Source organism: Bombina bombina, chromosome 5, assembly GCF_027579735.1.
Source record: "Bombina bombina isolate aBomBom1 chromosome 5, aBomBom1.pri, whole genome shotgun sequence".
NCBI lineage: Eukaryota > Metazoa > Chordata > Amphibia > Anura > Bombinatoridae > Bombina > Bombina bombina.
This window is the reverse complement of record NC_069503.1, coordinates 44750351-45004387: the sequence shown is the minus strand read 5'-3', so window position 1 is coordinate 45004387 and position 254037 is coordinate 44750351. Positions and strand designations below refer to the sequence as shown.

Sequence of the window (254037 nt, the reverse complement as noted above, 5' to 3'; positions counted from 1 at the left end):
TATCATTAACCCTTGCATTATAAATCCTAAAAATCCCATAAGTATAAATGTAACAATTTCTACATCAGTTTGAAGCATCCTATAACAATCTGCTATAATTATCGCTGATGTGTTGAAATAAACCTACATGAACATTTTGCAATATAATGTGTGATTCGCATATCTAAATGAAAAATAAATTAAAAAGTAAAACTATTTCTAATAAGTTGGGACAATTCAAAGAGTCTAATCTCAATTTGCTGCAATTAACCTGGAAGTGTTAAAGTCAGCATCAATAAACATTTACAAAGAAGTGTGTGTGATTCGCATATCTAAATGCAAAAATAGATAGTATGTGGTTTTATTTTGACCAGGTTATCAAACCAAAATTAAATTAAAATTTAAAATTGTCAAAACACCACTGACTGAATGACTAATGTTTATTCGCTTCAGGAGTGTTTTGTTTTGGTCTTATTCTGAAACAGTAATAATAATGGCATAACATAAAAAGAACTGAAGTCTGTGTGAGTGTATGTAAAAAGTGTGATGTGTGTTGTATCTAAATTAGATATGTTGTTTTTAACCAGCAAATACAGTGATGTATGTGTGTGTATGTGTGAATATACTGTATACCCTGCTAAAATTGATTTTGTGAATGGTGTATAGAAAAAAGGTGATTGTCAATATTGTAATATATAGATCGTGTACTGTTAATTCAACCTTCGGTTTTGTATGCTACACTCAATCTTATAGTGTAATGAAATTGATAAAATTAATAACTAGAAAGTAGTGTGACCCCCAACTGTGGATGATAATACACAGAGGTTTTTTGAATGCAACTGCCATAGAAAAAACAACCATGTTCATAAAATGGTGTTTCATAAACAAACTCGTATTTTTATTTTATTTTAATATATGTATATAATAAAACACATCTTTAGTGAATGGTTATATCATGGACCATTCCTTCTTTTGTTTGTTTTTTTTATATTTTTTTTTTTTTTTTTTTTTTTTTTTTTTTTTTTTATATATATATTATTTGGTTGATTTTGATTCTATGGTGTCTAAACTTTTGTGATCAAAGTCAGCGAATGAAAAACTCTTGTGTTTCACTCTTTTATTAGGGGAATTAAATTTACATTGGTATTTACAAAATTATAAAATTATAAAATTGTGATGTTTCTAATGTGGCTGTAAAGCCATAATTGAGCACCCAGTGATAGTGCCCAATAGGATTGTTATTAATAGAATGATAATATTATTAATGTTTCACTTGTGTTGTTTTTTGAAATGTGTTATTGATGTTTATAAAAAAGAATATAAGAGTTAGTTTATGAATCTGTGAAATCAATTTCACGTTATCGATACTGAGTATATGGACTGATTGTAGATGTTAATATCATATTGATGTATTCAAGAGGACCTGTATATAAACGATGTTATGATTGATTCAGTGTACTGTGTACGTATTCAAGCAAACAAATTCCTAAGTTCAGTTATTAGTTGAATGCTGCTAAATCTAAGTTTGCATTTAAGCCCTCAGGAAAAAGTGTTTTCAACTTAAAGATCCAAAAAGTCTCTCGTTGTCTGAGTTTGTTTGTTCTATTGTAATCGACAGACCTGGGGATAAAGTCTATGGGTGTATATTTGAATGTATATGGATTGCCTTGATGTTTGTTTAGGCAGTGATTTGGCACACTATGTTTTACTTTTGTTTTCTTACAGTTTTTACAATTACGTAGGTGTTCACCCCACCTTGTTTTGACTTTTCTACAGGTGCGGCCTACATATTGTAGGCCACATATACACTCTAATAGGTAAACTACAAAGGAAGAATTGCAGTTGTAAAAGCCCTGAATCGGATAAGTGTCACCAGTGGTGTGGGACCTGAAAGATTTACTGCCATGTTTGATGTATTGACATGAGTTACAACTGGTTTTTCCACATTTGTATGTTCCTTGTAGCCCAAATATGCCATTTTTGGTTTGTGTGTTGTTATTGGATCTGTGTTGTACATGTTTGACTATTTTACTTGGTGCTAGTTTACTTCTCAAGGTGGGTGCCCTCCTGTAAACTATCTTGGGTCTATCTTGTACAATGTTTTTTAATATCGGATCCCTTTGTATGACGTGCCAGTGTTTGAGTATTATCTGATTAATTTTTTGAAAACTGTTGTTGTATTGTGTAATGAACATAGTCTCATCTTGATTAGTTGAACTCTTAATTGTTCTTTTGTTTTTGTTGTTAACGGATAATATTTCATTTCTGTTTAATCCTTTCGTTCTTGTTAGTGCGTTATCTAAAATGTGGACTGGATAATTCCTTTCTATAAATCTATTATAAATAATCTGACTTTGCTCAAGAAAGATGTTATAATCCGAACAATTTCTCCTAATGCGTCTGAACTGACTATAAGGTACGTTGTTAATCCAACTTCTGTGATGGTTGCTGTGGTATTCTAAATAGCTGTTACTATCAACATCTTTAAAAAATGTTTTTGATGTGATAGACCAATTAGGACCCCAACTGAGTATCAAATCTAAATATTCTATTGAATCTGGTTGGATGTTAGCTGTGAACGTGATCCCCATGTTATTGTCGTTAAGTTGTGTTATAAAAGTTTCTGCTGTTTCTAAACTGCCACTCCAAATAAGAATGAGATCGTCTATGTAACGGCCATAGAATACCAGGCTCTCCCCAAGGTTCGCTTGATGTATATAGATCTCCTCAAAAAAACCCATGAAGAGATTCGCGAAACTTGGGGCGAACCTGGTACCCATGGCCGTTCCCTTTGTCTGTAAATAATATCGATCCAGATATAAAAAATAATTATGTTGTAAAATGTATTTAATACATTCTAAAATGTATATTCTTTGGTCTTCAGGTAAAAAGGGATCCTGTTCTAGAAAATGAGATACTGCCAGTAATCCTAAATCATGAGTGATATTTGAATAAAGTGAACTGACATCACATGTAATCCAAATTTTTTTATCATTAGTGAGAGTAAGATTGCATAATAATTGTAAAAGATGAGTGCTATCTCTGATGTACGAAGGAAGTGTGGTGACAAATTTTTGTAAAAATTTGTCAATATAAAAAGATAAATTATAAGTCAAATTGCCAATCCCTGCTATGATAGGACGTCCAGGGGGGTTATTTTTATCCTTATGGATTTTTGGAAGATGATAGTAATGTGCTATGCTGGGGTGCTCGGTTTTCAAAAATTCTCTTTCTTCTTTATTTAAAATACCCTGTAGTGCGCCTTTATCTATTAGTTTCTGATACGTTAGTTTAAAATTGGGAGTCGGATCTCTAGGTAAAATTCTATAATAATTCGAATCACCCAGGATTCTTTCTGCTTCTTTAATGTAATCCTTGTAATCTTGAATGATAATGCCCCCCCCCTTGTCCGCATCACGAATGATGATGTTAGGATTGTTTTGTAAACTATGTAAAGCTTTTTTGTGTCTGTGAAAGGAGTAATTGGTTTTTTTAGCTGTTGTTTTTAGTAATTTCTCACAATCTTCTAGAACCATATTTTGATATAATTCTATGTATTTGTTATTGCTAATATTGGGATTGAAATTTGATTTGTTTTTGACATTGGTATGTATATATCCTTCAAATAGGTGATCAGTAATGTCTTCAATATTTGTTACAACACATGGTGTTGATTTATCAGACGGCATGTTGTCAGTCAATATTATTTGTGAATTGTGGTTCTGAAATCGGTCTCTAACTAATTTTTTGTTGGCAAAATGCTTCTGTAAAGATAACTTTCGTGTGAAATTGTTAATATCGACAAATAGGTTGAAAATATTTGGAGCATTGGGTGGACAAAAGGACAAGCCTTTCTTGAGTACTCTTTTTTCTTCTACAGTTAATGTATGTGATGATAAGTTAAAGAGGCCCTGGTCTAATCTGGATAATTCCGCTTTCTTGGCGGTAAGGCCTCTGCCCCTCCTGCCTCGTTTTCTGTTAAATGGGGTCTTTTTGTTGGTCTGGTTGGAAAATTTTCCATTTTTTTGTTGTGACCTATTCCTAAAAAAGGTGGTGGTGGATTGCTGCTGGTACTAGGACTATCATCATCTCTTATAGTTAAGAGCGGACTGAATCTGTTATGTTGTTCGTATTGTTCATATGGTGTAGTTGGGGTATGTGGGTTCTCATTGTTTACCCAAAACTGATTCGATAATGGATTAATTGATGGTCGTCTAGACTGATGTGTTGTGTCATTCTGACTATTGTAGTCATGCCTGCTAGAATTTTCCGATTGGAATCTATAATTACCATTTGGATTTCTATTATTTCCTTGATAAGAACCTTTGTGATGATATGTTTGAGCTGTCTGGTAAGACATGTTGTATGAATCCCTGTTATTGTTGTGCCTAAATTTGAACTCTCTGTTATTATGAGGCACATGCTCTCTATTCAAAGATTGGTGATAATGTTGTGAATTGAATGAGTGTGATTGGTATGGACCCTTGGGGGTAGGATAATGGTTGTGTTGTGTTCTGTTGTTGAATGGAACCCAGTTGGATCTATGTTTGTCTTCATTATGTGTTATTTGCTCCATGTCAGATTGGATTGTTTTGTGGTGTGGTCGAATGTAATGTGTGTGATGATGTGAATCTGATCGGTTTTGAAAGGAATGGGAAGGTCTATAATGATTGTTATTACTTCTATTGTGTTGTATTGATCTAGGTTCTTGATGGTCGTATATTGAAGAAGATTTCTCTTTGCGGTTAAAAGTGTATACACTATCATTAATGTAGTCTTCATGGTCCCTTTGTAATTTTTTATTTTTAGTTAAAACAATGTTTTCCTGAAACCTGTCTGTACGTTCATTAATTTCTTTCAAAATCTTATTATAATCTGAATTCTGCTGATAGACTCTAAGGTCTGTTTGTATTTTTTCTATATTGGTACTGCTCTGGCTATAGAGTTGGCGTCTATGTTCTATTAGGATTTTTATTAGACTAAAGGAGCAGAAGACCAGAGGAGCATTTGCCGCCAGTATCTTTGAGTGCAAGACTCAGCACTACCAACTCACATGAACTTTATGGTTTGTTTTTACACCAATACCACATAATAACTTTTCATAGCGCACCCCGCACACGGTTCCCTTTGGGGTTCCCTTCTCAAGACTGTTTAGTTTTTCTTCTGGTACTTTTTCGGGGTTCAGCAGCTGTTCACTATTACAACAATAATTGAACTATTGATTTTATGAGTTGTATAAGTTTTTTCTTTAGATCACAGAAGGATTTTTTGCTTTAGACCACAGTTTGTTTCATTTTTATCTTATGTTACAATTATATTTGTTATAATAGTTTATTAATTGTTTGCACGTACGTTTGTTTATAAGTTTGCATTTACAATTGCTTTATTCAACGGTCACAGTTTGCTTAATAATATTACGTCATGCTGATGTTTATATGTTAGTATGAATTTTGCACTACAGTTTTGCTAGACAAACTTTATTTTGAGTCACATGTAATTCAGGTTTTTATTTGTTCAATTAGAGATTATTAACATAACCTACACATTCCACTTCATATATTGCACCAATACACTGGGAGCTAGCAGCACAAGATCAATAGGGTTACACACCACCAAAGGTCGAATAGGTTTGCACATTCCTTGGTCGTTAATATCACGTTTGGTTCATCTTTATGGTTAGTATTAATTTTGCATCACTAGTTATGCGACCCCCGGCAGGTATTTGCTAGACAATTTCAGATCCAAGTCTCACATTTTTTCAGCAGATTATTTGCATCAGAGAGATCAACACTCACAACACACAACTCCTCTTTTATTGCACCAATACACTGAGAGTTAGCAGCACAACATCACACACTTATCATTTACAGACTTATATCTATCATTCACATATTCCGTATTTTATATTAACAAGACTCACATATATAGAACATCAATTACAACACTGACCCATCAGGTCAGACTCCAATTTCCACATATACTCATTGGTGTTAGAACACCTCAATAATCCCAGGATACTTTTTCATCAATTCTACACAGTTCCACTATATATATATATTATGCAATCTAAGGAGGAACGTAGTTCTAAAAGACTTAGTTTCAATCTCTCAAAAGAAAATAACATCTCAGACATTATATTGGAAAGCAATGAAATTAAACCCATGAGAGACCTCTTCTATTTATTAGAGGAGGAAATAAACAAAGAACACCGACATTGGTGGGACCTCACGGCTTTGGAGAAATACACAGAGGTTAAATACATCCCCAGAGGTCTTAGGATATTAAAACATTGTTCATTCAAAGACGATCCGCTACTTTTAAAAAAATGGTATGAAGCACTCAATGAGTGCTCCTTTAGTCTAATAAAAATCCTAATAGAACATAGACGCCAACTCTATAGCCAGAGCAGTACCAATATAGAAAAAATACAAACAGACCTTAGAGTCTATCAGCAGAATTCAGATTATAATAAGATTTTGAAAGAAATTAATGAACGTACAGACAGGTTTCAGGAAAACATTGTTTTAACTAAAAATAAAAAATTACAAAGGGACCATGAAGACTACATTAATGATAGTGTATACACTTTTAACCGCAAAGAGAAATCTTCTTCAATATACGACCATCAAGAACCTAGATCAATACAACACAATAGAAGTAATAACAATCATTATAGACCTTCCCATTCCTTTCAAAACCGATCAGATTCACATCATCACACACATTACATTCGACCACACCACAAAACAATCCAATCTGACATGGAGCAAATAACACATAATGAAGACAAACATAGATCCAACTGGGTTCCATTCAACAACAGAACACAACACAACCATTATCCTACCCCCAAGGGTCCATACCAATCACACTCATTCAATTCACAACATTATCACCAATCTTTGAATAGAGAGCATGTGCCTCATAATAACAGAGAGTTCAAATTTAGGCACAACAATAACAGGGATTCATACAACATGTCTTACCAGACAGCTCAAACATATCATCACAAAGGTTCTTATCAAGGAAATAATAGAAATCCAAATGGTAATTATAGATTCCAATCGGAAAATTCTAGCAGGCATGACTACAATAGTCAGAATGACACAACACATCAGTCTAGACGACCATCAATTAATCCATTATCGAATCAGTTTTGGGTAAACAATGAGAACCCACATACCCCAACTACACCATATGAACAATACGAACAACATAACAGATTCAGTCCGCTCTTAACTATAAGAGATGATGATAGTCCTAGTACCAGCAGCAATCCACCACCACCTTTTTTAGGAATAGGTCACAACAAAAAAATGGAAAATTTTCCAACCAGACCAACAAAAAGACCCCATTTAACAGAAAACGAGGCAGGAGGGGCAGAGGCCTTACCGCCAAGAAAGCGGAATTATCCAGATTAGACCAGGGCCTCTTTAACTTATCATCACATACATTAACTGTAGAAGAAAAAAGAGTACTCAAGAAAGGCTTGTCCTTTTGTCCACCCAATGCTCCAAATATTTTCAACCTATTTGTCGATATTAACAATTTCACACGAAAGTTATCTTTACAGAAGCATTTTGCCAACAAAAAATTAGTTAGAGACCGATTTCAGAACCACAATTCACAAATAATATTGACTGACAACATGCCGTCTGATAAATCAACACCATGTGTTGTAACAAATATTGAAGACATTACTGATCACCTATTTGAAGGATATATACATACCAATGTCAAAAACAAATCAAATTTCAATCCCAATATTAGCAATAACAAATACATAGAATTATATCAAAATATGGTTCTAGAAGATTGTGAGAAATTACTAAAAACAACAGCTAAAAAAACCAATTACTCCTTTCACAGACACAAAAAAGCTTTACATAGTTTACAAAACAATCCTAACATCATCATTCGTGATGCGGACAAGGGGGGGGGCATTATCATTCAAGATTACAAGGATTACATTAAAGAAGCAGAAAGAATCCTGGGTGATTCGAATTATTATAGAATTTTACCTAGAGATCCGACTCCCAATTTTAAACTAACGTATCAGAAACTAATAGATAAAGGCGCACTACAGGGTATTTTAAATAAAGAAGAAAGAGAATTTTTGAAAACCGAGCACCCCAGCATAGCACATTACTATCATCTTCCAAAAATCCATAAGGATAAAAATAACCCCCCTGGACGTCCTATCATAGCAGGGATTGGCAATTTGACTTATAATTTATCTTTTTATATTGACAAATTTTTACAAAAATTTGTCACCACACTTCCTTCGTACATCAGAGATAGCACTCATCTTTTACAATTATTATGCAATCTTACTCTCACTAATGATAAAAAATTTTGGATTACATGTGATGTCAGTTCACTTTATTCAAATATCACTCATGATTTAGGATTACTGGCAGTATCTCATTTTCTAGAACAGGATCCCTTTTTACCTGAAGACCAAAGAATATACATTTTAGAATGTATTAAATACATTTTACAACATAATTATTTTTTATATCTGGATCGATATTATTTACAGACAAAGGGAACGGCCATGGGTACCAGGTTCGCCCCAAGTTTCGCGAATCTCTTCATGGGTTTTTTTGAGGAGATCTATATACATCAAGCGAACCTTGGGGAGAGCCTGGTATTCTATGGCCGTTACATAGACGATCTCATTCTTATTTGGAGTGGCAGTTTAGAAACAGCAGAAACTTTTATAACACAACTTAACGACAATAACATGGGGATCACGTTCACAGCTAACATCCAACCAGATTCAATAGAATATTTAGATTTGATACTCAGTTGGGGTCCTAATTGGTCTATCACATCAAAAACATTTTTTAAAGATGTTGATAGTAACAGCTATTTAGAATACCACAGCAACCATCACAGAAGTTGGATTAACAACGTACCTTATAGTCAGTTCAGACGCATTAGGAGAAATTGTTCGGATTATAACATCTTTCTTGAGCAAAGTCAGATTATTTATAATAGATTTATAGAAAGGAATTATCCAGTCCACATTTTAGATAACGCACTAACAAGAACGAAAGGATTAAACAGAAATGAAATATTATCCGTTAACAACAAAAACAAAAGAACAATTAAGAGTTCAACTAATCAAGATGAGACTATGTTCATTACACAATACAACAACAGTTTTCAAAAAATTAATCAGATAATACTCAAACACTGGCACGTCATACAAAGGGATCCGATATTAAAAAACATTGTACAAGATAGACCCAAGATAGTTTACAGGAGGGCACCCACCTTGAGAAGTAAACTAGCACCAAGTAAAATAGTCAAACATGTACAACACAGATCCAATAACAACACACAAACCAAAAATGGCATATTTGGGCTACAAGGAACATACAAATGTGGAAAAACCAGTTGTAACTCATGTCAATACATCAAACATGGCAGTAAATCTTTCAGGTCCCACACCACTGGTGACACTTATCCGATTCAGGGCTTTTACAACTGCAATTCTTCCTTTGTAGTTTACCTATTAGAGTGTATATGTGGCCTACAATATGTAGGCCGCACCTGTAGAAAAGTCAAAACAAGGTGGGGTGAACACCTACGTAATTGTAAAAACTGTAAGAAAACAAAAGTAAAACATAGTGTGCCAAATCACTGCCTAAACAAACATCAAGGCAATCCATATACATTCAAATATACACCCATAGACTTTATCCCCAGGTCTGTCGATTACAATAGAACAAACAAACTCAGACAACGAGAGACTTTTTGGATCTTTAAGTTGAAAACACTTTTTCCTGAGGGCTTAAATGCAAACTTAGATTTAGCAGCATTCAACTAATAACTGAACTTAGGAATTTGTTTGCTTGAATACGTACACAGTACACTGAATCAATCATAACATCGTTTATATACAGGTCCTCTTGAATACATCAATATGATATTAACATCTACAATCAGTCCATATACTCAGTATCGATAACGTGAAATTGATTTCACAGATTCATAAACTAACTCTTATATTCTTTTTTATAAACATCAATAACACATTTCAAAAAACAACACAAGTGAAACATTAATAATATTATCATTCTATTAATAACAATCCTATTGGGCACTATCACTGGGTGCTCAATTATGGCTTTACAGCCACATTAGAAACATCACAATTTTATAATTTTATAATTTTGTAAATACCAATGTAAATTTAATTCCCCTAATAAAAGAGTGAAACACAAGAGTTTTTCATTCGCTGACTTTGATCACAAAAGTTTAGACACCATAGAATCAAAATCAACCAAATAATATATATATAAAAAAAAAAAAAAAAAAAAAAAAAAAAAAAAAAATATAAAAAAAACAAACAAAAGAAGGAATGGTCCATGATATAACCATTCACTAAAGATGTGTTTTATTATATACATATATTAAAATAAAATAAAAATACGAGTTTGTTTATGAAACACCATTTTATGAACATGGTTGTTTTTTCTATGGCAGTTGCATTCAAAAAACCTCTGTGTATTATCATCCACAGTTGGGGGTCACACTACTTTCTAGTTATTAATTTTATCAATTTCATTACACTATAAGATTGAGTGTAGCATACAAAACCGAAGGTTGAATTAACAGTACACGATCTATATATTACAATATTGACAATCACCTTTTTTCTATACACCATTCACAAAATCAATTTTAGCAGGGTATACAGTATATTCACACATACACACACATACATCACTGTATTTGCTGGTTAAAAACAACATATCTAATTTAGATACAACACACATCACACTTTTTACATACACTCACACAGACTTCAGTTCTTTTTATGTTATGCCATTATTATTACTGTTTCAGAATAAGACCAAAACAAAACACTCCTGAAGCGAATAAACATTAGTCATTCAGTCAGTGGTGTTTTGACAATTTTAAATTTTAATTTAATTTTGGTTTGATAACCTGGTCAAAATAAAACCACATACTATCTATTTTTGCATTTAGATATGCGAATCACACACACTTCTTTGTAAATGTTTATTGATGCTGACTTTAACACTTCCAGGTTAATTGCAGCAAATTGAGATTAGACTCTTTGAATTGTCCCAACTTATTAGAAATAGTTTTACTTTTTAATTTATTTTTCATTTAGATATGCGAATCACACATTATATTGCAAAATGTTCATGTAGGTTTATTTCAACACATCAGCGATAATTATAGCAGATTGTTATAGGATGCTTCAAACTGATGTAGAAATTGTTACATTTATACTTATGGGATTTTTAGGATTTATAATGCAAGGGTTAATGATATGTACAGGTGACTCAGCCTAATTAGCACAAATGGGATACAGAGTATCCATTTTCAGCTCATTGGTGATTGCTGAAAACTATGACAACTTCCGTTTTTAATTGTATATAAGATCGTTATTTTATGAAATTTGTATCCATTGTTTGTATGCCTGATGAAAAGACCGGTGTAGGTCTAGAAACGCGTAGCAGTTTGTATGGAATAAAATTCATTTATTTTATATACGGAAGTTGTCCTTTGTTCTCTTTTGAGCCTTCCTGGTTAAGGTGTCAAAGTATGCGATCCACTGCAGTGCTTCCTCCCTGACAAAGGTTCGAAATTGTCTGATCCATCACAGTGTCTGACTCGTTAGCAGCAGCCGCACAGACGCACATCAATCAAGTGAACGCTGAGTACCAGCTGTGTACAACCTGCCGGAGGCCACCCAGTGTGCTAACCACTGAAAGTGTTAGCCTGTGTATCAGCACCGGTTACAATACGGTGCATCGTTCTCCGGTAAGCGACGATAATAAATACCATTTTGAACTTTGATCCAACAATATTACCCTATGTGGCGCCCTCTTTTTTATTCCTAACTATAACCTACATGTATACTGGGTATGTAATATGTGTGTCATGTGATCATAATCAGTTTAATTTAAATGGCTACTATAACCTACATGTATACTGGGTATGTAATATGTGTGTCATGTGATCATAATCAGTTTAATTTAAATGGCTACTATAACCTACATGTATACTGGGTATGTAATATGTGTGTCATGTGATCATAATCAGTTTAATTTTAAATGGCTACTATAACCTACATGTATACTGGGTATGTAATATGTGTGTCATGTTCTGTAACTTGATATTATGTTTGTTAGATGTTTTCATGTTAGTTAGAAGCCACAAGAACTGATAATAGCACATACTGTATATATAAAGGGAACATTATATGTCTGATAAATCCCTTTGTACCAAGAGCACAAGTGTTAGGTATATTTATACCATTATGTGCATATATCATGCAATGCTGCTGTTTACTATATAATGATATACAATGGTTTTTCATGCAAATAAAAGTAATTGTAATCCAGATCAGTATTTTGTGTTTTTTGTATAATTAAAAACACAATATCACAGAATAATTAGGAAAACATCATCAAAAACAGAAACCAAATCTGACAGTGAAAGTTAAACGCTGATAATTTATATAGAGCAGCAATTTTACCCAACTTTCTAATTTATTTCTATTATCTAATTTGCTTTGTTCTTTTGGTATCCTTTGTCAAAGACTAAACCTCAGAGGCTGATATTCGATTATGGATGTGCATTTAGCACTCTGTGCAGCAGTGCTTGTAACTATGTATAACATTGCTATAAATGTTGTTGCAATCTCTGCTGCCTAAAGACACGTGCACACTCCTGAGTAAACTTAGGAGTACTCTTTAACAAAGGATACCAAAAGAACTAAGCGCAATTGATAATATAAGTAAATTAGAAAGTTGTCTGAAATGTCATGTTCTATCCAATCTATTTAAGTTTAATATTTACTGTCCCTTTAACAGTACATAAAACCATATCAAATTAACCCCCGACCTACACCAACCCAGATTACTTAAAGGGATAGGACATTAAATGTTGATAATTCAGATAGAATGTGTCATTTTAAGACATTTTAAACTTCACTTCTGTTATCAAATTTACTTTGTTCTCTTGGTATCCTTTGCTAAAAAGAATATGTACATATTCCCAGCAGCATAAAGTTACTACTGGGAGCTGACTGCTGATTGGTGGCTACACACATGACTTGTCATTGGCTCACCGGATATGCTCAGCTAGCTCCCAGTAGTACATTGCTGCTGTAAAGCTGACTTCAACTATGTGTTTAATCTCTTTGCAGGAGTTAAATCATAGTTATATACAATCAATGATACAATAATAAACTGATCTAATATATTTTTTATATCCCTTTAATTAATAACATAAATAATTAATACAAATTATATTCTAGGTAATCAATATCTTGTTAGATTTGTCACAATGTTATCTTCATTAAACAAGGATACACAACAAGATAGCACAAAGCTAGATCTGACTAAAGGGACAGTAAACAGCTGGGGACTGTAATATAAACTGACTAATTATTCCTAGGAAAACAACTTTACCGTATACTTTCATTGTCTAATAGTATTGTTATATCAGCTGTGTGCCGGGATATTATCTGTGTGTCACAAACGTAGAGTGACTAATAATGCAATAAACATATAGAGGTAACTTCACTCACTCACTATTTAATGTCTAATAGTATTGTTATATCAGCTGTGTGCCAGGATATTATCTGTGTGTCACAGACGTAGAGTGACTAATAATGCAATAAACATATAGAGGTAACTTCACTCACTCACTATTTAATGTCTAATAGTATTGTTATATCAGCTGTGTGCCGGGATATTATCTGTGTGTCACAAATGTACAGTGACTAATAATGCAATAAACACATAGAGATAACTTCACTCACTCACTATTTAATGTATAATAGTATTGTTATATCAGCTGTGTGCCGGGATATTATCTGTGTGTCACAAATGTACAGTGACTAATAATGCAATAAGCACATAGAAATAACTTCACTCACTATGTATTGTCTAATAGTATTGTTATATCAGCTGTGTGCTGGGATATTATCTGTGTGTCACAGACGTACAGTGAATAATAATGCAATAAACACATAGAGGTAACTTCACTCACTCACTCACTATTTAATGTCTAATAGTATTGTTATATCAGCTGTGTGCCGGGATATTATCTGTGTGTCACAAATGTACAGTGACTAATAATGCAATAAACGCATAGAAATAACTTCACTCACTCACTATTTAATGTCTAATAGTATTGTTATATCAGCTGTGTGCCAGGATATTATCTGTGTGTCACAGAGGTACAGTGACTAATAATGCAATAAACACATAGAAATAACTTCACTCACTCACTATTTAATGTCTAATAGTATTGTTATATAAGCTGTGTCCCGGGATATTATCTGTGTGTCACAGACGTACACTAACTAATAATGCAATAAACACATAGAAATAACTTCACTCACTCACTATTTAATGTCTAATAGTATTGTTATATCAGCTGTGTGCCGGATATTATCTGTGTGTCACAAACGTACAGTGACTAATAATGCAATAAACACATAGAAATAACTTCACTGACTCACTATTTATTGTCTAATATTATTGTTATATCAGCTGTGTGCTGAGATATTATCTGTGTGTCACAAACGTACAGTGACTAATAATGCAATAAACACATAGAGGTAACGTCACTGACTCACTATTTAATGTCTAATAGTATTGTTATATCAGCTGTGTGCCGGGATATTATCTGTGTGTCACAGACGTACAGTGACTAATAATGCAATAAACACATAGAGATAACTTCACTCACTCACTATTTAATGTATAATAGTATTGTTATATCAGCTGTGTGCCGGGATATTATCTGTGTGTCACAAATGTACAGTGACTAATAATGCAATAAGCACATAGAAATAACTTTACTCACTCACTATGTATTGTCTAATAGTATTGTTATATCAGCTGTGTGCTGGGATATTATCTGTGTGTCACAGACGTACAGTGAATAATAATGCAATAAACACATAGAGGTAACTTCACTCACTCACTCACTATTTAATGTCTAATAGTATTGTTATATCAGCTGTGTGCCGGGATATTATCTGTGTGTCACAAATGTACAGTGACTAATAATGCAATAAACGCATAGAAATAACTTCACTCACTCACTATTTAATGTCTAATAGTATTGTTATATCAGCTGTGTGCCGGGATATTATCTGTGTGTCACAGAGGTACAGTGACTAATAATGCAATAAACACATAGAAATAACTTCACTCACTCACTCACTATTTAATGTCTAATAGTATTGTTATATAAGCTGTGTGCCGGGATATTATCTGTGTGTCACAGACGTACACTAACTAATAATGCAATAAACACATAGAAATAACTTCACTCACTCACTATTTAATGTCTAATAGTATTGTTATATCAGCTGTGTGCCGGATATTATCTGTGTGTCACAAACGTACAGTGACTAATAATGCAATAAACACATAGAAATAACTTCACTGACTCACTATTTATTGTCTAATATTATTGTTATATCAGCTGTGTGCTGAGATATTATCTGTGTGTCACAAACGTACAGTGACTAATAATGCAATAAACACATAGAGGTAACGTCACTGACTCACTATTTAATGTCTAATAGTATTGTTATATCAGCTGTGTGCCGGGATATTATCTGTGTGTCACAGACGTACAGTGACTAATGTCACTATATTTATAAGAATCTTAGCAGTGTTCTCCAAATAATATATCAGCTTATGGCAGGGTTATAACACAATATATTTAATAATTATCCTAATACAATAGAAACCCTTAATCAACATGCATCTACTAGAAACCATACAATTAATATAAATATCTGAATTCTTTTATTTAGTTAATATCCATGAACACTTTGAAATATATTTGTAGTAAAAGGAATATAAAAAAAAATATTATATGCGCTTGAAAACTACTTAAATATGCTATGCAAAGTTCATACACGCTTACCTTTAAAACCAACCTTATTTATAAATAGCCTTCTATTTAGTTAACACAACGAGACTAAAATCTTTATCTTTTAACATCCAAGCGATACAATTTTAAACAGTGCTTATAAACAATAGGATAATATATATATTATGCTATTTAACTGCAATTTATCCTAATACAATATTGATTTAAAACACCAGAACTTTCATAAATAAATCACTTAGCCTACAAAAACAACTTAACACCATATAGGACTATGAGACATTAATTAAAATACAAACTGTTCTCTTAATCTATCTACTGTAATTTAAACTGCAGTGACTTTAAAATATCATATGTAATTAGCAGCCCTTTTCTTATACTTTAACAAAATGATCGAGATCGATAATTCAGTTACCAGAAATTTCTTGTTTCATCTCAGAAGACAGATAAGTAACTTTTGCAATCAATGAGAAAGAGATAGTCAGCTTGTTCAGAATGGTTTCAAAATGCCCAGCAGCAGATATCATCCAAAGTTAAAACAGCCTTTTTCTCTATCTCTCTCTTGCTTACTAATATATGTTTTCCATCATTTATGAAATCATGTGGGTGGCACTACGGGAGCTGACCTTCCCATTGGTCACCTGGGAAGTCTAATCGGATTGGCCCTTGGAAATTTCATTTTTAACAGCCAAAAAGCCTTCTGGCTGTAGTTCTCGCAGCATAACACCGGGGGCAGCGTGATGGACAGACACAGCAATATATACAGCATTTTTAGACAGTGAAATTATTATTTCTTTAAAATATGTAATAACTGCGATAATTTCTTGTATTAATCTCTCACAATATTCATTTTATATGGGGCAGGATCACGTCACCTCTCTGATCATTTTGATATGAAACATCAAATATATCTAACATTATATTAAAATTATTTATATTTCATTTAGCCTAACGTAAAGTTTATATTCCATAGTCATATCACATCAAAGTAACTTCCATATCTTCATCTCACTATATTTTAAGAGATGTATTTAAAACTTTATAAACATTTATTGCACATTCATATGATATTACAGTGTCATTTATTATTATTTTTTTAGGTTCACAAATATCTATTCATATTCTTAAAAACACAGAGGCTGAGGTATTTAGTGCACCTCTTTCTAAGTGCATAGATTGATGCCCATGACCAATGGTTGTCTGCAATAAAAATAGAAATAATTATTAGAAATGATCCAAGCATTCATATGTATTTGATGTAGTCATTACTCAACATAGCAATCATTCATTTAATATAAAATGTCTCAGTCCCATATATATATACATATCTGGGTTATTTGAATTGTTCCAAACACATATGAAACTAGTATTGTTCCCTTTGCAAAAATTGTATTTATTTTTATTTAAAGTCTAAATACAGTTGTTTTGAAACCATGTGCTGTTATCCTAACATCTTCACTGCCCTTTCAGTACTCAGTTTCCAGACTTTTTGTCTCTTACTCACCACATGGGGTCCCCTGCACCTAAGTGCAAATGCTGAAACTCTCACAAGATTTGTCACCTGAGATAGATTCTTAGGTACATTGGGAGGGGTAAATAGATTTTATCTCACATTCCCAAGCAATCACACATATGGTTTCTGAAACTGTGGCTACATTTTTAATTAACCAAATGTTGTAGTGTCAAGCCTTTGGAGACATCCTGGAGATGTGTATTCAGAATTTTACCTGTGTTAATTTTCAGTTCCTTGTGTTTATACAATTGCATAATTTAGCATATTGTGTGTGGGAGATCTCTTAATGAATTATTTGATGTGCACATCCACAGACTTATTAAATAAAGACAAATATACTTGTATATATTATTTCATAATATTTTAAATACCTTGACACTAATAATGCAATAAATACATAGAGGTAACTTCACTTACTCACTATTTAATGTCTAATAGTACTGTTATATCAGCTGTGTGCTGGGATATTATCTGTGTGTCAGAAACGTACAGTGACTAATAATGCAATAAACACATAGAGATAACTTCACTCACTCACTATTCATTGTCTAATAGTATTGTTATATCAGCTGTGTGCCGGGATATTATCTGTGTGTCACAAACGTACAGTGACTAATAATGCAATAAACACATCGAAATAACTTCACTCACTCACTATTTAATGTCTAATAGTATTGTTATATCAGCTGTGTGTTGGGATATTATCTGTGTGTCACAAACGTATAGTGACTAATAATGCAATAAACACATAGAGGTAACGTCACTGACTCACTATTTAATGTCTAATAGTATTGTTATATCAGCTGTGTGCCAGGATATTATCTGTGTCACAGACGTACAGTGACTAATAATGCAATAAACACATAGAAATAACTTCACTCACTCACTCACTATTTAATGTCTAATAGTATTGTTATATCAGCTGTGTGCTGGGATATTATCTGTGTGTCAGAAACATACAGTGACTAATAATGCAATAACCACATAGAGATAACTTCACTCACTCACTATTCATTGTCTAATAGTATTGTTATATCAGCTGTGTGCCAGGATATTATCTGTGTGTCACAAACGTACAGTGACTAATAATGCAATAAACACATCAAAATAACTTCACTCACTCACTATTTAATGTCTAATAGTATTGTTATATCAGCTGTGTGCCGGGATATTATCTGTGTGTCACAAACGTACAGTAACTAATAATGCAATAAACACATAGAAACAACTTCACTCACTCACTATTTAATATCTTATAGTATTGTTATATCAGCTGTGTGTCACAAACGTACAGTGACTAATAATGCAATAAACACATAGAAATAACTTCACTCACTCACTATTTAATGTCTAATAGTATTGTTATATCAGCTGTGTGCCGGGATATTATCTGTGTGTCACAGACGTCCAGTGACTAATAATGCACTAAACACATATAAATAACTTCACTCACTTTTTAATGTCTAATAGTATTGTTATATTAGCTGTGTGCAGGGATATTATTTGTGTGTCACAGGCATACAGTGACTAATAATGCAATAAACACATAGAAATAACTTCACTGACTCACTATTTAATGTCTAATAGTATTGTTATATCAGCTGTGTGCCGGGATATTATATGTGTGTCATAGACGTACAGTGACTAATAATGCAATAAACACATAGAGATAACTTCACTCACACACTATTCATTGTCTAATAGTATTGTTATATCAGCTGTGTGCCGGATATTATCTGTGAGTCACAGACGTACAGTGACTAATAATGCAATAAACACATAGAAATAACTTCACTCAGTCACTATTTAATGTCTAATAGTATTGTTATATTAGCTGTGTGCCAGGATATTATCTGTGTGTCACAAACGTACAGTGACTAATAGTGCAATAAACACATAGAAATAACTTCACTGACTCACTATTTAATGTCTAATAGTATTGTTATATGAGCTGTGTGCCGGGATATTTTCTGTGTGTCACAGACGTACAGTGACTAATAATGCAATAAACACATAGAAATAAGTTCACTCACTCACTATTTAATGTCTAATAGTATTGTTATATCAGCGGTGTGCCAGGATATTATCTGTGTGTCACAGACGTACAGTGACTAATTATGCAATAAACACATAGAGGTAACTTCACTTACTCACTATTTAATGTCTAATAGTATTGTTATATCAGCTGTGTGTCACAAACGTACAGTGACTAATAATGCAATAAACACACAGAAATAACTTCACTCACTATTTAATGTCTAATAGTATTGTTATATCAGCTGTGTGCCGGGATATTATCTGTGTGTCACAAATGTACAGTGACTAATAATGCAATAAACACATAGAAATAACTTCACTCACTCACTATTTAATATCTAATAGTATTGTTATATCAGCTGTGTGCCGGGATATTATCTGTGTGTCACAGACGTACAGTGACTAATAATGCAATAAACACATAGAAATAACTTCACTCACTCACTATTTAATGTCTAATAGTATTGTTATATCAGCTGTGTGCCAGGATATTATCTGTGTGTCACAGACGTACAGTGACTAATAATGCAATAAACACATAGAAATAACTTCACTCACTCACTATTTAATGTCTAATAGTATTGTTATATCATCTGTGTGCCGGGATATTATCTGTGTGTCACAAACGTACAGTGACTAATAATGCAATAAACACATAGAGGTAACTTCACTCACTCACTATTTAATGTCTAATAGTATTGTTATATCAGCTATGTGCCGGGATATAATCTGTGTGTCACAGATTTTTAGTGACTAATAATGCAATAAACCCATAGAAATAACTTCACTCACTCACTATTTAATGTCTAATAGTATTGTTATATGACCTGTGTACTGGGATATTATCTGTGTGTCACAGACGTTAGATTGACTAATAATGCAATAAACACATAGAAATAACTTCACTGACTCACTATTTAATGTCTAATAGTATTGTTATATAAGCTGTGTGCCGGGATATTATCTGTGTGTCACAGACGTACAGTGACAAATAATGCAATATACACATAGAAATAACTTCACTCAATATTTAATGTCTAATAGTATTGTTATATCAGCTGTGTGCCGGATATTATCTGTGTGTCACAGACGTACAGTGACTAATAATGCAATAAACACATAAAAATAACTTCACTCACTCACTATTTAATATCTAATAGTATTGTTATATCAGCTGTGTGCCGGATATTATCTGTGTGTCACAGACGTACAGTGACTAATAATGCAATAAACACATAGAAATAACGTCACTGACTCACTATTTAATGTCTAATAGTATTGTTATATCAGCTGTGTGCTGGGATATTATCTGTGTGTCACAAATGTTATGTACAGTGACTAATAATGCAATAAACACATAGAGGTAACTTCACTTACTCACTATTTAATGTCTAATAGTATTGTTATATCAGCTGTGTGCCAGGATATTATCTGTCTGTCACAAACGTACAGTGACTAATAATGCAATAAACACATAGAGGTAACTTCACTCACTCACTATTTAATGTCTAATAGTATTGTTATATCAGCTGTGTGCCAGGATATTATCTGTGTGTCACAAACGTACAGTGACTAATAATGCAATAAACACATAGAAATAACGTCACTGACTCACTATTTAATGTCTAATAGTATTGTTATATCAGCTGTGTGCCGGGATATTATCTGTGTGTCACAGACGTACAGTGACTAGTAATGCAATAAACACATAGAAATTACTTCACTCACTCACTATTTAATGACTAATAGTATTGTTATATCAGCTGTGTGCCGGGATATTATCTGTGTGTCACAGACATACAGTGACTAATAATGCAATAAACACATAGAGGTAACTTCACTGACTCACTATTTAATGTCTAATTGTATTGTTATATCAGCCGTGTGCCGGGATATTATCTGTGTGTCACAAGCGTACAGTGACTAATAATGCAATAAACACATAGAAATAACTTCACTCACTCACTATTTAATGTCTAATAGTATTGTTATATCAGCTGTGTGCCGGGATATTATCTGTGTGTCACAAGCGTACAGTGACTAATAATGCAATAAACACATAGAAATAACTTCACTCACTCACTATTTAATGTCTAATAGTATTGTTATATCAGCTGTGTGCCGGGATATTATCTGTGTGTCACAAGCGTACAGTGACTAATAATGCAATAAACACATAGAAATAACTTCACTCACTCACTATTTAATGTCTAATAATATTGTTATATCAGCGGTGTGCCGGGATATTATCTGTGTGTCACAAACATACAGTGACTAATAATGCAATAAACACATAGAAATAACTTCACTCACTCACTATTTAATGTCTAATAGTATTGTTATATCAGCTGTGTGCCGGGATATTATCTGTGTGTCACAAACGTACAGTGACTAATAATGCAATAAACACATAGAAATAACTTCACTCACTATTTAATATCTTATAGTATTGTTATATCAGCTGTGTGTCACAAACGTACAGTGACTAATAATGCAATAAACACATAGAAATAACTTCACTCACTCACTATTCCCTTTTGTCTCTGGTTAAATTATAGATCCGTATGCAGAAAGAGCGTCCCACTCACTTGTACTACTGGTCACTTCCGGTCATGGCGAGTTTCCTGTGTAGCTTTAGGTTTCCTCCGGCAGCTGCACACCAACACTTCAGTGGTACAAAGGGTCCCCACTGTTACAGTGATTCCTCTATTCACTACATATAAACTGTAATAAACAAACAGCAGGGAACAGTCCTATGGATTAAGGCGGCTTTATTAGAAAGATGCAGCATCACCTATCTGTCCCTAATTGTCCTCAGCAGAAAAGATCAGTTTACAAACTGCAAAATGGGTAGAGGTTGTTCATTGAAAACAAATGCAGCAAACACAGTTTACATTTTTTTCTAGTAACATTTTGGGGCCCATTTATCAAGCTCTGTATGGAGCTTGAGGGGCCGTGTTTCTGGCGAGCCTTCAAACTCACCAGAAACACCAGTTATGAAGCAGAGGTCTAAAGACCGCTGCTCCATAACCTCTTCGACTGCTCTGAGGAGGCGGAGAGAACTCGCCACAAATCAACCCGATAGAATACGATCGTGTTGATTGACACCCCCTGCTACAAGAGCTGCTGGTGCAATGCTGAATGCGGAGAGCGTATTGCTCTCCGCATTCAGCGATGTCTGTCGGACACGATCCGCTGATCAGATCATGATTAATAAATAGGCCCCTCAGACTCCACTGATCTATCTATTGGAAAACTACAGAAAATGTTTTAACAACACAAAACAACATAAAACACTTTAGAATCACATTGGCAAAATGAGTTGTGTAAATGTGTATATGATTAATATTTAGTGTCTGTTCTGTTTAAGAGACACTAAAGTCACAATGAGACTGATTCCTATAGACCGTGTGATTTTAAGTAACTTTCCAATTTACTTCTATTATTAAATTGTACTCAGTCATTATATAAACACTTTATGAGGCACCAGCTACTACTGAGCATGTGCAAGAGTTCACAGTCTATATGAGTCTGTCACATGATTGGTGTATGAGTCCGTCACATGGCTGATGGCTGTCACATGATTGGTTTATGAGTCCGTCACATGGCTGATGGCTGTCACATGATATAGGGGTCGGCAAATTAAAATACATTTTGAAATCTACCTAAATTTATTGAAATTGAACAAATCTAAATCAGAAATACTCTGGCCCATAACTCTGTAAGAAAAAAAACTCCTTTTAAAATAGTTTCCAAAGTGATTAAATATTTAGGAATTAGAATTTCCAATAATCCTAATCTCTGGTTTGAGTTAAAGGAACAGTCTTCTCCAGAATTTATATTGTTTAAAAAGATAGATAATCCCTTTATTACCCATTCCCCAATTTTGCATAACCAACACTGTGATATTAATACACATTACCTATGTGATTACCTTGTATTTAAGCCTTTGCAGAATTTCCCCTTATCTCAGTGCTTTTGACAGACTTGCATTTTAGCCAATCAGTGCTGAACCATAAATAACTCCATGGGGGGGAGTACAATGTTATCTATATGGTCCACATGAACTAGCACTGTAACAAAAGCAGTGTTCTGGAAAACAGGTGAGAAAGAGGCACCTGATGGTGTAATATAAAGTGCAAACGGTGGGGAAAAACAATGAGTACAGCTGTATTGTATACTTACAAGCGAAGATGCACATCCAGTGCAATAATCAACAAACCAAGGCTTCAGAGCCGCTCGGGTGACTCAATAAACCTGGGAAGACAGCTGGGCTGAGGTAGGTCTACTAGAATCCAACTGGTCGGAAGTAACCCATAAGCCAATGATCCAAGAGCAAGGCACAGATAAAAAGATTTATTTTAAACCAGATTAAAATACAGTGATTACCTGTTTTAAAATAAATCTTTTAACCTGTTTTAAAATAAATCTTTTTATCTGTGCCTTGCTCTTTAATCATTGGCTTATGGGTTACTTCCGACCAGTTGGATTCTAGTAGACCTACCACAGCCCAGCTGTCTTCCCAGATTGATTGATTCAGCCGAGCGGCTCTGAAGCCTCGGTTTGTGCACTGGATGTGCATCTTCGATTGTGAGTATCCAGCTGTACTCATTGTTTCTCCCCATCAAGGTTTTTAGAGGTCTCAGAGTTTTTTTACTTAGCCTTGACCAACAACCACCCACATTGCGAGATCTATCAATACTATTAAAGGGACATAATACTCATATGCTAAATCACTTGAAACTGATGCAGTATAACTGTAAAAAGCTGACAGGAAAATATCACCTAAGCATCTCTATGTAAAAAAGGAAGATATTTTACCTCACAATCTCCTCAGCTCAGCAGAGTAAGTTCTGTGTAAAAATGTATAATTCAGCTGCTCCCAGCTGCAGGTAAAAAAAAAAAAAAAATGAAGAAATGAACAGCAGCCAATCAGCATCAGCAGTGCTGATTTCATGAACTCTTACTGTGATCTCATGAGATTTGACTTAACTCTCATGAGATTTCATAGTAAGCTTCCTTTACCTGATTGGTGAAATAATATGAGAGTTCACGAGCCTCATCCCCTAAGCTGTCCCAGGACAGACACACTAAAATGCTGCTTAGAAATCCTTTACAATAGGAGGTGGCTACTGAGGAACTTTTGAGGTAAAATATCTTTCTTTTTTAAATAGAGATGTTCAGGAGATATTTTCTAGTCAGCTTTTTACAGCTATGCTGCATCACTTTCAAGTGTTTAAACATTTGGGTAATATGGCCCTTTAAACACCATATTAAAATCACCAGTGACAATTAAGTTGAAATTAGCATGTTGTACTAATTTATTTATTTATTTTTTATTATTTTTATTCAAGGTTCATTTAAAGGCATACAACATCGTAAAAATAAATTCACATGAGTCAAGATATCAATGTTACAAGCAGTGTGAACAATGAGACTAAGGGATAAAGAGCACAAAGCTAATAGGATGTGTACCATGTGAACATTATATACATAAAAATGCCAATTACTTAGAAACCTTCTAGATGACGCAATAAGCCACTTTTGGGCCATGAAAAGATAAAAAGAAGTATAAAAGTAAAAGAAGGTTATTTTACACTAAGGAGACCACTTATGGATCTCAGATGACAAACCTCGTTTTTATAATATTTTATACTAGGCATAACAAACTCTTAGGGATTATAACAGGAGAAAAACATACAAACAGGACCAGATTTAATCCCTGTTAACTGTTAGTGAAGACAATTTAACTCAATTTGTAGGTAGTAATGAGAGTTGTAAAAGCGCAGCATAGGCAAGAGAAGCCGCCTATTTAACCCTCCTAAGCTAGGAGGTATATTATTAAGGGAGGGAAGGAGGTTGTGAGTAACTATGGAAGGTAGCATCTACAGGAAAGGTGTAGATCAAACCTACACCAGGCATATATCACGAGGCAAGGTCGCAACAGCAACAGATCATGAGATGCAATACAAATACAATACGATAACGATAGCAATAAACAAGGTATATCAGAGGGTCAGACATTTCCATAAAAATGCAAAATAAGCTATCACATCCTAATTTGAGATAAACAAGCTATAATAAAACAAAGCATACGCTGAGACTGCTTAGTATAGTGAACCCTAAGGTTTTAAGGCGGTACCAAGAATAGGGGTCTATGCACCTCCATTTTGATGGTATAAGTAGAGGAACTATATATTGAGGCACCAATGCAGGTCCAGCCTGCATTTAGTCAGTAGAACTGCTTAAGTTGTTGGTCATGTAAAGGCGCAAAAATGATCTCTGGGTGCGCACAACTATGCGGGATTGCCCTGAGTCTAGCTATGGCCACAGGGTTACCTCTATGTGATTCTGGCTGTAGTTAGACTAGTGGGGTTAGATATAAAGCCAGTAGGGGAAGGGAAGACATGTAATAAAGCCGCAGAATATAAATATAATACAACTGGGCATATACTAATTGGTATTTAGCCTCAGGCATGCAATCTGCAAACAAAGTATTGCTGTGTAGGTATTGAGATAAATGCAACATTGCCACAGAAGCATGGGCCCTATGCCCTGCAGCAAAGAAACATAAGGTGGAGTAATTAGTTTCTGATGTGACTAACGTGTGTGTAGATCGTTTATCAAATAGGCTCAGAGCAGTTTCTTAGTCCATCAGAATATCACCAAGGGCTACAGCTATAATACCACCACCCCTTAACATATAGGTTGACATATTAACCAGTATGTTGCTGACAACAAATAAGGTACCTACAATAATGTACAGAGCAGACTCTAATAGGGCTCCCCACTATACATCTATTGAGCTAGCAGATGTATTCCAACCTAACAGCTCGGTGTAGGCCCCTTATAAAATACATTCCATTCCAATATGCATCTAATGAACCTGCAGATATGTTCTTCCTATGCAGCTCAGCTTAGTAGGCTTATAAAGTACAATAATAATACTAGTATGTACCCTAGAAACTGTGTAATTATACTATTTGAGCAAACTAAAAAACTAAAATTTAAGTCAAAAGAGGAAACAGACCACCTCAAGATATATAACACATTTTAAGGTTAGAGTTCTCCCATTATGAGCTCCTTGATCAAATAAGATGTGACAGCAAACACCCGGTTTAACCCACTCATGTCTGGTTGAAAGAGTCAGCGTCCAGATAGGGTCCTCCTAAAGTGGGCATAAAAAGGTATCTTTGCATTATCCGATTCCTCTTCTGAGGCCACGAGAGACACACTGGGCTTGTTTTATAGGTCCCAACAATGGCTGCCATGCTACTGCAGTAGCTAAGTTCTGACGGACCCAGTAGAGTCGTACCTCATAGGTTTTGAGTGTATCCAGCCTGAGGTTATCATCCCGGGGCAAACTACAAAACTCGGAGGGGCTCCGGTAAAAGAGCTGGCAGCCAGGAGCCGAGCGTGGTCCCTGCATCCCTAGAGTACAGGTATGGCATTGTTTTTAGGAGCCCGGGGATCATTTTTAGGAACCGGGAAATGGAAAAAGATGCTTGTTCGGTCCTCCAACTTCAAATTTGGGGCACTGCGCGTGCAATCTACTGTGCCACCAGATATGAGTGGTGTGTTAATGAGTACTATTCTTAACAGTTTAATCACTGTTATGTGCCTTTTTTTTTGGTTTTGTTTTTGTAGCCACAGTGCATCACCAGAGCCCAGAAAAATTAGGCATGTCCAAATGCCTGAAAAATAAGTTATTGTTGCAGCCGTAAGCTTTAGCAGCGGCAAGAAAAATTAATGTTTGTAAAACAGAAAGTGCACTAAAACCTTGAGGCTTGAACACTAGTTGTTGGCGGATAAGTCACACAAGTCATCCACCATTCGAAGATAAAATACAGCAGCGTGTGTACCATTTGTAGCCCAAGGCAGCTCATCTCATCAGGCCTTTTTTACTCAAATGTATCGCCCAATGTCAGTCCCTTCAGGATCCATCCCTCATTCATTTTAATAAAGGTGAGATAATCAAGACTTTTTTGACCTAGGCGACTTCTCTTCTCAGTGACAAAACCTCCTGCTGCACTGAAGGTCCTTTCTGAAAGGACACTTGAAGCGGGGCAGGCCAGAAGTTCGATTGCAAATTGGGATAGCTCAGGCCACAGGTCAAGCCTGCATACCCAGTATTCAAGGGGTCCATCGCTCCTAAGAGTGTCGAGATCCGCAGTTAATGCTAGGTAGTCTGATACCTGTAGGTTTAGTCTTTCTCTGAGGCTGAATCCCGAAGGGCTGTGGAGATGCATAGGAGATAAAAAGGTCCGCATGTCCTCCATCAACAACACGTCTGGAAAGCGTGCTGTCCTTGCCGGCGTGGTCGTGGGAGGAGGAGTATTAATTTCATCTCTTCCCCTGTTAGATTCCCTTTGTGCTGCTGTGACATCACCCTTAAAGCATAGTTTTTAATTTATTTTTGAACTGCTCCATCCTTTCCGACTTGCGGGAATTTGGTAACATTTCAGTTACTTTATGCTTATACCGGGGGTCTAGTAGCGTGGACACCCAGTACAGGTCGTTTTCCTTAAGCTTTTTTATACGAGGGTCCCTCAACAGGCACGACAGCATGAAAGACCCCATTTGCACAAGGTTGGATGCCGAGCTAGTCATGTCCCATTCCTCGTCCTCACTGATGTCACTGAAGGTATCTTCTTCCCCCCAGCCACGTACAACACCACGGGTACCAGATAAGTGACAACAACGAGCACCCTGGGATGCCTGTTGTGCTTGGTCTTCCTCCTCCTCCTCAAAGCCACATTCCTCCTCTGACTCCTCTTCCTCACAATCCTCTTCCTGCGTTGCCGCTGTTCTAGCAAGCGATGCTGATAAGGCTGTTTCTGGTGGTGATGGAGACCACAACTCTTCCTCTTCCTCTTCACGCTCATCTACGGCCTGATCCAGCACTCTTCGCAGGGCACGCTCCAGGAAGAAAACAAATGTTATGATGTCGCTGATGGTGCCTTCGGTGCGACTGACAAGGTTTGTCACCTCCTCAAAAGGACGCATGAGCCTACAGGCATTGCGCATGAGCATCCAGTAACGTAGAAAAAAAATCCCCAGCTCCCCAGAGGCTATCCTAGCACCCCGGTCATACAAATACTCGTTCACAGCTCTTTCTTGTTGGAGCAGGCGGTCGAACATTAGGAGTGTTGAGTTACAACGTATCGGGCTGTCGCAAATTAAGCGCCTCACTGGCAGGTTGTTTCGATGCTGGATATCGGACAAGTGCGACATGGCCGTGTAGGAACGCCTGAAATGGCCACACACCTTCCTGGCCTGCTTCAGGATGTCCTGTAAGCCTGGGTACTTAAGCACAAAGCGTTGTACAATCAGATTACACACATGTGCCATGCACGGCACATGTGTCAACTTGCCCAATTTCAATGCCGCCACCAAATTACTTCCATTGTCAGAAACAACCTTGCCAATCTCCAGTTGGTGCGGAGTCAGCCACTGATCCACCTTCAGGGCGGACAGGAGTGCCGGTGTGATGTGACTCTCTGCTTTGAGGCAAGTCAACCCCAAGACGGCGTGACACTGCCGTATCCGGGATGTTGAATAGTACCTGGGGGGGTGCCGTTGATGTGGAGCAAGATGCCGCAGCAGAAGAGCAATCAGCCGAGGAAGAGGTTATGGAAGAGGATGGAGTAGGAGGAGTAGAGGAGGTAGCCTGCAAGTCGTGGCGGTGTCACCAACTCTTCTGCAGAGCCACGCATTCCATGCTTGTCAGCCGCCAGCAGGTTTACCCAATGAGCAGTGTAGGTGATATACCTGCCCTGACCATGCTTTGCAGACCAGCTATCAGTGGTCATGTGGACCCTTGCCCCAACGCTGTGTGCCAGACATGACATTACTTCCTTTCGCACAATCAAGTACAGGTTGGGGATTGCCTTTTGAGAAAAAAAAATTCTGCCGGGTACCATCCACTGCGGTGTCCCAATAGATACAAATTTTTTGAACGCCTCAGACTCCACCAGCTTGTATGGTAAAAGCTGGCGGGCTAAGAGTTCTGACAAGCCTGCTGTCAGACGCCGGGCAAGGGGGTAGCTTTGGGACATTGGCTTCTTACGCTCAAACATGTCCTTGACAGACACCTGACTGTGGGCAGATGAGCAGGAACTGCTACAGAAGAGAGACTGTGTGGTGGATGTTTGAGAGGGGGCAAGGAGGACAGCAGTGGTTGACGTGGCTGAAGATGCTGGACCAGGAGGAGGATGGCGGCTTTCAGTTTGGGTGCTGCTTCCACTCATGTGTTCATCCCATCGGCGTTTGTGATGTGAGACCATGTGCCTTTGCAAAGCAGTTGTACCTAGGTGGGTGTTGGACTTCCCATGACTCAGTTTCTTTTGGCACAGGTTGCAAATGGCATCGCTGTTGTCAGAGGCAGACACACAAAAAAAATGCCACACTACTGAGCTCTGCGATGACGGCATTCTGGTGGTGGCAACAGCATGCGTTGATTGGCGTGCTGTCTGGCTGACCCCGGGTGCCGATGCATGCTGTCTGACTGTGACTGTGCCACTATCTCCTTGCGACGACCTCCCCTTGCTTCCAACTCATCTCCTCCTCCTCCTCTCTGTCTCCCCATCTGAACTTTCCCCCTCTTCTTCTTCTCTTCTAGCGGGCACCCACGTGACATCCACAGACACATCATCATCAACCACTTCACTTGTATCTGACAAATCAACAAAGGAAGCAGCAGCGGGTACAACATCATCATCATCATCACACCATACGTCCATGTCTGTAATGCTGCCTGACTGAGACATATCACTGTTATCTACATCCGCTGTCAATGATGGTTGCGCATCACTCATTTCTTCCAACTGATGTGTCAATAACTCCTCTGACAGATCAAGTGAAGCGGCTGTGGTGCTAGTGTTGATGGTGGCGGCAGGCGGGCGAGTGGCACTGGTCACTTGCAAGGTGCCCGAAGCTATGCTGGAGGTGGATGGTGCATCAAGGTTACGAGCGGAAGCTCTAGAAGATTGGGTGTCCTGTGTTATAAAGTCAACTATTTCATCAGAACTTTTCGGGTTCATGGTACGTGCCCTAACACTGGGCATTATTCTATGGCCAAAGGGAATCACAGCACCACGACCACGATGGCACCTGCGGGGTGGCCTGCCTCTGCCTGTCATTTTTTTTTAAAATTTAGACTTACACTACTATTAAACAAAATATGAGTGGTGCCACTGGGCAAGTGGGCACAGTATACGCTGTGAGCCTGAAACAAAAAAGCAGACTGATGTTTCACAATCCAAAAAGTTTATTTTTTTTAAATGTACACTTACACTACTATTAAACAAGATATGAGTGGTGGCATTGGGCAAGTGGGCACAGTATACGCTGTGAGCAGGAAACAAAAAAGCAGACTGATGTTTCACAATCCAAAAAGTTTATTTTTTTTTTAATGTACACTTACACTACTATTCAACAAGAAGATATGAGTGGTGGCACTGAGGATGGAAGTAGGCACAGTATATGCTGGGAGCCTGACACACAGGCTGGCACTAGGCTGACCTGGCAACTAAAATTCAATAACACTACCAGACTGATGTAAAAAAAAAAATTGAAAAAATTTACACTAATGTTACAACAGATATGAGTGGTGGCACAGAGCAATTAATCACAGTATATGCTGTGTGCCTGAGAGACCCAGGCCTGATGGAAAATGAAATGAGATTACACAAACAAACTAATGTAAATTTGTTTTTTTTTAAATTTACAATAATGTACCGTTACAACACCACCAGATATGAGTGGTGGGGGTGGCACAGAGCAATTAATAACAGTATATGCTGTGTGCCTGAGAGACCCAGGCCTGATGGAAAATGAAATTAGATTACACTAACAAACTAATGTAAATTTGTTTTAGTTTAAATTTACAATAATGTTCCGTTACACCACCAGATATGAGTGGTGGCACAGAGGAATTAATCACAGTATATGCTTGCTGTGGGCCTGGCACACAGGCTTGATGGAAAATGAAATTAGATTAAAATTGCAATTAGCAAACTAATGTAAAAGTTTTGTTTTTTATATTTAAAATAATGTTACACCAGATATGAGTGGTGGGGGTGGCACAGAGCAATTAATAACAGTATATGCTGTGTGCCTGAGACACCCAGGCCTGATGGAAAATGAAATTAGATTACACTAACAAACTAATGTAAATTTGTTTTAGTTTAAATTTACAATAATGTTCCGTTACACCACCAGATATGAGTGGTCGCACAGAGGAATTAATCACAGTATATGCTTGCTGTGGGCCTGGCACACAGGCCTGATGGAAAATGAAATTAGATTAAACTTGCAATTAGCAAACTAATGTAGAAGTTTTTTTTTTAAATTTAAAATAATGTTAAACCACCAGATATGAGTGGTGGGTGGCACAGAGCAATTAATCACAGTATATGCTTGCTGTGGGCCTGGCACACAGGCCTGATGGAAAATGAAATTAGATTAAACTTGCAATTAGCAAACTAATGTAAAAGTTTTTTTTTTTAAATTTAAAATAATGTTAAACCACCAGATATGAGTGGTTGCACAGAGCAATTAATCACAGTATATGCTTGCTGTGGGCCTGGCACACAGGCCTGATGGAAAATAAAATTAGATTAAACTTGCAATTAGCAAACTAATGTAAAAGTTTTTTTTTTTTTTATTTAAAATAATGTTACACCAGATATGAGTGGTGGCAGTGAGCAAGTTGGCACAATATATGCTGTGAGGCTCACACACAGGCTGGTGGCAGGCAGGCAAATGCCAAAAAAAAACGACTGGAGTTCTAGCCCTATGCAAAAAAAAAAAAAAAGACTGGAAAAAAAACTAAAAAAAAAACGACTGATGTAGCCCTAAAAAGGGCTTTTTGGGGTGCTGTCCTTACAGCAGAGATCAGATGAGTCCTTCAGGACTGTAGTGGAGACTGAATACACTAACCTAGCTATCAATTTCCCTATATAATCAGGAGCTGCAACACTAAACCTCCTATCTCTTCAAAAGCTGCATCACAATGAATCTAAAATGGCTGCTACCTGGGAGGGTCTGGAAGGGAGTGTCTGCTGCTGATTGGCTGTAATGTGTCTGCAGACTGTGAGATACAGGGTCAAAGTTTACTCAATGATGATGAATAGGGGGCGGATCGAACATCGCAAGCTATGTTCGCTGGGAACTGTTCTCCGGCGAACAGTTCGGGACATCGCTATAATTGTGTATATGTATTTACAAATATAATACAACCTATAGAGACACCCAGCACTCACCAGCTAGCTCACAGCTAAGATTAAAATCACAACTGAAAAGGTTAGTTACCGCATCTGGCCAAATGGGAAAAAATGGCCAAACAAACTGAAAACAAAGGAGGGGTGCACAGGTATATGTAATCACCCAGAGAAATACAAAACACAGAAGGAGAATGCACTCCAAGACCAGACCGGGTACATATCCAATGGCTCAGCAACATCCCAGCCCTGGGTGCTTAAATAGCACTCCCAAAAAGCTGTGATGTCACCAGAGTCACAGGCAGTTAACCCCAGTCCGGAGTGGGTGCAAGAAACATAGGGGGATTACAAACAAATAATAATACAACACATAGAGACACCCAGCACTCACCAGCTAGCTCACAGCTAAGATTAAAATCACAACTGGAAAGGTTTTTTTTTTTTTTCTTAAATATACAGAAGGAAAAAAATACAAAAAGAAATTCATACATCTGTTTAGATTCAGTTGAGACGCAGCTCACACTTGTCATTTTAAATAAACATATACAGTATATCTGCATCCGTGCAGTTTCTATCTTCCTATTAATACTAACAGGTAATAAACCAAAAAACAAAAAAACAACAAAAAAAACAAAACAAAGAACAAGGCATTCCCCCCCACCCCAAAAAAAGTTATTGAATTTTTTAATGGAGCTATGTGTTGTCTTTGTATGTCTATTGGCCATTCTAAGATTGGTTTTAACCATTTGTTAAAGTACTTTCTGAGGTTGTTCTCCGTTAATAGTTTATTATCGTATAATTCTGTCCTCATTTGTAGATTTATTAAGTTTATAAATTCAGCTATCGTAGGCATTTTTTTTTATTTCTATTTTCTAAATATTAAGTTTTGTGCTGCCATAATAGAAATATTAATTAATTGTTGATCTCCTAACCGTACTTGATCTTGATATAATACAAAAACCATACTAGGAGTGAGTTCAATCCGTGTCTGGACATATTTATTGAACCAATAATTAATCTTTCCCCAAAATTGCCTTATCTTGGGACATGACCATAGGCAGTGTAAAAGGTCCGCCCTTTCCGCATTACATTTATAGCAGCCCAATCTAAGTTCCTCACGTACCCATTTATTTATTCTGTCCGGTGTAAGATAATAATTATTAATGATTTTCCAATGGGCTTCCCTCCAACTAATTATTGGTGTGGTCTCCTCAACTAATCTTAAACTTTTCCTAATATCCTCCTCCTGTATATTTGGAAAGTATCTTTGAAACTTGTCCCTGATTCTACCCAGATGGTTATCACCCAATTTCGCTTATAGGGCATCATACCAATAGGATACTGATCTAATACCTGCTTTGTAAAGTTTAAGTCCTACCTCTAGCTCTTGGAAATTCCACTCTGAGTCATTCAGATGTATTAGTGATGTAATAAAACTTCTAACCTGCAAATAGGCATAGAAGTTCTTTGTGGAAAGCTGATATTTATCCGAAATCTGACTATATAGTTGCATAGTGTTTGTACCTTCTATTAAGAACTGCGAAAAGTGTGTAACTCCCTTATTGTGCCATTCTCTAAATACTGCATTATGCAGGCCAGGTGAGAATGCTGGAGTTCCAATTATAGGTAGATATTGCGATGTTCTAAAATCTATCCCCATTACCCTACAATACTTTTGCCAGGCCAGTATTATATTTGAAAATGTCAGCGTCTGCTTGATATTACCTGGTAAATTGCCATACATATGGTGTAGGATCACTTTCAGATTAAAAGGGGCTATTAATTCTGTCTCTATATCATAGTAGGTAATGTATTGGGCTTCCGTTAACCAGTCTACCGCATATTTCGCCATTGTAATCCAATTATAATATCGTAAATTTGGTAGGGCCATACCACCGTATTTTTTAGAAATAGTTAATCTATCTAGAGATACTCGAGGTCTCAACTTACCCCAGATAAATGTTGTACATGCCTTGTTATATCTAAAAATATCTTGTTTAGAGATAAATAGCTGTAATTTTTGCAATAGGAACAATAGACGCGGAAAAAAGATTGTCTTAATCAGCATAATTTTAGCTGAAAGGGAGAGAAAATACATATTCCATCTCTGTAGTTCAGAAGGTAAATTTAAAAAGAACTCTATGTAGTTCAAGGTATACCAATTGTATGGGACATTTCCTAATTTAAAGGGACATTAAACCCAAATTTTTTCTTTCATGATTAAAGGATTACTTTCTGTTATAATTTTTAAGCTAAACAACTAACATATTAAAGATAATAAACATTAATTAAAACCTACTGACCTATATTTTCTCCAAAACGAAGTTTCATAACGTTCTAAAAGTTATATCTTTTATTCGCCAATGATGTCACGTTATCCTGCCCACTATTTCTTTCATGTAATTAACAAGAGTCCATGAGCTAGTGACGTATGGGATATACATTCCTACCAGGAGGGGCAAAGTTTCCCAAACCTTAAAATGCCTATAAATACACCCCTCACCACACCCACAAATCAGTTTTACAAACTTTGCCTCCAAGGGAGGTGGTGAAGTAAGTTTGTGCTAGATTCTACGTTGATATGCGCTCCGCAGCAAGTTGGAGCCCGGTTTTCCTCTCAGCGTGCAGTGAATGTCAGAGGGATGTGAGGAGAGTATTGCCTATTGAATGCAGTGATCTCCTTCTACGGGGTCTATTTCATAAGGTTCTCTGTTATCGGTCGTAGAGATTCATCTCTTACCTCCCTTTTCAGATCGACGATATACTCTTATATTTACCATTTCCTCTACTGATTCTCGTTTCAGTACTGGTTTGGCTTTCTACAAACATGTAGATGAGTGTCCTGGGGTAAGTAAGTCTTATTTTCTGTGACACTCTAAGCTATGGTTGGGCACTTTATTTATAAAGTTCTAAATATATGTATTCAAACATTTATTTGCCTTGACTCAGAATGTTCAACTTTCCTTATTTCCAGACAGTCAGTTTCATATTTGGGATTATGCTTTAATTATCATATTTTTTTCTTACCTCAAAAATTTGACTTTTTCCCTGTGGGCTGTTAGGCTCGCGGGGGCTGAAAATGCTTCATTTTATTGCGTCATTTTTGGCGCGGACTTTTTTGGCGCAAAAATTCATTTCCGTTTCCGGCGTCATACGTGTCGCCGGAAGTTGCGTCATTTTTTGACGTTATTTTGCGCCAAAAATGTCGGCGTTCCGGATGTTGCGTCATTTTTGGCGCAAAAAGCATTTAGGCGCCAAATAATGTGGGCGTCTTTTTTGGCGCCAAAAAATATGGGCGTCGCTTTTGTCTCCACATTATTTCAGTCTCATTTTTCATTTGCTTCTGGTTGCTAGAAGCTTGATGTTTGGCATTTTTTTCCCATTCCTGAAACTGTCTTATAAGGAATTTGATCTATTTTGCTTTATATGTTGTTTTTTCTCTTACATATTGCAAGATGTCTCACGTTGCATCTGAGCCAGAAGATACTACAGGAAAACCTCTGCCTGCTGGATCTACCAAAGCTAAGTGTATCTGCTGTAAACTTTTGGTAGCTATTCCTCCAGCTGTTGTTTGTATTAAATGTCATGACAAACTTGTTAATGCAGATAATATTTCCTTTAGTGATGTACCATTGCCTGTTGCAGTTCCCTCAACATCTAAGGTGCAGAATGTTCCTGATAACATAAGAGATTTTGTTTCTGAATCCATAAAGAAGGCTTTGTCTGTTATTTCTCCTTCTAGTAAACGTAAAAAGTCTTTTAAATCTTCTCTTTCTACAGATGAATTTTTAAATGAACACCATCATTCTGATTCTTTGGACTCTTCTAGTTCAGAGGATTCTGTCCCAGAGATTGATGCTGATAAATCTTCATATTTATTTAAGATGGAATTTATTCGCTCTTTACTTAAAGAAGTACTAATTGCTTTAGAAATAGAGGATTCTAGTCCTCTTGATACTAATTCTATACGTTTAGATAAGGTTTTTAAAGCTCCTGCGGTTATTCCAGAAGTCTTTCCTGTTCCTAATGCTATTTCTGCAGTAATTGCTAAGGAATGGGATAGATTGGGTAATTCATTTACTCCTTCTAAACGTTTTAAGCAATTATATCCTGTTCCGCCTGACAGGTTAGAATTTTGGGACAAAATCCCTAAAGTTGATGGGGCTATTTCTACCCTTGCTAAACGTACTACCATTCCTACATCAGATGGTACCTCGTTTAAGGATCCTTTAGATAGAAAAATTGAATCTTTTCTAAGAAAAGCTTATCTATGTTCAGGTAATCTTCTTAGACCTGCTATATCATTGGCTGATGTTGCTGCAGCTTCAACTTTTTGGTTGGAAACTCTAGCGCAACAAGTAACAAATCGTGATTCTCATGATATTATTATTCTTCTCCAGCATGCTAATAATTTCATCTGTGATGCCATTTTTGATATTATTAGAGTTGATGTTAGATTTATGTCTCTGGCTATCTTAGCCAGAAGAGCTTTATGGCTTAAGACTTGGAATGCTGATATGGCTTCTAAATCAACTCTACTTTCCATTTCTTTCCAGGGAAACAAATTATTTGGTTCTCAGTTGGATTCTATTATTTCAACTGTTACTGGTGGGAAAGGAACTTTTTTACCACAGGATAAAAAGTCTAAAGGTAAAAACAGGGCTAACAATCGTTTTCGATCCTTTCGTTTCAACAAAGAACAAAAGCCTGATCCTTCGTCCTCAGGAGCAGTTTCAGTTTGGAAACCATCTCCAGTCTGGAATAAATCCAAGCCTGCTAGAAAGGCAAAGCCTGCTTCTAAGTTCACATGAAGGTACGGCCCTCATTCCAGTTCCGCTGGTAGGGGGCAGGTTACGTTTTTTCAAAGAAATTTGGATCAATTCTGTTCACAATCTTTGGATTCAGAACATTGTTTCAGAAGGGTACAGAATTGGTTTCAAGATGAGACCTCCTGCAAAGAGATTTTTTCTTTCCCATGTCCCAGTAAATCCAGTGAAAGCTCAAGCATTTCTGAATTGTGTTTCAGATCTAGAGTTGGCTGGAGTAATTATGCCAGTTCCAGTTCCGGAACAGGGGATGGGGTTTTATTCAAATCTCTTCATTGTACCAAAGAAGGAGAATTCCTTCAGACCAGTTCTGGATCTAAAATTATTGAATCGCTATGTAAGGATACCAACGTTCAAGATGGTAACTGTAAGGACTATATTGCCTTTTGTTCAGCAAGGGAATTATATGTCCACAATAGATTTACAGGATGCATATCTGCATATTCCGATTCATCCAGATCATTATCAGTTCCTGAGATTCTCTTTTCTAGACAAGCATTACCAATTTGTGGCTCTACCGTTTGGCCTTGCTACAGCTTCAAGAATTTTCACAAAGATTCTCGGTGCCCTTCTGTCTGTAATCAGAGAACAGGGTATTGTGGTATTTCCTTATTTGGACGATATCTTGGTACTTGCTCCGTCTTTACATTTAGCAGAGTCTCATACGAATCGACTTGTGTTGTTTCTTCAAGATCATGGTTGGAGGATCAATTTACTAAAAAGTTCTTTGATTCCTCAAACAAGGGTAACCTTTCTGGGTTTCCAGATAGATTCAGTGTCCATGACTCTGTCTTTAACAGACAAGAGACGTCTAAAATTGATTACAGCTTGTCGAAACCTTCAGTCACAATCATTCCCTTCGGTAGCCTTATGCATGGAAATTCTAGGTCTTATGACTGCTGCATCGGACGCGATCCCCTTTGCTCGTTTTCACATGCGACCTCTTCAGCTCTGTATGCTGAACCAATGGTGCAGGGATTACACGAAGATATCTCAATTAATATCTTTAAAACCGATTGTTCGACACTCTCTAACATGGTGGACAGATCACCATCGTTTAATTCAGGGGGCTTCTTTTGTTCTTCCGACCTGGACTGTAATTTCAACAGATGCAAGTCTCACAGGTTGGGGAGCTGTGTGGGGATCTCTGACGGCACAAGGAGTTTGGGAATCTCAGGAGGTGAGATTACCGATCAATATTTTGGAACTCCGTGCAATTTTCAGAGCTCTTCAGTTTTGGCCTCTTCTGAAGAGAGAATCGTTCATTTGTTTTCAGACAGACAATGTCACAACTGTGGCATACATCAATCATCAAGGAGGGACTCACAGTCCTCTGGCTATGAAAGAAGTATCTCGAATTTTGGTTTGGGCGGAATCCAGCTCCTGTCTAATCTCTGCGGTTCATATCCCTGGTGTAGACAATTGGGAAGCGGATTATCTCAGTCGCCAAACGTTGCATCCGGGCGAATGGTCTCTTCACCCAGAGGTATTTCTTCAGATTGTTCAATTGTGGGGGCTCCCAGAGATAGATCTGATGGCCTCTCATCTAAACAAGAAACTTCCCAGGTATCTGTCCAGATCCCGGGATCCTCAGGCGGAGGCAGTGGATGCATTATCACTTCCTTGGAAGTATCATCCTGCCTATATCTTTCCGCCTCTAGTTCTTCTTCCAAGAGTAATCTCCAAGATTCTGAGGGAATGCTCGTTTGTTCTGCTAATAGCTCCGGCATGGCCTCACAGGTTTTGGTATGCGGATCTTGTCCGGATGGCATCTTGCCAGCCATGGACTCTTCCGTTAAGACCAGACCTTCTGTCACAAGGTCCTTTTTTCCATCCGGATCTGAAATCCTTAAATTTAAAGGTATGGAGATTGAACGCTTGATTCTTGGTCATAGAGGTTTCTCTGACTCCGTGATTAATACTATGTTACAGGCTCGTAAATCTGTATCTCGAGAGATATATTATAGAGTCTGGAAGACTTATATTTCTTGGTGTCTTTCTCATCATTTTTCTTGGCATTCTTTTAGAATACCGAGAATTTTACAATTTCTTCAGGATGGTTTGGATAAGGGTTTGTCCGCAAGTTCTTTGAAAGGACAAATCTCTGCTCTTTCTGTTCTTTTTCACAGAAAGATTGCTATTCTTCCTGATATTCATTGTTTTGTACAAGCTTTGGTTCGTATAAAACCTGTCATTAAGTCAATTTCTCCTCCTTGGAGTTTGAATTTGGTTCTGGGAGCTCTTCAAGCTCCTCCGTTTGAACCTATGCATTCATTGGACATTAAATTACTTTCTTGGAAAGTTTTGTTCCTTTTGGCTATCTCTTCTGCTAGAAGAGTTTCTGAATTATCTGCTCTTTCATGTGAGTCTCCTTTTCTGATTTTTCATCAAGATAAGGCGGTGTTGCGAACTTCTTTTGAATTTTTACCTAAAGTTGTGAATTCCAACAACATTAGTAGAGAAATTGTGGTTCCTTCATTATGTCCTAATCCTAAGAATTCTAAGGAGAAATCATTGCATTCTTTGGATGTTGTTAGAGCTTTGAAATATTATGTTGAAGCTACGAAATCTTTCCGTAAGACTTCTAGTCTATTTGTTATCTTTTCCGGTTCTAGGAAAGGCCAGAAAGCTTCTGCCATTTCTTTGGCATCTTGGTTGAAATCTTTAATTCATCTTGCCTATGTTGAGTCGGGTAAAACTCCGCCTCAGAGAATTACAGCTCATTCTACTAGGTCAGTATCTACTTCCTGGGCGTTTAGGAATGAAGCTTCGGTTGACCAGATCTGCAAAGCAGCAACTTGGTCTTCTTTGCATACTTTTACTAAATTCTACCATTTTTATGTATTTTCTTCTTCTGAAGCAGTTTTTGGTAGAAAAGTTCTTCAGGCAGCGGTTTCAGTTTGAATCTTCTGCTTATGTTTTTTGTTAAACTTTATTTTGGGTGTGGATTATTTTCAGCAGGAATTGGCTGTCTTTATTTTATCCCTCCCTCTCTAGTGACTCTTGTGTGGAAAGATCCACATCTTGGGTAGTCATTATCCCATACGTCACTAGCTCATGGACTCTTGTTAATTACATGAAAGAAAACATAATTTATGTAAGAACTTACCTGATAAATTCATTTCTTTCATATTAACAAGAGTCCATGAGGCCCACCCTTTTTTGTGGTGGTTATGATTTTTTTGTATAAAGCACAATTTTTCCAATTCCTTATTTTATATGCTTCGCACTTTTTCTTATCACCCCACTTCTTGGCTATTCGTTAAACTGATTTGTGGGTGTGGTGAGGGGTGTATTTATAGGCATTTTAAGGTTTGGGAAACTTTGCCCCTCCTGGTAGGAATGTATATCCCATACGTCACTAGCTCATGGACTCTTGTTAATATGAAAGAAATGAATTTATCAGGTAAGTTCTTACATAAATTATGTTTTTCAGCACTGCATGTTCAAAATACTTAAACCAATAACTTTGTGTTTAAAGCGCCATTTTGAAACCTAGGTATTGTAAACGGATTGGTACAGAGCAAAGGATACCCACGGAGTGGGTTTGGAAAACAATTAAATTTGCAGACAAGATTTCTGCTATACGGTAGAGATATGTTAATGAAATGCTATTGATAAAAAGTGTATTTGGGGTAGTTAGTTAGTAACAGGATTAGAAAATATTTACTTACAGTGGCCCTTTAAGATAGAGAATTCAATTTTAAACAACATTTAAATTTACTTCTATTATCTAATTTGCTTCATTTGTTAGATATTGTTTGTTAAAGAAATAGCAATGCACATGGGTGAGCCAATCACATGAGGCAACTATGTTTAGCCACCAATGAGCAGCTACTGAGCCTATCTAGTTATGCTGTTCAGCAAAGGATATCAAGATAATGAAGAAAATTAGATAATAGAAGTAAATTATAAAGTTGTTTAAAATTGCATTCTCTATCTGAATCATGAAAGAAAAAATGTGGGTTTCATGTCCCTTTAAATCCTAGGTAATTAATAGACGTCACTTCTCTAAATGGGTGTTTGGTATAGCTATTTTTATTTTTATTTATCCACAGAATTTCAGACTTCTGGGTGTTAATCTTATACCCCGTAAATTTACTAAAATGGTTTATTATCTCCAGACATTTTGGAATATTTATCTTTGAGTCTCTTAAAAATAATATGATGTCATCTGCATACAATGACACAACAACATTTTGTTTGCCTAATTTAATACAGCTAATTTCCTTTCTTAAGTATATCGCAAGTGGCTGCAGTGCTATATTAAAAAGGAGTGGCGATAATGGGCATCCTTGTCTGGTCCCTCTTTGGAGGGTTGTATAAGATGTAAGTGCCCCATTTACTAAGATTTGTGATCTGGGCATTTTATATATTAATTTAATTAGGTTTACCAGGTTACCAAAAAAGCCAAACAGTGCCAGAGATGTCATCATATGATCCCATATTATAGAATCAAACGCCTTTTCCGCATCTATTGTTACCAATGCCAAGTCCGTTTTACATTTTCTTTGTATTTTGTTTATTTTGTTGTAATAGTGTTCAATTGTTAATAAGACCCTACGGATATTCCTAGCGGCATTTCGCCCTGGCATAAATCCAGTCTGATCTGGGTGTATTATGTCGCCAACTACTTTCTTAAGCCTGTCTGCAATAATGGCCATTAGTATTTTGTAATCATTATTAAGTAGAGATATGGGTCTATATGAACCCATATCTTCTTTTGGTTTACCCTTCTTATGGATCAATGTGACTACAGAGTCTGTAAAATATGGTGATTGTTTTTGATCGTGTATATAATATAGATTAAATATTTCACACAGGATTCCCGCTAATTCAGCTTTCATTATTTTGTAAAATTCCGCTGAGATTCCATCTGGGCCTGGCGCTTTTCCTAATTTCATTGCATCTATGGCTACATTTACTTATTCTATACTTATTTCTAGATTTAATTGAATCACTTTGTCTCTATCAATTTTTAGTAGGGTAATCTCCCTCTAGAAGTTATCTTTTGCCTGTGTATCTATTGCTCCTTGTGCGTATATTTTTTGGTAATATTTAAGGAAGACATCACAAATTTCCGAAGCTCTAGTATAGGTATTGTTTTTATGTTTTATTAAAGTAATCATATTTTTACTTTTTCTGACATTCCTCAATTTAGCCAGATGCTTAGCTGATATTCCTTGGAATCCTTGCCAGTAATTCCTGGTTTTGATATCTTCCAATGCCCATTTTTTGTTCAAGAACAACTCTCGCTCTACTCTTGCCTTTATATATTTATCCCAAGATATCTTATTGGGGTTTATAATACATTTTCTATATGCATTTTTCAGCTGGTTTGCTAGCTGTGTCTCCCTATCCCTATAGCCTTATCATATATTGTTTAATTTGCCACCTCAATACCGCTTTGCCCGCTTCCCAGAAGGTTTCTAGTTTATGTCTATAGCCCTGATTCAGATCAGAATATTCACGCCATCTTTGTGACAACCAGTTGCAAAAGCCTATATTATTAACCATATATCCAGGATATCTAAATGTGTTTACATTCAGTCGCTCCAGGGTATAAGAATTCAATTTTAGAATTATAATCGCATGGTCTGATAAAACAAAATCTAAAATTTCAGTTTCTATATCTGTTTTCAGTATTTTTTCTTCTATCAGAAACATATCAATCCTCGAGAAATTTTTATATGCTTTAGATTCACAAGAATATTCTCTCGAGTCTGGGTTCTGGGCTCTCCATATATCCCTCAATCTTAGTGTTTTACAGAACTCTCTAAAGAAACTAGCCTCCCTTTTGTATTTTCCACAGCTTTTCTTTTGCCTAAACCTGTCTATTTCCGGATATAGGGTCATATTAAAATCCCCAGCAAGAATTAGGTTCTGGTCTAAATATGGAATTAATTTATCTTTGAGTTTGTTCCAGAATTCCTTGTCAAAGTTATTTGGCCCATAAATATTCCATATTGTCCTAATTTTGGAAGCTATTTCTATTTGCACTATTAGAAATCGGCATGCTGTATCTATTTCGGTGTTAATTATATTATATGTTAGCCTTTTGTTTATCATTATGGCTACACCACATTTCCTTACAGCACAAGGTGTAGCAACTATTTCTGCTATCCAATTGGGCTTAAGTTTTGGTATCTCAGCTTCTCTTAAATGGAGTTCTTGCAAAAGGATTATATCTGGATTAAGTTTTTTTAGAGTTTTTAAAATGCCTTTGCGCTTTATTGGAGATGTTACACCTCCAATATTCCATGAAATAAAATTCAGATTTTCTCCCATCTCAACTATGATTTAATCTCCAAGAGCCTGTACTTCCATTACCCATGGAGGGGGGGGGGGAGAAAAAGGATGGGGAGAAGAAAAAGAAAAAAAAGAAAACTCCACAACTAAAAAACATTATCCAGTAACCATTCAAAACGTATTACTATACTGGCCATCAATGCGTTGATCTCTATACTGACTATACATATTTTCACATATGTTGCAGAGGAATTATACCTTTATCTCGTTTCTACTGCAAAATGCCTTTGCTTCATCTGGAGAGTTTAACACTACCTGCCCTTCTTTTCCTTCAACAACGATTTTCGCAGGGTATCTTAAATTAGCTTTCATCCCTGCTTTTATCAGCCCTGAACAGTAAGGAGACATTTCTTTTCTCTTAGCAGACGTATCTGCAGAAAAATCCTGAAACATAAGTACCTGTTTACCCTCAATTATCAGTGGATTACATTTTCTATACTGTCTCATGATTAGTACTTTGCCTTGGACGTTTAGGTAATGAATCATGATCATTCTGGGTCTGTTTTTAGTATCCGTGTCAGCCCTATTAGGGCCAGTGCGGTGCGCTCTCTCTACTGCTATTGCCCCCCCTTGGACTGTCATACCTAGAATACTTGGCAATGTAACAGAGGCGAATTGTATAAGGTCAATATATTCGCTGGTTTCAGGTAAGCCTGCAACCCTCACATTATTTAGTTATTAAGTTTTTGGGTAGTCTCCTCCTGATGGATATATGTATCCTCCAACTCTGTCAGTCTGTTTGAGAATTGTCTGATCTCAGTAGTGAGGCCAGACAATTCCTGTTTGATCACCTCTAACTGGGGAAGTATTAAGTCAACTGTCTGGTTGTTAGTAATTTGTGTGTCTGCGGTCCTCCCTACTGATTGGTTTAGTATTTGTTACTAAATACACCCAGAAATAAGTGAAAATCGTGTACTGTGCTTGGATAATTCCAAGCGTGTTTATTAATGTGTCTTCAGTATGCCAGCTCTTATGCGTTTACTTTCCTCTATTAAAGAATTCTAAGTAGGTCCTGTATTGTCAAAAAGTCTGCATGGCTTGTATGCAAGTGATTGTGTGCTTCACAAATGTAGCTGTTGTTGTTTGCAAAACTTCTTCTGTTACTGTGGCCAGGAGCTAAGACCAAGCTTGTTAAATGCAAGTGTGGAGCATCATAATAAAACAAAAAGTCTTTAAAGCGGCCTGCCAAGAACCGCAACTACTTTCATACAATGCAGATTTTAACCACCGGTATAATAGCAGCTATTACACCCCAAACTGCTTTCGGTCTGTGACCTGCTGGTGTTTATTGTATCCACTTAAAGAAAGAAAAAGTTTTTCTATCCTTCACTTTTTTTCTTTTAGCAGACAGACCCCTAGGCTTCCTTTTAGACAAACACTGTTTATGTTATGCAGAGTTAATATCTGAAGCAGATATACATGCAAACAGGTGTATAATATGTATTAATACTTCCCCTTCTGGTGAACCGCAGCCGTCCCACAGTCTCTCCCAAGGTCTGTGTGAATAGATCAGGTGTGCTAGCTGGAGGCGCTGGTTCAGCTTGTATCAGTCGTTGGTATCTTCCTTTCCTTCCTCGGTTGTATAACTCTAGGTGCAAAATAGTGGTTCTGAAATATCAGACAATACACCATACAAAGGTGAATATCTACTCACAGTGTATATTGCAGGTTACCGGCTCCTTCCCAATATGAAAAGACAATATCACAGATTCAGTAAAAAAGTTTGTCTTTATTTGGCTCATATATCACATTTTTACTTTTGCAAGTAATGAATTCTTTTATTTCAATTTTTTTTCCCGTAACTGTGGAGTAAAATGTTTTGTGTGTTCTTCTGGTGTAGTTACAACCTTTGCATTTGCCGCAAGTGAAGAAGCCTGTCATGTTACTTATTTGTAAAGGTTTTTTGGGGGCTATGCCTTTTATGAGTGAGGGAGCTAATTTTTGTTTCAAATTTTGTCCTTTTCTGAAGATAACTGTGGGCTTAGCTGGAATTATAGGTCCTAGATATTCATCCTCCTTTATAATGTGCCAGTGCTTTTGTATAATTTTTTTAATTGTATGATGTTCTACATTAAATGTGGTCACGAATTTAGGGAAATTATTATTAAATGAGGTCTCATTTTTGTGTTTGTTTTCTAACAGGGTTGATCTTATTTTATTTCCAACTTCTTTTCTTTCTTGTTCTAAAGCTCTTTGGTCATATCCCTTTTGTATGAATCTTTCTTTAAGTATTCTTGATTGTTGTTCGTAATCATCTATATTGCTGCAGTTCCTGCGTATTCGTAGGAATTGGCTTTTTGGTACTAACTTTAGCCAGTTGGGATGGTGGCAGCTATCATGTCTAATGTAGGTGTTAGTGTAGGAAGGAAAGGAAGATACCAACGACTGATACAAACTGAACCAGCGCCTCCAGCTAGCACACCAGATTAATATCTGAAGCGTTTGGCTACCACAAGTAACCCAGCCACTTAGGGGTTTTCCCCTGCAGAAAAGAGAAGAGATAGATCTTTGCCGTGTAAGGCTTATGCTTGCGGTTTGCCTTTTGGGAGTTTTCTCTCCGGTCTTGGACGCCTGCTTCCGCTGTGTCTCTAACACACTATTGCCATCAGGGGGAAACCGGCTCATTCAGGACACCTCTCGAACTCGCCCGTCTCAACCACCATATCATGCGGCTCCTTGCAGCTTTGCCGTCTCTCAGCTTATTTCAGTGTCAGCTGCTCCAAGTTACCGGTCGGCTTTACTGTTCTCGGCTCCAGCCCACTGCTCAGTAAATATCTCCTCTGAGAACCGGCACTGATGTATGCCTAATAGCTTTGATGAAAAGCTATTGCCAGTACCACCCGACCATGGCGGTATATTGGGACCTCCGTACTGCTCCGCATAAGCTTTTCTCCCTAAGCGATCTGTTTTAAAAATCGCCAACAGAAGCTATGAGCTGGGGAGTTGGAAATCTTTGGCTCACTGCACTGAGCTCAGAGTGTGCGTGTGTTGCTTCACACTCCTCCCACTGGAAGTCTCTCCTCTATGACAAGTCATCTTGATGGTGACTGAAGCCACAACTGGATAGGTTAGTTACCGCATCTGGCCAAATGGGAAAAGCTCAGGCACCACGTCAAGGTCCTTTCCACTGCCTGAGTCCCTAACACAGCCACACAATGCGAGCTCACAGAGCCAAACAAACTGAGAACAAAGGAGGGGTGCACAGGTATATGTAATCACCCAGAGAAATACAAAACACAGAAGGAGACTACTATAGACTAGTGATGTAGCGAACATCAAAAAATTTGGGTTCGCCAACGGCGAACGCGAACTTCTGCAAAAGTTTGCAACCGGGCGAACCGCCAAATACTTCAATAGGCAGGCGAATTTTAAAACCCACAGGGACTCTTTCTGGCCACAATAGTGATGGAAAAGTTGTTTCAAGGGGACTAACACCTGGACTGTGGCATGCCGGAGGGGGATCCATGGCAAAACTCCCATGGAAAATGACATAGTTGATGCAGAGTCTGGTTTTAATCCATACAGGGCATAAATCACCTAACATTATAAAATATGAGGAAAAAATGGAAAAAAAACACACTTTTTCTAACTTTGACCCCCAAAATCTGTTACACATCTACAACCACCAAAAAACAACCATGCTAAATAGTTTCTAAATTTTGTCCTGAGTTTAGAAATACCCAATGTTAACATGTTCTTTGCTTTTTTTGCAAGTTATAGGGAAATAAATACAAGAAGCACTTTGCTATTTCAAAACCACTTTTTTTCAAAATGAGCGCTAGTTACATTGGAACCCTGATATCTGTCAGGAATACCTGAATATCCCTTGACATGTATATATTTTTTTTTAGAAGACATCCCAAAGTATTGATCTAGGCCCATTTTGGTATATTTCATGCCACCATTTCACCGCCAAATGCGATCAAATAAAAAAAAATTGTTCACTTTTTCACAAACTTTAGGTTTCTCACAGAAATTATTTACAAACAACTTATGCAATTATGGTATAAATGGTTGTAAATGCTTCTCTGGGATCCCCTTTGTTCAGAAATAGCAGACTTATATGGCTTTGGCGTTGCTTTTTGGTAATTAGAAGGCTGCTAAATGCCACTGCGCACCACACGTGTTTTATGCCCAGCAGTGAAGGGGTTAATTAGGGAGCATGTAGGGGCTTGTATAGTTAATTTTATCTTAAGTGTAGTGTAGTAGACAACCCAAAGTATTGATCTAGGCCCATTTTGGTATATTTCATGCTACCATTTCACCGCCAAATGCGATCAAATAAAAAAAAATGTTCACTTTTTCACAAACTTTAGGTTTCTCACAGAAATTATTTACAAACAACTTATGCAATTATGGCATAAATGGTTGTAAATGCTTCTCTGGGATCCCCTTTGTTCAGAAATAGCAGACTTATATGGCTTTGGCGTTGCTTTTTGATAATTAGAAGGCTGCTAAATGCCACTGCGCACCACACGTGTTTTATGCCCAGCAGTGAAGGGGTTAATTAGGGAGCATGTAGGGAGCTTGTAGAGTTAATTTTAGCTTAAGTGTAGTGTAGTAAACAACCCAAAGTATTGATCTAGGCCCATTTTGGTATATTTAATGCCACCATTTCATCGCCAAATGCGATCAAATTTAAAAAAAACTTAAATATTTTCGCAATTTTAGGTTTCTCACTGAAATTATTTACAAACAGCTTGTGCAATTATGGCACAAATGGTTGTAAATGCTTCTCTGGGATCCTCTTGGTTCAGAAATAGCAGACATATATGACTTTGGCGTTGCTTTCTGGTAATTAGAAGGCCGCTAAATGCTGCTGCGCATCACACGTGTATTATGGCTAGCAGTGAATGGGTTAATTAGGTAGTTTGTAGGGAGCTTGCAGGGTTAATTTTAGCTTTAGTGTAGAGATCAGCCTCCCACCTGACACATCAGACCCCCTGATCCCTCCCAAACAGCTCCCTTCCCTCCCCCACCCCACAATTGTCCCCGCCATCTTGAGTACTGGCAGAAAGTCTGCCAGTACTAAAATAAAAGGGTTTTAATTTTTTTTTTAATTTTTTTAGCATATTTACATATGCTGTGGGGGTAGCATCCCCTCTTAGCCCCCAACCTCCCTGATCCCCCCCAAAACAGCTCTCTAACCCTCCCCATCTGCCTTATTGGCGGCCATCTTGGGTACTGGCAGCTGTCTGCTATTATTTCACAGTCAAAAAAGTGTTTTTTTTTTTAAATGTACACTACTGTTACACCATATTTGAGTGGTGGCACTGGGCAAGTGGGCACAGTATACGCTGTAAGCCTGACACACACGCTGGCAGGCAGGCAACTGCAATTAGATTGCACAGGAAAAAAAAAAAAAAAGCAGACTGATGTTCTAGCCCTAAAAAGGGCTTTTTGGGGTGCTGTCCTTACAGCAGAGATCAGATGAGTCCTTCAGGACTGTAGTGGAAACTGAATACACTAGCCTAGCTATCGATTTTTCTATTAAATCAGCAGCAGCTACACTGTCCCTGCTCTCTCTAAGAATGCAGCTTCTGAATGAATCTAAAATGGATGCTGTCCAGGAGGTGGGAGGGTCTGGGAAGGAAGGTCTGCTGCTGATTGGCTGGAATGTGTCTTCTGACTGTGAGGTACAGGGTCAAAGTTTACTCAATGATGGCGAATAGGGGGCGGATCGAACATCGCATATGTTCGCCCGCCGGTGAACTATTCGCGACATCACTACTATAGACTACTAACAGTAAATGGTTAACATTAGACATTGTGTCACTTTACAGTACCATACCACGTACACTAGGTTTAGAAGCAGTGAAATATTTTTTGTCTAATCGCAGTAACCTAGAGGCGGCAATTCAGGAATACCTAATAAAAGTAATAGAATATCTTTTGACGCACAACTATTTTTGTCATGGAGGGGTGTTCTACCTGCAGAGATGTGGCACAGCTATGGGGGCAAAATTTGCCCCCTCCCTCGTACGCTAAGCTATTCATGGGGTAGTGGGAGCTGTGCCACATCTATGCAGGTGAAAACCCCTTCAAGGAACACATCAAACTATATAACAGATTTATTGATGACCTCATTCTAATATGGGAAGGAGATGACATTTTAATAGAGAATTTCTTAAAATACATTGAATCTAATTGAATGGGAGTTAAATTTACACATATTATAGTAGTATTTATATATATATATACACATAATAACACATACTGTATATATGTACACACAAATAAAGGTTTTAACTATGTTTTTTTTCTGTAAATATTTCACATTCCAATGTTCTGTACATATCAGAATATATTCTATGTATTTGTAAATAGATATTCCTATATATATCTTTAACTTTATATACTCATCTATATATATCGGTATAAATATATATTTGTTTAATAAACCATCAGATATATGTATAAATATTTATGTATAAATAGAACATATTCCTTTATGTAAAGTACATTGGAATATATAATACAGGGAGTGCAGAATTATTAGGCAAATGAGTATTTTGACCACATCATCCTCTTTATGCATGTTGTCTTACTCCAAGCTGTATAGGCTCGAAAGCCTACTACCAATTAAGCATATTAGGTGATGTGCATCTCTGTAATGAGAAGGGGTGTGGTCTAATGACATCAACACCCTATATCAGGTGTGCATAATTATTAGGCAACTTCCTTTCCTTTGGCAAAATGGGTCAAAAGAAGGACTTGACAGGCTCAGAAAAGTCAAAAATAGTGAGATATCTTGCAGAGGGATGCAGCACTCTTAAAATTGCAAAGCTTCTGAAGCGTGATCATCGAACAATCAAGCGTTTCATTCAAAATAGTCAACAGGGTCGCAAGAAGCGTGTGGAAAAACCAAGGCGCAAAATAACTGCCCATGAACTGAGAAAAGTCAAGCGTGCAGCTGCCAAGATGCCACTTGCCACCAGTTTGGCCATATTTCAGAGCTGCAACATCACTGGAGTGCCCAAAAGCACAAGGTGTGCAATACTCAGAGACATGGCCAAGGTAAGAAAGGCTGAAAGACGACCACCACTGAACAAGACACACAAGCTGAAACGTCAAGACTGGGCTAAGAAATATCTCAAGACTGATTTTTCTAAGGTTTTATGGACTGATGAAATGAGAGTGAGTCTTGATGGGCCAGATGGATGGGCCCGTGGCTGGAATGGTAAAGGGCAGAGAGCTCCAGTCCGACTCAGATGCCAGCAAGGTGGAGGTGGAGTACTGGTTTGGGCTGGTATCATCAAAGATGAGCTTGTGGGGCCTTTTCGGGTTGAGGATGGAGTCAAGCTCAACTCCCAGTCCTACTGCCAGTTTCTGGAAGACACCTTCTTCAAGCAGTGGTACAGGAAGAAGTCTGCATCCTTCAAGAAAAACATGATTTTCATGCAGGACAATGCTCCATCACACGCGTCCAAGTACTCCACAGCGTGGCTGGCAAGAAAGGGTATAAAAGAAGAAAATCTAATGACATGGCCTCCTTGTTCACCTGATCTGAACCCCATTGAGAACCTGTGGTCCATCATCAAATGTGAGATTTACAAGGAGGGAAAACAGTACACCTCTCTGAACAGTGTCTGGGAGGCTGTGGTTGCTGCTGCACGCAATGTTGATGGTGAACAGATCAAAACACTGACAGAATCCATGGATGGCAGGCTTTTGAGTGTCCTTGCAAAGAAAAGTGGCTATATTGGTCACTGATTTGTTTTTGTTTTGTTTTTGAATGTCAGAAATGTATATTTGTGAATGTTGAGATGTTATATTGGTTTCACTGGTAAAAATAAATAATTGAAATGGGTATATATTTGTTTTTTGTTAAGTTGCCTAATAATTATGCACAGTAATAGTCACCTGCACACACAGATATCCCCCTAAAATAGCTAAAACTAAAAACAAACTTAAAACTACTTCCAAAACTATTCAGCTTTGATATTAATGAGTTTTTTGGGTTCATTGAGAACCTGGTTGTTGTTCAATAATAAAATTAATCCTCAAAAATACAACTTGCCTAATAATTCTGCACTCCCTGTATGCCTATATTCTTGTCGGGTTATCGCTAATGAGAATATGCTATGTTCTTTTCAAGATAGTCAGGTGTTTTTTCAGCTTTTTTTTTTCTCCATTGGCTTCTATAGGGAATGCGAATATGTGATTGTGTCTGCGTGATACTGGGGTGTTAGGTTTGTTTTTCATATTTTTTTATTGTTTTCTCCATTGACTTCTATAGGGAATACATGAACGTGCACGTGGTATTCTAACTTCAGATTTTCCACTCTAGTCGGGTTACTGCTAGAGAAAAAACTGTTTACTTTGTACTTGTGACACCAGTGCAATCTGACTAGCTCAGAAATAACAATTCTAGCAGTGTTTTTACTATAGCTAAAATGCAAAATAGCTCCACTTGTAATCTAACCCTTAACATTTTATATGAAACTTTAGTTTTAGTTTTTAGGCTAATATAAAGTATGGATTTAGATTTAATATTTTAGAGCAATATGGTTTGTGTACATGTATATATTATATGCATATGTATGGAAATAAATGTTACATATAAAATATAGCACAATGAAAACATACAAAATCTCAGTTAGTTTCAGGGTACAGCAATTTATATGTGTAGAATAAAATATACTCAGAAAACTATAATTCATGCTACAAAAATTAAAAAAGGAAGATTAGATAAACAGTTAGTGAACAAATAATGAGTCAAAATATTAGTATTGAAATACTCAGTATTGTATCACATATGTATCTAATAACATGTTAATATTATACATCTGTTTGCAACTAAGTTCTGTTAAAATAACAATGTCCATCAATAAAAACATAATATAATGCTGTATCCTGAGATATTTTAGGACACAACAGAAAAATCTCACATTTAAATAAACAGTCTGTTACCTCCTTACTTATCCATATGATAATCACACCCTGAGGGGGAGGCAGGGACTCTGTATTCATGTGACACCAGAGGGGACAATAGACATCTATATGAGAACAAAAGTCCAGGTGTGACCCTCTCATTGTCTCCCAACTGACAAGTTGTACTCATGTGAGTCTCACAGAGAAAGGTGACACTCCCACATTAGTATAAATATCTGTGTAACACTCAGTGATATCACAGGAGGAACCAGAGAGACTTCATACTTACAGAGCTTCTGCTAAACGGTAATGTGCAAAACCTGACATAAATTTTTATTATCAGCCTCACACTGTTGTGTTTTATATAATGATGAGAAAATATTGTTCTGTATTTTGTTATGATAAAGATAAAATATTTCACTTCATATAAGAAACTGAATTTATATAAAATGCCACTGCATTTATTTTATTTGTCTTCTATTTTTTCATGCTGCGTTAATTAATTTAATGGTTAGTTCTTTCATTTAAATAGGCTAATTTAATACGTAATGATTTATAACATTCTGTAAAATTAATTTGTAGCAGAACCAAACCATATTCTCAAGCTTGAGGGGGTCTGTCCAATAATACATTTGTGGGGGTTGTTCCTGTTATCCAATGAGCAACAGATTCTTAAGTATCAGCCAACCAGTATCCTGTATTTCCCTATAGGTTTATAATTACCTGTAGCCCCGAGATTAACAATTTGTCATTTAATCTCTTAATGACGTCACTGGTCTTTCTATGGGGTGTTTATTTAATAGTGCGGTCTCGCTGCCAGCTGTGAAACTGCGCTATTTTAGCAAGAGTGTAGGAGGGTCTAATAGTGCGGCAAGACTCGCTCTATTACAGACAGACAATCCCTTAACAGGGCACGTCACAGTCGTTAAGGGTTTAAAATGATTTTGAAGCTGCTATTTGCTCCAGTAATAAATATCACTCAGCTTATGGCCCTGTTGTATCAGTCTCATCACATTTACTGATCTAATGATAAATATCTTGTGATCTGCATATTATTTTATTTCTAATGAGGTTATTTTATAATACATTTCTTATTTCTATTAGCTGCACCTGTTTATCATCAGAACGTTTATCCCACTGATCTGTGACTGATTCTTGTTGTTAGTAAAGACCTTAGTAAGTGTATTCTGCACCTTCAGCTGCTGCTGTTCATGTCACATGATCACAGACTTAAAGGGACAGTGTCCTGTACATTTGGTTTCCAATTTACTTCTATTATTAAATTTACTTCATTCTTCTGGTATCCTTTATTGAAGCAGCAGCGATGCACTACTGGGAGCTAGCTGAACATATCAGGTGAGCCAATGACAAGAGGTTTGTACGTGCAGCCACTAATGAGCAGCGAGCGCACTATAGTACATTGTATGCTTTGTCACAAAGGTCTCCAATGGAACAAATCAGATTCAGTAATATGAGTAAATAGAAAGTTTATTAAACTTATATCATGAAAGTTTAATTGTGACTTTGCTGTTCCTTGTAATGTGTTTCTAATGACTTTTTATAACAGTGTATAAAAGAGTATAACATGTATGGGAGATTTCACCTTTAGGTTTATTTTTATATTAAAAAGCTGTTTCAGATTTATTTCCATTATCAAATTTTACACAATGTTTATAAAATACAGGTTATGTGACACCAGCTGCTACTTAGCATGTGCACGAGTTTATATTATATACAGATATGAGTCTGCTATTGGCTGATCGCTGTCACATGATACAGGTTATGTGGTGCCAGCTGCTACTTAGCATGTGCACGAGTTTATATTATATACAGATATGAGTCTGTTATTGGCTGATCGCTGTCACATGATACAGGTTATGTGGCGCCAGCTGCTACTTAGCATGTGCACAAGTTTATATTATATACAGATATGAGTCTGTTATTGGCTGATCGCTGTCACATGATAAAGGTTATGTGACACCAGCTGCTACTTAGCACGTGCACGAGTTTATATTATATACAGATATGAGTCTGTTATTGGCTGATCGCTGTCACATGATACAGGTTATGTGACACCAGCTGCTACTTAGCACGTGCACAAGTTTATATTATATACAGATATGAGTCTGTTATTGGCTGATCACTGTCACATGATACAGGTTATGTGGCGCCAGCTGCTACTTAGCATGTGCACGAGTTTATATTATATACAGATATGAGTCTGTTATTGGCTGATCGCTGTCACATGATACAGGTTATGTGGCGCCAGCTACTACTTAGCATGTGCACGAGTTTATATTATATACAGATATGAGTGTGTTATTGGCTGATCACTGTCACATGATAAAGGTTATGTGACACCAGCTGCTACTTAGCATGTGCACGAGTTTATATTATATACAGATATGAGTCTGTTATTGGCTGATCGCTGTCACATGATACAGGTTTTGTGACACCAGCTGCTACTTAGCATGTGCACGAGTTTATATTATATACAGATATGAGTCTGTTATTGGCTGATCGCTGTCACATGATACAGGTTATGTGGCGCCAGCTACTACTTAGCATGTGCACGAGTTTATATTATATACAGATATGAGTCTGTTATTGGCTGATCACTTTCACATGATACAGGTTATGTGACACCAGCTGCTACTTAGCATGTGCACGAGTTTATATTATATACAGATATGAGTCTGTTATTGGCTGATCACTGTCACATGATACAGGTTATGTGACACCAGCTGCTACTTAGCACGTGCACGAGTTTATATTATATACAGATATGAGTCTGTTATTGGCTGATCGCTGTCACATGATACAGGTTATGTGACACCAGCTGCTACTTAGCATGTGCACAAGTTTATATTATATACAGATATGAGTCTGTTATTGGCTGATCACTGTCACATGATACAGGTTATGTGACACCAGCTGCTACTTAGCATGTGCACGAGTTTATATTATATACAGATATTAATCTGTTATTGGCTGGTCGCTGTCACATGATACAGGTTATGTGACACCAGCTGCTACTTAGCATGTGCACGAGTTTATATTATATACAGATATGAGTCTGTTATTGGCTGATCACTGTCACATGATACAGGTTATGTGACACCAGCTGCTACTTAGCATGTGCACGAGTTTATATTATATACAGATATTAATCTGTTATTGGCTGGTCGCTGTCACATGACACAGGTGCAGAACAAAATGGCAGAAATAAATCTACTGCTCTTTAGAAATTCATAGTAAGTTTTATTACATTGTATTTAGGGATGCACCGAAATTTCGGCCGCAGAAATTTCGTTTTTCATTTTTTTTGCCTGTTATTTTTGGTAAAATGTTTGTGTAGCAAGTTTCAAATTTGATGCTAGCCTAGAGCTGCTGCTTAAGTTCATTACTTGACTTACTGTTTTCAATATAATGAGTTTTCTAGGACTATTTTTTTTTGGGATAATTGGTAAAAAAAAAACCTGTTAAATCTGATTCTGTTACATAGAACTAAATGAAGAATAATACAGTATATTGATATTTAATATTGTTTTAGGTAGGGATGCACCAACATTTTGGTTGCAGAAACATTTTGGCCTAAAATTGCATTTTTATTTTTTACCTGTTTTTTTTTCCGTAATATTATTGTGTAGCATATTATTGTTTTAAGATATTTTTGTCCAATTTTAGTGTGTTGCTTTCAATAAAAGTGTGGGCTTTTTATTAAATAGTCTAATTATGCAAAAAAAAAAAATTAAATAATTTGAATAAATAAATTTTCAGTTTCGATTTTTGGCCAAGTGCATCCCGGATTTTCCGGTTCGGTTTTGGTCCAGAATTTCCATTTCAGTGCATCAAAAATTGTATTGTTAGTTTGCATCAGTTGATTTTGTTATTATATACTTTATGAAAAATTTTAAATGGGCTGAACTTGATGAGAGATCATATCTCATTATGTTATCAATCTATGTAAACACAAAGGCTTCCTTTTCTTATCTCTGTCCTATAAAACAATTAAAAGGTAACATTTTAGAGCCTGTCTCTCCGAATCCCCCCCCCCTGCAGTGTGATTTAAGACAATTCACTACTGACCAAGAGAATTTAAAGGACTGGGGGTGGAGCACGTGACAAATACAAAATGTAGAGTCTTTTAAGCATTGTACAAATTGGTCACAATGAAGGGTACCTATCCGGTACAGAGACTACAGATACAGTGTGTAGCTTCATGCGGTCGGTAACAACGGACTATCACACGCATAGTATCTGTGTATGTTTGTACCTGTTACCCTTAGTGATCTACAAGAACTTTAGCTTTTGTTTTTAATAAATTGTACATTTGCTTTAAGCATTTGTCTGTGTCTGTATCCAGTCTGCCTGGGGTCTGCACAATAAACCTGATTATCTTGAGCTGTTGAAGCTCTAACTAATGTGAGTATTCTGGGTCTGCCTTCCATCTGGGGAGTGAAGATTACACAGTATTATGCTATGATGTGTTTCTTTCTCTTCCTTCTGAGGAACATAGTATGGACTATTTGTATTTGTGGTATTGTCTCCATTAAAGACTCTTGTCACGTTGGATATATTACTACATATTGGTCTGTATTATTATCACTATTTGTATTTGTGGCACTGTCTCCATTAAAGACTCTTTTCACGTTGGATATATTACTACATATTGGTCTGTATTATTATCACTATTTGTATTTGTGCTACTGTCTCCATTAAAGACTCTTGTCACGTTGGATATATTACTAAATATTGGTCGGTACTACATATTGGTCTGTATTATTATCACTATTTGTATTTGTGGTATTGTCTCCATTAAAGACTCTTTTCACGTTGGATATATTACTACATATTGGTCAGTACTACATATTGGTCTGTATTATTATCACTATTTGTATTTGTGGTATTGTCTCCATTAAAGACTCTTTTCACGTTGGATATATTACTACATATTGGTCGGTACTACATATTGGTCTGTATTATTATCACTATTTGTATTTGTGGTATTGTCTCCATTAAAGACTCTTTTCACGTTGGATATATTACTACATATTGGTCGGTACTACATATTGGTCTGTATTATTATCACTATTTGTATTTGTGGTACTGTCTCCATTAAAGACTCTTTTCACGTTGGATATATTACTACATATTGGTCGGTACTACATTTTGGTCTGTATTATTATCACTATTTGTATTTGTGGTACTGTCTCCATTAAAGACTCTTTTCACGTTGTATATATTACTACATATTGGACGGTACTACATATTGGTCTGTATTATTATCACTATTTGTGTTTGTGGTATTGTCTCCATTAAAGACTCTTTTCACGTTGGATATATTACTACATATTGGTTGGTACTACATATTGGTCTGTATTATTATCACTATTTGTATTTGTGGTACGGTCTCCATTAAAGACTCTTTTCACGTTGGATATATTACTACATATTGGTCGGTACTACATATTGGTCTGTATTATTATCACTATTTATGTGAGGTTTTTGTTACACATTTTATTTTTAGTAAATACAAAATGTCTGACAGTGAGGATCTGTAGAAAGTACAATATCAATACTGTAGTATTAGATTTAAATTACATATAAACAACTCTTATTTAACATTTGTGTAAGTGCTGCTCTTTGATATAAATAATGGAAAAAATGATTATAATATATTTGTACGGTTGTGGTTTGTCCCATTCATAAATAGATTGTCTACTCCTGAGCTTATACTGTACTTGTAAAGTTCTGGAAAGATAAATATTTAAGGTGCAACACCCACAGAGCTAACTGTATTAAATGCTTGTGCTGAATCAATAGCACATATGTAATAACCTAATCAGCTGATCTGTATCACATGAATTGTTATGCCTGCCTTTAATTATACCATACGTACAGTTAATCAGAACCATTATTTATTATTATCTGTCTAAACCATTTAATATACTTTTTACAAACACAGCCAGAGCACTGAGAGATATCGGGTATTGATGTAACTGGAGTGAATAAGGGAACCTTCTTCCTGAGCACAGACATTGGAGCCTGTTATCAGCATTAACTCATGTGTTAGGTGAGTAAAATAGATATTATGCTGACTTTAATTACTGGGAAATAGAATAAATCACTCATTAAACAAATATAAACTATTATATTTATATCTGCATCTTTTAAGAACATTTGTGTCAACACCTGCTCTCAGATCACCTGCAACTCTACCTTCCCCTGCCCTGACCCAACTCATGGAACACCCATAACTACACTTACGCCTACCTTTTTCCCATATGTGGAACACCCAGAACTCAACAAGTAAGTGTTCCCTACCCCAGAACCGTCACTGATTTGTGTGCTTAATTTCACAGTGATTCTTATTAAACTAATACATTTTTGGCTGATTATATAAATTAAAAAACTGCAACCGCAAGCTAAGAAGTATCATAAGATCACTGCTCCTGTAGCCTTTCAAAACATCTCACACTAATTATTAGTCTGTGATGATTAAGACATCATATTCTCATCCTATCTTGCCCAGAATACAGATGTACTTGTTCCCTAGCTGAGAACATTATCCACCTGCACCTTATTTAATGGGGCGCTATAAATTGTTTTAATCAGTAATCAGTGGTTTAGTTTATTATGATGTAGAAATATTTACATTATTTGTCTTTCTTTGTTTAAATTTGTGATATACAGGTTAATCAATTTAAAAATAAACACCAAACAGAAGCCATTTTACGGAGTGTAAATAAATAATATGATTTGTGTAAGACGATGGATTCAATTTTAAAGAATAAACTTTCTTTATTCCTTTTCTTTTTATGTAGACAATCACTTGAATAGTTCATACCCATCCTTCACTACAGGAAGCATCAGAATGATGCCACAAACTCCAAAAGTCTTAGACACTAATGACTATTCACAAACGTTGGGGATATCACAGCAGATATTTAAAGGAGATGGAGAATTGGCAGGAACTGGGCAGCAATCATTATGTACAGAGAGTAATTTAGTCATCAAACAAGAGGACAACATTTATGACTTATCTAGTGAAATGATTATCCCAGAGGATAAACCACACACATTTACTGAGTTTTCAAAACATGTAAAAGAAGGGGAAAGTCTTAAGTCTAGCCAAATGATTCATACAAATAAGAAACCATTCAAATGTACAGAATGTGAGAAAGGATTCACATGTAATTTGCATTTCCTTGAACACCACACAGTTCACACAGTTGTGAAACCTCACACGTGTACAGAATGTGGGAGATGTTTCACATCTAAAGGAAGCCTTACGTGTCACAAAAAGACCCACACAAGGGAGAAACCTTTCATGTGTACAGAGTGTGGGAGATGTTTAACATCCAAGGGAAATCTCATATCTCATAAAAAGACCCACACAGGGGAGAAACCTTTCACGTGTACAGAGTGTGGAAAAAGTTTTACACAAATGAGTCATTTGAAAAGTCATGAAAGGATTCACACAGGAGAAAAGCCTTTCACATGTACAGAGTGTGGAAAATGTTTTACTTATATGGGTAATCTGAAAACTCATAAAAGGATTCACACAGGAGAAAAGCCTTTCACATGTACAGAGTGTGGAAAATGTTTTACACATAAGGGTAATCTGAAAACTCATAAAATGAGTCACACAGGAGAAAAGCCTTTCACATGCACAGAGTGTGGGAAATGTTTTACATATATGAGTAATCTGAAAACTCATGAAATGATTCACACAGGAGAAAAGCCTTTCACATGTACAGAGTGTGGAAAAAGTTTTACATATATGAGTAATCTGAAAACTCATGAAATGATTCACACAGGAGAAAAGCCTTTCACATGTACAGAGTGTGGAAAAAGTTTTACAGGTCAGAGTTATCTGAAAACTCATGTAAGATTTCACACAGGAGAAAAGCCTTTCACATGTACAGAGTGTGGAAAAAGTTTTACAAAAATAAATGATCTAAAAACTCATGAAAGGAGTCACACAGGAGAAAAGCCTTTCACATGTGCAGAGTGTGGAAAATGTTTTACAAAACAGAGTCATCTGAAAACTCATGAAAGGAGTCACACAGGGGAACAGCCTTTCACATGTATAGAGTGTGGGAAATGTTTTACACAAACGAGTCATCTGAAAACTCATGAAAGGAGTCACACAGGGGAAAAGCCTTTCACATGTACAGAGTGTGGAAACAGTTTTACACAAAAGAATGATCTGAGAAAACATGAAAGGATTCATACGGGAAGAAACCTTTCACATGTTTAGAAAGTGGAAAAAACATAATTTATGTAAGAACTTACCTGATAAATTCATTTCTTTCATATTAGCAAGAGTCCATGAGCTAGTGACGTATGGGATATACATTCCTACCAGGAGGGGCAAAGTTTCCCAAACCTCAAAATGCCTATAAATACACCCCTCACCACACCCACAAATCAGTTTAACGAATAGCCAAGAAGTGGGGTGATAAGAAAAAAGTGCGAAAGCATAAAAAATAAGGAATTGGAATAATTGTGCTTTATACAAAAAAAAAAAACATAACCACCACAAAAAAGGGTGGGCCTCATGGACTCTTGCTAATATGAAAGAAATGAATTTATCAGGTAAGTTCTTACATAAATTATGTTTTCTTTCATGTAATTAGCAAGAGTCCATGAGCTAGTGACGTATGGGATAATAAATACCCAAGATGTGGAACTTCCACGCAAGAGTCACTAGAGAGGGAGGGATAAAAATAAAGACAGCCAATTCCGCTGAAAAACAATCCACACCCCAAAATAAAGTTTCAATCTTATAATGAAAAAAACTGAAATTATAAGCAGAAGAATCAAACTGAAACAGCTGCCTGAAGTACTTTTCTACCAAAAACTGCTTCAGAAGAAGAAAACACATCAAAATGGTAGAATTTAGTAAAAGTATGCAAAGAAGACCAAGTTGCTGCTTTGCAAATCTGATCAACCGAAGCTTCATTCCTAAACGCCCAGGAAGTAGAAACTGACCTAGTAGAATGAGCTGTAATCCTTTGAGGCGGAGTTTTACCCGACTCGACATAAGCATAATGAATCAAAGACTTTAACCAAGACGCCAAAGAAATGGCAGAGGCCTTCTGACCTTTCCTGGAACCGGAAAAGATAACAAATAGACTAGAAGTCTTTTGGAAATCTTTAGTAGCTTCAACATAATATTTCAAAGCTCTAACTACATCCAAAGAATGTAACGATCTTTCCTTAGAATTCTTAGGATTAGGACACAATGAAGGAACCACAATTTCCCTACTAATGTTGTTAGAATTCACAACTTTAGGTAAAAATTTAAATGAAGTCCGCAACCCCGCCTTATCCTGATGAAAAATCAGAAAAGGAGATTCACAAGAAAGAGCAGATAACTCAGAAACTCTTCTAGCAGAAGAGATGGCCAAAAGGAACAACACTTTCCAAGAAAGTAACTTAATATCCAGAGAATGCATAGGTTCAAACGGAGGAGCTTGTAAAGCCCCCAGAACCAAATTCAAACTCCAAGGAGGAGAGATTGACTTAATGACAGGTTTTATACGAACCAAAGCCTGTACAAAACAATGAATATCAGGAAGATTAGCAATCTTTCTGTGAAACAGCACAGAAAGAGCAGAAATTTGTCCTTTCAAGGAACTTGCAGAAAAACCTTTATCCAGACCATCCTGAAGAAACTGTAAAATTCTAGGAATTCTAAAAGAATGCCAGGAAAATTGATGAGAAGAACACCAAGAAATGTAAGTCTTCCAGACTCAATAATATATCTTCCTAAACACAGATTTACGAGCCTGTAACATAGTATTAATTACAGAGTCAGAGAAACCTCTATGACTGAGAATCAAGCGTTCAATCTCCATACCTTCAAATTTAATGATTTGAGATCCTGATGGAAAAAAGGACCTTGAGAAAGAAGGTCTGGTCTTAACGGAAGAGTCCAAGGCTGGCAAGTAGCCATCCGAACAAGATCCGCATACCAAAACCTGTGAGGCCATGCTGGAGCCACCAGCAGAACAAACGAACGCTCTTTTAGAATTTTGGAGATCACTCTTGGAAGAAGAACTAGAGGCGGATAGATATAGGCAGGATGATACTTCCAAGGAAGTGACAATGCATCCACTGCCTCCGCCTGAAGATCCCTGGATCTGGACAGATACCTGGGAAGTTTCTTGTTTAGATGAGAGGCCATCAGATCTATTTCTGGAAGTCCCCAGATTTGAACAATCTGAAGAAACACCTCTGGGTGAAGAGACCATTCGCCCGGATGTAACGTCTGGTGACTGAGATAATCCGCTTCCCAATTGTCTATACCTGGGATGTGAACCGCAGAAATTAGACAGGAGCTGGATTCCGCCCATACAAGTATTCAAGATACTTCTTTCATAACCAGAGGACTGTGAGTCCCTCCTTGATGATTGACATATGCCACGGTTGTGACATTGTCCGTCTGAAAACAAATGAACAATTCTCTCTTCAGAAGAGGCCACGACTGAAGAGCTCTGAAAATCGCACGGAATTCCAAAATGTTGATTGGTAATCTCGCCTCCTGAGATTCCCAAACCCCCTGCGCTGTCAGAGACCCCCATACAGCTGCCCAACCTGTCAGACTCGCATCTGTTGAGATCACAGTCCAGGTTGGAAGAACAAAAGAAGCCCCTTAAACTAAACGATGGTGATCTGTCCACCACGTCAGAGAGTGTCGTACAATCAGATTTAAAGATATTAACTGTGATATCTTCGTATAATCCCCGCACCACTGGTTCAGCATACAAAGCTGAAGAGGTCGCATGTGAAAACGAGCAAAGGGGATCGCGTCCGATGCAGCAGTCATAAGACCTAGAATTTCCATGCAAAAGGCTACCAAAGGGAATGATTGAGACTGAAGGTTTCGACAAGCTGAAACCAATTTCAGACGTCTCTTGTCAGTCAGAGACAAAGTCATGGACACTGAATCTATTTTGAAACCTAAAAAGGTTACCCTTGTCTGAGGAATCAATGAACTCTTTGGTAAATTGATCCTCCAACCATGTTCTTGAAAAAAACGACACAAGTCGATTCGTATGAAATTCTGCTAAATGTGAAGACTGAGCAAGTACCAAGATATCGTCCAAATAAGGAAATACCACAATACCCTGTTCTCTGATTACAGATAGAAGGGCACCGAGAACCTTTGAAAAAATCCTTGGAGCTGTTGCTAGGCCGAACGGCAGAGCCACAAACTGGTAATGCTTGTCTAGAAAAGAGAATCTCAGAAACTGAAAGTGATTTGGATGAATCGGAATATGCAGATATGCATCCTGTAAATCTATTGTGGACATATAATGCCCTTGCTGAACAAATGGCAGAATAGTCCTTATAGTTACCATTTTGAATGTTGGTATCCTTACATAATGATTCAATATTTTTAAATCCAGAACTGGTCTGAAGGAATTCTCCTTCTTTGGTACAATGAATAGATTTGAGTAAAAAATTACTCCAGCCAACTCTAGATCTGAAACACATTTCAGAAATGCTTGAGCCTTCACTGGGTTTATTGGAATGCGAGAAAGAAAAAATCTTCTTGCAGGAGGCCTTACCTTGAAACCTATTCTGTACCCTTGTGAAACAATGTTCTGAATCCAAATACTGTGAATCGAATGGATCCAAATTTCTTTGAAAAATCGTAATCTGCCCCCTACCAGCTGAGCTGGAATGAGGGCCGCACCTTCATGTGGACTTGGGAGCTGGCTTTGGCTTTCTGAAAGGCTTGGATTTATTCCAAACTGGAGATGGTTTCCAAACAGAAACCGTTCCTTTAGGGGAAGGATCAGGCTTCTGTTCCTTATTCTGACGAAAGGAACGAAAACGATTAGCAGCCCTATATTTTCCTTTAGATTTTTTATCCTGAGGTAAAAAAGTTCCTTTCCCCCCAGTAACAGTTGAAATAATAGAATCCAACTGGGAACCAAACAATTTATTACCTTGGAAAGAAAGGGAAAGCAAAGTTGACTTAGAAGACATATCTGCATTCCAAGTTTTAAGCCATAAAACTCTTCTAGCTAAAATAGCTAAAGACATATACCTGACATCAACTCTAATGACATCAAAGATGGCATCACAAATAAAGTTATTAGCATGTTGAAGAAGTTAAACAATGCTATGAGTATTATGATCTGACACTTGTTGTGCCAAAGCCTCCAACCAAGAAGTGGAAGCTGCCGCAACATCAGCCAAAGAAATAGCAGGCCTAAGAAGATTACCTGAACATAAATAAGCTTTCCTTAGAAAGGATTCAATCTTCCTATCTAAAGGATCCTTAAAGGAAGTACTATCTGCCGTAGGAATAGTAGTACGTTTAGCGAGAGTAGAGATAGCCCCATCAACTTTAGGGATTTTGTCCCAAAACTCTAATCTGTCAGATGGCACAGGATACAATTTCTTAAACCTTTTAGAAGGAGTAAATGAATTACCCAGATTATTCCATTCCCTAGAAATTACTTCAGAAATAGCATCAGGGACAGGAAAAACTTCCGGAATAACTGTAGGAGGTTTAAAAACCGAATTTAAACGCTTAGTAGATTTAGTATCAAGAGGACTAGATTCCTCCATCTCTAATGCGATTAAAACTTCTTTAAGTAAAGAACGAATACATTCCATTTTAAATAAATATGAAGATTTATCAGTGTCAATATCTGAGACAGAATCCTCTGAACCAGAAAAATCATCATCAGAAACAGACAAATCAGAAAGATGATGTTCATTTAAAAATTCATCTGAAAAATGTGAAGTTTTAAAAGACCTTTTACGTTTACTGGAAGGAGGAATAACAGACATAGCCTTCCTAATAGATTTAGAAACAAAATCTCTTATATTAACAGGAACATCCTGAGTATTAGATGTTGATGGAACAGCAACAGGTAATGGAATATTACTAATGGAAATACTATCTGCATTAGCAAGCTTATCATGACATTCATCACAAACTACAGCCGGAAGAACAGTTACCACAAATTTACAGCAAATACACTTAACTTTGGTAGAACCAGCATCAGGCAGCGTTTTTCCAGAAGTAGCTTCTGATCCAGGGTCAATCTGAGACATCTTGCAATATGTAAGAGAAAAAACAACATATAAAGCAAAATCTATCAAATTCCTTAAAAGACAGTTTCAGGAATGGGAAAAAATGTCAATGAACAAGCCTCTAGCAACCAGAAGCAAATGAAAAATGAGACTTAAATAATGTGAAAAAAAGGTTGAGACAATAATGACGCCCACATTTTTTAGCGCCAAAAAAGACGCCCACATTATTGGCGCCTAAATGCTTTTGGCGCCAAGAATGATGGCACATCCGGTGACACCGACATTTTTGGCGCAAAACGTCAAAAAAATGACGCAAACACGAACAACTTCCCGCGACAAGTATGACGCCGGAAATTACAAAGAAAATTTTTTGCGCCAAAAAAGTCAGCGCCAAGAATGACGCAATAAAATGAAGCATTTTCAGCCCCCGCAAGCCTAACAGCCCACAGGTAAAAAAGTCAATTTTAAGGTAAGAAAAAATGATTTATTCATATGCATTATCCCAAATAATGAAACTGACTGTCTGAAATAAGGAATATTGATCATCCTGAATCAAGGCAAATAAATGTTTAAACACATATATTTAGAACTTTATATAAAAGTGCCCAACCATAGCTTAGAGTGTCACAAAAAATAAGACTTACTTACCCCAGGACACTCATCTACATGTAGTAGAAAGCCAAACCAGTACTGAAACGAGAATCAGTAGAGGTAATGGTATATAAGAGTATATCGTCGATCTGAAAAGGGAGGTAAGAGATGAATCTCTACGACCGATAACAGAGAACCTATGAAATAGATCCCGTAGAAGGAGACCATTGAATTCAAATAGGCAATACTCTCTTCACATCCCTCTGACATTCACTGCACACTGAGAGGAAAACCGGGCTCCAGCCTGCTGCGAAGCGCATATCAACGTAGAATCTAGCACAAACTTACTTCACCACCTCCATGGGAGGCAAAGTTTGTAAAACTGATTTGTGGGTGTGGTGAGGGGTGTATTTATAGGCATTTTGAGGTTTGGGAAACTTTGCCCCTCCTGGTAGGAATGTATATCCCATACGTCACTAGCTCATGGACTCTTGCTAATTACATGAAAGAAAAGGTTTTTATTGCAATCAGTTATCACAAAACACCAAATATTTACACACAAATAAACTTTATATACACAGTGTACAAACTGTTTTACAATTATCCTTAAGAGGACAAACTCTCTAAATAGAAGCATCAAAAAGGATCCTATTGTAAATAATACTTTCTAATCCCAGTTATAAAAGCCCCAGATTGGAAGTGCTCTCCTGCTGTCCTTTGTTCCTCTATATATGTGTACCTCAGCTTCTCTCACATCAATGTGAATCCAAACAGCACACAGGAATATACAAATCTGTCCTCATACTGACCAGTTTACACAACCATTCACCACCAAAGCACCCCCACTGTTGTTTATTAATACGCCAGTATTAGGAGTTGTACGTTTGATTTACATAGGGGAGAAGATCATTATATTTTCAGAATAAAGGAGTCTTTATATGAATAGAGTGTTAGAGAATTATATAAACAAGAACATCAGTCTCAAATTATTGACATCTGGGAGATATATTTAATGTGCACATCATGTGGATAAACCTTTTCTTATAGCAATAGATGCTTAGCATTGTACATGTTATATACCAGAGGAATTACTGAGGGGAAACTGATTTTATTTAATGAGACACAATATCAGTAACCGGTACATACGTGATCATAATAAGTTTAATTTAACTGGCTACTATAACCTACATGTATACTGGGTATGTAATATGTGTGTCATGTGATCATAATCAGTTTAATTTAAATGGCTACTATAACCTACATGTATACTGGGTATGTAATATGTGTGTTATGTGATCATAATCAGTTTAATTTAAATGGCTACTATAACCTACATGTATACTGAGTATGTAATATGTGTGTCATGTGATCATAATCAGTTTAATTTAAATGGCTACTATAACCTACATGTATACTGGGTATGTAATATGTGTGTCATGTGATCATAATCAGTTTAATGTAAATGGCTACTATAACCTACATGTATACTGGGTATGTAATATGTGTGTCATGTGATCATAATCAGTTTAATTTAAATGGCTACTATAACCTACATGTATACTGGGTATGTAATATGTGTGTCATGTGATCATAATCAGTTTAATTTAAATGGCTACTATAGCCTACATGTATACTGGGTATGTAATATGTGTGTCATGTGATCATAATCAGTTTAATTTAAATGGCTACTATAACCTACATGTATACTGGGTATGTAATATGTGTGTCATGTTCTGTAACTTGATATTATGTCTGTTAGATGTTTTCATGTTAGTTAGAAGCCACAAGAACTGATAATAGCACATACTGTATATATAAAGGGAACATTATATGTCTGATAAATCCCTTTGTATCCAGAGCACAAGTGTTAGGTATATTTATACCATGTGTGCATATATCATGTAATGCTGCTGTTTACTATATAATGATATACAATGTTTTTTCATGCAAATAAAAAGTGATTGTAATCCAGACCAGTATTTTGTGTTTTTTGTCTAATTAAAAACCCAATATCACAGAATAATAAGGAAAACATCATCAAAAACAGAAGCCAAATCTGACAGTGAAAGTTAAACGCTGATAATTTATATAGAGCAGCAATTTTACCCAACTTTCTAATTTATTTCTTTTATCTATTTTGCTTTGTTCTTTTGGTATCCTTTGTCAAAGTGTAAACCTCAGAGGCTGATATTCGATTACGGATGTGCATTTAGCACTCTGTGCAGCAGTGCTTGTAACTATGTATAACATTGCTATAAATGTTGTTGCAATCTCTGTTGCCTAAAGACACGTGCACACTCCTGAGTAAACCTAGGAGTACTCTTTAACAAAGGATACCAAAAGAACTAAGCGCAATTGATAATATAAGTAAATTAGAAAGTTGCTTGAAATATCATGTTCTATCCAATCTATTTAAGTTTAATATTTACTTTACTGTCCCTTTAACAGTACATAAAACAATATCAAATTAACCCCCGACCTACACCAACCCAGATTATTAATCAGCAGCAAGACTTTATACACAGACATTTTCTGTTACTTAAATCGTACTTAAAGGGATAGGACATTAAATGTGATGATTCAGATAGAATGTGTCATTTTAAGACAATTTAAACTTCACTTCTGTTATCAAATTTACTTTGTTCTCTTGGTATCCTTTGCTAAAAAGAATATGTATATATTCCCAGCAGCAGAAAGTTACTACTGGGAGCTGACTGCTGATTGGTGGCTACACACATGACTTGTCATTGGCTCACCAGATATGCTCAGCTAGCTCCCAGTAGTACATTGCTGCTGTAAAGCTGATTTCAACTATGTGTTTAATCTCTTTGCAGGAGTTAAATCATAGTTATATACAATCAGTGGTACAATAATAAACGGATCTAATATATATTTTATATCCCTTTAATTAATAACAGAAATACTTAATACAAATTATATTCTAGGTAATCAATATCTTGTTAGATTTGTCACAATGTAATCTTCATTACGCAAGGATTCACAACAAGATAGCACAAAGCTAGATCTGACTAAAGGGGCAGTAAACACCTGGAGACTGTAATATGAACTGACTAATTATTCCTAGGAAAACAACTTTACCTTATACTTTCATCGTCTAATAGTATTGTTATATCAGCTGTGTGCCGGGATATTATCTGTGTGTCACAGACGTACAGTGACTAATAATGCAATAAACACATAGAAATAATGTCACTGACTCACTATTTAATGTCTAATAGTATTGTTATATCAGCTGTGTGCCGGGATATTATCTGTGTGTCACAGACGTACAGTGACTAATAATACAATAATCACATAGAAATAACTTCACTCACTCGCTATTTAATGTCTAATAGTATTGTTATATCAGCTGTGTGCTGGGATATTATCTGTGTGTCACAGACGTACAGTGACTATTAATGCAATAAACACATAGAGATAACTTCACTCACTCACTATTTAATGTCTAATAGTATTGTTATATCAGCTGTGTGCCAGGATATTATCTGTGTGTCACAGACGTACAGTGACTAATAATGCAATAAACACATAGAAATAACTTCACTCACTCACTATTTAATGTCTAATAGTATTGTTATGTCAGCTGTGTGCCGGGATATTATCTGTGTGTCACAGACGTACAGTGACTAATAATGCAATAAACACATAGAAATAACTTCACTCACTCACTATTTAATGTCTAATAGTATTGTTATATATGCTGTGTGCCAGATATTATCTGTGTGTCACAGACGTACAGTGACTAATAATGCAATAAACACATAGAAATAACTTCACTGACTCACTATTTAATGTCTAATAGTATTGTTATATCAGCTGTGTGCCGGGATATTATCTGTGTGTCACAAATGTACAGTGACTAATAATGCAATAAACACATAGAGATAACTTCACTTACTCACTATTTAATGTCTAATAGTATTGTTATATCAGCTTTGTGCCGGGATATTATCTGTGTGTCACAGACGTACAGTGACTAATAATGCAATAAACACATAGAGGTAACTTCACTGACTCACTATTTAATGTCTAATAGTATTGTTATATCAGCTGTGTGCCGGGATATTATCTGTGTGTCACAAACGTACAGTGACTAATAATGCAATAAACACATAGAAATAACTTCACTCACTCACTATTTAATGTCTAATAGTATTGTTATATCAGCTGTGTGTCAGATATTATCTGTGTGTCACAGACATACAGTGACTAATAATGCAATAAACACATAGAAATAACTTCACTGACTCACTATTTAATGTCTAATAGTATTGTTATATCAGCTGTGTGCCGGGATATTATCTGTGTGTCACAGACGTACAGTGACTAATAATGCAATAAACACATAGAAATAACGTCACTCACTCACTATTTAATGTCTAATAGTCTTTTTATATCAGCTGTGTGCCGGGATATTATCTGTGTATCACAGACGTACAGTGACTAATAATGCAATAAACACATAGAGATAACTTCACTGACTCACTATTTAATGTCTAATAGTATTGTTATATCAACTGTGTGCCGGGATATTATCTGTGTGTCACAGACGTACAGTGACTAATAATGCAATAAACACATAGAAATAACTTCACTCACTTACTATTTAATGTCTAATAGTATTGTTATATCAGCTGTGTGCCAGGATATTATCTGTGTGTCACAGACGTACAGTGACTAATAATGCAATAAACACATAGAAATAACTTTACTCACTATTCAATGTCTAATAGTATTGTTATATCAGCTGTGTGCCGGGATATTATCTGTGTGTCACAGACGTACAGTGACTAATAATGCAATAAACACATAGAGATAACGTCACTCACTCACTATTTAATGTCTTATAATATTGTTATATCAGCTGTGTGCTGGGATATTATCTGTGTGTCACAGACGTACAGTGACTAATAATGCAATAAACACATAGAAATAACTTCACTGACTCACTATTTAATGTCTAATAGTATTGTTATATCAGCTGTATGCCGGGATATTATCTGTGTGTCACAGACGTACAGTGACTAATAATGCAATAAACACATAGAAATAACTTCACTCACTCACTATTTAATGTCTAACAGTATTGTTATATCAGGCCAGCTGTGTGCCAGGATATTATCTGTGTGTCACAGACGTACAGTGACTAATAATGCAATAAACACATAGAAATAAAGTCACTCACTCACTATTTAATGTCTAATAGTATTGTTATATCAGCTGTGTGCCGAGATAACATAATTTATGTAAGAACTTACCTGATAAATTCATTTCTTTCATATTAGCAAGAGTCCATGAGCTAGTGACGTATGGGATATACATTCCTACCAGGAGGGGCAAAGTTTCCCAAACCTCAAAATGCCTATAAATACACCCCTCACCACACCCACAAATCAGTTTAACGAATAGCCAAGAAGTGGGGTGATAAGAAAAAAGTGCGAAAGCATAAAAAATAAGGAATTGGAATAATTGTGCTTTATACAAAAAAATCATAACCACCACAAAAAAAGGGTGGGCCTCATGGACTCTTGCTAATATGAAAGAAATGAATTTATCAGGTAAGTTCTTACATAAATTATGTTTTCTTTCATGTAATTAGCAAGAGTCCATGAGCTAGTGACGTATGGGATAATAACGCAAGAGTCACTAGAGAGGGAGGGATAAAAATAAAGACAGCCAATTCCGCTGAAAAACAATCCACACCCCAAAATAAAGTTTCAATCTTATAATGAAAAAAACTGAAACTTCACTCACTCACTATTTAATGTCTAACAGTATTGTTATATCAGGCCAGCTGTGTGCCAGGATATTATCTGTGTGTCACAGACGTACAGTGACTAATAATGCAATAAACACATAGAAATAAAGTCACTCACTCACTATTTAATGTCTAATAGTATTGTTATATCAGCTGTGTGCCGAGATAACATAATTTATGTAAGAACTTACCTGATAAATTCATTTCTTTCATATTAGCAAGAGTCCATGAGCTAGTGACGTATGGGATATACATTCCTACCAGGAGGGGCAAAGTTTCCCAAACCTCAAAATGCCTATAAATACACCCCTCACCACACCCACAAATCAGTTTAACGAATAGCCAAGAAGTGGGGTGATAAGAAAAAAGTGCGAAAGCATAAAAAAATAAGGAATTGGAATAATTGTGCTTTATACAAAAAAATCATAACCACCACAAAAAAAGGGTGGGCCTCATGGACTCTTGCTAATATGAAAGAAATGAATTTATCAGGTAAGTTCTTACATAAATTATGTTTTCTTTCATGTAATTAGCAAGAGTCCATGAGCTAGTGACGTATGGGATAATAACGCAAGAGTCACTAGAGAGGGAGGGATAAAAATAAAGACAGCCAATTCCGCTGAAAAACAATCCACACCCCAAAATAAAGTTTCAATCTTATAATGAAAAAAACTGAAATTATAAGCAGAAGAATCAAACTGAAACAGCTGCCTGAAGTACTTTTCTACCAAAAACTGCTTCAGAAGAAGAAAACACATCAACATGGTAGAATTTAGTAAAAGTATGCAAAGAAGACCAAGTTGCTGCTTTGCAAATCTGATCAACCGAAGCTTCATTCCTAAACGCCCAGGAAGTAGAAACTGACCTAGTAGAATGAGCTGTAATCCTTTGAGGCAGAGTTTTACCCGACTCGACATAAGCATGATGAATCAAAGACTTTAACCAAGACGCCAAAGAAATGGCAGAAGCCTTCTGACCTTTCCTGGAACCGGAAAAGATAACAAATAGACTAGAAGTCTTTCGGAAATCTTTAGTAGCTTCAACATAATATTTCAAAGCTCTAACTACATCCAAATAATGCAACGATCTTTCCTTAGAATTCTTAGGATTAGGACACAATGAAGGAACCACAATTTCTCTACTAATGTTGTTAGAATTCACAACCTTAGGTAAAAATTTAAATGAAGTCCGCAACACCGCCTTATCCTGATGAAAAATCAGAAAAGGAGATTCACAAGAAAGAGCAGTTAACTCAGAAACTCTTCTAGCAGAAGAGATGGCCAAAAGGAACAAAACTTTCCAAGAAAGTAATTTAATATCCAGAGAATGCATAGGTTCAAATGGAGGAGCTTGTAGAGCCCCCAGAACCAAATTCAAACTCCAAGGAGGAGAAATTGACTTAATGACAGGTTTTATACGAACCAAAGCCTGTACAAAACAATGAATATCAGGAAGATTAGCAATCTTTCTTTGAAACAGCACAGAAAGAGCAGAAATTTGTCCTTTCAAGGAACTTGCAGACAAACCTTTATCCAGACCATCCTGAAGAAACTGTAAAATTCTAGGAATTCTAAAAGAATGCCAAGAAAATTGATGAGAAGAACACCAAGAAATGTAAGTCTTCCAGACTCGATAATATATCTTCCTAGACACAGATTTACGAGCCTGTAACATAGTATTAATTACGGAGTCAGAGAAACCTCTATGACTGAGAATCAAGCGTTCAATCTCCATACCTTCAAATTTAATAATTTGAGATCCTGATGGAAAAAAGGACCTTGAGATAGAAGGTCTGGTCTTAACGGAAGAGTCCATGGTTGGCAAGTAGCCATCCGAACAAGATCCGCATACCAAAACCTGTGAGGCCATGCTGGAGCCACCATCAGAACAAACGAACGCTCCTTTAGAATCTTGGAGATCACTCTTGGAAGAAGAACTAGAGGAGGAAAGATATAGGCAGGATGATACTTCCAAGGAAGTGACAATGCATCCACTGCCTCCGCCTGAGGATCCCTGGATCTGGACAGATACCTGGGAAGCTTCTTGTTTAGATGAGAAGCCATCAGATCTATTTCTGGAAGTCCCCAGATTTGAACAATCTGAAGAAACACCTCTGGGTAAAGAGACCATTCGCCCGGATGTAACGTCTGGTGACTGAGATAATCCGCTTCCCAATTGTCTATACCTGGGATGTGAACCGCAGAAATTAGACAGGAGATGGATTCCGCCCATACAAGTATTCAAGATACTTCTTTCATAGCCAGAGGACTGTGAGTCCCTCCTTGATGATTGACATATGCCACGGTTGTGACATTGTCCGTCTGAAAACAAAGGAACGATTCTCTCTTCAGAAGAGGCCATGACTGAAGAGCTCTGAAAATCGCACGGAGTTCCAAAATGTTGATTGGTAATCTCGCCTCCTGAGATTCCCAAACCCCCTGCGCTGTCAGAGACCCCCATACAGCTCCCCAACCTGTCAGACTCGCATCTGTTGAGATCACAGTCCAGGTCGGAAGAACAAAAGAAGCCCCTTGAACTAAACGATGGTGGTCTGTCCACCACGTCAGAGAGTGTCGTACAATCGGATTTAAAGATATTAACTGTGATATCTTTGTATAATCCCTGTACCACTGGTTCAGCATACAGAGCTGAAGAGGTCGCATGTGAAAACGAGCAAAGGGGATCGCGTCCGATGCAGCAGTCATAAGACCTAGAATTTCCATGCATAAGGCTACCGAAGGGAATGATTGAGACTGAAGGTTTCGACAAGCTGAAACCAATTTCAGACGTCTCTTGTCCGTCAGAGACAAAGTCATGGACACTGAATCTATTTGGAAACCTAAAAAGGTTACCCTTGTCTGAGGAATTAATGAACTCTTTGGTAAATTGATCCTCCAACCATGTTCTTGAAGAAACGACACAAGTCGATTCGTATGAGATTCTGCTAAATGTGAAGACTGAGCAAGTACCAAGATATCGTCCAAATAAGGAAATACCACAATACCCTGTTCTCTGATTACAGATAGAAGGGCACCGAGAACCTTTGTAAAAATCCTTGGAGCTGTTGCTAAGCCGAACGGCAGAGCCACAAACTGGTAATGCTTGTCTAGAAAAGAGAATCTCAGAAACTGAAAGTGATCTGGATGAATCGGAATATGCAGATATGCATCTTGTAAATCTATTGTGGACATATAATGCCCTTGCTGAACAAAAGGCAGAATAGTCCTTATAGTTACCATTTTGAATGTTGGTATCCTTACATAACGATTCAATATTTTTAAAACCAGAACTGGTCTGAAGGAATTCTCCTTCTTTGGTACAATAAATAGATTTGAGTAAAACCCCACACCCTGTTCCAGAACCGGAACTGGCACAATTACTCCAGCCAACTCTAGATCTGAAACACATTTCAGAAACGCCTGAGCCTTCACTGGATTTATTGGAACGCGAGAAAGAAAAAATCTTCTTTCAGGTGGCCTTATCTTGAAACCTATTCTGTACCCTTGTGAAACAATGTTCTGAATCCAAAGACTGTGAATCGAATTGATCCAAATTTCTTTGAAAAATCGTAATCTGCCCCCTACCACCTGTGCTGGAATGAGGGCCGCACCTTCATGTGGACTTAGGAGCTGGCTTTGGCTTTCTAAAAGGCTTGGATTTATTCCAGACTGGAGATGGTTTCCAAACAGAAACCGTTCCTTTTTCATATAAAGCAAAATCTATCAAATTCCTTAAATGACAGTTTCAGGAATGGGAAAAAATGCCAATGAACAAGCCTCTAGCAACCAGAAGCGAATAAAAAATGAAACTTAAATAATGTGGAGACAATAATGACGCCCATATTTTTAGCGCCAAAAAAGACGCCCACATTATTTGGCGCCTAAATGCTTTTGGCGCCAAGAATGACGCCACATCCGGCGACGCCGACATTTTTGGCGCAAAACGTCAAAAAAATTACGCAATCACGAACAACTTCCGGCGACAAGTATGACGCCGGAAATTACAAAAAAAATTTTTGCGCCAAAAAAGTCCGCGCCAAGAATGACGCAATAAAATGTAGCATTTTCAGCCCCCGCGAGCCTAACATCCCACAGGGAAAAAAGTCAATTTTTTAAGGTAAGAAAAAATTGATTATTCATATGCATTATCCCAAATAATGAAACTGACTGTCTGAAATGAGGAATATTGATCATCCTGAATCAAGGCAAATAAATGTTTAAACACAAATATTTAGAACTTTATATAAAAGTGCCTAACCATAGCTTAGAGTGTCACAAAAAATAAGACTTACTTACCCCAGGACACTCATCTACATGTAGTAGAAAGCCAAACCAGTACTGAAATGAGAATCAGTAGAGGTAATGGTATATAAGAGTATATCGTCGATCTGAAAAGGGAGGTAGGAGATGAATCTCTACGACCGATAACAGAGAACCTATGAAATAGATCCCGTAGAAGGAGACCATTGAATTCAAATAGGCAATACTCTCTTCACATCCCTCTGACATTCACTGCACACTGAGAGGAAAACCGGGCTCCAGCCTGCTGCGAAGCGCATATCAACGTAGAATCTAGCACAAACTTACTTCACCACCTCCACGGGAGGCAAAGTTTGTAAAACTGATTTGTGGGTGTGGTGAGGGGTGTATTTATAGGCATTTTGAGGTTTGGGAAACTTTGCCCCTCCTGGTAGGAATGTATATCCCATACGTCACTAGCTCATGGACTCTTGCTAATTACATGAAAGAAATTATCTGTGTGTCACAGACGTACAGTGACTAATAATGCAATAAACACATAGAAATAACTTCACTCACTCACTATTTAATGTCTAATAGTATTGATATCTCAGCTGTGTGCCGGGATATTATCTGTGTGTCACAGACATACAGTGACTAATAATGCAACAAACACATAGAAGTAACTTCACTCACTCACTATTTAATATCTAATAGTATTGTTATATCAGCTGTGTGCCAGGATATTATCTGTGTGTTACAGATGTACAGTGACTAATAATACAATAAACACGTAGAAATAACTTCACTCACTATTTAATGTCTAATAGTATTGTTATATCAGCTGTGTGCCAGGATATTATCTGTGTGTCACAGACGTACAGTGACGAATAATGCAATAAACACCCAGAGGTAACTTCACTCACTCACTATTTAATGTCTAATAGTATTGTTATATCACCTGTGTGCCGGGATATTATCTGTGTGTCACAGACGTACAGTGACTAATAATGCAATAAACACATAGAGGTAACATCACTGACTCACTATTTAATGTCTAATAGTACTGTTATATCAGCTGTGTGCCAGGATATTATCTGTGTATCACAGACATACAGTGACTAATAATGCAAAAAACACATAGAGGTAACTTCACTCACTCACTATTTAATGTCTAATAGTATTGTTATATCAGCTGTGTGCCGGGATATTATCTGTGTGTCACAGACGTACAGTGACTAATAATGCAATAAACACATAGAGGTAACATCACTGACTCACTATTTAATGTCTAATAGTACTGTTATATCAGCTGTGTACCGGGATATTATCTGTGTGTCACAGACGTACAGTGAATAATAATGCAATAAACACATAGAGATAACTTCACTCACTATTTAATGTCTAATAGTATTGTTATATCAGCTGTGTACCGGGATATTATCTGTGTGTCACAAACATACAGTGACTAATAATGCAATAAACACATAGAAAAAACTTCACTCCCTCACTATTTAATGTCTTATAGTATTGTTATATCAGCTGTGTGTCACAAACGTACAGTGACTAATAATGCAATAAACACATAGAAATAACTTCACTCACTCACTATTTAATTTCTGATATTATTGTTATATCAGCTGTGTGCCGGGATATTATCTGTTTGTCACAAACGTGCAGTGACTAATAAAGCAATAAATACATAAAATAACTTCCCTCACTCACTATTTAATGTCTAATATTATTGTTATATATGTAACTCCCTGGGGCTTGCACCTTTGGTATTTTGTGCTGGAAACTGCTGGACTTTATTAATATTATTGTTATATCAGCTGTGTGCCGGGATATTATCTGTGTGTCACAAACGTACAGTGACAAATAATGCAATAAACACATAGAAATAACTTCACTGACTCACTATTTATTGTCTGATAGTATTGTTATATCAGCTGTGTGCCGGGATATTATCTGTGTGTCACAGACGTACAGTGACTAATAATGCACAATAAGCACATAGAAATAACTTCACTTACTCACTATTTAATGTCTAATAGTATTCTTATATCAGCTGTGTGCCGGGATATTATCTGTGTGTCACAGACATACAGTGACTAATAATGCAATAAACACATAGAAATAACTTCACTGACTAACTATTTAATGTCTAATAGTATTGTTATATCAGCTGTGTGTCAGATATTATCTGTGTGTCACAGACATACAGTGACTAATAATGCAATAAACACATAGAAATAACTTCACTCACTCACTATTTAATGTCTAATAGTATTCTTATATCAGCTGTGTGCCGGGATATTATCTGTGTGTCACAGACATACAGTGACTAATAATGCAATAAACACATATAAATAACTTCACTGACTAACTATTTAATGTCTAATAGTATTGTTATATCAGCTGTGTGCTGGGATATTATCCGTGTGTCACAAACGTACAGTGACTAATAATGCAATAAACACACAGAAATAACTTCACTTACTCACTATGTATTGTCTTATAGTATTGTTATATCAGCTGTGTGGAATGGAACTCTTGTGAGAGGAATAAGATAACTCTTTTTCACGTTCACCTTCCACCCATGAGATCTTAGAAAGGCCAACACTAATTCCGTGTGAGACTTGGCAAGTTGGAAAGTCGACGCTTGAATTAAGATGTCGTCTAGATAAGGCGCCACTGCTATGCCCCTCGGCCTTAGGACCGCCAGAAGGGACCCTAGCACCTTTGTGAAGATTCTTGGCGCCGTGGCAACCCAAAGGGAAGAGCCACAAACTGGTAATGCCTGTCCAGAAAGGCAAACCTGAGGAACTGGTGATGATCTTTGTGGATAGGAATGTGTAGATATGCATCCTTTAGATCCACGGTAGTCATATATTGACCCTCCTGGATCATTGGTAAAATAGTCCGAATGGTCTCCATCTTGAAGGATGGAACTCTTAGGAATTGGTTTAGGATCTTGAGATCTAGAATTGGTCTGAAGGTTCCCTCATTTTTGGGAACCACAAACAGATTGTAATAGAAACCTTGCCCCTGTTCTGTTTTCAGAACTGGGCAGATCACTCCCATGGTAAAAAGGTCTTCTACACAGCATAAGAATGCCTCTCTCTCAGACAATTGAGAAAGATGGAACTTCCCCCTTGGAGGAGAATCTTTGAAATCTAGGAGATACCCCTGGGTTACAATTTCTACGGCCCAGGAGTCCTGAACATCTCTTGCCCAGACCTGAGCAAAGAGAGAAAGTCTGCCCCCTACTTGATCCGGTCCCGGATCGGGGGCTACCCGTTCATGCTGTCTTAGTGGCAGCAGCAGGCTTTTTGGCCTGTTTACCCTTGTTCCAAGCCTCGTTAGGTCTCCAGGTTGGCTTGGATTGAGCAAAGTTCCCCTCTTGCTTTGCAGCAGGGGAAGAGGAAGCCGGACCACCCTTGAAGTTTCGAAAGGAACGAAAATTATTTTATTTGGTCCTTGTCTTATTTGACTTATCTTGAGGGAGGGCATGACCCTTCCCTCCAGTGATGTCTGAAATGATCTCTTTCAGTGCAGGCCCGAATAGGGTCTTACCTTTGAAAGGGATGGTCAAAAGCTTAAATTTAGAGGACACATCAGCTGACCAGAACTTAAGCCATAACGCTCTTCGCGTTAAAATGGCAAAACCTGAATTCTTTGCCGCTAACTTAATGTAATAAAAGAATTAGCCAACTTAAGGGCCTTAATTCTGTCCAAAATATCATCTAGTTGGGTCTCCATCTGAAGAGCCTCTTCTAGAGCCTCAAACCAAAAAGCAGCTGCAGTGGTTACCGGAACAATGCACGCTTTAGGTTGAAGAAGAAAACCCTGATGAACAAAAATTTTCTTTAGGAGACTCTCTAACTTTTTATACATAGGATCAATGAAAGCACAACTGTCTTCAATAGGTATAGTTGTACGCTTAGCCAGAGTAGAAATAGCTCCCTCCACCTTAGGGACTGTCTGCCATGAGTCATTTATGGTGTCAGAAATGGGGAACATTTTCTTAAAAACAGGAGGGGGAGCGAACGGAATACCTGGTCTATCCTACTCCTTAGTAACAATGTCCAAAATCCTCTTAGGGACCAGAAAAACATCAGTGTAAACAGGAAACCTCTAAATATTTGTCCATTTTACACAATTTCTCTGGAACGACAATAGGGTCACAATCATCCAGAGTAGCTAAAACCTCCCTGAGCAATAAACGGAGGTGCTCTAGCAGAAATCTCTCCCTCAGACAGCAAATCCCTCATCCCTACCTCAGAACATTGTGAGGGAATATCGAATACGGCTACTAAAGCGTCAGAAGGCTCAGCATTTCTTCTTAACTCAGAGCTACTGTGCTTCCCTTGCAACCCTGGCAGTTTAGATAAAACCTCTGTGAGGGTAGTATTCATAACTGAAGCCATATCTTGCAAGGTGAAAGAATTAGCCGCACTAGAAGTACTTGGCGTCGCTTGTGCGGGCGTAACTGGTTGTGACACTTGGGGAGAACTAGATGGCGAAACCTGATTTACTTCTGTCCCCCAAGGCAGAACATGCAGTGATCTGAGATGTCATTGCAGAAAATACAGGACTCATGGAGGAACTGTTACTGCTTTAACTTTGCAGCGCTGCTCCACATCAGGCTGTTCTCTTCAAAAAGAGCTTTGCTCTGGCAGCACTGTGTAAGTTTTCCTTAACACAGCACATCCACAGATAAGTGCTGTATGAGGTGAAAAGTCAAATATGCAGTATTGATTGGCTCTTAGTCCCCTAACTTGTCCCACTCTGTAAAGGTGCAATCTCATTGCAGAAAGTGAAAAAAAGTTCTGCCTCTGGGCTTCTGTGTGAGAATCATTTAATGCCAAATTCTTATAAGTCAAAATATGCTGTTTGCAATTTATAGACATATCAGTACAATTGGGACACATTCTTAGAGGGGGTTCCACAATGGCTTCTAAACAAATTGAACAATGAGTTTCCTCAGTGTCAGACATGTTTAACAGGCTAGTAATGAAGCAAGCAAGCTTGGAAAACACTTTATTTAATGAAAAAAACACAATTTGCAAAAACGGTACTGTACCTTTAAGAGAAAAAAAGGCATACACAAACTGCAAAACAGGTTAAAATTGCTTCAAAAATTCCAAAATTTTAACAGTGTACCCACTAAGCTTTAGACCCCCAAACCCTTAGAAAGCGATAATATGGGGTTTAAAGCTTCAATTAGTCCCTCAGAAGACTCTCAGGACCTCAGGAGAAGTTGCTTGCTGCTTGTAAATGTAGGCCCCGCCCACCTCACTCAATGTTGCTGAGGCCTACACAAAACTAACAAACCCTGCCTGAAAGCCATGTGGGTTATAAACAACCCCAAAGAACCCTCAAGCAAATGTCCCATAAAACAGAAAACGTTACTCCCAGACACAAAAACGTTTGTCCCAAATTCACATAACAAACTGAGTGCCCACAAAAAATTAACCCTTTATGCAAGCTAGTAAAAACCTCTGATAACACTAGGATTACTGCTTACCCTTCCCCTAATGGGGGCACTGTCAGCCTTTCTGAGTTAACACAGTCTCTGCAGAAAATATGACTGAACATACCTCATTGCTGTATAGCAAGAAAACGTTCCTCACAATGAAGTTTTCCTGTACTCCTCAGCTTCTGTGGGAACAGTAGTGGACCTTAGTTACAAATGCTAAGATCATCATCCTCCAGGCAGAAAACTTCATCTATGTCCTGCCTGAGAGCAAATAGTACAACACCGGTACCATTTAAAAATAACAAACTCTTGAGTAAAGTTGAAATAAAAACTAACAGTTTGAAACCTCTTCTCTTTACTCTTCCTGCTTAGAGCCAGCAAAGAGAATGACTAGGGGGTGGAGTTAAGGGGGAGCTATATAGACAGCTCTGTTGTGGTGCTCTCTTTGCTACTTCCTGTCAGGAAGGACAATATCCCACAAGCTAGGATGAATCCGTGGACTCGGTACATCTTGCAAAATAAATATATTAGATCAGTTTATTATTGTACCACTGATTGTATATAACTATGATTTAACTCCTGCAAAGAAATTAAACACATAGTTGAAGTAAGCTTTACAGCAGCAATGTACTACTGGGAGCTAGCTGAGCATATCTGGTGAGCCAATGACAAGAGTCATGTGTGTAGCCACCAATCAGCAGTCAGCTCCCAGTAGTAACTTTCTGCTGCTGGGAATATGTACATATTCTTTTTTAGCAAAGGATATCAAAAGAACAAAGTAAATTTTATAACAGAAGTGAAGGTTAAAGTGTCTTAAAATGACACATTCTATCTGAATCATCAACATTTAATGTCCTATCCCTTTAAGTACAATTTAAGTAACATAAAATGTCTGTGTATAAAGTCTTGCTGGTGATTAATAATCTGGGTTGGTGTAGGTCGGGGGTTAATTTGATATTGTTTTATGTACTGTTAAAGGGACAGTAAAGTAAATATTAAACTTAAATAGATTGGATAGAATATGATATTTCAAACAACTAATTTACTTATATTATCAATTTTGCTTAGTTCTCTTGGTATCCTTTGTTAAAGAGTTCTCCTAGTACTCAGATGTGTGCACGTGTCTTTACGCAGCAGAGATTGCAACAACATTTATAGCAATATTATACATAGTTACAAGCACTGCTGCACAGAGTGCTAAATGCACATCCGTAATCGAATATCAGCCTTTGAGGTTTACTCTTTGACAAAGGATACCAAAAGAACAAAGCAAATTAGATAATAGAAATAAATTAGAAAGTTGGGTAAAATTGCTGCTCTATCTGAATTATCAGCGTATATCTTTCACTGTCAGATTTGGCTTCTGTTTTTGATGATGTTTTCCTTATTATTCTGTGATATTGTGTTTTTAATTAGACAAAAAAACACAAAATACTGTTCTGGATTACAATCACTTTTTATTTGCAGGAAAAAACATTGTATATCATTATATAGTAAACAGCAGCATTACATGATATATGCACACAATGGTATAAATATACCTAACACTTGTGCTCTTGATACAAAGGGATTTATCAGACATATAATGTTCCCTTTATATATACAGTATGTGCTATTATCAGTTCTTGTGGCTTCTAACTAACATGAAAACATCTAACAGACATAATATCAAGTTACAGAACATGACACACATATTACATACCCAGTATACATGTAGGTTATAGTAGCCATTTAAATTAAACTGATTATGATCACATGACACACATATTACATACCCAGTATACATGTAGGTTATAGTAGCCATTTAAATTAAACTGATTATGATCACATGACACACATATTACATACCCAGTATACATGTAGGTTATAGTAGCCATTTAAATTAACTGATTATGATCACATGACACACATATTACATACCCAGTATACATGTAGGTTATAGTAGCCATTTAAATGAAACTGATTATGATCACATGACACACATATGACATACCCAGTATACATGTAGGCTATAGTAGCCATTTAAATTAAACTGATTATAATCACATGACACACATATGACATACCCAGTATACATGTAGGTTATAGTAGCCATTTAAATTAAACTGATTATGATCACATGACACACATATTACATACCCAGTATACATGTAGGTTATAGTAGCCATTTAAATTAAACTGATTATGATCACATATGTACCGGTTACTGATATTGTGTCTCATTAAATAAAATCAGTTTCCCATCAGTAGTTCCTCTGGTATATAACATGTACAATGCTAAGCATCTATTGCTATAGGAAAAGGTTTATCCACATGATGTGCACATTAAATATATCTCCCAGATGTCAATCATTTGAGACTGATGTTCTTGTTTATATAATTCTCTAACACTCTATTTATATAAAGACTCCTTTATTCTGTAAATATAATTATTTCCTCTCATTTGTAAATCAAACGTACAACTCCTAACACTGGCATATTAATAAACAACACTGGGGGTGATTTTGTGCTGAATGGTTGTTTAAACTGGTCAGTATGAGGACAGATCTGTATGTTCCTGTGTTTTGTTTGGATTTTATCACATTGATATGAGAGAAAATGAGGTGCACATATATAGAGGAACAAAGGACAGCAGGAGAGCACTTCCAATCTGGGGATTTTATAACTGGAATTAGAAAGTATTATTTACAATAGGATCCTTTTTGATGCTTCTATTTAGAGAGTGTGTCCTCTTTAGGATAATTGTAAAAAGGTTTGTACACTGTGTATATAAAGTTTATTTGTGTGTAAATATTTGGTGTTTTGTGATACCTGATTACAATAAAAACCTTTTTTCCACTTTCTAAACATGTGAAAGTTTTCTTCCCTTGTGAATCCTTTCATGTTTTCTCAGATTACTCTTATGTGTACAACATTTTCCACACTCTGTACATGTGAAAGGCTTTTCCCCTGTGTGAATCCTTTCATGAGTTTTCAGATAACTCTTTTGTGTAAAACATTTCCCACACTCTGTACATGTGAAAGGCTTTTCCCCTGTGTGACTCCTTTCATGAGTTTTCAGATAACTCTTTTGTGGAAAACTTTTTCCACATTCTGTACATGTGAAAGGCTTTTCTCCTGTGTGAATCCTTTCATGAGTTCTTAGATCATTTATTTGTGTAAAACCTTTTCCACACTCTGTACATTTAAAAGGCTTTTCTCCTGTGTGAATCCTTTCATGAGTTTTCAGATAACTCTTATGTGTAAAACTTTTTCCACACTCTGTACATTTGAAAGGCTTTTCTCCTGTGTGAATTCTTTCATGAGTTTTCAGATGACTCATTTGTGTAAAACCTTTTCCACACTCTGTACATTTGAAATGCTTTTCTCCTGTGTGACTCCTTTCATGGGTTTTCAATTTACTCATATATGTAAAACTTTTTCCACACTCTGTACATGTGAAAAGCTTTTTTCCTGTGTGACTCCTTTCATGAGTTTTCAGATTACTCATATATGTAAAACATTTTCCACACTCTGTACATGTGAAAGGCTTTTCTCCCGTGTGACTCCTTTCATGTTTTCTCAAATTACTTATTTGTGTAAATCTTTTTCCACACTCTGTACACGTGAAAGGTTTCTCCCCTGTGTGGGTCTTTTCATGAGATATGAGATTTCCCTTGGATGTGAAACATCTCCCACACTCATTACATGTGAAAGGTTTCTCCCCTGTGTGGGTCTTTTCATGAGATATGAGATTTCCCTTGGATGTAAAACATCTCCCACATTCATTACATGTGAAAGGTTTCTCCCCTGTGTGGGTCTTTTTGTGATACATAAGGCTTCCTTTAGATGTGAAACATCTCCCACATTCTGTACACGTGTGAGTTTTAACAACTGTGTGAACTGTGTGGTGTTCAAGGAAATGCAAATTAGATGTGAATCTTTTCTTACATTCTGTACATTTGAAAGGTTTCTTATTTGTATGAACGATTTGGCTAGACTTAAGACTGCCCTCTTTTTTTAAATGTTTTGAAAACTCAGTAAATGTGTGTGGTTTATCCTCTGGGATAATCATTTCACTAGATAAGTCATAAATGTTGTCCTCTTGTTTGATGACTAAATTACTCTCTGTACATAATGATTGCTGCCCAGTTCCTGCCAATTCTCCATCTCCTTTAAATATCTGCTGTGATTTCCCCAATGTTTGTGAATAGTCATTAGTTTCTAAGACTTTTGGAGTTTGTGGTATCATTCTGATGCTTCCTGTAGTGAAGGATGGGTATGAACTATTCAAGTGATTGTCTACATAAAAAGAAAAGTATTAAAGAAAGTTTATTCTTTAAAATGGAATCCATCGTCTTACACAAATCATATTATTTATTTACACTCCATAAAATGGCTTCTGTTTGTGTTTATTTTTAAATTGATTAACCTGTAAATCACAAATTTAAACAAAGAAAGACAAATAATGTAAATATTTCTACATCATAATAAACTAAACCACTGATTACTGATGAAAATGATTTATAGCGCCGCATTAAATTAGGTGCAGTTGGATAATGTTCTCAGCCAGGGAAAAAAGTATATCTGTATTGTGGGCAAGATAGGTGGCATCTACCATCCTTATTTAACATTGCACAAGCAAATGCACATACAGCCCTGCCAGGCTCATGCTCAACCAGTAGGATGAGAATATGATATCTTAATCATCACAGACTAATAATTAGTGAGAGATGTTGTGAAAGGCTAAAGGAGCAGTGATCTTATGATACTTCTTAGCTTGCGGTTGCAGTTGTTTCATTTATATAATCAGCCAAAAATGTATTTGTTTAATAAGACTCACTGTGAAATTAAGCACACAAATCAGTGGCAGTTCTGGGGTGGGGAACACTTACTGGTAGAGTTCTGGGTGTTCCACATATGGGAACAAGGTAGGCGTAAGTGTAGTTATGGGTGTTCCATGAGTTGGGTCATGGCAGGGGAAGGTAGAGTTGCAGGTGATCTGAGAGCCGGTGTTGACACAAATGTTCTTAAAAGGTGCAGATATAAATATAATAGTTTATATTTGTTTAATGGGTGATTTATTCTATTTTCCTAGTAATTAAAGTCAGCATAATATCTATTTTACTCACCTAACACATATGAGTTCATGCTGATAACAGGCTCCAATGTCTGTGCTCAGGAAGAAGGTTCCCTTATTAACTCCAGTTACATCAATACCTGATATCTCTCAGTGCTCTGACCGTGTCTGTAAAAAGTATGTTAAATGGTTTAGACAGATAATAATAAATAATGGTTCTGATTAACTACGTATGGTATAATTAAAGGCACGCATAACAATTCATGTGATACAGATCAGCTGTTTAGGTTATTACATATGTGCTATTGATTCTGCACAAGGATTTAGTACAGTTAGCTCTATGGGTGTTACAGTTGCACCTTAAATATTTATCTTTCCAGAACTTTACAAGTACAGTATAAGCTCAGGAGTAGACAATCTATTTATGAGTGGGACAAACTACAACCTTACAAATATATTATAATCATTTTTCCATTATTTATATCAAAGAGCAGCACTCACACAAATGTTACATAAGAGTTGTTTATATGTAACTAAAAATAAAATGTGTAACAAAAACCACACACAAATAGTGATAATAATACAGACCAATATATAGTACCGACCAATATGTAGTAATATATCCAACGTGAAAAGAGTCTTTAATGGAGACAGTAGCACAAATACAAATAGTGATAATAATACAGACCAATATGTAGTACCGACCAATTTGTAGTAATATATCCAACGTGAAAAGAGTCTTTAATGGAGACAATACCACAAATACAAATAGTGATAATAATGCAGACCAATATGTAGTACCGACCAATATGTAGTAATATCTCCAACGTGAAAAGAGTCTTTAATGGAGACAGTACCACAAATACAAATAGTCCATACGATGTTCCTCAGAATGAAGAGAAAGAAACACATAGCATAATACTGTGTGATCTTCACTCCCCAGATGGAAGGCAGACCCAGAATACTCACATTAGTTAGAGCTTCAACAGCTCAAGGTAATCAGGTTTATTGTGCAGACCCCAGGCAGACTGGATACAGACACAGACAAATGCTTAAAGGGACACTGAACCCAAAAAAAACATATTTTGTGATTCAGATAGAGCATGAAATTGTAAGCAACTTTCTAATTTACTCCTATTATCAAATTGTATTCATTCTCTTGGCATCTTTATTTGAAATGCAAGAATGTAAGTTTAGATGCCAGCCCATTTTTGGTGAACAACCAGGGTTGTTCTTGCTGATTGGTTGATGCATTCATCCACCAATAAAAAACTGCTGTCCAGAGGTATGAACCAAAATAAAAAAAGCTTAGATGCCTTTTTTTCAAATAAAGATAGCAAGAGATTGAAGAAAAATTGATAATAGGAGTAAATAAGTAGAAAGTTGCTTAAAATGTCATGCTCTATCTGAATCACAAAAGAAAAAATTTGGGTTCAGTGTCCCTTTAAAGCAAATGAACAATTTATTAATAACAAAAGCTAAAGTTCTTGTAGATCACTAAGGGTAACAGGAAGAAACATACACAGATACTATGCGTGTGATAGTCCGTTGTTACAAACCGCATGAAGCTACACACTGTATCTGTAGTCTTTCTGTACCGGATAGGTACCCTCCTTGTGACCAATTTGTACAATGCTTAACAGACTCTACATTTTGTATTTTTCATGTGCTCCACCCCCAGTCCTTTAAATTCTCTTGGTCAGTAGTGAGTTGTCTTAAATCACACTGCAAGGGGGGGGGGGGGGGGGTTCAGAGAGACAGGCTCTAAAATGTTAACTTTTAATTGTTTTCTAGGACAGAGATAAGAAAAGGAAGCCTTTGTGTTTACATAGATTGATAACATAATGAAATATGATCTCTTTAATCAAGCTCAGCCCATTTAAAATGTTCATAAAATATATAATAACAAAATCAACAGATGCAAACTAACAATACAATTAGTGATGCACCAAAATGGAAATTCTGGACCGAAACCGAACCCGAAAATCCGGAATGCACTTGGCCGAAAACCAATACTGAAAATTTCTTTTTTCAAATTATTTTTCAATTTTTTTTTTATTATTATTTTTGCATAATTAGACTACTTAATGAAAAGCCCACACTTTTATTGAAAGTAACACACTAAAATTGGACAAAAATATCTTAAAACAATAATATGCTACAGAATAATTTTACCCAAAAAAAAAAAAAAACAGGCAAAAAATGATAATCCCATATCCGGCCAAAATGTTTCTGCGGCCAAAATTTCGGTGCATCCCTAAATGCAATGTAATAAAACTTACTATGAATTACTAGAGACTGCACTATTAAATAAACACCCCCATAGAAAGACCAGCGACGTGACATCTCCCCCAATCCGAGCCCCCACAACTTCCTAGCCTTGCACCCCCATGTGTGCCTTTCAATAGACTTCAAAAACAAAATTCTGGTAACCTTAATCTCATTCCTCTTGCATCTAAAGCCACTGCCCCCTTCACTTGTGCACTCTGGAACTCTCGCTCTGTTTGCAACAAGCTCACTTCTATCCATGACTTCTTTATCTCTCTCAATCTTCTGTCTCTCACAGAAACCTGGCTCTCTCCTTCAGACACAGCTTCCTCAGCTGCACTGTACCATGGGGGTCTCCACTTCAGCCACACGCCTAGGTCTGATATACACATACACATATATACTGTATACCCTTTAGCGGGTTTATATTTCTAACACTCGAGAACGCATGCTGTGATAACTTTTGTGTGCAATATATTTTTAATATGAGTGTAAGTGAACTTTATAATATATTTTTAATATGAGTGTAAGTGAACTTTATAATATATTTTTAATATGAGTGTAAGTGAACTTTATAATATATTTTTGAAGAGCTATCTGGAAATACCCAAATTAGAATTAAAATGTGTCAGGAAAGTTATAGCTACACCATGCCCAAGTACAAAGAGTGGTGTAGTGTGTATTAACCCTTCACTAGCACAGAGAGCTGCACAGTGTGTATTAACCCTTCACTAGCACAGAGATCTGCACAGTGTGTATTAACCCTTCACTAGCACAGAGAGCAGCACTGTGTGTATTAACCCTTCACTAGCACAGAGAGCAGCACTGTGTGTATTAACCCTTCACTAGCACAGAGAACAGCACTGTGTGTATTAACCCTTCACTAGCACAGAGAGCAGCACAGTGTGTATTAACCCTTCACTAGCACAGAGAGCTGCACAGTGTGTATTAACCCTTCATTAGCAAAGAGAGCAGCACAGAGTGTATTAACCCTTCACTAGCACAGAGAGCAGCACAGTGTGTATTAACCCCTTCACTAGCACTGAGAGCAGCACAGTGTGTATTAACCCCTCACTAGCACAGAGAGCTGCACAGTGTGTATTAACCCTTCATTAGCACAGAGAGCAGCACAGTGTATATTAGCCCTTCACTAGCACAGGGAGCAGCACAGTGTGTATTAACCCTTCACTAGCACAGAGAACAGCACAGTGTGTATTAACCCATTCACTAGCACAGAGAGCAGCACAGTGTGTATTAACCCTTAGCTAGCACAGAGAGCAGCACAGTGTGTATTAACCCTCCACTAGCACAGCGAGCAGCACAGACTGTATTAACCCCTTTACTAGGACAGAGAGCAGAACATTATGTATTAACCCTTTACTAGCACAGAGAGCAGTACAGTGTGTATTAACCCTTCACTAGCACAGAGAGTAGCACAGTGTGTATTAACCCTTCACTAGCACAGAGAGTAGCACAGTGTGTATTAACCCTTCACTAGCACAGAGAGCAGCACAGTGTGTATTAACCCTTCACTAGCACAGAGAACAGAACAGTGTGTATTAAAGTGCATGTAAACTCACTGATACTCGACATTCACAAACGTTTCATCATAAAAAAATAGCATAACTTTAATTCATGAATTTACTGCAAACGTCATATAATACCTATTTATATACCTATATAACTCCCAAAGTCTTGATTTCTCCCTCCGCCCGCCATTTTGTTCCGCTTTCTTAACATTGATTGACATTTCCCTAAACTAATAATGTGGCGTACCCCGTGGCGTCCAGCCCCCTTTTCATAACGTCATTTTAAATCTCTGCGCATGCGTCTTTTATATGCGCATGCGTATAACCACTTGAGCTGTATTTCTAAGCGATGCGCGCACACGCTCTAAGCATGCGCATATAAAGCCCGCATTCACAACCTCAGTGTATTTCACAGGACCTGCAAGTAAGTATCAATGCTGCGCCGCAAACTGTTTGAAATGGAAAATCAATAACAAACATATTCGGCACTTAATTACAAACGCATGCGCACAAACTGTAGCCGTCGTGAACGCGCAAGAGTGATACGTCATAGAGCGGGCGGGACCGCTCTAGTCGTTATACGCTGAAAATAAAGGAAGTTATGGATGGGAGGAGCGGAGCATGAAAACGGAGCAAAGTTAGTAACGTAATTATTAATTTATATGTTCCGTAGATATAAAAAAAAAATATGCGGTATTGATAATGGAGTCCATAAAAACTGATTTTGAGGGTCAATATGTAAAAAATTTACATCCACTTTAACCCTTCACTAGCACAGAGAACATAACAGTGTTTATTAACCCTTCACTAGCACAGAGAACAGAACAGTGTGTATTAACCCTTCACTAGCACAGAGAACAGAACAGTGTGTATTAACCCTCCACTAGCACAGAGAGCAGCACAGACTGTATTAACCCTTCACTAGCACAGAGAACAGCACAGTGTGTATTAACCCATTCACTAGCACAGAGAGCAGCACAGTGTGTATTAACCCTTAGCTAGCACAGAGAGCAGCACAGTGTGTATTAACCCTCCACTAGCACAGCGAGCAGCACAGACTGTATTAACCCCTTTACTAGGACAGAGAGCAGAACATTATGTATTAACCCTTTACTAGCACAGAGAGCAGTACAGTGTGTATTAACCCTTCACTAGCACAGAGAGTAGCACAGTGTGTATTAACCCTTCACTAGCACAGAGAGTAGCACAGTGTGTATTAACCCTTCACTAGCACAGAGAACAGCACAGTGTGTATTAACCCTTCACTAGCACAGAGAACAGAACAGTGTGTATTAACCCTTCACTAGCACAGAGAACATAACAGTGTTTATTAACCCTTCACTAGCACAGAGAACAGAACAGTGTGTATTAACCCTTCACTAGCACAGAGAACAGAACAGTGTGTATTAACCCTTCACTAGCACAGAGAACATAACAGTGTTTATTAACCCTTCACTAGCACAGAGAACAGAACAGTGTGTATTAACCCTTCACTAGCACAGAGAACAGAACAGTGTGTATTAACCCTCCACTAGCACAGAGAGCAGCACAGACTGTATTAACCCTTCACTAGCACAGAGAGCAGCACAGACTGTATTAACCCCTTTACAAGGACAGAGAGCCGCAGAGAGTGTATAACCCTTTCACTAGCACTTACATTTAAACAGCAGTTACTATCTCATTGCCTGGCACAAGCAGGTAAATAACATACACTAAAAGGACAACATTTATAAAAACTGATAATTTTTCAGCAGTTCAGAAATAAACACAAACTTATAATCACACAATACACACAGCCTGACTCACTCACCCAGCTGCAGATGTACAGGAAGTAAGGGGAGGAGAGATAGAAAACTACAGTTCCCAGAAACACCCTGAGAAGTCACATGTCAAGCAGCAGCCAATTATTCAAACAGAAAATGTGTCTCTATTTCAAAGACGGGTTCATTAGAATGACAGAAACTGAGCACATTGTCCCTGTTATATTCTTCATTAGCAGATAACAGTTACACAATATATATTATTAACACTAGTACATAACAGTTACACAATATATATTATTAACACTAGTACATAACAGTTACACAATATATATTATTAACACTAGCACATAACAGCTACACAATATATATTATTAACACTAGCACATAACAGTTACACAATATATATTATTAACACTAGCACATAACAGTTACACAATATATATTATTAACACTAGCACATAACAGTTACACAATATATATTATTAACACTAGCACATAACAGTTACACAATATATATTATTAACACTAGCACATAACAGTTACACAATATATATTATTAACACTAGCACATAACAGTTACACAATATATATTATTAACACTAGCACATAACAGTTACACAATATATATTATTAACACTAGCACATAACAGCTACACAATATATATATTATTAACACTAGCACATAACAGCTACACAATATATATTAACACCAGCACATAACAGCTACACAATATATATTATTAACACTAGCACATAACAGTCACACAATATATATTATTAACACTAGCACATAACAGTCACACAATATATATTATTAACACTAGCACATAACAGTTACACAATATATATTATTAACACAAGCACATAACAGTTACACAATATACATTATTAACACTAGCACATAACAGTTACACAATATATATTATTAACACTAGCAGATAACAGTTACACAATATATATTATTAACACTAGTACATAACAGCTACACAATATATATTATTAACACTAACACATAACAGCTACACAATATATATTATTAACACTAGCATATAACAGTTACACAATATATATTATTAACACTAGCACATAACAGTTACACAATATATATTATTAACACTAGCACATAACAGTCACACAATATATATTATTAATACTAGCACATACCAGCTACACAATATATATACCGTATTTTCCGGCGTATAAGACGACTTTTTAACTCTTGAAAATCTTCTCAAAAGTCGAGGGTCGTCGTATACGCCGGGTGACTTTTTATAACCCTTATTATAACTGAGTTATTTAAGCACCAGTGAGCTGTGTGACGTGTGGGGAGGAGTCAGACACGCTAGTCACACTGTGAATGGATTGAGTTGCAGCTCCTGGCCCATACCACCCTAGATAGGCCCCCGGCTGTGCTGGCCAATGATGCGCCTTGATTGCACAGAGCAGCATGACGTAGTGGTCGCGCCGACACAGACTTCAGGTGGGAAGAAGAGTGAGCAGGAGGGAGCTGCTGAGAGTGACTTGTTTGTGGCGTGCTGCCCTGCCCTGCCCTGCCGAAGACGACAGTGAATCCAGATTCAGGCAGAAGTGGTCTGTGCGACTGCGGTGCACTGGTTCAGACTGAGTGAGCGAGGTAGGTCACGGTGACAGCAGGGCAGCAGGACAGGTTATATGGGGGTTATATTGACGCAGCACATCGCAGCAGAAATTTTGACGCAGCACATCGCAAAGCTCCAGCTACTAATATGATATACGGTAATCAATCATATACCGTATATCATATTAGTAGCTGGAGCTTTGCGATGTGCTGTGCAGTCTCAGTCAGACAGTCAGTCAGCCCACCGTCAGGAGTCCAGTCCTGATGAGGGGTCCCACTCCCTACAAGGGCTGAAAACAAAACACTAGGAAGGCTTTACCGTACCGTACTTTAAATACCGTACCCGGTATCTTTCTCTGCTAATCACATTTCTTTCCTGCACAATTTGCTCCGTAGCAGATGTCACATGACCGCACTGGAATTTGGATGTCTGGCTGTAGTGTAGCTGGTCATGTGACATCTGCTACGGAGCAAATTGTGCAGGGAAGAAATGTGATTAAAGGGACAGCCTTCCACTAGAGTGTTTTTTTTTTCTGCTGAAAGTTTTACAGACACTGTGCTAGTCTGTGTGTTACAAATCTAAGGGAACTGTTTCATGCTGCTATATACTATGCCTTAATGTCTCCTCTGCTCTGATAACCCTTGCCCATCTGAGTAATATGGATTATGTGACTCCTCAGTGGTTAAGGAATTTCTTTGCTAACTTTGCTCACTCTCCCTCTTTCTCCCCCTCTCTCTCCAACCCCCATCCCTCTCACTTTTTTTCTCTCTCGCCCCATTTCTCCCTATCCCTCCCTCTCCTCCCTATCCCTCCCTCTCCTCCCTATCCCTCTCTCTCCCCCTCCCTCTCCCCCTCTCTCTCCCCCTCTCCCTCTCTCCCTCCCTCTCTCCCCCTCCCTCTCTCCCTCTCCCCCATCCCTCCCTCTCCTCCCTATCCCTCCCTCTCTCCCTCCCTCTCTCTCTCTCCCCCTCCCTCCTTCTCTCTCCCCCTCTCTCTCTCCCTCTCTCCCCCTCCTTTTCTCCCTCCCCCCATCCCTCACTCTCCTCCCTATCCCTCCCTCTCTCCCTCCCCCCTCTCTCCCCCTCCCCCTCCCTCCCTCCCTCCCTCTCTCTCTCCCCCTCCCTCCCTCTCTCTCTCCCTCCCTCCCTCTCTCCCTCCCTCCTTCCTCTGCCTCCCTCTCTCTTTCCTCTTCCCTCCCTCTCTCCCTCCCTCTCTCCTTCCTCTCCCTCCCTCTCTCCTTCCTCTCCCTCCCTCTCTCCTTCCTCTCCCTCCCTCTCTCCTTCCTCTCCCTCCCTCCTTCCTCTACTAATAATATTGTATTTTAATTTACGGTAATACTACTACAAGATCTGTGTGCCAGCTATACCCAGGTTCCCCTGTACACTAGGCTAATGTGTCCCTCAGTCCTAGCTTATATATACCGTATATATACTGGGATATACGGTATGTACTGGTATATGTGTATGTACCGTATGTACCGTGTGTGTGCTTAAAAGTTGTTAGACCGGTACTTTATTTTAACTTTTTTTTTTACAGTACAACACCAGTACGGTACATACAGTACAGTATACAAATATGGTAGCTGGGGGCGGAGCTTGGCCGCTTTGAAAGATGGCCGTGTAGAGGAATAGCTCCTAGGCCCACATCTTTTAACCCTTACAAAAATAGCCTTCATAACTACCCAAACATACCCAGGGAAGAGGATTAAGATCCCAGGCACCAAAAGATCTGACTGGTGCTCTCGTACAGTCCCCGCAGCAGGTCCTGACAGATACCGGAGCGGACCGTTGCGCGGGAGTAAGAGCCGCGACTTTTCTTTTAACCACAGGGCCGGAAGTATTGCAGAGGCCCGTAACCTACCCATACCGCCAACAGACATACAGCCGCAGACCGCCCTGCAAACCCGAAAACAAACAGGCGGCACAGCAGACAGCCTTCCAGAGCGGCCCCGCGCACGTAACAGACAGAGGCCTCAGCGCCTGGTAAGCGATCACGCTATCACAGCTGGTGCAGGTCACACAGCAACCGCTGCGCATAACCGCTTACCGGCGGACACACATAAGGGGCTAATCTATATTCAGCACACCCAGCAGGCCCACGCACTGTGCCCACAGTCACAATAAACTCTCCTAGGGTTGGCAGTACACAAACAGTCCGCAAGTACAAGGACAACTGCAGCCTAGGCCCTAAGCCCAGCACCTAGCAGGCACTCTATAAGAGCATTACTCACAGGGGGACGCAGCACAGACAAAAAGACTTAAATATCAACCTGTAGCATAGGCCATAAATTGCCTTGCACACTGAGCCAGATTGCAGAAGACTGAGGCATAAGCACTGGAGACCCTCCCAGACCTCACATTCACAATGCCAGCACGCAAGTCACTTAAACCAGATGGGTTATCAAGCTCCAAAATGATACAAAGCTACTTGAAGCAACCTAATACCACCTTACCACCTCAGGCAGATATGCCCTGCGACAACACCCTGAAAGACCCTGATCAGACCCCCCCTTTGCCACCTCAGTCTATATCCTATCTTACAAGGGATGATCTGAAATCACTCTGCACAAAAGAAGACGTCAAAGAGATAGTTACAGAGGTCAAGAGCTGGTATGGTGAATTAAAGAGGGACATCTCAAGAGTAACGCAGAGAGTCACAACATTAGAAGAGAGCCATGACGTTGCATGTAATGACATACAGCATATTTCACGTATAACATACGAACAGGATGAGACCATCCAACACCTCCTGGAAAGGGTGGAAGACCTAGATAACAGGGGCAGGAGGAACAATCTGCGGATACGGGGCATCCCTGAAAGCGTTCAACCGGGCGCACTAGAGGGCTGCCTACAAAACCTCTTCCGAACCTTAAAAGGAGATGAGAGCGCACCAGAGATTCAAATAGAAAGAGCCCACAGAGCTTTGCGTGCAAAACCACCCCCAAAGGCCCCACCAAGAGATGTTATCCTTAAAATCTTACACTTCAAAGACAAGGAAGAAATCTTAAGGCTCTCAAGACAAAAAAAGGATTTTACACACGCTGGCAACAGAATCCAGTTCTTCGCAGACCTGAGTCCTACCACCCTGCAGAAAAGACGGGACCTATCCTACATCACGTCAACTCTACGAGACCACAATATCCCCTACAGGTGGGGATTTCCGGTCAGTATCATCGCCACAAGGGGAGACACAACTGCTGTTTTCAAGCATAAAGATGACCTCCCACGATTTTGTGAAGCCCTGCGGATCACCATAAAACATCACGACCCCCAACCAGACAGGCCCTTGGACGCTTCCCCCTCCACATCCAGAGCACAGCCCTCTCTTGGAAACATTCGTGAGGGGCCTTCCAAAATTCAACTTCCTGCTGGAAGCAACAAGGACTCTAATCCTGGTGACTGATAAACCACCAGCTCCCCTTCCCTGGGACTGATACTTTATCTATGGACAGAAGGCTACAGGTCGTATGTTTATGTTAATGCATTGATATGTTTATCTTGCTCTTAGGGTTAGAGATGTGGGATACTTCCCACTCAACTAGTGCATATATTGAAAGTTGCCCTTTACTGTGGGTTTATTAACCTCAGAGGATAGTTAACCAACAATCTGATTGTTTAACAAATTGTATATTTCTTTACAGGTTTTATTGCACTGTTTTCTTTCGTTTTGTATTATTCTTCCACTTTTTCCCCAGAGGGTTTACAAGTTTGAAACATTCTTTACTCCAATATAATATAATTGTCAGTTCTTGCTACCGGTCCCGAGGGGGCACCTCCCTGCTCTTCCATTGATAACAGACCATACACAGGCGACCAGACCTACCCCTAGGCCCTTCACGACCCTGACCTCCCGGACAATACTTCTGACGCTATGGCGGACAACCCAGCACACAAAGCCCGCCCTATCACACTGATAACTATAAATGCCAAGGGACTAAATTGCCCCGAAAAACGCTCAATAGCGTTCCGTCATCTACACCAGGCATCAGGGGACATCATTTTTGTACAGGAAACACACTTTCGGAGAGGGGGGGAACCAAAACATACCACCAACCAATTCAGGAAAGCCTTTACGGCCTCGGGACGTAATAAGAGTGGCGGGGTGGGTATCTGGCTACGCAACTCAGTCAAGTTCCAACCCCAACACATAGTAAAAGATGTGAATGGCAGGTATATAATTGTATCAGGCCTTCTCTTTGACCGCCCAGTGACACTAGTAAATATTTATCTCCCTAATTCTGGCCAGCACTTGCTCTTCAAACAAATAACCCAATTGATACTGGAGCATGCAATGGGCATATTACTAGTAGGGGGTGATTTTAATCTTCCCCTGGACCCTGAACTAGACACATCTACAGGCAGGTCTAGCGTACCGAAGCGGTCGATCAAAGCTGTTACAACGCACATACAACAACTTAAACTACACGATGTGTGGCGGTCTCTCAATCCGTCCTCACGGGATTACACATTCTATTCAAACCCACACCGCTCCTACTCCAGAATTGATTACATTTTGTGTGACCAGTTGGGATTGTCCCTGATAGATAGCTCTAGTATACTACAAACGACGTGGTCAGACCACGCCCCAGTAACGTGCAAGATTTCCTGGCCCTCCTCCCCGATCCTACCCTTTATTTGGAGACTAGATGAGACCCTTCTAAACAACCCCTTGGTCAAACAGGACATAGACACCACCCTGGGCCACTACTTTAGAGAAAACACAGAGGATAGCACCACCCCTATCACTATCTGGGAGGCACACAAATGTGTGACAAGGGGAGACTTCATCAAACACAAATCTAGGGAGGTCAGGGAAAACAGACAATTCTTGAACTCCACCCTGGCCCAAATCAAATTCTGGGAGACAGAACATAAAAAGAACCCCACCTCTGCTACAATCCTAGGACACCTCAAACAGGTTAGATCCGACCTTCAGAACTACCTTACCAAAACATATCAACGCAAGACGGCCATACTGAAACAGAAATTCTATGACATCAACGACAAAGCCGGGGCATCCCTGGCAAGGGCCCTTAAACGTAAACAATTGAATACACATGTACACTCACTCCGGGATGTCAATGGGCACATACATAGAGATAGCAAACAGATAGCAGATACATTCAGACGCTACTATGAAACGCTGTACAACCTAGAAAGCAACTGCACACAGGAAGACATTGATAAATTCTTAACTGACTTACAACTCCCTACGCTCTCACCAGAGGACTCGGACGCGTTAGAGGCCCCCATCACAATAGCAGAAATTAAAGCAGCCATAAAAAGTATGCCCAACGGAAAGAGCCCTGGCCCTGACGGGCTGACTGTTAAGTACTACAAGACGTACATGCATCACCTACTGCAGCCCCTCGCCTCAGTCTTCAACACCCTCTTGGAGACCGGTGGCTTTACAGAACAAATGCTGAAAGCACATATCACCGTCCTCCCCAAACCGGGTAAGAAACCAGACTGCCCCGAAAACTTCCGCCCCATTTCCCTGTTAAATGTAGACTTAAAGATATATGCAAAAATAATAGCAACAAGAATAAACAAAAACCTCCCGTCCCTGATACACCCCAATCAAGTAGGCTTTGTCCCAGGTAGAGAGGCCCGGGACAACACTTTAAAAATGATGCAGCTGATATCATATGCCCAACTTAATAAGATCCCAATGGTCCTTGTCTCAACAGATGCCGAAAAGGCTTTTGACAGGGTCCATTGGGGATTTCTCAGAGCAACTATGGCCAAGATGAAGTTTAGCAATAAACTCATAGACCACATTTTCTCCATGTACAGTAAACCTACAGCGCAGGTCAAAGTGAACAATTTACTCTCTGACAGCTTCCATATACGGAACGGAACGAGGCAGGGTTGCCCGCTCTCTCCTATCCTATTCGCCATCTCTATTGAGGCACTGGCACAAAAAATGCGCTTAGACAACCTAATCACAGGCGTTAAAACTGAGACAACCGAGCATAAGCTCGCACTCTACGCTGACGACATTCTGCTTACCCTCACGACTGTTAACTCCTCGCTCCCCAGGGTTTTAGAGACCTTTGCAGAGTACGGGAGGGTATCCAACTTCCACCTTAATCTCGGCAAATCAGAATTGCTGAACATCACTTATGATGCTGACCAGTTACCCAACATCCTTAGAAATTGCCCCTTGAAGAGACAACACTCTAAAATGAAGTATCTAGGAATATACCTCTCCCCGGATCCCCAAGTGACATTCCAGGCCAATTATAAGACCCTTGAATCCAAACTTGTTTCAGATTTATCTGGAAAAACAAAACGATTTTAGCTGGAAAAACAAAACGATCTCTTGGTTAGGGAGAATCAATGTGATAAAGATGAATGTCCTACCCAAACTCCTTTACCTCCTACAAACCACCCCCACACCGCTACCGCCGGGATACCTAGATAGAATCCAATCCCATTTGGAACAATATATCTGGAAAGACATTAGGCCAAGAGTGGCCAGGAGGTCCATCTATCTCCCAAGGGACAGAGGCGGGCTAGGGGTCCCCAATATCCCGATGTACAAACAGGCCATTTCACTGCACAGGCTACTAGACTGGTGCCAGAATGACCCCCACAAAGACTGGATCCACCTAGACTGTGACATTTTACACACTAACAATGCAGGGTTCAACTGCATGGTTAGAAGCAAGACATAGGCCAGAGGCAGTAACAACCTACCCCATACTCTCTGACTTCTTCCGTACTTGGGACAGGATAATCAACACATCCACAAACATATCCACCAGAATATCCCCACTCATCCCTTTACATAACAACCCCATGCTCCCATGGGACCTTAGGGACAAGAGAATACCGGGTCACACACATTTGTCGGACAGGGTGTGGCATACGTTAGTCGAGGGCCACAAGCTAAAAGATCTGGCGGAAATATTGGAAGATACACCGCGCATTCCCATGACATGGTTCTCTCACAACCAATTAAACCACTTCTATTCCACCCACCAACACAAGCAACAACTCACAAGATCTCTGACCCCTTTTGAGACCCTGTGCATACAAAAATCCCCCACGAAACATGCAACGTCTAGGCTCTACAAACTCCTGCTACTAGCTGACACACAAACACTCCCCTCCTACACTAAGGCGTGGGAACAGGAATTAAACTGTGACATTCCCTACAAAGCATGGCACAAAGCCTTTGCTTATACTAAACACTCCTCAGTCTCAGCTAGGGTGCTAGAATCCAACTACAAACTTCTATCCCGATGGTATCTCACACCAATTAGACTGCAGTCCATATACAAGACAGCTTCCCGAAGATGCTGGAGGGAATGTGGAGGCGAGGGCTCACTCTCCCACATTTGGTGGGGATACCCCAAACTTGATTCGTACTGGACAGAGATACTCACCCATATAAAAGATACAACAGGGTACACATTGGCGAATGACCCCAAATCCTTACTTTATATTTCTCTACCCAAAATGAGGAATAGACCCTCCAGGGCCCTGCTGATGATCATGCTTAATAGCGCCAAGATGTTAGTTCCTAGGTATTGGAAATCCCAGACAGTCCCGACTCTAGAGGAGTGGAAGCAACAAGTCTCTACACTTCTCCATCTGGAGAGATATCATCACCTCACTCAGGGCACATTAGACACACACGAGCAGATGCTGGCCATGTGGTCTGACGGTGAAGCCGCACAGACCGAACAGGTGTGAACAATGACTACGACTTTCTTATGGACCTTCCCAAGACTTGAGCTGACAGAATAGTATGGACAACACAGGGAACTTGAGGCGGGGACCTCCATGACACCCGGAGATCCCTCTGCTACTCTTTCCCCCTTCTGTCCCTCCCTGCCCCCTCGGGGTCCTACATTATACACACCACCCACAATATCTGAATTACCTATACTGGTTGCATTGTTTATGTCGTCACTGGGTGACTTATTGTTGCAACTTAGGGGGGTATAACACATGTGTGTGAATGCTTATCTGTTTTGAATTGATCTGACGGACCGCCCAGGCGGCAGTCCTAGAGACATTCCATGTCATCCTCTCACACTACCCCGATGTGGGGTGACTCAGCTATGGACATTTCTAGATCTATGGGGAGGACTATTATCATCGTGCTTTATCACAGGTCTGTGTAACATGATTACCTCGGGGCTGGCGGACCGGCCTCCAGCTGGGGACTCTCTAATACCTACCCTCTCTCCTCCGCTACGGCCACCGGGAGCCGAGAAGGCACACCTTTACCGTTTGTTGTTCTTTCTGTGATGCTTTAAGATGTTGTAATTTCTTTACCTCTTAATAAAAAAAAAAAAAAATATGGTAGCTAGCAGTCATGGCTCTACAAGCAAGAAGAAAGAAATATGAAGTCAGTTTCAAACTTAAAGTTATAAACTTTGCCATGGAACATAATAATTGTGCTGCTGCAAGACAATATGGAATAACAGAAAAGATGGTTCGGAACTGGAAAGCAAATGAAAAAGCATTAAAGAGTATGCCAAGGGGTAAGTGTGCCTTAAGAAGAGGTATCCCACATTGGCCAGAAGTCGAAAAACATGTTGCAGACATGGTGAATGAGCATCTCCAAAACGGTTATGTGGTGACACGAAATAAAATACGTTTGTTTGCACTTCAGTGGGCCAAATCTAACCCAGATCACAGCAACGGATTTAAGGCCACTGTATCCTGGTGTAGTAGATTCTTGGAAAGGCATAATCTGGTACTGAGGCAAAAGACGAAAATTGCACAAAAATTACCTGCAGATCTTGATGCCAAAGTAAATAGTTTCCATCGATACATAATAAAACAGCGCAATAAATATGGCTATATGTTAAGTAGTATTGGAAATATGGATGAAACTCCCATGAATTTTGATATGGTTGGAAATAAAACTGTCCATCAAAAAGGTGAAAAACTATTTTAATTAAAACAACAGGACATGAAAAGTCCAGTTTTACAGTAGTACTAGCATGCACAGCTGATGGCGCCAAATTGAGACCAATGATTATTTTTAAAAGGAAAACAATGCCGAAACTCAAGTTCCCTGTTGGTTGTTTTGTACATGTGAATGAAAAAGGCTGGATGGATGAAGAAGGGGTAAAGCTATGGCTTGATAATGTATGGAGCAGGCGACCAGGTGGACTTATTCAAAAACGTAGTCTACTGGTGTGGGATATGTTCAGGGCTCATTTAACTCCCAGCACCAAGCAAAGGCTGGCAAGAATAAACACAGATGCAGCAGTTATTCCTGCAGGATTGACATAGTTGGTACAGCCACTGGATGTGTGCCTAAACAAGCCATTTAAAGATCGCATTTGAGAACAGTGGAATGAGTGGATGGTTAGCGGTGAAAAGTCATTCACAAAGGGAGGAAACATGCGTGCTAAACAGTTGGATGTTTTATGCAAGTTTGTCCTAAAAGCCTGGAATGATATTAATGCAGAAACAGTAATCAGGTCTTTCAAGAAGTGTGGCATATCAAATTCATTAGATGGTATGGAGGATGACTACTTGTGGCAAGATGAAGAGGAAGCCGAAGCTGAGACCACACCATCTGATACGGAATTAGATCCATACGATGACTGCCTTACAAATGTATCACAAGATATCATTGATTTATTTATGAGATCAGATGACGAACAGGAGGATTTTGAAGGCTTTTAAAGGGAAACTGTAATGCCAGCAAAACCGGTAAAAATACGGTAGCTTGAAGTTACGGTATGATGGGCGACTTGCCCGGCACTTGCTCTTTCTCTATTGTTTATTATCTTCCTCCTAAAAGTTTAATCCACTTGCACTGTTTTATGTTTACATGTTCAATGACAAACAGCCTTATGTTTATAAGTGAGTTTACATGCTTAATAGCAAACAGCCTTATGTTTATAAGTGAGTTTACATGCTTAATGGCAGTTTGCCATTAAGCATGTAAACTCACTTATAAACATAAGGCTGTTTGCCATTAAGCATGTAAACTCACTTATAAACATAAGGCTAACAGACTTATGTTTATAAGTGAGTTTACATGCTTAATGGCAAACAGCCTTATGTTTATAAGTGAGTTTACATGCTTAATTGCAAACAGCCTTATGTTTATAAGTGAGTTTACATGCTTAATGGCAAACAGCCTTATGTTTATAAGTGAGTTTACATGCTTAATTGCAAACAGCCTTATGTTTATAAGTGAGTTTACATGCTTAATGGCAAACAGCCTTATGTTTATAAGTGAGTTTACATGCTTAATGGCAAACAGCCTTATGTTTATAAGTGAGTTTACATGCTTAATGGCAAACAGCCCTATGTTTATAAGTGAGTTTACATGCTTAATGGCAAACAGCCTTATGTTTATAAGTGAGTTTACATGCTTAATGACAAACAGCCTTATGTTTATAAGTGAGTTTACATGCTTAATGGCAAACAGCCTTATGTTTATAAGTGAGTTTACATGCTTAATGGCAAACAGCCTTATGTTTATAAGTGAGTTTACATGCTTAATGACAAACAGCCTTATGTTTATAAGTGAGTTTACATGCTTAATGGCAAACAGCCTTATGTTTATAAGTGAGTTTACATGCTTAATGGCAAACAGCCTTATGTTTATAAGTGAGTTTACATGCTTAATGGCAAACAGCCTTATGTTTATAAGTGAGTTTACATGCTTAATGGCAAACAGCCCTATGTTTATAAGTGAGTTTACATGCTTAATGGCAAACAGCCTTATGTTTATAAGTGAGTTTACATGCTTAATGGCAAACAGCCTTATGTTTATAAGTGAGTTTACATGCTTAATGGCAAACAGCCTTATGTTTATAAGTGAGTTTACATGCTTAATGGCAAACAGCCTTATGTTTATAAGTGAGTTTACATGCTTAATGGCAAACAGCCTTATGTTTATAAGTGAGTTTACATGCTTAATGGCAAACAGCCTTATGTTTATAAGTGAGTTTACATGCTTAATGGCAAACAGCCTTATGTTTATAAGTGAGTTTACATGCTTAATGGCAAACAGCCTTATGTTTATAAGTGAGTTTACATGCTTAATGGCAAACAGCCTTATGTTTATAAGTGAGTTTACATGCTTAATGGCAAACAGCCTTATGTTTATAAGTGAGTTTACATGCTTAATGGCAAACAGCCTTATGTTTATAAGTGAGTTTACATGCTTAATGGCAAACAGCCTTATGTTTATAAGTGAGTTTACATGCTTAATGGCAAACTGCCCTATGTTTATAAGTGAGTTTACATGCTTAATGGCAAACAGCCTTATGTTTATAAGTGAGTTTACATGCTTAATGGCAAACAGCCTTATGTTTATAAGTGAGTTTACATGCTTAATGGCAAACAGCCTTATGTCTATAAGTGAGTTTACATGCTTAATGACAAACAGCCTTATGTTTATAAGTGAGTTTACATGCTTAATGGCAAACAGCCTTATGTCTATAAGTGAGTTTACATGCTTAATGGCAAACTGCCTTTTTGTTTATAAGTGAGTTTACATGCTTAATGACAAACAGCCTTATGTTTATAAGTGAGTTTACATGCTTAATGGCAAACAGCCTTATGTTTATAAGTGAGTTTACATGCTTAATGGCAAACAGCCTTATGTTTATAAGTGAGTTTACATGCTTAATGGCAAACAGCCTTATGTTTATAAGTGAGTTTACATGCTTAATGGCAAACAGCCCTATGTTTATAAGTGAGTTTACATGCTTAATGGCAAACAGCCTTATGTTTATAAGTGAGTTTACATGCTTAATGGCAAACAGCCTTATGTTTATAAGTGAGTTTACATGCTTAATGGCAAACAGCCTTATGTTTATAAGTGAGTTTACATGCTTAATGGCAAACAGCCTTATGTTTATAAGTGAGTTTACATGCTTAATGGCAAACAGCCTTATGTTTATAAGTGAGTTTACATGCTTAATGGCAAACAGCCTTATGTTTATAAGTGAGTTTACATGCTTAATGGCAAACAGCCTTATGTTTATAAGTGAGTTTACATGCTTAATGGCAAACAGCCTTATGTTTATAAGTGAGTTTACATGCTTAATGGCAAACAGGAAAAGAGGGCGCCACAATAGCGTAATATTGTCTGGTAATATGAGTAACAGTGTATAAACAGGTAATGTGCTTACCAGAACAAGAGGCACTGTGCTGTGACCAGTGCGTGACAGCTTGCTAGCACTTAACAGTGGCTAGTACACTGGAGAGATAATGTTCCTTGGAGTCTTTTCTGGTACCCCCTAGGCAACCTTTTCTTGGTACTAGTAATTTCAAATGGAATATCGGACTTGTTAGTTAGGTTATAACAATTTCATGGAAAAATATATAAAAAAGCCTTATCAAGGGTTTGTTTATTTTATTATATTTTTCCAGTATGTCGGTAATTAGTTAGATTGTAACAATTTTATGAAAAATACACAAATTCTTTACAAAGGGTTTTTTATTGCTTTATTTATATTACCTTTTATGTATATATTTTTTTATATAAATTATATATATTATAATTTGCAACAGCTGACAGCCAAGATTGGGCTCTTATAATTGAAAATGTATTCCCATTGGACAAATATTTTATGACAACTTCCTGTTTTTAAAGACACAATGTGTATATAATGCCAGTAAATGTAACCATTTTCATTCGCTTTTATCTGAGGAAATGACCCAGTTGGGGTTGAGAAACGTGTCATATTAAAGCCTTTTTAATTAAGAAGTTGTCCGTGCTTTGTGGTATTCCAGTACAATACAACAACACGCCAAGTCCGATATTCCATTTGAAATTACTAGTATTAAGAAAAGGTTGCCTAGGGGGTACCAGAAAAGACTCCAAGGAACGTTATCTCTCCAGTGTACTAGCCACTGTTAAGTGCTAGCAAGCTGTCACGCACTGGTCACAGCACAGTGCCTCTTGTTCTGGTAAGCACATTACCTGTTTATACACTGTTACTCATATTACCAGACAATATTACGCTATTGTGGCGCCCTCTTTTCCTTCTTGCATTTCCTAGCCTTTTCCCCACTCTCTGGGACCAAGTGGAGCTGCCTGCCTTCACGCTACTATTGCATTTCAGAAGAAAAACATCTACTATTGTCTTCCAGAAGAAAAACATCGAAACGGATTCACAGAAATCTTTCTTTTTCAAGGACACACTCATTAGCCGGTTTACGGTAGAGTTACACACTGACTTTGTTTGTTAACAAATATATATGTTTTATGTTTGTTCTTCAGCGCGCTTTCTTTATCCCCACCTGGGATAACTTATGTTTTAATGGCAAACAGCCTTATGTTTATAAGTGAGTTTACATGCTTAATGGCAAACAGCCTTATGTTTATAAGTGAATTTACATGCTTAATGGCAAACAGCTTTATGTTTATAAGTGAGTTTACATGCTTAATGGCAAACAGCCTTATGTTTATAAGTGAGTTTACATGCTTAATGGCAAACAGCCTTATGTTTATAAGTGAGTTTACATGCTTAATGACAAACAGCCTTATGTTTATAAGTGAGTTTACATGCTTAATGACAAACAGCCTTATGTTTATAAGTGAGTTTACATGCTTCATGGCAAACAGCCTTATGTTTATAAGTGAGTTTACATGCTTAATGGCAAACAGCCTTATGTTTATAAGTGAGTTTACATGCTTAATGACAAACAGCATTATGTGTATAAGTGAGTTTACATGCTTAATGGCAAACAGCCTTATGTTTATAAGTGAGAGTTTTCCTGCTATGTACCTTCATGTCATAAGCATTTGAATTAAATGTACCATATTGAAATGAAATCTGATGTTTTTTAATTTTTATTTGGTGTGCTTGTTGCATTCATTGAGGGGGTAAGGGGGGTAGTCTTATACGGCGAGTATAGCACAAACCCTATATTTTTAAAATGAAAAGTAGGGGGTCGTCTTATACGCCCAGTCGTCTTATACGCCGGAAAATACGGTATATATATTATTAACACTAGCACATAACAGTTACACAATATATATTATTAACACTGGCATATAACAGCTACACAATATATATTATTAACACTAGCACATAACAGTTACACAATATATATTATTAACACTAGCACATAACAGTTACACAATATATATTATTAACACTGGCACATAACAGTTACACAATACATATTATTAACACTAGCACATAACAGTTACACAATATATATTATTAACACTAGCACATAGCAGCTACACAATATATATTATTAACACTAGCACATAACAGTTACACAATATACATTATTAACACTAGCACATAACAGTTACACAATATATATTATTAACACTAGCACATAACAGTTACACAATATATATAATTAACACTAGCACATAACAGTTACACAATATATATTATTAACACTAGCACATAACAGTTACACACTATATATTATTAACACTAGCACATAACAGTTACACAATATATATTATTAACACTAGCACATAACAGCTACACAATATATATATTATTAACACTAGCACATAACAGTTACACAAAATATATTATTAACACTAGCACATAACAGTTACACAATATATATTATTAACACTAGCACATAACAGCTATACACTATATATATTATTAACACTAACAAATAACAGCTACACAATCTATATTACTAACACTAGCACATAACATCTACACAATATATATTATTAACACTAGCACATAACAGTTACACAATATATATTATGAACACTAGCACATAACAGTTACACAATATATATCATTAACACTAGCACATAACAGCTACACAATATATATTATTAACACTAGCACATAACAGCTACACAATATATTATTAACACTAGCTCATAACAGCTACACAATATATTATTAACACTAGCTCATAACAGCTACACACTATATATATTATTAACAGCTACACAATATATATATAATTAACACTAGCACATAACAGCTACACAATATATATTATTAACACTAGCACATAACAGTTACACAATATATATTATAAACACCAGCATATAACAGCTATAAAATATATATTATTAACACTAGCACATAACAGCTACACAATATATATTATTAACACTAGCACATAACAGCTACACAATATATATTATTAACACTAGCACATAACAGTTACACAATATATATTATTAACACTAGTACATAACAGTTACACAATATATATTATTAACACTAGAACATAACAGTTACACAATATATATTATTAACACTAGCACATAACAGTTACACAATATATATTATTAACAACAGCACATAACAGCTACACAATATATACTATTAACACTAGCACATAACAGTTACACAATATATATTATTAACAACAGCACATAACAGCTACACAATATATATATATTATTAACACTAGCACATAACAGCTACACAATATATACAGTTACACAATATATATTATTAACACTAGCACATAACAGCTGCACAATATACATATTATTAACACCAGCACATAACAGTTACACAATATATATTATTAACACTAGCACATAACAGCTACACAATATATATATTATTAACTCTAGCACATAACAGCTACACAATATATATTATTAACACCAGCACATAACAGCTACACAATATATATTATTAACACTAGCACATAACAGTCACACAATATCTATTATTAACACTAGCACATAACAGTTACACAATATATATTATTAACACCAGCACATAACAGTTAAACAATATATATTATTAATGCTAGCACATACCAGCTACACAATATATATTATTAACACTAGCACATAACAGTCACACAATATCTATTATTAACACTAGCACATAACAGTTACACAATATATATTATTAACACTAGCACATAACAGTTAAACAATATATATTATTAACACTAGCACATAACAGTTACACAATATATATTATTAACATTAGCACATAACATTTACACAATATATATTATTAACACTAGCACATAACAGCTACAAAATATATATTATTAACACTGGCATATAACAGCTGCACAATAAATATTATTAACACTAGCACATAACAGTTACACAATATATATTATTAACACTAGCACATAACAGTTACACAATATATATTATTAACACTAGCACATAACAGTTACACAATATATATTATTAACACTAGCACATAACAGTTACACACTATATATTATTAACACTAGCACATAACAGCTACACAATATATATATTATTAACACTAGCACATAACAGTTACACAATATATATTATTAACACTAGCACATAACAGTTACACAATATATATTATTAACACTAGCACATAACAGCTACACACTATATATATTATTAACACTAGCAAATAACAGCTACACAATCTATATTACTAACACTAGCACATAACAGCTACACAATATATATTATTAACACTAGCACATAACAGTTACACAATATATATTATTAACACTAGCACATAACAGTTACACAATATATATCATTAACACTAGCACATAACAGCTACACAATATATATTATTAACTCTAGTACATAACAGTTACACAATATATATTATTAACACTAGCACATAACAGCTACACAATACGTATTATTAACACCAGCACATAACAGCTACACAATATATTATTAACACTAGCACATAACAGTTACACAATATATATTATTAAGTCTAGCACATAACACCTGCACAATATATATTATTAACACTAGCACATAACAGCTACACAATATATATTATTAACACTAGCACATAACAGCTACACAATATATATTATTAACACCAGCACGTAACAGCTACACAATATATATTATTAACACCAGCACATAACACCTGCACAATATATATTATTAACACTAGCACATAACAGCTACACAATATTTATTATTAACACTAGCACATAACAGCTACACAATATATATTATTAACACTAGCACATAACAGTTACACAATATATTATTATTAACACTAGCACATAACAGTTACACAATATATATTATTAACACTAGCACATAACATCTAAACAATATATATTATAAACATTAGCACATAACAGTTACACAATATACATTACTAACACTAGCACATAACAGCTACACAATATATATTATTAACACTAGCACATAACAGTTACACAATATACATTACTAACACTAGCACATAACAGCTACACAATCTATATTATTAACACCAGCACATAACAGCTACACAATATATATTATTAACACTAGCACATAAGTTACACAATATATATTATTAACACTAGCACACAACAGTTACACAATATACATTACTAACACTAGCACATAACAGCTACACAATATATATTATTATCACTAGCACATAACAGCTACACAATATATATTATTGACACTGGCACATAACAACTATACAATATATATTATTAACACTACCACATAACAGTTACACAATATATATTATTAACACTAGCACATAACAGCTACACAATATATATTATTAAAACGAGCATATAACAGCTACACAATATATATTATTAACACCAGCACATAACAGCTACACAATATATATTATTAACACCAGCACATAACAGCTACACAATATATATTATTAACACAAGCACATAACAGTTACACAATATTTATTATTAACACTAGCACATAACAGCTACACAATATATATTATTAACACCAGCACATAACAGCTACACAATATATTATTAACACTAGCACATAACAGTTACACAATAGATATTATTAACACTAGCACATAACATCTAAACAATATATATTATTAACACCAGCTCATAACACCTGCACAATATATATTATTAACATTAGCACATAACAGTTACTCAATATATATTATTAACACTAGCACATAACAGCTACACAAAATATATTATTAACACTAGCACATAACAGTTACACAATATATATTATTAACACTAGCACATAACAGCTATACAATATATATTATTAACACTATTACATAACAGTTACACATTATATATTATTAACACTAGCACATAACAGCTACACAATATATATAATAACACCAGCACATAACAGCTACACAATATATATTATTAACACCAGCACATAACAGCTACACAATATATATTATTAACACCAGCACATAACAGCTACACAATATATATTATTAACAGTAGCACATAACAGCCACACAATATATATTATTAACACTAGCACATAACAGCTACAAAATATATATTATTATTACTAGCATATAACAGCTACACAATATATATTTTTTAACACTAGCACACATATAAAAAGAGAGAGAAGCACTCAGCTGAGACAGAACAGAAGCTGGAAAAACTTCCGTGCCTGTTCATTTTTGGGTGCCACTCAGGGTGCTTACTCTTTTAGCACACTATGCCCCTTCACAGAGAAAAAATATCCTGTAGCATATCAGTCTGATCCTGCCCAATGACAGTCCAGCACCGAAATACCAGGCAAATCTTCTCTGAACAAGAGAAACAACAACCCCAGACAATCGTTTCGGCCTTCTGTGGGCCTCGTCAGTGAGGTGCAGTCGCATCTCTCTAAGGGCATGTGTGCAAGGAGTCCACGTCTGGTTTCCCCTTTTACTCTTAGGGAGACCCAAGAGCAATTTGCATAAATATAAAAAGAGAGAGATGCACTCAGCTGAGACAGAACAAAAGCTGGAAAAACTTCCGTGCCTGTTCATTTTTGGGTGCCACTCAGGGTGCATACTCTTTTAGCACACTATGCCCCTTCACAGAGAAAAAATATCCTGTAGCATATCAGTCTGACCCTGCCCAATGACAGTCCAGCACCGAAATACCAGGCAAATCTTCTCTGAACAAGAGAAACAACAACCCCATACGATCGTTTCGGCCTTCTGTGGGCCTCGTCAGTGAGGTGCAGTCGAATCTCTCTAAGGGCATGTGTGCAAGGAGTCCACGTCTGGTTTCCCCTTTTACTCTTAGGGAGACCCAAGAGCAATTTGCATAAATATAAAAAGAGAGAGATGCACTCAGCTGAGACAGAACAAAAGCTGGAAAAACTTCCGTGCCTGTTCATTTTTGGGTGCCACTCAGGGTGCATACTCTTTTAGCACACTATGCCCCTTCACAGAGAAAAAATATTCTGTAGCATATCAGTCTGACCCTGCCCAATGACAGTCCAGCACCGAAATACCAGGCAAATCTTCTCTGAACAAGAGAAACAACAACCCCAGACGATCGTTTCGGCCTTCTGTGGGCCTCGTCAGTGAGGTGCAGTCGCATCTCTCTAAGGGCATGTGTGCAAGGAGTCCACGTCTGGTTTCCCCTTTTACTCTTAGGGAGACCCAAGAGCAATTTGCATAAATATAAAAAGAGAGAGATGCACTCAGCTGAGACAGAACAAAAGCTGGAAAAACTTCCGTGCCTGTTCATTTTTGGGTGCCACTCAGGGTGCATACTCTTTTAGCACACTATGCCCCTTCACAGAGAAAAAATATCCTGTAGCATATCAGTCTGACCCTGCCCAATGACAGTCCAGCACCGAAATACCAGGCAAATCTTCTCTGAACAAGAGAAACAACAACCCCAGACAATCGTTTCGGCCTTCTGTGGGCCTCGTCAGTGAGGTGCAGTCGCATCTCTCTAAGGGCATGTGTGCAAGGAGTCCACGTCTGGTTTCCCCTTTTACTCTTAGGGAGACCCAAGAGCAATTTGCATAAATATAAAAAGAGAGAGATGCACTCAGCTGAGACAGAACAAAAGCTGGAAAAACTTCCGTGCCTGTTCATTTTTGGGTGCCACTCAGGGTGCATACTCTTTTAGCACACTATGCCCCTTCACAGAGAAAAAATATCCTGTAGCATATCAGTCTGAACCCTGCCCAATGACAGTCCAGCACCGAAATACCAGGCAAATCTTCTCTGAACAAGAGAAACAACAACCCCAGACGATCGTTTCGGCCTTCTGTGGGCCTCGTCAGTGAGGTGCAGTCGCATCTCTCTAAGGGCATGTGTGCAAGGAGTCCACGTCTGGTTTCCCCTTTTACTCTTAGGGAGACCCAAGAGCAATTTGCATAAATATAAAAAGAGAGAGATGCACTCAGCTGAGACAGAACAAAAGCTGGAAAAACTTCCGTGCCTGTTCATTTTTGGGTGCCACTCAGGGTGCATACTCTTTTAGCACACTATGCCCCTTCACAGAGAAAAAATATCCTGTAGCATATCAATCTGACCCTGCCCAATGACAGTCCAGCACCGAAATACCAGGCAAATCTTCTCTGAACAAGAGAAACAACAACCCCAGACGATCGTTTCGGCCTTCTGTGGGCCTCGTCAGTGAGGTGCAGTCACATCTCTCTAAGGGCATGTGTGCAAGGAGTCCACGTCTGGTTTCCCCTTTTACTCTTAAAGAAACCCAAGAGCAATTTGCATAAATATAAAAAGAGGGAGATGCACTCAGCTGAGACAGAACAAAAGCTGGAAAAACTTCCGTGCCTGTTCATTTTGGGTGCCACTCAGGGTGCATACTCTTTTAGCACACTATGCCCCTTCACAGAGAAAAAATATCCTGTGGCACACTATAATAAAATGAAGAGGCACGGAAGTTTTTCCAGCGTTTGTTCTGTCTCAGCTGAGTGCATCTCTCTCTCTCTTTTTATTTATGCAAATTGCTCTTGGGTCTCCCTAAGAGTAAAAGGGGAAACCAGACGTGGACTCCTTACACACATGCCCTTAGAGAGATGCGACTGCACCTCACTGACGAGGCCCACAGAAGGCCGAAACGATTGTCTGGGGTTGTTGTTTCTCTTGTTCAGAGAAGAATTGCCTGGTATTTCGGCGCTGGACTGTCATTGGGCAGGGTCAGACTGATATGCTACAGGATATTTTTTCTCTGTTTAGGGGCATAGTGTGCTAAAAGAGTATGCACCCTGAGTGGCACACTATAATAAAATGAACAGGCACGGAAGTATTTCCAGCTTTTGTTCTGTCTCAGCTGAGTGCATCTCTCTCTCTCTCTTTTTATTTATGCAAATTGCTCTTGGGTCTCCCTAAGAGTAAAAGGGGAAACCAGAAGTGGACTCCTTGCACACATGCCCTTAGAGAGATGCGACTGCACCTCACTGACGAGGCCCACAGAAGGCCGAAACGATCGTCTGGGGTTGTTGTTTCTCTTGTTCAGAGAAGAATTGCCTGGTATTTCGGCGCTGGACTGTCATTGGGCAGGGTCAGACTGATATGCTACAGGATATTTTTTCTCTGTGAAGGGGCATAGTGTGCTAAAAAAGTATGCACCCTGAATGGCACACTATAATAAAATGAACAGGCAAGTTTTTCCAGCTTTTGTTCTGTCTCAGCTGAGTGCATCGCTCTCTCTCTTTTTATTTAACACTAGCACACACCAGCTACACAATATATATTATTAACACTAGCACATAACAGCTACACAATATATATTATTAAAACTAGCACATAACAGCTACACAATATATATTATTAACACTAGCACAACAGTTACACAATATATATTATTAACACTAGCACATAATAGTTACACAGTATATATTATTAACACTAGCACATAACAGCTACACAATATATATTATTAACACTAGCACATAACAGTTACACAATATATATTATTAACACTAGCACATAACAGTTACACAATATATATTATTAACACTAGCACATAACAGCTACACAATATATATTATTAACACTAGCACATAACAGCTACACAATATATATTATTAACACTAGCACATAACAGCTATACGATATATAATATTAACACCAGCACATAACAGTTACAGAGCATATATTATTAACACTAGCACATAACAGCTACACAATATATATTATTAACACTAGCACATAACAGTTACACAATATGTATTATTAACACTAGCACATAACAGCTATGCGATATATAATATTAACACCAGCACATAACAGTTACAGAGCATATATTATTAACACTAGCACATAACAGCTACACAATATATATTATTAACACTAGCACATAACAGTTACACAATATGTATTATTAACACTAGCACATAACAGCTACACAATATATATTGACACTAGCACATAACAGCTACACAATATATATTATTAACACTAGCACATAACAGCTACACAATATATATTATTAACACTAGCACATAGCAACTACACAATATATATTATTAACACAAGCACATAACAGCTACAAAATATATATTATTATCACTAGCACATAACAGCTACACAATATATATTATTAACACTAGCACATAAAGCTACACAATATATATTATTAACACCAGCACATAACAGCTACACAATATATATTATTAACGCCAGCACAGGAGTGGGACTTCCGGTAGGAGGAGACTCGAGCACAGCATGGTTGTGCGCTCCCCGGACCAGGCTTGACACATCCACGCCGACACGCCATTTTTCCTTGGCTGAAGAGAACCTGCTATGGTCGGGATATCCTAGACGCCTATCATTGATAGGCGCAGGCATGTGGAAGTCGGCCTACACGGCTAGAGGTCGGAGTGCCACGACCGCGGCTGGAAACCATATTGGGCTAGAATTCTGTAAGCCACTGGAGTAACAGTGGCTGCTTGCAGCTTGGGATCATGCGGTCCCGGGCGTGAAACGTAACTCAGTGGATTTGAGAACGGCACATGGAAGCTTTGGTCGGGAGTAGGAGCTGCACCCTAATAGTCTTTCTTTCGGCGTTCCTTGTAGGGAAAGAAGCAAGCCACTACCAGGCTCAGTAAGTGTAAGCCCCTGTCGGTCTGCTGCAGGGTGAAGGTAAGAGGGAAACAGGAACGGCTTTGTTTAAGCTATATTGGTTACCCTAATCTGGAAGTCTCACTAAACTCTGAGGCCATGTCTTATCTGTCTTGCCCCTCTACTTGGAACTGTGTTACTATATGCTCTTTTTGTACATAAGCCTGTGCTGGGATGTATTGATTCGTTAACCCTTTGAGTTCTAAGCTGAATTCTATATTTTTCAGTTTTCTACTATTTAAAAAAAACTTTTTTTTTTACGTTTTTATTCCCCCCCCCCAGATCCCCAAGGCTTATACCATTGGAAAGGTTAGGCGATTACCTTTCCAATGGTAGGTCTTGGGGGTCTGTAGCTGCTTAGATCCCTGAGATACAGGTTTCTAAGCAGCATGCCCCCTTTCCCTATACTTTGTATGGACAATTTTAAATAAAGTTGCGTGGGGGCCCCCAGATTGGAAAAAAGTAGTTGAGTGCTAATGACGGCTCTGAGCCGTCATTAGCTCTCAAGGGGGGTTAAAATAAAAAATAAAAAAAAATGAGGGGGAGATTTGCAAGAGGGAACGAGGGGAGTGTGACACTTCAGTAAGATTTTCTCATAGAGTTTAAACCTACTCCCCTACCAAGCTTTGCCCTATCTGCCTGAGGGTTTTTTGTGTGTGCAGGGCACTCTGATGTGCACTTCCGGAGGACTCTGTTGATGGGCCTTTTTAGAAGTATCATTGGCCATCCGGTAAATTGGTTGTCCTAAACTTGGAAGTTTCACAAACTCTGAGGCCACGTCTTATCTTCTTGCCTTTGTATTTGTGTTACTGTGTGTGGCCTTTATGCATAAGAATATAAGCTGGTGTTGGGACGTGTTGCTTTCTTAAAGAAAGAAAAAGGAGAGGAAAGAGAAAGAGGAAAAAAGGGAAGAAGGAAAGAGAAAGGGAGAAAGAAAAGGAAAAGGGGAGGGAAGGGAAAGAGAAAAAAAGGGGGAGATTTGCAAGAGGACACGAGGGGACTGTGACACTTTAGCAAGAGTCTCTCATAGGGTCCAAGCCTTCATCCCTATCAAGGTTTGTCTCACCCACTTGAGGTTTTTTCTTTTTGTGTGTGCAGGGTATTTTGTTGTGCACTATTAGAGGGCTCTGCTGCTGGGCTTTTTTATAGGTACCATGAGCCTTCAGGTATATAACCCCTGAGCTCTCGAGTAACCTACAGTTGGAACTTAACAAGTTGCTGTTATTCTGTTATTTGAGGGGGAGAGAAGAAATTTATCCATAAAGGCCGGTTTATATAGGACATTAAGTTGCTTGTTTAGCCCTTAAACTTGGTTCTGAGAATACCCTAACCTTAGATATTGCTTATATCCCTTAATTTGTTTATATCTGACTTTGATAAGTTATATTACACCCTGCTTCTCAACCAGAGAATTATTGGATCTAGCCCATATTACCCAGTTTTGAAATACAAAAACATGCAACAGATTTTTTTTACCACTAACTAAGCAAAGCACAAGATAATTGTTAGATATTACACAGAGATAGAAAAAAATAAGAGAACAAGAAAAAAAAACAAAAAAAAACAACAACAATAATAAATAATAATAATAAACATGGCGAGTAGAAGGTAGCAAGAAAAAAGGTTAATTAGGCGCAGTACTGATAATAGTCAGGAGGTATCTCAAGAAAATATGGTAGAAGGTGTAAATAGCTCTGAACTACTGAAACAAATAAGTGAGCTATTTCTCCCTAAATTTGAGGCAATTCAAACAAGTGTAGACACATTGTCACAGGAGATTAAACAGATGATAACCAGAATTGGTTTAGCAGAACAACGGATTTCTGATCTGGAAGATAGGGACATAGAGAAAGATAAAGACCTAGTATATATTCAGAAACAAGTTAAATTTTTAAGTGACAAGGTCGAGGATCTAGAAAACAGGTCCAGGAGAAACAATGTAAGAGTGATTGGAGTTTCTGAAGCACTATCTGAAAAAGAGCTAGTCCACTTTGCTTCGATTGAACTACCTTCCTTATTAAACATCACTGAGTCAACTCACACTTTCACAGTAGAAAGAGCACATAGGATAGGCAGGTTAAGAGATCAAGAAGATGGTAAGAATAGACCTAGACCAATTATTATTAAATACTTAAATTTCCAAGAAAAGGTTAAGATCTTACAAGCATACAGAGCGCAGAAAGAAGTGTTTTATCAAAGCAAGAAAAACATAATTTATGTAAGAACTTACCTGATAAATTCATTTCTTTCATATTAGCAAGAGTCCATGAGCTAGTGACGTATGGGATATACATTCCTACCAGGAGGGGCAAAGTTTCCCAAACCTCAAAATGCCTATAAATACACCCCTCACCACACCCACAAATCAGTTTAACGAATAGCCAAGAAGTGGGGTGATAAGAAAAAAGTGCGAAAGCATAAAAAATAAGGAATTGGAATAATTGTGCTTTATACAAAAAATCATAACCACCACAAAAAAAGGGTGGGCCTCATGGACTCTTGCTAATATGAAAGAAATTAATTTATCAGGTAAGTTCTTACATAAATTATGTTTTCTTTCATGTAATTAGCAAGAGTCCATGAGCTAGTGACGTATGGGATAATAAATACCCAAGATGTGGAACTTCCACGCAAGAGTCACTAGAGAGGGAGGTATAAAAATAAAGACAGCCAATTCCGCTGAAAAACAATCCACACCCCAAAATAAAGTTTCAATCTTATAATGATAAAAACTGAAATTATAAGCAGAAGAATCAAACTGAAACAGCTGCCTGAAGTACTTTTCTACCAAAAACTGCTTCAGAAGAAGAAAACACATCAAAATGGTAGAATTTAGTAAAAGTATGCAAAGAAGACCAAGTTGCTGCTTTGCAAATCTGATCAACCGAAGCTTCATTCCTAAACGCCCAGGAAGTAGAAACTGACCTAGTAGAATGAGCTGTAATCCTTTGAGGCGGAGTTTTACCCGACTCGACATAAGCATAATGAATCAAAGACTTTAACCAAGACGCCAAAGAAATGGCAGAGGCCTTCTGACCTTTCCTGGAACCGGAAAAGATAACAAACAGACTAGAAGTCTTTCGGAAATCTTTAGTAGCTTCAACATAATATTTCAAAGCTCTAACTACATCCAAAGAATGTAACGATCTTTCCTTAGAATTCTTAGGATTAGGACACAATGAAGGAACCACAATTTCTCTACTAATGTTGTTAGAATTCACAACCTTAGGTAAAAATTTAAATGAAGTCCGCAACACCGCCTTATCCTTATGAAAAATCAGAAAAGGAGATTCACAAGAAAGAGCAGATAACTCAGAAACTCTTCTAGCAGAAGAGATGGCCAAAAGAAACAAAACTTTCCAAGAAAGTAATTTAATATCCAGAGAATGCATAGGTTCAAATGGAGGAGCTTGTAGAGCCCCCAGAACCAAATTCAAACTCCAAGGAGGAGAAATTGACTTAATGACAGGTTTTATACGAACCAAAGCCTGTACAAAACAATGAATATCAGGAAGATTAGCAATCTTTCTGTGAAATAACAAATAAAATACCAAATATAAAAAATTTTGAAATGTATGTGAAATAACCCTAAGTATAAATCCAATGTTGGATTGTTATAAGTATATATATGAGAACTTTTGTAAAAGGCGGCCCAAAAATACGGTTACTGGATCCGCACCAATAATAAAGCAGCTAAAATGATACAAAAAATAACATATATAATATAAACTCTAAAATATATATATATAAGTGAAGAAAAAAGCTTATCGTGATATGAGTCCCATAAGTGATGATGAAAGTTGGTAGCTGGAATCGTCAATGTTTCTGAAATAAAATGCTGGGAATCTTTATCATCTCAGTGGAAGTGTTCAAAAGAAACTGTTCAAAGTGCAATCGGCAGCTAGTCTTGACGGTGTCTGATCAGGACCCAATATCTAGAAATGATGCAAAAAAAGACAGCGCCTCATTGTGCAAGTAGGTTTCGTATGCGAGAATCACAGTGCAAGTGAAGACAAATAGAGATATACTCACAAAGGTATTGGCACCCTTATTGAAAGTGGTGCGAATAGGCAGGCTGATGTTTTGCACAGCGTACTGACTGCTGCAAAACGTCAGCCTGCCTATTCGCACCACTTTCAATAAGGGTGCCAATACCTTTGTGAGTATATCTCTATTTGTCTTCACTTGCACTGTGATTCTCGCATACGAAACCTACTTGCACAATGAGGCGCTGTCTTTTTTTGCATCATTTCTGTGAAATAGTACAGAAAGAGCAGAAATTTGTCCTTTCAAGGAACTTGCAGACAAACCTTTATCCAGACCATCCTGAAGAAACTGTAAAATTCTAGGAATTCTAAAAGAATGCCAAGAAAATTGATGAGAAGAAAACCAAGAAATGTAAGTCTTCCAGACTCGATAATATATCTTCCTAGACACAGATTTACGAGCCTGTAACATAGTATTAATTACGGAGTCAGAGAAACCTCTATGACTGAGAATCAAGCGTTTAATCTCCATACCTTCAAATTTAATGATTTGAGATCCTGATGGAAAAAAGGACCTTGAGATAGAAGGTCTGGTCTTAACGGAAGAGTCCACGGTTGGCAAGTAGCCATCCGAACAAGATCCGCATACCAAAACCTGTGAGGCCATGCTGGAGCCACCAGCAGTACAAACGAACGCTCCTTTAGAATCTTGGAGATCACTCTTGGAAGAAGAACTAGAGGTGGAAAGATATAGGCAGGATGATACTTCTAAGGAAGTGACAATGCATCCACTGCCTCCGCCTGAGGATCCCTGGATCTGGACAGATACCTGGGAAGCTTCTTGTTTAGATGAGAAGCCATCAGATCTATTTCTGAAAGTCCCCAGATTTGAACAATCTGAAGAAATACCTCTGGGTGAAGAGACCATTCGCCCGGATGTAACGTCTGGCGACTGAGATAATCTGCTTCCCAATTGTCTATACCTGGGATGTGAACCGCAGAAATTAGACAGGAGCTGGATTCCGCCCATACAAGTATTCGAGATACTTCTTTCATAGCCAGAGGACTGTGAGTCCCTACTTGATGATTGACATATGCCACGGTTGTGACATTGTCCGTCTGAAAACAAATGAATGATTCTCTCTTCAGAAGAAGCCACGACTGAAGAGCTCTGAAAATCGCACGGAGTTCCAAAATGTTGATTGGTAATCTCGCCTCCTGAGATTCCCAAATCCCCTGCGCTGTCAGAGACCCCCATACAGCTCCCCAACCTGTCAGACTCACATCTGTTGAGTTCACAGTCCAGGTCGGAAGAACAAAAGAAGCCCCTTGAACTGTCCACCACGTCAGAGAGTGTCATACAATCGGATTTAAAGATATTAACTGTGATATCTTTGTATAATCCCTGCACCACTGGTTCAGCATACAGAGCTGAAGAGGTCGCATGTGAAAACGAGCAAAGGGGATCGCGTCCGATGCAGCAGTCATAAGACCTAGAATTTCCATGCATAAGGCTACCGAAGGGAATGATTGAGACTGAAGGTTTTGACAAGCTGAAACCAATTTCAGACGTCTCTTGTCCGTCAGAGACAAAGTCATGGACACTGAATCTATCTGGAAACCTAAAAAGGTTACCCTTGTCTGAGGAATCAATGAACTCTTTGGTAAATTGATCCTCCAACCATGTTCTTGAAGAAACGACACAAGTCGATTCGTATGAGATTCTGCTAAATGTGAAGACTGAGCAAGTACCAAGATATCGTCCAAATAAGGAAATACCACAATACCCTGTTCTCTGATTACAGATAGAAGGGCACCGAGAACCTTTGTAAAAATCCTTGGAGCTGTTGCTAAGCCGAACTGCAGAGCCACAAACTGGTAATGCTTGTCTAGAAAGGAGAATCTCAGAAACTGAAAGTGATCTGGATGAATTGGAATATGCAGATATGCATCTTGTAAATCTATTGTGGACATATAATGCCCTTGCTGAACAAAAGGCAGAATAGTCCTTATAGTTACCATTTTGAATGTTGGTATTTTTACATAACGATTCAATATTTTCAAATCCAGAACTGGTCTGAAGGAATTCTCCTTCTTTGGTACAATAAATAGATTTGAGTAAAATGCCAGACCCTGTTCCAGAACCGGAACTGGCACAATTACTCCAGCCAACTCTAGATCTAAAACACATTTCAGAAACGCCTGAGCCTTCACTGGATTTATTGGAACGCGAGAAAGAAAAAATCTTCTTGCAGGTGGCCTTATCTTGAAACCTATTCTGTACCCTTGTGAAACAATGTTCTGAATCCAAAGACTGTGAATCGAATTGATCCAAATTTCTTTGAAAAATCGTAATCTGCCCCCTACCAGCTGCGCTGGAATGAGGGCCGCACCTTCATGTGGACTTGGGAGCTGGCTTTGGCTTTCTAAAAGGCTTGGATTTATTCCAGACTGGAGATGGTTTCCAAACAGAAACCGTTCCTTTAGGGGAAGGATCAGGCTTCTGTTCCTTATTCTGACAAAAGGAACGAAAACGATTAGCAGCCCTATATTTACCTTTAGATTTTTTATCCTGGGGTAAAAAAGTTCCTTTCCCCCCAGTAACAGTTGAAATAATAGAATCCAACTGTGAACCAAACAATTTATTACCTTGGAAAGAAAGGGAAAGCAAAGTTGACTTAGAAGACATATCAGCATTCCAAGTTTTAAGCCATAAAGCTCTTCTAGCTTAAATAGCTAAAGACATATACCTGACATCAACTCTAATGATATCAAAGATGGCATCACAAATAAAGTTATTAGCATGTTTAAGAAGTTTAACAATGCTATGAGTATTATGATCTGACACTTGTTGTGCCAATGCCTCCAACCAAAAAGTGGAAGCTGCAGCAACATCAGCCAAAGAAATAGCAGGCCTAAGAAGATTACCTGAACATAAATAAGCTTTCCTTAGAAAGGATTCAATCTTCCTATCTAAAGGATCCTTAAAGGTAGGGTTGCACCGATACCATTTTTTTATGACCGAGTACAAGTACCGATACTTGTTTTCAAATACTCGCCGATACCAATTACCGATACTTTTTTTTTAATGTCATGTGACAGTTTACCAAGCACAATACAGACTAATTATTTAAGATTCTTTCTTTATAATTATAAAGGACTGTAATTCAAAAGACATTATGAAATAATACAACAGTTTTATTTGTCAAAAGTTTACTGAACATGTTTATAAATAAAAAATATTAAAATAAAATATTACATTTAAAGGGGTGATGCAATTGGGTTGTAGGGCTGTTATATAACATCAACCTGACATTTGTATGGAGGTTCGACTCTAAGTTGAACAGTCTTTCACTTTCCACCATACTGCATGGGGCAGAAAGATAGTTTTGGGCCATTTTAGCCAGAGCTGGAAATTTGTTTAACTGCCCAGTACTTCAGGGGTTTGTCTGAACGAGGTACAGTGACCTCTACTACAATAATACAAATAACAGCAATTTGTATTGGCAGAACAGTAGTAAACTAGTTTTAGTTTAGTCTCCACTCCAGTTTAAAATGAAATGGGAACATGCAGTTTGAAAAAAAACGCCACAAGGTAGCATATGGGTAGGAAGTGGAGGTATTGGTTTAAGTATCGGTGCATTTGCACGAGTACAAGTACTCATGCAAATACTTGGTATCGGTACCGATACCGATACTAGTATCGGTATCGGTGCAACCCTACTTAAAGGAAGTACTATCTGCCGTAGGAATAGTAGTACGTTTAGCGAGAGTAGAGATAGCCCCATCAACTTTAGGGATTTTGTCCCAAAACTCTAATCTGTCAGATGGCACAGGATACAATTTCTTAAACCTTTTAGAAGGAGTAAATGAATTACCCAGATTATTCCATTCCCTGGAAATTACTTCAGAAATAGCATCAGGGACAGGAAAAACTTCCAGAATAACTATTTAGTATCAAGAGGACTAGATTCCTCCATTTCTAATGCGATTAAAACTTCTTTAAGCAAAGAACGAATAAATCCCATTTAAATAAATATGAAGATTTATCAGTGTCAATATCTGAAACAGAATCCTCTGAACCAGAAAAATCATCATCAGAAACAGAATCAGAATGATGATGTTCATTTAAAAATTCATCTGAAATATGAGAAGTTTTAAAAGACCTTTTACGTTTACTGGAAGGAGAAATAACAGACATAGCCTTCCTAATAGATTTAGAAACAAAATCTCTTATATTAACAGGAACACCCTGAGTATTAGATGTTGATGCAGCAACAGGTAATGGAATATTACTAATGGAAATACTATCTGCATTAGCAAGTTTATCATGACATTCATCACAAACTACAGCCGGAGGAACAGTTACCACAAGTTTACAACAAATGCACTTAACTTTGGTAGTACCAGCATCAGGCAGCATTTTTCCAGAAGTAGCTTCTGATCCAGGGTCAATCTGAGACATCTTGCAATATGTAAGAGAAAAAACAACATATAAAGCAAAATCTATCAAATTCCTTAAATGACAGTTTCAGGAATGGGAAAAAATGCCAATGAACAAGCCTCTAGCAACCAGAAGCAAATAAAAAATGAGACTTAAATAATGTGGAGACAATAATGACGCCCATATTTTTTAGCGTCAAAAAAGACGCCCACATTATTTGGCGCCTAAATAAATGACACAATCACGAACAACTTCCGGCGACAAGTATGACGCCGGAAATGACAAAGAAATTTTTTGCGCCAAAAAAGTCCGCGCCAAGAATGACGCAATAAAATGAAGCATTTTCAGCCCCCGCGAGCCTAACAGCCCACAGGGAAAAAAGTAAATTTTTTAAGGTAAGAAAAAATTAATTATTCATATGCATTATCCCAAATAATGAAACTGACTGTCTGAAATAAGGAATATTGATCATCCTGAATCAAGGCAAATAAATGTTTAAACACATATATTTAGAACTTTATATAAAAGTGCCCAACCATAGCTTAGAGTGTCACAAAAATAAGACTTACTTACCCCAGGACACTCATCTACATGTAGTAGAAAGCCAAACCAGTACTGAAACGAGAATCAGTAGAGGTAATGGTATATAAGAGTATATCGTCAATCTGAAAAGGGAGGTAAGAGATGAATCTCTACGACCGATAACAGAGAACCTATTAAATAGATCCCGTAGAAGGAGACCATTGAATTCAAATAGGCAATACTCTCTTCACATCCCTCTGACATTCACTGCACACTGAGAGGAAAACCGGGCTCCAGCCTGCTACGAAGCGCATATCAACGTAGAATCTAGCACAAACTTACTTCACCACCTCCACGGGAGGCAACGTTTGTAAAACTGATTTGTGGGTGTGGTGAGGGGTGTATTTATAGGCATTTTGAGGTTTGGGAAACTTTGCCCCTCCTGGTAGGAATGTATATCCCATACGTCACTAGCTTATGGACTCTTGCTAATTATATGAAAGAAATATTAATCTTTCAAGATTTTGCATTTGAAACCTCTAATAAGAGGAAGCTTTGTGCCCCCATTTGCTCACGCCTGATTCAGGAAGGAAGGGTAGTTAGGCTGTTATATCCTGCCAGAATTAGCATACAGAGAAGGATTCAGCATTTTTGAGAATCCTCAAGATTTGGAAAACTTCTTAAGAATTGAGCAAAGATAAAGTGATTAAGAGATAGTTTTAAAATCAGTATTATGAGCAGCCATGTTTGGCAATAAACTTTATGGTGAAAGGTTGCTATATCTTATTTTGCTATATCTCTCTGTAGTAATCAGAAAATAAAGTGTACGTATAGTGGAGGTATTTAAATTTGGATCATGGAATGTTGGAGGGTTTACTTTTCCGGTTAAAAGGAAAGCAATATTACAACATTTAAATAAGCTTAAAATTGACATTGGTCTCTTACAAGAGACTCACTTAAATGAGTTAGAAAGTCAAAAACTTAAATGGGGATAGGTGGGTGAAGTAATTTACTCGGCTGGGGTACAGCGGAAGAGAGGGGTAGCCATAATTTTTAGGAAATCTCTAAAATATACGATTTTGAAACAGGAAATTGACCAAGAAGGGAGATATATTATACTTGAGATAGAAATAGGCTCAAAAAGAATCGTACTATGCAATGTTTACTGTCCGAGCATAAAGAAAACTGGGTTTTGGGAGTCTCTGCAGATTAAATTATTGAATTATAATCAAAACATAATTATGGGGGGCGATCTGAATTTAGTAGCTTCCAATGCTCTAGACAGGAACCGGTTGGGGAAAGAGGTCCTAAGAGGATGCAAAGATAACAAAATCTTTAAGAAATTTTGTTTTAATTTAGGTCTACTAGATATTTGGAGAAATACACATCCAGATAGCAAAGAATTTACATGTCTATCCAAAGCATACAAATCTTTATCACAAATTGATATGTTTTTAATTAGCGACAAACTGTTCTCTTTAACAAAAAAGGTTGAAATCATGCCAATTACCATTTCAGACCACGCCCCTATCACTCTTTCTTTGTTGATTATGAATCCAAAACCGGGAAATTATAGATTATATTTTCAAACATACTTATATAACAAGTTAAAATTTCGCAGATTTTTGAGTGAAAAACGGAGTATCTATTATAACAAGAATATAGGCTCAGTATCCAATATAGAAATTATATGGCAAGCCTTTAAAGCAGTAATAAGGGGAGAGATACTTGCGTATGTAACTAAAGTAAAAAGGAAAAATTATTATTATTATTGGATTCAGCTTTCCAAACAGATTATTAATAAATACCAAAAATATGTTTTAGATAACAATGAAGTTAACTGGTGGAATTATCTAGAAGCTAAAAGACAAAGAGACAACTGGCATATCTTAAAAGAAAGAAAAAATGGGGTTTATTTAGCAGCGCTAAAAAAAGCTAGGAAATGATGATACCAATCTAATTTATGTTTTATACAATCTATTTTATTTAAAAATTCTTATAACACATAAAAACAACAGCAAATGCTTTTCCTAATTAATAAAGGGACGTCTCCCTTATACAACACTTATAAAAACAGACTAGAACCATATAATCCTAGAATTTCAGGTATAAAGGAATTAATTCTATAGATAACATATGGCAAACAACAAATTTCTAAGATAAATGGTGAATTAAATATTTAAAAGGCACAAATGTATCAATCCTAATAGCTTTACAGTTCTTCAGTAACAAATTCAGTTATAAAGTTACACAGTTACTTTCCTTGGACATATAATTGGCTCAGGTGTGCTGGATAGTTAAAAAGGCAAAAAACAGCCAATATTCTGATTTAGGTGCCAAAGCAATCGTGGTTAATGGAAATGGTTAATTTAACAGATGAATACCTTGATGTCTTTAAAGTTCAGTTTGCGTGTTTTAAAAAACGTAGTGCAAATTAGTGTAGAGGTACCTTAATCTGTCCTGGTTGCAACCGCTGATTATCTTCACTGTGAGGGATTCACAGACTGTTTGTTCCTGGTGCTTCTGATAAGTCACCTGACCTTCTCTTTGATTCAGAGGTCAGGGGTGATGATCCGTTCTGGTGATGTAGTTATCCTTTTTTTTGTTTTCCTTTCTTCTTATAGCCCAAATATTGTTTTCATCTGGGTTCCCTCAGACTTCTTAAGGTTTGAAGAAATCTTTGGTCAGTGTTTAGCAGTAACACCGTATTCCCTGAAGCTACCAAAGGTAGATTTTAACTTGCAGGGTCAGGAGAAAAGTTTAAAGTTGCAGGGTCACACAGCTTTGTGACAGTAGTAAATGAAGTTTAGTAGAGTGTAGCAGGTCCCATTCAACGCGTTTCACCCTTCTGGGCTTTATCAAGAATGCTTATCCTGCTAGCTTCTGGCTTTTTAAAGGTATGAATGTGTTTTGATTGGTTCCTTCATTTCCTTTTGATTTCTATCAACACCTGTGTGGCTTCCAATGTAAAGGTGGACTTTATTTAAGTTGGTAATGATTGTTTCTGTGTTGTTATTTAGTTACATGATACACAAGGAAGAGAACTTATCATTTCTGCTTTATTAGCATTCACACAATTCAACTTATATATTTCAATTCTAAAGTGCCTTTATTAGATAATATACATTTAGATCGTGCAAACTTAAAATTACCTAAACTGAAAGGAAAATATAAGAATCAGAATTACCATTCCCATATCTAGAATTATTGTAAGTGGGTAAAAATTAATGATATATATATATTCCTTTTCAACAAAGGATAGTAAGTTCAACAATTTATAAATTTGTAACAATTTAAAAATGGACGAAACGAAAATATAAGAATCAGAATCATCATTCCCATATCTAGAATTATTGTTAGTGGGTAAATGTTAACGATATATACATATTCCTTTTCAACAAAGGATAGTAAGTTCAACAATTTATACATTTGTATCAATTTAAAAATGGACGAAACGAAAATATAAGAATCAGAATCATCATTCCCATATCTAGAATTATTGTTAGTGGGTAGAAATTAACGATATATACATATTCCTTTTCAACAAAGGATAGTAAGTTCAACAATTTATAAATTTGTAACAATTTAAAAATGGACGAAACGAAAATATAAGAATCAGAATCATCATTCCCATATCTAGAATTATTGTTAGAGGGTAAAAATTAACGATATATACATATTCCTTTTCAACAAAGGATAGTAAGTTCAACAATTTATAAATTAACAATTTAAAAATGGATGTACAATTAAATCAGAAATTATCAATCCCATAACTAGAGTTATTGCTAGTGGGTAAAAATATGGCTTATTCAATTAATTTGTTTATTTTAGGGGGATAAAAATTCCTTTTTAATTACTAGAAAAATGAATTTATATAGGGCTTGTACTATCTTTGCCCAAGATAAATTGAAATGTTATTGCTTATTTAATGTATGTGAGTATTTTCTATATAAGTGGCTGATTTAACCTGGAAAATGTTCGCATATTGTAAGAGACTTTTATAAGAAGGGGGAAATGTCTATCTCAGAGTTCAAGCCTCCAGGTTGGAGGGTATTCATTAGGTATATAATTTCAGCTTCTGCCTTTAGGAGTTTATTTTCCCAGTTTCCCCCTCTCCAGTCGGGGTGAACTTTTTTAATTCCCCAATATTTAAAATCTTTAAGGTTGTTGTTGTGTACTTCCCTAAAGTGGCGATATTGGGGAATTAAAAAAGTTCACCCCGACTGAGCGACTGAGATAGACATTTCCCCCAATCAGCCAATCAGATTGAGCTTGCATTCTATTGGCTGTTCCGATCAGCCAATAGAATGCGAGCTCAATCTGATTGGCTGATTGGATCAGCCAATCGGATTGAACTTGATTCTGATTGGCTGATTCCATCAGCCAATCAGAATATTCCTACCTTAATTCCGATTGGCTGATAGAATCCTATCAGCCAATCGGAATTCGAGGGACGCCATCTTGGATGACGTCATTTAAAGGAACCGTCATTCTGCGAGTAGGCGTCGGTTGAAGAGGATGTTCCGCGTCGGCTTGAAAGAAGATGGCTCCGCTCCGCTCCAGAAGAAAGAAGATTGAAGATGCGGCTTGATAGAAGACTTCATCCCGATGATGGACTTCCGACTTCAGCCCGATGATGGATTTCTTCAGCCGCCGCTTGGATCCAGACTTCAGCCAGAGGATGGACGTCACTCTTCAGCCCCCCGCTTGGGCTTGGATCAACACTTCCGAGGACCGATCAGTGAACCTGGTATGGTGAAGATAAGGTAGGAAGATCTTCAGGGGCTTAGTGTTAGGTTTATTTAAGGGGGGTTTGGGTTAGATTAGGGGTATGTGGGTGGTGGGTTGTAATGTTGGGGGGGGTATTGTATGTGTTTTTTTACAGGCAAAAGAGCTGAATTCTTTGGGGCATGCCCCGCAAAGGGCCCTGTTCAGGGCTGGTAAGGTAAAAGAGCTTTGAACTTTTTTAATTTAGAATAGGCTAGGGCATTTTTTTATTTTGGGGGGCTTTGTTATTTTATTAGGGGGCTTATAGTAGGTGTAATTAGTTTAAAATTGTTGTAATATTTTTCTAATGTTTGTAAATATTTTTTTATTTTTTGTAACTTAGTTCTTTTTTATTTTTTGTACTTTAGTTAGTTTATTTCATTGTATTTATTTGTAGATATTTTATTTAAATAATTTATTGATAGTGTAGTGTTAGGTTTAATTGTAGATAATTGTAGATATTGTATTTAAATAATTTATTGATAGTGTAGTGTTAGGTTTAATTGTAGATAATTGTTGGTATTTTATTTAATTAATTTATTGATAGTGTAGTGTTAGGTTTAATTGTAACTTAGGTTAGGATTTATTTTACAGGTAATTTTGTAATTATTTTAACTATTTTAGCTATTAAATAGTTCTTAACTATTTAATAGCTATTGTACCTGGTTAAAATAAATATAAAGTTGCCTGTAAAATAAATATTAATCCTAAAATAGCTATAATATAATTATAATTTATGTTGTAGCTATATTAGGGTTTATTTTACAGGTAAGTATTTAGCTTTAAATAGGAATAATTTATTTAATAAGAGTTAATTTATTTCGTTAGAATAAAATTATATTTAATTTAGGGGGGTGTTAGGGTTAAGAATAAAGTTATATTTAACTTACGGGGGTGTTAGGGTTAGGGTTAAAATTAGCTTTAGGGGTTAAAAAATTTATTAGAGTAGCGGTGAGCTCCGATCGGCAGATTAGGGGTTAATACTTGAAGTTAGGTGTCGGCGATGTTAGGGAGGGCAGATTAGGGGTTAATACTATTTATTATAGGGTTATTGAGGCGGGAGTGAGGCGGATTAGGGGTTAATAGCTTTATTATAGTAGCGGCGGCTGCGTGCGGACGGCAGATTAGGGGTTAATAAGTGTAGGGAGGTGGAGGCGACGTTGTGGGGGGCAGATTAGGGGTTAATAAATATAATATAGGGGTCGGCGGTGTTAGGGGCAGCAGATTAGGGGTACATAGGGATAATGTAAGTAGCGGCGGTTTACGGAGCGGCAGATTAGGGGTTAAAAAAAATATGCAGGTGTCAGCGATAGAGGGGGCGGCAGAATAGGGGTTAATAAGTGTAAGGTTAGGGGTGTTTAGACTCGGGGTACATGTTAGAGTGTTAGGTGCAGACGTAGGAAGTGTTTCCCCATAGCAAACAATGGGGCTGCGTTAGGAGCTGAACGCGGCTTTTTTGCAGGTGTTAGGTTTTTTTCCAGCTCAAACAGCCCCATTGTTTTCTATGGGGGAATCGTGCACGAGCACGTTTTTGAAGCTGGCCGCGTCCGTAAGCACCGCTGGTATCGAGAGTTGAAGTTGCGTTAAATATGCTCTACGCTCCTTTTTTGGAGCCTAACGCAGCCATTCTGTGAACTCTCAATACCAGCGGTATTTAAAAGGTGCGGCCAGAAAAAAGCACGCGTAGCTAACGCACCCCTTTGGCCGCAGAACTCTAAATCTAGGCGTAAGGAAATTAGAGATAGCAATTAATTATTGTGAACTAAAAAAGGAAAGAGGAATAGAGTTAACAGAAGACGCTGCGGTTATCTCGATAGATACACAAAAAGCGTTTGATACACTATTATGGGATCATATGTTTACGACTATTACTAATTTTGGTATTGTGGGTAAATTCTTTTAAATTATTGCTCTGTTATATTCTAATCCGGGGGCGACCTTAAGTGTTAATTTCTTAATATCAGATCAATTTACTCTTCACCGTGGGACAAGACAAGGGTGTCCATTATCCCCTTTGCTTTTTAATTTGGCTTTAGAGCCTCTAGCAATATTCTTTAGGCAAAATCTGCTAGGGATTAATATTGAAGGTCATAGAATAATTCAAGCCATCTATGCTAATGATCTTCTTCTTTTTGTTCAAAATCTTAAAGCATAACTTATCTATAATTATGGAGGCTCTAGAAGCCTTTCATCTCTTCTCTGGCTCTGCATTAATAAAGAAAAATCCGAATTTCTGTGGCTTATTAAACTAAAAAGTTCTCCAACAATTCCCTTCAAGGAGGCCAAAGACTATATCACATATTTAGGGATAAAATTTGCATCTAATTCTAAAAGATGGTACATCTTAAACTTTGTACCAGCTATTCTATCATTCAAGGAAGATTTAGAGAGATGGAGGAATTTGCCTATATCTCTCGCAGGTCGTATTCACTTAATAAAAATGGTCTCCCTCCCAAAATGTATCTATATTTTTCAAGCCTTACCACTGTTATTATTGAGGAAAGACCAAGTGTTAATTAATAAACTAATAACACAATTCATTTGGAGCAACAAAAAGCCTAGGATAGCGCTCAAACGACCATGTGCAAGGAAAGAGGCTGTAGGTATGGCTTTACCTGATTTTGAATTATATAATTTTGCATCCAATTTAAATTTGTCTGGGACTGGTTTACTGATAAGGGTCACTTTTCCATCTCTGAAATTGAAGGAGCTTTAGTAGTCCCTTATGCTCTTAAAGCACTGATGCATATGCCCCCGAATCGAATCCCCAAAGATATAAAAGGGATGTTAATCATAGATCAACCAATACGGGCTTGGCGCCATTTCTGCTCTAAGATAGGGATAAATTATAGAGGATCGCCTTTTTTAACAATCAGAGGCAACCCAGAATTTGAGGAAGGATATGACTCTGCCAGATTTAATGCCTGGTCAGATCTAGGGATAAACTACATCTCGCAGTTGCTCAAAAGAGAAGATAACTCTATTAAAACCTTTGATGATTGCAAATTAGAATATAACATGCCAAATCGCCTTTTTTTCTCTTATCTGCAAATTCGGCATTATGTTGAACAGTGTAAGAAAATAAAGGCAATAGATTGGGATAATGATATACTCATTATACTAGTATCTTCCAAATGGGGAAATTCTCTATTTCACATTCATATCATGCTTTACTAGCATCCCAAGAACAAAGTAATGTGAGATATTTGGAATTAAAATGGGATCCACTTTGCAGAAGTCAATTAGAATTAGAGTTAATGAAGAACTCAGGAGACAGGGTGGCAAAGGCGATGAAAGGAGATTATTTTGGGAACAACAGTTAAAGATCCTTTACCAGTGCTACTATACACCTAGGTGGCAGGCCCGGTGGGATAAAATCAGTGGGAAGACAGTTTGTAGTAAATGTAAATACTTTGCAGCAGATATGATCCACCTTTTTTGGCTCTGTCCAGTAATACAAAGATTCTGGGGGAAAATCTCATTCTGGGCCACTAAAACATTGAATCAATACTTTCAGGTATACAAATTTGTAGTATTCTTTCTGGTAACCCAGGAGGAAGCAGGGTCTAATTATTTATTAATAAATACAGCAGTTCTGATTGGTAGAAAACTTATATTGAACTATTGGAAGTCTAACAAAGAACCCAAATTTTCCGAATTCAAAAATGGGATAACATATCAGATGTTTTTAGAACAAGCTTCAGTTCAGACACAAATAGATAATAATATTAAACTCTTCATGAATAAATGGGGGTTATTTATTAAGACATTAGAACAGGAAACTCAAAAACTGGTCCTTCAACCCTTCACGAATTCTCTTTATATATTAGAAGCTAATTTAACAGGAGAGTGGCAGTTTACATAAGAGTTCATATGCGATCTTGGTAGGGGGTGGAGGGTTTTTTTTTTTGTTTTTTTTCTCCTTTTTTGGATTTTTGGTTCTGATTGTTTGTCGGTTGGGGTTGTAGTATTCACCAAAACTTCTACTGTTTTGGTTTTGTTTTGTTTAAGGAGGTTTAGTTTAGTCTTGTTAGTTTATTATATGTTTAGTTAGATTCTGTTAGCTTATAAAAAACAAAACCCCAGCATTGTGGTACAAATGAGTACTTCAGTTAGAAAGTTCTCTAGTCCATACAAAGTCCTTTACAGACCTAAATATAATCGTGAACAGCACATTCTACCGCATCCAATGGATTATGTTATTAAACCATGCTGTATCATCAATTCTATGCCACTTTATCGCACCCTGCGCGGTGTCTTGGATCTGTAACTTATCATTGTACCATGTGTTGGTTATAAATAAAATTAAAAAAAAAAAATAACAAGTTGCCGTTAGGCATTTCATTTTACACTGCTCTACAGGTTGCTTATAGGGGCTGCCCTCTACAGCTGTTACTTTGGGTTGGAATCAGCAAGACCTCTACACAATTGCCTTCAGTAACCTAGAGACTGCCAATATTTGAAATCAGCTGATTGACATATACTGTTCATATATATTTGTGTATACTATACTGAGTTGAAAATTATGTGATAACTTGTTTTCCTCTCTTTCTTCTCTTTTTTCCCCTTTTTTTTTGGGGGGGTGGTCTGCTAACTTGCTGAGTAAGTTCTTTGTTGAATTTCTTAAAGTTTTCTGAGCTCTCTAACAAATAATAGACTAAGTATGTAGCACTATACTTACCTTTTTACTATACTGAGTAAGGAATTGCTTACTAACTCAATCACAGTTATTAGTCCACATTAAAGCTAGACACCTAACTTTCATTGAACCTGTTTCATATTTGTTATCAGTTAGAAAGAGGTTAAATACAGTAATTTTCCTGTGTATATGACTGAATTTATACTACTAGATGCTCAACTAGTTCCACATAGCATTAGCCTACATGTGAGTGTCTCTTATTCAAATCATTTATTGGCTAAATTAGTACCCAGATCTAAATTTGGCCAGAGCTTTCTTTTTATGCTTGCTGTATTGGGTGTCTTTTTATTCTTTTCCTTTATTTTATTTTCTCTCACATTCACAACTTTTCTTCTCTTTTTTCTCTGTCCCCTTTTTTTATTTTGTCAATTGGACACTTTAACAAGTAAACATATTGATGGAAAGATATCTGTCACTTAAAACACCAGTAATGGCACCTAAAAGTAAGGATAGGAAACCAAGGAATAGCTTGGAATCTAGCTCTGATGCCAAAATGGAGTCTAATATCGTCAATATCAGTAAATGTAGAGCTATCTTCAATCTCTGTTGAGATGAGAAATTTCACCACCAGGCTTTATGAAGCAGAAGCTAGAATCTCTGACATCGAAGATACCTCTATTAAACAGGACCAACTTATTCAAGACCACGCTAGTAAAATTGCTGAGCTCACTAATAAACTTGAGGACCTAGAAGACAGGTCACATCGGAATAACGTAAAAGTAATTGGTCTTCCCGAGAGTTCTGCTTTCCAAGATCTGATTTATTTTGCTTCTATAGCTTTGCACAATTACTTGGGATTAATTTACATGAGCGCACAATTTCGGTGGAAAGGGCACATAGGATAGGCCCGTTAAAAAGTGTACCTGAGAACAGTATCTAAAAAGACCTATTATGGTCAAATACTTAAACTTTCAGGATAAAGGGAATATTTTGAGAGCATATAGGAAAATGTAAAAAGTAGAAGTTGACCATAATAAATTACTGCTGTTTCAAGATTTTTGAGCACAGACAGCGGCAAAGCGTAAAGAAATGGCCCCATACTGTACCACAATGATTAACTTAGGACTCTCGGCAAGACTTATTTATCCGGCTAAAATTAAAGTTTTTCTTGAGAATGAAATAATCACTTTAGGAAATCCCCAGGAGGCTATTAAATTTATCGATAATCACAAGTCTGACAGGGAATTGAATATGCCTCTTCCCCCCTCCCAGTAATTTTACATTTCTTGAGTATTTTATGTATATATAGATATGGGGAACACTATCGGCTAGATTTGGAGTTTGGCGGTAGATGGGCTGTTAACGCTCCGCGGGCTTTTTTCTGGCCGCACCATAAAATTAACTCTGGTATCGAGAGTTCAAAAAAATGCTGCGTTAGGCTCCAAAAAAGGAGCGTAGAGCATTTTTACCGCAAATGCAACTCTCGATACCAGAGTTGCTTACGGACGCGGCCAACCTCAAAAACGTGCTCGTGCACGATTCTCCCATAGGAAACAATGGGGCTGTTTGAGCTGAAAAAAAACCTAACACCTTCAAAAAAGCAGCGTTCAGCTCCTAACGCAGCCCCATTGTTTCCTATGGGGAAACACTTCCTACGTCTGCACCTAACACTCTAACATGTACCCCGAGTCTAAACACCCCTACCCTTACACTTATTAACCCCTAATCTGCTGCCCCCGCTATCGCTGACCCCTGCATTATATTATTAACCCCTAATCTTCCGCTCCGTAAACCGCCGCAATTTACATTATCCCTATGTACCCCTAATCTGCTGCCCCTAACACCGCCGACCCCTATATTATATTTATTAACCCCTAACCTGCCCCCCACAACGTCGCCGCCAGCTACTTACAATAATTAACCCCTAATCTGCCGAGCGGACCTGAGAGATACTATAATAAAGTTATTAACCCCTAATCCGCCTCACTAACCCTATCATAAATAGTATTAACCCCTAATCTGCCCTCCCTAACATCGCCGACACCTAAATTCAATTATTAACCCCTAATCTGACGACCGGAGCTCATCGCTACTATAATAAATGGATTAACCCCTAAAGCTAAGTCTAACCCTAACACTAACACCCCCCTAACTTAAATATAATTTAAATCTAACGAAATTAATTAACTCTTATTAAATAAATTATTCCTATTTAAAGCTAAATACTTACCTGTAAAATACATCCTAATATAGCTACAATATAAATTATAATTATATTGTAGCTATTTTAGGATTAATATTTATTTTACAGGCAACTTGGTAATTATTTAACCAGGTACAATAGCTATTAAATAGTTAAGAACTATTTAATAGCTACCTAGTTAAAATAATAACAAAATTACCTGTAAAATAAATCCTAACCTAAGTTATAATTAAACCTAACACTACCCTATCAATAAATTAATTAAATAAAATACCTACAATTACCTACAATTAACCTAACACTACACTATCAATAAATAAATTAAATACAATTGCTACAAATAACTACAATTACATAAACTAACTAAAGTACAAAAAATAAAAAAGAACTAAGTTACAAAAAATAATCGAATGATCGGAACAGCCAATAGAATGCAAGCTCAATCTGATTGGCTGATTGGATCAGCCAATCGGATTGAACTTGATTCTGATTGGCTGATTCCATCAGCCAATCAGAATATTCCTACCTTAATTCCGATTGGCTGATAGAATCCTATCAGCCAATCGGAATTCGAGGGACGCCATCTTAGATGACGTCCCTTAAAGGAACCGTCATTCGTCGGGAGACGCCGGAAGAAGAGGATGGATCCGCGTCGGCTGCTTCAAGATGGACCCGCTCCGCACCGGATGGAAGAAGATCGAAGATGCCGCTTGGAGAAGATGTTTGCCGGTCCGGATGTCCTCTTCTTGCCGGATAGGAGGAAGACTTTGGAGCCTCTTCTGGACCTCTTCAGCACCGGATGCCAGGACGGATCGGTGATACCTGGATGGTGAAGACAAGGTAGGAAGATCTTCAGGACTTAGTGTTAGGTTTATTTAAGGGGGGTTTGGGTTAGATTAGGTGTATGTGGGTGGTGGGTTGTAATGTTGGGGGGGGGTATTGTATGTTTTTTTTTACAGGCAAAAGAGCTGATTTTCTTGGGGCATGCCCCGCAAAGGGCCCTGTTCAGGGCTGGTAAGGTAAAAGAGCTTTTACATTTATTAATTTAGAATAGGGTAGGGAATTTTTTATTTTGGGGGTCTTTGTTATTTTATTAGGGGGCTTAGAGTAGGTGTAATTAGTTTAAAATTGTTGTAATATTTTTCTTATGTTTGTAAATATTTTTTTATTTTTTGTAACTTAGTTCTTTTTTATTTTTTGTACTTTAGTTAGTTTATGTAATTGTAGTTATTTGTAGAAATTGTATTTAATTTATTTATTGATAGTGTAGTGTTAGGTTTTATTGTAGGTAATTGTATGTATTTTATTTAATTAATTTATTGATAGGGTAGTGTTAGGTTTAATTATAACTTAGGTTAGGACTTATTTTACAGGTAATTTTGTTATTATTTTAACTAGGTAACTATTAAATAGTTCTTAACTATTTAATAGCTATTGTACCTGGTTAAAATAATTACAAAGTTGCCTGTAAAATAAATATTAATCCTAAAATAGCTACAATGTAATTATAATTTATATTGTAGCTATATTAGGATTTATTTTACAGGTAAGTATTTAGCTTTAAATAGGAATAATTTATTTAATAAGAGTTAATTAATTTCGTTAGATGTAAATTATATTTAAGTTAGGGGGGTGTTAGTGTTAGGGTTAGACTTAGCTTTAGGGGTTAATCCATTTATTATAGTAGCGGTGAGCTCCGGTCGTCAGATTAGGGGTTAATAATTGAAGTTAGGTGTTGGCGATGTTAGGGAGGGCAGATTAGGGGTTAATACTATTTATGATAGGGTTAGTGAGGCGGATTAGGGGTTAATAACTTTATTATAGTAGTGCTCAGGTCCGCTCGGCAGATTAGGGGTTAATAAGTGTAGGCAGGTGTCGGCGACGTTGAGGGGGGCAGATTAGGGGTTAATAAATATAATATAGGGGTCGGCGGTGTTAGGGGCAGCAGATTAGGGGTACATAAGTATAACGTAGGTGGCGGCGCTTTGCGGTCGGCAGATTAGGGGTTAATTATTGTAAGTAGCTGGCGGCGACGTTGTGGGGGGCAGGTTAGGGGTTAATAAATATAATACAGGGGTCGGCGGTGTTAGGGGCAGCAGATTAGGGGTACATAAGTATAACGTAGGTGGCGGTCGGCAGATTTGGGGTTAAAAAAATTTAATCGAGTGGCGGCGATGTGGGGGGGACCTCGGTTTAGGGGTACATAGGTAGTTTATGGGTGTTAGTGTACTTTAGGGTACAGTAGTTAAGAGCTTTATGAACCGGCGTTAGCCCAGAAAGCTCTTAACTCCTGCTTTTTTCCGGCGGCTAGAGTTTTGTCGTTAGAGCTCTAACGCTCACTTCAGAAACGACTCTAAATACCGGCGTTAGAAAGATCCCATTGAAAAGATAGGATACGCAATTGACGTAAGGGGATCTGCGGTATGGAAAAGTTGCGGCTGAAAAGTGAGCGTTAGACCCTTTTTTGACTGACTCCAAATACCGGCGGTAGCCTAAAACCAGCGTTAGGAGCCTCTAACGCTGGTTTTCACGGCTAACGCCAAACTCCAAATCTAGGCCCAAGTATGTTATTGGTTGTTTTTTTTCTATTCCTTTTTTGCTCTTATTTTTTCCTGCAGTTTGTGGTCTGAAGGGCGTGATTTCGGGGGGTTTAACCCCCACTTATTTTTTTCTCCCCTTCCCTCCTCCCCTCTCTCTATCCGCTGTATCTTGGCTGATATTTTGGGTCAATAATGCATTATGACTAAATTTAAGATTATTTCTTGGAATATAGGCGGTATCTCGAACCCTATGAAAAGAAAACAGGTTTTGTGCCAGCTTAAAAAGAGTAGGGTTGATATAGCTTTCCTACAGGAGATCCACCTTTCTGAAGCCAAGCACAAAAAACTTAGGATGCATTGGGTAGGGGAAGTCATAGCCACCCCGTGTACCTCACGTAAGCGTTGCATGGCCATTCTGTTTAGGGGGGGGGATAGAATATCAAATTACATTTCAGGAATTGGATCCTAAGGAGCGATTTATTATTTTAAATCCAAGCATTGGAAATAGGTTACTTACCTTTTGCAATGTATATGGGCCCAATAATATGGATGAGCCCTTTTGGGGACATCTTAAAAATAAATTAGTACAACATGCTAATTCCAACTTAATTGTCACTGGTTATTTTAATATGGTGTTTAATAGTATTGATAGATCTCACAATGTGGGTGGTTGTTGGTCAAGGCTAAGTAAAAAACTCAGAGACCTCTAAAAACCTTGGTGGGGAAAAACAATGAGTACAGCTGTATACTCACAAGCGAAGATGCACATCCAGTGCAATAATCAAGAAACCGAGGCTTCAGAGCCGCTCGGCTGACTCAATCAACCTGGGAAGACAGCTGGGCTGTGGTAGGTCTACTAGTATCCAACTGGTCGGAAGTAACCCATAAGCCAATGATCCAAGAGCAAGGCACAGTTAAAAAGATTTATTTTAAAACAGGTTAAAAGATTTATTTTAAAACAGGTAACCACTGTATTTTAATCTGTTTTAAAATAAATCTTTTTGACTGTGCCTTGCTCTTGAATCATTGGCTTATGGGTTGCTTCCGACCAGTTGGATTCTAGTAGACCTACCACAGCCCAGCTGTCTTCCCAGGTTGATTGAGTCAGCCGAGCGGCTCTGAAGCCTCGGTTTGTTGATAATTGCACTGGATGTGCATCTTTGCTTGTGAGTATACAGCTGTACTCATTGTTTCTCCCACTGTTTGCACTTTATATTACACCATCAGGTACCTCTTTCTCTCCTGTCTTCCAGGACACCACTTTTGTTACATTACTAGTTCATGTGGACCATATAGATAACATTGTACTCACTCCCATGCAGTTGTTTATGAGTCAGCACTGATTGGCTAAAATGCAAGTCTGTCAAAAGCACTGAGATAAGGGGAAATTCTGCAGAGGCTTAAATACAAGGTAATCACATAGGTAATGTGTATTAATATCACAGTGTTGGTTATTAAAAACTGGGGAATGGGTAATAAAGGGATTATCTATCTTTTTAAACAATATACATTCTGGAGTAGACTGTCCCTTTAACTCAAACCAGAGATTAGGATTTTTGGAGGCTTAAATACAAGGTAATCACATAGGTAATGTCAGGGATGGACTGGGTCCAAAAAAAGGCCCGGGCATTTTAGGGCAAAGAGGCCTACCCCCCCCCCCCCACCCCCGCTCACCATTTCTTTTTTAAATGTATACCAAACATGGCAATTATAATACTTGTTTAAGTGACAAACATTAAGAATATAAAAGGTGATCTCTTCTTATAAGAGTATTGGAGTATTGGCAGTAAATTATAGATAGCAGGCAGTCTTGGTTGCTACTTGCTATAAAATATCTATTTTTATAATGCTAGTTTTGTTTTAGAGGAAGTGTATTTTAATAAATTGCTGTTCAAGGGAACAATGTGAATACATATGACCATTCGTTTGTTTAAGGAATTGAGGTAGACATATACATGAGTGGGATATAGCTATACAAATAGGGTGTAGGTACAATGAGTAGGTGTGATGATATAGGCCAGTGATGTAAACACAACTACATACAGGTGGGTATGTATGTCTGGTGCTAGGGAGTACACACCGGTAGGAACTATATGGAGTGCTAGCTCAGTAAACACTGGTAGGTGTATCAGGTACTATGTCATTACGCACAGGTAAGTATTTTCCTATAGGTGGTGTTATGTAAATATACACAGGTGTTGATAATAACTTTGTATTGTTCTCACTATTCAGGAAGCACTAGCAGCTATTGTTTACAGGCCTTTGGTTGGGGACAGGGATAATACACTGCACAGCTGGTAGACTGTCCCCAGATTGCCTCCAGCCTAGCACCAGAATAACAACCCACACCATGTCCCACTGCAGGGCTGGCTCAAGACACTGTGCTCCTAACTTAGCTAAATTAGTTTACATAGAAATCAATCACCAATAACTAATATGAGTGTGGCAGTCACCCCTAGCTGATGTCTAAGTCTGAGGATGATGTCTGCACTTGTGGATTTCATGGATGTGCAGTCATCACTGTTGCAGGGATCTCACACAGTACTAGTAACACAAATTAAATCCTATTCAGACACAGACATGGTTTAATGACATTGATAGTCTATCGTTTATGAAATACTGGTCATAAGAAATAAACAACATTCACTTGCCTGTAGGGGAGGACTTAATGGCCGAAGTACTGCAACTCAGCCCTTCATGAAATGCCTCATAGTTAAATAAATTAAAAAAAATAAATAATTATATATTATAAAGGTAATAAATAATTGCATAAAAGACACATGATTTAAAAAAATAAAAAATGCAGTGCATTAAAAAACTATCGGCTAGATTTAGAGTTTGGCGTTAGCCGTCAAAAGCAGCGTAAAGGGGTCCTAACGCTGCTTTTTACCGCCCGCTGGTATTTAGAGTCAGTCAGGAAAGGGTCTACCACTCACTTCCTTTCCATGACTCCAGGCTACCGCAGATTCCCTTACGTCAATTGTGTATCCTATCTTTTCTATTGGATTTGCCTAACGCTGGTATTTGGAGGCAATGATTGCAGTGATGAATTTGAAAAGCAAATATGTTGGTCTATTGCAATGTGTACTAGTCCAGATTTGATGTAGTGATCAAAAAGTTGTAAAATATAAGTAGTGTTCAAATAATGTCCAAAGTGATATCCCCAAAAAATTCCTTAAAAAATTATTTCCAATTGTTAGTAGTGATGTGTATAGTAAAAACTAACAAACGTGTCCAAAAGTAATGTCTAAAAAACTATATATAAAACTCCAGATGACTATCCAAATGGTGATCTTGATTATGTGTTTTAATCCAATGTCCTAAAAGAATTACAATCTCAAGGTGTGTGGGTGAAAAAAAGGAAAAGTCTTGAGAAAGGTCTTCACAGACCGAAACGCGTAGATAATACTGGTATTACGGCTCAGGAGTATACGGTAAGCTAAGTACCTATCATTCATATGGTTAGAGGCAATATTGCACTATGCCCATTTCTGTCTTTCCTTAGGTGACTGAGGGATTACTTAAACAACGCTAATCACATTTGGAAGAAAATCAATTTTAAGTGAATCAACACTATTTCCACTATCATTTTTTGAAACACACTAACTGTTTTGGAACATCATTGGTTTTAGGGATATACTCATAGTCCTATTTTTAGGTGTACACTTTATTTTTTTTAATTTTTTTATATTTTTTCACAATTTTTCCACATTTTGATATCCTATTTTTACTTTTCGATTTTAAATTTTTAGACTTTTCCTTTTTTTCACCCACACACCTTGAGATTGTAATTCTTTTAGGACATTGGATTAAAACACATAATCAGGATCGCCATTTGGATCGTCATCTGGAGTTTTATATATAGTTTTTTAGACCTTACTTTTGGACACGTTTGTTAGTTTTTACTATACACATCACTATTAACAATTGGAAGGAATTTTTTAAGGAATTTTTTTGGGGATATCACTTTGGACATTATTTGAACACTGCTTATATTTTACAACTTTTTGATCACTACATCAAATCTGGACTAGTACACATTGCAATAGACTAACATCTTTGCTTTTCAAATTCATCACTGCAATCATTGCCTTTATTCGCAGAATTATCTAGTCACGTACTACAATTGTTTAATTAGACTACAATTGTTTTTCTGTATTTTTATTGAAATTGTATTTTTATTGTATTTGTATTTTTATTGTATTTTACTATATTAAATGTACATTTATCTAATTTGTTTTTAAGAGGATCATTAAATAACTTTTATTTGACCTTATGATATTTACCCATTGTTTCTCAACGTTGATATATATCGTGGGCACCACCTTCAGCAACACTCACCCGAATAGGGAGTGTAGCGCTTTTCTTTTGGCATATATTTTTTCTCATTCTCTTTTGAGATCTGGTTGGGAGATCTCGCCTAATTCAAGGAAAGTTTGTGTGGTATAATCCTCTGGCGCATTTTGATATATCTTTTTTGATTAACGCTGGTATTTGGAGTCTTGGAAGAAGTGAGCGGTAGAGCCTCTACCGACAAGACTCCTACCGCCAAAAAAAGTCTGTAGTTAAGAGCTTTATGGGCTAACGCCGGAACATAAAGCTCCTAACTACTGTGCTACAAAGTACACTAACACCCATAAACTACCTATGTACCCCTAAACCGAGCCACCCCCACATCGCCAATCCTCTAATAAAATTTTTTAACCCCTAATCTGCCGACCGGACACCACCGTCACCTACATTATAGCTATGAACCCCAAATCTGCTGCCCCTAACATCGCAGACACCTACATTATATTTATTGCCCCCTAATCTGCCCCCCCAACGTCGCCGCTACCTAACTACACTTATTAACCCCTAATCTGCCGACCGGACCTCGCCGCCACTATAATAAATGTATTAACCCCTAAACCGCTGCACTCCCGCCTCGCAAACACTATAATAAATTTTATTAACCCCTAATCTGCCCTCCCTAACATCGCCACCACATACCTACAATTATTAACCCCTAATCTCCCGCCCGCAACGTCGCCACTACTATAATAAAGTTATTAACCCCTAAACCGAAGTCTAACCCTAACCCTAACACCCCCCTAACTTAAATATAATTTAAATTAAACAAAATAATATTCCTATAATTAAATAAATTATTCCTATTTAAAACTAAATACTTACCTATAAAATAAACCCTAATATAGCTACAATATAACTAATAATTACATTGTAGCTATTTTAGGATTTATATTTATTTTACAGGCAACTTTGTATTTATTTTGACTAGGTAAAATAGCTATTAAATAGTTAATAACTATTTAATAGCTACCTAGTTAAAATAAGTACAAAATCAGCCAATCGTATTGAGCTCGCATTCTATTGGCTGTTCTAATCAGCCAATAGAATGCAAGCTCAATACGATTGACTGATTGCATCAGCCAATCAGATTGAACTTCAATCTGAATGGCTGATTGAATCAGCCAATCAGATTTTTCCTACCTTAATTCCGATTGGCTGATAGAATCCTATCAGCCTATCGGAATTGAAGGGACGCCATCTTGGATGATGTCCCTTAAAGGAACCTTCATCCGTCGTTCAGTCGTCGGTTGAAGAGGATGTCTCCGCGTTGGCTCCTTTGAAGATGGCTCCGCTCCGGATGGATGAAGATTGAAGACGCCGCCTGGATGAAGACTTCTACTGGATGAAGGACCTCCTCTGCGCACCTTGGATGAAGATTTCGGCCCGGTTGTGTGAAGATGACTCAAGGTAGGGAGATCTTCAGGGGGTTAGCGTTAGGTTTTTTTAAGAGGGAATAGAAAGTAGAAAGAGGGCGCCACAATAGCGTGATACCGTCTGGATATGTAGGTATAGATATAAGTATGTATTATGCTTACCAGATGGTGTGGCACTGTGCTGTGACCAGTGCAAGAAAGCAGGCTAGCACTTGTCAGTGGCTAGTACACTGTGGAAGCCAAGCTCCAAAGGCACTTGTCCTAGTTGGATCTCTGTGTGTGTCTCCTGTTGGCTGGACTTCAGGTGCTGCAGAGGTGTAATCTTTTGTGTGTTGTTTAGTTGGTATTGATAAACCACAACACAGACAACTTCAAATAAAATGGCTTTTAATACTTATGACGCGTTTCTCAACCTCAAACAGGTTGTTTCATCAGATAAAAAAGTGAATTTTTTTAAGAGGGGTTTGGGTGGGTTAGAGTAGGGTTATGTGGGTGGTGGGTTTTAATGTTGGGGGTGTTGTATTTTTATTTACAGGTAAAAGAGCTGATTACTTTGGGGCAATGCCCCGCAAAAAGCCCTTTTAAGGGCTGGTAAAAGAGCTGATTACTTTTGTAATTTAGAATAGGGTAGGGCATTTTTTTATTTTGGGGGGATTTTTTATTTTATTAGGGGGCTTAGATTAGGTTTAATTAGTTTAGTTTATTTTATTTTTATTTTTTGTAATTTAGTGGGGTTTTTTTTATTATAGAATAGTTTATTTAATTGTATTTTAGTTTAGCTAATTGTAGTTAATTTATTTAATTAATTTAATGATAGTGTAGTGTTAGGTGTATTTGTAACTTAGGTTAGGATTTATTTTACAGGTAAATTTTGTACTTATTTTAACTAGGTAGCTATTAAATAGTTATTAACTATTTAATAGCTATTGTACCTAGTTAAAATAAATACAAAGTTGCCTGTAAAATAAATATAAATCCTAAAATAGCTACAATGTAATTATTAGTTATATTGTAGCTATATTAGGGTTTATTTTATAGGTAAGTATTTAGTTTTAAATAGGAATAATTTATTTAATTATAGGAATATTATTTCATTTCATTTAAATTATATTTAAGTTAGGGGGGTGTTAGGGTTAGGGTTAGACTTCAGTTTGGGGGTTAATAACTTTATTATAGTAGCGGCGACGTTGCGGGCGGGAGATAAGGGGTTAATAATTGTAGATAGGTGGCAGCGATGTTAGGGAGGGCAGATTAGGGGTTAATAAAATTTATTATAGTGTTTTCGAGGCGGGAGTGCGGCGGTTTAGGGGTTAATACATTTATTATAGTGGCGGCAAGGTCCGGTCGGCAGATTAGGGGTTAATAAGTGTAGGTAAGGTAGCGGCGATGTTGGGGGGCAGATTAGGGGGTAATAAATATAATATAGGTGTCGGCGATGTTAGGGGCAGTAGATTAGGGGTTCATAGGGATAATGTAGGTTGCGGCGGTGTCCGGAGCGGAAGATTAGGGGTTAATAATATAATGCAGGTGTCAGCAATAGCGGGGGCGGCAGATTAGGGGTTAATAAGTGTAAGGTTAGGGGTGTTTAGACTCGGGGTTCATGTTAGGGTGTTAGGTGCAGACTTAGAGAGTGTTTCCCCATATGAAACAATGGGGCTGTGCTAGGAGCTGAACGCTGCTTTTTTGCCGGTGTTAGGTTTTTTTCCAGCCAATTCAGCCCCATTGTTTACCGCTACCGTAGGCAACGCTGGTATTGAGAGTTGAAGGGAAGGTAAATTATGCTCAACGCTCCCTTTTCTGAGCCTAACGCAGCCACTCAGACAACTCTAAATACCAGCGTTGTCTTAAGGGTGCGCTGGAAAAAAAAGCAAAGTTAGCTACGCAGGTCTTTACCGACAAAACTCTAAATCTAGCGGTTTGTAAGGCTGCAAAATAATTTAATGTGAATGACTGAATTACTTTATATTATGATTTTTTTTTAACAAATAGTGAAATAGTGCTAACACATTTTCAATAGCACATACACAACACGCACACATATTTTATACATACACACATATTTTATACACACATTTTATACACACACACACACACACACACACACATTTTACACACACACACACACATTTTATACACACACACACATTTTATACACATTTTATACACACACACACATTTTATACACACACACACATTTTATACACACACACATTTTATACACACACACATTTTATACACACACACACATTTTATACACACACACACATTTTATACACATACACACTTTATACACACACACACACACACATTTTATACACACACACACTTTATACACATACACACTTTATACACACACACACACACACATTTTATACACACACACATTTTATACACACACATATACATTTTATACACACACACATATATGTGTGTGTGTGTAATATGACATTTTACTTAGGGCTAGATTTATTAAAGCTGAGGTGTATAGGGGTGCGTATACGCGCCCCTGTACGCCTCAGCTCGCCTGTGGCGGGGCAAAATTACCCGCAGGTATTCGCTATTGCACACAAGCACAATTTTGTGCTTGCGTGCAATCCCGCACCCTGCCTGCGCACAGTCAATCAAGCGCGGGCAGGAGCTGTCAATCTCCTTGGTCTGACTAGACCAAGGAGATTGAATTTCCCCACCTTAGAGGTGGCGAATAGGTTAGGGAAGTGGTGGTCTGGTGACCGCTGCTTGATAAATACGGTGAGCAAGTTCTTATGAGAACTTGCAGCCATAGGGCTTTAATAAATCTAGCCCTTCTACAGCAGCTCTAAACAATCTTCCATACTCACATCATTGCTCTTTGAAGAGCAGTAAAAATCAACTTTTCACAGACAAAACCATTCACAGATAATTCCCTCCCAGATAACCTCTTGTCCTGCAGGGTGAAGATCAACAAGATAACTAATGCAGAGCACAATTTAACCCCTGCCATGGCTAACAAAAAAGGCTGCATCCTGCTTTGCACTGCTTAGAAATAAACTGCAGTCTTTTTTGGTAGCCACTAGCCAAGGAGTTAAATAGTGCATCCCCATGCTGCCAAGCCTCAGAGCTTGGTGTAGCTGACAAGCAATAAAAATAACAAACAAATAAACTTACGGTTAAGTGGGGATAAGGGAGATGTGGAATCTGTTGCTATCTTGATGAAGTGTGGCTCCAGGGCCGGATTGGCCTACCAGGATACCAGGAGATTTCCCGGTGGGCTGCAGCAGCTGGGGCTGGAAAGCTACAACTTAAAGGGTTGACTAATGGATGCAACTGGGTTGTAGGGTGCCTATATAAGATCAATCTGACATTTTTATTTAATACAAATTAATATAATTTAATTCTGAAAAAAATATTGGGGAAGGAGTGTCCCAGTAATCCCCTTTGAGAAAAATGGGGCATGTGCAATCTACAGATTCAACGGAAAATAGGGCTGGTCTTTACATTTTTCCAGGAATGCTTTTTATTCCCAGTCCAGCCCTGTGGGGCTCCTCTTACATGTTCCACCACGGCCTTGTCCCCTCAGGAGAAAAGTGCTCAGCCCAAACCCCCCTGCACATAATATGCACGCAAGAGAGGCACAGGGCTTTAGCTTCCAGGAGGATTAGCAAAAAGTGCTGGTCTCTTAACTGTATCTGCAAATTAGTCAGTGCAGGCTAGATGATGGGAAAACTTTAACTTATTTTAAACTACAGTTTCTCCCGCCGCTGCACAGTGACAGAGCAGCAGCCAGCCCAGCAGGCACAAATTCCCATGCTCTAGTCTGTATAGTGCTCAGTTTTTTAGTGCACCTGCACCCACGGCCTGCACTGCCTGCATTTGGTTTCCAACATGCACTTTGTAATAGCGCATAGCACACAGCACCACTAAAAAACATGTGGGCGGGGCTTAGGTAACTTGTGGCCCACCGGGCTTTTGCCAGGTATTGCCCTATGGTCAGTCTGGGCCTGGGTAATGTGTATTAATATCACAGTGTTGGTTATGAAAAAATGGTGAATGGGTAGTAAAGGGATTATCTATCGTTTTAAACAATATAAATTCTGGAGCAGACTGTCCCTTTAACTAAAACCAGAGATTAGGATTATTGGAAATTCTAATTGCTAAATATTTAATCACTTTGGAAACTATTTTAAAAGGAGTTTTTTTTCTTACAGAGTTATGGGCCAGAGTATTTCTGATTTAGATTTGTTCAATTTCAATCAATTTAGGTAGATTTCAAATTTTATTTTAATTTTCCGGCCCCCTAAATCATGTGACAGGCATCAGCCATGTGACGGACTCATACACCAATCATGTGACAGCCATCAGCCATGTGACGGACTCATACACCAATCATGTGACAGCCTTCGGCCATGTGACGGACTCATACACCAATCATGTGACAGCCATCAGCCATGTGAAGGACTCATACACCAATCATGTGACAGCCATCAGCCATATGACGGACTCATACACCAATCATGTGACAGACTCATATAGACTGTGAACTCTTGCACATGCTCAGTAGTAGCTGGTGCCTCATAAAGTGTCTATATAAAAACTGAGTACAATTTAATAATAGAAGTAAATTGGAAAGTCACTTAAAATCACACGGTCTATAGGAATCAGTCTCATTGTGACTTTAGTGTCTCTTTAACATAACATAACAGAGATGTAAATATTAATCATATACACATTTACACAACTCTGCCTGTTCGACATGATCTGATCAGCGGATCATCTCCGACAGACATCGCTGAATGCGAAGAGCAATACACTCTCCGCATTCAGCATTGCACCAGCAGCTCTTGTAGCAGGGGGTGTCGTATTCGATCGGGTTGATTTGTGGCGAGTTCTGTCCTCCCCCTCAGAGCAGACGGACAGGTTATGGAGCAGCGGTCTTTAGACCGCTGCTTCATAACTGGTGTTTCTGGTGAGTCTGAAGGATTGCCAGAAACACGGCCCTTCAAGCTCCATACTGAGCTTGATAAATGGGCCCCCATATGTTACTAGAAAAAAATGTAAACTGTGTTTGCTGCATTTGTTTTCAATGAACAACCTCTACCCATTTTGCAGTTTGTAAACTGATCTTTTCTGCTGAGGACAATTAGGGACAGATATGGGATGCTGCAATTTGCACTTTCAATTTTCAGGACTGAAAAATACACAAGTTTTAGGCTTAAATTACAGGAAAATAGGGCAAAATAAATAATGAAGGTAAATGTAATAAATAAAGCAAATTACAGAGAACAACCCTATGGATTACAGCTACTTTATTAGAAAGAAGGCAGCATTATCAAGCTCATCAAGGGCTTTGTCAGACGTCTCTGATGAAGTCACAATAAGAGGTCACGATAATGCTGCATCTTTCTAATAAAGCCGCCTTTATCCATAGGACTGTTCCCTGCTGTTTGTTTATTACAGTTTATATATAGTGAATAGAGGAATCACTGTAACAGTGGGGACTCTTTGTACCACTAAAGTACTATAAGACATTAAATAGTGAGTGAGTGAAGTTATTTCTATGTGTTTATTGCATTATTAGTCACTGTACGTTTGTGACACACAGATAATATCCGGCACACAGCTGATATAACAATACTATTAGACATTAAATAGTGAGTGAGTGAAGTTATTTCTATGTGTTTATTACATTATTAGTCATTGTACGCTTGTGACACACAGATAATATCCCGGCACACAGCTGATATAACAATACTATTAGACATTAAATAGTGAGTGAGTGAAGTTACCTCTATGTGTTTATTGCATTATTAGTCACTGTAAGTCTGTGACACACAGATAATATCCGGCACACAGCTGATATAACAATACTATTAGACATTAACTAGTGAGTGAGTGAAGTTATATCTATGTGTTTATTGCATTATTAGTCACTGTACGTCTGTGACACACAGATAATATCCCAGCACACAGCTGATATAACAATACTATTAGACATTAAATAGTGAGTGAGTGAAGTTACCTCTATGTGTTTATTGCATTATTAGTCACTGTACGTTTGTGACACACAGATAATATCCGGCACACAGCTGATATAACAATACTATTAGACATTAAATAGTGAGTGAGTGAAGTTATTTCTATGTGTTTATTACATTATTAGTCACTGTACGTCTGTGACACACAGATAATATCCCGTCACACAGCTGATATAACAATACTATTAGATATTAAATAGTGAGTGAGTGAAGTTATTTCTATGTGTTTATTACATTATTAGTCACTGTACGTCTGTGAACCACAGATAATATCCCAGCACACAGCTGATATAACAATACTATTAGACATTAAATAGTGAGTCAGTGACATTACCTCTATGTGTTTATTGCATTATTAGTCACTGTACGTCTGTGACACACAGATAATATCCCGGCACACAGCTGATATAACAATACTATTAGACATTAAATAGTGAGTGAGTGAAGTTATTTCTATGTGTTTATTGCATTATTAGTCACTGTACTTCGTTAACACAGATAATATCCCGGCACACAGCTGATATAACAATACTATTAGACATTAAATAGTGAGTCAGTGAAGTTATTTCTATGTGTTTATTGCATTATTAGTCAGCAACGCTTGTGACACACAGATAATATCCCGGCACACAGATGATATAACAATACTATTAGACATTAAATAGTGAGTGAGTGAAGTTATTTCTATGTGTTTATTGCATTATTAGTCAGTAACGCTTGTGACACACAGATAATATCCCAGCACACAGCTGATATAACAATACTATTAGACATTAAATAGTGAGTGAGTGAAGTTATTTCTATGTGTTTATTGCATTATTAGTCACTGTACGTCTGTGACACTAAGATAATATCCCGGCACACAGCTGATATAACAATACTATTAGACATTAAATAGTGAGTGAGTGAAGTTATTTCTATGTGTTTATTACATTATTAGTCACTGTACGTCTGTGACAAATCATTTTGTGAGTGCTTAGTTGATTTATTTTAAAATAGTGAAACCTCTCCAACTGGAGTAGGTTTTCTACAGAGCTAGTCCAGTCCTCAACCATTGGGATAACCCCGGTCTTCCATTTTTTGGGAATTAGACTCTTAGCCCCAGTTATCATTATGAGCAATAAGGACTTCTTGTGTGTTTCCCTGATTGAGTGAAGTTATTTCTATGTGTTTATTGCATTATTAGTCACTGTACATCTGTGACACACAGATAATATCCTGGCACACAGCTGATATAACAATACTATTAGACATTAAATAGTGAGTAAATGAAGTTATTTCTATGTGTTTATTGCATTATTAGTCACTGTACTTCGTTAACACAGATAATATCCCGGCACACAGCTGATATAAAAATACTATTAGACATTAAATAGTGAATAAGTGAAGTTATTTCTATGTGTTTATTGCATTATTAGTCACTGTACGTCTGTGACACACAGATAATATCCCGGCACACAGCTGATATAACAATACTATTAGACATTAAATAGTGAATAAGTGAAGTTATTTCTATGTGTTTATTGCATTATTAGTCACTGTACGTCTGTGACACACAGATAATATCCCGGCACACAGCTGATATAACAATACTATTAGACATTAAATAGTGAGTAAGTGAAGTTATTTCTATGTGTTTATTGCATTATTAGTCACTGTACGTCTGTGACACACAGATAATAACCCGGCACACAGCTGATATAACAATACTATTAGAAATTAAATAGTGAGTCAGTGAAGTTATTTCTATGTGTTTATTGCATTATTGGTCACTGTACATTTGTGACACACAGATAATATCCCGGCACACAGCTGATATAACAATACTATTAGACAATAAATAGTGAGTGAGTGACGTTATTTCTATGTGTTTATTGCATTATTAGTCAATGTACATTTGTGACACACAGATAATATCCCGGCACACAGCTGATATAACAATACTATTAGACAATAAATAGTGAGTGAGTGACGTTATTTCTATGTGTTTATTGCATTATTAGTCACTGTACGTCTGTGACACACAGATAATATCCCTGGCACACAGCTGATATAACAATACTATTAGACATTAAATAGTGAGTCAGTGAAGTTATTTCTATGTGTTTATTGCATTATTAGTCAGCAACGCTTGTGACACACAGATAATATCCCGGCACACAGCTGATATAACAATACTATTAGACATTAAATAGTGAGTCAGTGAAGTTATTTCTATGTGTTTATTGCATTATTAGTCACTGTACATTTGTGACACACAGATAATATCCCGGCACACAGCTGATATAACAATACTATTAGACATTAAATAGTGAGTCAGTGAAGTTATTCCTCTGTGTTTATTGCATTATTAGTCACTGTACGTCTGACACACAGATAATATCCCGGCACACAGCTGATATAACAATACTATTAGACATTAAATAGTAAGTAAAGTTATTTGTATGTGTTTATTGCATTATTAGTCACTGTACGTCTATGACACACAGATAATAACCAGGCACAAAGCATATATAACAATACTATTAGAAATTAAATAGTGAGTCAGTGAAGTTATTTCTATGTTTTTATTGCATTATTAGTCACTGTACATTTGTGACACACAGATAATATCCTGGCACACAGCTGATATAACAATACTATTAGACATTAAATAGTGAGTCAGTGAAGTTATTTCTATGTGTTTATTGCATTATTAGTCAGTAACGCTTGTGACACACAGATAATATCCCAGCACACAGCTGATATAACAATACTATTAGACATTAAATAGTGAGTGAGTGAAGTTATTTCTATGTGTTTATTGCATTATTAGTCACTGTACGTCTGTGACACACAGATAATAACCAGGCACACAGCTGATATAACAATACTATTAGACATTAAATAGTGAGTCAGTGAAGTTATTTCTATGTGTTTATTGCATTATTAGTCACTGTACATTTGTGACACACAGATAATATCCCGGCACACAGCTGATATAACAATACTATTAGACATTAAATAGTGAGTCAGTGAAGTTATTTCTATGTTTTTATTGCATTATTAGTCACTGTACATTTGTGACACACAGATAATATCCCGGCACACAGCTGATATAACAATACTATTAGACATTAAATAGTGAGTCAGTGAAGTTATTTCTATGTGTTTATTGCATTATTAGTCAGCAACGCTTGTGACACACAGATAATATCCCGGCACACAGCTGATATAACAATACTATTAGACATTAAATAGTTAGTGAGTGAAGTTATTTCTATGTGTTTATTGCATTATTAGTCACTGTACGTCTGTGACACTAAGATAATATCCCGGCACACAGCTGATATAACAATACTATTAGACATTAAATAGTGAGTGAAGTTATTTCTATGTGTTTATTACATTATTAGTCACTATACGTCTGTGACAAATCATTTTGTGAGTGCTTAGTTGATTTATTTTAAAATAGTGAAACCTCTCCAACTGGAGTAGGTTTTCTACAGAGCTGGTCCAGTCCTCAACCATTGGGATAACCCCGGTCTTCCATTTTTTGGGAATTAGACTCTTAGCCCCAGTTATCATTATGAGCAATAAGGACTTCTTGTGTGTTTCCCTGATTGAGTGAAGTTATTTCTATGTGTTTATTGCATTATTAGTCACTGTACATCTGTGACACACAGATAATATCCTGGCACACAGCTGATATAACAATACTATTAGACATTAAATAGTGAGTAAATGAAGTTATTTATATGTGTTTATTGCATTATTAGTCACTGTACTTCGTTAACACAGATAATATCCCGGCACACAGCTGATATAAAAATACTATTAGACATTAAATAGTGAATAAGTGAAGTTATTTCTATGTGTTTATTGCATTATTAGTCACTGTATGTCTGTGACACACAGATAATATCCCGGCACACAGCTGATATAACAATACTATTAGACATTAAATAGTGAGTAAGTGAAGTTATTTCTATGTGTTTATTGCATTATTAGTCACTGTACGTCTGTGACACACAGATAATAACCCAGCACACAGCTGATATAACAATACTATTAGAAATTAAATAGTGAGTCAGTGAAGTTATTTCTATGTGTTTATTGCATTATTAGTCACTGTACATTTGTGACACACAGATAATATCCCGGCACACAGCTGATATAACAATACTATTAGACAATAAATAGTGAGTGAGTGACGTTATTTCTATGTGTTTATTGCATTATTAGTCACTGTACATTTGTGACACACAGATAATATCCCGGCACACAGCTGATATAACAATACTATTAGACAATAAATAGTGAGTGAGTGACGTTATTTCTATGTGTTTATTGCATTATTAGTCACTGTACGTCTGTGACACACCTGATATAACAATACTATTAGACATTAAATAGTGAGTCAGTGAAGTTATTTCTATGTGTTTATTGCATTATTAGTCAGCAACGCTTGTGACACACAGATAATATCCCGGCACACAGCTGATATAATAATACTATTAGACATTAAATAGTGAGTCATTGAAGTTATTTCTATGTGTTTATTGCATTATTAGTCACTGTACATTTGTGACACACAGATAATATCCCGGCACACAGCTGATATAACAATACTATTAGACATTAAATAGTGAGTCAGTGAAGTTATTCCTATGTGTTTATTGCATTATTAGTCACTGTACGTCTGACACACAGATAATATCCCGGCACACAGCTGATATAACAATACTATTAGACATTAAATAGTAAGTAAAGTTATTTCTATGTGTTTATTGCATTATTAGTCACTGTACGTCTATGACACACAGATAATAACCAGGCACAAAGCATATATAACAATACTATTAGAAATTAAATAGTGAGTCAGTGAAGTTATTTCTATGTTTTTAGTGCATTATTAGTCACTGTACATTTGTGACACACAGATAATATCCCGGCACACAGCTGATATAACAATACTATTAGACATTAAATAGTGAGTCAGTGAAGTTATTTCTATTTGTTTATTGCATTATTAGTCAGCAACGCTTGTGACACACAGATAATATCCCGGCACACAGCTGATATAACAATACTATTAGACATTAAATAGTGAGTGAGTGAAGTTATTTCTATGTGTTTATTGCATTATTAGTCAGTAACGCTTGTGACACACAGATAATATCCCAGCACACAGCTGATATAACAATACTATTAGACATTAAATAGTGAGTGAGTGAAGTTATTTCTATGTGTTTATTGCATTATTAGTCACTGTACGTCTGTGACACACAGATAATAACCAGGCACACAGCTGATATAACAATACTATTAGACATTAAATAGTGAGTCAGTGAAGTTATTTCTATGTGTTTATTGCATTATTAGTCACTGTACATTTGTGACACACAGATAATATCCCGGCACACAGCTGATATAACAATACTATTAGACATTAAATAGTGAGTCAGTGAAGTTATTTCTATGTTTTTATTGCATTATTAGTCACTGTACATTTGTGACACACAGATAATATCCCGGCACACAGCTGATATAACAATACTATTAGACATTAAATAGTGAGTCAGTTAAGTTATTTCTATGTGTTTATTGCATTATTAGTCAGCAACGCTTGTGACACACAGATAATATCCCGGCACACAGCTGATATAACAATACTATTAGACATTAGATAGTGAGTGAGTGAAGTTATTTCTATGTGTTTATTGCATTATTAGTCAGTAACGCTTGTGACACACAGATAATATCCCAGCACACAGCTGATATAACAATACTATTAGACATTAAATAGTGAGTGAGTGAAGTTATTTCTATGTGTTTATTGCATTATTAGTCACTGTACGTCTGTGACACACAGATAATAACCCGGCACACAGCTGATATAACAATACTATTAGACATTAAATAGTGAGTCAGTGAAGTTATTTCTATGTGTTTATTGCATTATTAGTCAGCAACGCTTGTGACACACAGATAATATCCCGGCACACAGCTGATATAACAATACTATTAGACATTAAATAGTGAGTGAGTGAAGTTATTTCTATGTGTTTATTGCATTATTAGTCAGTAACGCTTGTGACACACAGATAATATCCCAGCACACAGCTGATATAACAATACTATTAGACATTAAATAGTGAGTGAAGTTATTTCTATGTGTTTATTGCATTATTAGTCACTGTACGTCTGTGACACACAGATAATAACCCGGCACACAGCTGATATAACAATACTATTAGACATTAAATAGTGAGTCAGTGAAGTTATTTCTATGTGTTTATTGCATTATTAGTCACTGTACATTTGTGACACACAGATAATATCCCGGCACACAGCTGATATAACAATACTATTAGACAATAAATAGTGAGTGAGTGACGTTATTTCTATGTGTTTATTGCATTATTAGTCACTGTAAGTCTGTGACACACAGATAATATCCCAGCACACAGCTGATATAACAATACTATTAGACATTAAATAGTGAGTGAGTGAAGTTATTTCTATGAGTTTATTGCATTATTAGTCATTGTACGTCTGTGACACATAGATAATATCCCGGCCCACAGCTGATATAACAATACTATTAGACATTAAATAGTGAGTGAAGTTATTTCTATGTGTTTATTGCATTATTAGTCACTGTACGTCTGTGACACAAAGATAATATCTCAGCACACAGCTGATATAACAATACTATTAGACATTAAATAGTGAGTGAGTGAAGTTATTTCTATGTGTTTATTGCATTATTAGTCACTGTACATTTGTGACACACAGATAATATCCCGGCACACAGCTGATATAACAATACTATTAGATATTAAATAGTGAGTCAGTGAAGTTATTTCTATGTGTTTATTGCATTATTAGTCACTGTACGTCTGTGACACACAGATAATATCCCGGCACACAGCTGATATAACAATACTATTAGACATTAAATAGTGAGTCAGTGAAATTATTTCTATGTGTTTATTGCATTATTAGTCAGCAACGCTTGTGACACACAGATAATATCCCGGCACACAGCTGATATAACAATACTATTAGACATTAAATAGTGAGTGAGTGAAGTTATTTCTATGTGTTTATTGCATTATTAGTCAGTAACGCTTGTGACACACAGATAATATCCCAGCACACAGCTGATATAACAATACTATTAGACATTAAATAGTGAGTGAAGTTATTTCTATGTGTTTATTGCATTATTAGTCACTGTACGTCTGTGACACACAGATAATAACCCGGCACACAGCTGATATAACAATACTATTAGACATTAAATAGTGAGTCAGTGAAGTTATTTCTATGTGTTTATTGCATTATTAGTCACTGTACATTTGTGACACACAGATAATATCCCGGCACACAGCTGATATAACAATACTATTAGACAATAAATAGTGAGTGAGTGACGTTATTTCTATGTGTTTATTGCATTATTAGTCACTGTAAGTCTGTGACACACAGATAATATCCCAGCACACAGCTGATATAACAATACTATTAGACATTAAATAGTGAGTGAGTGAAGTTATTTCTATGAGTTTATTGCATTATTAGTCATTGTACGTCTGTGACACATAGATAATATCCCGGCCCACAGCTGATATAACAATACTATTAGACATTAAATAGTGAGTGAAGTTATTTCTATGTGTTTATTGCATTATTAGTCACTGTACGTCTGTGACACAAAGATAATATCTCAGCACACAGCTGATATAACAATACTATTAGACATTAAATAGTGAGTGAGTGAAGTTATTTCTATGTGTTTATTGCATTATTAGTCACTGTACATTTGTGACACACAGATAATATCCCGGCACACAGCTGATATAACAATACTATTAGATATTAAATAGTGAGTCAGTGAAGTTATTTCTATGTGTTTATTGCATTATTAGTCACTGTACGTCTGTGACACACAGATAATATCCCGGCACACAGCTGATATAACAATACTATTAGACATTAAATAGTGAGTCAGTGAAATTATTTCTATGTGTTTATTGCATTATTATTCACTGTACATTTGTGACACATAGATAATATCCCGTCACACAGCTGATATAACAATACTATTAGATATTAAATAGTGAGTGAGTGAAGTTATTTCTTTGTGTTTATTGCATTATTAGTCAGTAACGCTTGTGACACACAGATAATATCCCGGCACACAGCTGATACAACAATACTATTAGACATTAAATAGTGAGTGAGTGAAGTTATTTCTATGTGTTTATTGCATTATTAGTCACTGTACGTCTGTGACACTAAGATAATATCCCGGCACACAGCTGATATAACAATACTATTAGACATTAAATAGTGAGTGAGTGAAGTTATTTCTATGTGTTTATTGCATTATTAGTCACTGTACATTTGTGACACACAGATAATATCCCGACACACAGCTGATATAACAATACTATTAGACATTAAATAGTGAGTCAGTGAAGTTATTTCTATGTGTTTATTGCATTATTAGTCAGCAACGCTTGTGACACACAGATAATATCCCGGCACACAGCTGATATAACAATACTATTAGACATTAAATAGTGAGTGAGTGAAGTTATTTCTATGTGTTTATTGCATTATTAGTCACTGTACGTCTGTGACACACAGATAATAACCCGGCACACAGCTGATATAACAATACTATTAGACATTAAATAGTGAGTCAGTGAAGTTATTTCTATGTGTTTATTGCATTATTAGTCACTGTACATTTGTGACACACAGATAATATCCCGACACACAGCTGATATAACAATACTATTAGACATTAAATAGTGAGTCAGTGAAGTTATTTCTATGTGTTTATTGCATTATTAGTCAGCAACGCTTGTGACACACAGATAATATCCCGGCACACAGCTGATATAACAATACTATTAGACATTAAATAGTGAGTGAGTGAAGTTATTTCTATGTGTTTATTGCATTATTAGTCAGTAACGCTTGTGACACACAGATAATATCCCAGCACACAGCTGATATAACAATACTATTAGACATTAAATAGTGAGTGAGTGAAGTTATTTCTATGTGTTTATTGCATTATTAGTCACTGTACGTCTGTGACACTAAGATAATATCCCGGCACACAGCTGATATAACAATACTATTAGACATTAAATAGTGAGTGAGTGAAGTTATTTCTATGTGTTTATTACATTATTAGTCACTGTACGTCTGTGACAAATCATTTTGTGAGTGCTTAGTTGATTTATTTTAAAATAGTGAAACCTCTCCAACTGGAGTAGGTTTTCTACAGAGCTAGTCCAGTCCTCAACCATTGGGATAACCCCGGTCTTCCATTTTTTGGGAATTAGACTCTTAGCCCCAGTTATCATTATGAGCAATAAGGACTTCTTGTGTGTTTCCCTGATTGAGTGAAGTTATTTCTATGTGTTTATTGCATTATTAGTCACTGTACATCTGTGACACACAGATAATATCCTGGCACACAGCTGATATAACAATACTATTAGACATTAAATAGTGAGTAAATGAAGTTATTTCTATGTGTTTATTGCATTATTAGTCACTGTACTTCGTTAACACAGATAATATCCCGGCACACAGCTGATATAAAAATACTATTAGACATTAAATAGTGAATAAGTGAAGTTATTTCTATGTGTTTATTGCATTATTAGTCACTGTACGTCTGTGACACACAGATAATATCCCGGCACACAGCTGATATAACAATACTATTAGACATTAAATAGTGAATAAGTGAAGTTATTTCTATGTGTTTATTGCATTATTAGTCACTGTACGTCTGTGACACACAGATAATATCCCGGCACACAGCTGATATAACAATACTATTAGACATTAAATAGTGAGTAAGTGAAGTTATTTCTATGTGTTTATTGCATTATTAGTCACTGTACGTCTGTGACACACAGATAATAACCCGGCACACAGCTGATATAACAATACTATTAGAAATTAAATAGTGAGTCAGTGAAGTTATTTCTATGTGTTTATTGCATTATTGGTCACTGTACATTTGTGACACACAGATAATATCCCGGCACACAGCTGATATAACAATACTATTAGACAATAAATAGTGAGTGAGTGACGTTATTTCTATGTGTTTATTGCATTATTAGTCAATGTACATTTGTGACACACAGATAATATCCCGGCACACAGCTGATATAACAATACTATTAGACAATAAATAGTGAGTGAGTGACGTTATTTCTATGTGTTTATTGCATTATTAGTCACTGTACGTCTGTGACACACAGATAATATCCCTGGCACACAGCTGATATAACAATACTATTAGACATTAAATAGTGAGTCAGTGAAGTTATTTCTATGTGTTTATTGCATTATTAGTCAGCAACGCTTGTGACACACAGATAATATCCCGGCACACAGCTGATATAACAATACTATTAGACATTAAATAGTGAGTCATTGAAGTTATTTCTATGTGTTTATTGCATTATTAGTCACTGTACATTTGTGACACACAGATAATATCCCGGCACACAGCTGATATAACAATACTATTAGACATTAAATAGTGAGTCAGTGAAGTTATTCCTCTGTGTTTATTGCATTATTAGTCACTGTACGTCTGACACACAGATAATATCCCGGCACACAGCTGATATAACAATACTATTAGACATTAAATAGTAAGTAAAGTTATTTCTATGTGTTTATTGCATTATTAGTCACTGTACGTCTATGACACACAGATAATAACCAGGCACAAAGCATATATAACAATACTATTAGAAATTAAATAGTGAGTCAGTGAAGTTATTTCTATGTTTTTATTGCATTATTAGTCACTGTACATTTGTGACACACAGATAATATCCCGGCACACAGCTGATATAACAATACTATTAGACATTAAATAGTGAGTCAGTGAAGTTATTTCTATGTGTTTATTGCATTATTAGTCAGTAACGCTTGTGACACACAGATAATATCCCAGCACACAGCTGATATAACAATACTATTAGACATTAAATAGTGAGTGAGTGAAGTTATTTCTATGTGTTTATTGCATTATTAGTCACTGTACGTCTGTGACACACAGATAATAACCAGGCACACAGCTGATATAACAATACTATTAGACATTAAATAGTGAGTCAGTGAAGTTATTTCTATGTGTTTATTGCATTATTAGTCACTGTACATTTGTGACACACAGATAATATCCCGGCACACAGCTGATATAACAATACTATTAGACATTAAATAGTGAGTCAGTGAAGTTATTTCTATGTTTTTATTGCATTATTAGTCACTGTACATTTGTGACACACAGATAATATCCCGGCACACAGCTGATATAACAATACTATTAGACATTAAATAGTGAGTCAGTGAAGTTATTTCTATGTGTTTATTGCATTATTAGTCAGCAACGCTTGTGACACACAGATAATATCCCGGCACACAGCTGATATAACAATACTATTAGACATTAAATAGTTAGTGAGTGAAGTTATTTCTATGTGTTTATTGCATTATTAGTCACTGTACGTCTGTGACACTAAGATAATATCCCGGCACACAGCTGATATAACAATACTATTAGACATTAAATAGTGAGTGAAGTTATTTCTATGTGTTTATTACATTATTAGTCACTATACGTCTGTGACAAATCATTTTGTGAGTGCTTAGTTGATTTATTTTAAAATAGTGAAACCTCTCCAACTGGAGTAGGTTTTCTACAGAGCTGGTCCAGTCCTCAACCATTGGGATAACCCCGGTCTTCCATTTTTTGGGAATTAGACTCTTAGCCCCAGTTATCATTATGAGCAATAAGGACTTCTTGTGTGTTTCCCTGATTGAGTGAAGTTATTTCTATGTGTTTATTGCATTATTAGTCACTGTACATCTGTGACACACAGATAATATCCTGGCACACAGCTGATATAACAATACTATTAGACATTAAATAGTGAGTAAATTAAGTTATTTATATGTGTTTATTGCATTATTAGTCACTGTACTTCGTTAACACAGATAATATCCCGGCACACAGCTGATATAAAAATACTATTAGACATTAAATAGTGAATAAGTGAAGTTATTTCTATGTGTTTATTGCATTATTAGTCACTGTATGTCTGTGACACACAGATAATATCCCGGCACACAGCTGATATAACAATACTATTAGACATTAAATAGTGAGTAAGTGAAGTTATTTCTATGTGTTTATTGCATTATTAGTCACTGTACGTCTGTGACACACAGATAATAACCCAGCACACAGCTGATATAACAATACTATTAGAAATTAAATAGTGAGTCAGTGAAGTTATTTCTATGTGTTTATTGCATTATTAGTCACTGTACATTTGTGACACACAGATAATATCCCGGCACACAGCTGATATAACAATACTATTAGACAATAAATAGTGAGTGAGTGACGTTATTTCTATGTGTTTATTGCATTATTAGTCACTGTACATTTGTGACACACAGATAATATCCCGGCACACAGCTGATATAACAATACTATTAGACAATAAATAGTGAGTGAGTGACGTTATTTCTATGTGTTTATTGCATTATTAGTCACTGTACGTCTGTGACACACCTGATATAACAATACTATTAGACATTAAATAGTGAGTCAGTGAAGTTATTTCTATGTGTTTATTGCATTATTAGTCAGCAACGCTTGTGACACACAGATAATATCCCGGCACACAGCTGATATAACAATACTATTAGACATTAAATAGTGAGTCATTGAAGTTATTTCTATGTGTTTATTGCATTATTAGTCACTGTACATTTGTGACACACAGATAATATCCCGGCACACAGCTGATATAACAATACTATTAGACATTAAATAGTGAGTCAGTGAAGTTATTCCTATGTGTTTATTGCATTATTAGTCACTGTACGTCTGACACACAGATAATATCCCGGCACACAGCTGATATAACAATACTATTAGACATTAAATAGTAAGTAAAGTTATTTCTATGTGTTTATTGCATTATTAGTCACTGTACGTCTATGACACACAGATAATAACCAGGCACAAAGCATATATAACAATACTATTAGAAATTAAATAGTGAGTCAGTGAAGTTATTTCTATGTTTTTAGTGCATTATTAGTCACTGTACATTTGTGACACACAGATAATATCCCGGCACACAGCTGATATAACAATACTATTAGACATTAAATAGTGAGTCAGTGAAGTTATTTCTATTTGTTTATTGCATTATTAGTCAGCAACGCTTGTGACACACAGATAATATCCCGGCACACAGCTGATATAACAATACTATTAGACATTAAATAGTGAGTGAGTGAAGTTATTTCTATGTGTTTATTGCATTATTAGTCAGTAACGCTTGTGACACACAGATAATATCCCAGCACACAGCTGATATAACAATACTATTAGACATTAAATAGTGAGTGAGTGAAGTTATTTCTATGTGTTTATTGCATTATTAGTCACTGTACGTCTGTGACACACAGATAATAACCAGGCACACAGCTGATATAACAATACTATTAGACATTAAATAGTGAGTCAGTGAAGTTATTTCTATGTGTTTATTGCATTATTAGTCACTGTACATTTGTGACACACAGATAATATCCCGGCACACAGCTGATATAACAATACTATTAGACATTAAATAGTGAGTCAGTGAAGTTATTTCTATGTTTTTATTGCATTATTAGTCACTGTACATTTGTGACACACAGATAATATCCCGGCACACAGCTGATATAACAATACTATTAGACATTAAATAGTGAGTCAGTTAAGTTATTTCTATGTGTTTATTGCATTATTAGTCAGCAACGCTTGTGACACACAGATAATATCCCGGCACACAGCTGATATAACAATACTATTAGACATTAGATAGTGAGTGAGTGAAGTTATTTCTATGTGTTTATTGCATTATTAGTCAGTAACGCTTGTGACACACAGATAATATCCCAGCACACAGCTGATATAACAATACTATTAGACATTAAATAGTGAGTGAGTGAAGTTATTTCTATGTGTTTATTGCATTATTAGTCACTGTACGTCTGTGACACACAGATAATAACCCGGCACACAGCTGATATAACAATACTATTAGACATTAAATAGTGAGTCAGTGAAGTTATTTCTATGTGTTTATTGCATTATTAGTCAGCAACGCTTGTGACACACAGATAATATCCCGGCACACAGCTGATATAACAATACTATTAGACATTAAATAGTGAGTGAGTGAAGTTCTTTCTATGTGTTTATTGCATTATTAGTCAGTAACGCTTGTGACACACAGATAATATCCCAGCACACAGCTGATATAACAATACTATTAGACATTAAATAGTGAGTGAAGTTATTTCTATGTGTTTATTGCATTATTAGTCACTGTACGTCTGTGACACACAGATAATAACCCGGCACACAGCTGATATAACAATACTATTAGACATTAAATAGTGAGTCAGTGAAGTTATTTCTATGTGTTTATTGCATTATTAGTCACTGTACATTTGTGACACACAGATAATATCCCGGCACACAGCTGATATAACAATACTATTAGACAATAAATAGTGAGTGAGTGACGTTATTTCTATGTGTTTATTGCATTATTAGTCACTGTAAGTCTGTGACACACAGATAATATCCCAGCACACAGCTGATATAACAATACTATTAGACATTAAATAGTGAGTGAGTGAAGTTATTTCTATGAGTTTATTGCATTATTAGTCATTGTACGTCTGTGACACATAGATAATATCCCGGCCCACAGCTGATATAACAATACTATTAGACATTAAATAGTGAGTGAAGTTATTTCTATGTGTTTATTGCATTATTAGTCACTGTACGTCTGTGACACAAAGATAATATCTCAGCACACAGCTGATATAACAATACTATTAGACATTAAATAGTGAGTGAGTGAAGTTATTTCTATGTGTTTATTGCATTATTAGTCACTGTACATTTGTGACACACAGATAATATCCCGGCACACAGCTGATATAACAATACTATTAGATATTAAATAGTGAGTCAGTGAAGTTATTTCTATGTGTTTATTGCATTATTAGTCACTGTACGTCTGTGACACACAGATAATATCCCGGCACACAGCTGATATAACAATACTATTAGACATTAAATAGTGAGTCAGTGAAGTTATTTCTATGTGTTTATTGCATTATTATTCACTGTACATTTGTGACACATAGATAATATCCCGTCACACAGCTGATATAACAATACTATTAGATATTAAATAGTGAGTGAGTGAAGTTATTTCTATGTGTTTATTGCATTATTAGTCAGTAACGCTTGTGACACACAGATAATATCCCGGCACACAGCTGATACAACAATACTATTAGACATTAAATAGTGAGTGAGTGAAGTTATTTCTATGTGTTTATTGCATTATTAGTCACTGTACGTCTGTGACACTAAGATAATATCCCGGCACACAGCTGATATAACAATACTATTAGACATTAAATAGTGAGTGAGTGAAGTTATTTCTATGTGTTTATTGCATTATTAGTCACTGTACGTCTGTGACACACAGATAATAACCCGGCACACAGCTGATATAACAATACTATTAGACATTAAATAGTGAGTCAGTGAAGTTATTTCTATGTGTTTATTGCATTATTAGTCACTGTACATTTGTGACACACAGATAATATCCCGACACACAGCTGATATAACAATACTATTAGACATTAAATAGTGAGTCAGTGAAGTTATTTCTATGTGTTTATTGCATTATTAGTCAGCAACGCTTGTGACACACAGATAATATCCCGGCACACAGCTGATATAACAATACTATTAGACATTAAATAGTGAGTGAGTGAAGTTATTTCTATGTGTTTATTGCATTATTAGTCACTGTACGTCTGTGACACACAGATAATAACCCGGCACACAGCTGATATAACAATACTATTAGACATTAAATAGTGAGTCAGTGAAGTTATTTCTATGTGTTTATTGCATTATTAGTCACTGTACATTTGTGACACACAGATAATATCCCGACACACAGCTGATATAACAATACTATTAGACATTAAATAGTAAGTCAGTGAAGTTATTTCTATGTGTTTATTGCATTATTAGTCAGCAACGCTTGTGACACACAGATAATATCCCGGCACACAGCTGATATAACAATACTATTAGACATTAAATAGTGAGTGAGTGAAGTTATTTCTATGTGTTTATTGCATTATTAGTCAGTAACGCTTGTGACACACAGATAATATCCCAGCACACAGCTGATATAACAAAACTATTAGACATTAAATAGTGAGTGAGTGAAGTTATTTCTATGTGTTTATTGCATTATTAGTCACTGTACGTCTGTGACACACAGATAATAACCCGGCACACAGCTGATATAACAATACTATTAGACATTAAATAGTGAGTCAGTGAAGTTATTTCTATGTGTTTATTGCATTATTAGTCACTGTACATTTGTGACACACAGATAATATCCCGGCACACAGCTGATATAACAATACTATTAGACATTAAATAGTGAGTCAGTGAAGTTATTTCTATGTTTTTATTGCATTATTAGTCACTGTACATTTGTGACACACAGATAATATCCCGGCACACAGCTGATATAACAATACTATTAGATATTAAATAGTGAGTCAGTGAAGTTATTTCTATGTGTTTATTGCATTATTAGTCAGCAACGCTTGTGACACACAGATAATATCCCGGCACACAGCTGATATAACAATACTATTAGACATTAAATAGTGAGTGAGTGAAGTTATTTCTATGTGTTTATTGCATTATTAGTCAGTAACGTTTGTGACACACAGATAATATCCCAGCACACAGCTGATATAACAATACTATTAGACATTAAATAGTGAGTGAGTGAAGTTATTTCTATGTGTTTATTGCATTATTAGTCACTGTACGTCTGTGACACACAGATAATAACCCGGCACACAGCTGATATAATAATACTATTAGACATTAAATAGTGAGTCAGTGAAGTTATTTCTATGTGTTTATTGCATTATTAGTCACTGTACGTCTGACACACAGATAATATCCCGGCACACAGCTGATATAACACTACTATTATACATTAAATAGTAAGTGCAGTTATTTCTATGTGTTTATTGCATTATTAGTCACTGTACATTTGTGACACACAGATAATATCCCGGCACACAGCTGATATAACAATACTATTAGACAATAAATAGTGAGTGAGTGACGTTATTTCTATGTGTTTATTGCATTATTAGTCACTGTAAGTCTGTGACACACAGATAATATCCCAGCACACAGCTGATATAACAATACTATTAGACATTAAATAGTGAGTGAGTGAAGTTATTTCTATGTGTTTATTGCATTATTAGTCACTGTACGTCTGTGACACATAGATAATATCCCGGCACACAGCTGATATAACAATACTATTAGACATTAAATAGTGAGTGAGTGAAGTTATTTCTATATGTTTATTGCATTATTAGTCACTGTACGTCTGTGACACAAAGATAATATCTCAGCACACAGCTGATATAACAATACTATTAGACATTAAATAGTGAGTGAGTGAAGTTATTTCTATGTGTTTATTGCATTATTAGTCACTGTACATTTGTGACACACAGATAATATCCCGGCACACAGCTGATATAACAATACTATTAGATATTAAATAGTGAGTCAGTGAAGTTATTTCTATGTGTTTATTGCATTATTAGTCACTGTACGTCTGTGACACACAGATAATATCCCGGCACAGATGATATAACAATACTATTAGACATTAAATAGTGAGTCAGTGAAGTTATTTCTATGTGTTTATTGCATTATTATTCACTGTACATTTGTGACACATAGATAATATCCCGTCACACAGCTGATATAACAATACTATTAGATATTAAATAGTGAGTGAGTGAAGTTATTTCTATGTGTTTATTGCATTATTAGTCAGTAACGCTTGTGACACACAGATAATATCCCGGCACACAGCTGATATAACAATACTATTAGACATTAAATAGTGAGTGAGTGAAGTTATTTCTATGTGTTTATTGCATTATTAGTCACTGTACGTCTGTGACACTAAGATAATATCCCGGCACACAGCTGATATAACAATACTATTAGACATTAAATAGTGAGTAAGTGAAGTTATTTCTATGTGTTTATTGCATTATTAGTCACTGTACGTCTGTGACACACAGATCATAACCCGGCACACAGCTGATATAACAATACTATTAGACATTAAATAGTAAGTCAGTGAAGTTATTTCTATGTGTTTATTGCATTATTAGTCACTGTACATTTGTGACACACAGATAATATCCCGGCACACAGCTGATATAACAATACTATTAGACATTAAATAGTGAGTCAGTGAAGTTATTTCTATGGGGGGTAGTTATCAAGCCGTCTACTTTTCTGGCTTCGCCGGCCCAATACGCCCGCCTAAGCTCGCCTCACATCGCCGCCGCGGACCTGAAAAAATACGCCAAAGTTATCAAATAAACCTGTCAAAAAGCCGCAGGGCGATGAGCAGCGGACTGTGAGAGTTATCACTCATCCGATCTCGCTGCCCTTCGGCTTTTTCCCAGCTTTATTGCTAGCCTGTCACTAAGCACTCACACTAAACTACACTGTTCTACCCCCTATACCGGCGCCCCCGGAGCCTCCCGCAACTCAATAAAGTTACTAACCCCTAAACCGCCGCTCCTAGACCCTGCCGCAACTCTTATAAATGTATTAACCCCTAAACCGCCGCTCCTAGATCCCGCCGCAACTCTTATAAATGTATTAACCCCTAAACCGCCGCTCCCGGACACCGCTGCCACCTACAGTATACCTAGTAACCCCTATCCAGCCCCCCCTACACCGTCGCCCTCTATTATAAAATTATTAACCACTATCCTGCTGATCCCGCACCTCTCCGCAACTAAATAAATAGTTTAACCCCTAAACCGCCGCTCCCTGAACCCGCCGCAACCTATATTAAACCTATTAACCCCTATCCTGCCCCCCCTACACCGTCGACACCTATAATAAATTTATTAACCCCTAATCTGCCCCCCACTACACCGCCGCCACTGTAATAAAATTATTAACCCCTAAACCTAAGTCTAACCCTAACCCTAACGCCCCCCTAACTTAAATATTAATTAAATAAATCTAAATAAATTAACTCTTATTAACTAAATGAATCCTATTTAAAACTAAATACTTACCTTTAAAATAAACCCTAATATAGCTACAATATAAATAATAATTATATTCTAGTTATCTTAGGATTTATTTTTATTTTACAGGTACCTTTCAATTTATTTTAACCAGGTACAATAGCTATTAAATAGTTATTAACTATTTAATAGCTTACCTAGATAAAATAAAGAGAAATGTACCTGTTAAATAAATCCTAACATAAGTTACAATTACACCTAACACTACACTATACTTTAATAAATTATTCCTATTTAAAAATAAATACTTACCTGTAAAATAAACCCGAAGATAGCTACAATATAATTAATAATTATATTGTAGCTATCTTAGGATTTATATTTATTTTACAGGTAACTTTGTATTTAGTTTAGCTAGTTAGAATAGTTATTAAATAGTTATTAACTATTTAATAACTACCTAGCTAAAAGAAATACAAAATTAGCTGTAAAATAAATCCTAACCTAAGTTACAATTAAACCTAATACTACACTATCATTAAATTAATTAAATAAACTACCTACAAATAACTACAATTAAATACAATTACATAAACTAACTAAAGTACAAAAAATAAAAAAAGCTAAGTTACAAAAAATAAAAAAAAAAAGTTACAAACATGTTAAAAATATTACAACAATTTTAAGCTACTTACACCTAATCTAAGCCCCCTAATAAAATAACAACCCCCCCCCCCAAAAAAATGCCCTACCCTATTCTAAATTAAATAAATTTCAAAGCTCTTTTACCTTACCAGCCCTTAAAAGGGCCATTTGTGGGGGCATGCCCCAAAGAAAACAGCTCTTTTGCCTGTAAAAGAGAAATACAACCCCCCCCAACATTAAAACCCACCACCCACATACCCCTAATCTAACCCAAACCCACCTTACAAAAACCTAACACTAATCCCCTGAAGATCATCCTACCTTTAGTTGTCTTCACTCAGCCGAGCCACCGATGGAACTGAAGAGGACATCCGGAGCGGAAGAAGTTAATCCTCCAAGCGGCGCTGAAGAAATCTTCCATCCGATGAAGTCATCATCCAGGCGGCGCTGAAGAAAAGCCTTTGATCCGGCCGATGTCATCTTCAAAGAGGCGATGGAGAGGTCTTCTATCCAGGCGAAGTCATCTTCCAAGCTGGGTCTTGAATCTTCCGCCGACGTGGAACCACCTTCTTCACCGACGGACTACGACGAATGACGGCTCCTTTAAGGGACGTCATCCAAGATGGCGTCCCCTCAATTCCGATTGGCTGATAGGATTCTATCAGCCAATCGGAATTAAGGTAGGAAAAATCTGATTGGCTGATGGAATCAGCTAATCAGATTGAGCTCGCATTCTATTGGCTGTTCCGATCAGCCAATAGAATGCAAGCTCAATCTGATTGGCTGATTGGATCAGCCAATCGGATTGAACTTGAATCTGATTGGCTGATTCCATCAGCCAATCAGAATTTTCCTACCTTAATTCCGATTGGCTGATAGAATCCTATCAGCCAATCGGAATTGAGGGGACGCCATCTTGGATGACGTCCCTTAAAGGAGCCGTCATTCGTCGTAGTCCGTCGGTTAAGAAGGTGGTTCCACGTCGGCGGAAGGAAGATTCAAGACCCGGCTTGGAAGATGACTTTGCCCAGATAGAAGACCTCTTCAGCGCCTCTTTGAAGATGACATCGGCCGGATCGAAGACTTTTCTTCAGCGCCGCCTGGATGATGACTTCATCGGATGGAAGATTTCTTCAGCGCCGCTTGGAGGATTAACTTCTTCCGCTCCGGATGTCCTCTTCAGTTCCATCGGTGGCTCGGCTGAGTGAAGACAACTAAAAGTAGGATGATCTTCAGGGGATTAGTGTTAGGTTTTTGTAAGGGGGGTTTGGGTTAGATTAGGGGTATGTGGGTGGTGGGTTTTAATGTTGGGGGGGGGGTTGTATTTTTCTTTTACAGGCAAAAGAGCTGTTTTCTTTGGGGCATGCCCCCACAAATGGCCCTTTTAAGGGCTGGTAAGGTAAAAGAGCTTTGAAATTTATTTAATTTAGAATAGGGTAGGGCATTTTTTTATTTTGGGGGGGGTTTGTTATTTTATTAGGGGTCTTAGATTAGGTGTAAGTAGCTTAAAATTGTTGTAATATTGTTAACATGTTTGTAACTTATTTTTTTATTTTTTGTAACTTAGCTTTTTTTATTTTTTGTACTTTAGTTAGTTTATGTAATTGTATTTAATTGTAGTTATTTGTAGGTAGTTTATTTAATTAATTTAATGATAGTGTAGTATTAGGTTTAATTGTAACTTAAGTTAGGATTTATTTTACAGGTAATTTTGTATTTCTTTTAGCTAGGTAGTTATTAAATAGTTAATAACTATTTAATAACTATTCTAACTAGCTAAAATAAATACAAAGTTACCTGTAAAATAAATATAAATCCTAAGATAGCTACAATATAATTATTAATTACATTGTAGCTATCTTCGGGTTTATTTTACAGGTAAGTATTTATTTTTAAATAGGAACAATTTATTAAAGTATAGTGTAGTGTTAGGTGTAATTGTAACTTAGGTTAGGATTTATTTAACAGGTACATTTCTCTTTATTTTAGCTAGGTAAGCTATTAAATAGTTCATAACTATTTAATAGCTATTGTACCTAGTTAAAATAAATTGAAAGGTACCTGTAAAATAAATATAAATCCTAAGATAGCTAGAATATAATTATTATTTATATTGTAGCTATATTAGGGTTTATTTTAAAGGTAAGTATTTAGTTTTAAATAGGATTCATTTAGTTAATAAGAGTTAATTTATTTAGATTTATTTAATTAATATTTAAGTTAGGGGGGCGTTAGGGTTAGGGTTAGACTTAGGTTTAGGGGTTAATAATTTTATTACAGTGGCGGCGGCATAGTGGGGGGCAGGATAGGGGTTAATACATTTATTATAGGTGGCGACGGTGTAGGGGGGGCAGATTAGGGGTTAATAAATTTATTATAGGTGGCGACGGTGTAGGGGGGGCAGGATAGGGGTTAATAAATTTATTATAGGTGGCGACGGTGTAGGGGGGGCAGATTAGGGGTTAATACATTTAATATAGGTTGCGGCGGGTTCAGGGAGCGGCGGTTTAGGGGTTAATACATTTATTATAGTTGCGGTGGGCTCCGGGAGTGGCGGTTTAGGGGTTAATATGTATAGAGTAGCTTGCGGTGGGCTCCGGGAGCGGCAGTTTAGGGGGTAATAACTTTATTTAGTTGCGGCGGTGTAGGGGGGGACAGATTAGTGGTGTTTAGACTCGGGGTACATGTTAGGTGTAGACAGCTCCCATAGAAATCAATGGGATGTCTGTCAGCAGCGAACTTGTACTTTCGCTATGGTCAGACTCCCATTGATTCCTATGGGATCCGCCGCCTCCAGGGGTGGCGGATTGAAAACCAGGTACGCTGGGCCATAAAAAGTGCCGAGCGTACCTGCTAGTTTTTTGATAACTAGCAAAAGTAGTGAGAATGTGCCGCACTGGTGTGCGGAACATCTGGAGTGACGTAAGAATCGATCTGTGTCGGACTGAGTCCGGCGGATCGATGCTTACGTCACAAAATTCTACTTTTGCCGGTCTCGAGCCTTTGATAACTAAGGCGTATCAGCCTCGCCACAAATACGATGCGGAATTCCAGCGTATTTGAGGTTGACGGCTTGATAACTAGGCCCCTATGTGTTTATTGCATTATTAGTCACTGTACGTCTGACACACAGATAATATCCCGGCAAACAGCTGATATAACAATACTATTAGACATTAAATAGTAAGTAAAGTTATTTCTATGTGTTTATTGCATTATTAGTCACTGTACGTCTATGACACACAGATAATAACCCGGCACAAAGCATATATAACAATACTATTAGAAATTAAATAGTGAGTCATTGAAGTTATTTCTATGTGTTTATTGCATTATTAGTCACTGTACATTTGTGACACACAGATAATATCCCGGCACACAGCTGATATAACAATACTATTAGACATTAAATAGTGAGTCAATGAAGTTATTTCTATGTGTTTATTGCATTATTAGTCACTGTACATTTGTGACACACAGATAATATCCCGGCACACAGCTGATATAACAATACTATTAGACGTTAAATAGTAAGTAAAGTTATTTCTATGTGTTTATTGCATTATTAGTCACTGTACGTCTGTGATACACAGATAATAACCCGGCACAAAGCATATATAACAATACTATTAGAAATTAAATAGTGAGTCAGTGAAGTTATTTCTATGTTTTTATTGCATTATTAGTCACTGTACATTTGTGACACACAGATAATATCTCGGCACACAGCTGATATAACAATACTATTAGACATTAAATAGTGAGTCAGTGACGTTATTTCTATGTGTTTATTGCATTATTAGTCAGCAACGCTTGTGACACACAGATAATATCCCGGCACACAGCTGATATAACAATACTATTAGACATTAAATAGTGAGTGAGTGAAGTTATTTCTATGTGTTTATTGCATTATTAGTCAGTAACGCTTGTGACACACAGATAATATCCCAGCACACAGCTGATATAACAATACTATTAGACATTAAATAGTGAGTGAGTGAAGTTATTTCTATGGGTTTATTGCATTATTAGTCACTGTACGTCTGTGACACTAAGATAATATCCCGGCACACAGCTGATATAACAATACTATTAGACATTAAATAGTAAATGAGTGAAGTTATTTCTATGTGTTTATTGCATTATTAGTCACTATACGTCTGTGACACACAGATAATAACCCGGCACACAGCTGATATAACAATACTATTAGACATTAAATAGTGAGTCAGTGAAGTTATTTCTATGTGTTTATTGCATTATTAGTCACTGTACATTTGTGACACACGGATAATATCCCGGCACACAGCTGATATAACAATACTATTAGACATTAAATAGTAAGTGAAGTTATTTTTATGTGTTTATTGCATTATTAGTCACTGTACATTTGTGACACAAAGATAATATCCCGGCACACAGCTGATATAACAATACTATTAGACAATAAATAGTGAGTGAGTGACGTTATTTCTATGTGTTTATTGCATTATTAGTCACTGTACGTCTGTGACACACAGATAATATCCCAGCACACAGCTGATATAACAATACTATTAGACATTAAATAGTGAGTGAGTGAAGTTATTTCTATGTGTTTATTGCATTATTAGTCACTGTACGTCTGTGACACATAGATAATATCCCAGCACACAGCTGATATAACAATACTATTAGACATTAAATAGTGAGTGAGTGAAGTTATTTCTATATGTTTATTGCATTATTAGTCACTGTACGTCTGTGACACAAAGACAATATCCCAGCACACAGCTGATATAACAATACTATTAGACATTAAATAGTGAGTGAGTGAAGTTATTTCTATGTGTTTATTGCATTATTAGTCACTGTACATTTGTGACACACAGATAATATCCCGGCACACAGCTGATATAACAATACTATTAGATATTAAATAGTGAGTCAGTGAAGTTATTTCTATGTGTTTATTGCATTATTAGTCACTGTACGTCTGTGACACACAGATAATATCCCGGCACACAGCTGATATAATAATACTATTAGACATTAAATAGTGAGTGAGTGAAGTTATTTCTATGTGTTTATTGCATTATTATTCACTGTACATTTGTGACACATAGATAATATCCCGTCACACAGCTGATATAACAATACTATTAGATATTAAATAGTGAGTGAGTGAAGTTATTTCTATGTTTTTATTGCATTATTAGTCAGTAACGCTTGTGACACACAGATAATATCCCGGCACACAGCTGATATAACAATACTATTAGACATTAAATAATGAGTGAGTGAAGTTATTTCTATGTGTTTATTGCATTATTAGTCACTGTACGTCTGTGACACTAAGAAAATATCCCGGCACACAGCTGATATAACAATACTATTAGACATTAAATAGTGAGTGAGTGAAGTTATTTCTATGTGTTTATTGCATTATTAGTCACTGTACGTCTGTGACACATAGATAATATCCCAGCACACAGCTGATATAACAATACTATTAGACATTAAATAGTGAGTGAGTGAAGTTATTTCTATATGTTTATTGCATTATTAGTCACTGTACGTCTGTGACACAAAGACAATATCCCAGCACACAGCTGATATAGCAATACTATTAGACATTAAATAGTGAGTGAGTGAAGTTATTTCTATGTGTTTATTGCATTATTAGTCACTGTACATTTGTGACACACAGATAATATCCCGGCACACAGCTGATATAACAATACTATTAGATATTAAATAGTGAGTCAGTGAAGTTATTTCTATGTGTTTATTGCATTATTAGTCACTGTACGTCTGTGACACACAGATAATATCCCGGCACACAGCTGATATAATAATACTATTAGACATTAAATAGTGAGTGAGTGAAGTTATTTCTATGTGTTTATTGCATTATTATTCACTGTACATTTGTGACACATAGATAATATCCCGTCACACAGCTGATATAACAATACTATTAGATATTAAATAGTGAGTGAGTGAAGTTATTTCTATGTTTTTATTGCATTATTAGTCAGTAACGCTTGTGACACACAGATAATATCCCGGCACACAGCTGATATAACAATACTATTAGACATTAAATAATGAGTGAGTGAAGTTATTTCTATGTGTTTATTGCATTATTAGTCACTGTACGTCTGTGACACTAAGAAAATATCCCGGCACACAGCTGATATAACAATACTATTAGACATTAAATAGTGAGTGAGTGAAGTTATTTCTATGTGTTTATTGCATTATTAGTCACTGTACGTCTGTGACACACAGATAATAACCCGGCACACATCTGATATAACAATACTATTAGACATTAAATAGTGAGTCAGTGAAGTTATTTCTATGTGTTTATTGCATTATTAGTCACTGTACATTTGTGACACATAGATAATATCCCGGTACACAGCTGATATAACAATACTATTAGACATTAAATAGTGAGTCAGTGAAGTTATTTCTATGTGTTTATTGCATTATTAGTCACTGTACGTCTGACACACAGATAATATCCAGGCACACAGCTGATATAACAATACTATTAGACATTAAATAGTAAGTGAAGTTATTTCTATGTGTTTATTGCATTATTAGTCACTGTACGTCTGTGACACACAGATAATATCCCGGCACAAAGCTGATATAACAATACTATTAAAAATTAAATAGAGAGTCAGTGAAGTTATTTCTATGTTTTTATTGCATTATTAGTCACTGTACATTTGTGACACACAGATAATATCCCGGCACACAGCTGATATAACAATACTATTAGAAATTAAATAGTAAGTGAGTGACGTTATTTCTATGTGTTTATTGCATTATTAGTCACTGTACATTTGTGACACACAGTTAATATCCCAGCACACAGCTGATATAACAATACTATTAGACAATAAATAGTAAGTGAGTGACGTTATTTCTATGTGTCTATTGCATTATTAGTCACTGTACGTCTGTGACACACAGATAATATCCCAGCACACAGCTGATATAACAATACTATTAGACATTAAATAGTGAGTGCGTGAAGTTATTTCTATGTGTTTATTGCATTATTAGTCACTGTACGTCTGTGACACACAGATAATATCCCAGCACACAGCTGATATAACAATACTATTAGACATTAAATAGTGAGTCAGTGAAGTTATATCTATATGTTTATTGCATTATTAGTCACTGTACGTCTGTGACACAAAGATAATATCCCAGCACACAGCTGATATAACAATACTATTAGACATTAAATAGTGAGTGAGTGAAGTTCTTTCTATGTGTTTATTGCATTATTAGTCACTGTACGTCTGACACACAGATAATATCCCGGCACACAGCTGATATAACAATACTATTAGACATTAAATAGTGAGTAAGTGAAGTTATTTCTATGTGTTTATTGCATTATTAGTCACTGTACGTCTGTGACACACAGATAATAACCCGGCACACAGCTGATATAACAATACTATTAGAAATTAAATAGTGAGTCAGTGAAGTTATTTCTATGTGTTTATTGCATTATTAGTCACTGTACATTTGTGACACACAGATAATATTCCGGCACACAGCTGATATAACAATACTATTAGACAATAAATAGTGGGTGAGTGACGTTATTTCTATGTGTTTATTGCATTATTAGTCACTGTACATTTGTGACACACAGATAATATCCCAGCAGACAGCTGATATAACAATACTATTAGACAATAAATAGTAAGTGAGTGACGTTATTTCTATGTGTTTATTGCATTATTAGTCAGCAACGCTTGAGACACACAGATAATATCCCGGCACACAGCTGATATAACAATACTATTAGACATTAAATAGTGAGTCATTGAAGTTATTTCTATGTGTTTATTGCATTATTAGTCAATGTACATTTGTGACACACAGATAATATCCCGGCACACAGCTGATATAACAATACTATTAGACATTAAATAGTGAGTCAATGAAGTTATTTCTATGTGTTTATTGCATTATTAGTCACTGTACGTCTGACACACAGATAATATCCCGGCACACAGCTGATATAACAATACTATTAGACGTTAAATAGTAAGTAAAGTTATTTCTATGTGTTTATTGCATTATTAGTCACTGTACGTCTGTGATACACAGATAATAACCCGGCACAAAGCATATATAACAATACTATTAGAAATTAAATAGTGAGTCAGTGAAGTTATTTCTATGTTTTTATTGCATTATTAGTCACTGTACATTTGTGACACACAGATAATATCTCGGCACACAGCTGATATAACAATACTATTAGACATTAAATAGTGAGTCAGTGAAGTTATTTCTATGTGTTTATTGCATTATTAGTCAGCAACGCTTGTGACACACAGATAATATCCCGGCACACAGCTGATATAACAATACTATTAGACATTAAATAGTGAGTGAGTGAAGTTATTTCTATGTGTTTATTGCATTATTAGTCAGTAACGCTTGTGACACACAGATAATATCCCAGCACACAGCTGATATAACAATACTATTAGACATTAAATAGTGAGTGAGTGAAGTTATTTCTATGGGTTTATTGCATTATTAGTCACTGTACGTCTGTGACACTAAGATAATATCCCGGCACACAGCTGATATAACAATACTATTAGACATTAAATAGTAAATGAGTGAAGTTATTTCTATGTGTTTATTGCATTATTAGTCACTGTACGTCTGTGACACACAGATAATAACCCGGCACACAGCTGATATAACAATACTATTAGACATTAAATAGTGAGTCAGTGAAGTTATTTCTATGTGTTTATTGCATTATTAGTCACTGTACATTTGTGACACACAGATAATATCCCGGCACACAGCTGATATAACAATACTATTAGACATTAAATAGTGAGTCAGTGAAGTTATTTCTATGTGTTTATTGCATTATTAGTCACTGTACATCTGTGACACTAAGATAATATCCCGGCACACAGCTGATATAACAATACTATTAGACATTAAATATTAAATGAGTGAAGTTATTTCTATGTGTTTATTGCATTATTAGTCACTGTACGTCTGTGACACACAGATAATAACCCGGCACACAGCTGATATAACAATACTATTAGACATTAAATAGTGAGTCAGTGAAGTTATTTCTATGTGTTTATTGCATTATTAGTCACTGTACATTTGTGACACACAGATAATATCCCGGCACACAGCTGATATAACAATACTATTAGACATTAAATAGTAAGTGAAGTTATTTTTATGTGTTTATTGCATTATTAGTCACTGTACATTTGTGACACACAGATAATATCCCGGCACACAGCTGATATAGCAATACTATTAGACAATAAATAGTGAGTGAGTGACGTTATTTCTATGTGTTTATTGCATTATTAGTCACTGTACGTCTGTGACACACAGATAATATCCCAGCGCACAGCTGATATAACAATACTATTAGACATTAAATAGTGAGTGAGTGAAGTTATTTCTATGTGTTTATTGCATTATTAGTCACTGTACGTCTGTGACACATAGATAATATCCCAGCACACAGCTGATATAACAATACTATTAGACATTAAATAGTGAGTGAGTGAAGTTATTTCTATATGTTTATTGCATTATTAGTCACTGTACGTCTGTGACACAAAGACAATATCCCAGCACACAGCTGATATAACAATACTATTAGACATTAAATAGTGAGTGAGTGAAGTTATTTCTATGTGTTTATTGCATTATTAGTCACTGTACATTTGTGACACACAGATAATATCCCGGCACACAGCTGATATAACAATACTATTAGATATTAAATAGTGAGTCAGTGAAGTTATTTCTATGTGTTTATTGCATTATTAGTCACTGTACGTCTGTGACACACAGATAATATCCCGGCACACAGCTGATATAACAATACTATTAGACATTAAATAGTGAGTGAGTGAAGTTATTTCTATGTGTTTATTGCATTATTATTCACTGTACATTTGTGACACATAGATAATATCCCGTCACACAGCTGATATAACAATACTATTAGATATTAAATAGTGAGTGAGTGAAGTTATTTCTATGTGTTTATTGCATTATTAGTCAGTAACGCTTGTGACACACAGATAATATCCCGGCACACAGCTGATATAACAATACTATTAGACATTAAATAATGAGTGAGTGAAGTTATTTCTATGTGTTTATTGCATTATTAGTCACTGTACGTCTGTGACACTAAAATAATATCCCGGCACACAGCTGATATAACAATACTATTAGACATTAAATAGTGAGTGAGTGAAGTTATTTCTATGTGTTTATTGCATTATTAGTCACTGTACGTCTGTGACACACAGATAATAACCCGGCACACATCTGATATAACAATACTATTAGACATTAAATAGTGAGTCAGTGAAGTTATTTCTATGTGTTTATTGCATTATTAGTCACTGTACATTTGTGACACATAGATAATATCCCGGTACACAGCTGATATAACAATACTATTAGACATTAAATAGTGAGTCAGTGAAGTTATTTCTATGTGTTTATTGCATTATTAGTCACTGTACGTCTGACACACAGATAATATCCAGACACACAGCTGATATAACAATACTATTAGACATTAAATAGTAAGTGAAGTTATTTCTATGTGTTTATTGCATTATTAGTCACTGTACGTCTGTGACACACAGATAATATCCCGGCACAAAGCTGATATAACAATACTATTAAAAATTAAATAGTGAGTCAGTGAAGTTATTTCTATGTTTTTATTGCATTATTAGTCACTGTACATTTGTGACACACAGATAATATCCCGGCACACAGCTGATATAACAATACTATTAGAAATTAAATAGTAAGTGAGTGACGTTATTTCTATGTGTTTATTGCATTATTAGTCACTGTACATTTGTGACACACAGTTAATATCCCAGCACACAGCTGATATAACAATACTATTAGACAATAAATAGTGAGTGAGTGACGTTATTTCTATGTGTTTATTGCATTATTAGTCACTGTACGTCTGTGACACACAGATAATATCCCAGCACACAGCTGATATAACAATACTATTAGACATTAAATAGTGAGTGCGTGAAGTTATTTCTATGTGTTTATTGCATTATTAGTCACTGTACGTCTGTGACACACAGATAATAGCCCGGCACACAGCTGATATAACAATACTATTAGACATTAAATAGTGAGTCAGTGAAGTTATTTCTATGTGTTTATTGCATTATTAGTCACTGTACGTCTGTGACACACAGATAATATCCCGGCACACAGCTGATATAACAATACTATTAGACATTAAATAGTGAGTCAGTGAAGTTATTTCTATGTGTTTATTGCATTATTAGTCACTGTACATTTGTGACACACAGATAATATCCCGGCACACAGCTTATATAACAATACTATTAGATATTAAATAGTGAGTCAGTGAAGTTATTTCTATGTGTTTATTGCATTATTAGTCACTGTACGTCTGTGACACACAGATAATATCCCGGCACACAGCTGATATAACAATACTATTAGATATTAAATAGTGAGTCAGTGAAGTTATTTCTATGTGTTTATTGCATTATTAGTCACTGTACGTCTGTGACACACAGATAATATCCCGGCACACAACTGATATAACAATACTATTAGACATTAAATAGTGAGTGAGTGAAGTTATTTCTGTGTGTTTATTGCATTATTAGTCACTGTACATCTGTGACACACAGATAATATCCTGGCACACAGCTGATATAACAATACTATTAGACATTAAATAGTGAGTGAGTGAAGTTATTTCTATGTGTTTATTGCATTATTATTCACTGTACATTTGTGACACACAGATAATATCCCATCACACAGCTGATATAACAATACTATTAGATATTAAATATTGAGTCAGTGAAGTTATTTCTATGTGTTTATTGCATTATTAGTCACTGTACGTCTGTGATATACAGATAATATCCCGGCACACAGCTGATATAACAATACTATTAGACATTAAACAGTGAGTGAGTGAAGTTATTTCTATGTGTTTATTGCATTATTAGTCACTGTACATTTGTGACACACAGATAATATCCCGTCACACAGCTGATATAACAATACTATTAGATATTAAATAGTGAGTGAGTGAAGTTATTTCTATGTGTTTATTGCATTATTATTCACTGTACATTTGTGACACACAGATAATATCCCGTCACACAGCTGATATAACAATACTATTAGATATTAAATAGTGAGTCAGTGAAGTTATTTCTATGTGTTTATTGCATTATTAGTCACTGTACGTCTGTGATATACAGATAATATCCTGGCACACAGCTGATATAACAATACTATTAGACATTAAACAGTGAGTGAGTGAAGTTATTTCTTTTTCTTTTCTTTTTTTTTTTCAATCAAGCTTTATTGAATCAATATCAAAAACAAGATCAACAGTGCATACAATAGGAAAAGAAAATTGGGCACTGCAAACAATAAACATCTCCTCAAATACATAAAGTTTATCAGTTAGGAGATTCAATATTTTAAGTAAACATCCATTCATCAATATTTTTATGGGTGCAGCGAATCTCAGTCAACATAAAATTGAATACACTGTTTTACATATGCTTTAATTATTTTTAACGTTTTCCATAACATTATAACTGTAAATAAAACATAGTCTAGATTATATATATTAAGTTTCCCCCAAAAGAGGAGGGGGACAGACAGTCTGGAGGAGGGGGAGGGGGGGGAGGGAGAGGGAAAAAAATTCCTTCCTTTCTCTCTCCTCTCTCCCTATTCTCTTTACTACTTCCGTTTACACAGCATCGTCTCTCCAGGTGGCTAACATCATTTCGTGAGTGCTTAGTTGATTTATTTTAAAATAGTGAAACCTCTCCAACTGGAGTAGGTTTTCTACAGAGCTGGTCCAGTCCTCAACCATTGGGATAACCCCGGTCTTCCATTTTTCGGGAATTAGACTCTTAGCCCCAGTTATCATTATGAGCAATAAGGACTTCTTGTGTGTTTCCCTGATTGAGTGAAGTTATTTCTATGTGTTTATTGCATTATTAGTCACTGTACATCTGTGACACACAGATAATATCCTGGCACACAGCTGATATAACAATACTATTAGACATTAAATAGTGAGTAAATGAAGTAATTTCTATGTGTTTATTGCATTATTAGTCACTGTACTTTGTTAACACAGATAATATCCTGGCACACAGCTGATATAAAAATACTATTAGACATTAAATAGTGAATAAGTGAAGTTATTTCTATGTGTTTATTGCATTATTAGTCACTGTACTTCGTTAACACAGATAATATCCCGGCACACAGCTGATATAAAAATACTATTAGACATTAAATAGTGAATAAGTGAAGTTATTTCTATGTGTTTATTGCATTATTAGTCACTGTACGTCTGTGACACACAGATAATATCCTGGCACACAGCTGATATAACAATACAATTAGACATTAAATAGTGAGTGAGTGAAGTTATTTCTATGTGTTTATTGCATTATTAGTCACTGTACGTCTGTGACACACAGATAATATCCCGGCACACAGCTGATATAACAATACTATTAGACATTAAATAGTGAGTCAGTGAAGTTATTCTATGTGTTTGTTGCATTATTAGTCACTGTACGTCTGTGACACACAGATAATATCCCAGCACACAGCTGATATAACAATACTATTAGACATTAAATAGTAAGTGAGTGAAGTTATTTCTATGTGTTTATTGCATTATTAGTCAATGTAGGTCTGTGACACACAGATAATATCCCGGCACACAGCTGATATAACAATACTATTAGACATTAAATAGTGAGTCAGTGAAGTTATTTCTATGTGTTTATTGCATTATTAGTCACTGTACGTCTGTGACACACAGATAATATCCCGGCACACAGCTGATATAACAATTCTATTAAACATTAAATAGTGAGTCAGTGAAGTTATCTCTATGTGTTTATTGCATTATTAGTCACGGTACGTCTGTGACACACAGATAATATCTCGGCAAACAGCTGATATAACAATACTATTAGACATTAAATAGTGAGTCAGTGACGTTATTTCTATGTGTTTATTGCATTATTAGTCACTGTACATTTGTGACACACAGATAATATCCCGGCACACAGCTGATATATCAATACTATTAGACAATAAATAGTGAGTGAGTGACGTTATTTCAATGTGTTTATTGCATTATTAGTCACAGTACGTGTGCGACACACAGATAATATCCCGGCACACAGCTGATATAACAATACTATTAGACATTAAATAGTGAGTGAGTGAGTGAAGTTATTTCTATGTGTTTATTGCATTATTAGTCACTGTACGTCTGTGACACACAGATAATATCCCGGCACACAGCTGATATAACAATACTATTAGACATTAAATAGTGAGTGAAGTTATTTCTATGTGTTTATTGCATTATTAGTCACTGTACGTCTGTGACACACAGATAATATCCCGGCACACAGCTGATATAACAATACTATTAGACATTAAATAGTGAGTGAGTGAAGTTATTTCTATGTGTTTATTGCATTATTAGTCAGCAACGCTTGTGACACACAGATAATATCCTGGCACACAGCTGATATAACAATACTATTAGACATTAAATAGTGAGTGAAGTTATTTCTATGTGTTTATTGCATTATTAGTCAGTAACGCTTGTGACACACAGATAATATCCCGGCACACAGCTGATATAACAATACTATTAGATATTAAATAGTGAGTCAGTGAAGTTATTTCTATGTGTTTATTGCATTATTAGTCACTGTACGTCTGTGACACAAAGATAATATCCCGGCACACAGCTGATATAACAATACTATTAGACATTAAATAGTGAGTGAGTGAAGTTATTTCTATGTGTTTATTGCATTATTAGTCACTGTACATTTGTGACACACAGATAATATCCCGGCACACAGCTGATATAACAATACTATTAGACATTAAATAGTGAGTCAGTGAAGTTATTTCTATGTGTTTATTGCATTATTAGTCACTGTAAGTCTGACACACAGTTAATATCCTGGAACACAGCTGATATAACAATACTATTAGACATTAAATAGTAAGTGAAGTTATTTCTATGTGTTTATTGCATTATTAGTCACTGTACGTCTGTGACACACAGATAATAACCCGGCACAAAGCTGATATAACAATACTATTAGAAATTAAATAGTGAGTCAGTGAAGTTATTTCTATGTTTGTATTGCATTATTAGTCACTGTAAATTTGTGACACACAGATAATATCCCGGCACACCGCTGATATAACAATACTATTAGACAATAAATAGTGAGTGAGTGACGTTATTTCTATGTGTTTATTGCATTATTAGTCACTGTACATTTGTGACACACAGATAATATCCCGGCACACAGCTGATATAACAATACTAATAGACAATAAATAGTGAGTGAGTGACGTTATTTCTATGTGTTTATTGCATTATTAGTCACTGTACGTCTGTGACACACAGATAATATCCCAGCACACAGCTGATATAACAATACTATTAGACAATAAATAGTGAGTGAGTGAAGTTATTTCTATGTGTTTATTGCATTATTAGTCACTGTACGTCTGTGACACACAGATAATATCCCGGCACACAGCTGATATAACAATACTATTAGACATTAAATAGTGAGTGAGTGAAGTTATTTCTATGTGTTTATTGCATTATTAGTCAGTAACGCTTGTGACACACAGATAATATCCTGGCACACAGCTGATATAACAGTACTATTAGACGTTAAATAATGAGTGAGTGAAGTTATTTCTATGTGTTTATTGCATTACTAGTCAGTAACGCTTGTGACACACAGATAATATCCTGGCACACAGCTGATATAACAATACTATTAGACATTAAATAGTGAGTGAGTGAAGTTATTTATATGTGTTTATTGCATTATTATTCACTGTACATTTGTGACACACAGATAATATCCCGGCAGACAGTTGATATAACAATACTATTAGACATTAAATAGTGAGTCAGTGAAGTTTTTTCTATGTGTTTATTGCATTATTAGTCACAGTACGTCTGTGACACACAGATAATATCCTGGCACACAGCTGATATAACAATACTATTAGACATTAAACAGTGAGTCAGTGAAGTTATTTCTATGTGTTTATTGCATTATTAGTCACTGTACGTCTGTGACACACAGATAATATCCCGGCACACAGCTGATATAACAATACTATTAGACATTAAATAGTGAGTGAAGTTATCTCTATGTGTTTATTGCATTATTAGTAACTGTACTTCTGTGACACACAGATAATATCACGGCACACAGCTGATATAACAATACTATTAGACATTAAATAGTGAGTCAGTGAAGTTATTTCTATGTGTTTATTGCATTATTAGTCACTGTACGTCTGTGACACACAGATAATATCCTGGCACACAGCTGATATAACAATTCTATTAAACATTAAATAGTGAGTCAGTGAAGTTATCTCTATGTGTTTATTGCATTATTAGTCACTGTACGTTTGTGACACTTAGATAATATCTGGCACACAACTGATATAACAATACTATTAGACAAATAGTGAGTCAGTGAAGTTACCTCTATGTGTTTATTGCATTATTAGTCACTGTACGTCTGACACACAGATAATATCCCGGCACACAGCTGATATAACAATACTATTAGACATTATACAGTGAGTGAGTGAAGTTATTTCTATGTGTTTATTACATTATTAGTCACTGTACGTTTGTGACACACAGATAATATCCCGGCACACAACTGATATAACAATACTATTAGACATTAAATAGTGAGTCAGTGAAGTTATTTCTATGTGTTTATTGCATTATTAGTCACTGTACGTCTGTGACACACAGATAATATCCCGGCACACAGCTGATATAACAATACTATTAGACATTAAATAGTGAGTCAGTGAACTTTTTTCGATGTTTTTATTGCATTATTAGTCACTGTACGCTTGTGACACACAGATAATATCTGGCACACAACTGATATAACAATACTATTAGACATTAAATAGTGAGTGAGTGAAGTTACCTCTATGTGTTTATTGCATTATTAGTCACTGTACGTTTGTGACACACAGATAATATCCGGCACACAGCTGATATCACAATACTATTAGACATTAAATAGTGAGTGAATGAAGTTATCTCTATATGTTTATTGCATTATTAATCACTGTACGTCTGTGACACACAGATAATATCCCGGCACACAGCTGATATAACAATACTATTAGACAATAAATAGTGAGTCAGTGAAATTATTTCTATGTGTTTATTGCATTATTAGTCAATGTACGTCTGACACGCAGATAATATCCCAGCACACAGCTGATATAACAATACTATTAGACATTAAATAGTGAGTGAAGTTACCTAAATGGCCTCTATGTATCAAGCTGTCTACTTACCTGCATTCGCCGGCCCAATACGCTCGACTAAGCTCGCCTGCCATTGCCGCTGCGGACCGGAATACGTTCGCCAAAGTTATTAAGAAAGCTGTCAAGAAGCCATGCACCAAGTACGGTGCGATGCGCAGCGGACTGTTGTTAACTAACAGTCATCGATCCCGCTGCTCATCGGCTTCTTCGCAGGTTTCTTGCTAGCCTGTCACTAAGCACCCACACTATACTATACTGTTTTACCCCCTAAACCGCCGCTCCCGGAGCCCACCACACCTAAGTAAAGTTATTAACCCCTAAACCGCCACAACTATAATAAATATATTAACCCCTAAACCACCGCTCCCGGACCCCGCCGCCACCTACATTATACCTATTAACCCCTAATCTGCCGCCCCCTATACCGCCGCCCCCTATATTAAAGTTATTAACCCCTATCCTGCGGATCCCGGACCCCACTGCAACTAAATAAATTGTTTAACCCCTAAACCGCAGCTCCCGGACCCCGCCGCCACCTATATTAAACTTATTAACCCCTATCCTGCCCTCCTATACTGTCGCCACCTATATTAAACTTATTAACCCCTAAACCTAAGTCTAACACTAACACCCCCTAACTTTAATATTATTTTAATAAATCTAAATAAAACTTACTATTATTAACTAAATTATTCCTATTTAAAACTAAATACTTACCTGTAAAATAAACCCTAAGATAGCTACAATATAATTAATAATTTTATTGTAGCTATTTTAGGATTTATTTTTATTTTACAGGCAACTTTGTATTTATTTTAACTAGGTAGAATAGTTATTAAATAGTTAATAACTATTTAATAGCTACCTAGTTAAAATAACTACAAAAGTACCTGTAAAATAAATCCTAACCTAAGTTGCAATTACACCTAACACTACACTATCATTAAATTAATTAAATTAATTAACTACAATTACCTAAAATTAAATACAATTAAATAAACTAAACTATAGTACAACCCCCCCCCCCACTAAATTACAGAAAATATTTTTTTTTTACAAGAAGTTTAAACTAATTACACCTAATCTAAGCCCCCTAATAAAATAAAAAAGCCCCCCCAAAAAAATAAAATGCCCTACCCTATACTAAATTACAAAGTAATCAGCTCTTTTACCAGCCCTTAAAAGGGCTTTTTGCTGGGCATTGCCCCAAAGTAATCAGCTCTTTTACCTGTAAAAAAAAAATACAACCCCCCCAACATTAAAACCCACATACCCCTACTCTAACCCACCCAAACCCCCCTTTAAAAAACCTAACACTAACCCCCTGAAGATCACCCTACTTTTAGCCATCTTCACCCAGCAGGGCCGAACTCTTCATCCAAGTGGAGCAGAAGAGGTCCTCCATCCGGTAGAAGTCTTCATCCAAGCGGCGTCTTCTATCTTCAATCATCCGGAGCGGAGCCATCTTCCATCCAGCCAACGCGGAGCCATCTTCTTCCAACGACGTCCTAACACTGAATGAAGGTACCTTTAAGGGACGTCATCCAAGATGGCGTCCCTCGAATTCCGATTGGCTGATAGGATTCTATCAGCCAATCAGTATTAAGGTAGGAAAAATCCGATTGGCTGATTCAATCAGCCAATCGGCCCTGCTGGGTGAAGATGGCTGTGTACGTCTGTGACACACAGATAATATCCCGGCACACAGCTGATATAACAATACTATTAGACAATAAATAGTGAGTCAGTGAAATTATTTCTATGTGTTTATTGTATTATTAATCACTGTACGTCTGTGATACACGGATAATAGCCCGGCACACAGCTGATATAACAATACTATTAGACAATAAATAGTGAGTGAGTTAAGTTATTTCTATGTGTTTATTGCATTATTAGTCAATGTACGTCTGACACGCAGATAATATCCCAGCACACAGCTGATATAACAATACTATTAGACATTAAATAGTGAGTGAAGTTACCTCAATGGCCTCTATGTATCAAGCTGTCTACTTACCTGCATTCGCCGGCCCAATACGCTCGACTAAGCTCGCCTGCCATTGCCGCTGCGGACCGGAATACGTTCGCCAAAGTTATTAAGAAAGCTGTCAAGAAGCCATGCACCAAGTACGGTGCGATGCGCAGCGGACTGTTGTTAACTAACAGTCATCGATCTCGCTGCTCATCGGCTTCTTCGCAGCTTTCTTGCTAGCCTGTCACTAAGCACCCACACTATACTATACTGTTTTACCCCCTAAACCGCCGCTCCCGGAGCCCACCGCACCTAAGTAAAGTTATTAACCCCTAAACCGCCACAACTATAATAAATATATTAACCCCTAAACCGCCGCTCCCAGACCCCGCCGCCACCTACATTATACCTATTAACCCCTAATCTGCCGCCCCCTATACCGCCGCCACCTATATTAAAGTTATTAACCCCTATCCTGCGGATCCCGGACCCCACCGCAACTAAATAAATTGTTTAACCCCTAAACCGCAGCTCCCGGACCCCGCCGCCACCTATATTAAACTTATTAACCCCTATCCTGCCCTCCTATACTGCCGCCACCTATATTAAACTTATTAACCCCTAAACCTAAGTCTAACACTAACACCCCCTAACTTTAATATTATTTTAATAAATCTAAATAAAACTTACTATTATTAACTAAATTATTCCTATTTAAAACTAAATACTTACCTGTAAAATAAACCCTAAGATAGCTACAATATAATTAATATTTTTATTTTACAGGCAACTTTGTATTTATTTTAACTAGGTAGAATAGTTATTAAATAGTTAATAACTATTTAATAGCTACCTAGTTAAAATAACTACAAAAGTACCTGTAAAATAAATCCTAACCTAAGTTACAATTACACCTAACACTACACTATCATTAAATTAATTAAATTAATTAACTACAATTACCTAAAATTAAATACAATTAAATAAACTAAACTAAACTATAGTACAAACCCCCCCACTAAATTACAGAAAATAATTTTTTTTACAAGAAGTTTAAACTAATTACACCTAATCTAAGCCCCCTAATAAAATAAAAAAGCCCCCCCAAAAAAATAAAATGCCCTACCCTATACTAAATTACAAAGTAATCAGCTCTTTTACCAGCCCTTAAAAGGGCTTTTTGCTGGGAATTGCCCCAAAGTAATCAGCTCTTTTACCTGTAAAAAAAAAATACAACCCCCCCAACATTAAAACCCACATACCCCTACTCTAACCCACCCAAACCCCCCTTTAAAAAACCTAACACTAACCCCCTGAAGATCACCCTACTTTTAGCCATCTTCACCCAGCAGGGCCGAACTCTTCATCCAAGTGGAGCAGAAGAGGTCCTCCATCCGGTAGAAGTCTTCATCCAAGCGGCGTCTTCTATCTTCAATCATCCGGAGCGGAGCCATCTTCCATCCAGCCAACGCGGAGCCATCTTCTTCCAACGACGTCCTAACACTGAATGAAGGTACCTTTAAGGGACGTCTTCCAAGATGGCGTCCCTCGAATTCCGATTGGCTGATAGGATTCTATCAGCCAATCAGTAATAAGGTAGGAAAAATCCGATTGGCTGATTCAATCAGCCAATCGGATTGACCTCGCATTCTATTGGCTGTTCCGAATTTTGGATGACGTACCTTCATTCAGTGTTAGGACGTCGTTGGAAGAAGATGGCTCCGCGTCGGCTGGATAGAAGATAGCTCCGCTCCGGATGATTGAAGATAGAAGACGCCGCTTGGATGAAGACTTCTACCGGATGGAGGACCTCTTCTGCCCCGCTTGGATGAAGAGTTCGGCCTGGCTGGGTGAAGACGGCTAAAGGTAGGGTGATCTTCAGGGGGTTAGTGTTAGGTTTTGTTAAGGGGGGTTTGGGTGGGTTAGAGTAGGGGTATGTGGGTGGTGGGTTTTAATGTGGGGGGGTTGTATTTTTTTACAGGTAAAAGAGCTGATTACTTTGGGGCAATGTCCTGCAAAAAGCCCTTTTAAGGGCTGGTAAAAGAGCTGATTACTTTGTAATTTAGTATAGGGTAGGGCATTTTATTTTTGGGGGGGGCTTTTTTATTTTATTAGGGGGCTTAGATTAGGTGTAATTAGTTTAAACTTCTTGTAATTTTTTTTTTATTTTCTGTAATTTAGTGGGGGTGTTTTCTACTATAGTTTAGTTTATTTAATTGTATTTAATTTTAGGTAATTGTAGTTAATTAATTTAATTAATTTAATGATAGTGTAGTGTTAGGTGTAATTGTAACTTAGGTTAGGATTTATTTTACAGGTAATGTTGTATTTATTTTAGCTAGGTAGCTATTAAATTGTTATTAACTATCTAATAACTATTCTACCTAGTTAAAATAAATACAAAGTTGCCTGTAAAAAATAAATAAATCCTAAAATAGCTACAATATAATTATTAGTTATATTGTAGCTATCTTAGAGTTTATTTTACAGGTAAGTATTTAGTTTTAAATAGGAATAATTTAGTTAATAATAGTAATATATATTTAGATTTATTAAAATAATATTTAAGTTAGGGGGGTGTTAGTGTTAGACTTAGGTTTAGGGGTTAATAAGTTTAATATAGGTGGCGGCAGGGTCCGGGAGCGGCGGTTTAGGGGTTAAACATTTAATTTAGTTGCGGCAGGGTCCGGGATCTGCAGGATAGGGGTTAATAACTTTAATATAGGTGGCGGCGGTATAGGGGGCAGCAGATTAGGGGTTAATAGGTATAATGTAGATGGCGGCGGGGTCCGGGAGCGGCGGTTTAGGGGTTAATATATTTATTATATTTGCGGCGGGGTACAGGAGTGGCGGTTTAGGGGTTAATATATTTATTTAGGTGGTGGCGGTGTAGGGGGGGCAGATTAGGGGTGTTTAGACTCGGGGTACATGTTAGGATGTAGGTGCAGACATCTCCCATAGAAATCAATGGGATATCGGGCAGCAGCGAACATGAGCTTTCGCTGCTGTCAGACTCCCATTGATTCCTATGGCATCCGCCGTCTCCAGGGCCGGAATAGTGCCGAGCGTACCTGCTAGTTATTTGATAACTAGCAAAAGTAGTCAGATTGTGCCGAACTTGTGTTCGGCACATCTGTAGTGACGTAAGAATCGATCTGTGTCAGACTGAGACCGGCGGATCGTAGCTTACGTCACTATATTCTACTTTTGCCAGTCTCTAGCCTTTGATAACTAAGGCGAATCAGCCTCGCCACAAATACGCTGCGGAATTCGAGCGTATTTGCGGTTGATGGCTTGATAACTAGAGGCCAATGTGTTTATTGCATTATTAGTCACTGTACGTCTGTGACACACAGATAATATCCCGGCACACAGCTGATATAACAATACTATTAGACATTAAATAGTGAGTCAGTGAAGTTACCTCTATGTGTTTATTGCATTATTAGTCACTGTACGTTTGTGACACACAGACAATATTCCGGCACACAGCTGATATAACAATACAATTAGACATTAAATAGTGAGTGAGTGAAGTTATTTCTATGTGTTTATTGCATTATTAGTCACTGTACGTCTGTGACACACAGATAATATCCCAGCACACAACTGATATAACAATACTATTAGACATTAAATAGTGAGTGAAGTTATTTCTATGTTTATTGCATTATTAGTCACTGTACGTCTGTGATACACAGATAATATCCCGGCACACAGCTGATATAACAATACTATTAGACATTAAATAGTGAGTCAGTGAAGTTATTTCTATGTGTTTATTGCATTATTAGTCACTGTACGTTTGTGACACACAGATAACATCCCGGCACACAGCTGATATAACAATACTATTAGATATTAAATAGTGAGTGAGTGAAGTTATTTCTGTGTGTTTATTGCATTATTAGTCACTGTACGTCTGTGACACACAGATAATATCCCGGCACACAGCTGATATAACAATACTGTTAGACATTAAATAGTGAGTCAGTGAAGTTATTTCTATGTGTTTATTGCATTATTAGTCACTGTATGTCTGTGACACACAGATAATATCCCGGCACACAGCTGATATAACAATACTATTAGACATTAAATAGTGAGTGAGTGAAGTTATTTCTATGTGTTTATTACATTATTAGTCACTGTACGTCTGTGACACACAGATAATATCCCGGCACAAAGCTGATCTAACAATACTATTAGACATTAAATAGTGAGTAAGTGAAGTTATTTCTATGTGTTTATTGCATTATTAGTCACTGTACGTCTGTGACACACAGATAATATCCCGGCACAAAGCTGATATAACAATACTATTAGACATTAAATAGTGAGTCAGTGAAGTTATTTCTATGTGTTTATTGCATTATTAGTCACTGTACGTCTGTGACACACAGATAATATCCCGGCACACAGCTAATATAACAATACTATTAGACAATGAGAGTATAAGGTAAAGTTGTTTTCCTAGGAATAATTAGTCAGTTTATATTACAGTCTCAAGGTGTTTACTGTCCCTTTAGTCACATCTAGCTTTGTGCTATCTTGTTGTGAATCCTTGCTTTAAGGGACAGTCAACAGCAGAATTTTTATTGTTTAAAAAGATAGATAATCCCTTTATTACCCATCCCCCAGTTTTGCATAATCAGCACTGTTATATTAATATATGTTTTACCTCTTTGATTAGCTTGTATCTAAGCCTCTGCAGACTGCCCCCTTATCTCAGTGCTTTTGACAGACATACAGTTTAGCCAATCAGTGCAGACTCCTAAATAACTCCACGGGAGTGAACACAATGTTATCTATATGACACACATGAACTGGTACTGTCTAACTGTGAAAAACTTTCAAAATGCTCTGAGCTAGGAGGCAGTTTTCAACGGTTTAGAAATCAGTTTGAGCCTACCTAGGTTTAGCTTTTCAAAAATACCACCAAAAGAACAAAGCAAATTTATTGATAAAAGTCGATTGGAAAGTTGTTTAAAATTGCATGCCCTATCTGAGTCATTAAAGTTTGATTTTGACTGTCCCTTTAATGAAAATAACATTGTGACAAATCTAACAAGATATTTATTACCTAGAATATAATTTGTATTAATTATTTCTGTTATTAATTAAAGGGATATAAAAAATATATTAGATCAGTTTTTTATTGTACCACTGATTGTATATAACTATGATTTAACTCCTGCAAAGAGATTAAACACATAGTTGAAGTCAGCTTTACAGCAGCAATGTACTACTGGGAGTTAGCTGAGCATATCTGGTGAGCCAATGGCAAGAGTCATGTATGTAGCCACCAATCAGCAGTCAGCTCCCAATAGTAACTTTCTGCTGCTGGGAATATGTACATATTCTTTTTAGCAAAGGATACCAAGAGAACAAAGTAAATTTGCTAACAGAAGTGAAGTTTAAAGTGTCTTAAATTGACACATTCTATCTGAATCATCACATTTAATGTCCTATCCCTTTAAGTGCAGGCTGGACTATTAATAACTGCCCAGCGAGCTCTCCTCACGAGCGATGAACCAACACATTCAGAGTGTGACAGGAACCGGACGGAGTCAGTCAGTTGCTTTCAAGATAAAGTGCTTTCAAACTCTCACGCAACATTCAATTAGGATAGATAGTTTAAAAAATAGTAGTGTGATGCCGCAGGGTAAAAACAAATGTGCAGTTTATTTAAAACCCTATACACTACGCGTTTCCCGGTATTATAACCGTTTCCTCAGGTGTATCGTTATACACTTTCTTTTATTATCTATCCTAATTGAATGTTGCGTGAGAGTTTGAAAGCACTTTATCTTGAAAGCAACTGACTGACTCCGTCCGGTTCCTGTCACACTCTGAATGTGTTGGTTCATCGCTCGTGAGGAGAGCTCGCTGGGCAGCTTTTAATAGTCCAGCCTGCACTTGTGGCACTTCTCAAGTGCCTGACATCTAGTAAGTGACATCTTGATGTGTGCATGAGCATTGGTACCTGACGTACTCACACCATTGTGCCGCCTCCTTTTGTTTCTCTGTATTCTCTACAGATTGTTTGCTGGTTGCCGATCAGCTGTGGAAGGAGCTCGCTGCCATATACCACCTGAATTAAAGGGACGTTCTTTTTTGGCGATTTAACCCTGGAGAAAGCTTGGGTTTGATATGATTTGAACTGTTCACTTTGGAAAATATTCATTGGGTTAGCACAGATAACCCATTGTGCTTCATATGTATATTTATTGATTTATTGCAACATGATTTATATGGTTATATTGTTTTAGTACTGCACATTTGATATTTGCCTGATTCGAAGCACATGTTTGATTAATATATTTGTTAACTCTGTGTAGGAGATTAGTCCAATATACTATAACATATTGGGGTCAACACTATATGCAGCTGTATCAACGAGACAGCGTTTTTATATTTACACAGTTATCATTAGGCGCCTTCACTTTTTTATCACTAATTACATGATATATGCACACAATGGTATAAATATACCTAACACTTGTGCTCTGGATACAAAGGGATTTATCAGACATATAATGTTCCCTTTATATATACAGTATGTGCTATTATCAGTTCTTGTGGCTTCTAACTAACATGAAAACATCTAACAGGCATAATATCAAGTTACAGAACATGACACACATATTACATACCCAGTATACATGTAGGTTATAGTAGCCATTTAAATTAAACTGATTATGATCACATGACACACATATTACATACCCAGTATACATGTAGGTTATAGTAGCCATTTAAATTAAACTGATTATGATCACATGACACAGATATTACATACCCAGTATACATGTAGGTTATAGTAGCCATTTAAATTAAACTGATTATGATCACATGACACACATATTACATACCCAGTATACATGTAGGTTATAGTAGCCATTTAAATTAAACTGATTATGATCACATGACACACATATTACATACCCAGTATACATGTAGGTTATAGTAGCCATTTAAATTAAACCGATTATGATCACATGACACACATATTACATACCCAGTATACATGTAGGTTATAGTAGCCATTTAAATTAAACTGATTATGATCACATGACACACATATTACATACCCAGTATACATGTAGGTTATAGTAGCCATTTAAATTAAACTGATTATGATCACAATGACACACATATTACATACCCAGTATACATGTAGGTTATAGTCGCCATTTAAATTAAACTGATTATGATCACATGACACACATATTACATACCCAGTATACATGTAGGTTATAGTAGCCATTTAAATTAAACTGATTATGATCACATGACATACATATTACATACCCAGTATACATGTAGGTTATAGTAGCCATTTAAATTAAACTGATTATGATCACGTATGTACCGGTTACTGATACAGCGCCTGATTATAAATGTAACGCAAATTATCACTTTAGTTTAAGCGATATTTGCGCTCTTATTAGTAATACCAATGCACTCAGATATGCGCTGGTATTACAGGGGAGGTGCAATACTAACACGACCTCACATTCGCATTGCACTCACAAGTGCGTGCTCCAATAGGCTCCAATGAGCCTTGTTCTCATGAGAACGAGCGCAGCGCAGGGGGTAGGTCGCGCAGAGATGGCAGTAAATATATATATATATATATATATATATAAAAGCATATGCATGTATATTTACACTGTGTATATACTGTATATATATAAAAGCATATACTTGTATATTTACACTGTGTGTATATATATATATATATATATATATATATATATATATATATATATATATATATATATATAAAAGCATATACATGTATATTTACACTGTGTGTATATATATAAAAGCCTATACATGTGTATTTACACTGTGTATATAAATATAAAAGCATATACATGTGTATTTACACTGTGTATATAAATATAAAAGCATATACATGTATATTTACACTGTATATATATATATATATATATATATATATATATATATATATATATATATATATATATATATATATATATATACAAAAGCATATACATGTATATTTACACTGTGTATTTATATATATATAAAAGCATATACAGGTAGCCCTCAGTTTACGCCGGGGTTAGGTGCCAGAAGGAATGGTTGTAAATCGAAACCGTTGTAAATTGAAACCCAGTTTATAATGTAAGTCAATGGGAAGTGAGGGAGATTCCAGGCCCCTCTCAAAATTGTCATAAGTAACACCTAATACATTATTTTTAAAGCTTTGAAATGAAGACTTTAAATGCTAAACAGCATTATAAACCTAATAAAATAATCACACAACACAGAATATATCATTAAACTAAGTTAAATGAACAAAAACATTTGCTAAACGGCATTATGAACCTAATAAAATAATCACACAACACAGACTTCACTTGCATTTTTCTGCAAACAGTTCTTTCTATGCATCCCAATCTGGACTGATTTATAGACAGGAAGATCTTGTTCCTTTGAAATCTGCTAGATAGCTCAGGTCTGGTTAAACTGATTAATTTCAGCTTGCTTGGCTTTGCTGCAACACAAGCGGACAGCTCCACCTACTGGCTATTTTAATAAATGCACTGCTTCTCAGTCCAGTCACATGACTGGAAAAAAAGGTTGTTATTCTGAAACGGTGTAAATTGAACCGTTGTAAAACGAGGGCCACCTGTACATGTATATATATATATATATATATATATATATATATATATATATATATATATATAAAAGCATATACATGTGTATTTATACTGTGTATATATATATATATATATATATATAAAAGCATATACATGTATATTTATACTGCGTATATATATATATATATATATAAGCATATACATGTATATTTGCACTGTGTATATATATATATATATATATATATATATATATATATATATATATATATATATATATATATATATATATATATATAAAAGCATATACATGTATATTTATACTGTATATATATATATATATATATATATATATATATATATATATATAAGCATATGCATGTATATTTGCACTGTGTATATATATATAAAAGCATATACATGTATATTTGCACTGTGTATATATATATATATATATATATATATAAGCATATACATGTATATTTATACTGTGTATATATATATATATATATATATATATAAAAAAGCATATACATGTATATTTGCACTGTGTATATATATATATATATATATAAAAGCATATACATGTATATTTGCACTGTGTATATATATATATATATATATATATATATATATATATAAAAGCATATACATGTATATTTATACTATATATATATATAAAAGCATATACATGTATATTTGCACTGTATATATATATATATATATATATATATATATATATATATATATATATAAAAGCATATACATGTATATTTGCACTGTGTATATATATATATATAAAAGCATATACATGTATATTTACACTGTGTATATATATAAAAGCATATACATGTATATTTGCACTGTGTATATATATATATATATATATATATATATATATATATATATATATATATATATATATATATAAAAAAGCAGATACATGTATATTTGCACTGTTTATATATATATATATATATATATATATATATATAAACGCATATACATGTATATTTGCACTGTGTATATATATATATATAAAAGCATATACATGTAAATTTACACTGTGTATATATATATATATATATATATATAAAAGCATATACATGTATATTTACACTGTCTATTTATATATATAAAAGCATATACATGTATATTTACACTGTGTGTGTATATATATATATATATAAGTATATACATGTGTATTTACACTGTGTATATATATATATATATATATATATATATATATATATATATATATATATATATATATACATATAAAAGCATATACATGTATATTTACACTGTATATATATATATATATATATATATATATATATATATATATATATATATAAGCATATACATGTATATTTACACTGTGTATATATATATATATAAAAGCATATACATGTATATTTACACTGTGTATTTATATATATATATACATATAAAAGCATATACATGTATATTTACACTGTGTGTATATATATATATATATATATATATATATATATATATACAGGGAGTGCAGAATTATTAGGCAAGTTGTATTTTTGAGGATTAATTTTATTATTGAACAACAACCATGTTCTCAATGAACCCAAAAAACTCATTAATATCAAAGCTGAATAGTTTTGGAAGTAGTTTTTAGTTTGTTTTTAGTTATAGCTATTTTAGGGGGTTATCTGTGTGTGCAGGTGACTATTACTGTGCATAATTATTAGGCAACTTAACAAAAAACAAATATATACCCATTTCAATTATTTATTTTTACCAGTGAAACCAATATAACATCTCAACATTCACAAATATACATTTCTGACATTCAAAAACAAAACAAAACAAATCAGTGACCAATATAGCCACCTTTCTTTGCAAGGACACTCAAAAGCCTGCCATCCATGGATTCTGTCAGTGTTTTGATCTGTTCACCATCAACATTGCGTGCAGCAGCAACCACAGCCTCCCAGACACTGTTCAGAGAGGTGTACTGTTTTCCCTCCTTGTAAATCTCACATTTGATGATGGACCACAGGTTCTCAATGGGGTTCAGATCAGGTGAACAAGGAGGCCATGTCATTAGATTTTCTTCTTTTATACCCTTTCTTGCCAGCCACGCTGTGGAGTACTTGGACGCGTGTGATGGAGCATTGTCCTGCATGAAAATCATGTTTTTCTTGAAGGATGCAGACTTCTTCCTGTACCACTGCTTGAAGAAGGTGTCTTCCAGAAACTGGCAGTAGGACTGGGAGTTGAGCTTGATTCCATCCTCAACCCGAAAAGGCCCCACAAGCTCATCTTTGATGATACCAGCCCAAACCAGTACTCTACCTCCACCTTGCTGGCGTCTGAGTCGGACTGGAGCTCTCTGCCCTTTACCAATCCAGCCACGGGCCCATCCATCTGGCCCATCAAGACTCACTCTCTTTTCATCAGTCCATAAAACCTTAGAAAAATCAGTCTTGAGATATTTCTTGGCCCAGTCTTGACGTTTCAGCTTGTGTGTCTTGTTCAGTGGTGGTCGTCTTTCAGCCTTTCTTACCTTGGCCATGTCTCTGAGTATTGCACACCTTGTGCTTTTAGGCACTCCAGTGATGTTGCAGCTCTGAAATATGGCCAAACTGGTGGCAAGTGGCATCTTGGCAGCTGCACGCTTGACTTTTCTCAGTTCATGGGCAGTTATTTTGCGCCTTGGTTTTTCCACACGCTTCTTGCGACCCTGTTGATTAATTTGAATGTAACGCTTGATTGTTCGATGATCACGCTTCAGAAGCTTTGCAATTTTAAGAGTGCTGCATCCCTCTGCAAGATATCTCACTATTTTTGACTTTTCTGAGCCTGTCAAGTCCTTCTTTTGACCCATTTTGCCAAAGGAAAGGAAGTTGCCTAATAATTATGCACACCTGATATAGGGTGTTGATGTCATTAGACCACACCCCTTATCATTACATAGATGCACATCACCTAATATGCTTAATTGGTAGTAGGCTTTCGAGCCTATACAGCTTGGAGTAAGACAACATGCATAAAGAGGATGATGTGGTCAAAATACTCATTTGCCTAATAATTCTGCACTCACTGTAAAAGCATATACATGTATATTTACACTGTGTATTTTTATATATATATATATATATATATATATATATATATATATATATATATATATATATATATATATATATATATATATAAGCATATACATGTATATTTACACTGTGTGTGTATATATATATATATATATATATATATATATAAAGGCATATACATGTGTATTTACACTGTGTATATATACAGTTGCAAGAAAAAGTATGTGAACCCTTTGGAATGATATGGATTTCTGCACAAATTGGTCATAAAATGTGATCTGATCATCATCTAAGTCACAACAATAGACAATCACAGTCTGCTTAAACTAATAACACACAAAGAATGAAATGTTGCCATGTTTTTATTGAACACACCATGTAAACATTCACAGTGCAGGTGGAAAAAGTATGTGAACCCTTGGATTTAATAACTGGTTGAACCTCCTTTGGTAGCAATAACTTCAACCAAACGTTTCCTGTAGTTGCAGATCAGACGTGTGAATCGCTTTATTGAGGTCATGCCACAGCATCTCAATCGGGTTGAGGTCAGGACTCTGACTGGGCCACTTCAGAAGGCGTATTTTCTTCTGTTTAAGCCATTCTGTTGTTGATTTACTACTATGCTTTCGGTCATTGTCCTGTTGCAACACGCATCTTCTGTTGAATTTCAGCTGGTAGACAGATGACCTTAAGTTCTCCTGCAAAATGTCTTGATAAACTTGGGAATTCATTTTTCCTTCGATGATAGCAATCCGTCCAGGCCCTGACGCAGAAAAGCAGCCCCAAACCATGATGCCCCCACCACCATACTTCACAGTTGGGATGAGGTTTTGATGTTGGTGTGCTGTGCCTCTTTTTCGCCACACATAGTGTTGTGTGCTTCTTCCAAACAACTCAACTTTGGTTTCATCTGTCCACAGAATATTTTGCCAGTACTGCTGTGGAACATCCAGGTGCTCTTGTGCAAACTGTAAATGTGCAGCAATGTTTTGTTTGGACAGCAGTGGCTTCCTCTGTGGTATCCTCCCATGAAATCCATTCTTGTTTAGTGTTTTACATATTGTAGATTCGCTAACAGGGATGTTAGCATTTGCCAGTGACTTTTGTAAGTCTTTAGCTGACACTCTAGGATTCTTCTTCACCTCATTGAGCAGTCTGCGCTGTGCTCTTGCAGTCATCTTTACAGGACGGCCACTTCTAGGGAGAGTAGCAGCAGTGCTGAACTTTCTCCATTTATAGACAATTTGTCTTACCATGGACTGATGAACAGCAAGGATTTTGGAGATACTTTTATAACCCTTTCCAGCTTTATGCAAGTCAACAATTCTTAATCGTAGGTCTTCTGAGAGCTCTTTTGTGCGAGGCATCATTCACATCAGGCAATGCTTCTTGTGAAAAGCAAACCCAGAACTGGTGTGTGTTTTTTATAGGGCAGGGCAGCTGTAACCAACACCTCCAATCTCATCTCATTGATTTCCACCTGCACTGTGAATGTTTACATGGTGTGTTCAATAAAAACATGGCAACATTTCATTCTTTGTGTGTTCTTAGTTTAAGCAGACTGTGATTGTCTATTGTTGTGACTTAGATGATGATCAGATCACATTTTATGACCAATTTGTGCAGAAATCCATATCATTCCAAAGGGTTCACATACTTTTTCTTGCAACTGTGTATATATATATATATATATATATAAAATCACATATACATGTATATTTACACTGTGTATATATATATAAAAGCATATACATGTATATTTACACTGTGTATATATATATAAAAGCATATACATGTATATTTACACTGTGTATATATATATATATATAAAAGCAGAAATTCCAGATTTAGTGCAGAATTATATGATCGTGTGATTTATAATCCATAACTAGCTAGCGTGAATATTCACTCCTAAATTGGAGTCCCACTTCTAGCGGGATTACACTTAGCTATTAGAGAACTTGTGTCAAATATCGTGGTTATTAAACGTATCTGTGGTACAGAGGCTGTTAGAGCCGCAGCGGCAACTTGTGAGTGTAGCAGTTGCAAGACTTGAATAATTGCAAACAGTAGCAAAAGGCAGAGTATGTATCGTTTCACTTACCCCCCATGTCTGTTGCGGCGTTCACGCCTCTGGCTAACACAACAGGTAATCCATGACAATTATATATATCTTTTTAAATTATTATAAGGGGCTAATACTTTGTCACTTTCTCAGGCTTTGCACACTCTACCGACATGCAAGTGTTTGTTAATAAAACCATTTTTCTTTCTTGCTATATACTACCATTTAATAAGTTCCCATTTCTTTTTTTAAAGTATTTTTTTCAATTTTAAGATTGTTTCTTAGAATTTATGCTGTATATATAATTTTTGACTAACCAGTATTATTATTTAACAACTTAGTCTTGTACCAGTAGGGGTTAAATTAGTATCCCTTCAGTGCATGCAGGTAATTTTGATGACTATTTCTGATTGGTCTATTTTGTATTGTTGCAAGTGATTTAACAGCTGTGTAAGTTACTATCCGAATGCTCTGATGAAGTGCCAGTGAGGCAGGAAACGCATCAGCAGAAGGATCTCTCTGTTTGCTGTGCCAGGTCTGTTTTATGCATTACCAATAAAGTACACGTTTTATTATACCTATATCTCTCCTCTCTCTCCTTCCTACTCTGGAACTGTGAATTTGTTTGGTTACGGGTCCAGGGGAGCCCCAATAGTTCCGGAGCACAGGACAGCGATCAACAGAGACACTTACCTGTTGTGTGATCCAGAGGCGTGAACGCCGCAACAGACATGGGGGGTAAGTGAAACAATACTTACTCTGCCTTTTGCTACTGTTTGCAATTATTTAAGTCTTGCAACTGCTACACTCACAAGTTGCCGCTGCGGCTCTAACAGCCTCTGTACCACAGATACGTTTAATAACCACGATATTTGACACAAGTTCTCTAATAGCTAAGTGTAATCCCGCTAGAAGTGGGACTCCAATTTAGGAGTGAATATTCACGCTAGCTAGTTATGGATTATAAATCACACGATCATATAATACTGCACTAAATCTGGAATTTCTATTTGCATTGCATTTATCTCTGTGTGGACTTTGACAGTGTGAAGTGTAATATACTATTATCCTGTTAGACAACGATCAATTTGTTTGGATATGGCTGCTTTTAATGATAAACAGAGGAGAGAGAGATTGGAACAACTATTAAAAGGCACAGCAACCGTTGAGAATAAAGTTGAATTGGGAACTTTATTTATGAACAAAGAAAAAGTGCACATTAAAGAACTAATATTATGGTGGGACATAGAATTCCTTGAACAATATTTAGAGGAAAAGAAAATTCCCAGGGGCTTACGAATGAAAAAATATCCGGCCTTCCACAAGGAGTATCCAGAATTTATGTCATCTTGGAATCAGTCCCTCACTGACTGCTCGCTGGTACTAATGGAAAAATTGGTAACATTTAAAAAGGAACAAAGAAAGATTATATTAACGGAGCTTGAGAGTCTAGAGGAACAATTAGAGCCACTGAAAAATGATGATAAATTTTTGCACTTTCAGAATCAACTGGATGAGACTTTAGAAAAATTAAGTGTGGATCTTTCCGATCATTAATACAAGAAATATGAAAGAGACACACAAGATTATGATCTAAATATTGTGTATAGTTGGAATACTGAAAGGAGGGCACAGAAAAAGAATAATAAGAATAAACGGAGTTATAAGAATAACAAAAGTAACAAGAAAGTGACATTTTCAAGTTTTGAAAGCACAGCAATGACCAGTGATAATAATTCTGCCTTGGCTTCAACACTGACAACCTCTGGGGCTCTAGCTCCCATCACCTCAACACCGATCAAAGTTAATGAGGATACAGATTCAGCTTTGGGAGCAAGGCCAAAAAAACGGGGTAATTACTGTGGAACACACAAAAGAAAAACACAAAGACAAAGCGGAAGATCACCAGGGGAAAAATCCTGCTGTACCAAGATATCCCAGCCGCAGAACACAGTGGAAGAAAAAGAACATGACAAGCGACAAATAATCAATCTTTCTTCTACTGTATTGGATGAAGATGAGGTTTCTGTCCTCACTAAGGGACTAGGTTTCTCACCAGCAAGAGACTTTAATATTTTCGACACAATCCTAGATATTAATACATTTGTGCGAAAGATAACACTAAATAAGCACTTTAAAAATTTGAATGTGTTAGATCCACCTTGTGACACGCAGAGGGTCAATATTAATCTGAGTGATAATTGCAATTTCAAAGATTTGTGCAATATAGTGTCCCTATGCGAGTTACAATGTAATACTATTGGTATTGGTGTTGATAATAGAGTTAATAAACAGCAATTGATTAAAGAACACAAACCTAGTAACTTCTATCCTGTTCAGGCAAGAAATTATATTATAGAATTGTTTCATTCTATCTTAGAGCAAGATTTATTGTCACTACATGAAAAAGTGAATAGAGCTGACAATGTTGATTCTTACAGGTATAAAAATTTGACGAATAAAGAGGCACAAGCACTGAAACGTCTTAAAAATAACCAAGATATAACAATTGTTGATTCTGATAAGGGTGGTTCAATTGTTGTTTTGAATGTGAATGATTACCTTACAGAGGCCTATAGTCAACTAAGAGACATTGACACTTACAAAAAATTAACATTTAACCCTACAACTAAGTTTCAAAGGGAATTAAAACATTTTTTAGATCAGGGATTAGAAAACTCTATCTTGACAATTAAAACTAGTGAATTTATCTTTGAAGAGAACCCAAGGGTACCTGTTTTTAAATATCTACCTAAGGTACACAAATCCCTAGACACTCCCCCAGGGAGACCAATTTTTTCTGCTATTGGCTCCCTGGGAGAGAGGTTGGGCCAATGGGTTGATGCACAACTACAACCCATTGTGCAAGCACTACCAGGATTTTTTAGGGATACTAAGCATCTTATTAGACTAATTCAAGATGTACAGTGGAGTGAAGGTTATCATTTTGTGACTATAGATGTAGTCTCACTCTACTCCTGTATTCCACATACCTTGGGCATTACAGCGATAAAAAACATGCTTGAAAGATACTCAGGTTATGACGATGAGCTTATAGATTACATCTTATAGGCTATTAATTTTCTATTAAATAGAAATTATTTCATGTTCAATGGTGAGTTTTTTTTACAGCTAAGAGGGACAGCGATGGGGGCGAAATTCGCTCCCTCTTATGCAAACCTGTATCTAGCAAATTTTGAAGTAATGAAAATTTTTGATGCCTCTAATCCTTTTCAGAAGAACATAATAGTGTACACTCGCTACATAGATGATGTTCTTCTGATCTGGGAAGGTGACATGGGACAACTTAATAAGTTCTTAGAGTTTATTAACTATAATGACCAAAATTTGAGGTTTACTTATAGTACATCAGATACCAGTATATCTTACCTTGATGTACTTTTAAAGAGCAGTGACAATGAGATAATCACGGAAGTGTATAGGAAAGAGATCAGTGGCAATACTATACTCAGAGCTGACTCCTCACATCCAGGTCACCTCAAGAAAGGGATACCAAAGGGCCAATACATCAGATTAAGGCGTAACTGCACTAATCTATGTGACTATTGGAAACATGCTGATAGTTTAACAAAATGCTTAGTTGAATGAGGATATGATGTAAATAAATTACAAGAAATATCTACAATGGTGTCCACTTTTGATAGAAAAGATTTATTGAAAGATAAAGGAGTCAATAACACAGGGAAAAATAAGAAAAGAGAAGGCATTAATTTCATCACTAAATACAGCAAGCAGTTCAGTGAAATATGTAATATAATTAAAACTAGACTGCCATTACTTGAGAAAGATTTAGATCTCAAATATATCTCTAAGAATTGTAATTTCATCTCCAGTAGATCAGACACTATTGGAGATAGCATAAGGAAAGACTTTGGACGGAAGATTTGTCCGAAAGATATTCAGCCTAGATCTTAGTTACCTACTAATGTGGGGTTTCACAAATGTGGAGTAAAACCATGCAAATGTTGTGATCATGTCCACCAACACAGGTCTAACATATAAAATAAGGGACAAAATTAACTGCAATTCTACTTTTGTAGTTTATCTTGTAACCTGCATGTTATGCAAATTTCAGTATGTGGGTCTCACCTCTAGGAATCTTAAAGACAGAATCAGAGAACATCTACTGTCCCTAGAGGCTGAGACCCCCAAGAGACCAGTTGCAAAACATTTCTTCCAACATGATAATCGTTTAAGGCACTTTAAGTTCCAAGGTATAGAACAGGTCAATTTGGGTGCTAGAAGAGGTGATAGATATCAGGCTCTCAGTAAAAGAGAGATATTTTGGATTTATACATTAAGGACTGGTTCTCCTTGTGGAATAAACAAGATCAGTGATGTGAAACTTTTCATTGACAAATAGAGTATTATGTCTCCAATGGAAATATGTTTAATTGTTGGGGATACCATCTTATTCTATTTATATATTTTCTCATTCTGATGTAAGATAATTTTATTTACACATACAAAATGATTAAGGGTGTCTTGATATTGATATGAATATTTTATTTGCAGTTCATTTTCCATCTAATAGTCTTTACGTATGTGTGAATAAGTTCGGATTTTATCTTTACCATTGTATATCATTATTGTCCTGGGATACATTTTATGTTCATTGAAACATTTATAAATTTAATGCATAGATACGGTACTCTGTGCTAGGTTGGCTTTCTTTATTGTATATCACGCTACAATTGTGATTATGCTCTTATTGGCATGTTTGCAGACACTTTATTATGGTTAGCATTTAACTTTTATACATACTATTTGGTCTGCAATCCATGACAATTATATATATTTTTTGAAATTATTATAAGGGGCTAATACTTTGTCACTCATAGCGTGAAGTAAGGCTTTGCACACTCTACCGACATGTAAGTGTTTGTTAATAAAACCATTTTTCTTTGTTGCTATATACTACCATTTAATAAGTTCCCATTTCTGTTTTTAAAGTATTTTTTTCAATTTTAAGATTGTTTCTTAGAATTTATGCTGTATATATATTTTTTGACTAACCAGTATTATTATTTAACAACTTAGTCTTGTACCAGTAGGGGTTAAATTAGTATCCCTTCAGTGCATGCAGGTAATTTTGATGACTATTTCTGATTGGTCTATTTTGTATTGTTGCAAGTGATTTAACAGCTGTGTAAGTTACTATCCGAATGCTCTGATGAAGTGCCAGTGAGGCAGGAAACGCGTCAGCAGAAGGATCTCTCTGTTTGCTGTGCCAGGTCTGTTTTATGTATTACCAATAAAGTACACGTTTTATTATACCTATATCTCTCCTCTCTCTCCTTCCTACTCTGGAACTGTGAATTTGTTTGGAATTTATACATAAAAGCATATAGATGTGTATTTACACTGTGTATATATATAAAAGCATATACATCTGTATTTACACTGTGTATATATATATAAGCATATACATGTGTATTCACACTGTGTATAAATATATATATATAAAAGCATATACATGTATATTTACACTGTGTATATATATATATATATATATATATATATATATAAAAGCCTATAGATGTATATTTACAGGGAAGAGAAAGTTCCCATAGACCACAATGTAAAGGCACTTTTCAGCGCTGTCTTTTTTAACACTGCACAGCCGGCAACTTTAGCCCCCAAAAACTGCAGTTATTTTTGTTTTGTTTTTAATAAATGCTATTTTTTTATTAAAGAAAAGTAACAATTATATTTAGGGGCATTTGCAGGACATTTAGAAAATTAACCAGAGATCTTTTCTCTTGTTAATTTAATAAGCACTAATTGCTACCATGAGCTCATGGTAGAAAACATCAGCCACTTGTAATGGCTGATAACTTATTGCGCACCCGCAAATGGGCACATTTCAACATTTTTAGGTGTGCGATAAATTAGCGCTCCACTTGTAATCTAGCCCATTGTGTCTCATGAAATAAAATCAGTTTCCCCTCAGTAATTCCTCTGGTATATAACATGTACAATGCTTAGCATCTATTGCTATAAGAAAAGGTTTATCCACATGATGTGCACATTAAATATATCTCCCAGATGTCAATCATTTGAGATTGATGTTCTTGTTTATATAAATCTCTAACACTCTATTCATATAAAGACTCCTTTATTCTGTAAATGTAATTATTTCCTCCCCTGTGTAAAACAAACGTACAAATCATAACACTGGCATATTAATAAACAACACTGGGGGTGCTTTGGTGTTGAATGGCTGTGTAAACTGGTCAGTATGAGGACAGATCTGTATATTCCTGTTTGTTGTTTGGATTCTATCACATTTATATGAGAGACGCTGAGGCGCACATATATAGAGGAACAAAGGACAGCAGGAGAACACTTCCAATCTGGCGCTTTTATAACTGGGATTAGAAAGTATTATTTACAATAAGATCCCTTTTGATGCTTCTATTTAGAGAGTTTGTCCTCTTTAGGATAATTGTAAAAAGGTTGTACACTGTGTATATAAAGTTTATTTGTGTGTAAATATTTGGTGTTTTGTGATACCTGATTTCAATAAAAAACTTTTTTTTTCACTTTCTAAATATATGAAAGGTTTCTTCCCTTGTGAATCCTTTCATGTTTTCTCAGATTACTCTTATGTGTACAACATTTTCCACACTCTGTACATGTGAAAGGCTTTTCCCCTGTGTGAATCCTTTCATGACTTTTCAGATGACTCTTTTGTGTAAAACATTTCCCACACTCTGTGCATTTGAAAGGTTTCTCCCCTGTGTGACTCCTTTCATGAGTTTTTAGATCATTTATTTGTGTAAAACCTTTTCCACACTCTGTACATGTGAAAGGCTTTTCTCCTGTGTGACTCCTTTCATGAGTTTTCAGACTATTTATTTGTGTAAAACCTTTTCCACACTCTGTACATTTGAAAGGCTTTTCTCCTGTGTGAATCCTTTCATGAGTTTTCAGACTATTTATTTGTGTAAAACCTTTTCCACACTCTGTACATTTGAAAGGCTTTTCTCCTGTGTGACTCCTTTCATGAGTTTTCAGATTACCCTTATGTGTAAAACCTTTTCCACACTCTGTACATGTGAAAGGCTTTTTTCCTGTGTGACTCCTTTCATGAGTTTTCAGATTATTTTTATATGTAAAACTTTTTCCACACTCTGTACATGTGAAAGGTTTTTCTCCTGTGTGAATCCTTTCATGACTTTTCAGATCACTCTTTTGTGTAAAACTTTTTCCACACTCTGTACATGTGAAAGGCTTTTCCCCTGTGTGGGTCTTTTCATGAGTTATGAGATTTCCCTTGGATGTGAAACATCTCCCACACTCATTACAAGTAAAAGGTTTCTCTCCTGTGTGGGTCTTTTTGTGATACTTAAGGTTTCCTTTAGATGTGAAACATCTCCCACATTCTGTACACAGGTGAGGTTTCACAGCTGTGTGAAGTGTGTGGTGTTCAAGGAGATGCAAATTACATGTGAAGCTTTTCTCACATTCTGTACATTTGAAAGGTTTCTTATTTGTATGAATCATTTGGCTAGACTTAAGACTTTCCCCTTCTTTTAAATGTTTTGAAAGCTCAGTAAATGTGTGTGGTTTATCGTCTGGGATAATCATTTCACTAGATAAGTCATAAATGTTGTCCTCTTGTTTGATGACTAAATTACTCTCTGTACATAATGATTGCTGCCCAGTTCCTGCTAGTTCTCCATCTCCTTTAAATATCTGCTGTGATTTCCCCAATGTTTGTGAATAGTCATTAGTGTCTAAGACTTTTGGAGTTTGCGGTATCATTCTGATGCTTCCTGTAGTGAAGGATGGGTATGAACTATTCAAGTGATTGTCTACATAAAAAGAAAAGGAATAAAGAAAATAAAGAAAGTTTATTCTTTAAAATGGAATCCATCGTCTTACACAAATCATATTATTTATTTACACTCCATAAAATGGCTTCTATTTTGTGTTTATTTTTAAATTGATTAACCTGTAAATCACAAATTTAAACAAAGAAAGACAAATAATGTAAATATTTCTACTTCATAATAAACTAAACCACTGATTACTGATGAAAACAATTTATAGCACACCATTAAATAAGGTGCAGGTGGATAATGTTCTCAGCCAGGGAACAAGTACATCTGTATTCTGGGCAAGATAGGTAACATCTACCATCCTTATTTAACATTGCACAAGCAAATGCACATACAGCCCTGCCAGGCTCATGCTCAACCAGTAGGGTGAGAATATGATATCTTAATTATCACAGACTAATAATTAGTGTGAGATGTTTTAAAGGCTAAAGGAGCAGTGATCTTATGATACTTCTTAGCTTGCGGTTGCAGTTGTTTAATTTATATAATCAGCCAAAAATGTATTAGTTTAATAAGACTCACTGTGAAATTAAGCACACAAATCAGTGGCAGTTCTGGGGTGGGGAACACTTACTGGTGGCGTACTGGGTGTTCCATATATGGGAACAAGGTAGGTGTAAGTGTAGTTATGGGTGTTCCATGAGTTGGGTCAGGGCAGGGGAAGGTAGAGTTGCAGGTGATCTGAGAGCCGGTGTTGACACAAATGTTCTTAAAAGATGCAGATATAAATATAATAGTTTATATTTGTTTAATGAGTGATTTATTCTATTTCCCAGCAATTAAAGTCAGCATAATATCTATTTTACGCACCTAACACATATGAGTTCATGCTGATAACAGGCTCCAATGTCTGTGCTCAGGAAGAAGGTTCCCTTATTCACTCCAGTTACATCAATACCTGATATCTCTCAGTGCTCTGACTGTGTCTGTAAAAAGTATATTAAATGGTTTAGACAGATAATAATAAATAATTAACTGTACGTATGGTATAATTAAAGGCACACATAACAATTCATGTGATACAGATCAGCTGATTAGGTTATTACATATGTGCTATTGATTCAGCACAAGCATTTAGTACAGTTAGCTCTGTGGGTGTTACAGTTGCACCTTAAAGGGACAGTCAAGTATAAATTAAACTTTCATTATTCAGATAGGACTTTTAATTTTAATCAACTTTCCAATTTACTTTTATCATTAAATTTGCTTTTTTCTCTTGGTATTCTTAGTTAAAAATAAACATAGGTAGGGTCATACGCTAATTTCTAAGCCTTTGAGGGCTGCCTCTTATCACAGGCTTTTTAAATCTCTTTTCAACACAAAGAGACAGAAAGTACATGTGGGCCGTATAGATAACACTGTGTTCAGGCACAGGGGGTTATTTAAGATTTAGCACAAAACAATGCTAAATTTAAGACAATAGATAATAAACAGTCACAGTCATGTGATCAGGGGGCTGGAAGAAGGTTCCTAGATACAAGGTAATCACAGAGGTAAAAAGTACATTAACATAACTGTGCTGGTTATGCAAAACTGGAAAATGGGTATTAAAGGGATTATCTATCTTTTAAAACAATAACAATTCTATGGTAGGCTGTCCCTTTAAATATTAATCTTTCCAGAACTTTACAATATAAGCTCAGGACAATCTATTTATGAGTGGGACAAATCACAACCTTACAAATATATTATAATCATTTTTTCCATTATTTATATAAAAGAGCAGCACTTACACAAATGTTAAATAAGAGTTGTTTATATGTAATTTAAATCTAATATTACAGTATTGATATTGTAGTTTCTACAGATCCTCACTGTCAGACATTTTGTATTTACTAAAAATAAAATGTGTAACAAAAACCACACACAAATAGTGATAATAATACAGACCAATATGTAGTACCGACCAATATGTAGTAATATATCCAACGTGAAAAGAGTCTTTAATGGAGACAGTACCACAAATACAAATAGTGATAATAATACAGACCAATATGTAGTACCGACCAATATGTAGTAATATATCCAACGTGACAAGAGTCTTTAATGGAGACCGTACCACAAATACAAATAGTGATAATAATACCGACCAATATGTAGTACTGACCAATATGTAGTAATATATCCAACGTGAAAAGAGTCTTTAATGGAGACAGTAGCACAAATACAAATAGTGATAATAATACAGACCAATATGTAGTACCGACCAATATGTAGTAATATATCCAACGTGAAAAGAGTCTTTAATGGAGACAGTAGAACAAATACAAATAGTGATAATAATACAGACCAATATGTAGTACCGACCAATATGTAGTAATATATCCAACGTGAAAAGAGTCTTTAATGGAGACAGTACCACAAATACAAATAGTGATAATAATACCGACCAATATGTAGTAATATATCCAACGTGAAAAGAGTCTTTAATGGAGACAGTAGCACAAATACAAATAGTGATAATAATACAGACCAATATGTAGTACCGACCAATATGTAGTAATATATCCAACGTGAAAAGAGTCTTTAATGGAGACAATACCACAAATACAAATAGTCCATACGATGTTCCTCAGAAGGAAGAGAAAGAAACACATAGCATAATACTGTGTAATCTTCACTCCCCAGATGTAAGGCAGACCTAGAATACTCACATTAGTTAGAGCTTCAACAGCTCAAGATAATCAGGTTTATTGTGCAGACCCCAGGCAGACTGGATACAGACACAGACAAATGCTTAAAGGGACACTGAACCCAAAAATTTTCTTTCGTGATTCAGATAGAGCATGACATTTTAAGCAACTTTCTAATTTACTCCTATTATCAAATTTTCTTCATTCTCTTGGTATCTTTATTTGAAATGCAAGAATGTAAGTTTAGATGCCGGACCATTTTTGGTGAACAACCAGAGTTGTTCTTGCTGATTGGTGGATAAATTCATCCACCAATAAAAAATTGCTGTCCAGAGCTTTGAACCAAAAAAAACGCTTAGATGCCTGTTTTTCAAATAAAGATAGCAAGAGAATGAAGAAAAATTGATAATAGGAGTAAATTAGAAAGTTGCTTAACATTTCATTATCTATCTGAATCACAAAAGAAAAAAATTTGGGTTCAGTGTCCCTTTAAAGCAAATGAACAATTTATTAATAACAAAAGCTAAAGTTCTTGTAGATCACTAAGGGTAACAGGTACAAACATACACAGATACTATGCATGTGATAGTCCGTTGTTACAGACCGCATGAAGGTGCACACTGTATCTGTAGTCTTTCTGTACCGGATAGGTACCCCTCCTTTTGACCAATTTGTACAATGCTTAAAAGTCTCTACATTTTGTATTTTTCATGTGTTCCACCCCCAGTCCTTTAAATTCTCTTGGTCAGTAGTGAGTTGTCTTAAATCACACTGCAAGGGGGGGAAGGGGGATTCGGAGAGACAGGATCTAAAATGATAACTTTTAATTGTTTTCTAGGACAGAGATAAGAAAAGGAAGCCTTTGTGTTTACATAGATTGATAACATAATGAGATATGATCTCTCATCAAGTTCGGCCCATTTAAAATGTTCATAAAGTATATAATAACAAAATCAACAGATGCAAACTAACAATACAATTAGTGATGCACCGAAATGGAAATTCTGGACCGAAACCGAACCCGAAAATCCGGGATGCACATGGCGAAAAACTGAAAATTTATTTTTTCAAATATTTTTTTTTGCATAATTAGACTATTTAATGAAAAGCCCACACTTTTATTGAAAGTAACACACTAAAATTTGACAAAAATATCTTAAAAACATAATTTATGTAAGAACTTACCTGATAAATTCATTTCTTTCATGAGCTAGTGACGTATGGGATATACAATCCTACCAGGAGGGGCAAAGTTTCCCAAACCAAAAAATGCCTACAAATACACCCCCTCACCACACCCACAATTCAGTTTAACAAATAGCCAAGTAGTGGGGTGAAAAAGAAAGGAGTAAAAAGCATCAACAAAGGAATTTGGAAATAATTGTGCTTTATACAAAAAAATCATAACCACCATAAAAAGGGTGGGCCTCATGGACTCTTGCCAATATGAAAGAAATGAATTTATCAGGTAAGTTCTTACATAAATTATCTTTTCTTTCATGTAATTGACAAGTGTCCATGAGCTAGTGACATATGGGATAGCAATACCCAAGATGTGGAACTCCACGCAAGAGTCACTAGAGAGGGAGGGATAAAAATAAAAACAGCCATTTTTGCATAAAAAATTAATCCACAAACCAAAATATAAGTTTATTCTCATGAATGAAAGGAAAAAACTTAAAACAAAAGCAGAAGAATCAAACTGAAACAGCTGCCTGAAGAACTTTTCTACCAAAAAATGTTTCCGAAGAAGCGAATACATCAAAACAGTAGAATTTAGTAAATGTATGCAAAGAAGACCAAGTTGCTGCTTTGCAAATCTGATCAACTGAAGCTTCATTCTTAAAAGCCCACAAAGTGGAGACTGATCTAGTAGAATGAGTAATTCTCTGAGGTGGGGTTTGACCCGACTCCAAATAAGCATGATGAATCAAAAGCTTTAACCACAATGCCAAGGAAATGGCAGAAGCCTTCTGACCTTTCCTAGAACCAGAAAAGATAACAAATAAATTAGAAGTCTTCCTGAAAACTTTAGTAGCTTCAATAAAATATTTCAAAGCTCTTACCACATCCAAAGAATGTAAGGATCTCTCCAAAGAATTCTTAGGACACAAGGAAGGGACAACAATTTCTCTATTAATGTTGTTAGAATTCACAACCTTAGGTAAGAATTGAAATGAAGTCAGCAAAACCGCCTTATCCTGATGAAAAATCAGAAAAGGAGAATCACAAGAAAAAGCAGATAATTCAGAAACTCTTCTAGCAGAAGAGATGGCCAAAAGGAACAACACTTTCCAAGAAAGTAGTTTAATGTCCAAAGAATGCATAGGCTCAAATGGAGGAGCCTGTAAAGTTTTCAAAACCAAATTAAGACTCCAAGGAGGAGAGATTGATTTAATGACAGGCTTAATACGAACCAAAGCCTGTACAAAACAGTGAATATCAGGAAGTTTAGCAATTTCTCTGTGAAATAAAACAGAAAGAGCAGAGATTTGTCCCTTCAAGGAACTTGCAGACAAACCCTTATCCAAACCATCCTGAAGAACACCATGAAATATGTCTTCCAAACTCAATAACAAATCTTTCTAGAAACAGATTTACGAGCCTGTAACATAGTATTTGTTACGGCACCCCCCAGGCATAAAAAGGGGTTAAACTGCCGTTTAGTAGATCTTCCCTTTCAGAGACACAGGCAGCTACCGCAGAACACCAAACTCTCGAACCAGAACTTCACGAATAGCTGCTAGCAGCTGAACAGGAAAAGCACCCCAGCAGCTTACACTCCTGGCAATCAGTCTCTAACAGCATACAGTGAATCCCCCCAAGAACGAGACAAAGCTCTGTGTTGAGCGTCAAGCAGTGAACAGGAAAATCACACAGGAACACAATCAGTTTACCCAGACAGACTCCTGAGACACAATCAGATTAGAAACATAAATAAAATACATCTTATTACAGAGTCTCAATTGCTCCCACAAGGGGCACTCACACCCTGTACCCATCCTGTATTTATGGACATAACAAAAAGCCCTTAATCCAGCACACAACGGCCCACTGCATGCCACTCCAGAGCTCCACTCCAAACTCTGAACAAATAATCAAAAAATCCAAGCAGAGGAGCAGCAAACAAAGTATTTATTGTTTAACACAACAACAAATGCAGCAACGTTTCGGTATTGCTACCTTAGTCAAGCTAAAATGCATTATGACATAGATTCTATTTATACCCATCCACCACAAGGTGGTGCTCAAGATACAAATCCATATTAACCCTTAATCTACCACAATACAGTTACCTTATAACCTAAGTTTAACACTTATCAATTTAACAATGTATTAATAATAAAATCAAAAAAATGCTCCAAAATACAGATATATATATAAAAACATGTCACTTATAAGAATACAGACATATCTAAATCTCTATTTAAACCTTTAGGTTCCATTGTATCTAATTTCCATATCCAAAAACATTCTCTTTGTTTTAATAAGCGTTCCCTATTACCTAACCTACATGGCAATGATACTTTTTCAATTATTTGGAACCTCAATTGTCCTATTGAATGTCCCTTTTCCACAAAATGGTGCGCTACAGGCGCTTTGATGTTTTTCGTTCAAATGTTACTTTTATGCTCTATTATCCTGTCCTTAATGATCCTGGTCGTTTCACCAATGTAACTCCTCCCACAGGGACATTTAATTAAATAGATTACAAAGGTTGACTTACATGTGTGATAACCTCTAATTTTAAATGTCTTCCCTGTGGCTGGATGGTGAAAATCAGGCCCTTTGATCATGTTATTACAACATGAACAGTTTAAACATGGATAACATCCCTCAGTCTTACAGGAAATATATTGTTGTTTTATTTTGATATTAGAGCCTACATCAGCATGTACCAACTGTTGTTTAAGGTTTAAGCCTTGCTTGTAGGCAGGCATAGGGAAATTACCAAATTCTTTAATTTCGGGATTACATACTGTCAAAACAGACCAATGCTTTTTAATAATGCGTTGGATTTGGGCCGATTGTGAATTAAATTCTGACACAAAAATTAAACAATCATCTTTTTTATTTTCCTTTTTCTTTGGACTCAACAAAGTCCCTCTTGGAACTGATAAAGCATATTTAATTTCTGTGTCAATTAATTCAGAGGGATAACCCCTCTTAAGAAATCTAGATTTCATTTCTTTAAATCTTAATTCTAATAAATCGTCATCAGTGACAATTCTGCGTACTCTTAAAAATTGGCTACGGGGAAGGGCCTTTAAAAGAGATATGGGATGAGCACTATCAAAGTGAAGAAGACTATTCCTGTCTGTATCTTTTCTGAACAGATCAATCTTTAATTCTTTACCCTTTTATGTTATGCTAACATTTTTATGAATGTTTTTGAAGAGAAATTTGTTTTCACCAATCCTGGGTTTCATCGGTATGGCGCCTGTTGGTGGCGCTATTTCGATGACATCTTTGGTATTTGGTGGGGCGACGTTGGATCCCTAGTTGCATTTGTAACTGAGCTTAATGGGGCCGTGGGTAAGATCAAATTTAAATTAACATGGAGTGAAAGTAACATCACGTTTCTAGATACTAAAGTTATGAAAAAGGGTAAAGAATTAAAGATTGATCTGTTCAGAAAAGATACAGACAGGAATAGTCTTCTTCACTTTGATAGTGCTCACCCCATATCTCTTTTAAAGGCCCTTCCCCGTAGCCAATTTTTAAGAGTACGCAGAATTGTCACTGATGACGATTTATTAGAATTAAGATTTAAAGAATTGAAATCTAGATTTCTTAAGAGGGGTTATCCCTCTGAATTAATTGACACAGAAATTAAATATGCTTTATCAGTTCCAAGAGGGACTTTGTTGAGTCCAAAGAAAAAGGAAAATAAAAAAGATGATTGTTTAATTTTTGTGTCAGAATTTAATTCACAATCGGCCCAAATCCAACGCATTATTAAAAAGCATTGGTCTGTTTTGACAGAATGTAATCCCGAAATTAAAGAATTTGGTAATTTCCCTATGCCTGCCTACAAGCAAGGCTTAAACCTTAAACAACAGTTGGTACATGCTGATGTATGCTCTAATATCGAAATAAAACAACAATATATTTCTTGTAAGACTGAGGGATGTTATCCATGTTTAAACTGTTCATGTTGTAATAACATGATCAAAGGGCCTGATTTTCACCATCCAGCCACAGGGAAGACATTTAAAATTAGAGGTTATCACACATGTAAGTCAACCTTTGTAATCTATTTAATTAAATGCCCCTGTGGGAGGAGTTACATTGGTGAAACGACCAGGATCATTAAGGACAGGATAATAGAGCATAAAAGTAACATTCGAACGAAAAACATCAAAGCGCCTGTAGCGCACCATTTTGTGGAAAAGGGACATTCAATAGGACAATTGAGGTTCCAAATAATTGAAAAAGTATCATTGCCACGTAGGTTTGGTAATAGGGAACGCTTATTAAAACAAAGAGAATGTTTTTGGATATGGAAATTAGATACAATGGAACCTAAAGGTTTAAATAGAGATTTAGATATGTCTGTATTCTTATAAGTGTTTCAACATGGGGCCATAGTCTAAAGGCAGCAGGTAAGCAACCAGGCTCCTCCAATGCACAGTGGCGAGATTGGTCTTGTCACATCTCTCCCCTTTTCCAAACAGACTAACAGGGTATCTGACCTCCTGCCGGTCAGTGCCCTGGTTAAACCAGCAACCCTCCAATAAAACACAATTAGTAGTACAGCCCAGCCACAATAAATGGTTACTTCACCGGAGTACGGGGAAAACTTGTCCATGTCCAGGTGCCTCACCACAGCTGTGTGGGGGACTGGTATGCTGAATTGGTGGGTTGCGAGGTGGGCAGAGACCAGCTGTACTTTGCCCGGGTACCAGCACTACCACAGAAGTAGCCTGGTGGGAGCCTGGTTGCTGGAGTGGGAGACAGACTGTCTCCCCTTTGGATACATAGCTGTGCTGCTGGAGGGGGAGACCGATCATCTCCCCTTTGGCTAAACAGCCCTGTTGCTGGGGTACAGGACTGACTGTCCCTACCCCCTGTGCTGTAAGTGCAGAGACCAGGGTCCCATCTGCATGGTTGTGGGGCTTTCCAGCCACTGGTGAATGGAGACTGGGCTCCCAATTTCCTGCATATCACTCTACTGATGGGGGGCAGAACCGACTGTCTTTGCCCCCTGTAACTCAGCCTGCCGCTGGGGAATGGAGACTGGGCTTCCAATTCCCTGCGTATCCCTCTGCTGCTGGGGGACAGGACCAACTGTCTCTGCCCCCTGTAACTCAGCCTGCCGCTGGGGAATGGAGACTGGGCTCCCAATTCCCTGCATATCCCTCTGCTACTGGGGGACAGGACCAACTGTCTCTGCCCCCTGTAACTCAGCCTGCCGCTGGGGAATGGAGACTGGGCTCCCAATTCCCTGCAGGACCGGTGGAGAGACCTCAGTCCTATCTCCACTGGCCACCTGGGGTCCTTCCCAGTAAATATCCACAATATCTTCCCAGCTGAATGGGTCTGGATCTGGGTCTGTTACCTTGCTGTCCTGCTGAGCCTTCCCAATGGAGTGGATGAGATCTCAGTAGTCCTGCTCCAGTTCCCACTCCAGGGTTGCTAGGTGAGCCAGGTCTTGCTCTAGCTCATGGGGGTCATCCCAGTCATGCCTAGCCTCCCTCACGTGGAAAATGTCCTGAAGTCTGGTCTGCGCAGGGCTCCCAAAGTCAGGCTCTGCTAAGGACTCCCATAACAAGCCAGGACCATCAAACTCCTCTCCCTCTGTTTTGTCATGCTCGGCTGTCCAGGGTATATACTGTGCCATATACCACCAGAGCGCCTGGTAGGCATCCTCCAGCCATAGCTCCTGCCATACCCGGTGCTCTAGTTCCTTCACCCATTCCTCCAGGGGCTGCTCTCCCAGGAAGGGCATCCGCAGGGCCACTTGCTTCTGCAACCGCTGCTCTTCACTGGGGAGACTCTCACCCTGCTGGTATTGTACATTATCCAGGGCCTGGTACCAGATGCCTTTCCTTAATGCATCCCGGCCATCCAGGTCCTCCTCTTCGTATAACACTGCTGGTTACATTCTGTTGCTTTTAGGGTCACTGTACTAGGACATGTGTTGCCCCCAACTTGTAAATCCATGGAATGGTATCTCCTGTAGCTGTCCTTCTGGCTGTGGGAACGACTCACCGCTGCCACCAATTGTTATGGCATCCCCCAGGCATAAAAGGGGTTAAAAGGGGTTCCCTTTCAGAGACACAGGCAGCTACCGCAGAACACCAAACTCCCGAACTGGAACCTCACGAATAGCTGCTAGCAGCTGAACAGGAAAAGCACCCCAGCGGCTTACACTCCTGGCAATCAGTTTCTAACAGCATACAGTAAATCCCCCCAAGAACGAGACAAAGCTCCGTGTTGAGGGTCAAGCAGTGAACAGGAAAATCACACAGGAACACAATCAGTTTACCCAGACAGACTCCTGAGACACAATCAGATTAGAAACATAAATAAAATACATCTTATTACAGAATATAAGAACAGCTCTTATTAACAATTAAGTCCTTTATGCCCACTTGGTTTATAGAGTCACAATTGCTCCCACAAGGGACACTCACACCCTGTTCCCATCCTGTATTTATGGATACAGGGTGACATGGACATATGACAGAGTTATGAAAGTACATGGGGTGATGCCCACTTGGTTTATAGAGTCACAATTGCTCCCACAAGGGACACTCACACCCTGTTCCCATCCTGTATTTATGGATACAGGGTGACATGGACATATGACAGAGTTATGAAAGTACATGGGGTGTACAGCATATAAAATTCCACATTTCCATGCAGTCTCTGGGTATGCTTAAACCCATGTACCTCCAGCCCAAAGAACGTTCCAGGCCCTCAGATCTTGCCAACTCATGTCACAGTCTTTGTAGGGGAAAATCAAGTGTTTCAACAGGGGGCCATAGTCTAAAGGCAGCAGGTGGCAAACCAGGCTCCTCCAATGCACAGTGGCGAGATTGGTCTCATCACATCATTAATCACTGAGTCAGAGAAACCTCTATGACTAAGCACTAGGCGTTCAATTACCACACCTTCAAATTTAATGATTTGAGATCCTGATAGAAAAATGGACCTTGAGACAGAAGGTCCGGCCTTAATGGAAGTGGCCAAGGTTGGCAACTGGACATCCGAACAAGTTCTGCATACCAAAACCTGTGAGGCCATGCTCGAGCTACCAGCAACACAAACGATTGTTCCATGATGATTTTGGAGATCACTCTTGGAAGAAGAACTAGAGGTGGGTAAATATAAGCAGGTTGGTAACACCAAGGAAGTGTCAACGTATCCACTGCTTCCGCCTGAAGATCCCTGGACCTGGATAGGTACCTGGGAAGTTTCTTATTTAGATGAGAAGCCATCAGATCTATTTCTGGAAGACCCCACATCTGACCAATCTGAGAAAACACATCTGGATGGAGGGACAGCTGAGATAATCTGCTTGCCAATTGTCTGAGATATTTACTGCAGAAATTAGACAAGAGCTGGATTCCGCCTAAGAAAGTATGCAATATACTTTTTCATAGCTAGGGGACTGTGAGTCCCACCCTGAATATGAAAACTAGCAAAGGTAATTGTGTCCGATGCTGCAGTCATGAGACTTACAACTTCCATGCACATAGCTACTGAAGGGAATGATTGAGACTGAAGGTTCCGACAAGCTGAAACCAATTTTAAGCGTCTCTTGTCTGTTAGAGACAGAGTCATGGACACTGAATCTATCTGGAAACCTAAAAAGGTGACCATTGTCTGAGGAATCAAGGAACTTTTTGGTAAATCGATCCTCCAACCATGTCTTAGTTGATTTGTGTGAGATTTTGCAGAATGTAAAGACTGAGTTAGTACCAAGATATTGTCCAAATAAGGAAATACCGCAATACCCCGTTCTCTGATTACAGAGAGTAGGGCACCGAGAACCTTTAAAAAGATTCTTGGAGCTGTCACTAGGCCAAAAGGAAGAGCGACAAATTGGTAATTCTTGTCTAGAAAAGAGAATATCAGAAACTAATAATGATCTGGATGAATCGGAATATGAAGATATGCATCCTGTAAGTCTATTGTGGACATATAATGCCCTTGCTGAACAAAAGGCAGCATAGTCCTTATAGTCACCATTTTGAAAGTTGGTACTCTTACATAGCGATTCAAACTTTTCAGATCCAGAACTTGTCTGAATGATTTTTCTTTCTTTGGGACAATGAATAGATTTGAATAAAACCCCAGACCCTTTTCCTGAACCAGAACTGGCATGATTACCCCTGAAAACTCCGGGTCTGAAACACACTTCAGGAAAACCTGAGTCTTTACTGGATTTGCTGGGATGCGTGAGACAAAATATCTTCTCACAGGAGGTCTTACTCTGAATCCTATTCGATACCCCGAGAGACAATACTCATAAACCATTGATTTTGAACAGAATTCATCCAAACATCCTTGAAAAATCTTAATCTGCCCCCTACCAGCTGAGCAGGAATGAGGGCCGCACCTTCATGCGGACTTGGGGGCTGGCTATGGTTTCTTAAATGGCTTGGATTTATTCCAATTTAAAGAAGGTTCCAATTGGAAACAGATTCCTTGGGGGAAGGATTAGGTTTCTGTTCCTTAATTTGTTGAAAGGAACAAAAACGGCTAGAAGCTTTAGATTTACCCTTAGGTCTTTTATCCTGAGGCAAAAAAAACTCCCTTCCCCCCAGTGACAGTTGAAATAATCAAATCCAATTGAGAACCAAATAACTTATTACCTTGGAAAGAAAGAGAAAGCAATCTAGACTTAGAAGTCATGTCAGCATTCCAAGATTTAAGCCACAAAGCATGTCTAGCTAAAATAGCTAAATACATAGATTTAACATCAATGTTGATGATATAAAAAATGGCATCACAAATAAAATGATTAGCATTTTGAAGCAAGCGAACAATGCTAGACAAATCAGAATCCATTTCTTGTTGCTCTAAATTTTCCAACCAAAAAGATGATGCAGCTGCAACATCAGCCAAAGAAATTGCAGGCCTGAGAAGATGACCAAAATATAAATAGGCTTTCCTTAGTTTAGATTCAAGTTTCCTATCTAAAGGATCTTTAAAGGAAGTACTATCTTCCATAGGAATAGTAGTACGTTTAGCAAGAGCAGAGATAGCCCCATCCCATCAACTTTGTGGATCTTCTCCCAAAACTCCAATGTAACTGTTGGCAAAGGATACAATTTTTTAAACCTTGAAGAAGAAATAAAAGAAGTACCAGGACTATTACATTTCTTAGAAATCACATCAGAAATAGCATCAGGAACTGGAAAAACCTCTGGAGTAACCACAGGAGGTTTATAAACAGAATTTAAACGTTTACTAGTTTTAATATCAGGAGGACTAGTTTCCTCAATATCCAATGTAATCAACACTTCTTTTAACAAAGAACGAATATATTCTATTTTATTTTAAATAAATAAGTAGATTTGTCAGTGTCAATATCTGAGGAAGGATCTTCTGAATCAGATAGATCCTCATCAGAGGAGGATAATTCAGTATGTTGTCGGTCATTTGAAATGTCATCAACTTTATGAGAAGTTTTAAAAGACCTTTTACGTTTATTAGAAGGCAGGATGGCAGACAAAGCCTTCTGAATAGAATCAGCAATAAAATCTTTTAAATTCACAGGTATATCTTGTACATTAGATGTTGAAGGAACAACAACAGCCAATGCACTATTACTGATGGAGACATTCTCTGCATGTAAAAGTTTATCATGACAACTATTACAAACCACAGCTGGAGAAATAATCTCCACAAGTTTACAACAAATGCACTTAGACTTGGTAGAACTGTTATCAGGCAGCAGGGTTTCAACAGTGATTTCTGAGACAGGATCAGATTGAGACATCTTGCAAATGTAAGAGAAAAAACAACATATAAAGCAAAATGATCAATTTCCTTATATGGGAGTTTCAGGAATGGAAAAAAAAAGAGGCATATAGGAATGGGGTTTTAAATAATGAAAAGACGCAACCTTGTGAAAGGACTCAGCATCAACTAAGACGATGACGAATGACGAATTTGCATCATCGAACATAACTTTGGGCCAAAAAATCTCACGCCAATAATGACACAATATACTTTGGCATTTTGCGCCCTTGCAAGCCTAATTTTGCCCGCAAATTAAAAAGAACATTCCCTAAAAAATGCATTTCCCAGATATGAAACTGACAGTCTGCAAAAGGAAATATACTTAAACCTGACTCATGGCAAATATAAGTATAATACATATATTTAGAGCTTTATATAAATACATAAAGTGCCAAACTATAGTTGTGAGTGTCTTAAGTAATAAAAACATACTTACCAAAAGACACCCATCCACATTTAGCAGATAGCCAAACCAGTACTGAAATGGTTATCAGTAGAGGTAATGGAACATGAGAGTATATTGATCATCTGAAAAGGGAGGTAGGATGGTACCTCAAGACCAGATGGCCCTTTTGCAAAAGCCTATCTCCGCTTCGGAGATTAAGACTGCCATTAAATCTCTTAAAGCCTTCAAATCACCGGGACCAGATGGTTTTACAGACTTATTCTACAAAAAAAATCAAATTCAGCTAATACCTATTCTAGTACTCTTCTTCACTCTAGCGAGCTCTCAAGGCACATTTCAAGCTGAATTCCTGCAGGCTGTTATCATTACTCTTCTGAAACAAGGTAGAGATCTTACAATATGTAAGAGCTACAGGCCCATTTCATTGCTAAATCTGGACGTCAAGCTATATGCCAAAATAATAGCTTCACGCCTCAATGCTCTATTGCCCACATTAATTGACCCTGATCAAGTGGGTTTTGTTCTGCATCGTCAAGGCCTGGATAACACTAGACGGCTCTTGAATATCTATTTTGAGGCTAATAGACTATGTTTGCCCTGTGCCACCCTGTCGTTGGACGCTGAGAAGGCCTTTCGACAGGGTGTGCTGGGACTATATGTTTGCAGTGCTGCGGAAGTTTGGATTTCTGACTCCCTTCATAACATCCATAGCGGCGCTAGATTCTAACCCATCTGCCATAGTTCTGGGACTTGGTTTCTGCTCTGAGCCCTTTGTAATAACTAATGGCATGAGACAAGGGTGTCCGTAATCACCCCTTATATTCACCCTTATAATGGAACCACTGGCCACAGCCATTCATTCCTGCACACTGATTAGAGGCGTGGAAATACATCATATAGAACAGAAAGTGGCACTTTTCGCAGACAACCTGACTATACTTGTTTCAGATCCCCTCACAGCGCTGCCTCACCTGTTTTCTCTGTTAGACAGATTTGCCCTAGTCAGCTACTACAAACTCAACGTACAAAAAAACAGAAGCGAATACTATAAACTTCTTGGAAGATACTATTCATGGGTCCACGTTACACATTAAACATCTTGGGGTGTATTTATTGCATAATATACCAACCTTGATTGAGCTAAATTTCTCTCCCTTACTCTCCACGATCGCATCTGCTGTTGAGACGTGGAATGTCCCATCCCTATCCTGGCTGGGACAAATAGCAGCTTCTGGGTCCTTCCCAGTGAGATTTACTGGGTCCTTCCCAGTAAATCTCCACAATATCTTCCCAGCTGAATGGGTCTGGATCTGGGTCTGTCACCTTGCTGTCCTGCTGAGCCTTCCCAATGGAGTGGACGAGATCTCAGTAGTCCTGCTCCAGTTCGCACTCCAGGGTTGCTAGGTGAGCCAGGTCTTGCTCTAGCTCATGGGGGTCATCCCAGTCATGCCTAGCCTCCCTCACGTGGAAAATGTCCTGAAGTCTGGTCTGCGCAGGGCTCCCAAAGTCAGGCTCTGCAAAGGACTCCCATAACAAGCCAGGACCATCAAACTCCTCTCCCTCTGGTTTGTCATGCTCGGCTGTCCAGGGTATATACTGTGCCATATACCACCAGAGCGCCTGGTAGGCATCCTCCAGCCATAGCTCCTGCCATACCCGGTGCTCTAGTTCCTTCACCCATTCCTCCAGGGGCTGCTCTCCCAGGAAGGGCATCCACAGGGCCACTTGCTTCTGCAACCGCTGCTCTTCACTGGGGAGACTCTCACCCTGCTGGTATTGTACATTATCCAGGGCCTGGTACCAGATGCCTTTCCTTAATGCATCCCGGCCATCCAGGTCCTCCTCCTCGTATAACACTGCTGGTTACATTCTGTTGCTTTTAGGGTCACTGTACTAGGACATGCGTTGCCCCCAACTTGTAAATCCATGGAATGGTATCTCCTGTAGCTGTCCTTCTGGCTGTGGGAACGACTCACCGCTGCCACCAATTGTTATGGCACCCCCCAGGCATAAAAGGGGTTAAACCGCAGTTTAGTAGATCTTCCCTTTCAGAGACACAGGCAGCTACCGCAGAACACCAAACTCCCGAACCGGAACCTCATGAATAGCTGCTAGCAGCTGAACAGGAAAAGCACCCCAGCGGCTTACACTCCTGGCAATCAGTCTCTAACAGCATACAGTAAATCCCCCCAAGAACGAGACAAAGCTCCGTGTTGAGGGTCAAGCAGTGAACAGGAAAATCACACAGGAACACAATCAGTTTACCCAGACAGACTCCTGAGACACAATCAGATTAGAAACATAAATAAAATACATCTTATTACAGAATATAAGAACAGCTCTTATTAACAATTAAGTCCTTTATGCCCACTTGGTTTATAGAGTCACAATTGCTCCCACAAGGGACACTCACACCCTGTTCCCATCCTGTATTTATGGATACAGGGTGACATGGACATATGACAGAGTTATGAAAGTACATGGGGTGTACAGCATATAAAATTCCACATTTCCATGCAGTCTCTGGGTATGCTTAAACCCATGTACCTCCAGCCCAAAGAACGTTCCAGGCCCTCAGATCTTGCTGACTCATGTCACAGTCTTTGTAGGGGAAAATCAAGTGTTTCAACAGGGGGCCATAGTCTAAAGGCAGCAGGTGGCAAACCAGGCTCCTCCAATGCACAGTGGCGAGATTGGTCTCATCACATCATTAATCACTGAGTCAGAGAAACCTCTATGACTAAGCACTAGGCGTTCAATTACCACACCTTCAAATTTAATGATTTGAGATCCTGATAGAAAAATGGACCTTGAGACAGAAGGTCCGGCCTTAATGGAAGTGGCCAAGGTTGGCAACTGGACATCCGAACAAGTTCTGCATACCAAAACCTGTGAGGCCATGCTCGAGCTACCAGCAACACAAACGATTGTTCCATGATGATTTTGGAGTTCACTCTTGGAAGAAGAACTAGAGGTGGGTAAATATAAGCAGGTTGGTAACACCAAGGAAGTGTCAACGTATCCACTGCTTCCGCCTGAAGATCCCTGGACCTGGATAGGTACCTGGGAAGTTTCTTGTTTAGATGAGAAGCCATCAGATCTATTTCTGGAAGACCCCACATCTGAACAATCTGAGAAAACACATCTGGATGGAGGGACAGCTGAGATAATCCGCTTGCCAATTGTCTGAGATATGTACTGCAGAAATTAGACAAGAGCTGGATTCCGCCTAAGAAAGTATGCAATATACTTTTTCATAGCTAGGGGACTGTGAGTCCCACCCTGATGATTGACATATGCCACAGTTGTGATATTGTCTGTCTAAAAACAAATGAATGGTTCTCTCTTCAACAGAGGCCAAATCCGAAGAGCCCTGAAAATTGCACAGAGTTCCAAAATATTGATTGGTAATCTCGCCTCTTGAGATTTCCAAACCCCTTGTGCTGTCAGAGATCCCCACAGCTCCCCAACCGGAAAGACTCACATCTGTTGTGATCGCAGTCCAGGTTGGACGAACAAAAGAGGCCCCTAGAACTATGCGATGGTGATCTAACCACCAAGTCAGAGATAGTCGAACATTAGGATTTAAAGATATTAATTGTGATAATCCCTGCACCATTGATTCAGCATACAAAACTGGAGAGGTCTCATATGAAAACTAGCAAAGGTAATTGTGTCCGATGCTGCAGTCATGAGACTTACAACTTCCATGCACATAGCTACTGAAGGGAATGATTGAGACTGAAGGTTCCGACAAGCTGAAACCAATTTTAAGCGTCTCTTGTCTGTTAGAGACAGAGTCATGGACACTGAATCTATCTGGAAACCTAAAAAGGTGACCATTGTCTGAGGAATCAAGGAACTTTTCGGTAAATCGATCCTCCAACCATGTCTTAGTTGATTTGTGTGAGATTTTGCAGAATGTAAAGACTGAGCTAGTACCAAGATATCGTCCAAATAAGGAAATACCGCAATACCCCGTTCTCTGATTACAGAGAGTAGGGCACCGAGAACCTTTGAAAAGATTCTTGGAGCTGTCACTAGGCCAAAAGGAAGAGCGACAAATTGGTAATGCTTGTCTAGAAAAGAGAATATCAGAAACTAATAATGATCTGGATGAATCAGAATATGAAGATATGCATCCTGTAAGTCTATTGTGGACATATAATGCCCTTGCTGAACAAAAGGCAGCATAGTCCTTATAGTCACCGTTTTGAAAGTTGGTACTCTTACATAACGATTCAAACTTTTCAGATCCAGAACTTGTCTGAATGATTTTTCTTTCTTTGGGACAATGAATAGATTTGAATAAAACCCCAGACCCCTTTCCTGAACCAAAACTGGCATGATTACCCCTGAAAACTCCGGGTCTGAAACACACTTCAGGAAAACCTGAGTCTTTACTGGATTTGCTGGGATGCGTGAGAGAAAATATCTTCTCACAGGAGGTCTTACTCTGAATCCTATTCGATACCCCGAGAGACAATACTCATAAACCATTGATTTTGAACAGAATTCATCCAAACATCCTTGAAAAATCTTAATCTGCCCCCTACCAGCTGAGCAGGAATGAGGGCCGCACCTTCATGCGGACTTGGGGGCTGGCTATTGTTTCTTAAACGGCTTGGATTTATTCCAATTTAAAGAAGGTTCCAATTGGAAACAGATTCCTTGGGGGAAGGATTAGGTTTCTGTTCCTTAATTTGTCGAAAGGAACAAAAACGGCTAGAAGCTTTAGATTTACCCTTAGGTCTTTTATCCTGAGGCAAAAAAAACTCCCTTCCCCCAGTGACAGTTGAAATAATCAAATCCAATTGAGAACCAAATAACTTATTACCTTGGAAAGAAAGAGAAAGCAATCTAGACTTAGAAGTCATGTCAGCATTCCAAGATTTAAGCCACAAAGCTTGTCTAGCTAAAATAGCTAAATATATAGATTTAACATCAATGTTGATGATATAAAAAATGGCATCACAAATAAAATGATTAGCATTTTGAAGCAAGCGAACAATGCTAGACAAATCAGAATCCATTTCTTGTTGCTCTAAATTTTCCAACCAAAAAGTTGATGCAGCTGCAACATCAGCCAAAGAAATTGCAGGCCTGAGAAGATGACCACAATATAAATAGGCTTTCCTTAGTTTAGATTCAAGTTTCCTATCTAAAGGATCTTTAAAGGAAGTACTATCTTCCATAGGAATAGTAGTACGTTTAGCAAGAGCAGAGATAGCCCCATCCCATCAACTTTGTGGATCTTCTCCCAAAACTCCAATGTAACTGTTGGCAAAGGATACAATTTTTTAAACCTTGAAGAAGAAATAAAAGAAGTACCAGGACTATTACATTTCTTAGAAATCACATCAGAAATAGCATCAGGAACTGGAAAAACCTCTGGAGTAACCACAGGAGGTTTATAAACAGAATTTAAACGTTTACTAGTTTTAATATCAGGAGGACTAGTTTCCTCAATATCCAATGTAATCAACACTTCTTTTAACAAAGAACGAATATATTCCATTTTAAATAAATAAGTAGATTTGTCAGTGTCAATATCTGAGGAAGGATCTTCTGAATCAGATAGATCCTCATCAGAGGAGGATAATTCAGTATGTTGTCGGTCATTTGAAATGTCATCAACTTTATGAGAAGTTTTAAAAGACCTTTTACGTTTATTAGAAGGCAGGATGGCAGACAAAGCCTTCTGAATAGAATCAGCAATAAAATCTTTTAAATTCACAGGTATATCTTGTACATTAGATGTTGAAGGAACAACAACAGCCAATGCACTATTACTGATGGAGACATTCTCTGCATGTAAAAGTTTATCATGACAACTATTACAAACCACAGCTGGAGAAATAATCTCCACAAGTTTACAACAAATGCACTTAGACTTGGTAGAACTGTTATCAGGCAGCAGGGTTTCAACAGTGATTTCTGAGACAGGATCAGATTGAGACATCTTGCAAATGTAAGAGAAAAAACAACATATAAAGCAAAATGATCAATTTCCTTATATGGGAGTTTCAGGAATGGAAAAAAAAAGCAAACAGCATATCCCTCTGATAGAGAAAAAAGACAAGAGGCATATAGGAATGGGGTTTTAAATAATGAAAAGACGCAACCTTGTGAAAGGACTCAGCATCGACTAAGACGATGACGAATGACGAATTTGCATCATCGAACATAACTTTGGGCCAAAAAATCTCACGCCAATAATGACACAATATACTTTGGCATTTTGCGCCCTTGCAAGCCTAATTTTGCCCGCAAATTAAAAAGAACATTCCTTAAAAAATGCATTTCCCAGATATGAAACTGACAGTCTGCAAAAGGAAATATACTTAAACCTGACTCATGGCAAATATAAGTATAATACATATATTTAGAGCTTTATATAAATACATAAAGTGCCAAACTATAGTTGTGAGCGCCTTAAGTAATAAAAACATACTTACCAAAAGATACCCATCCACATTTAGCAGATAGCCAAACCAGTACTGAAACAGTTATCAGTAGAGGTAATGGAACATGAGAGTATATTGATCATCTGAAAAGGGAGGTAGGATGGTACCTCAAGACCAGATGGCCCTTTTGCAAAAGCCTATCTCCGCTTCGGAGATGAAGACTGCCATTAAATCTCTTAAAGCCTTCAAATCACCGGGACCAGATGATTTTACAGACTTATTCTACAAAAAAATTCAAATTCAGCTAATACCTATTCTAGTACTCTTCTTCACTCTAGCGAGCTCTCAAGGCACATTTCAAGCTGAATTCCTGCAGGCTGTTATCATTACGCTTCCGAAACAAGGTAGATATCTCACAATATGTAAGAGCTACAGGCCCATTTCATTGCTAAATCTGGACGTCAAGCTATATGCCAAAATAATAGCTTCACGCCTCAATGCTCTATTGCCCACATTAATTGACCCTGATCAAGTGGGTTTTGTTCTGCATCGTCAAGACCTGGATAACACTAGACGGTTCTTGAATATCTATTTTGAGGCTAATAGACTATGTTTGCCCTGTGCCACCCTGTCGTTGGACGCGGAGAAGGCCTTTCGACAGGGTGTGCTGGGACTATATGTTTGCAGTGCTGCGGAAGTTTGGATTTCTGACTCCCTTCATAACATCCATAGCAGCGCTAGATTCTAACCCATCTGCTATAGTTCGGGGACTTGGTTTCTGCTCTGAGCCCTTTGTAATAACTAATGGCATGAGACAAGGGTGTCCGTTATCACCCCTTATATTCACCCTTATAATGGAACCACTGGCCACAGCCATTCATTCCTGCCTACTGATTAGAGGCGTGGAAATACATCATATAGAACAGAAAGTGGCACTTTTCGCAGACAACCTGACTATACTTGTTTCAGATCCTCTCACAGCGCTGCCTCACCTGTTTTCTCTGTTAGACAGATTTGCCCTAGTCAGCTACTACAAACTCAACGTACAAAAAACAGAAGCGTATACTATAAACTTCTCGGAAGATACTATTCATGGGTCCACGTTACACATTAAACATCTTGGGGTGTATTTATTGCATAATATACCGACCTTGATTGAGCTAAATTTCTCTCCCTTACTCTCCATGATCGCATCTGCTGTTGAGACGTGGAATGTCCCATCCCTATCCTGGCTGGGACAAATAGCAGCTTTTAAAATGAGTCTCCTCCCCAAATTGACTTATCTTTTTCGGTCCCCTGCCCATTCCAATTCCTAGAGTTATGATCCTTAAGTTCCAGCAGCATTGTAATAGATTTATTTGGCGCAATAAAGCTCCTAGAACAGCTACCAACACCCTGCAACAGCCTATTTTGGTGGGGGGGGGGGGTGGCAGCTCCTAATATCCTGCGGTATCATGAAGCGGCTAGACTTGCACAGGTGACTCAATGGGGATTGCCCCTGCAGAGTAGATGGGCTGAAATTGAACAAGCTTCTATTCCGCAGGGGTTCACCTTAAGGGACCTAATATGGCTCCCTAAACACACTAGACCATCCACCCTTCTTCTTAACCCTATTGTGATGTTGAATCTGAAATTCTGGGACAAAATTCACAATATGGCTAATATTGCACCCCACCCATCGCCTTCCCAGACGCTTAGAGGGCTACTGCTAACCTTACCTGATACCCACCCGAATTTCTGGTCCAATCTAGTTTTGACCAATGTTACGGACCTTTATGAAGGAGAAAAGCTCCTTACCTTCCAAGTCTTCATTCAGAAGTATAATCCACCTCCCCTCTTACATTTTGAATTCTGGCTACACAGCTTTCTTAAGTCATGGGGTTTTGACAAAGGCCCTTTGAGAGCCAAAACCAAATGGGAAATGAGATGGGATTCGGTCCCGTCTTTGAAAAGACTACTCTCCCTCTCATACCTGGATATCCTAAGTCTTCCACTTTTTTACAAATCCCTTCCCAAAAGACACTGGGAAACATCCCTTGCTCTCACGCATGAGCCACAGCTATGGAAGACTACTGTTCAACTGACCAAGAGAGCTGTTCATTGCACAACCCAATATGAGTTGTTTCTTAAAATTCTATTACAATGGCACATGATGCCTATCAGTCTATTTAAAATTTTGCCGTCACTTCTCCCAAGTTTTGGAGAGGATGTGATGCATTGGGGACACCGCTACATATCTGGTGGTCCTGCCCACAGATTCAACCCCTCTGGCAAAAAGCTACTCAATACTGTATCACAAAGGGTATCCAAATGACTTCATCTCCGAGCATGAGCTTATTCTATATCTTACCTGCACATTGGGCAATACCACAGAAGATGTTCTGTATCTATCTATTTCTGGCAATCAAACTAGCTATAGCTAGAATGTGGCTCCAACAGGCCTCGCCCTCCTGGGAACAGGTTGTGAGTATCTTGAAATTTGTAAAGGCAATGGAATCATATGTTTCCCATATTCATGGTTCGGAGGACCTTAAGATCCTGACCTGGGCATATGACCCTGAGTAAAACCCTTGGTCTGCATTTACTTGTATCCCATACTATACATTCTGGCCTTATGCCTCGTCACGTTGTGACACTAAGGGCAACCACATTTGAATCCCTCTCTACCCCCCTTATCCCTCTTAGACTGTGACCCTTCCATCCTCCCTCCCCCTTTTTTTTCTTCTTTCTTTCTCTTCTCTTTTCCCTTCCTCAGCAAGGTTCTAAATACCTTACTTTACATTTGAGAAAACAGTGGTAGACCATCTATGCTAGTAAGAACAATCCCGGTATGCTCCTTGTAATATATGTGAACTATTAGTCCGTTTAGAGAGCTAGACAGCAGTACTCAGGCTATCCTCCTTGATAGGTTCTCGTTAACCATGTTTGGGTAGCTTTGGGCGATTCTACCTACCTATGGACTATGGACATATATCTTGTCCTATGTGGTATATTGGAATTGTTATATTGTTTAAAGCTGTTACTTATATACCTGTTCATACTGATATTTTTCTTTTTGATCTATAATGTCAACTACCTGAATAATATTAAAAATTATTATCAAAAAAAAAGAAGAAAAAAAAAAGAAAAGAAAAGGGAGGTAGGAGATGAATCTCTACGACCGATAACAGAGAACCTATGAAATAGATCTCCCGTGAGGAAAACCATTGCATTCAATAGGTGATACTCCCTTCACATCCCTCTGACATTCACTGTACTCTGAGAGGAATCGGGCTTCAAAATGCTGAGAATCGCATATCAACGTAGAAATCTTAGCACAAACTTACTTCACCACCTCCATAGGAGGCAAAGTTTGTAAAAATGAATTGTGGGTGTGGTGAGAGGTGTATTTATAGGCATTTTAAGGTTTGGGAAACTTTGCCCCTCCTGGTAGGATTGTATATCCCATACGTCACTAGCTCATGGACTCTTGCCAATTACATGAAAGAAACAATAATATGCTACACAATCATTTTACAAAAAACAAACAAAAAACAAACAGGCAAAAAATCATAATGCCATTTTCGGACAAAATGTTTCTGCGACCAAAATGTTGGTGCATCCCTACCTAAAACAATATTAAATATCAATATACTTTATTATTCTTCATTTAGTTCTATGTAACAGAATCAGATTTAACAGTTTTTTATTTTATAAATTGTCAAAAAAAAAAATAGTCCTAGAAAACTCATTATATTGAAAACAGTAAGTCAAGTAATGAACTTAAACAGCAGCTCTAGGTTAGCATCAAATTTGAAACTTGCTACACAATAATTTTACCAAAAATAACAGAAAAAACCCCCCCAAAATAGTCAAAATGCCATTTTTCGGCCGGCATTTCGGTGCATCCCTAAATACTATGTAATAAAACGTACTATGGATTTCTAAAGAGCAGTAGATTTATTTCTGACATTTTGTTCTGCACCTGTATCATGTGACAGCGATCAGCCAATAACAGACTCATATCTGAATATAATATAAACTCGTGCACATGCTAAGTAGCAGCTGGTGTCACATAACCTGTATTTTATAAACATTGTGTAAAATTTGTTCTGCACCTGTATCATGTGACAGCGATCAGCCAATAACAGACTCATATCTGTATATAATATAAACTCGTGCACATGCTAAGTAGCAGCTGGTGTCACATAACGTGTGTTTTATAAACATTGTGTACAATTTGTTCTGCACCTGTATCATGTGACAGCGATCAGCCAATAACAGACTCATATCTGTATATAATATAAACTTGTGCACATGCTAAGTAGCAGCTGGTGCCACATAACCTGTATTTTATAAACATTGTGTAAAATTTGTTCTGCACCTGTATCATGTGACAGCGATCAGCCAATAACAGACTCATATCTGTATATAATATAAACTCGTGCACATGCTAAGTAGCAGCTGGTGTCACATAACCTGTATTTTATAAACATTGTGTAAAATTTGTTCTGCACCTGTATCATGTGACAGTGATCAGCCAATAACAGACTCATATCTGTATATAATATAAACTTGTGCACATGCTAACTAGCAGCTGGTGCCACATAACCTGTATCATGTGACAGCGATCAGCCAATAACAGACTCATATCTGTATATAATATAAACTCGTGCACATGCTAAGTAGCAGCTGGTGCCACATAACCTGTATCATATGACAGTGATCAGCCAATAACAGACTCATATCTGTATATAATATAAACTCGTGCACATGCTAAGTAGCAGCTGGCGCCACATAACCTGTATCATGTGACAGCGATCAGCCAATAACAGACTCATATCTGTATATAATATAAACTCGTGCACATGCTAAGTAGCAGCTGGTGTCACATAACCTGTATCATGTGACAGCGATCAGCCAATAACAGACTCATATCTCTATATAATATAAACTCATGCACATGCTAAGTAGCAGCTGGTGTCACATAACGTGTGTTTTATAAACATTGTGTACAATTTGTTCTGCACCTGTATCATGTGACAGCGATCAGCCAATAACAGACTCATATCTGTATATAATATAAACTCGTGCACATGCTAAGTAGCAGCTGGCACCACATAACCTGTATCATGTGACAGTGATCAGCCAATAACAGACTCATATCTGTATATAATATAAACTCGTGCACATGCTAAGTAGCAGCTGGCGCCACATAACCTGTGTCATGTGACAGCGATCAGCCAATAACAGACTCATATCTGTATATAATATAAACTCGTGCACATGCTAAGTAGCAGCTGGTGTCACATAACCTGTATCATGTGACAGTGATCAGCCAATAACAGACTCATATCTGTATATAATATAAACTCGTGCACGTGCTAAGTAGCAGCTGGTGTCACATAACCTGTATCATGTGACAGTGATCAGCCAATAACAGACTCATATCTATATATAATATAAACTTGTGCACATGCTAAGTAGCAGCTGGCACCACATAACCTGTATCATGTGACAGTGATCAGCCAATAACAGACCCATATCTGTATATAATATAAACTCGTGCACATGCTAAGTAGCAGCTGGTGCCACATAACCTGTATCATGTGACAGTGATCAGCCAATAACAGACTCATATCTGTATATAATATAAACTCGTGCACATGCTAAGTAGCAGCTGGTGCCACATAACCTGTATCATGTGACAGTGATCAGCCAATAACAGACTCATATCTGTATATAATATAAACTCGTGCACATGCTAAGTAGCAGCTGGTGCCACATAACCTGTATCATGTGACAGTGATCAGCCAATAACAGACTCATATCTGTATATAATATAAACTCGTGCACATGCTAAGTAGCAGCTGGTGCCACATAACCTGTATCATGTGACAGCGATCAGCCAATAACAGACTCGTATCTGTATATAATATAAACTTGTGCACATGCTAAGTAGCAGCTGGTGTCACATAACCTGTATCATGTGACAATGATCAGCCAATAACAGACTCATATCTGTATATAATATAAACTTGTGCACGTGCTAAGTAGCAGCTGGTGTCACATAACCTGTATCATGTGACAGCGATTAGCCAATAACAGACTCATATCTGTATATAATATAAACTCGTGCACGTGCTAAGTAGCAGCTGGCACCATATAACCTGTATCATGTGACAGCGATCAGCCAATAACAGACTCATATCTGTATATAATATAAACTCGTGCACATGCTAAGTAGCAGCTGGTGTCACATAACCTGTATTTTATAAACATTGTGTACAATTTGTTCTGCACCTGTATCATGTGACAGTGATCAGCCAATAACAGACTCATATCTGTATATAATATAAACTCGTGCACATGCTAAGTAGCAGCTGGCGCCACATAACCTGTATCATGTGACAGCAATCAGCCAATAACAGACTCATATCTGTATATAATATAAACTCGTGCACATGCTAAGTAGCAGCTGGCGCCACATAACCTGTATCATGTGACAGCGATCAGCCAATAACAGACTCATATCTGTATATAATATAAACTTGTGCACATGCTAAGTAGCAGCTGGTGTCACATAACCTGTATCATGTGACAGTGATCAGCCAATAACAGACTCATATCTGTATATAATATAAACTCGTGCACATGCTAAGTAGCAGCTGGCGCCACATAACCTGTATCATGTGACAGCGATCAGCCAATAACAGACTCATATCTGTATATAATATAAACTCGTGCACATGCCAAGTAGCAGCTGGCACCACATAACCTGTATCATGTGACAGCGATCAGCCAATAACAGACTCATATCTGTATATAATATAAACTTGTGCACATGCTAAGTAGCAGCTGGCGCCGCATAACCTGTATCATGTGACAGTGATCAGCCAATAACAGACTCATATCTGTATATAATATAAACTTGTGCACATGCTAAGTAGCAGCTGGTGTCACATAACCTGTGTTTTATAAACATTGTGTACATTTTGTTCTGCACCTGTATCATGTGACAGTGATCAGCCAATAGCAGACTCATATCTGTATATAATATAAACTCGTGCACATGCTAAATAGCAGCTGGTGTCACATAACCTGTATTTTATAAACATTGTGTAAAATTTGATCATGGAAATAAATCTGAAACAGCTATTTTATATAAAAATAAACCTAAAGGTGAAATCTCCCATACATTTATACTCTTTTATACACTGTTATAAAAAGTCATTAGAAACACATTACAAGGAACAGCAAAGTCACAATTAAACTTTCATGATTAAAATTTAATAAACTTTCTATTTACTTCTATTACTGAATCTGATTTGTTCCATTGGAGACCTTTGTGACAAAGAATACAATGCACTATAGTGCGCTCGCTGCTGATTAGTGGCTGCACATACAAACCTCTTGTCATTGGCTCACCTGATATGGTCAGCTAGCTCCCAGTAGTGCATTGCTGCTGCTTCAATAAAGGATACCAGAAGAATGAAGCAAATTTCATAATAGAAGTAAACTGGAAACCCAATGTACAGGACACTGTCCCTTTAAGTCTGTGATCATGTGACAAACAGCAGCAGCTGAAGGTGCAGAATACACTTACTAAGGTCTTTACTAACAACAAGAATCAGTCACAGATCAGTGGGATAAACGTTCTGATGATAAACAGGTGCAGCTAATAGAAATAAGAAATGTATTATAAAATAACCTCATTAGAAATAAAATAATATGCAGATCACAATATATTTATCATTAGATCAGTAAATGTGATGAGACTGATACAACAGGGCCATAAGCTGAGTGATATTTATTACTGGAGCAAATAGCAGCTTCAAAATCATTTTATACCCTTAACAACTGTGACGTGCCCTGTTAAGGGATTGTCTGTCTGTAATAGAGCGAGTCTTGCTGCACTATTAGACCCTCCTACACTCTTGCTAAAGTAGCGCAGTTTCACAGCTGGCAGGGAGACCGCACTATTAAAAAAACACCCCCATAGAAAGACCAACAACGTCATTAAGAGATGAAATTGAAAATTGTTAATCTTGGCTCTACAGGTAATTATAAACCTTTAGGGAAATACAGGATTCTGGTTGGCTGATACTTTTCAATCTGTTGCTCATTGGATAACAGGAACAACCCCCACAAATGTATTATTAGACAGACCTCATCAAGCTTGAAAATATGGTTTGGTTCTGCTACAAAATAATTTTACATAATGTTATAAATCATTATGTATTAAATTAGCCTATTTAAATGAAAGAACTAACCATTAAATTAATTAACACAGCATGAAAAAAATAGAAGACAAATTAAATAAATGCAGTGGTATTTTATATAAACTCAGTTTCTTATATGAAGTGAAATATTTTATCTTTACCATAACAAAAACATAATTTATGCTTACCTGATAAATTCCTTTCTTCTGTAGTGTGATCAGTCCACGGGTCATCATTACTTCTGGGATATTACTCCTCCCCAACAGGAAGTGCAAGAGGATTCACCCAGCAGAGCTGCATATAGCTCCTCCCCTCTACGTCACTCCCAGTCATTCGACCAAGGACCAACGAGAAAGGAAAAGCCAAGGGTGAAGTGGTAACTGGAGTATAAATTAAAAAATATTTACCTGCCTTAAAAACAGGGCGGGCCGTGGACTGATCACACTACAGAAGAAAGGAATTTATCAGGTAAGCATAAATTATGTTTTCTTCTGTTAAGTGTGATCAGTCCACGGGTCATCATTACTTCTGGGATACCAATACCAAAGCAAAAGTACACGGATGACGGGAGGGATAGGCAGGCTCTTTATACAGAAGGAACCACTGCCTGAAGAACCTTTCTCCCAAAAATAGCCTCCGATGAAGGAAAAGTGTCAAATTTGTAAAATTTGGAAAAAGTATGAAGCGAAGACCAAGTTGCAGCCTTGCAAATCTGTTCAACAGAGGCCTCATTCTTGAAGGCCCAAGTGGAAGCCACAGCTCTAGTAGAATGAGCTGTAATTCTTTCAGGAGGCTGCTGTCCAGCAGTCTCATAAGCTAAACGAATTATGCTACGAAGCCAAAAAGAAAGAGAGGTAGCGGAAGCTTTTTGACCTCTCCTCTGCCCAGAGTAAATGACAAACAGAGAAGACGTTTGTCGAAATTCCTTAGTTGCCTGTAAGTAAAATTTTAGAGCACGGACTACATCCAGGTTGTGCAGTAGACGTTCCTTCTTTGAAGAAGGATTTGGGCATAAAGAAGGAACAACAATCTCTTGATTGATATTCCTGTTAGTAACTACCTTAGGTAAGAACCCAGGTTTAGTACGCAGGACTACCTTATCCGAATGAAAAATCAAATAAGGAGAATCACAATGTAAGGCTGATAATTCAGAGACTCTTCGAGCCGAGGAAATAGCCATTAAAAATAGAACTTTCCAAATTAACAACTTTATATCAATGGAATGAAGGGGTTCAAACGGAACGCCCTGAAAAACATTAAGAACAAGGTTTAGACTCCATGGTGGAGCAACAGTTTTAAACACAGGCTTAATCCTGGTCAAAGCCTGACAAAAAGCCTGGACGTCAGGAACTTCTGACAGACGTTTGTGTAACAGAATGGACAGAGCTGAGATCTGTCCCTTTAATGAACTAGCAGATAACCCTTTTCTAAACCTTCTTGTAGAAAAGACAATATCCTAGGAATCCTAACCTTACTCCAAGAGTAACCTTTGGATTCACACCAATATAGGTATTTACGCCATATCTTATGGTAAATCTTTCTGGTAACAGGTTTCCTAGCCTGTATTAAGGTATCAATAACTGACTCAGAAAACCCACGTCTTGATAAAATCAAGCGTTCAATTTCCAAGCAGTCAGCTTCAGAGAAGTTAGATTTTGATGTTTGAAGGGACCCTGTATCAGAAGGTCCTGTTTCAGAGGTAGAGACCAAGGTGGACAGGATGACATGTCCACCAGGTCTGCATACCAAGTCCTGCGTGGCCACGCAGGTGCTATTAGAATCACTGATGCTCTCTCTTGTTTGATTCTGGCAATCAATCGCGGAAGCAACGGGAAGGGTGGAAACACGTAAGCCATCCTGAAGTCCCAAGGTGCTGTCAGAGCATCTATCAGGACTGCTCCTGGATCCCTGGATCTGGACCCGTAACGAGGAAGCTTGGCGTTCTGTCGAGACGCCATGAGATCTATCTCTGGTTTGCCCCAACGTCGAAGTATTTGGGCAAAGACCTCCGGATGAAGTTCCCACTCCCCCGGATGAAAAGTCTGACGACTTAAGAAATCCGCCTCCCAGTTCTCCACTCCCGGGATGTGGATTGCTGACAGGTGGCAAGAGTGAGACTCTGCCCAGAGAATTATCTTTGATACTTCCATCATAGCTAGGGAGCTTCTTGTCCCTCCCTGATGGTTGATGTAAGCTACAGTCGTGATGTTGTCCGACTGAAACCTGATGAACCCCCGAGTTGTCAACTGGGGCCAAGCCAGGAGGGCATTGAGAACTGCTCTCAATTCCAGAATGTTTATTGGCAGGAGACTCTCCTCCTGACTCCATTGTCCCTGAGCCTTCAGAGAATTCCAGACGGCACCCCAACCTAGAAGGCTGGCGTCTGTTGTTACAATTGTCCAGTCTGGTCTGCTGAATGGCATCCCCCTGGACAGATGTGGCCGAGAAAGCCACCATAGAAGAGAATTTCTGGTCTCTTGATCCAGATTCAGAGAAGGGGATAAGTCTGAGTAATCCCCATTCCACTGACTTAGCATGCACAGTTGCAGTGGTCTGAGGTGTAAGCGTGCAAAGGGTACTATGTCCATTGCCGCTACCATTAAGCCGATTCCCTCCATGCATTGAGCCACTGACGGGTGTTGAATGGAATGAAGGGTGCGGCAAGCACTTTGAAGTCTTGTTAGCCTGTCCTCTGTCAGGTAAATCTTCATTTCTACAGAATCTATAAGAGTCCCCAGGAAGGGAACTCTTGTGAGTGGAACGAGTGAACTTTTCTTTTCGTTCACCTTCCATCCATGTGAACTTAGAAATGCCAGCACTAACTCTGTATGAGACTTGGCAGTTTGAAAGCTTGAAGCTTGTATCAGAATGTCGTCTAGGTATGGAGCTACCGAGATTCCCCGCGGTCTTAGTACCGCCAGAAGAGCACCCAGAACCTTTGTGAAGATTCTTGGAGCTGTAGCCAATCCGAATGGAAGAGCCACAAACTGGTAATGCCTGTCTAGGAAGGCAAACCTTAGGTACCGATAATGATCTTTGTGAATCGGTATGTGAAGGTAAGTATCTTTTAAATCTACAGTGGTCATGTACTGACCCTCTTGGATCATAGGTAAAATTGTCCGAATAGTCTCCATCTTGAACGATGGAACTCTTAGGAATTTGTTTAGGATCTTTAAGTCCAGGATTGGTCTGAAAGTTCCCTCTTTTTTGGGAACCACAAACAGATTTGAGTAAAACCCCTGTCCCTGTTCCGATCGTGGAACTGGATGGATTACTCCCATTAACAAGAGCTCTTGTACGCAGCGTAGAAACGCCTCTTTCTTTGTCTGGATTGTTGACAATCTTGACAGATGAAATCTCTCTCTTGGAGGAGAGTATTTGAAGTCCAGAAGGTATCCCTGAGATATTATCTCTAGCGCCCAGGGATCCTGAACATCTCTTGCCCAAGCCTGGGCGAAGAGAGAAAGTCTGCCCCCCACTAGATCCGATCCCGGATCGGGGGCCCTCAATTCATGCTGTCTTAGGGGCAGCAGCAGGTTTCCTAGTCTGCTTGCCCTTGTTCCAGGACTGGTTAGGTTTCCAGCCTTGTCTGTAGCGAGCAACAGCTCCTTCCTGTTTTGGTGCAGAGGAAGTTGATGCTGCTCCAGCTTTGAAATTACGAAAGGAACGAAAATTAGACTGTCTAGTCTTGGCTTTGGCTTTGTCCTGAGGCAGGGCATGGCCTTTACCTCCTGTAATGTCAGCGATAATCTCTTTCAACCCGGGCCCGAATAAGGTCTGCCCTTTGAAAGGTATATTAAGCAATTTAGACTTAGAAGTAACATCAGCTGACCAGGATTTTAGCCACAGCGCCCTGCGTGCCTGAATGGCGAATCCTGAATTCTTCGCCGTAAGTTTAGTAAGATGTACTACGGCCTCCGAAATGAATGAATTAGCTAGTTTAAGGACTCTAAGCCTGTCCGTAATGTCGTCCAGAGTAGCTGAACCAATGTTCTCTTCCAGAGACTCAATCCAGAATGCCGCTGCAGCCGTGATCGGCGCAATGCATGCAAGGGGTTGCAATATAAAACCTTGTTGAACAAACATTTTCTTAAGGTAACCCTCTAACTTTTTATCCATTGGATCTGAAAAAGCACAGCTATCCTCCACCGGGATAGTGGTACGCTTAGCTAAGGTAGAAACTGCTCCCTCCACCTTAGGGACCGTTTGCCATAAGTCCCTTGTGGTGGCGTCTATTGGAAACATTTTTCTAAATATCGGAGGGGGTGAGAACGGCACACCGGGTCTATCCCACTCCTTAGTAACAATTTCAGTAAGTCTCTTAGGTATAGGAAAAACCTCAGTACTCGTCGGTACCGCAAAATATTTATCCAACCTACACATTTTCTCTGGTATTGCAACTGTGTTACAATCATTCAGAGCCGCTAACACCTCCCCTAGTAATACACGGAGGTTTTCCAGTTTAAATTTAAAATTTGAAATATCTGAATCCAGTCTGTTTGGATCAGAACCGTCACCCACAGAATGAAGTTCTCCGTCCTCATGTTCTGCCACCTGTGACGCAGTGTCTGACATGGCCCTAATATTATCAGCGCACTCTGTTCTCACCCCAGAGTGATCACGCTTACCTCTTAGTTCTGGTAATTTAGCCAAAACCTCAGTCATAACAGTAGCCATATCCTGTAATGTGATTTGTAATGGCCGCCCAGATGTACTCGGCGCTACAATATCACGCACCTCCCTCTGAGCGGGAGATGTAGGTACTGACACGTGAGGCGAGTTAGTCGGCATAACTCTCCCCTTGTTGTTTGGTGAAATTTGTTCAATTTGTACAGATTGACTTTTATTTAAAGTAGCATCAATACAGTTAGTACATAAATTTCTATTGGGCTCCACTTTGGCATTGCAACAAATGACACAGGTATCATCCTCTGAATCAGACATGTTTAACACACTAGCAAATAAACTTGCAACTTGGAAATACAATTCAATTAGAATAATATTAAAACGTACTGTGCCTTTAAGAAGCACAGAAGATCTATGACAGTTGAAAATTAATAAATTGAAACAGTTATAGCCTCAATCCTTGTAAACAACACAACTTTAGCAAAGGTTTAATCCCATTAGCAAAGATAACAAATTCTGAAAGCAGGAAACAAATTACAGAATAAACGTTTTTTATCTCAGTCAAACTATAATTCTCACAGCTCTGCTGAGAGAAATTACCTCCCTCAAAATAAGTTTTGAAGACCCCTGAGCTCTGTAGAGATGAACCGGATCATGCAGGGAATACAATGAGTTGCTGACTGAAATATTTGATGCAGTAAAAGCGCCAAAAAAACTGCCCCTCCCCCTCACACACAGCAGTGAGGGAGAACAGAAACTGTCAGAAAAACAGATTAAGCAACTGCCAAGTGGAAAAATAGAGCCCAAACATTTATTCACTCAGTACCTCAGTAAATGAAAACGATTTTACATTCCAGCAAAAACGTTAAACATAATCTCTAGTTATTAAACAGCTTTATGTATTTCTTACAGTGTAATTCTAGTGAAGTACCATTCCCCAGAATACTGAAGTGTAAAGTATACATACATGACATTATATCGGTATGGCAGGATTTTCTCATCAATTCCATTGTCAGAAAATAAAAACTGCTACATACCTCTATGCAGATTCATCTGCCCGCTGTCCCCTGATCTGAAGTTTACCTCTCCTCAGATGGCCGAGAAACAGCAATATGATCGTAACTACTCCGGCTAAAATCATAACAAAAACTCTGGTAGATTCTTCTTCAAACTCTGCCAGAGAGATAATAACACACACCGGTGCTATTTTAAAATAACAAACTTTTGATTGAAGATATAAAACTAAGTATAATCACCATAGTCCTCTCACACATCCTATCTAGTCGTTGGGTGCAAGAGAATGACTGGGAGTGACGTAGAGGGGAGGAGCTATATGCAGCTCTGCTGGGTGAATCCTCTTGCACTTCCTGTTGGGGAGGAGTAATATCCCAGAAGTAATGATGACCCGTGGACTGATCACACTTAACAGAAGAAATACAGAACAATATTTTCTCATCATTATATAAAACACAACAGTGTGAGGCTGTTAATAAAGATTTATGTCAGGTTTTGCACATTACCGTTTAGCAGAAGCTCTGTAAGTATGAAGTCTCTCTGGTTCCTCCTGTGATATCACTGAGTGTTACACAGATATTTATACTAATGTGGGAGTGTCACCTTTCTCTGTGTGACTCACATGAGTACAACTTGCCAGTTGGGAGACAATGAGAGGGTCACACCTGGGCTTTTGTTCTCATATAGATGTCTATTGTCCCCTCTGGTGTCACATGAATACAGAGTCCCTGCCTCCCCCTCAGGGTGTGATTATCATATGGATAAGTAAGGAGGAAACAAACTGTTTATTTAAATGTGAGAGATGTTTCTGTTGTGTCCTAAATATCTCAGGATACAGCATTATATTCTGTTTATATTGATGGAAATTGTTATTTTAACAGAACTTAGTTGCAAACAGATGTATATTAACATGTTATTAGATACATATGAGATACAATGCTGAGTATTTCAATACTAATATTTTGACTCTTATTATTTGTTTACTAACTGTTTATGTAATCTTCCTTTTTTAACCTTTCTAGCATGAATTATATTTTTTCTGACTATATTTTATTCTACACATATAAATTGCTGTACCCTGCAACTAACTGTGAGATTTTGTATGTTTTCATTGTGCTATATTGTATATGTAACATTTATTTCCATACATATGCATACAATACATACATGTACACAAACCATATTGCTCTAAAAATATTAAATCTAAATCCATACTTTGGCCTCTATTTATCAAGATGTCAACCGCAAATACGCTGGAATTCTGCAGCGTATTTGTGGCGAGCCTGATTCACCTTAGTTATCAAACCCTACAGACTGGCAAAAGTAGAATGTTGTGACGTAACATACGATCCGACAGACTCAGATCGATGCTTACATCACTACAGATGTGCCGAATGCAAGTTCGGCACAATCTGACTACTTTTGCTAGTTATCAAAAAACTAGCAGGTATGCTCGCCACTTTTCCGGCCCAGCGTACCTGGTTTTCAATCCGCCACCCTGGAGGTGGCGGATGCCATAGGAATCAATGGGAGTCTGAAAGCAGCGACAGCTTATGTTCGCTGCTGCCCGATATCCCATTGATTTCTATGGTAGTGTCTACACCTAATACCTTAACATGTACCCCGAGTCTAAACACCCCTAATCTGCCCCCCCCTACACCACCGCCACTACATTAAATTTATCAACCCCTAAACCACAGCTCCCGGAGCCCGCCGCAACTAAATAAAGTGTTTAACCCCTAAACCGCCGCTCCCGGAGCCCATCGCCACCTGCATTATACATATTAACCCCTAATCTGCCGCCCTCTATACTGATGCCACCTACATAAAGTTATTAACCCCTATCCTGCCGCTCCCGGACCCCGCTGCAACTAAATACATTTTTAACCCCTAAACCACCGCTCCCGGAGCCCACCGCCACCTACATTATATTTATTAACCCCTAATCTGTCCCACTACACCGCCGCCACTATAATAAACATATTAACCCCTAAACCTAAGTCTAACCCTAACCCTAACACCCACTAATTTAAATATAATTTAAATAAATCTAAATAAATATTCCTATAATTAACTAAATTATTCCTATTTAAAACTAAATACTTACCTTTAAAATAAACCCTAAGCTAGCTACAATATAACTAATAGTTACATTGTAGCTAGTTTAGGGTTTATTTTTATTTTACAGGCAACTTTGTATTTATTTTAACTAGGTACAATAGTTATTAAATAGTAATTAACTATTTAATAGCTACCTAGTTAAAATAAATACAACAGTACCTGTAAAATAAAACCTAACCTAAGTTATGATTACACCTAACACTACACTATAATTAAATAAATTCCCTAAATTAACTACAATTAATTACAATTAAATAAAATTAACTAAAGTACAAAAAACAAACAAACACTAAATTACAGAAAATAATAAAATAATTACAAGAATTTTAAACTAATTACACCTAATCTAATCCCCCTAATAATAAAGTAAATCAGCTCTTTTACCTGTAAAAAAAAAAAATACCCCTCCAACATTAAAACCCACCACTCACACACCCAACCCTACTCTAAAACCCACCCAATCCCCCCTTAAAAAAACCTAACACTAAACCCTTGAAGATCACCCTACCTTGAGTCGTCTTCACCCAATCGGGCAGAAGTGGTCCTCCAGACGGTCCGAAGTCCTCTATGAAGCCGGGCAGAAGAGGTCCTCCAGACGGGCAGAAGTCTTCATCCAGACGGCATCTTCTATCTTCATCCATCCCAAGCGGAGCGGGTCCATCTTCAAGACATCCGACACGGAGCATCCTTCCCGGCCGACGACTACCCAACGAATGAATATTCCTTTAAATTACGTCATCCAAGATGGCGTTCCTTGAACTCCGATTGGCTGATAGAATTCTATCAGCCAATCAGAATTAAGGTAGGAAAAATCCTATTGGCTGATGCAATCAGCCAATAGGATTGAGCTTGCATACTATTGGCTGTTCCAATTAGCCAATAGAATGCAAGCTCAATCCTATTGGCTGATTGGCTCAGCCAATAGGATTGAGCTTCAATCCTATTAGCTGATTGCATCAGCCAATAGGATTTTTCCTACCTTAATTCCGAATGGCTGATAGAATTCTATCAGCCAATCGGAATTCAAGGGACGCCATCTTGGATAACGTTATTTAAAGGAATATTCATTCGTCGGTAGTCGTCGGCCTGGAAGGATGCTCTGCATCGGATGCCTTGAAGATGGACCCGCTCCGCTCTGGATGGATGAAGATAGAAGATGCCATCTGGATGAAGACTTCTGCCCGTCTGGAGGACCTCTTCTGCCCGGCTTCGTTGAGGACTTCGGCCCGGTTGGGTGAAGACTTCTCAAGGTAGGGTGATCTTCAGGGGGTTAGTGTTAGGTTTTTTTAAGGGGGGATTGGTGGGTTTTAGAGTAGGGTTGGGTGTGTGGGTGGTGGGTTTTAATGTTGGGGGGGTTTTGTACTTTTTTTACAGGTAAAAGAGCTGATTACTTTGGGGCAATGCCCCGCAAAAGGCCCTTTTAAAGGCTATTTGTAATTTAGTATAGGGTAGGGCTTTTTATTATTTTGGGGGGCATTTTTATTTTATTAGGGGGATTAGATTAGGTGTAATTAGTGTAAAAATCTTGTAATTATTTTATTTTTTTCTGTAATTTAGTGTTTGTTTTTTGCACTTTAGTTAATTTTATTTAATTGTATATAATTGTAGTTAATTTAGGGAATGTATTTAATTATAGTGTAGTGTTAGGTGTAATTGTAACTTAGGTTAGGTTTTATTTTACAGGTACTTTTGTATTTATTTTAACTAGGTAGCTATTAAATAGTTAATAACTATTTAATAACTATTGTACTTAGTTAAAATAAATACAAAGTTGCCTGTAAAAAAAAATAAACCCTAAACTAGATACAATGTAATTATTAGTTATATTGTAGCTAGTCTAGGGTTTATTTTATAGGTATTTAGTTTAAAATAGGAATAATTTAGTTAATTATAGGAATATTTATTTAGATTTATTTAAATTATATTTAAGTTAGTGGGTGTTCAGTTTAGGGTTAGACTTAGTTTTAGGGGTTAATATGTTTATTATAGTGGCGGCGGTGTAGAGGGGGCAGATTAGGGGTCAATAAATATAAGGTAGGTGGCGGTGGGCTCCGGGAGCAGCGGTTTATGGGTTAAACAATTTATTTAGTTGCGGCGGGGTCCGGGAGCGACAGGATAGGGGTTAATAAATATAATGTAGGTGGCGGAGGCGGTATAGGGGGTGGCAGATTAGGGGTTAATAACTTTATTTAGTTGCGGGGGGGGGGTCCGGGAGCGGCGGTTTAGGGGGTAAAACAGTATAGTATAGTGTGGGTGCTTAGTGACAGGGTAGCAAGAAAGCTGTGAAAAAGCCGAAGAGCAGCAAGATCAATGACTGTTAGTTATCAACAGTCCACTGCTCATCGCCCCGTACTTAGTGCGTGGCTTTTTAACAGCTTTTTTTTATAATTTTGGAGAATGTATTCAGGTCCGCGTCGACAATGTTAGGCGATCTTAGGCGAGTGTATTGGTGCCGTTGAATGCAAGAAAGTCGACGGCTTGATAAATAGAGGCCAGAGTATTAGCCTAAAATCTAAAACTAAAGTTTCATATAAAATGTTAAAGGGACAGTCTACACCAGAATTTTTATTGTTTTAAAAGATAGATAATCCCTTTTTTACCCATTCCCCAGTTTTGCATAATCAACACAGTTATATTTATATACTTTTTACCTCTGCGATTATCTTGTATCTAAGCCTCTGCAAACTGCCCCTTTATTTCAGTTCTTTTGACAGACTTTTAGTTTAGCCAATCAGTGATGGCTCCCAGGTAACTTCACGTGCATGAGCACAGTGTTATCTATATGAAAAACGTGAACTAACACCCTCTAGTGGTGAAAAACCTGTTAAAATGCATTCTTAAGAGGTGGCCTTCAAGGTCTAAGAAAATAGCATATGAACCTCCTAGGTTTAGCTTTCAACTAAGAATACCAAGAGAACAAAGAACAATTGGTGATAAAAGTTAATTGGAAAATTGTTTAAAATTACATGCCCTATCTGAATCATGAAAGTTTTTTTTGGACTAGACTGTACCTATAAGGGTTAGAGCTATTTAGCATTTTAGCTATAGTAAAAACACTGCTAGAATTGTTATTTCTGCGCTAGTCAGATTGCACTGGTGTCACAAGAACAAAGTAAACAGTTTTTTCTCTAGCAGTAACCCGACTAGAGTGGAAAATCTGAAGTTAGAATATCACATGCACATTCATGTATTCCCTATAGAAGTCAATGGAGAAAACAATGACAAAAATATGAAAAACAAACCTAACACCCCAGTATCACGCAGACACAATCACATATTCACATTCCCTATAGACGTCAAAGGAGAAAAAAAAAGCTGAAAAAACACCTGACTATCCTGAAAAGAACATAGCATATTCTCATTAGCGATAACCCGACAAGAATATAGGCATAGTTTATATTCCAATGTACTTTACATAAAGGAATATGTTCTATTTATACATAAATATTTATACATATATCTGATGGTTTATTAAACACATATATATTTATACCAATATATATAGATGAGTATATAAAGATAAAGATATATATAGGAATATCTATTTACAAATACATAGAATATATTCTGATATGTACAGAACATTGTAATGTGAAATATTTACAGAAAAACATAGTTAAAACCTTTATTTGTGTGTACATATATATGTGTTAATATGAGTATATATATTTGTGTGTACATATATATGTGTTAATATGTGTATATATATTTGTGTGTACATATATATGTGTTAATATGAGTATATATATTTGTGTGTACATATATATGTGTTAATATGAGTATATATATTTGTGTGTACATATATATATGTTAATATGAGTATATATATTTGTGTGTACATATATATATGTTAATATGAGTATATATATTTGTGTGTACATATATATATGTTAATATGAGTATATATATTTGTGTGTACATATATATATGTTAATATGTGTATATATATTTGTGTGTACATATATATGTGTTAATATGAGTATATATATTTGTGTGTACATATATATATGTTAATATGAGTATATATATTTGTGTGTACATATATATATGTTAATATGAGTATATATATTTGTGTGTACATATATATATGTTAATATGTGTATATATATATGTTAATATGTGTATATATATATTTGTGTGTACATATATATGTGTTAATATGAGTATATATTTGTGTGTACATATATATGTGTTAATATGAGTATATATTTGTGTGTACATATATATGTGTTAATATGAGTATATATTTGTGTGTACATATATATGTGTTAATATGAGTATATATATTTGTGTGTACATATATATATGTTAATATGAGTATATATATTTGTGTGTACATATATATATGTTAATATGAGTATATATATTTGTGTGTACATATATATATGTTAATATGAGTATATATATTTGTGTGTACATATATATATGTTAATATGAGTATATATATTTGTGTGTACATATATATATGTTAATATGAGTATATATATTTGTGTGTACATATATATATGTTAATATGAGTATATATATTTGTGTGTACATATATATATGTTAATATGAGTATATATATTTGTGTGTACATATATACAGGTATACCTCACTTTACAGCGCTTCACTTTACAGCGTTTCGCTAATACAGCGCTTTGTGGAGCTGAAGTTCATCCTCCAGTGATTTTGAAACAGTGCTGTAATCATCGTGAGATTGCGAGAAAAGTGACTGGCACCATTTTGTTATGATTAGTTCACTTTGTTTACAACATTACAGTGCAATCTGTGTCTCAGTGCTATAGTCTGGCAACTTTTACTACAGTAATTGTCACTGTTTTACAGGTACAGTATTTATTGAATACTGTGCTGTGCTAGTGTTAAACTAAACCTAGCTCTATTGCACCTCTAATATATGTTAGTTCAAACATGTTTTCAAGTTTTTAAACACACTGGCAAGTGAAAAGAAAGCTAAAACTGCCTTGTTTCACTTTAAGGCGGTTTTCACTTTACAGCGGGGCTCCGGTCCC

At 37.0% G+C, this 254037-nt stretch overlaps 2 protein-coding genes across 2 annotated transcripts; one reads left to right on the top strand and one right to left on the bottom strand.

Moving 5' to 3' along the window:
• Positions 1 to 58907: 58907 nt before the first annotated feature.
• On the top strand, positions 58908 to 68656 carry LOC128661277 (zinc finger protein 347-like). The gene is made up of 3 exons (XM_053715550.1): positions 58908 to 58982; positions 59498 to 60007; positions 68616 to 68656. The coding sequence occupies exons 1-3, from the start codon at positions 58958 to 58960 to the stop codon at positions 68654 to 68656; spliced, it is 576 nt and encodes a 191-aa protein (XP_053571525.1). The 5' UTR covers positions 58908 to 58957.
• Positions 68657 to 83845: 15189 nt separating this feature from the next.
• On the bottom strand, positions 83846 to 213564 carry LOC128661275 (zinc finger protein 585B-like). Its single transcript, XM_053715549.1, has 3 exons — positions 213448 to 213564; positions 211367 to 212610; positions 83846 to 86104 (listed from the first exon to the last, which is right to left on the bottom strand). The coding sequence occupies exons 1-3, from the start codon at positions 213464 to 213466 to the stop codon at positions 84671 to 84673; spliced, it is 2697 nt and encodes an 898-aa protein (XP_053571524.1). The 5' UTR covers positions 213467 to 213564; the 3' UTR covers positions 83846 to 84670.
• Between the last annotated feature and the right edge of the window lie 40473 nt (positions 213565 to 254037).

Excerpts from the sequence above, each read along its gene's own strand:
- LOC128661277 (XM_053715550.1), top strand. The coding sequence starts at position 58,958 with ATGTGGAACACCCAGAACTCAACAA. Across the intron at positions 58,983-59,497 it reads GAACACCCAGAACTCAACAA|ACAATCACTTGAATAGTTCA; the intron begins GTAAGTGTTCCC and ends CTTTTTATGTAG. Across the intron at positions 60,008-68,615 it reads AAGGGAGAAACCTTTCATGT|ACACGTGCACACTCCTGAGT; the intron begins GTACAGAGTGTG and ends TGTTGCCTAAAG.
- LOC128661275 (XM_053715549.1), bottom strand. Across the intron at positions 86,105-211,366 it reads GAAAACATGAAAGGATTCAC|CACTTGAATAGTTCATACCC; the intron begins AAGGGAAGAAAC and ends TATGTAGACAAT.